Consider the following 254,580-nt stretch of genomic DNA (forward strand, 5'->3'; position numbering starts at 1 on the left):
ATTTCTCACTTTACACACTTTTCTGGGATCCTCAGCACTTCTCAGCACCAGCCAAGTACTTCAGAAGGAACAATAAAAACTGTCTTGCACCAAATTGTTCAAGGTCTGTACCAAGCTACGAGCTTGCTCAGCTGCCTGCTCGTGGCACTGTAAACGTGTCCTCGGAGCTTCGAATAAACTGGAATTACAGATTTCACTAAGCTCATCTATATATTGCAGTTCACAACCCACTCCCAGCCCCATCCAGAGAGCTGGCATGTCAAAACGCAACATTTTTTACACAACGCACATAGCACATCGTTCACAACACTCCCTGCGGACAAGCCATACGCTCCTCAGCGCTTCATCCAGAGCCGCACGCAACTGACTCTCCCCTCTTGCACAGCCCAGCGGCCACAGCTCGGATAGCTGTGGAAACCACCCTATCGAGAGCTGAAGGGGCTATTTCAGGGTCCCATCTGATCGTGTCCCACATCTCCAACACCCAGCGATAACCTGGAGCATCTGGAGTCACTCCCAGCAAACGAGATCTTACCTCCCCGCCGCGCGAAGCAAACCTGCGCCCAGACCCTCTAGAAAAGTTCTCCTCAAACGGCAGGTTTGCCATCCAAAGATAAAAATTTATTCTCCTTTTGCATCCAAAGTTAGTTCACATGGATAGTAGGAACTCCCACAGGCTTTGGAGAGCTCTTATAACACGTTACACACGTGGAGAGGCTCTGAAGAACAATTTGAGCTACACCTGAACAAGACAGCTCAATTTGGCTCTAAATAGCTCCTTATTATCCAAGGCATGGAATTGCAGATTTCTGTTCAACTGCATGTTTTACCACACACTCCCCAGAAGTTAGGGAGTTGCTGCACAGCTTTCCACTGGAGAGAAAAATGATTTATTTTTATTAATAAAGACTCGCTCAGATAATGGCATTTCTAGCATTTGCAAATTTGAAAACACCATAAATCCCCAAATCTTCCCCTGCTCCAAGTCTTTTAAATCTCAGGCAGATTTGAAGTCACTTTAAATCTCATGGAAAGCGATTCGCCATAAATCCCAGCGCAGCCAGGGTGTGTTAAACACATTTTGGCTGATAAGAATACCTCGTGAACACACAACTATCGTAACGGGTCCAGCACACCGATTCTGCTCACGTCTGCCATAGACTTCGTCAGAGGGGCTGGCTCCAGCAAAACAGTGAAGCGTTCCTAAAGTGTTACGGAAAGAAAAACCATCATTTTCTGAAAGTATAATTTTTTCTGCCCCACTGAACTTTTTAATGTTTTCAGCAGTGCTGATTTATTAGGATTGCTTTAGGAGACAGCACTCAGAAGCACCTTTTGCTGTAAAATCACAATGATAGAGAATAACTTTTACATCTTTCAAACTGTCCACTGTGAAAGATTTTTTCATTAGGATGAAGGTGTTTAGGGATTTTCAGTGTAATATGGAATGATAGGCCCTCCGAGAGCACGCCTGGGCTTGGTTAGGAGCCCACGAATGATGAAGTACTCCTGGATGGACAAGTTACTCTTTCAGTGGCGGATATTTCTCTGTTTGAATTAAATAAGAGCTAGTGAAGAAACCCTGTCACCAGCGACTCATTGTGTAAAGCTCACCAGGATTTATTTTTTTTTTCCCCTTGAACTGGGATCTGTAAGATCCAGCAATAAAGGAACAATAAACTAATTAGCGGATCTCACACGCAAACAGCATTTGCCATATCATGCCTTGGACCTAAGGCAGAAGTACTAGCAGGCAGCAGCAACAACTTGCACCGGAGCGCAGAAATACAGCACGGGGACTGTACGGCAACCCCCCAGCCCTGTGCCCTGGCACCTGAAGGTCATTCTGCGATCGTTGGCTTGGAAAGCACGTACACACCAGGAAAGCCCAGGTGGGCGCATGGTACCAGCACAGAGAGCATCACCCCTTCCCACCCTGTCCAACAGCCCCCCGCCCCGCACACACAGGGCTGGTATAGCAGATTATTCGGTATATTCAGCGATGAAGGAATATCTATAGCTTTTACACCAACTTTCTGCCTTGTGCATATTTGGCTTTTTTATAAAGAGAAGCAAAAAAAAAAAAAATCACTATTTTTCCATTAAAGCTATGCACAGAACAGGCCAGGACATTTTCTTATCCAATATGGCTCAAAAGTATTTCTGTATCCATTACATATTTTGTTAATGCATAAAACAACACAATGGAAAATATTTTCTATCTTCATCAAATCCCTTCCAGTGGCATTAAGCAGCTCCTTTGACAAATAAAGGCTCCACCAGGACCTCATCCACGAGGGAGCGCACATCTGGAACGCCGCAGGTTTGCAGCTGGCACGTATGCTGCTGACTCCAGCTTACCTGCATCAGCCTGCACACCTCTCACTCCAGAGTGCTTGAGAAACTCTAAAGTACCCAGGAAATTAATAAGCACGTTTTTATCTGGGGAATGAAGTGTTGCCTCTTGAATACCTTCATTTGTAAGCAAAGGGGGGGGGGGGGGGGGGGGGCGTATGGAGTTGACATCTGAGTGCTGTTTTCTGCACTCAGATTCAAAGAATTTCAGATACTGGTGTCTGTGGGTTCACTTTAGATACTGGATTTGCTGAGATTCCTGTAATTTCAATTATAACTTGTTTACTCAGAATAAAATTAAAAAAAAAAGAGATGCAGACATAACTAACCTGATATCTGGTTTGACCAAGCTGACAGTTTGTTACTAAAAATTGGTTTTATTGTAAGTTACTTCTTTGCTCAAGTGCTTTATTTTAGTTTTAAAGTAACTTTCCTAATGCCCAAAATCTTTTTAGTTTTACTTCTTGATTACTCTTTTTGGCTGCCAAGAAATGCTATAACTCTAATCTTGTTGCAGATGAATTTAGTCTCCATTGGGAACAGCAGCTCGTATATGGGATTTATTTTTTTTTAGTTTTAGGGAAGGTTTTATGAACCTCTGAAAGAATATATTTAGACATGGGGGTTTTTTAAGTTATCTTCCTTAAAGTGACTGAGTCAATTACAACCAATTGAGTGGAAACATTTATATTAAACACAGATAACAACAGTGAATAAGAAATGGAAAGATATGTGGAAGTAGCCAGAGAGACTGTGGCATGGCTGTTTATAACCACGATTACTGCTTTAATAGCTTGGAGTTCCTTTCCGCTGTTGTTATTCAACTGGAAGTGAAGTTGTGCTCAGTTTCAACCGATAAAGTCTAATTCAGGAGGAAGAGTCACGATTCGGCACAGCTGAGCCCGAGCCTCGGTGCGTCATGGAAGCATCCTCCTGCCTGCAGCTGTTGGGCTGGACTTCGCGCTGCTGGATCCAGAGCAAAATTTCTGCTCCTTTGAAAAGGCATTGGAGTAAATCTCAAGGGAGAGGTCTGAAGATTCAATAGCACTCAGCAGCCTTGCCTACGTGGAGTTAAGGCAGAATACAAAAGCTACGTTCAAAAGCCACACATAGAAGTTAATGGCATCAAGAGCAGAGCACCTGCTAGCTGGTGGTCTCCTTTTTGCGTGAAGATTGAACAAAAGCAATCCATTTCAATTATTCTTTTTGTTGTCTCAAGTGCAGGAAGGTAGGACAAACTTCTCATTTAGGTGCTGGGGTCACACATTCAATAGCAGGACTATAAAGCACTGCTACATCAGAAGTTATTGGTCTGAATTATCTTTGATCATTAATACGCCAGATTAACAGTAAAAACACTACCTAGGACATACCTGCTGAGAGATAAATACAGAAGGAATTGGCCTGACACCCCCCACCCCCATCACGCATCAACTCAGCCATACCACCTCCAGCTTGCGAGTAGCTCGGTGACAGCCAGCATTGATGTCCCCAAGTTGGTTTCACACAATATCTCTGTGAGCATGCCTTGAGCCTGCAAAAATAAGCGTTCAAGCCAGTGAAGGACCTTCTGGAGTCCTGAGATAAAGCCCACAAGTAACAGTGCAGAAGGTGAACATACGTAGAAGCAAACACAGGATCAGCATCTAATGTTGACACCATCATCATCTTTAGTCAAACCCACAAATCAAAGAGCCCGCTCCCTTCCAAAAACCTATTTAGTCGTCCTGCCAAGGAGCAGCTACGCTTAATCTCAATATCAAAAAACAGCACTAAAAATGCCTGGGGAAGAAAACCACACTCGTACACAAAGATCAGTGTGCTATATTATCAACATGCACAGCAGATTCTCCCAAGAGTACGTACGTCACACTTCACCATTCGTTGCAAGCAGTGCAATTCAGTGCAACTGCCCAGTTTTCCAAAGCTTTAGCAATGTATTTTGGAAGCATAAATTCCAAGTCTGATATTTATCACCAGCTTAGAAGACAAGTTGGGGTGGGAAGGGGGGGGGACTCCTTGTTAATACACTCCTCAGTGACCTCCTACCAGTGCACAAGAGGAATGTTTTTTAAAAAGTTTAAGATACCCGAGTATTGCATCATTCTGCACAGTTGTTATATCATAGAACATGCACCACTCATGGGCCACAGCTAGATCTGGAGCATCCAACCTATTCATAAATACCAGAGCTACAGTGTTAGGTCCAAAGGTCCACTGCAATGGCTGTAAGCAGCAAGGTGATCCTGCAAACACATTTACCCCAATTCACCTCACACAGTTAAAAAGCATTTCCAAACTAGAGACACTGGAGGAGTGTTTTTAAATAAATTCTTCTTAAAAACAAAGTTGCAAATTCTACCAAGCCAGTCTCTTTATCCTCAGCACTTTCGTCCTGATTCCTCTTACCTGGAGTCACCAGTAGGTAAACCTCGTGGAAAAGCCTTCAATGCTGAATATACAATGCACTAAAGATGGCAAATACCATTTTATCCTCATCAAACTCCGGTATTCCAGAGCTCTGAGCTTTCAAACACCATTTGCTGCACCTTGGTATCTTTATACAACAGCAGTGCAAGTAAAGCTACAGCCAATAGAGCCTGCGACTACTTCTCGCGCGCTAAATCCACATGAATAAATCTTATTAAGCTTAAAGGCAAGCAGTTACTGCACCTATTTGATAGATTTATTATCCCCAAAACCTAGTGCACTGATGTGAAATGCAGGTATGAATTGAATAGTTACACCGTACAAACGGCCAGCTATTAGTTATATTATGGAAACAAGAAGAACATTGATAAGGTGCTCCATTGGGATATTTAACAAGTGTCAAAGTCTAGATTGAAAGAAGCATTTGTCTCAAAGTCAATGAAGATATACATCCTCATACCACAGCTAAGTTTCACTCCTATAGCATACAGGAAAGCAAAGAAGGAAAAAGAGGGTTTCCCTCTCCTCTCCACTTCTATTATATTGATCGACTTTCTGTAGATAGCACTACAGGACCCCGATGAAGCTACTATGGCTTTGAAGTTGACCCTGCCTTGGTTGGGTGGTAGATCAAAGATCTCCAGAGGTGTCCTCCAACCTAAATCATTCAACAGCCATGCTTCCAGCCAAGCCACGCGTCAGCCCCACCAGCCTGCTGTGAACAGCCACAAGTCCTTGTCAAAGCGTCTCATGAACTGAGGGTGGAGGTCTGGGAGGACGTGCCAGGCACCTCTCACCTGTACAGAAAGTCCTCGCTTAAAAGCGTAGATAGAATTTTCTAGGAACACTAGAGAGTGGTTACAGATCATCATAAAGTTTCAGTTTTCAAGAATTTAAGTGACACGGACTACCTCTCCCCCCCCCCAAACTGTCTGGCCTTTGAGAGCCAGTGATTAAATACTGTAAAACCACCACCTTGGGGATGAGGAAATCTCAGCTACCTTATAGAGGTGGTCTTTAGCTAAAGGTCACACCATGTTATGCTACACATACTTTAAAGCCTTGCTCAGTGTAAGCGATCTTTGCATCTGGCTTCAGTCTATTCTACATGACTTAATCTCTTTCCTCAGTGATGTTAATAACACTTTTGTCTTCTTTTCTATGCCCACACTATTTATGTTCTGTCTCATAATGAGAGATTTTGCTGTGTTACTCATTTGGGTGTCCTGACAAGACAGGATTTGTTCTTTCATATATATATAACTGTGTGAAAATCAGCTTTAAACCATTTGACTTTAAAGGGTACTTCCATTAAGCTATACTGAATCAAAAACAAGATGTTCATCTCCTCTTATTCCCATCTGCTTCAGTACATTTCAGAGAACATTACCGTATTAGACATTTCTAGTGAAAAAAATAATTATCGCTATTCTAAAATAGCTTAGGCTGGTGTGAGCGTTACTGACAGTGTTTAAGAAATCGTTGCATTGCAGCCTAATGAGAAAAGAAGTCTGTAGTGTAAGAGGTACTTTAGAAATAAATATCATTTTATGCTTGTGTGAAGCTTGGCAGTGTAGTAGGAATTAAAACCCCAGTATAGAGCTCTTCAGAGACCAGCCCAGATCCAAATTCTGCATTTCTACAGGGTTTGTAACGGGCTGTTATTCCTGCGGTCAGCACGCACTTGCCAGTTGTGAAACAAGATACGGAATGAACAGATTTAGGAAATGATTATTAATATACAAATTCATCACATTTTGTCCAAAAGAATTTCCAAAGTCCAACTTACAGCTAAAGGGAGAAAATAACGTAGATACCCAATCTTGATCTTGTTTCACTATAACTTTTTTTTAAAAAAAAAAAGTCTGTGGCTATTCCAGTGGAAAGACAAGTCCACGGCACAGGAGCAGGAGGGGACACAGGCAGGGCTGGCACCCAGCTCTGGGCTTTGGGAAGCACCCACCAGTGCTGGGTATCAGACTTCATCACTGGGGACGGGTGTCTTCAAATAGAAGGTGTCTTCAGGTGCTCAGGAGCAGATGCTACATGAGCAACGAGCTGACAGAAAAGCCAAAAAAAAAAAAAAAAAAAAGACTGTTTTCCAAGCACACATGGGGATTGGGGAAGAAAAGGCAGGAACAAGTGCTATTTTCTCCCCCACCTTAGAGTCTCAAAGCATAAAAGCAGGTTATTGATTAACCTCACACCATCCAAAAGCTGTCTGCCTCTGCCCAGCCACACCAGGGGAAATACTGGGGAAAAAAAATTAAAAAAACCCCAACCAAAAAACCCACACCACAACGCATCTCATTTTCACACGGTAAATGGGGATCTCCAAGGCAGAGCTTTTCAGGGACGCCTATGTCATCCTTCACAGTGGAGGCAGTAGTTAAGGACACAAGACTACAGCAAATTCAAATCCTGGCTCATTCAAAAATTAGAACAAATCTTCCAAAATAAGATAAGAGCATGAAATTAAAGAGAGCTAATATAGCCATCAAGTTAACCACTTACAGTGCTTGCAAGCTATTCCTGAAGAACGGAAAGCACAATTATTTCATTGTGAAGGCTTTTTGGGAAGACGCACTGTGTTGCGAACAAGACATTTACTGGTTTACCCATATTTTCCTCAGCTGTCAGTCACCAGATGGGTCACAACTGCCACTCAGTTATTGTTTTGCACTCTTCATTCAGTAACTTCTGCTAATATATCTGAGCCCCGGCAGGTTGCTCAGAGAGGACCCATTTCCAATCCGAGTGCTTGGCCACTGTATTCATGTCCCCTCGCTACTCGTCGCATCTATTTCTTCAGCTGGGTGAGAAAGCCAAGGCTTCAAACCTTCTTGCACCAACACTAGGAAATACTACTGGGGTCTTCCAGGCCACAAAGCACCGAGAAGTTAAATTCTGACATTCCCTCAGTTCATTAGGCCAAGAACTAAGCAAGAGGAAAATATACTTTTTTTTTTTTTAATATATAACTTTCCACAATCTCCAGTGCTTTGAGCACACATTAGTTATGAAAGAGACACCCAGTAACAGCTCCTTGGTGCCATACAAGTATATTGGAGGGCATGCAGAACACGAGCCCTGCCATGGGTTCATTTGCTTGGTAACCAGAACACTGTGCTTCAGAATAACTCCCACATTGCCCCCCTTCTCCCTGCCTTCCCATCCAAAATGAGCTCCAGTGCAAATGAGGCACCTGGGAAGTATCAGTACCTGCAAAGAAACCGAGAACATCTTTTCCTCATTCTCCAGGCAGTAAGAGGAGAAACAGAAACATATCTTACATTGAAATCTCACTGGATTTGTTTATGCTTTGGGCTCCAGAAAGGCTAATAAACTTTTTTTTTTTTAAAAGACCACCTTTAATTATGTAATTTGCCATCTAAAACCTAATCCCAGGTGCAGATAACAGCATTTGGATGGCTAATTAGTTCACAAGTTTCACAGATCAAATTGATGTTTAAGTGCTGTACATTCCACTTACAGCTTTTCTGCCTCCTAACTTTGTGCATTTGGACCCAAAATGTGTAAGTTTACCGTTTGTTCTATTTTTACGTGCAAAACACAAAACCAGAGGCCCTCGTGTCGTCACACACTTCTTGAGAATCTGGACTGCAACAGTTGGGAATAATACGGTTATTACGAGCTGAGGTTTGCAATCTCGCTCTCTGCATCCAGAGCTCTCGCCATGGACACGTATCCTCTGTGATAAAACTATGTTTAATTCAAACTAAAAAACAAAGTTAACTTCAGGGATCTGATCAACTCTTATGAATTCTCAGTGCAATCCGTCCTGAAGTTGCCTGCATGCCTTTGCAGACCATATACAGGTCTTCAGTGTGACATGCCACGATGACATGTGCCACGTAGTTTGTTATACAGCTCCCAACTGGTAAGGCTGAGAGTGAGGGAACGGCTGGGTGGGAGAAACAGGCAGACATAGCAGTAGCTAGCAGCAGAGGTACCAGGAAATCCCTTTCTTCATGTGCATAATAGCCCTAAAATATACACGGGAGCCACTGATAAGCATGAAGCACCCCACTCGTGGACCCAAACTTGGCCTTTCATGTGCCAGAACCTGCACAAAGTCATAAATTGACCTTCACTGTAACTCACTAAGTGGAAGGGACACCTTGGTCATGCCCTCCCATCATGACAGCCCCAAGCCCAGCAGTGTCCCACCTAGCCAAAATCATCAGCTGGTAGCTAAGAGGACATGGTGAGTCTGAGGACACGGTGAGTCTGAGGATGACGGACAAAGCAGCACGCTGTGCTGAGCCTTGCCATTAGGGGAAGCCTGGAGACAGGCTGATGAGCCGAGCGGTTGACACACCGCATCTAATTACATCAGAGACCAGAACCGATCGTGCAGCCCCAACTCCAGCACGAAGCCCCTCTCTGCACCCATCGCACCAAGGTCAGAACAGAAGGCAGGCCCTACACAGGAGCAGTTGTTTTGATTTTTCAGGGGATTTTGTAGGCCAGACCAGAATTTCCTGGCATTTGCTGGTCCGTTTGTAGCACCACATTGCCATCTGCTGTCCCTCACCTTCCCTGGCAGCCTCACCAATAACCAGGTGAAATACAGCAGCACAGCTAACACAGTCTAAACAAAGCTGTTCAAAATGCAAATAGGTCCGTGATCCATCACTTATTTAAATGGGTTTTAACATTTTAATTAACTATTTAAGAAATACAAGACACGAGCTTGCAAGGACGCAGTTGGATGAAGTGTCACAAACAAAAGCAGTGTACAATGGCAACGCAAGTATTAAATCTTGGCACATTAGGATGATAATATGCATGGGTGTATCACTTCAAAAACAGCTTTTTATACTCCAGCAATTCAGTCATTCAAGAATAAATCATGCCTCTTCAGCTAATAATGTCTTGTTTCTATCATCCAAATGTACAATAGTATTTTTTAACTGGTTCCTGAAACGATACACCAAGCTATTTGCAGATTTATCCTTCTGTTGAAATTCTGCATGCAGCCAGGTAAGCACACCTCAACTGCCTTCTTTTGGAAACACCTTCATGGCTTGCCCACTGTCCTGCCCATTTTATTTTTTTCCTAAGGAACTTGCAAGAAAGGACTCTATTAAATACAGGCTTAAGTGGTGGCTTTGGGATGAAGTTACCCAGACTTGGGTTGGAAGCTGGGTCTTAAGTACAGTGGGAAATTAGAAGAATATTCTTTTTAAGAAAGTTACCTGGGCGTGAAGGGTGAGAAAATAAATCTAGCAAAGGGGAGTCCTTCCTCAGCAGCCAGTATCCAGCCTAGTACACACAGCTGGTCACAGTCCTCTATTTTGCATATAATTACTCCATTTGCCTCGTGATAACAGGTTTATGGACAGGCCATAGGCAAATAGTCACTAAAATATTTTGGGCAAGACGTACTGTTTCTTTTCTCATTTTGTCCTCCTTGCTTTACAAAACATTTGAGAAAACACAGCCTCTTCAACACATTTTCCTTAAATTTGTGTGTTACATTCCTCCTTCCACCAGCTGGGTGAGAAAGGCCAAACAAACAGGACCTCCTGGAGGCTGCTGCTCCTCCTGGCATCACCCCATCCCAGCTCTTCTCTCTCAAGCAAACTCCTGAAGGTTGATCTCCCGTTAGCCCCACTTTGGGAGTAGGGAGGAAAAGGATGCATTTAATTTCACTATGTCTTTTCTTCAATTGTCTGTAGAATGGAAATAAAAGCCTCCTTACGAGTGAGGGATGTTGAGATCTATCAGTCACACGTATTCAGTACTTCAAAAGAAATCTAAACCAGTAACTGGGAAATGGCATCAACCATCTCCACCACCACAGAGAGAGAGCAGAGTGCACGGGTGAGTTAGCATCACTCATTCACTTCTGCAGGCAAGCACAGGACCAGAGGACCAGGCTACAGAAAGGCACAGAAGCCTACAGGAGGGAGAGGGAAAGAAAGAAAACCCCACACACACAAAAAAGAAACACCAACAGGAACACGAAAAACCCCAAAGCACAAGGCTGTTCCTTGCTAATTCTGACTAACCTAACTTGCATGCCTACTATATATACATTAATCCTGTTTGCAGCTCACAGTGCAAGCTCAGGAGGAAGCAAACAGATGGACAATGACTTATCATTGGAGAGACTTGGATCAGCAACTTAGAAATTCAGATTCATACAGGAAAAGCAAGTTAGTCATCCAAACAAATAGATATGCCCTGGAGAGAAGAAAAATCTGGATGGCAGTAGAACTAAAATAAAACCTTAAGAAAAATAAAGACTATGAGTATGCAGAAGACAGAAACAGCTATAAAGTGAATATAAAGAGAAGAGAGCCAAGGCAACACAAAGTAGGCATATATAACTCTGCTAAATGCTCATTTCTTGCGTGACTACATTTATAACACAATGAAAGAAAGACTGAGATCTTAAAGCACTGATTATACCAGCCTGTGTAACATACACATCCATATATTTGTGTTTCCTGAGACACTTTTATATTTCTTGTGCCCAAGTTTTACAGAGGAAGACCGAGGCTGCAGAGCTCCCAGATGTGCCCAGCTGTGCACACACAAATCCCTCTCCGCACACCTGTGCGACCAGCCAGCTGAGCCCCCCAGCACTGCCAGAGCCATATACCCACCACGTCCAGCCAGCGCCACGCATCGTCTGACATCGCAGAGCGGTTCTGGCACATCCTACAAGCCTTGGGCAGCCTGGGCACGGGGTCTCATGATGCACACACCGTTCGCCAGTGGCATCAGACTCCCTGCACGGGCACTGTGCAGTGCATGTTCACCTTCTGCACATCGGCAGCTAAATGCGATGGGGTATTCAGGATATATTTAGGTCCAGAATTTAAGATTGAAATTATTTGGGGGGGGGGGGGGGGGGGGGGAGGTCACAGAGCAGCATCGCTTAGGCAGTAAATAGCCTTTCTGAAGTCATTTCTCTGAGAAATATCCTAGAGGAAGCAACCTTGCCAAGGCAGAAGATGGTCTGGATGATCTAATCATCTCTCATGTCAGAGCAACATCGTTACCTTCAGTTTGCATTACAGATTACGTGTAATACCCGGTGTCTAGAAATAGCATATGCACAGCAGGTTATTCTCCTGGACCCTGTTGCTTTGCACCTGTCTAGAAATTGTTTGCCAGATCCACAGATGCAAATTCCGGTAAGTCAGAGGCTATCATCTTGTTCAGCAAGATAACACACGGATAAAGAGCTGAGATATTGCTGGTATTTACCCTTCACAGAAGGGGAAAAAAAAAAAACCACCACAAAAAAACTAGAGCCACAGGAGTATTAAGTATTCTCTCCAGGAGCACATCAGACATCTGGATTACAGTTGGCAGTGAAAGACAGTTACACCAGTCCCCACCCTGTTTCCATCTACTCAATGAATTAACAGGGATGAGCTACTTATTACTCTGGCTGCTATTTCCCACTTCCCCGTACAGCGATAGCAGCAGAACAGCAAGCAGGCTGCGCCAAGGAGAGACCCGAACCAAAATCCACACTGGCATCGTTCAATTAGAGCAGGAGAGGTCTGAAGGCTTTACCTTCAGGTATTTCCAGATGGAAGTTGAGAGTTTTATTAAAATCAATTTATTGTTTTGACAAGTGTCATCAATATTCAGTGCCTCAAAGAATATATTAGTCAAAAGGTGTATTTTTTTAAAAAATACAACCCACAGTCTATTTTGACCAGACTGGACCCTTTCTCCATCAATAAGATTTCTTGCATGTTTCTCTTAAATCCTGTAGAGGTGGCTGCCTAAGGATTTTAGGCACTTGAACAACAGGAGCCAGAGGAGAGGCAGGTTGCCCAGGTAAGGGAACCCCACGCTTTTGTCCCGAGCACGGGCAGAAAGATCCTGACCTTTCAGCCTGCTCCATTAGTCCTTTATTTCCCCCTGAGGCCACGGAGCTGCGCTGGAGCGGAGATCACAGGAGCAGAGGTATTGCAGAACAGCAAAAATAAAATAAGAGCACCAAAACATTAAAGATATTTCAGTTCTGAAATTGCTTCCAGCCCAAAGCATTTGGAAACCGAGTGTTTTTTGGCTTCAAGAACACACATCATTACAGTTATTTAAATTTAATCTCAAAGAAATCAACTTTAAATACATATAGTTTTGAATAGTTTGAAGTTTTCTCATCAGCAAGAGTCTAAAGCAAACCTCACCTATTTCATATACTTGGAGAGAGGCTCTAGCACCCCGTGACATTCCTTAGCTCACCAAAAGCTGTCAGTTAAAGAACAGAGCGGTCTAAAGGTACAGCCTGCTTATCCTTGCTGTGAGACATGCCTGTCCACCTTTCGGTCCTGTCGAGCACAGCACAGAGAGGTAGGAACCTCCAGCCGCAGCCGTGTCAGCCGTGGCAAAGCTGTCGGGGAATTAATAGTTGCTCACTTTTTCCCCCCCTCAAGTCATCGTTACAGGCAGAAGTTAAGTAACATACGCATCAACTCCCTTCTCCCCATTTATTATCCGGGAGAAGCAGAACTAATTAAATATCAGCCTCGAACAGCCAATTCTTTCAGCATGAGGGAGATTGTGAGAAATCACATTCTCCCATTAACTTCCCATGCAGTACCAGAAGAGCTAAGTTAGAAACCCACCAGCCTGAAGACATTTTCTCCTCCAATTTACATTTTAATGGGAGAGCAGAGGACTTATTGCTCAGTGCCAGGAGCTGATAGAGCTGTGCATATTCTGAGGGTCTAATAAATGCACTGACCCATATTTTTCACATTTTATGGGACAGTGGGGAAAACTGCTGAAAGAGCCCGTTTGCTGCTATGTTAATTACACTTTCTATGGAAAAGTGCAGGAATGTGCCACAAAGAGATACTTGCAGCTGCATTTGTGGGACAGTTTAATCTACTGTTTAGGGCAGGTAATTGCATGCTGGAAGGATCCCAGGTTCTCGTGACCGCTGGACGATTGGACTCTGCGGTGGTCAGGGTCAGACTTTGACCTTTCTAGGTCATTCAGACCACTTACAAAAGCTATAAAGGCAGTAGAGCTTTACTAGGCAAAAAAAAAAAGCATTTAAATTGAGCTTTCTCATGCAATTAGGTCCCCCCAAGTAACTGTAACAAACTACAGAGGAGTTCATAAAAAGTTCTCATCTGCAGCATTTGTTCTGTCTGATGTAGCCCTGACACTGACTGCAGCTATTGGGTAGGTGTTTCTCCTCCTCTCATCACAGCAGGCAGAGCTGAAGGGAGCCCCGTGCTGCCGTCCTGCTCCTCAGCTTTCAAAAGCAGAGCAGCTACGCCATTTGAGAAACGTCAGCTTTCATCACGTACATCAGAGCCCTTCAGCCCACGTCTTGTGGCAGAGGAGAGAGGCTGAAGATGACATTGCTACGTGTGAAACAGGTAGGAAAATGAGCTGTGGAACAGAGTTGCTTAAATTAAAGCTAATGCTTCAGCAGAGCTAAAAGAGTTGAAGAGTTGGGTCTGTCCTCTCTTTCATGCGTGTGGCTCTACCAGAGCTCACCAGCTAACCAGGCCCTGCAGACACCTTCCAAAGCCCTAGGAACAGGTCTCCAGGAGATGCTCTGTGCATACTCTCACATCTCACAATTAATCAAGGTACCTCTGGAGTGAGGTGGTGATGGACACGAGGTTTCTCACCACCACTTCAGTTCAGTCCGGGTCCCTACTCAAGCCAGCAGTCACCCTGAACATCCCTGTACTCTAAGCATTGAGCAATGTCGCACTGAAAGCGGATGAATCCCCAGTTATTTTATTATTTCATTGTAGGGATCTTGAGAGGGGAAAACCACCGCCACCTTGGCTTTGTAACCGATCCCAGAAGAAACACCTGGACTAGTCACTGCTAGGTAAGTTTTAGTAACGTTGATTTTCAGGAGCTGTGATCTACACACCACAGAGATACTAAAAGCTTTAAGATGACTTCTCAGGTTTACCAAGAATTTTTATTTGGTTTTGATACCAAAGGCTTACTAAGGACTTGGAAACTTGTTAAATTTATTTCTTTGTTTCCTCCCATTCTCAAGATCTCTTGCAGGTTCAGCTGTACTTTCCATGGCTCCAAGCTGCTTCACTCACTGAAGAGAAAATATTCTGAATAGGCTGATAACAATTTTATCCAGCAAGAGATGTTCTTCAGGGTCATAACTGCTTTCAATCTAAATTATTAGTTTGTGTTTATAAAGCTATCCTCCATAACCCCAATCTTGCACCTTTAAAGCCAATTTACTGGCCTGTGTTATGCAGCTGAATACCAAAACAAAAAGGGCGAGAGTTAAAGTGAAAAAATAACAATTTAGCTCACATAAAGTGATTGTATTATCCTGACATTTTATCGACTCTTTAAAATGAAAGAAACACCAAGACAGATATCTTTATTGACTAGGTTGGTGCCCTTTCAATACCAAACTGATGAACAATCGTATTAAGCTAGCCACATATTTATGAATACCCTACAGCTTAATAAATTGTTATGGAGCAATGAAAGTTTACATAGATAACTAGAAGTGTCAGAATAATATTACACAGGCACCATAAAATAGAGTATTACTCATTTGAATCACAATCCAACTAAAATAAAACCCAGTGCTTGTTTTATGACTTTGCCCTCACAGCAAACTTCAGTTTTCCAGCTCTTTCTCACCACTTGGTGACTCAGCACTGCAAGACACTCCACAGACAGAACTTTTACTTACCGATAATTGATTTTTCATTAGAGAACAATAGGCTTAAGTTTAAGGTATAGAAAGAAAAAGCGCAGAGATACAATTGGGCAAGAGGCAACGATTGAGACAGTTTAACAATGAAGCGAGAATAGATGTTTCCTTTGCCAGGGAGAAACGGTGCACCAGCGATTTCCCCACCGCCTCATGGCTCCTTCCAAGGGAGAAGTAATTAAGTGCTACGCTGTCTAGAAGAGACACATTTACATTGATCTCTTACCAGAAGAGCATAAGGGAAAGAAAAAGCAGCTGTCTCGGGTTATCTACTCTCCCAGGCACCTACCTGGTTTCCTCAAAGAAATGGAGCTGAGCTAAAACAGACCACACACAGCAGCCCCTTTGCAAAAAAAAAAAAAAAAAAAAACACAACCAAAAAAACCCAAAACACCAAAAAAACCCACACACAAAACAAACAAACAAAAAAAAACCACACCACACACCACACCCTCATTTCAGATGCTCCCTCTCCCATCAAATGCTTAAACTGAAAGCACCTTGGAGCAGGAATGGGAGTCTTCAACATTTATATTATCTTGGAGGGGCTGCCAAAAAAAATTAATCATCTGTTTCACACAGCATCCACCAGAAACACAGTAAGGGAAACTGAAAATAAGTTTTCAAGTTACTCCTTCTGTGCCCAGCTACTCTACTGCAATCTCAAGTAGGCAGCACTGACCTTCAGGGAAAAAACCTCCAATTTTCATCCAAACCAACCCAGGCTTTCCAGCAGCATGTGTGGGGGGAAGAAAGAGTTGGTCATCGTCCATCCTGTCCCCCCCACCCCCAAGAAGCGGCAGCTAAGGGCTTGCTGGGCTGCTCTCACACGCAGCATGTGAAAAAGCAGGCAGAGCAAGAATTAGAACTCTCCTCTGAAACCGTGCCTTGGCATGCAAAATATTTCACTGAGTAACACATCTCTGGAAGCTGGTCTGTTACCAGAACAAGGCACTTTTGGACAAAAACCTTTGCCAAAAAACCTACCTGGAAAAAGAGACAGGGAGAGGTATGGAAACAGAATTACAACAGACTACCAAAGTGTTTTGGTCAGGCTGTAGCATTGCATTAGATGTACAACTCACTTGTTACAACTCCAGCTGGGGGGGACACAGGAAATGTCCAGGGACCAGCAGGCACCCAGGAGTAAACACATTTTGTACTCCCCGCTATAAACAAATGCGCGTACACCACAGTTACCCAAAACCTAATCTGTAACCTCTTCCAAGGATACTACACCCTTCCCTGTAAATACTCCTAAATGAACTTCATTCCTATAGATTATTTCTAGCAACACCAAGGACATTAAAACAACTAGGCTATCCCTTGCCACAATTCCCCCGGAGGTACAACGGAGATTTGGTGCTCGGCTCTGAATTTCCATCTGCTGAGCAGAGCTCACCAGAGCACTGCTTACTGCCGCTGGCCCCTCCAACCCGCTTTTCCTGACAGGCTTTCCTGCATGGCTTTACTGGGACACAACTGGAATCTAAAGGTATTTAGAAAAACCAAACAGCTCAGCCACGCTCCCTTAAACACGACATGCTGTGGCTCGTAACCAAATTCATTAGCACCGGCCCATTGACTTCAAGCAGAACCAAACCACAGGTTCCCCTGAAAGCTCCCATCATCTGCTCTCTTCCAAAACTGGTAGGTCCAGACCCTTCTGGGGGTATAAATCTCAGTAACTTCATTTAATCCAATCAAACATGTAAGCGGGGAACCCAGACCACCACCTTGTTTACATCCAGAAAATGCAAAGGAATTAAGACAGAGCTAGTATATTTAAAAAAAAAAAAAATACTACATATATTTTTAACATAAGACATTCCAACCTCTTTTCCTGTTTCCCTCCTCTCCCACTACCTTTGTGCCATTTGATCAGACTCGCTATTTTCCCCTCTTTACATGAGGGCCATATTTAACATTCATGACTGCAGTGGTCTCAGTGAGGAACCGAATAGGCGATGCCAATAAGCCAGTACACACGACCCAGCACACTTATCCTGGCACACAGCACAAATTTGGGTGCTGGGGTAGCCACAGCATCATCAACATGCAAGGAGGTGGGGACCAGGGACACAACAACCGTCCCAAAGCAGGAGTTGCACAGCCATCTCTGCCAGCCCGCAGCCACCGACGCTCGTGGCAACACAGCGATGGGGTTTCAGGGTTTCTGAACGCTGAGCTCAGGGTACGATTCTTAGACATAGTCCATAATTAATTTCAAATCCATTGACCACAAAAAGAATTTATAGCAAAACAAGATTTAAGTGCTGTGGAACCAGCTGCATGGGGTTTTTTGACAAAAATCAAAAGAATTTAATAGTTTAATCTCTCAAACAACATGCAACTCCCCCACCAGCATCTCAAGTGCTAATATCTGTTTCATGTAAAAAAATTCAAATATCTCAGTTTTGGAATGACTTTTTTTTTTTTAAACTTTCAGTCAAAATCTGGAGCCTCTCAAACTTATAACTTATTGCTTGGGAAGGTGCAAAACAGAGCCTAAACTGAGAAAGATTAGCTAAAACAAAGTCAGTGCATTTTCTCTCCATCCTCAATTTTATATTACTGAAGTAAGAGTTTTATGGTTTTGCCCCAAATGTGATGACCTATAAAAGGAACAAAGTATGAAGGCTCTGGCTGCAGCAAGGGGAACTTCACCCAGAAAGCTTTCTTTACCAAGACAGAAAAATCCCTACTTGAAAAAGAATTAATTTACCAAATAAAGTGATTCAAAGTAATCATTAAAATGCACAAAGCGATTAAAAATTACCCCAAAATTTGACTTTACAACATTTAACATACACATCCAAGTTCAGGCACCTCTTTAGAAGACCACAGCTGTTGTTAAATGAGACCTTGTAAGAGTAAACTCCTTTCAGTTTGAAATTAAATCATTGCATGGTGCAGTACTCTGCCATTCTGAAACAATTTCAAGTAATATTTCTGAAACTCCAGCCTCAGAGGTACAGCTTTGCAGACAGGGCACATAAAACTGTGACAGAGCTCTTACTGTGAATAAATAATGGTGGCTATATCTAGAAAACAATACCAGCCTACACACCGCTTGATAAATATCCCCTATTAAGGGGCTCCAGCATTTTACAAGCATACCAGATAACTAGCAGTGATCACACTGTAATCCATTTTAATTCAAATTGAAAAGCTTTTTTTTTTTTTTCCTCTTTTCAAGGGAAAAAGCCTGTCTACAGCCAAGTAGTTGTAAAAAAAGTTATAGATCTCTGAAAAAACAAGACATATTTCAGCTGAAATACCTGAATAAGGATTATTATATTATATTTTCAAACCTATTATGAATTCTTATCTTGAAGTCAGCATGCCTTCACTGAAACACATCCATTTTCATCCAAAACAGTCTAAACCAGTAAATGCTCAGCTTACCTAGGTGCTGCCTGGGATATATCATGTTGAGGGAGGGAGGGAGGATGGATGGATGGATGGATGGATGGATAGGTGAATCCAGGAGTCTCTGCTCCCAAAGAGAAACAGAACCTGGTGGGCTATTACCCCCTTTAATACCCAACAAGCAGCCCTCAGGCTTTGCAGGTGACCTGCGTTTTGGAGCAAACTCAGCTCAGCTGGTGAGCAAGAGGAGATGCCTGAAAGCAAGTGGTGGCTCTCAGGAGCACAGGGCATCTGGAAAGCCACGAAGCGAGCAGTGTGGGGAGAGCCAAGCTACTCGGGTGTCTCTGATGTTCCTCCGGGCAATAAACCACAGCCTTGTAACAAAAGGATGAAAATAAGTGCTAATGCTGTGGCATCTGTGTAACAGCTGAGACAGGGATGAAAAGGCATGAAAAATACCAAAAGAGAGGTGGGTTTCTCTGGAAATCAGAACAGCTTTGTAATCTCATTAGAACTGATTGCAGCACAATTTGTGCTAGGCAAGAGTGAGTTCAGCGCTGCCCCGACACCACTCCAGGTACTTTGTTTACATTGAGATGAAAGCGATGGCATAAAGCAAAGCTGTATCAGATAGGGGCTTTATCAAAGTATTGAGAATGATTTTCCTGCCCGCCAGCATACTCTGTTTTCTGAGGTTAGGAAAAGTGCTTGCAGCAAGCAGTTGTGACTGCTCAGGATCCATCCATCCAACATCCCTCGCTCCCCCCTGCTTTTATACAGAGGATTTAGTTGCCTAACTCAGGGCTCCAGTATGTTTTTGCTAGCAAGGCACCCAAATCCTTCTGTAGATTTACCCCTCAACATCCTAATTAAAAAAAGCAGCTGCTTTTTATGGCCTTATGTCAGCTTGGAATAATTTTTCTTAGTTATTGAAAACAGCTGCTCTTCTGATTAGTACACTGCGCATTTATTTTCTCTTATACCAGTGTCAAACTGCTTCATTGCAACGCAGACAGGAGACGCTCATTTTTACAAAATAAATCTGTGCTAAATAGAAACAGAAGCGAAATGGAACAAATATTTTGGCATTTTTTAGCAGTGGTACACAATGAGACAAAGTGCATCCTCATGCAATTGATTCACTGTTGTTCTGACACAGCATGAAAAATGAGGAAAGCCATATAAAAATGAGGCCTTTTTTAATACTTCAAAACTTCCCACAGAACAGTTTCCTTTAGCTAAAAGCTGTTGTGGCAGAACGTTTCACCAAAGAACCCCCCGCAGCAGTGAGATCGCAAATGCTACTTTAAAAAAAAAAAAAAAAAAAAAAGACAGACAATGGAAAATGGCTTGGATTAAAGTTTTCCAGCCAAACTATCCTGGGGATGCTACCTGGGAGCAGGCAGGGAAGGGTAGAGCCTGGCGCTGCTGCAGGTGGAGGCAGAAAAATCCTACCGAGGCACCAGCCCTGTGAGTCTCCGCTCGTCAAAGGAGGAGGTGTGTACATTTGTTTCTGTTGAAAATTTTAACTAATTTGGGGTAATTTTTGAGCCCAGCTGCGGTCTGATCTGATTAAAGGTACTCAGTTCATAAACAACACGTAGTTTGGTCAAGATACCGAAGTAGAAAAAATAATAATGTAGAGAAACATAATTTTCCAGGCATTATTGTTAATTCAGTTTGGTATTAGATAAAGATAACTCTGTCTCTGCAAAGATCCATATTTAGCCAAACCACTCCTCACTGTGCTTAACACACTTGGCTTTACACAATACTTGTTTAATGTATTTTAATTAAATTTAAAAAAAAAACCAACAAAATCCCACCTGCTTCCTAAATAAACATCAACACTTTAAATTAAACTAAAAGTACCACTGCCACAGCTACAGACCCTAAGAAACTTCTGCATATGAAGGAGCTGTGTGTTATTTCAGTAACTTGTATGCATGCTTCTCACCTTCCCAGTCAGGGTTTTGGGCAGAAATCCCTTCCACTGCTATTTGGTTAATGATAAAATATGTCCTGAGCACAGGAGCCTGCACAAACCCCGCCGCAGTCCTCCCACATCCACGGCGGGGGGGTAGAAGTCAGTGTGATCATGTCATGCCCTTCCCCAGGATCTGTGAGTCTGGACCTTGGCACAGCCTGAATTGTCTCCAGCTGCTCATGTTAACGTGCTCTCAGAGCACCTTTGCAGGATTTAGGCAGCTCAAAGTCCCCTCCATAAGTTGATTTTTTTTGCAGGGACTTTGGGAAGGAAGCAGTCACTCTTCTAGTTTGTACGGTGTTGCCAGCTCCTCTTTTCCCCAGAGGACCGGGCAATTAATTTATGGAGAGGATTAGATCTGAGCGGATTCTTGAGAGGCCCTGAATTTTTGCATTGCTTTCTCAAGAGCATTTGTAGAGGTTATTTATAAAAAAAGTGTAAGAAACTTCAGCAGGAGAAGAGAAAATTGCCAGTCAGATGTCCCTACGCTGCCATCTGCTACAGGGGCTGTATGGGAAGCAGCGTGAAGGCACAACAAAAAAACTGAGGGTGTTGTGACAGCAGGAATCCAAAATTATTATTACAACTTCTTGGTTTTCCTCAATATTTAACAGCTGCCAGAAAATTCATGAACTGAAATCTCCATCTTTTATATACTTAGTACTCTGGATTTGAACCACATAGGAACTAACTCGGATTTAAGCACCAAATTAAGTACCAACTTTTTGACAAAGCCAGTACATCTCACATTTGAATTGCTGATTCTGGAAGAGGGCTGCAAAGCTGAGGAGTTTGAAGGACCCTTTACATTTACTGGATAGATAGGATCAGCCTTTTAAAATTGCCTTGTTTTTATCTTAAAATTTAACAGCAGTTCCCTGGTGTTAATTTTCTCACCATATAAAAAAAAGTCTCAGGAACTCTTCATCTCGGTGCCATGTAAAAAGAAGATATTAGGGACAGAGACATGATTTATGATGGTATTTAAATACCGTATGGAAAGCACGATGGCAATTTAAGCAAGGAAACCGAGAGCAATGGGAATAGTAGCCTACTCTGCCCCGTCCGTGTTGGGGTCAGACCCAGCATTCATCAAATCACTGGAAAAATGTCCCAGGCTTGTGACTGCCTGAGAAGACAAGTAAATCCCAGCACCACTGAAGGTTAATTACGGGACTTGAGTTTTATTTCTTAAAAAAAAGCATGATTGGAACAATTTGGTGTGCCATGGTTTATATGCCAAAGGTGGCCTAAAGTTACCACGATGAGACAAGGTGTATTAATAAGGAAATATATCCAACCTGACATCCAGAGATTATTTAATGTCATACTTTTATTTCACAAGATTCAGTTCCATTTTGGTAAACTAGCTTTTTAAAAACGTGCCCACAGGTCCACTGGGCCATCACGACCCCTTAGGACTTGTGGGAGTGTCAAAGCCAGCTCCTGGCTGCCTCCTCCTCCTCCTCTTCCTCCTCCTCTTCCTCCCTGCAGCCGAGGGCTGAGCCCGCAGCATCACCTCAATCAGCAGCGGCTCAGAAACGGAGGGTTCTCAGTAGCCTAATAACGTGGATTATGCATCTCTCAGTTACTTTTGAAAGTTTCAGATATATTTTTGCCTAAGGACAGTAGATAGGGGGTTTTTTATGGTGAACAAATATCTCTAATACTCTTTGAAACAAACCTTTATATAATTCATGACCAAGTCTAAAGTACTAGGTAATACTGATTCAATGATAAAATAACTTTAAATCTTTTCATGTGATTTCAAGAAACCTACTGCTCATGTTCACATCCAATTAAGCTCTATGAATCAAACTCTGCAATCTTTACCAAAACCGATGATTGTCAGTACTGATTTCCAGAGAAGTTTTGACCATGCAAGGATTGCAGGAGCTGGCCTGATTAAAATTGCAGTTGGACAATGAGTTTCATTACATGATTTGAATAGGCTAATTACAAACCTGAAGTCTGTGATGTGAAATCCCCTCCCCATGCTGGTCCTGCTGGCGTTTGGATGATGGTTTCTTTTAGCCATCACCCACCTGCACAAAGAACGTTCTACTTCTTGGGGCTGCTAGTTAAAACTAATCCATATTTTGCAAATATAAATATTTTTGTTAAAAGATCGCAAAACCTAGCAACTAAACTGATGCTCATGTCTCCTCTTGCAGGCGTGTTTCTCAGTAACATCTTTGCCCTTTAAATCTATAGCAGGATCTCAAAAACATCTGGATACAGAAGAAACCCCGTAAAGATGCTGTCGTCCTCAGCGCTGACATAGACCCCGTTCCAGTCCCGCGCAACCTCCAGCCACACCTGGTCGCCTGCACTCAGCTTCAGGACGGTCAGGAAGGATGCCTGGTCGATCTCCTGGCCGTAGAGCGTCTCACGGGCTTTGGCCACCTTCCTGCTGCGGGCGACGAGGCTGACGCGGGCTGGACGCCCTCTCACTGTCAGGTGGTAGGCAAAGACGTACGCCCCGGGCACGCTGCAGTTGAATTTCCCGGTGGAAGGGTTGTAATCTTCTTGGTCATTGTACAAGATCTTGTCAAATCTAATGGGGACGTTGGGCGGAGGGAAGGGCTTGGACAAGCCGGCGCTGAACGCCGATCGCAGGAGCTTTGCGGTGTCCCCTCGGGCGCCCTTTGCCCCACGGGAGCCTTTCTTTCCCGGGGCCCCTCGGCCCCCCTTGCTGCCAGCGACCCCCTTGGGCCCAGAAGGTCCCATCACGCCAGCGGGTCCCAGGTCCCCTTTTTCACCCTTACTTCCTTGCTCGCCCTTTTCTCCTTGTTTTCCATCCGCCCCCTGAACACCCTCAGCCCCCATCTCCCCTTTGCTGCCTTTCTCCCCCTTTGTGCCCCCTTCCCCTCTCTCCCCCTTTGCTCCTCTCCCCCCTGGCTCCCCACAGTACCCCTTCTCCCCCGTGTCTCCCTTTTCCCCTTTGTCACCCTGTTCTCCATCCACTCCCGGCTCTCCAGCATCCCCTCTATCTCCCTTGTCTCCTTTGGTCCCGTTCTCACAAGTGTCCCCTTTGGACCCCTTTTGTCCCTTCAGTCCAGGGAAGCCGTAGTTGCCCTTATTGCCTTTTACTCCAGCTTCACCTATGAAAAGGGCAAAGCAGGGGGGGAAAAAAAAAGAGATTAAAAACATTAGTATTGGATTGCTTTGGAGATGGAGGGGCATGACCAACAGCAAAGGGAAAGGTCAGCACAACATTCCTGGTTTTCCCAGCCCGTTACGTACCTTGCAGCCCAGGTTTGCCTGGATAACCGGGGTTTCCACTTACTCCTCGCTCGCCTTGCTCCCCTTTGCCTCCTAGGACATTTCACCATTAATACACTGCTGGTGATGTTGTCTGCAGCACAGCAATCATGGCACAAAAGGTGACTGGTACCATTTTGCCTGTCTCCCTCACTTCATTAATAAAACAGATATGAGCAATGTGTGTTTCCAAGAAGTGCCTTCAGAAACCTCAGCTGAATCTCACAGCACCGAGCACCATCGCTCAGACAACTGCATCTCACCCGAACGTTGGATTTCTGACTCTAATCGGCACCTTGCTGGGAGGTGGTTGCTGCTGTTTAATGGCAAGATGGAGATGACAGATGTGCACTTCTCACTCCAGGATTGCCAAAAGTCTTGTTCAAGAAGTGAACCAAAGCCTAGGAGACTGCACTGACTGAAATGTGCAGCACGATGCTGCTGGTACCCCGTAATCAGCTTTGCTGAGTGTTTCTCCACGGCCGAAGGCAGCCACAGGGTCCTACCAGCAGTGTGGCAGCAGGACAGAGCTGCTCTGAGCCTGAAATGAAGGGCAGGGTTTCCTTTCGGTTACTACTGATGGATAATAATTGCTCTCTATATCTTAGCTGAAATAATTTTGCCTGAGATACTTAAATTGAAAAGCAGCTTCTACACCTGTACATAGCTTCCATGGTGGGTTTTTCCTACTTATGTCCCTAATTGAAAGCAAATTGAGCTCAGATTTTGAACTCTGACTCAGAACAAGGAGTTTCAAGTGAGACCTTTATGAGCAGCTGTTCCTATACCGCCTGCTCATACACTACCACCATCCAAGTTATTATCCCTGCACTAATGCCAGCTAAATCTCACAAGGTGCCAATCCATATCAGCATACTCCGTTTCCTTTGAAAAATATATTTTCCTATAATTTTGTGGTATTCGATGAGGACAGCAGCATCTGTTTTCAAAATGAACAGTTAGTCTCCTTTACCTCTTTCTCCTTTAGAACCTTTTGGACCTTGAGGACCTGGGGTTCCCGGCAGACCTTGCAGACCAGCATCTCCCTTCTCCCCCTTGGCACCTGTAATGTAATCACACCAGCAAAATTATCTTAGTAACTCAAAAGTTTAACTTCTTTATAAAGAAAATTCGCAATAATAGCTAAGCAACATGGCATCGAGGGATACCAGGTGAGGGAAACTCTGTTTCCATCATGCTGGGAAGAGCTGGCTAATTTTATTTGGCATCATACAACCAATGCAAAGCCGTGAGACGGGCGGGTTTGGCTTGAGCCCTGCTCCCCTGTGCGTTGCAGACACTGCAGCTGAAACCCTACATCAGGGCAAACGGCAGGGATGGTAGGGGCAACGCTGCACTGCTCGTGCTGAGATTAGTGGGGCGCGTGCACCCCAACCTTTGCCTTTCAGCTACTGCAAGCCCCAAATCTTGGGGCCAGCTTGGCATTTCACTCTTGGCTGTAGTTAAAGACTTTTTAAAACCAACTCTCAGCTGCCTCTAGAGCCACAGGAGCTCAGACATTCGTAAAATATCAGAAGGAATCTGTCTTGGATATTTGAGTGCATCTAAGGAGCTCCCATTGCTTCGTAATTGCCCCTCTCCTTAAAAAGAATTAAGTCTACAAATATAAAGTGGACCCTGGCAGACGGCTCCATGCTGGATGGGTGGAAAGGCAGGCAAGCATGTCCCAGTGCATGTCTGGGAGTAGACTAGAGCAGTTTCAGTCGTCACAACACAACCCATTTGACACAAGGACTTTTCCATCAACACTCCAGAGACGTATGAGTGCAAACTCCCTCTGCAGCCACTATAATTTCCATTAGCCAATCCCTGCCGAGCTATGGGAAGTGAAAATCTCTTGAGTACATTGTATTAAAAGCAAATTATTTCATGATTTTACCACCTTTCCTCAGATGAATAGTTTCTATCTCCAATATTACTGCTATTAAAGTGATCATTTGCAAACTACTGCACTATTCATTATAGCAGTATTAGAATTAGGTGCTCTGTAGATATCTATTTTAGCAGCAGAAAAAAGAGACAAAGTATGTCTTATCAAATATTTAGGTGTTCTATACAGAGCTGCCTCTTGTGAGAGCAAATAATTATTTTAAAATTTGAACCCGAAATTATTTTTGTATTCAAATTCCTTTTTTCCGAGGGAAAAAAAAAAATCCAAGAAAAAGAGGCTTTTATAATAAACCTTCAGCAAAGATATAAAACTGCTTGCAGGTAGTTTTGAGGGTCATAAAACCGTGGCTGAAGTGAATGTGAAAGTAAATCTGTGACTCCCAAGGGATCAGGGACAGGGACAGAGAATCGAAGAGTGTGGCCACGTGGGGCACCCGCCAGCAGCGCCGTGGTATGGGGCCAGCTCTGCACGCGTCCCCACGCCAGTGTGGTCCTCAGCGTGAGTGCCATGGGGCAGAAGCTCCTTTTTGGGGCTTTCCCACTCATATTGGCGTTTTATAACTTCTGGGATGTGGCTAGCACGCGCTTTTTTGCTCTGGCTTTATACAAGGTATAACCACATTGGGCATTTGCTGCACAAGTCCTGCCGACCCATTTCTTGAAGGAGAAGCGGAAGATTCCTTGATACGGTTTATGCGCCTTAGCTAAGAGCGGCAAGAGACATCGCTGTACCTGGGGGTCCCTGCTCCCCTGGCTGCCCCCAGGGCCCCGTGGCAGGCGGGCAGCAGTCACAGCAGTTGAAGAAGAAATCGGCTGTGTCAAGCGTGTAGTTCTCAAAGGGGAAGAGCGTGGTGGCCCCTCGGGCCGCGGGGCTCAGGGTGGGTAACTCGGCTCTGCTCGGTGCTGCTGGGAGCGGGCTTTTCCCGGCGAGGGGGGTGTGAGAGGCACCATCGCCCGCCAGCTGTAAGGGCTTCGTCTTCGTGTACTTCACAGCTGGGGTCACCTTCACTCCCGCGTGCACGGTGGTAACAACCAGCATCACAAACGCCGAGACGGGCCCCGGTGAGCTCCACATGTTGGCAGCTGTGGGAAAAGACGAATGCAAGAATAAATTGCTGCACACCACCTATTCGCGTGTTCCCCACAAAGCCAGAAGACCTGCAGGAGCAGTGTGGGCATCTGCCTGGAGGACCACGTTACAAAGCCTCACTTTTTATGGGGAAAGTAAAGCAAAATTAGCAAAACTTCCTGCCTGCTCACCCCTATTGACCGTCACCCCAGAGAGCACTTGCTGTCCAGCTGCTCCCGTTAGCTGCGGCTGGAAGAGCTCCCACGGGTATCAATAGAAGCTCAAGGGACTGACTGAGTCACACGATCACTGGGACACATGATGTCTCTTCCGAGTGTATGATTAGGAATAACTCAATAGGATTTCTGAGTTCAACACAACTGCACATTATAAAAAGCTTTGCTCTAAAAGAATAAATGGAAACAAAAGGAAACATCAAGTATTCCAGAATTTTTATGTCGATTTTTTCTTCATTACTGACTGATTTTCTGGACTTGCATATTCTTTTAGTATAAACTTTCAGGTCCATTCTTTTTATTTTTTAAAGTGTTGCTTTAGCTGAACCAGGAAGAAAAAACAAAGTAAGCGGGACACATTTTTTTCCTATAGGACAGATGATGCCTCTCAGATGACTTGTCATATAAAGCATCTTTGTTTCTTTTTTAAACCAGTGTACCGGCCTGTAAATACAAATGGAACAGACTCCCTTTCTTGCAGAACCTGTAATCTAACCTTCCTTAGCAGCTAAGGCACTTCATTACCTGAAAAAGCCACCGGGAGAAACACTGACTGTCCTTGCCATCCAGAGGGCAAAAGGAGGTCCAAGCCACAGTCAGGTATTTGAGGGCTGGATTATAATCGTTCCATCTTTAAGAATTCAGTTTTAGAGGAAGGGGTCATGATTTTTTCCATTTTCACACAAAACCAAATCATTTCATGGAAAATTGATTATCCACACAAAATCCCCAGCCATCACCGCTGCCCATTGCTGCCGTTCAACCCATCCTTTACCCCGTCAGCTCCAGTAAGGGATAAATTAACCCTTCTCCATACATTCGTCGCATTAGAACAGGATACCAGGCACTGATTTTTGTCACAGGCTCATATTTGCTGATATTTGCTCCCTGCCGACCTTACCATGAAGAGCCGAACCCGGGGGCGGTTGGCGCGGGAGGGCAGCGCTCAGCGCAGGCAGGCAGAGAGGAACCAGACCGTACAGCCAGCAGCCGGGAGGCAGCCGCAGTCGCAGAGCAGGAGGGTCATCTGCTGTCTAGGAAGAGGAAAAAAAAAAAAGCACCAAATTCTCCTTTTGATGAATATACTCACGCAGGAGTGTTTTTTTCCACTGCCGGAGATGACTGAATAAACCCATAACTTCCACGCGCTGAAAGCCAGCAGCAGAACGAAACTGCAGCTTTAGAGACCTAGTGACTTTATGGGGAAATGGTAAATCTGTTTTCAAATCAAAACCATTTCTACGTTTTACTGTCACAAACCACTTCTGCAACAAGCTCTGAAACCAGACACTCTCTAGTTCCATTGCCAGATTGATGGATTGCTGTCAAATACTGGAAAAACATAATTAATAAAAAAATTATACCTTACCAGTCTGTTTAGAAAATAAATTGCTCAGAACAAGGAACAGATTTTCAGCATAATGGGCAAGACTGTTCCTAAAATAACTATTCTTAAATATATAAACACATTTTAATAAACATGAAATTTTGGACTTTTTCATTACATCAGCTCCCCACCACTGATTCAAAAATCATGCATTTGAATCCCCCCCACTAGGAAAGATTATGATTCACAGTGGACACAAAATATGAAGAATTAAACTTTGCCGCATCTCATTCACTACATCTATATTTAATTGGACCTAAATATCCACTAATCGTTAGCATGTGTCCCATAATAACGTTGTACTAATACAGTTGTTCTTTGATTTGGTCCCTAAAATTAGAGTATTTAAATATTCCGGTTCAAAACAGGTATTTAGCCCCAGTCTCCCAGCTTTAAATATCAGGGAGATGATCGCACTTCCTGTTGTTTCATTATTTCAAGTTCTTATATAGGGGAGGAAAAACACTAGTCCTCATGCAGTTATACATTCATTACAGACAGTAACATTTCTTCAGACAAAATAAATTGCCACTGTGTCTTAAACTCTACGACTTCATTGCAAACATCCCGCCAGAATACTAAACGAGCGGTGTGTGCTATCTCCTACCTTATAACTGGTCCTGCTCCCAGGACGACCCCCCCCTCAATGGCACTTTGAAAAAGACAATCTTATTTTCGGAGAGAATCAGTTTTATTTGCGTAATGGCTGCTCCCGTGGCCAATGAGAGCCTGCGCGGTGTGGGGAGAAGGGGGGATTGGCAAAGTCCCCTGAAAGGAGCAAGGTGACATTGAAATCTGAGGAAATTCAAACGCTTTCCCTGGGCTGGGACGCTGCTCTTCACATGGGACTTTTTTTGGCTTTTCCCCCCAACACCAGTTTTTGGGGCTTTAGGGACGCTCCTCTTTCAATTCACAGCATCGTGTTTTGGTACCTGCAGACTCAGCCTGATTTTGTCCATTTGCTTCAGCAGGGTCCAGGTTTCTCTCTCGGTATTTAACGTGCAGAGTTTGGCATCACACTGCCCTCCTTGCGGTGGGAGTTTAGGAAGGGGAAAAGAGAAATTACAGAAATAGCTGTATGGGATCATGAGCGCACGTGTGCACATGGAAACGCACCACTGGGGGAATTCAGCCTCAAATCCAGGCCGTCCCAGGTAAATGCAGAGCTGGAGCAAACGCTTCCTTCTGCTTCCACCTCCGGTGCAGAGCGGGGTACCTGCGGGCAGCCGTGCTGCATGGCGGGGTGGCAGAACAAAACCGATGGGAAAAGGAACAAATCCACCCCAGGAGGGTTGCTGCAATGTTGTTCTTATTGGAACCGATAACCCCTCTGGATTTCACAGGCTAATTGATTTTCGTCGCTCTTTCCCAGCAATCACAGCACTCCTTTCCTTCCCTGGTGACCTTAAAATGGGCCAGCGTTTATTCTTAGATTTCCCAACCTGGTTCAGAGTGCAGTACGAAACGCAGGAATGTGAGGCTGCCTTTCATTGCCTGGTCTTGGTGAAACATGAGCAAGGAAACCATCTCATTCAATCAGTCTGAATTTACTCCATACCGGTTCACTCAAAGCTCAGCTGCCGGACAAGAAAGGTTGCTTGTTTCAGGCAAGCTGGAGAAAACAATCAATTCTCCTTTAATGTAAGTGGAGAGAATTGTAATCCTCCATGATTTATTTGCAACCACCTTTTCCTGCACAATACTCTACAGCTTTCAGCAATAACAAGTTGATTAAGGAAAGTCTATTACTAAGCGTAGCAGGCTAGATTGATTCACCAGCTTTTCATGCTATTCCAAAGAAATCAATTAGGAGTTTTGCAGCGAGATGCTCCAGCCCCGTGTAGGACATGGGCTTGTCACAGCTCCTCCAGTGTAGCCTGGACCAGCACTCACTGATGCTCATTCCTACTGCTGAAACCAGAGCTGGATCCTGAATTCAAATGGTTCTTTTTTAAAAATGAATAATCCTTTTCACTACTGTAATTGGACTTAATCTTTTAAACGGAAGTTAAAAATACTTGTGTCTTCAGCAGTTATATTTCTGACAAGATCATGGACACAAAAATTGAAGATAAAAGGCAATAAAATCAATTATAATACAATCCTTATTTTGATCTTAACTCAGGACTTTTCATTAGCAACAGAAGTTATTCAACAGGGAAAAATTAACCCTTTTTAACCAAGATCACTACATATTCACCAAAGCTACTCTTTCACAGACTTCAATTTAATGCCTTATTTGCTGCATTCTAAAGCTAAAGCAGGAAACACAGCTTTAATCCTGGGTTAGTGTATTTTCCTGGAATAGTATTATTAGAGTATGTGACAAGTGCAGGTTTTTAAATTATACAATGCTTATTGAGTTTGGAAAACCCATGGGTTGAGAGTGTAAATTAAGATTTAGCATTTGATTAATCACTACGTTTATTCAGGGGATCTGGATCTACATTTTACTCATATAAATGATGCATGTGCGCCATTAAAATTCCTCCAAAGTTTATTTATTTCAAACACACTCCTAGCCTTGCATATTTGCAGATAACTGGTTTTGACTGAGATTTGCAAAGTAAAGTAAAAAAAAAGCTGCATCCATGCTACTGATTTCTACCAGCACATCCGTCAGCCATGGGCAGGAAGGGTTGTGATCTTCTCATAACTGCCGGGTCACTCAAAGACCCTCCTGGGGCTTGGCAAAAGCAAACACATGAAAGCCAGTGCATCCTGGAGGAAGCTTTAACCAGGATAAAGCAATTCCCCAAGGAAGCAGCATCCTTGCAACCACTAATCCTTGCAACCCTTATGCCGGCTCCCCATCCTTATCAGAGGTGGGGAGGAAAAGAAGGAATTCTCTAGAGACCCTCCCTTCTCCCCTCCTCTGCAGCCTGATGCTTTCCTGGGAGACAGCGGGGTCCTGAACCTGGATGCGGCTACGGCAACCTTGTGCTTGCAGGATCCTCTCCTTGGCTGCCATTCTGAAACACAGAGGGACACGGCAAACCGCGTAAATGCGTTTTGTATTAAATTAATGGAGTATTTCTCAAATGAGATCAGCAAGGGGATTAAAAAAGCACCTCCCAGCTTCTAACTGTTTGCAAGTGAAAATAGAAAATTTAGACCTGCAGACACAAGGTAGTCTGATAAACTAAAAAAAAAAAAAAAATCTGTTTTGGAAATAAAATAAAGGAGGAAACAGTGAAAACCCAAGCAGCATTGAAAATAAGTCCGGTTTGTAATAATAGGTAATTTAAAATCTTAGTGCTCAAATATCAAGGCGGCAAACTGGAAAAGAGAATATTCACATAGAATAGAAAGTAGGTAAAAATGGAATTAAATTACATTTGAGCTGGGTAAAAAGTGTTAAAAGGAAATTAACATTTCTGTGTGAAAAAACAATTAACACTTCTCACAAGATTTCCCACAACAATTCAGCAGACCTCCTGGAAGAGGGCCTCCTCTCCCCCCAGAAAATTTTATTTTCTGAAACATTGAAATGTGTTCTGGTTTCCTTTATTCATTATCACAAAACAACTGAGCTAAACAGAAAACAGACTGAAATGAACATTTTCTGCTGTGGTGTTAATTAGAGGAGGGAATATTTCCATATGAGACAGTACAATAGATAAATTCATCTAAGTCAAGATACAACTTCTTTTCTCCTCTCGTACGTACTCGGTATGTCGTAGCCTCTTAAATGTCACTTAGAGGCAGCACCAAATGGACAGCAGGAATTCATCTTTGCTGGGGGACAAAAAAGCAGAAAGCTTTTTTTTTGAAGACCCACAGGAAAATCTACAATTTCATTTTCTCCCCCATTTTCCCTCCATCCCTTCTCTTTTTTTTTCAACCTGGATATCCAGACAGCCCATATTTTCGAGGCTGACCCCTTTTTCCAGGGACTTCAGGGTCTCCTTTGGGTCCCAAGAATCCTCAGACACCAGGAGACCCCATGTGCCCCTTCCAGCCCTTCCCACCCATTTCTCTTCTGCCCCCCTTGGACCCCTTTTCTCCACGGTTACCTCTCAGTCCTGTGTCACCTCGGGGACTCAGCTGCCCCTTGTAGCATGCAGATCCTGGAAGTCTTCTAGGACCAGTTTGTCCCCTCCAAGGAAGTCCTGCTTCACCACTGAGCACCTGATTACTCTTCTCCTGTTGGTCCTCACTGTCCAGGTCCTCCTGGGGGTCCCTGTATTCCTCTCTTCCCCAGATATCCTGGTTTACCCACAGAAGGGAAAAAAAATGGTTACAGTCCCTTTACTAAGAACACCATGTCAGAACAGACAGAATACAGCCCTGTAGCAGAGCCTTCACTGGCCATCAAATTACACGTTCACCAAAACAATGTCATTTTTTTCTGCATGACATAAGACTACTGAGAACTAAGCCGTAAGTGGTGTAAAAACACCACAACAAAGCAAGCAAAATCTTGCAAGATCAAAATCTTTTTCCATCTGGAGATGCTGCTGTTCAGATGCCATGGAGAATGGCCACTCTGAGGACATCCTGGAAGCCAGGAGGTCAAGTGTGGTGTGATCATGTGTTCAGCATTTGGGATGCTAGTTTGCAGTTTTTTCCAAAAGAAAGAATTAAGAATTAAATGTTTGAGGCAAATAAAACCTAAAAATGCCAAAAAAAAACCCCCCAAACAAACAAACTGTAATTTGTCTCTGCAGTTGTTCTGATTTCAGCTTAAAACTTTGGGGGCTTTCATTTGTGATGAGAACTTTAACTACTGTGTGGTGTAAATATTAAACAAGGCATTTATGTAGAAAAAGGAACTACTGTTCATGTAGGATTTAAAAATGCTTGACTTAAAAAAAAATACTGCCATAGGGATTTTCATTGGATGCAAAGGAATAAAATAATCTCCCTGTAAAATCAGTATAATTACATTAAGATTCGGATATCAAGGGGAAAATAAGATCAGAAAAAAACCTGCCTCGGTCTATACCAGTATATCCCACAAACCCTACGCCATATGTTGTTTTGAATTTCCTACGGCTGCAGCATGGCAGTGCAGTTACACCTAAATCGAGATTTATTGCACTTTAAAGTATAATGGCTAAAAGGATCCAAAAGCTACTGTTTCACATAAATAAGCATTTAGGGAGTTATTTAAGGACTATAAGAACTTCATGATACCTATTACATTCTATCGAGTCAATCACTCTAAGAGTCCCTAAATGCATATTTAAAATACCAGTACCGTGTACTTATTTATGTGAGAGACCGGAATTACAGCATGTGGGTTGTTGCAGCTCATCGGGTTGAACTCCTACACCGGTGCTGATTTTTGGAGTGTAAAATGGCCCTGCAAACACATGCGCTCCCCCGTGCATCGTACCGCTTCAGCGGGGAGCAGAGTGCGGCCCCGCTCCAAGCCCTACTCCGGGGCACGGATCTCCTTTGTCAGGAGACAGATGCCTCTGCTCTTGACTAAGAAACACGTCCATTGTGCTCGTCTGGAAACTCTAGACAGCCAAAGGTAAAAAGTGATAAAATTACCTGGCTCCCCTTTTTCACCCTGCTCTCCCTTTGTGTGTGGGGCTCGGGGATGTCACAGAAACCCTGCTTCTCTGGTGTACTGCTGTTTTCCTTCAGAAACAAAATAGTCCTCAATAGCCTTGCCTTTGCTAATAGCCAGTGGTGGGATTGTTTCCCTCCTCGTCTCCAGTACCGTCCTTCAGGGAAGACGATATTTGCTGAGGGGAGGGGTCTGAAACGCCAGGCTGGTTGGTGAGAGTGGCTTGTCCCTTTGGGGCGAGGGTTGTCACCCTCTCCGCCAGCCCCGTGCTGCGGCTGAGGATGTCAGAGCGGCCCGGGAGCCCCCCGAGTGCCACCCTCTGGGACCACTGTGGTGGCTTGAGTCATCAGCGGGGACAGCGGGTGCCCGTGGCAGGTCCCTTGCTCCTGGTCCCCGTCCCCCACTGCTCCTGGTATTGCTGGGAACTGGCTGAAAGCAAGAGCTTTCCCAGCAAAAGGATTACTTCTAAAAGTAGAGAAGCCACACGCAGTCATAACGCAGTGCCAGTACCTCACCTGGAGAGTATCTACCAATGCAGAAAATTCTTTCCCATCCACAAATATGGAGATTGTTGCATTCACAGGAGTAGATGCTAAAAAAAAGAAGAAAAAATGCATACATCATACAGTCCTTAAAGAAGCAGAGGAAGATCTCCACTGTCACAATTTGCAGGGCACGTAGAACGACAGCAGCTTTATTGCAGCATCCTGTAAATTGTATTTGCTGGTTGAAATCTCCTTTTTCATGTTTAATAGATGAAACCCATGAGGCAGACCCAGTACCTACTACCTATGAGGTAAGGTGCTGCCTTTGTGTTCCTTCATGAGCAAATGTTGCAGCTTAAAGTGGCCACTCAACATTTCATGATGTATATCCCATTATTTAATTATTCTGAGCTCAAAATAATCCCAAAGGAAGTACATCATGCCTATAGCATATTGCAAACCAGCAGTTTTATGTATCCAAATTTATAATTGATTATGTTTAAATAGATACCTAACTGATTCAAAATATTTATTTATCTCAGGCTAAATATTTGACTGTGAATAATCTGGTAGAAATCACAGTGACCCCTATAAACAGTCATTAGCTGTAATTTACCTTTTAAAACTCCTCACACTGTGGACTATAAAATTCTATTTTGGATAATATCCTGGCAAGGAGATGAATCAGAGTGATTTTATATGAACATCCAACTTTAACTGGATTTGCTGAAAAATTGAAGGAGGTGAGGGCCCTTTGTGGCTTCTGGTGGGTGCAATTCAGAAACCAAAGTGCATTTATGGAGCCAAAGTAAGGAGGAGAGAGGATCGGTGAGTTGGCAGCAGGGCACCTGGAGAAAGATGTGCTGGAGTAGTCAACAGACCGCTTGGACCACCCTGAGCACAGGAGTTTCTACACCTAAGCACTGGGGGGTTATATATATATATATTTATGTTTATGCATGCACTTATGTATAAATAGGAGTATTTCTAGGAAATTTTTCTATTGCATATAGTTGAACTCAAAGAATAAAAAGTGCACCATGAAGTTTTATGTTGTCTCTAATTTTTTGTACCCTTGGTTGTTCTGCCGCATTTGCCTGGTGTCTCACTCATCCCACATATCCGCCTTCCCCAAAGTTTTCAGGGGTACATCTCATCATGCCAATGCCTTCTCCTTCCAGCACGCACCCCTATATCACTCGCTCCAACACCAGACTTGGCAGCTCTACTGATGCGGTGCAGGCGTTAGGTTTTGGGGCTCTTTCAGGCCCCCCGTTTCTTTGCAAAGACCCAACAGGCCCACAGAGGCCAAATACCTTAAGTTCAAAAGTTGGTCAAAAATTGTGAACAACCATTGTTTAAAAATTCATACTCTAATATTCACATTTTTTAAAATATTTTTCTTTTTTACAAATCAGGAAAGATTTGGCCATACAGCTGCTCTTGTACTTGGACCAGGTGCAATTATTCTCATATATGTAAAGTTTCCATAAAGTTCCACAGACAAATAAAATTGACTTGGCCTGCTGCCATCTTTTAGGAAGTTTTTTTACTATTAGAACTGGCAACATTTACCATAGGTGTATGCCAGGATCACTAACGCAGCAGCCGCCTATTAATCAGCAAAGGGCAGGTGGTGTTTTCTAAGAACCTTTATGCCAGCACTGTGGATTAAACCAAATATTATCAGTTTTCATCTAATTATTTCACAGAGGGTCTCTCTAGCTCCATACACCTGCCACTTTTCCTTCTGAAAGACAAAATTTAATTAAAATCAGGAGCTTATGCCTACGCACCTTCTTTTTAAAAAGGGAGATGTAGTATCAAGAAGCAAGTCAGGCACCAATACTGCCAACTCTCATAGTTTTGCCATGAGACTTAGGATATTTAGTACTCTAAAAGCTTAATCACTTAAACCCTTGTGATTGCAGAAAATTGCAGATTTCATTTTAAAAAGTCAGTTCTGAGGCTTGTGTTAAAAAGGCTCCGACTCTAGGAGGTAAATGACGATAATCCCGAGTGTAATTATATTTAAACTTTTCCAGTCTCATAATTTGAGAGGAAATGACACACAGCTTGTAATATTTAAGAGACACCAACCTGGTAACTACAAGCAGGTTTACACAAAGGGATAGTAAGTCGTGTTTCTGATTTCTGAGTTGGATTGTGCCCTTGCCAGTATTAAGACACATGCATATGAATAGCATCAACTAAAATACCGGGATACTGGTGACAGACTCAGCCCTTTCCAAGTCCTCAGCTACACTACCGGGCTTTTAATTATTGTAGGTTTTAAACAAAGCCTACGTTCTAGCTGCACCTGCCCAAGAGATGGCAATGTCTCACTGTCGGACCCAGCTTGTCCAAGGCAAAGTGCTTTGCATTAGCAAAAGCTTTTGTCCTAAGCTTATTATTCCATAATAAACACTGCAATCATTATCTATTTTAATACTGTGAAATCCAGTCAGCCTGAAACTTCCCCAGTTAATAGCCATCTTATGAGACAAAGGGCTTACAGATCTCCACAACAGCAAATTCTATTCAGCAGAGAATTTTGTCCTGCTCCTCTGTGGCACAATGTTGACACACAGTGACGCAGACTCCTTTGCAGGTAATTTTACATCAGGAGGTGTTGCAACACCCCTTGGAAATAAGGAAATGGGGATATCTACTTTCCTTTAACCCAAATACTTCTTTGCTTTGGCAAATATATGTTTTGTAATAAAGCAAGGTTACAGCACTTAAAGTCACGACTTAAAGAGTCGCGTGCTGCCACCTTAAAATCATATAGGAAGCAAAAAAGCCTGGGAACAAAATTGTCTGTCTGTGTGCTGAACTCAAAACTTGTTGGGAGCTTATAGTATTTACAAAATTAAAAAGCAATGAGGAGGGAGAGAATTGTTTCCTCTGACATGTAAACTCGACGCAAGGGACTTTGGATCAACACTAAAGTAAGAGGAAAGATTCCTACTGAATTCGTTGGAACAGACACCTAATGCCCATGCAAGTGAAAATTAACCATCCTAGAAACACAAGTCCCCAATTATCAGCAGGCGAGAGGCGGTGTGAGAACAGCATCGTGGTTTGGGCTCATTTCACACCTCAGCACGCTCAGAGACAAGCTGCAGAGGCAGTGAGATGCACATCAAGTTTGCATCTCCCAAAAAGTGTAACGCCCTGGAGTCTCCTGTCCGGTGGCCGCAGCTGCGATCACGGAGCTAGAAAAGCATCTTCTGGCTCTGCCACAGCTCTGTTACTAATACTAATAATACTAAATTATAATTATAAATAAAATATATTCTGTTTTTTAGATCTTCTGATTAGGGCAGGAGCAGAATAACCTCCTTTCCACCTCTCATAACAGGCCTTGACAATGGAGAAAGAGCAACACGTGCCTCAGTGGGAAGGATTTCTATGGCAGTTTGCAAGGAGGTGACAGAGTCTGGTTTGGACTCCAAATGCAGCGACAAGCTTTGCCATACGCCAGACGTCGTGGTGAAATGCAGCATATTTTTACAAGCAGAGCTGAGAGACAAAGAAAGGAGTTCCCACGTTGGCAGGTGCAGAGGTGATGAAACAGGGATGATGGGGCGGGAGGTGGGATGGAGGAGGATAATGCAAGAGGTTTCAGAAAAAGTGGAGAACTGCTGCTTCAGCCAGAGGCTCATCACAAGAGGGCACTCCAAGTGCTCCCAACAGCCCTGCCAAGGATGGTTTTACAACCCGCACCGTCCAAAGATGAAGCACAAACATCCTGGCCCTAAGCCTTAAATCACCCCCACAGACCCCGGACATCATGCTCTGCACCCTGAGCATCCCGCTCCATCCAGGACAAGCACAACAGGAGACAACACAGATTTTCCCGGAATAATTTACCAACAGCCTCTGAATGAAAATGGGATTTCTGAACACTGTGTATATGTGATTAATAAATAAACCACAAAAAATCAGGTATCCGTGAGACCTACACTTTTCAAACTTGTTTCCACTGAGAGTAGTAATAAAAGCTGAATCTGTATGGTCATTGTATATAGGGGAAAACAAAAAAAAACCCAACTATTAATAGGAACTGCTCATTTCAAGAAAATTTCCCATAGCAAACTGGTATCAGAACGAGTAGGCTTAATCACAAGGCTGGCTGTACTCATGCAGCATTGTGAAAGAGCATGAGGAGATGAATCAGATGATAGTGGATGGAATTGCATGGTTTTTAAATGAAGGTGAAAGCCTTCTCCGGCAACTGGGCACAGCCCAGAGCAGCTGCCAAACTGACTGGCAGTGCTGTTCAACAGGCAAATCCTTCCAGACCACCACAAAACACAGCTGCCTTCTCCAGAGGGAAACTTTAAACTCCCAAAGCAACTTCATTTTTCTCTAAAACACTTAGGAAGCGGTTCTAGGAGCAAACCACACATTCGCTACCATAGCCGCAGGGAGCTGCCTGCCTGCTGGCTGAAGTTAGGAAACAGTGCAAATCATTCCGATGCGGGAAGAGGAACAGCTTGCCTCTTGGAGGTATGAACATCCCTGGCTGATACTTACAGCAGCTTTGCCTATCGGAAATCAAGATCTCGTAGATGAGCCACTCTGGTAAGAAGAAGGAAAGAATTCTGCAATAACTAGATCTACTTGTGAGTATTCATCCAAGACCAATACTGATTTGATTCGCATTCACTCCTCCTCCTGTTTTGTCTTTATGATTAATCAAATGAACAAGCTTTGTAGCAAGTAGGGATGACAATGAAACAATAAATTTTCCAGTAACACTTAGAGAAAGAGGTATTTTTAATCCATAAGCACAAATATTCACATCTGATATCTGAGTGAGGATGAGTATGGACATGTTCAGATCTTCTGTAGGTCAATAACAAGATTACAATTATAACAAGATCACTCACTTGCTTATACAGAACATTAAACTGGCTGTAGCAATTTAATATTGTCAAAGGGACACATCAAGAGCAGAGACTGACGGGAAGATCTGACTCACGCAGGATTATAGATCCTGCCCAGCCCTTGTACTCAGAGTTGATTAATCCTTTACCGTCTAATTACTTGTTGTACCTGATCTCAGAATGCCATCCAGCGCCTCCTCCAGCTGGGTACCAGCAGAGTTATCCCAGCTGGAATTTACCCAGAACACCAGTTCATATTGATATTTATGAGGACAAGTGATAGGCTGCTTATAAATAATCACAAATTCACTGTATGCTACGTATAAGCCGTTTCCTGTGTGACATAATTTCTCACACCAGACCACGGATCCTACCTGGCACAAAATTCCAAAAGAAATTGCACCACGAGGCAGGATCAGACCCAACCACTGCTGCCAGCACTGCCCGGCCAGCCAGGTCTACACAGCCTGTCCTGCCCTACACGCACCTTTGCACTAACACCTATTCCCAAAACACACGCTACAGCCCGATGTGGTGTTCAGCTAAAGCAAGTGGAGAGGTAATCACCCACAAACGGTCACACACATCCCACAGAGGTGATTGCTTTACCCAGTCTGCCCTATAATTAGATAAAAGGCTGTTCTCTAATTTGTCAGATTGACTTTACGTGCAGTTTTGTCAAGAGATCAGTCTGTGACTTTCAGCAGGACCACAGGAGAAGAATAACACCAAATCAAAGGTTTAGCCAGAACATCACCTCTGCCCAGCATCCCAGCCTAGGGATGTTTTACAGGAATATTCGGCAAACTCAGACAAACCAAGCCTTATGCTTACTCGGGAAGTTTCCTTTCCGTTAATCAAGACAGCCCGACTAGCTAGACAAGATCTGAAAAAATATATCCAGATATCTCACTATAGCAAAAAGAAAAGGGTTCGGGCCTGTTGTTTCATTAGTTTTGCAGGAACATCCTTAGGTCTGCTCAGGTAACCAGGCCTGCAGGGGACCCTGCAGTTATTTTGCTCCTGCACTTGAAGATAAAATATACTTATCCAAAATAAGACTACACAACAGAAAGTGAAATTTCAGACCTTGCCTGCGAGACAGAAGAAGATCTACCATCTGCAGAAGACAGATGCAGACTACACAGTGGAGTTAATAAAAGCATCACCGTGGCACTTTGACATGACTTAGTAAATATTTGGCATTCGAAGCTTGCAAATACCCAATGCGCACATTGACTATGACACAAACGCAGACAGCTAACAAATGAAGGTCTTCATTTTTAGAACATTCATCCCTTTCTGCCCTCAAAGAGTCACCTTAATCCCTAAGGAGCAGCCTCACAGCCCGGTGGTTTACCTCTGAGGATGGATGAAGCCTGCAGGCCTGTGTGAAAGGGGCAGGGGCACTGCGGAAACCTCTGTGCCCGCAGGCAGCAGCAATGCCGCAGGAACGTGCAGCGATGGGGTCAGGTTGCAGAACGGTGCTCCATGACAAGAAAGCAACTGCTACAGAAGTCACCTAAGCTCCTGCTCAAATTCAACATCCACGTGTCGAATCCAAGTCACGCGGGCAAAGGCAACCTGCAGGAGTTAGCAAAAGGAAATGGGATGGAATGCACCCGGAGAGCGACGCCTGCCCGGGTGTGCAATCCAGCCACCCGCTGCCCCAAGCTGGAAAGAAAAACTTGCCTGTTGGCAAGTATTTCCGCAGCAGGGTGTGACAGAGCCTAAAGACTCATGAAATATTCAAAGACTGTAGTTCTGACTTTATAAATGTTATGTTAGCCTTTATGGCAGGTAAGTGATTTTATTCCTGTCTCAAGGGGGTAATCTGGTGTTTCCTGCAGGAGCAAAAGCCAATGCTCAAATCCCCAGTAATAATTAACACAAATGCCCGGCGGTAAAACAAGAAAGGGAGCAAATCTTCCAGAGAACTAATCCCTGGGGAGACAAGGAAACAAACTGATTTATTTTTATATGCTTTATACAAATAACAACTTTGGTATAACTTTTACCATGACAAGCACAAGATTCTTAGAGAAGCTTGAGGTTCAAGCAGGGATGGCAACCCCAAGGAAGGTGACGGACAGGTCTGGCTTATCGGTGCTACTCATCTTTCATTGCATAGACCTGATTTTAAGGCGTTGGGAGAGTTTTGGGCTCCTTTACTCAGGAGCCATCCTGCAGCAGGGCTGTGCTGGTCAACGGAAGGGATGAGGGCCGGGAGGATGCACGTCTCAGCCCAACACGGCCCTGCAGCCGTCGCGCTGCCAGGGCTCCCGCAGAGAGGGGCAAACATATGGGAGAGCCAGCGCCTGAACCCAGCTCACCGCGCGCTGCCGGCAAGGGGTTTAGGTGCTTTTTTAAAGGTATTTGTTTGACCACATAAAGTCTTTCCCTTTCAAACCCTGGCTGCTCCAGCTCGTCTAGTAGAAAAGTTAACTTTTCATTTCCTGGTTTTTTTGCTTTCTTTTTGTTCCTGTTTCATTGCTTTGCTTTTCATTTCTTCCAAGGTGCAAGCCAGCAGGTTTCTCCTGGGTCAGTGAGTGGAGGAGATGGACAGGAGCAGGCAGCTCAGGGAGAAACAGCAGATGAAGGGAAAGAGCCTTTCCTCTCTCAAAAGCAACGCACGATAAATCAAACCACAGCCTCCTTTAGTTTAAATCCTGCCCTACTTCTCAGGCCAGAGTTATTAATCCTGAATTCAATCAGGAGGCAGTTCTGACCATCCTCCTTGGTGAGGTTCTTCCCTCTGGAAACACCAGCAAGGGCTTGGTGGGGCTCCTGCAGCCCTGCCTTGTGTTAAGGCAAAAAACACTTGATTATCAGCAGCTCTGTACTTCATTGTAAGGCAAATCCTTCTCCATTTGATAAGACAGTGTGTGTCAAAAGACAAGCCTGCAGCACTCATACACACATATACTGAACCTTCATCTCATATAAATCAGCAAGTACACCTAATGCGGGACCAAGTGAAGCAAGACAGTAACAGATCATCGGGGTGATAATGAGACCGTGGGAAAGTTATTTGTAAACTCCTCTATAAAAAATACCCTAACAACACAGCTTAAGCTGTGGAGCAAGTGTTCTGATAACTGAGAATGCTTTTGCAAGTATTTTTACGGAACTGTAAATGATACCACTCGCTGCTGTATCACTGGCAAAAACACTCGTACCATTTCAAGCGCCGTCCACTTGGGCACCAGGTATTTTACCAAGCTAAGCTGCACGCAGAGCCACAATGCGTGTTCCCCTAGTACTCCTGTCCGATGGGAGCTCTGCTTTGAGTTAGAAAGGGGCACAGCTACTTGCAAGTTTAAAACAAAGCCTCTGCGTAAGTATTTTTTTAAGATCAAAGACTAAGCAAGCCTCAGTTCTGCAGTCAACATCCATAAAAAGAGCAGCAGAAGAAAGAGGCACTGTTCTTGCTGTATGAGCTGGGAATGAAAGCGTCATATTCCTGATTGCCCCTTTGCCAGCTGCGCAGCTTTGTTTGTGTTAAGTGCCTTTTAAAGATATTACTTGAGGAAAGAGCATTTTTAAAGCATCATTAAAATGTGCTCAAATATTAAAAGAGCGACTTTAATAACAGCAGTTACATCTGGCCTTGAAACCCTTTGCATTTCTTTATGGTTCAGAAGACACCAGCCGGTACCAGAACAGCAATACAGCGGCCCCACCATCCCGGAGGTGACCCCAGCTCCCACGGCTGCATGCTCGGGACGAGCCACCCCTCTCTGCAGGGAGGTCCTTGCCGACCCCGAGGCTTCAGGCAGAGACAAATAGACAGACTGGGGGGGGTGCAGCCATGGGCAGCTCTGCAGGCAGAGCTGTGGCGACAGTCACTTCTGGCAGGGTGAAGCGATGAGCTGGAAAAAGCACCACAGAGCTGCAGAGAACGGGCAAATTTCAGCTCACCTGCAAAGGCACATCTTTGAGAGGCAGCTTGTTGCACGGAAAAGTAGGCAATTTACCAACACCAGCTCTTTGTCTCACGCTTCTCACCTAGTTGTAAAAAGCAGCTCTACTTGTAAATGTGAGAACAACCACCTCATGGTCGGCTCTGGCCTCTGGGCTCACTGAGGTTCCTGCTGCCTTTGGGATCTCTGTGCGTGTGGCTTCTTCTGCAGTGTGAGCACAGCCACAAGCCAAACGGACCTCGGTGCCTACAGCCAAAGAGGCTGTGGTCAAACCCTTCACCACCACATCCCTGCGCTGCCCCTGGCCATTTGCTCTCGCCTCTGTGGCACAGAGAGTCGCTGGCAAAATAAACTTATTTTTCAGCTGATGTGTCCCCCAGCCCAGGTCCTCCCTCTACCATGGAAGGGGCAGGCAGGGAGAGGGGCATGGCCCCGGGTGGCTCAGTGCCATGGCTGAGGACAGGCACACCACGCTACACCCATGGGCTCCCATGGGGTTTGGAGACAGTCTCTCCTAATGGCATTCAAGCAACTTTAGCCAACCTAAACCTCCTGTGGGAGCTGCCTGCTGCCAAACAGGGCAAGGACGTGGCACCCTGGTCCCACCTGCACATGGACAACATTTGCAACATTCTCATTTTCAAACCCAGGAGGCTGAAGTTAAGGATTTTTGCCCTGAAAGGCAATGGGAGTTTCTCTGTGGCTCCTGCTGCACACGTAAGTCACGGCACGTCCCAATGCCCAGGTGTGCCTGGCTTAGGCAGTTTTTACCGTAAGGCTTTGTACAGCAGCTGCTTCGATGCTCCTTCGACAGCTCAGGGCACAGCAGGACAACCAGCTGTTCCCAGCACTGCAGAAATTCGGATCTGGGCTGCCAGCACGTCCAAACAGCATGCACAAGCCCACACGGCAGTGCTTGGAGCCCCCCCGCTCCCGTGAATAGCGCAGATGTTTCACTGAGCCTGTCACGCTGTGCTCAGAGCCAGCACACTCCGTAAGATTCATTTCATGTGTCCATGCAAACGGGATGCTGGCTTGTGCCCACGTACCCAGCAAGGAATTCGCTCATCCCCTATGAGCTGTTCATTTTGGTACAGTACCAGTGTGAGGGTTTGGGTGCAGACACTACACTGACAAAACTCATTTTTGGAGAGGTCACCAGGAGTGATCCAGGGGTGCCTCTTGTCAAGCAGTGCTACCCTGCTGGCCCCAAAGCTAAAGCTACTATGTCTTAGCCATAGCCCAGCAGCAAACCCCACGATCTTTAATGAAAGAACACAAGACAAAACCCACCCTTTCTTAATGTCACTAGTTTATCGCTTAATTAGCATCACACAGTAACAGTTTTGAAGGGTGATAAATAGGATCAGCCTGTCAAGACCAGGTCTCTGCAATTGCTTTGCTTAGTGAATGAGATTGTACCTGGTATCCTGCTGCCCGAGGGGAAAACAGCGAACAAAGGCTTTCTGTTACTTTTATTTCTCACTCATACTGCAAAGTTAAGTTCTTAAACAGCTCTTTGGTAGCGAGCAGGACACTAAATCATGCTTTTTTATATCGGGGGCAGAATAAGCTAAGGAAACCTAAACGAGGCTAGCAGCACCATGTAGTATTTTGCGGGATTTCAGACAAAGTCCTGTAAGTACTTGTCCATCCATCTCTCTCTTTTTCTGGAAACATCTCATCTGATCCATTATCACTGTTCTCCTCTTCACACGCCCGTAACAGTGGTTTCTCACAGCCATGCTGTAGCACATCCCAATGCTCAGGTCTTTCCCACTCAGCCCCTTCGAGCTGGGGAGCTCCCAGGTACCTGCAGCACCCCCGGGCACCCCTTGGGGCACCCAGCCTCCCCCAGCCATGCTATAACCCATATTATAAGCTTATCTATTACAAGGTACGCGTACAATATAAAGCATCGACAGTAACTAGAAGCCAGTTGGGCGCCAGATGTCCAGGGCAAGGTTGGTACAGCCGGCGTCTGGTTCACCGGAGCGCCCCTGCTCCCGGGGAGACGAAGCGCATTACGCAAGTGCATTAAGCAGATGCCGCCTATAGACACAGGATCGCAGGAAAACATTAAACACCGCGGCTCCGCGTTCCGGAGGTGACAGCCCGCTAAATCCCACGGGTTTCCCCGAGCCTGGCTCTGCTCCCCCCCCCCCCCCCCCCCCCCCGCGCTGCGAACCCCAACGCAGCAGCCAGACGCTCGCAGCTGCTGCGGCAGCGGGGCGGGGCGGAGCGGCGCGGCGCGGAGAGGAGCGGAGCAGAGCGGAGCGGCGGGGACCGGCCCCCGGCGCGGCCGCGGCCGGCGGGGCGCGGAGCCGTGCGGTAGGTATTTAAGCGCGGCGGCAGTGCCGGGTTGGGGAGTGGTGGTGCGCGGAGCGGTGCGCGGCAGCCCGCGGAGCGGAGGTGAGGGCGGCGCGGTGCCCGGGAGCGCGGGGTCCCGGCTTTGGCGTGCCGGGGGGGGGGGGGTGGCGGTGCCGGCGGTCGGGCCCTGCTCCGCTCGCCCAAGGGCATCACGGCGGAGGCGCCGTCCCGGGGCTTCCCCAAATCAAGGGGCCGGTGACCTTGGCCGAGCGGAGCCGCGTACCCTGCGCTGCCATCACCAGCAGCAGCTCGGGAAGGAGCGCTGGAGCCAAGGCCTTAGCGCAGGAGCAGCAGCTGTAACGCCTCTGGGGTTTGCTCTGTGTGCCTTCCCCAAGGTAGCTGTTGGCTGGTGGCATTGCAGAAGGACCTACAGCCTTGAGCAAGGTCTCCCTGGACTTGTTGCTGTAGACCTGTGGTCAGAGATTTCCAGGTGTCATTGGTGATGCAGCTGTCGGGAAGATGGTTTGCCTTAGCAGGGATTCACTGAAAAGAAGTCAAACACCCAGAAGTAAAAAGGTTGAAGTAAGTGGGGAGTGGTGGAGGAGGGAAGGTGAGGGTGCCACTCGTACCAGTGTGGTGGCAATGCTTGCTATTTGCAGATTTCTGCTCTGGTTTTCTTAGAGTTGCTGGTTGCTTAGAGTAATCCCTCAGTGTGAAGTAGGTGCAAGAGTACCTCCCTGTTGTATGAGCGGAGTTGGGATAGTATAGAGGAGGATCCCTGTAATAAATGCTGTTACTTCATCAGTACTCATGGTACTTTTTGGACTGTGTATTTTAAAATGCTTTAGGAATGGGGATATTTGTTCATCTTTTGCTCATGAATATCATGAGTATGGCAAAAATAATTATGTCTTGAGAGCAATTCTGCGAGTCCTTGGAATGATTTCTAGGTGGTGTGGGTTTGGCAGGGAAGCTCCGTACAGAGCGTGTACCTTGTTCATCTAGCAGCAATGGGAGGTGTGGTGAAAGGCTGCCTGGAGAGCAGCTCAGGGCCACAGGAATCCTTGCTCCGTCACCCCTGTGCCCAAAAAAGCATCCAGGACTTCTGATGTAGTGAATGGTGCCAAGACTCAGGTGTTCCAGCTGACGGATAGGAAAAAGCATCATTGCTCTGCAGTATGTTCTGCTGATCCCATTTTTACTGAGCTTTTAATTTGTGTAGTAGTTGCATACCTCAAACCTGGCCACAGTCCTGGTGTAGAGCTGAGTGAGTATCCTCCAAAGCAGCACCCCAGGAGGAGAGGAGCCCGTGTGGTGGGGCTGTGATGTGATGCTTGGCTGTGTCCCTGCAGAGGGAAACCCGCCTTGCCTTGCTTGCTTCTCTGCTCCCACTGCCTCACATGTGTGTATATAGGCATGTGCAAACCACCTGAAGTAAGATGTCAGCAGGTCACTCTGGAAACCTCCTCCTTTCTCTTCACCTGCGCTGTCTGCTCTAGTTAAATTCAACATAATCCAGCCCCTACCACTCTTCAGGAGAAATCAGCACGGTGGCATGTTGCAGTGTTGAAGAGCCTTGTCTTGCCCTGCTGTCCAGCTGAACAGGAGTATTCCCTGTGTTCTCCCCTCCAAAAATTAAGGATGGCTTTGCCCTCCTCACACTTGAGGAGTATTCTGCTATATCAATAGTTTTTTCTGTTCAAAACTGTTTGCACATAGGGATGAAGGGGCCTGCAAGGAAGTTGTTCCTTATTGCATATATGGAGTTAAACCAGTTTCTGTGAAAAACGTGAAATCTCCCTTTTTACTTATCTGCTGCAAGTATCTCACTTCATTTTTCTTTTCCCCTTGTAGACCAATAACCGGCATGGTGCAACACTGCTTCCTTTCATTAGATCTCAAAGGAGATGCACTTGCACAAGAGTTTGGTACCTGTTTTCTACTAATGCCTGTCATAACTATGACAGTATTCACCTTCTCATGTTACATCTAACCCAAGACCAGCTATTATTTCCAGCTGCTTCAGAAATGACTCAGAGCACAACAAAGAAGTCTGAATAAAATAAGTACATTTGAAAGTAAATCTTTTTTGTAGAGCCCAAACATCTTAGCTATTTTGTTTATACAGTGATGTGTTTACACAACCTTCTGAACTTTAAGTCCCCTTGAAGGATCTAGCCGATGTCCCAAATAGGAAAAGTCCTGCAGGAACGGAGGCTTGTCACCAAGAGCCAAGCCAAAACTCCTCTAAGATCCCTCCTGGAACAGTTCTTCAAGAACTCTCAATTTTTAAGTATTTGCAATTTAAACCTGGTGCTAGTCTCTAGTCACAAATTTGAGGTCTTGCTTGGGAATCGGCTCATTGAAAACCATGCTAATAAACTATGCTTATGCTGAAAATACAGGGAAAGCTTGCCCTGAAACTTCAACTTGCCAATTTACCTGTCTTCTCTGGCAGTTCTGCTCCAACGTGCAAGCCCTGTCATGGGAGGGGGGACTCGGAGGCCAGAGAAAGCTGGAAAGGAAGGGGTTTGTACCTAAATTTTAAGCAGCAGCTAGTTATGTAAGAAAATGGCAGAGAAAACTTCAGAGGGAAGAACAGAAAATTCTTTAAAAAATTAATTTGGCCTTGGAAGAAAATGGGACAGAGCTGCTCCAAGATTGTTTTTGTTATAAAGGAGCTGCATCTTCTATTTCCTCTGCACCTGAGTGCAGAGACAGGAGAGTGCACCAATAAATAAGCCAGACTTCAAAGTTAAGGGAGTTTTTAATTTTTTTCTTTTTTGCTAGAAGCAGCCTACAGTTTTCAGAGAGTAGTTAACTCTCTGAAACATTAACTCTTTTCAACTGCTGTGCTGTTAGTTGAATGGCTGGGAGCCTCTCTCTAAGCGAGATAGGTGCTGCAGATCATCCTCTCTTTTCTTGAGGGTCAACAGTTCATATATCACATTTAAAATTACTTCCTGCATTGTTGTAGGCCATCATACACTTGATCTGTGTACACGATAACTTGACTGAAGGAACAAATGCTATTTCAGAAATCATCTGGGTGTACCGCAGTCCAAGTGGAAGGACAGTCTGACCAGAATCCATTTGCTCCGGTTACAGATGTGTCCATGCAGTAAATCACAGCACCAAGCTAATGCTTGGGAGTACAGTATTACCGAAGAGCTGTTGAAGGAGCGTGCACATGAGGACTAGTCTGCATTCAGAGCTGGAGACGAGGAAGTCTGGCTCAGATTTTGTGCAGGTGTGGCATTGCCATTCCTGTACTGCCACTCAGTAAGTGTTTTGCTGTTTTGTTTGAATCTACCAAAGGTAAAAGGAAGACTTTGTCAACAGCGCAAGGTGTTTGTTAGATTCCTAGGTCTTGTATGCATTATGTAACTTTTTCCATTTAAAAGACACAAAATGGCACCTACGCGCTACCACTAATGTTAGCAGGAGGGAAGGTTAGTGTTGACAGGTTCAGAAGATGTTGGAGTTCCTTCTCCTGAGCAAGGTAAAGCAGAAACATGGCTGAAAATGCCATTGCCTTTTCTGCCTGTTTCCACTCCTGAAGTATTTTTCCACTCCTGGAAGATTTTTTTCCAAAAAAACCCCATAGGCACAGTTGAACCATGTTCACCCACATGCAAAATGTCTGAGTCATGTACAGCAATAAAATTCTACCAGCTCTGAACTTCATTCTGGTGTTGCATAGATGGTGGCAAGAACAAGTACGTAAGAAGAGCTTACAATTCCTGTAGCACAGTAGCTGGCAGTAATGTATGGCCAAGCATGTGATGAGGTGCTGATTCAGGGAGATGAATGCTGAGGAAGAGAAACCAGAGATGGCCTTGCTGCTGCTGTGCATTTTTACTTCAGAATTAGAGGAAGGGGGTTAGTTATTAAGATCTATATGTAAAGACATTTTTAATGGTGCACAGTTGTCCACAGTGGGAGCTGTGCTGTGATTATTGTTCTCATTCACTTTGTCTGGCATTACCTCCCTGTGAAAACAAGCTTTAGGGTACATTTAAACATCCATGTGTAAGTACTACAGTAACCTGAGGGTTCTGCTTGTCAGCAGGTAATAGGCAGCTTTCTAGGCTGAGCTGATGCTATATGGCCACGGGCCACGCTGCGTATGGGGAATCTGAGCAGCACAGATGCAACAGAGGAACAGACTGAGACGGTGTCCCCGGGAAATGCTGGCATTCAGATTCTCTGCACCATTTTAACTGCTGCCTCATCTAGATTTCTTGATTACTGGTCCACAGGACCTGTGTTTAATTCCTTATGTGCTATGCTTGGTGCTCGCTAAATAAAGCATATTAAAGCAAATGCATGATGAACTGGGAACGTGAATCCCTTTGTTCTATTTGCACTTACAGAAATGTCGGTCTACATAAAATCAGTGGGTTCATCCCAGAGTTATGTTAGCATTAAGAAGGACAAGACTGGTGCCTTGGATAAGTCAGGATATTCTGTCTGAGTAACAGCAGAACAAACCCATCTAACACAATAAAACAACAAATAAGTAAGAATGGTTATAGATAAATAACTTGCAGAAAGGATATTTATTTCAAATACCCAAAGGGCATAACTATACATTCCTCTAATAGCTGAAATTATTCACATATTAGACAACTTTAAAATAGTTATTGCACTTTGCCTCGTCACATCTGCCATTTGGAGCCTGCATATTGTGGGTGTCCTGCACAGGAGACCAAATAGAAGCCTCAGGGGCCTGGAGCAGGGTTTTATTTAAGCTTCACCATGACTGCAATCCCTTAGGATTCTGCGAGACCAACCAACTCTTGCTTCTGTGCTATCACAGCAATTATTTAGCAAATGGCCAATTTTTAGCCAATTAAATATTTGTATTTTGGGGATGGATTGGCTGTTTGCTTGTTTTTCCTTCCTACCTTGTTCATGACACTTGACCCTACTTCACATTGAAAGCACCAGAGACCACCTGTTTAATGATTATGGGGCTATCCCCACTCTAGATAAAGTTATCTAGACCTGAATATATGTTGGAAACCCTTTTTCTCTATATGTCTAAGCCAACCGAACTCTTCTGCTGAGGGTATAAGGTGTTTTTCAAGCATTCTTTGGAAACCAGTCTATCCCAGTTCCCCTGCAAGAATGTGGGTTTTTTTCCAGAGGAATTTCCCAGCAGGTGCATTTTGCCAGGTGCTGTCAGCCACCAGTCAGACTTGCAGACTGCTAGTGGGAACAAAGTCCCCAAAACCCTGTAGCTCAAAACAGAAATTATATAGTAAAGTACCTAACACTTACATCACATTACAACTCTAAACGCTAGTGCTAACACTGGGAACTACGGTTATTTAATTTTTTAAATTTTTTTTTGAGATTTAGGCATGCTCCTAAATGAAACCCAGGACTTTTTTTGATGATGATTTATCTTTTCAGCTGCCCTAATCAGAGACATGTGTCAACAAGCAAGAAAATCAGGTTGCCACTTAATAAAAGCTGCTTTACAGGTTTCTCTTCTTGCTTTTTTGCTTGGAGGTGAAATTGCTGAAAATAATTTGAATATTGCTTAATGGCTTTAGAAGCTGAATTCTATTCATTTTATTCATAGCTGGTTGTAACAGTCCCATGGCCTCTAAACAGGAAGGCATTTCCACAATGCTGCTGAACACTTAAATTCAAATTTGTAGACAAATGAGCACTAAGTTAAAATTGCATAACAGCAAACTATCTCCTGTTCTGGAATATTGGGAACTGATGAGCTAATAATGCAGGACCCTTTCAACTCAGAGCGCCACCTGATTGCAGCATTAATGTAATAAAAATCAGTAATGCTTAAAAATGTAAGTGGAAGTGTCTGCAGGGCAAGTCCTGTTGTAACATAGAATTTTTAGCCTCAAGAGTTTCTGTTCATGTAGTGATCTGCCATTCGCTTTGATCATTGCTACAAGGTAATTGGCGTGGGTGGGAAGGCTGCCTGAGACCTCCGGAGGTGTGGAGCTTTGGGCTACTGCTTATGCTTAAAATTGGCCTTGAAATAATGCAAATACCTTCAGAAAAGGTATCTATGTCACAGTAACGCAGTGGATTCTTGCATACCACTGACTGAGTAGTTGGTATAAGGTGGCCTTTCTCCTTCCCTCCTATGTTTTCCTTTTATAAATTATGCATCTCGAATTACATTATCCCAGGACACCCCTCATGTTTGCTGCATTTCCAAGACAGTCCTACTAATGGAGAAAGTCTCTGGGTAGATTAAATGCAGGGGAAGCGCCTTAGCGGTAAGGCCAGAGACTGTAATTTGACTGTTTGTCTTTTATTTATCTCAACCTCTATCATTCATTTGGAGACCGAGTGGTCCCTCCATTAAGATGGCTTGCATTCTTGCTGGTAGTCCAGGGAGTCCCGTTACAGGTCTGTCTGAGTGCCTGGGGATGGGGATGGCGTTATCCCCCTGTGCCGTGAACAGAAAGAACTGAAGAAACACATGCTGGCTGCTAGGACTTGGTGACCCAGCTGAATGGAAACACAGTCCCCAGGCTGGAGAAAGCGTAACAAGGACTTTGGTATAAATCAAAAGGTTTGCTCCTTATTTTAATTACTTCATACTTTATTCATATATCCCTCCAAGACAGCAATGTCTAGGAAGTGATAGTGGTGAGTCTGCAGCCTGGTAGACTGGTCTAATACCAGTAAAATCAGCTTGGGGAATTCTTTTCCCATCTTTGGAAATGCCAATATACCAGCTCTGCATTGAGATATACCGGTGTGTGTGCTGCTGCGGGCAGAAAGCTCCGTTCGCCTGGGATCTCTCCCCCTCAAAATGACTGCAGCACCCCTCTGATAACCTCGTAGCCTTAAACACCCACTGCAAGCGCTCCAGCCTTGCAGTTCCTCTGTGTGCAGGTCAGGCTTAACAGATATTTACCCAAGAAAGGTATGAGTTTAACTAGCACAGGTATAACCCCAGTGTAAATACCATAATCCTAGATAGCATGAGAGGGCCTTTATCGTTTTCCTTTCAATTCTATAGGAAAGGGCTTAACCTCTTCATTGAAAAATGCTGCTCTTTTTGCAGAAGGTATAAATAGAGACACTTTTGGCTCCCAGTGAGTCACAGTTTGCCAGCTGTGCCATTTCTGTTACAGGCTTTGCAATATTTACAAGGCTTTAAGGCCTCTCTTGAGTTCTGCCTTAATTTATCTGAAAGGAATCATCTTCCATTCATACCAGGCCAGAAACCAATGGTGGCCTTTCTCCTCAGCCTGTGCCCTTGCAAGTAAAGCTGTTCACAGCAAAGACAGTCACTGCTAGATTTAAAATGTAAGTGATCTGTCCCCCAAAAAGCATTGTAGGTGGCCTCTTGGCCTAGGACATGTAGTCTAGGAGGTACAGAGAACGTGGAAGGGAAAGGAATGGACTGCTTTGGGAGAAGGAAGGGAAAAAAAAGATATATTGGGGTAGGTACTGATGGTTGGAGGGCACAGAAAAAGAGGAGCTGGTGGACAGTAAATGCTAGCTGGGTGATGGGGCAAGTACAGAAAGTTTTCTGCATAAAAATCAGCTAACACAAACAAGCCTCCCTCCCTTTTTTAATGCACGCTGTTTACAGTTTCACCGCGCTTGTTGCCAGCAAAGAGGTTGGGTTCATAGGGGTGTTGAGAGTTGAGGAGCAACTAGGGAACAGACATGAGAAGGTCTGGACAGGGAGCCGAGGGATGGGAGGAGAAACACCGGGAAAGGAGCCAGCACATGGATGAAGGAGGGGGAAGAAAGACAGTCAGCTCCCTTATCAACAGCGTTGGACAGGCACTTGAAGTGCCAATTCAGTCAGGCAGTCTGCCACACTTAGGGTGAGCCTGCAGTTGTTGCTTTCCCAAAGAGAAAGAAGCAAATATCTACCTTGCAGTGTCTCCAGACAGCGAGGTGTAAGTTAGCCTGGCAGGATGCTCCACTTGTAATTTAATGCAGGAATGGTGAACTGGCAGTACCAGTGACCTAAAGGAAGAAAGGTGGAGAAATACGATCTGTCAAGGTCTGTGCACTTAACAGTGCATCTGTCAGACAAACATTTTACACATCAGTAACCAAAGTAAAGCTGTTACAAAACAAACCAGGATCCTTTTTATTGGTAATTTGTCTTCCCTTCGGTAAATACCCACATACCACCAGAATATATTGTACAGTCTCCAGAGGCAGTCAACCATGAATATTGTAATATATTTGTCCTATACCAGTGGCCCATCATTATTATTAACCACAGGCCGCAAATTTTCCAGTGCTACCTTAGAATTTGTTGCCTTAAAGGGCAGAAAATTTCTGTTGCTCAAAACTCACTACAAACACAAGACTGGAGGGACATGACATGTCCGAGCATCTCTGTTCCGGGCATTTTAGGCAACAGAAGTGTAGAACAAAATGATACATTGGAAAGTTTACCAGCAGGACTAAAATTTGCTGTGTTCCCTTTTACTGTAAGCTGACCTGGTCAGCATGCGTGTCCTAAAACTCAACCCCCAAAATAAAGGAGTCCCTCTGTGAAGCCTCGTAGAGTTGCTTATCGTTCTGTCTCTGTATTTTCTCTAAGTAGATGTTTTTAGCCTGAATTTAAAGATTATTTAAAATACCAAAAAGCAATTTTAACAAAAAACAGTAAAAGGCAAAACCCATTTCCTAGTTAATACTTGCTCAGCCATTCTCTTTTCTGTGTGGAGATGGGCAGGATGAATGCATAAATGTATTACCTGAAAGGAAAATCTTTCCTAGACTTCTAACTGACATTATATAGTATTTTAATCTGTAATGTATCTTATTTCTTTGGAATGAGCTGAAAAAACTTCTTTAGATTACTTTTTTCCCTCCCTTTCATAGCTCATCTTTTCTTTATTCCCAACAATTGCAGAATAATAAAAATTATCATCAAAAGTAAGCAGAGGAGTTTTTACAGAGCAGTACTTTGAATTTCATCTTTATTACAGAGCATGAGTCTGCCGTCCACATTTATGGAAGCTGGCCCAAAGCCTTCCCTTTTAAATGCCTATCTCCCTGACTTCCACGTGAACCTTGTGCCTTTGTAAGCTAATGTGGTTTTAATTCCTACTTCAGAATGAACAGCAAAACTCACTTATAATCAGAACATAAGAATTGAGAGTGCCCAACTGATACCGCTTCAATAACTGCAAGTAGCAGTTGCTAGACCTAAAGGTTGTTTTCCTCTGCTCCAGGGCAGCAGAGGCTGGTGATGGCACTGATGTGTTATTTCTGTTTGAACTGTATTTTATGTAACAATTGCATGTGGTATCAAACTTGCATTTGGTAACTTGCATTGGTATCAGCATTTTTTAGTTCCAGGTCTTTCTTTCCACTGCAGCTGTAATGCAGACTTCTCTATTGTTACAGGTCATCTTCTTAAAAGCACTGAAAGCTGAAGATGGATATTAAGCGTGTGAAGGACTCTATCTATTGGCTGTACTACCAGTACCTACTGATCACCTGCAGCTACGTGCTGGAGCCCTGGGAGCGGTCCATGTTCCACACCATCACCGTGACTGTTTTCGCTATGGTGGTGTACACGGCTTACGTCTTCGTCCCCATCCACGTCCGCCTGGCTTTTGAGTTCTTCTCCCAGATATTTGGAGGCCAGCCTGAAAGCACAGTTTCCATCGTGAACTGAACTTGCCTGAGTAGTGATTAGCACCTCTTGCAACTTGTGAAATGCAATGTCTTCTTCAATTTTGTGTATTTATTCTGACGCAGTTTTGCAGTTATGAAAATACCATTTTCTCTTACAAAACATGGCTTGCTTAACAACCGTAGCTGAAAACCAGAATAATGCACTGACTACTGGCTGCACAGTCCCTGTTAAATGAAACACAGGCCAGCTTTTGCGGCATGATAATGCACACATCACCTGGAATGCCACGTTTATCTAACATTCAACTCGCTCCCACTTTCAGCACCCTAATTGAATCACACTGGGATGTATGAAACAGCAAAGACTGTTTATGATGGCTGCGAGGAGGGGTACTACACTCGTTATACGCAAAGTAGTTCTGCCAGCAGAGTGCAGTGGCAAACCATACCATGCCTTCTTTGACCCAGGTTAGAGAATATAAGATGAGTAAACAGTATGATTGAAGTACTAACATCTGGCTGGTTATTGACTTCTGTTTTTTAATGGATGAGAGAGGAAATTAGAAGAGAAAGTAATAGCAGTATGAACTTGAATCCAACTTCTTGCATTTAAGTTGCTGCATCTGAGTTTAGATGGTCTAAGATAGTAGAAAACCCATACTACAGGTAATCTTGCAGTTTACTGCAAATGACAGAAGGAAACAGAACTGGCTCTGTTTCAGTGCACTCCTGCCGCCTCTGATAAAAGCCAACACATCTTTTCTCTCTGCTCCCGTTCACCAAGGCAAGCAAAGTGCAGGTGTGCACCAGAGGAAGGTGATCCAGCAAATAGAGTGGAAGTAATATTTTAATAACTGCAGGGACGTCTGCGTGCATAAAGAGATCTCCTTTATAAAGAAGAAATTAGATTTATTGTAATTGCCTGTGGGGAGTTTCTTGAACATAGGAAGGTTTCCTTGGTTTTCACTCTACACCTAAATCAAATGTCAATGCCAAATCAGAAGTTATAGCTATACAGTGCATGTATCTAACAGCTGATGCTACTGTTAGTAGAAGTGAGAGATGCAAAATGTAAATAGCTTCCAAATGATGTTTGCACAGTTACAGGATTAAAAAAAAACCCTCTTAACTTCTTTATCAAGCTGCAGAGGGGTCCTGCATGCTTAAAAGAACCTGTTTGGAAATGAAGACATGTTTTGAAGGTTGAACAGATCTGAACATGTGTATGCAGTTTTTTCAGAAAAAAATAAAATTTTATTCTTCAGAAACAACATTTCAGTGCATGACTCAGCTTTTCCTGTATTTTCTATTTGTTCATAAATATCCTGGATGTGTGTGGGCCAGGCTGACACCATGGCAAACAGATTAGTTGTTGCGAATGTTTTGGGGCAAAGTTTCAGAGCCCCTGAAATGGATCCATGTGTGGAATGCCATGTTCATCCTCATTAGTGCTCCAGCCCAAGGCCTCTCCTCTATCTGGTGGGGGGGGAGGAAAAAAAAGGAAAAAAAAAACACTACCAAAAAACCAGAAACTTCATTGAAGATCCTGCTTCGCAGACCTATTCACAAGGTCCTGAAGGCAACTCTCGGAGATGCGCAGGTCTCATGCTCATAAGGAGCCACGTTCGTCGTATCATAGTTGCTAGTTGTGTTCAGGCTCTGGCTCACACCGGAGCCACTTGTTCATATTGCCAATACCAGCAGATCATGGATGTGCCTGAATTCTCCTGCGGACAACCACTGATGTGCTTCAAATTAAGGCAACAAATATCTTTGTGTGCTGGTGGCACAACAATTGAGTGGTTCAGGCTCAAATGGGAGCCGAAGACTTAGCCGTCCTATCAGTTTAATCACAGTTGTTAACCTGGAAATATGAGGTACCAAGCTGTAATCATTGGAGGAGATGAAAAATGTCAAGTATCTGTGAAAATTTCTATGAAAGCAGTCTAGAAAATTGAATAAAAGTAACAACACAAATGTTGGAGGTGAAAAAATGAAAATATTTACCTAGCAAATTGGTGCTTGAACCAAAAATGCTTCCCAATATCTTATTTTCAAAAGATTCTACTTTTTAAGTAGATAATGTGATGACGTAAATATTATGGCATCTTCTCATCAATCCTGTTTCCAATAACATCATATTTTTTAATTTCTCAAAAAGGTTATTTGTTCCCAATGGGATCAAACACAATTGCCATGCTTTTAGGAGTACAAGGAAAAACACTTTCATACAGGTATGCAAAGGCTGGGTCTTATATCTCAAGGAGCACACACCCTGATGTAATGTTGCTATTTAAACTTTTAACTTAAAGCAATCAGAACAAGCAAACCGCTTTGTTCAGGAAGAGGGAATTTCCACCAACATCTCATGGTGGAATTCCTGTAAAGCACTTCTCTTCCTTATTATTCCTGTTATCTTTGTTTAGCTTTGCAGGAGGTGCTCGGAAGATGGAGGAAAACAGCAGCAGTTTCTCTTTGGGAGGGTCCCCGCGGCCTTACTTAAGTGAAAACACTTTTTTTTGTGTGCATTCTTCAGCTTCTTTACTAAAATGTAAAATTTTGGGGCAAGAGGTAGTCACCAGGAAGGAAAGAGACAGCTAAAAATAATGTCTCTCTGCTAAAAGACCTTTTGAGATTTTTCCAACTCTTTTCACTTCTCCTATTAGAAAAGCTGAAATAACTCTAGCTACTTAATATTCAAAATTAGTGGGTTCCAGCAGGAGATTTCAAAGCATTTTTGGCACACAGCAGTGAACATTTTTTCCCTGGCTGAAAGAGAGAGGAGGTAGGACACCACTTTTGACAGCCTGAGACCACACCACAGCTTAGGAAACTCTGCTCCAGTTTTGAAATCCTTTTCCCTGTCGATGAAGCCGTTCATACAGGCTGGAAAGAGGTTTTGCATCAGATTACATCCGCACACTAACATGGAAGCGCCGTTTGCTGTAATAGCAACAAGCCACAAGAAGAGGGTCATGTTTCGGAGAGCCACCAGTAACACCAGCAGACGGTTTGGTATGTACAGTGTATAGGCAACGCCATTGTGAAAAGTATAGTGTCAGGCTCTTTATAAAACACCTGGGCAGGGCACTCTTTTCTCCTGCTTCATTGTTACCCCATGTTAAATGTAGTTAATCGCTCTATTATTACCCTCTGCTAATTGTAGTTCAGGCTGATCACAGCAGCTGGAAGTTTTTAGACCAAAAAAAGCAAATGAAAGGACTATGTTAAGAGTAAATAGAACCAATAATCCAACAGTGATAAATGAAACAAAAGCAGAAAGGGAGATGAATCAGTTCCAGTTGCATTCACCATGAAAGTACAACTGCATCATTAAATGAAGCACTGAGAAATTTTTGGGCTCAGCTGGCCAGCACCCTACTTCACTTGTTTAAAATTCATTTTCTTAATTTCATTTAATCAAAGATAGCATTTATCCTGCCGTAAAGGCTTCCTGGCCCATTTCATGGATCGTCTCCCAAATCCATTACCGAAGGCAACTACACGTGCATGCATCCAGACCATGAAGCTCCAGAAGCTTCTTCCTGAAGCCCCTCCAGGCAGCCTTTACCCAAGACTATTAAAAAAGACTTCCCAAGGACCTTTTCCTTAGCGGTGGTCTTGCATAGGAAACGTAGGGATCAGCATCGCCACCAGTGACCCTGCACATCTAGCAGGCTTATTTCTAAGCTATTTGGGTGCACTCCTTTTATCACGTGAACTAAAATGCAGAGCTTGAAATAGGGTAGCAGCAGTTTATAGCTCAGAGGGTCGTCAGCGAGATACAGACATCTCTGATGATCGGCTGCCAGCTAAACTCAGTTTACGCAAGCAGTGACTAAATGTAGTGCTAACTTATTTGAAGTGTGACATTCCCAGTCCTTTTCATACCTCCAGAGAGCCTCACAGTGGCTCCTGCCTGACTGCTTACTCAACAGAAGAAAGAGAAAGCTCTATTTCCTCCTTATTTTTTTGATCTTTCTAGAAAAGACTGGCAAAACAGTCCAAGGCAGCTGGAGGGGAAGCGCTGCCATTGCCTATCCTACACATCTTCAGGGCATCTGGTTCAAACCAGTCACTCAGACACAGGCCATCTTCATCTGACTTCATCTACATGGAATTCCCTGAAAAATGAGACCCCCTGTTTATGATGTTTTGAAATCTTAAGGATGTTCAAGTACAAGTTTTTTTCTGTATTATTGCTATTATTTGGCCATAATTTAAGATTCTTGCTTTGAGTGCAAATTCAGTGGGAAAAGTTGGGTTTTTTCACTTGCAATGATTCATACAGTTATAGTTAAAGGTAAAAAGGTCCTAAAGTTTTCATCAAGTGAAAGACGTCATTAACATATTTTAAATAATCATTTTCATAAAGGCCCTGTTTTAGATAAACCTTCCAAAACAGCAAACAGATATCATCAAACAATAGCATGCAAGAACTACAGTGTGTGAGAAACGTGCCTCCGCAGAGATCAGAGAATCATGGAATCCCAGTCTGGTTTGGGTTGGAAGGGACCTCAAAGTCCATCCAGTTCCACCCCCCTGGAGGGACACCCTCCAGGTTGCCCAAAGCCCCATCCAACCTGGTCTTCAACACTTCCAGGGATTGGGCCTCCACAACCTCTCTGGGCAACCTGTGCCAGGGCCTCAGCACCCTCACAGGGAAGAATTTCTTCCTAATATCTGATTTAAATCTCCCCTCCTTCAGCTTAAGGCCATTCCCCCTTGTCCTGTCACTACATGCCCTTGTAAACAGTCCCTCTCCAGCTTTCAAACCTCTTGGAAACTTGCCTACAAATAAAAATGGTATGTAAAGGGAAACCACTCTAATCTCTGTGGTAGGAAGTTTCTGCTGCACTACTGCAAAGGTCAGATGTTGTCCTGGTCATCTCGTACAGGCAGAATTAGCCCTGCCCAGCACACACACAGCACATACCATCGAGGACTGTGAATACAGTATGTTGCATCTGTCTCCCTTCATCCCTTCACCTCTTACCAAAGCAATGCTCCATTTCTAGAGTTTCATTTACCTAATTACTTGGAAGCTAGGCAAAAAACAATCAAATATCTATTTAAGCCATCGCAAAAGCAGTACAGCAGGGTATAGTAACAATCAGCAGAACCATACGAACTGCAAATCACACTTGCGCAGCACCAGAATGCATTTGCTGAAATTTGGTCTATTCTTGCAGATGAATTACTGCACCCTGGGGCAGAGACAATGACAACTGGCAGCGTGTCAAGCTGAGCATTTGAAAATTAAAACAGAAAAGGCTAATTTTCAAATTAAATATTACTGAACTTGTAATAACTTTCTCATAATCACACAAAACTATCAATATTCAATGTTGCATCAAAAGCAGTGCTGCCCTCTCGCAGTGCGCGAGTTGGCCCCTACCCAAGTCATTTTAATTATTTACTCCTAAAATACCAAACCGCAGCTATATCACCGAGTTACTGATATCCTGCCACAAACTGCTTTTCACATGGAGCCCATTTCTCTCTGGTAACTCCAGATATCTTCCTAGCCAAGATAAGATAAGAATTCATTTATCTGGACTCCCTGTGTGCATCTAGGTATTGACAATAGCAGAATTTAGTGATAAACCATGACAAAGATAGCCACTCCTCTCCTTTCTGGAGTATTGGTTACCTTCTTCAGGGACAAGAGAGCATGTGGCGATGGGCTCGTAGAACAGCAGGAGACATCAGCTTCTTGTTTCTCCCTGCCCCACAGCCCTGCCGGCAGCAGCAATTGCCAGTTCCCCACGGAGCTGCGGCTGCACCTTGGAAAGTGACTTTCACTGCTTTTGCCCCAGATGGGATGAAGGGTTGGCTGAGCTGTGAGCAACTGTTGTTTCACAGCCCTCCTGCTTTGAAGAAGTTTCTACTGCAGACATTGATCCCCAGAGGAGGAGGAAAACAGAGCCCCAAGACCAGCATCTAGGACACTGCACAATAAAGGATGCACCACTTTGTCCTACCATCCCGGTGAGGTTCCCACATCCTCTCCTACTAAACTTCCAAACCAGGTGGGTTCCTCATTACTTCCAGAAAGATACTGCAATAGTCTGTCAGATGAAGGGGATACAAAATCATGATTAAAAAAGCAAATCTGTCTCTTCTGCCAGCTAAATTACATGGTGTTTCTTATCTTACACTAAGCTCTCCATCTGCCTGGAGAATTTTCCTGCACAAGCCCTGAAGTGCCTTGTTTGGATCATATCAGGACTTCCCTCCAAGCCAAGCCTGATCAGAAACTGGAAAACTGGGGAGTCAGTAGAAAAGCTAGACTCCTTCTAAAGTACAAATCATCAGCTCCTACAGCCACAGCAAACTTCACCCAACGTGCAGCCCTGCTGTAAACTTGTTGTAGTCAAGGCAATCAAGGGAGTTGAAATTACCAAAATGTTCTGGTAAAATAAACTACCTAAAATCTCAGAAAACAGAAAAGTTCAGTGTAATATCACTGTTTGTCAGCTGACAAAGGAGGTCAGATGCCTGTAACGTTCCCGAGGTTCTCCGAAGGCTGGATCCAAGCATGCTGTGACAGCACAGAGCTCATTCCAGGACCCCAGCAGCAAGAGTGGAAATGAAACGGGCTCCTCTTTACTGTGTCCTTACACACAGGAAGGAAAACTCAGCCTGAACGAAATGAAGGCACCTTGGTTCAAAGTATGATCAATTTTGTCCTTAATATATTTATTCCTTAGAATAAGCAATATTTTGCCTGAATTTGAGAAGCCCAAGTTATGAAAATCTCTACAGGCAACTTCTATGGAAACTCCCTAGCTGAAAGGCTATGATTCACAGGTGGAGGTAAGAATTACTCTGAGAATTCACACTTGTCATCCTTGGTGTCTGCTCCACCCTTATTTCAGAGGCTGCTTTACAGTAGTTGCTCCATCAGGACAGCTAAGAGCTGATAAACTCTGCTGATTCTGGTGTTTCAGTAGAGTGAGCCCTGAAGTGGGGCTGTCCTGGAGTTGTTACCAGGATAACTGAGGCCTCCTCTACGTTGCAATAAGAAGCTCCGAGCTAAAAAATAGGCTGTAGAAATTGCTTCATGTGGCCTAAGATAAGCTATAGCCCCCTAAATTACCAAAACCAGGTTTAGTCCAGGTTTAAAAGTGAAATTAAAAAGATGCATGCATACCCTTTGCATCAAAATATGTATCCTAGTGCTGAGATGTGCTCAGGCAAGAGAAAAAAGCCAAGATCCAGGGCAAAGAGGAGAGCAGAAATGTCTACACGATGGAGAATAGGGTAAATCTGGCAAATCTGTATGAAAAAAAAATAGATTCTGCTTTGCTTACAATGACTGAGCAAAAAGGGAGGAAGGGAGGAAACGAAGGTAAATTGTGGCAGCATCAGGAATAGACTTATTGTCAGCAAGGGTGCTGTTTCAGTTATTTTTTCTGACAGCTCCTATCTTTGCTTCATAATCATGGAGTAGATCAGAAATATCTCATTATTTCAAGGTCATATTCAAGGATGAGTTACATGCCATGAATCTTTATGGGCTTTTGCTATTTAAAAAAAAAAAAAAAAAAAAAAAAAAGATCAGGAAGAGGAAACGCAGGGAAAATGTACATCAGGGTGCATTTGACACAAAACAACTGAGGCCAGGCTGAGAATAAGGCACCCTAACATCAGAGAGGGCCGTAATAGGATTGTTGCAATGTAATTAAAAGACGGGGTGACAAGGCCTCACCCAGCAGGCTGGCAGAGGAAAGAGCTTCTATCAGTTCTTTGCATTTTCCACAGCCACAAATTGCACAACCAGCAAAGCCTGGTAGCTCATATACACTAATTATCTGCCAAATGCACAGCAATTGAGTGATTTATGAAGTAACAACTGGAAAAAAAGATGGTGCAAACCGAGCAGGTGCATCCAACTCCACACATGCTGGTGCCTTGCCCAGAGGAAATACAGGACGTACCAGGTATTTCACTCAAGGTAAGTAATACTCAGATCCCAAGAAGCCCTCTCCACAACACAGATGAATACTTTTTACTTCCCCATCCAGTATTTCCCCTCATATGAGAATAAAAGGTGCAACTCGATGAAATCAAGTAGAATTAAACCACTGTTGAGGTGTGCATACTTACATCTAGTGCTGCGTTCAGCCGTCAATGCTGCCTCGCACATGGTGTGGAGAAACATCAAGAAACGCTAAGTGGTTCCTGTATTAAAGCCTTTCACATCTGGCTAGATGTGACTCGTCTGCTACCCAATAATCTGAGTAGTTTGGTATCTAAAAGCTCTTCCTTATCACAGATACATTTTGGTGGCACCAAAACATCTCAGAGCCTAATAGTTCAATATCAGCTTTCTACTCAGAATTACTGTGCCCTCTCAAAGCCACTCCGTCCAAACCTTGTTACCAGAACACAGGACTTGGGCACTGAAATAAGCATCTCATTGCAGCAGCCCTGGGTACGTGACCTGTTTTTCCCTCGAAATCTTCAATAACAAAACTAGCATCACTGAGGTTGTCTTTTATATAAATGCATATACTCCTAAATAAATCATGAGCTGCAAGCATTTATATCCACTTTGGAAGTTTCCACTCACAAAGAGCAGTCTACAGCCAGTGCCTTTATATTAAAAGTCTATCATACATACAATAAGTTCCGGTTTTGCAATTTTATAGCTGAGCAATACCTGCACAGACATCTTTTAATAGCGATGTGTCAGATCTCCATCTCGTGCATGTGCCAGCAAGATGGGAGCGGTGGAAAGAAAAATTCAACCCACTAAAATTGCAACACCTCTTCCTGAGAATTTATCTTCATGAATAATTATAAAATGCATATAACATCATAGAGGACTGTCGCAAGCAAAAAAAAAAAAAAAAAAAAAAGAAGAGCTAAAAGAGCTAACTGCCATTACATTTATCAAACTTGCTACTTCAGCAGTGCCCTAGGTTACCCTTGGTAAGATACTTAATGTTAAAATGCTCAAGTGGTCCAACAGACCCCTGGTTGGTCAGAGCATCCCTGTCATCCTCCTCCCATGTTTTCCTTTCCTGTTCATGTAATTTTCATTTATCAGTCCACACTCTCTGGCACAAATTACCCACAATCACGCACATTAGTTCTCAGGTTCTTCCTGTACCGGGTCCGTTTGAATTGGATTATTTTGCAGTTCAACCCTGCCTCAGAGGATTATTCCAGTGATACAAGGTTGGCATAGTGACTGCTGGAACACTACCACTGCTCTCTGAAGGAGGCGTCAAGTCTGGACAAAAGCAAAGCCACTCCACACCTCTCCTCTGCTGTGCTCCGGGGAAGGCATGCCCTACAGCAGAGCTCGGGCTGCTCCAGGCTGGTGCAAGGAAACTCATCCAGTGCTGTACTTCTGTATCACCTTCCTTTCTGCCCTTCCCAGTTGGCTTCACATGCCCCCCTTGCAAATTTGGATCGTTTCCATTTGTTTTACCTCCCATTTCCACCAACAAAGTCTCTTTTCCTTAATCCTCCTTCTCCCCTATAAACTATCGATCTTTGGCTCTTCCATCCACATTGAAACATCTAACTTCTGCCTCCACCATACTCCTGTCCTCTGTTTCCACTCTGAAAAGCAGTGATGGAGGGAAGAGAAGCAGTGCACATCCCAGCCAACGGACAAAGGATACAAGTTTGTTTCTAGAGCAAGTTCACTGAACTGTTCTTTGGCTTTTTCTCTGCTTGGTTTTCTCTGCCAGCTAGAGTGAGGCAAGTCTAGGAAATGTCAACGCCAGCCGTAATTTTTATGTACAGGTTTTTAACAGACATAATGTGCAAAATATTTTTAGCTGCATATTGCTATTCTCATATTCTGTCATACGAGAAATTGAAGTGCCAATATCTGAAAATAAAAATTGTACAGAAATTTATTCATTTTACTGAGGCCAATGTGCAGGCTCCACACTGGCATGGAAACACTCTGGTCCTCTCAGCGCAACCCACCCTCTCACCAGGTTTCCTTTAGTTGGCTAATGGCATGAGATGTTTTTAGCTGAGACACGGAAGATTACAAAAGGCAACTGGAAAGCAAACAGCTACCGTACAACAGTATCTAAGATTCCTATCATGTTCTGATGAGCAAATATTTACTTTTTTAAAACAATTATTTCTCAGTCTGAAGTTCAGGTCTAGTGCATCCTGGCACAGGTAACAAACACGCCAGTACTAAAACAACAGCTCCTGGCTCCTGTCCATGCTTTTGCTTAAAATTAAGTTTTTGCCATGGCTGCTCCCCAACCCTGGTAAAGAAGGCTGAACTGAGTAACAAGACCTGTCATGATCTTTTACATGAAAAAAGAAAAACCGTAATACAAGCAATTGTTGAACATATCTGTGTGAACTGGCTGGACTTTCTGCACAGGTTCTCATGGATGGACAGGCAGGTACCAGTGCCACACGAAAACTGCCACCCCTCTTTAAAAAAGGAATGCTTTGCAATCTCAGGAGAACAGCTAAGTATTATAAAGCAATGGAGAAGTAATTACCAAAGAGAGTTTCTCTGACAATATAGCATATTGATAAGACAGTGCAAAGTCTGAGCTGCCGAAGATGTCTTGACTATAAATTAAAAGCTTTGGGGTTTGTGGTTATCAAGAAACAATAAGCCGTGGTGTTTGATAAACACAAAATGGGTGACAGGAGCTGTTGAAGAACAGAAGTCAGCACAAGGAGGATTTTCCCTTGTAATACCCAGAAGATCCTATTTCATCAATCTAGGATGTCTCCTTGTTCAAGTAGCTCAATTCAAGTAACTTCATGGTTTGGGTTAGTTTGGTTTTTAAATGCTACTGGGAAAAATTCACCTGTTGCTAACCCCATGACAGGCACAGCAGTGATTCTTAAAAGGCTCCATGGATTTAGAAAGCAGAGGATGCCTTTCAGTGCAAAATCACTGCATGCATCCACTGTGCCTCTGACTGCAGCAGCAGGCCAGGGTTTGCACAAAACCAGCACCTGCGCATCTGGCACACTGAGCATCCTGCTACTCCCAGCTACTGCAACGCACAGCGAGACTGAGAATTATCCCCCTCTGCTGACAAACGGCAGCATTTACCCATCACTCTGTGGTACCCCTTGCACAGCCCGCACATCAGCTGCTGCTCTTTCAATCATTACTCAAGAAGTATGCTCTGTACTGCATCAAATATGTCCTATATGCAAGTTTCATGCAACACGTTAGTTAAAAGGAAACTAAACCACAGATATATGTGCTGCGACGCTCATTAAAGCTTGATGATGCAACACACAGGTTTTATCTACTCATCAGCTGAAAATGGAATGTCACAATATGCTGATCTCTGTTGCAAAGCTATTTCAAAGTATCTTTTCAGCTCTCTTTGTTCCTGCCTCTGAAGTTCAGCAGTAATAATGTTTGTGGCTCCTACTATAAATTGGATTGCTAATTGGATTCCTCACAAGGAATTGAAGAAACAGGCAAGAACCGGAAAATAATTGGAGCATTATCCCAGTAAATTTAGTGCAGATTATCTCACAGAAAGCAGCCCCTGGAAGTGTCGTGTCCCAGTGGAATTAGCTAATGTTCATATCCCTCCGTGACACCACAGAGGATAGGCTGGAACAGCAGTACCCCTGCTGAAGCACAGCTCTGCATGTGCTGCCTTGTTGAAATTACTAGTTTGCAACTTCACTGTGGCAATCAGTAACAGGTAAGGAGAGCCCTTCTTTCCTAAAGGAACAGGTCTGATTAACCTGAACTGGGGGGGTTAGATGAATCTGTGACTGCAACTGCAAAGCTGCAGGAGAAACAGCAGAGACGAGCAATAATCCACGGAGGGGACACGAGGACACCCCTCCTGGAGCCATAACCCAGGAGTAACGGTGCCTGCAGAGGCAGGCAGGAGGCCCTGCTGGGTACGGAGAGGAAGATACCTCCTGGTCAGTGAAGCAGCTGCCTGGTCCCTGCTGGGAGCTAGATCCTGGCTCATACTAAATTTGGAGGCTGGGAGTTACTGCCCCACATGCAGACAAGGCACAATCTGTTCCTGCACAGGAATACCTCCTCCGGCTTCAAGAACCACTGGCACGGTGAACCGCTGCCTCCACCTCGCATCCTTAAACAGCTCCCTTGGCCATAGCCACACTTTTCCCCACTGCAAGTACTGACAACCCTTTTGTTATTTGCTGCTTTCTGAATGGAAACTACTTCACTTCTCCAAATTACTACTTGGTGCAACAGGAAGAACTGAATTGCTAGGAATGGATGCATGCTCAGGGCCTCGATAAATAAAAATGCAGACTAGGTGTCATCACGATTCTCTTAAAAACTAAATTTGACATTGGTAGAGACTATGGGGGTGTTTCACTGTTTTTTGCGCAACCCTTCCCATGTATCTATCTTAATGTTGTTAGAATACTTCTACAGTTAAATGAGGGTATTTTGTATTAATTTGTGACTCGGTGGTGCTGAATGTCCTAGCAGCTGCGCACACTGCTCTGAATCCCAAATTTATTTTTACAGTGAACTTATTTTTTAAAAAAGCATAAACCACTATGTTTGCTTTTGTTCTTAAATTCTTGAGAGATTTACATTTAAATTAACACAGCTATTGAAAACAGTAGCCCAGACCAGAACAAAACCTCTTTGTTGGATGGGTAGTGCAGCTCTAACTGGACAAGAGGTCCCAGGAGCTTCTCTGGTAGCTTTGCCATCTCCTTTCCTGGATCCAATTTATGTGAGGGAATAGTGACCTCAGGTGTCTGTTAAATTAATCACAGGAATATCTTTCCCATGAATTTATCATTCTATGCTGCTTCTATTTATTGACATTTCTACCGAAAATAAAGCTGCTGTGAGCCAGCTGTTCTGGCTGGCACACCTCCACAAACACTGTCATGGTTTTTCTTGCCTTGGCACTTGAGTTTCATGCAAACTACGTACAGCTATTTACTCAAGGGCCCACTCATCCGAACATAAGAATGAGAGCAAACCTATATTAAAACTATTTTTAAGTGGTGCGCTTGCTTTCCTTATGTATCGCATCGATCCTTCTGATGTTGCAACTTCAGTATTGTTTGGTAGCTCGAACACTAAGCTGTATGTCTAAAGGTCGGATACAAAATCTACAGTAAATCTTAGGATAAACTCGACTTGCATGAGTTCACTGTCATTCATGTAATTCAAATGTCAGTGTGCACACTGGTTAACTATTTGGATAGCCTAATGAATAGAAATGAAACACCATACAGCGTAAGGTGTACTGTGCTTACGGTGATGGATTACATAGACCCTAAAGAATATATTAACAGTAAGAGCAGAAAACTAGGGTATAGCTTAAATATAGTATTTAATACTCATTGAAAAACAACAAGGGGAAAGATAAGAAATCAGTGCAAACCGATATGCTTTTCACCAGGAATAAGACTCATCCAGATGTCTAAATTTACCACACAGCTAATTGCTAGCAAAAACTACTGGCTCTTTTCTGCTTAGATTTCTACCAGCTTAGTGATGTGAACTCAGTGGCAAGGACCATTCCTGGTGAAAAGGACAGGGTCAGAAGTTTCCCCAAGAGTCAGCAATATGTAAAAAATAGATTTTTCACTAATAGCCATTCACACCTTCAGCAACTGTACCCATCCAGAAAAGATCTTCCTCTATAATGTCTCCCTTTCCACAAATCATTCTGATGACTGGTTTCTGGATTAATGGAATTAAAAATAGTGTGGATTGAAATATATGTGCTTCTTGGAAAAGATGAATCAGGGTAAAATGACACTTAAAAAACTTGCTACAGCTGTTGATAGTGATAAAATTAATGGAAGAGTGAAAAGGTTCATTCTAGGATGTAATAAAGTATATAAAATGGTAAGTGAATTAATTATACAACTGTTGTAATTATTAGACATTTCTGTAAAGGAGATGTGTATACTGTACACACTGTCAATTAACAAATTCCCTATTTCTATATAATGCTTTTTATATATAATTTAATTCATATCTTCTGATTCTATAACTGGAATTTGAAGAAACTGAGTTATTTAAAACCTCACTGTCCAACCTTTATCTGTGGCCTCAACCTTTGGCAGAACTATATGGACCCCAACACATTTCAAACCAGACCTACACAAAGACAAGACGCTCGGTAGAGAGAAACTTGTAGGAGCCGGGCCACTGGGGAGCAGGGCCTTTTGCTTACCCTTTCATGACTACTGCAGCACTCACACTGATGCCACGATACTGCAGGGTCTTCCCCGTTTGAACAAGTGAGCTCTGCACAGACACAGATGCAAAGGATTATCAAGTACACACTTTTCATACTATTTATTTCCCAGACGCTCTCATCCCATCCCGTAAATCCAAATTGACAAAAGTGACAAAACATTTAAATCACTCTACATCCCCAAATTCTGAAAAGAAAAAATGTAAAATAAAAACTTATACACACTGATTGCCAAGTTTCTGACCTCAGGGAACCCTAAGGAGTAATTAACAACTCCATGCAACCAGTCATGCACTGAAATGCCAACACAGTTTTAGACAGCGGCAGTCACAGAAGCGGGAATAACATTTTTCACCCTCACCCCTTCCACTCTCCATCATTAGTACTCAAGTAGCTGGTGGTGGAGACCTGACAGCTTTATCACCCAAGCTGCCAGAATTTACAAAGCCGCTTTTAAATTCACAACAGTGCCTTACAGTCTTATAACTCCTGCAGCTCCTGGGTGAAAAAGGAAATTAAATGGAGCTGTGAAAACCAAAATGTCCTGATGAGTTACCATCTTGCACTTTAGATAACAGCTCCAAAGACATTTGCAAGGAAAGAAAAAAACACTCAAAGCCTTGGCCCACATTTGAAGTATAATTCCTGTAGTTCTTTTTCCAGGAAAGTAAGCAGTTATTGCCCCTTCCTTACTTCTGTCTTATATATGCCATTAAGCAGTGCATGGCTGTTTCACTGAGAATGAATGAGAACGAAGCCAAGAGCAGACATGTAGCAGCAGCACAGCCAGCCTGGGAAATCCAGCCACTCCGTCTTTCTCTGGCCTGTTTAAAACAGAAACTGGGCACATTCATAGTTATTTTTCTGCCTTGTGTTTCCTCCGGTCATTTATACAAGGCCACAGCTAAACACTCCTGAACCCACTTTTTCTGTTTCTGTGCTACAGTTTTATATTGACTGCTACAAGCCTGGCTGCCCAACATATGTACAGAACAGTGAAGAATAACACAAATATACCTCCCTTGTACAGTCCCTTTGCTGCTGGTAGGGCAGCGAGGAGATGGTGTATCTAGTTTGGAAGGCACACCAGGCCTGTCGGATATCCTGCATGGCTCCTGTGAGTCTGGGTGCAGTACCAGTAGGACAGTAACCAGCATACACTGGCAAAAATACACAGCGACCTTCCCCAATGTAGTATATTAATTTAAAAGACTGATCTGGACCACCACAAATCAAGCTGATGTGGCTCGACAGGGCTGGAAAATAAACCCATGTCCATCATTTTTTCTACAGGCATTACCATAGACACGTGGTGATCACATGCCCAAAAATCAATAGCCTACGGGATCAATACTCACACATATGCAAATCTCACCCTCTCTTAAATGACCTGCAGTATAAGTCATTTCCTAAGCTGTTAGATCTCTGGCTCCTGCCAACCTATAGCAAGTAAGGTCTTACCCATAAACACATTCCTAAAAATGCTACCGATGTAGAGGAAACATCATCCATCTCGACAACTACAGTAATACTGGCTTGTCTTTGGATACTAGATCCTCACTAGGAAGAGATGGTAAAATCTTTCAGTCCACATCACATGGCCAAAGTCCATGGAATAAGTTCTGAAATCCAGACCTACCATTGCTAAAATTCTCAGGGAATTCTATGGTCTGCTTTTTATCTTGTTTATTGTGTACAACGATGTAAAATCTTTCAGCAGGTCAAGAGAGGTTCTCCTCCCCCTCTACTCTGCCCTGGTGAGGCCACATCTGGAATATTGTGTCCAGTTCTGGGCTCCCCAGTTCAAGACAGACAGGGAACTACTGGAGAGAGTCCAGCGGAGGGCTACAAAGATGATTAAGGGACTTGAGCATCTCTCTTGTGAGGAAAGGCTGAGAGAGCTGGGTCTGTTTAGCCTGGAGAAGACTGAGAGAGGATCTTATTAATGCTTATAAATATCTAAAGGGTGGGCGCCTAGAGGAAGGGGCCAGACTCTTCTCTTTTGTGCCCAGTGACAGTACAAGGGGCAACAGGCACAAACTGGAACACAGGAAGTTCCATCTGCATATGAGGAAAACTTCACTTTGAGGGTGACCAAGCACTAGGACAGGCTGCCCAGAGAGGCTGTGGAGTCTCCTTCTCTGGAGATTCAAAACCCTCCTGAACGCAATCCTGTGCAACCTGCTCTGGGTGATCCTGCTCTAGCAGAGGGGTTGGACTAGATGATCTCTAGAGGTCCCTTCCAACCCCTACCAATCTGTGAACCTGCGAAAGTGGTGCTAAGAATATAACAATACTTTTTAAATACAGTTTAAAACACACAGATTTTACTTGGATGGGTGGAAGCCATAGGGCAACAAGAGCTCGCAGACACAATACAAAATACCTTGGTGACTACAAAGAACATAGTTCTGCTTTTAACTGGCAGTAGATGGTGGTTGTGCCTTGAGCTGAGGTAGGGGTTAGTATATTAGCACCAAAATAAGGTGGAAAAAACCACAGTTGAAAATAAATCTGCAGTGGAAACTTTTAAAGTACTATTAGGATCAAATTCTCCTCCCGGTGACTTCACAGAAGATCTGGCTCCCATAAATGACAGGCTTTGTCCTACCCCTCTTGCAACGTGAGACTCACCAAGTGACAGCCTGGAATTTACACGAAGTGTATTATTTCATAAATGAAAGAAATCAAAGATCGAGTGATTCATCAGGGCTTGAAAGTAAAAACTATATAATACCCACTGTGCGGCAGAGGTTCTGAAGAGTGTAGAAATGAAACTTGAGTGTGGGGAAACACTTGGGCTCTATCTTTTTTATCTTTTTTGCTTTTTTTCCTTTTTTTTTTAAGTCTCCAGAGAGGTCTGCAAAGAAACTTAATTTCAAAGGAGCAGAAGTGAGTAACAGCCTGTGAACACAAGCAGCCCATCAAAGAAAAATGTGCCAAAGAAGAAAAAACAAGTCAGACAGCTCGACAGCCTGTGATTTTCAGTTCCCAAAGCAACTCTGAAGCAAAAAAAACAACTCTTCCTTTCCATCAGGATATTACCATATTAAATGAACCACACACAACATGTGGATGCAATTCGGCTCTACTTTTCTCCATCCTAACTGTAAACCTGCAGAAAACAAACGCTGACCCACAGACATACCTTAATATCATGACAGTTCCTCTTTTCCAAAGGGAATGGTTGGTTATTGTACACCACGAATGGAATCTAACCCAAACGTGTTGTACCACCTCCTTCTTCTAAACCAAAGTATTACATAACTCTTAATTAATAAATTATGACAGCGTAGTTGACAATAATCTCACTGTAAAGTTCTTTTCAGCTTTGTGGGTAAGCTGTATTAGCAATGGACCCAGGAAGAAAGGTATTTGTTGTTCTGCTGTTCTCCTCAGGGGAAGCTCAAAGCCTCTTTCAGAAGGGGAAGGAACAATTCTTCAGAGAAGGTGATGGGTGGAGCAGGGAGGAGAAACTTGGTGCTGTTAACTTGGTGCCAGGCTTGGGTATTTGGGATTTAAGCTTTAAGTTACACTTTGAATAGACAGACATTAATTGTTTTGAATCATGCAGGCTGGAAGGGACCTCAGGAGGTCTCTAGCCCAACCTCCCGCTCAAAGCAGGGTCAAACATGAAGCCAGAGCAGGTTGCTAAGCATTTTAACCATCTAAGGCTTGCCACCCTCCAAGGACAGAGACAGCACAAGTCCATAGACAACCTGCTCCAGTTCCTGACTGTCTTCATGGTGAGAAAGTTTTTCCTTAAACCACTCTGAATCTTTATTGTTTCAACTTATGCCTGTTGCCTCTCATCCACCCACCACGCACCACTGGGAAGAGCCTGGCTCCTTCTCTTCCGTGACCTCCTCATCGGTCTGGGTGGCTGCTCCTAGGTTCCCTCAAAGCTGTTTCTTCTCCAGGCTGAGCCAGCACTGGTACCACCACTCCTCCATGGGGAAAGGTCTCCAGCCCCAACCATCTTGGTGGCTGCTGCTGAACTCACTCCACTTTATCAACTCTTTCTTGTACTGGAAGACAAGCACCAGTCTGGAAGGTGAACTCTTCAAAAATTTCAAATATTTTATTGATGTAAAGTGTAACTTTAAATAAATTTTCTCAAAATCCAACAAGGCTTTGCTGAGAACTGGCCATCATGAAAAAGAAATCAGTAGACTACTGACATCAGTTAGGATAATGTCCTGTTATTCTACTACTGAAACTGCATCCTCCCTTCAGAAATTCGCAACTGCCAGTAGGTTCTGGGGGTAGTCTCAATTAAGTCCTAACAGTAAATTAAAGGCATCTTATAATTATCATAGTTTAATCCTTTATAAATCAGTGACAAGAACCCTTGCTTATTCATGTTTGGTAATGATTTCAAATCAAAACTAAATCCTCAGCCAGAATAGCTGTTTCTTCATTTACTAGCATCTGCATCATCACATAATCTGTTGTGTATAACCTATAATCTATGTTCTCAGAAAAAAAAAAAAAGTGATCTCACTGCTCAGATACAGGAAAACTAAACAAAGGGAGAAGTTCAGTTTTGTTTTTACCCGTTTCTACAAAGCCATGGGACATTGCCAGCAGACATGAAAGGTAGCTAGTTAACTCTGAAACTTGAAGGTGTTTTCAAAATCAATACTGAAAGTAATATAAATTTAATGCCAAACATTGCTATTCTTACTCTTTCCACCAAAGCTGACAATTCCTTTTAAAACACACTTACAAGGGTATTTGGAGATGTTCGGCCACAGTTGACAAACAGGTGAAAGCACTAATAAAATTACTTCAAAGCAGTATTTCTCAAGGATAAATTAGCAGCCACCTTTAAGAATTACTGTTGAAAAGGGCCACCTCCTCCTGTATTGCTGACAGCACCAGTTCATACCGATTTCAGGATTTGCAGATCTGCAATACCTGTCAGATCTGTCCCTATGCTAATAAATGAATGCAGTACATTTCCATGAAAAACCTCTCTATATTAAGAAATAAATCTAACAGCTACAGGAGGAATACAGAAAGCCGGGCAGTTGTACTCTACTGCCATTTGTTGCAACAACAGCACGGGCTCGCCCCGCGGGGAAGGAAGATGCATGGATCAAATCCCATGATTTTCAAAGGAAAATGAATTAATGTTTCAAAGAATCATTAATTACAACATTATTCGCAAGCGACGGCCACGCGCCGGCAGGAACCACAAGATGGCGGCTCCCGCCGCCCTCCCTCCCTCACTCTCGGCCGGCCTCTCGCGGGAGCGCGGCCCTCCTCCCCTTCCTCTCACGCCCGGAAAGCGGGGCAGCGTGGGTCGCCGCAGCCATGGAGTACATGACGGGACCGGCGGCCCCCACCCAGGGCAATATGTAAGCGGTGGCGGCGGTGGCCGGGCTCCGGGGGATGCCGGTGGTGGCGGGGCTCCGCCGGCCGGGCCTCGCCTCAGGGCGCGCTGTTGCCGCGGTGGGGGAGGTACCCGGGTGGCCATAAAGCGGGGCAGGGGGTGGCTCTCTTGGGCCACAACTTTTCTTACAATAAATAAGTAAATAAACCCTACGCGTCCCTTCGGTCCCCGTAGTTGTCACCTCTGAGGGCAGGGCTGCTGTTTGTGACTTTTTCTCCCTGTGTTCCAGCCTCTGCTGCCAGTGTGGCGTGCCCATCCCGCCCAACCCGGCCAACATGTGCGTGGGGTGTCTGCGGGCGCAGGTGGACATCACCGAGGGCATCCCCAAGCAGGGCACCCTCCACTTCTGCAAGCAGTGCGAAAGGTGGGCAGCCGGGCCCCACTCCCTCTCCTCCGGGCAAAACCCGCTCCTCAGGGGGGGAATGGGCCTGCTAAGCATGGTCGCTAAAGCATAGGCCAGCTCTGCGTGTTTTCATCAGGTCTGTTAGGATTTTCCAGCGCATTCCTGCGTTTTTTTACTTGTGGAAGGAGAAAGGTGTCGGTATGTAGGGTCTGGAAAATTAAATGACTGAGTTTATGGTCCTTGAAAGAAAAAAAAGCGGGCAAATTGGTAAGGATGACAGTAAAAGTGTGAATGCACTTGGAATGCATGAATCTTAATACTTTGGGGGGCAAAAGTTGTAGCTGCATAGTTGATATTAAAACTAAAAGCTTGGGGAATAACTGCTCATCTCCTGAGTGATTTAATTTGCTGAAGCAGCTCCAACATGCTGTGAAATGCATCCTGTATCATAGGTATTTGCAGCCTCCAGGAACCTGGATTCAGTGTGCCTTAGAGTCAAGAGAGCTTCTCGCTTTGTGTCTGAAAAAAATCAAAGCTTCGCTGAGCAAGGTGAGTAGCTAACTCTGTTGGTATTTCTTAGCATGTCTGTTGGTATTGCATAAAATGAAGTCTAGCTGACTTATGTAGGGTTTGATCCTCCCAGAGCAGCTGTTTGTACTTGTATAGAGCTTATCAGCTGATTTATATTAACTATAGAGAATGGCAATCTTATCTCCAATAACTCTCTACTAGAATTTTGGAGGATTAGGTAAAGACAGGCTCTAACAAAACATTTCCAAGCATACTGAGGAAGCTACCGCAGTGCAATTTTGTGACTTCAAAGCATATGGTTGTACTGCACGGTTGTTATTGTATAGATGGGAGTTGAGCGTAATTAACTGAGGGAAGCTAGCATGTTTTTAATGCACCTTAATTTTATAGTTTTCTTTTTATACATTTTTAAAACTGTTTACACAGTACTTGTTCTGACTGGTTTATGACAATATGAAAGAGGTCTCTCTACAGATTGAATTGAAAGTCACATGTTTAAGGTAAATAAAATATTGCTTAGGTTCAGAATCTTGCCAGAGGAAAAAGCCTGAGATAGTGTTTTAGGCAAAAAAGTTGTTTTGTTACCGCAGTCATGAAGGTTTGAATTAGATTGCCTTATTGAGCTTCTTGCTCAATAGTTAGTGCTTAATATACAAAAGATCTTTTGCTGCAGTAAATTTGCATGTTCTTCATTTTAGAGATTAAATTGGCTTTTAAGTCCTGAGGAAACCATTATACTGTCCAGATTCTTCATTACATGGCATCCAGAGATAGTGTTGAATAATATATTCAATTATTCTGGTGTATACTGATACATATGTTTTTAATTAAGGTTGTTCACTTCCTCAGTTGGTTGAGGAACAATGAACTATACCATAAGCTTGTATTTTCTGGTAGTTAGAGGTGCATGTTTTTAACCCACATACTAGTACAACTGCTGGCAGTAGCTCAGTTCTTGTCTTTCCCACTGGCAGGTCCGGCTGATTGATGCAGGCTTTATTTGGACCGAACCACATTCTAAGAGGCTGAAGCTGAAACTGACTGTTCAGAAAGAGGTAGCTGGGGGATAGTACTCTGCGAGTAGCTTTTTTAAAGCTTTAAAGGCATATAGTATGATTTTATTTTTTTATTATTATTATTACGTTTTAGAGAAGTGGTTCTCTTCGGTAAAATCCAGCATCTGTTTACTGGCTTACCTTGAAAGAATGTTGATTTCATCCTGCCTAAATTTTGTCATTAAAGTGCCATTCATCACAGTTTGAAGCAGGTTGTTGTCGGTTCCAGTAAAGTTGGGAAAATACTACTAATGTTTGTGACCCAAATGTAGCCATCTGTCACATAGTATAGTATGGAAGTTATTTCAGAATGCTGTGGTAAACTTGCTTTTTGTCTTGACAGGACTAATGAGGAAACCTTTTAAACTTTTGTTTTGCAGGTGATAAATGGAGCAGTTCTTGAGCAAGTGTTTGTGGTGGAATATATAGTTCAGTCTCAAATGTGTGAAGACTGTCATAGGATTGAAGCTAAGGATTTCTGGAAGGCTGTAGTGCAAGTCAGACAAAAGGTAGAAGCAAACTGAACTTTCATTTGTTCGTGGCAGAACAATCGGGCAGAAAACCTTTGGATGATTTTTTTTATTTTCTCAGAAGAAGATGTACTCACACTTGCACACTGCCACACTAATACAGTTTGTGTTCACTTTTTTTTTTTATTACTGATTTTGGTTTAGAAAAACTTTCTCTCTGCTGTCCGGTATTATTAGTATATTCTTTTGAAATGATGGCTGGCAGGAGGATCTTGTGTGAATTACTGAATATTCTTCTATATTATAAGGCAGTGTTAGAAACAGTGGGACAGATTGTTTATAAATATTTAAATCTTCTTTAAAGAAAATGGTATCTTTAGCAACCAGTTACACAAAAATGAGAAACAGAAACTTTAAATAATTTGATGTAGATGGAGCACATCTGTGAAATCTCTTTGGTTACTTGCAACAGACTTTGGACTGTTCCTTCTCTAGATGATCTCTTCATATAAATGTTTATTCTTTAGAGATACTGCATTTGCACTAGACAGTTAAATAACCTTGATAATTTTATGTTTGGGTTTAGACTCTACACAAGAAGACTTTCTACTATTTGGAGCAGCTGATTTTAAAACACAGGCTTCATCAAAATACACTTCGCATCAAAGAAATCCATGGTAACTGAGGTGGCTTGTTAGTTTTGAGGTAGAATAGACTAACCTGTTTTATAATAGAAGAGTGCTTGTGCCAATAGCTATGTGCAAATAAGCAGCAGATTACTTAGCCTATATATTGTATTTGAAAAAAAACCATACTGCTTGAAATAGATATGTTCATCAAGCTTTCTTTTCTTTAAGATGGCCTGGATTTTTATTATTCTTCAAAGCAACAGGCCCAGAAGATGGTTGACTTTCTTCAGTGTACGGTTCCATCTAGGTATATCATTTACGTTCATTACCTTGAATACCCAAAAGCTTTTGGGAAATGTCTTTTATCCTTTGCTTTTAAAGAGTTTTGTAAGTGAAAGTGTAAGGAGCCTGTATTCTAGTTAAAACAGACAAAATCCTTTCTGCAGAAGTCCCATGTTTTCCACTTAGCTGTTGTAAAGCTAACCCTCGTGCATTTTTCTATTTCCTTAATTATTGCATTTGTAGCACATAGCTATATACTTTCATTGCTGATTATCTCCTGTTTCAAGTAATGTCCTTTTGCTGCCTGAAGGCTCTATCTTTCATGTTTTATAGATCAAAATCATCCCAGCGTTTGATCTCACATGATATTCATAGTAATGTCTACAACTACAAAAGCACTTTCTCTGTGGAAATTGTTCCAATATGCAAGGTAGCTTCTCTCTATTTCATCTGCAGTGTATTGTATGAAGTGGGTGGAGTTTGGTTTTGGTGATGGAGGCCAGATTTATGGTGTATTTGGGGAATGGAGGGTTCTGCTCCCCAGAAAGCATGGAAAGTGCAGATGGCAGCTATCTGGAGGAAGTTACTGGGTGGAGAACTGAAAATATAAAGTTTAAGAATCTATTTCAGATATCTATAAAGCCTTGGTTAAAAATTAAGGAAATATGAGTGTAAATTATTTTCTGTTTGTATGCAGGACAATGTTGTATGTCTGTCACCAAAACTGGCGCAGAGTCTTGGTAACATGAGCCAGATCTGCGTGTGCATTAGAGTGACAAGTACCATCCACCTCATCGATCCTAGCACTCTGCAGAGTAAGTTAGGGGCTCTTTTCTGCACTATGGCAGCATCTGATTTTTTTGTTGGCACAATTATTTTGTTTGTTCATTTGTTTTCATGAAATCCTGTCTTTTTAGACCTTAATGTTCTAAATGTATCTGTACAATCACTGATGTAGAAATTTAATACCGAACTAAGACATAGTTCTCTAAGCTTGATTTCCGTAGTATCCTATGTTCTTGTAGCATGAGTTTGCAATATGGGTCATGTCCTAAATACTTGTGTTACAATAACAAACTTGAACAAAATATGTTTAGCAGTTGCCTTAATTTTGGCTAATGGTTTGTTTTCCTTTTAATTTCTTCGCAAGAAATTCTCTCCCTTATGATTGCTCATGCTGGTGGTTTTTTTTTCCAGTTGCTGAAATCGATGCCAATACCTACTGGCGCCACCCTTTCAATAGCTTGTTCCACCCCAAACAACTAGAGGAATTTATCATTATGGATATCAGCAGGGTTCAGGAAAGGAAAAAAGGTGCAGGTGCAGGGGCAAGATCAAACAAGGTAAGAGTTCCTCTCTATTTGATTCAGTGTTTTCGGCCTTCCTATCCCCTCCCTCCCCTGCTCAGCTGCACTTCTGTCTTGAATCATTCTGCCTTGCAAAGTCAGAAGTATTTTCTGTGTCTTGCCACTGGCAAAAGCTCTTCTCAGGAGGATGTGGACAGTGTTTTGGTTTGGAAATTGCACAGGCGTTATGTGAATTCCACTTTCAAATTCTTTTCTGTTGAAGAGTTTAAACTCTACTTGTCACTATCATTATTGAAATTATTTTATATTAGCTTTGCAACTCTTCAATTACTAAATTGTTTTTGTTGAAGTATAGAAGTATTTCTTTTTAATCAGAATTAGTGAATTGGGACCAAACATTTTCTTCCTAGTCAAAAGCTATATGTGGTTGAAAATTATGAAGTTAAAAAAAAAAAATCAACAAACAGCAAAAAACCTGTCTAGTTATAGAAACTGCCTTGGTGGAATTCTTGTGAAAAGTGTCCATTTCCTCACTTTCCCAAAGATGAGAAATGAGGAGTAGCAAGCAATACATTGCATGCTTGATGTAGAAATACAAATTTAATTACAAATGTAACTTAAACCAGTAATATAGCAGTGCAAATGTTCTAATAGCACAGCAAGTTAAGCCGCATTTGATTGCAAGTGTTTTATTTTTCATTCCTCAAGCACACGCTAGCTGAAGCCTGGGTACGGAAAACCTCGGAGTTGAATACAGATCATCAGTATTTCTGCTGCACTCACTTGGGGCACATTCTGAATCCCGGCGACCTTGTCTTGGGGTCTGTTCTGGTTCTTGGATTTTATTAAATGATTACTTAATGACTGAATTCCCTGGATTCTCTACAGGCTTGTGTATTAGGAAGAAAGTTTTGAACTGTTCTGATTTCTAAATGAAATCAGCAAAAGGGACAGAATCTTTCATTTTGGCCATGAAGAGATGGTCCTAATGCAGGAAATCTTTTTTTCTAGCAGAAGTCATCTTGTGAAACGGACTGTTAGTAATAAGATAGCTGAAGTATTGATTTAGAGTGCAGATTGGTGTAACAATTTAGACAAAAATAGGTGGGAGGGATTTTTAAAATACTAGGCAAGATCTGTTTGTTTGACAGTGAGTATCGTATGCAGCAATGACAAATGGGAAATTTTTGTAAGATTAGGCAAATGAGGTGATTCTCAAACAGGCTTAAACATGACTGTTGTTGGAGCTGTTGTAAGCCCAGCAGAACCTCAGTGGATATTGCTCTTTGGGTTCAGGAGGCTGGGGGGTGCTACTGAAAAGAATTTGGGAACAGCAGCTTCTAAGTGTTCCTCATAGTATGACGGCTGTGTATCGATGGGGATTTTTTGACTTGCTCTGTAGTTCATGTGGAAACATTTATCTTTCTTAGGAGCTGTAACTTAGACTATGCTGCCCTTTAATACAAACATGACACATTGAGTTCGATTTTTGTAGACGTACACAGAAGGGTAGGATAAAATACCTGTTTTCATTTTAGATTTGACTTGGCGAACTGCAACTTAAATGACGAGTTTGCGAACAAGATGAACCCACACAATATTCCTGATGTGGTAAGACTGTTTTCTTCTCTGTACAAAGTTCTCTGCATTACCCAGGGGTATTAGGGAATATGATTTGATAATGAATACTCACTAGTTCTGTAGTGCCAAAGGAAGAGGAGATATTAATACTGAAATTTGAATAGCATCTAATTTTGAGAATTAATTTGTGACTACTTAAATTTGTGAGCGGTGGTTAAATAATACATTTACTTTAACTTACCTTACTCTTTTTGGTTTTATTCAAATTACCATGCACTGTGTGGTGAAAACTGTATTACAACTCCAGTGTGCATATGCCTCTTCAGGACATAATCCAAAGTGTTTGGAAACTTTTGAATTGACAAATGCTATATAAATTCTGTATAAAACTTCTGAGCGTGGGACAGACTCTACCATTTGTTCAGCTGATTTTACGGTTGCCCAAGTCTAGACTTGGGTATTGTTTTGGATTTTGAAAGAGCATTATCAGTAATATTGAAGGTGTGTATGTGTAAATGCTTGCTGGTTTTCACTGCAGGTATTAATTAAGAAGAGCTATGACCGTACCAAACGCCAGCGTCGCAGAAACTGGAAGCTGAAAGAGCTAGAAAGGGACAGAGAAGGCATGGATACAGATGATGAAAGGTTCAGTATCTGCCATGAAGCTTTTTAGTCCCTCCTACCTAGGATATTGTGCCAACTCTAGAAATAACATTTCTCAGTTTCTGCTGAGGATAAACCCAGTGTGATGCCTAAGCTGATGTGCTGATTGTTAAAGGCCACAAGCAAACGTTGCTGGTTCTGTTTGAGCATAATGCAGGCTCATAGGACAGGTTGGTATCGGTGTTCTCTGAAGAGCAGTATCTCTTGTGTTTTTCACCCTTCCCTGGTGCACGAAGTGCTTTAAGCATGTGCACCTTACTTAGGCTTATCCCACCTTCACTGCTAAATTTTCAGGGAACACGGATACTGAGGACAAAGGGCTGCGGGAGTTGTTGAAACAGACTAAATCCTGAAATCTTAAAGATAACACTGCAGGTTTTTCAGATTTGCTGTTGCAAAATATACAAACTATCTTCTTTCTTCCCCCCCCCCCCAAGAAATGCTTAAATCACCAGACAAGTGAGTAATACCGGAAACATTGTGTCCGCAGCTTACAGTTGGTGTCTGTCTAGCTGAAGGAACACTTGTGAACATGCTTGTCACTGGTTTGTTTAGTGACAAAGTTGATACAACAACAGCAGATTCTAAATAATGAACGAAATAATGAAATAACTGAGTAGAAAAAATGAGGCAATTAAACAGGGAAAAATTAAATTCTTTGGAAACTAACTAATAGGTGCTAATTAAAAAAAGCAGAAAGAATGAGTAGGAAATGTAGAGTGCTATCAGAAGGCGCATCTGAAGGACCGTGGACTGCAGTCCTTCCTTGGGGCTTTGTTTCTTTGATTTTATTTTGTTTTATCAATTTGCATAAATCCAAAGGAGGAGTGAGTAAATACATTAAGCATCTTTTATAGACAATACCAGGACTTCCTTGAAGATCTGGAAGAAGATGAAGCCATAAGGAAGAATGTCAACATTTACAGAAGTAAGGCTTTTTTAACCATTTAATTGCATGTAACTAGATCATGAGTATTGGGGTTGAAAATATTTTTACTGAAGTTCTGTATTTGGATTCTTTGAACTACTCCTGCCTAGAGAAGTGCTGTAATGTAATAGCTTCAACATATTTCACATGCACTGAATGGATGTTGATGGGGTTTGTTTGCTTGCATTTAACGTGAGAGAGTGTATTTTCTTTGCACTCAAAACCTCTGCTGATTGAAGGATTTGATAGATAATTCAGTGTCTTCCATGAGGGCAATTGCCATGGGATTGTTGGGTTTTAGGAAGGATGTGTTTATCTGTTGGTTTTGTGGTTTGTTGGTTGTTTTGGGGGTTTTTCATTTGGTTTTTTTTCCCCTTCCTTCCTGGGGTTGGTCAGGGGGTTTGGGGTTGGTTTTCTTTGCTTAGCTGTTTGTTGGTTTTTTTCTATGCATTTTTAGATGCGGATATTCCAGTGGAGAGCGACACAGATGATGATGGTCCTCCACGAATCAGTCTGGCTGAAATGCTAGAGGATCTCCATATTTCCCAGGATGCCACTGGTGGAGAGGGAGCAAATATGATGACAGAATAAGAATAGTGCATTAGTCAATGCAATAAATATTCCCTTGGTGATGAAGAAGTGCCCAAAACATAAGTAAACATTACAAACTGATCACATGAACATGAAAAGTAATGTGATAACTACCACTATACCCCTAAATAATGGTCCCAAATTAATACTTTATGTATAATCTTCTAGAGAATCAGCAATTAACCTTAAATTTCTGGTGCAAGCATTACAATATCAGTTCCATGAGTTCCTCCCATCCCTGAGTGCTCTCTCCTTGCAGCTTCTGCAGCGTGAAGACCAGCTGACTTGATTTAACTTCAGGGTTATCCATTGGGAGTAATCATTGTCTTGTGCTGAAGACAACTGAGAAGGAAGGACGCCAAGAGGGAGAGATTTTATTCTAGTTTGCTAGAGTCGTAGTCATAGGTAGAGTACCTACCTACTGGTTATTGCTTTCACTTCTTCACATGGGAAGGTTTTTTACTGACTTAATCTTTTCGGTACAATGGTTTGAAGCCATTGATGAAATTGTTAGATTATTCCATACAACAGTATTTTTGGGAAGCTTGAGAATATATCTTCTGTTCCTTTGGTAAGGGAACTCCAAATATACATGTTTACACAAAAAAAAATCCACCTTTCCTGTAAATCAGTTGAAGACGCAGCCCTTGATCAGAAAGATTGGAAACATCTGTTAAGTATAATGAATATTGTACATGCCTCTATCAGTGGATTAAAAGCAATATGCATAATGTCTAATTAATACACCAGGTATGAACTATTAAAAAACTATACAGGTATTTTTGGTCCATCATTTTTTATTTAACTTCAAAATCAATTTCACTCTGCTGCAACCCCAAAGAGGACATAAGTGGTGTAGGAGGACTTAATTATATTCATCTGGGTTTAATTCCCTTTACTGCACAAAGGTGGTTCAACAAAAAATTTACTAAAAGTTTATGTGAATATACATTTGATTTAACTCAGTATAAATACGGAAGTGTAGCATAGCAAGAGAGGTTTTGCAACTGCATTTTTTAACTTCACGAAATAAATGTTGCCAGATAACTGGCATATGAGAAGGAGGGAAATACTATAAAGGTGAAAAAAAAAAACCCAGAGATGTGTAGGACTCATTGAGTAGGGTATTGATGATTCCTCTGTCAAGGATCTGTACAGCTCAAATGAGAGCACCTGGTGTAGTTTGTTACTGCTTGTAAGAGAAATACACAGGGCTGAAAATTCACTGTTTCTCTGTAGTATCAGCTGAGGAGGTGTCTGGAGCACTTTTCTCTGTGTCACTGTACTTGACAGCTTTCCAAGGCCTCAAGGAAAAGTTAAGAACTGATCAAGGAGTTTTCAGTGTTCAACCCCCTGCCAGGTGAACAAAACTTTTGCTTTATTCTTTAAGTGTTGGCTTTTGAGTAAGTGTTTGTGAACACGTGTGAATCTGCTGGATTTCAGGCTTACTGTCTGGGCCCAGGCAAGATGCCAAAGGCAGCAAAAGTATTTCTGATTGTAAAAGGCAGAGCTAGGTTTAGTTACCTATTGCTCATACATTTTTTTGTTACTCTGTTTCAGGGTCCTGTAATCATCCATTTGTCAAGGGGGGAAAATGGAAGTTTGGAAAGGCAGTTTGGATGTAGGGAAGCTAAGCCGTCTGTCGGCATTGTTAGCAGCTCAGCTGTCCCTTAGTGCCACCTTTTACTGTGTATTTGTGTCACACTAACCTCTCCGCTTCCACTCTCGGGAGCTTTGTCATATTTTTTTACTATGTAGAAGAGCAGTTAAGAGAAATCTATAAAGCTGCTGAGAACTAAAGGTGCAATTTATCTCATGACCATAATTTAGTTCAGTATAGGGAAGGCAGAAAACTGGGCTTAAATATTCTTGAGAATGCAGCTGCATAGCTAACCTGAATTACCACTACAATAAAAACTTTTTATTACACGTTTTACCGTAGCTACACCTGCCAGTAGCGTTGAGGAGATGTAGATACACTCAGTTCTAGCAACCATGAGGTCAAAGCTGTGGAAATTGAAGAACTTTAATGTGTAAACTGTGTAGCCATGAATGCGTTTTGTGTGTGGATGAGACGTGGCTTGAGTTGTGATTTTTCTGACAGAAATGATCAAGCCTTTATCCTGAATACTTTAGTCATAAGCTCTGTGTTGCTGGCAGATGATGGGGGGTTCTAATAAAAGGCCTGTTTAAAACTGTGCTGTTTTGATCAACCCTTTTCCTTCCTCTCTCATGTTTTCCTTCATAGTGTCTCTCAGCAACGTCAGACGTATTGCTGTCTCGTCCGTCGTCCTGTTTGTTACTGGAGATGTCCCTCTTCCTTTCCCTTCCACGGTCTGTTGCCAGTCTGTATTAGGTTGCAAGCATCTTTCAGCAAGAGCCTTGTCTGGAAAGATCTCATGCTACGGATGTTAGGCAAACAAGTCATAAATCTAAGTATATTGCTTGGCTTTTTGTGCATTTGTTTGCTAGCTGGTAACACATAGTAACAGCTCTCCAATGAGTGCCTGAGCTGTGTGTACTTGAAACCAAAGTTAGGTCTCATTTTAGGTTCTGGAGTTTACAGTGTCCCTTTAACATTTAAACAGTTGGGAGCCAAAAGAGGTGTAGGTGGCATATCAGCAAATGAAATGTTTGCCGAGGTCTTCTCGCTGGCGCTGGAGAAATGACGCTAATTTGACAAAAGAGACTTAATCCACAACAGATGAAAGGCTGACGCTTACTGCGTCTCTTTCTGAAAATACTTGTGGATTGAGCCACAGCTTAAAGCTCCTCTTCTGCCATACATACAGAAGTTGCTTCAGGATTTTAAGTCATAACTGCTTAACGATTAATTTGCGCCCAGATTTTGACAAATTGTGAATCAGAAGAGTTGAAGCGTAATGTCCCACTAGTTTGCTTAGGGAGGAGAGGGTGGCTTTTGAGATGTGAATATACGCACGTGCGTGCGTATCAGATTGGCACAGAGCATGTGTGATTGCCAAGTACCAAGCAGTAGTAGTATGTGTAGTAATTTATGAACAGGAACGCAGGTGGAAAAGGGTTGTCTGAAGTAGTTATGTGATGGCTAAGTTTGACATGTACTTGCCACACATAGTAAGGTGGTAGTAAGACTAAACAGAAAGAATACTTTTTAAAGTACTAAAAAAAAAAAAAGATAGTGCAGCCAGCTGATGAGATTCTGTTTCAGCAGAGAAGTTTGTCCTTCAAAGCAGCCAACATTTTGTGCTTTCAGAAGCAAGGCTTTTACAGTGAGAAACCGAGTATGGCTTCGTACAGCCTCCCAGCCCTGTCACTCTAGCTTCCCTGGCTGGGAACGGTGGGAAGCAATAGTTACTTAAGCGAAGGGAGTTTCACTTATTTTACTCCCCAGTGAATTGCTGGGGGAAGAAAGGAGACAGAAAATGCAACTAGATCTAAACTTTGGGGGGGTTTAATGGTGAATTTCTGTTTTGGTTAATAGTGAATCACTTCTTCACAACAGTAGTAGCAGTGCAGTAGCGCCTGTGAGCACTTGATGTATTCCTGCGATTCTAGATCATTTTATTGAAATGTGAAGTTCTTCTATCAAAAAAAAAAAAAAAAAAAATCATTTGTCATGGGAGAAGCTGTCCAGAACTTTGTATTAACTGTATGAAAGTTTTGCTCAGAAAATGGTAAAGGAGAATGTCATGTTGTATAAGTCAAACCTTACAGCACAAAAGCTGGATGATTGAGTGAAACAAATACACGGAAGGGGGTGGTTTGGATTTGCCAGCACTACTTTTTGAACTTTTTTCTATAGAAAAACACAGAGTCTTGTTCTATATTGATGAAAAGCTTATGGATGAAGATTTCACCTTTAACTGCTTCAAAAATCTGTTAGTAGAATTTCTTTACGTAACTACACGAGTTCCCAAATATGGTTCAGGTGGAAATTGTTCAGGTGAAATATTTACTGGAAAATACTGTTAAAGTTATGTGGGAGAACTGACACTAGTTGTATTAAAAGGACCATTTCTGTGCTGATTGGGGGAAATTACAAGCTGAGGAATAGAGTACGTGCCAGTTGTCATTGAGATACTGATCTGGTGGAGAGTTTTAATAGAATCAACATTCTTTTAGTCTCTTTTAGAAGTAGCTTAAACATAGGGAATTACAGGGGAACGTCATGTCATAATTTTTTCCTTAAAGAAGTTAGACTAGTGGTTGCTTCTGGTGTTTGGGTGGTTGGGTTTTGGCTAGGGGGAACGTCCTAAGAGCCTGGCTCCATCTCGTTTGCTGTCTCCCATCAGGACAGATGGATACAATCCCACGGAGGCATCTCTTCCCCGAGCTGAAGAATCCTGGCCCGCTCAGCCTCTCCTCCTGTCCGGGTGCCGCAGTTATGGCAGAGTGGAGGAAGGAAACAGTGAGCCGATCACACCATTTCCAAACAGGGCACATGGTTTGGGAAAGCCTATGCATATAAGTAGCGTTCATCCTCTCAGACCGCTTTGAAAAAAGATTAATTTTTTTTATCCATTTGCTGAGAATCTGATGTGGGTAAGTACTGTTGGACAAACTCATTTTTCTTTTTGTAACTGAACCGTGCTGAAGATGGAACACAAAGTGCTGGGTGTGTCATAAGGATCTTTCTAGGAATGGCCAAATACACGTTGTTTGGAACGCAGCAGCGTCTCGGTGGAGGCACAGGTCTCGCTTTGGTCAGGAGGCATCCGCAGCGGCGGGCACTTGCCCGTTCTTCTGTAGAAGTTACCATAGAAAAATGGAGGTGTGCCTGTGATTAATGTGGTCGTCCACCTGATGTCACTATTCCTTCATGGTGAGGGCCCCAACAGCAGTCTGTTCAGCTGATGAAAGAAAAGATGGCTGTAAATCCGGAAAAACTTGTTTATGCCAATGTAGTTCTTAATATTTTCATTTAAGTATAAAATAACATAACACCAACCTAAGGAAAAGTAAGACAAAAACTGCTTTGATCTTTATGTTAAAGGACTTATTCTAGGCAATCTGCTCCTCCTGCCGGCAGATTCACCTCCGCTTACACTTTGCTAAGGCCACTTATTTTAGCTGCATTCTCCCAGAACAGTTAAATATAGGGGTGAGACTCGTGTGTTGGGTTTCAGAGGGGTTTTGGCAATGTTTGCTACAGCTTGTTCCAGAACATCATCGTCCAGTGAAGAATATTATTCAGAATTTACTGACGTTTTCTGTACGTCACCTTCATCGTAAGCTTAGGATGGGAATCTGGTTAAGACGCCTATGAAACAGGAGATGAAGCTTAAAACTTGTCAGGATCTCAGTTCCATGTTGGAAAAATGATTGAGAAAGAAAAGTGCCTTTGTGTAATTTGAATATTCAGCTTTATAAAATGAAACTATTATGTATGACACAAATCCACAACTAATATACCTTTTCACATCAACTAAGAAAACATTCAGACGCACCAAGGACTGAAAGGACTTGATAGACTATTTTAAAGTAATCCATGCTCAGTGACAAGCTTTCTAAGATAGAAGGAAACTATTTAAGCTGTAAATTATTTGGCAGGTTGTTTGTATACTACTTAGCATGATGAGACTTCATGCTGTATGGGCTGTAACGATTAGATTAACACCTTTGTTGTTAAGGTAAGTCTTTGTTACTTCATACCTTTTTGTAGGGCAGATCTGAGATAGAAAGGGCTGGAGTTTTTCACCCATACCTCTGCGGAAATGAATTCATGCTAACGTATGAAAGCTTGACGTATTTAAGCTAGTATGAATGCCACAGAAAAGTCTCAAAGTTGTTGTTTGAGGCTCTAGGTTTGTTTTAGACTTTTCCTTAAAAGGTGAATGATCATCTTGAGACTAAGCCAGAATCGGGTCCTGTAGGAGCCCTCAATCCCCCGAAGAGCAGAGGTGTTGAAGCACTTTGCGTTGCGCTGCCTAGATCCGAGATTCCCTGACGGAAGCCTTGCTCAGAGGTGGGCGCGCAGGTTCCCAACCCAGCAGACACAGAGTTAGTCCCACAACAGTGGATTTGCAGGAGCTGGCACGCTGAGAAAGGAGATGCTGGAGCCAGCCTGGTGGAAGTGCTCGTACGAGCTCCGATGAGAGCAGTCGCACTCAGGCTGCTCTTCCAGCTGGCTCTCGGAGGCAGCTGCTCCTCAGCCCCCCCAGAATCCCTGGGCTTCCGTGTTTCCATACCCGTGTGCTAAACTCCCCAGTCTAGCAGGTGGCTGGTATTGCCCAGGACTCAAATCCAGCAAAAGGATGTGTACGCTCCAAGTAGGATTGAAAAGGAATTCTCTTCGATCCAAATTGTGACAATGCTGAGACAGCTGCTGTTTAACCTTGGCAGCCTCTGAGCTCCATATATAGCTCAGTCGTTCAGCGCGGTTTCCTCCTTGCCTGAATTTGCTCTTTCCCAAAGCCTGTGATCTTCAGCCCGACACAGTCTCTTGGAAGGGTTCCTACTGCTGCGGCTTTCTTGCTCTGTAACGAGGTCAGCCTGAGTTAAAACACTTGTTAAAGTTTGGCTATTCATAGCTACTCCAGGTTTTCTCTAAGTTTGATTTGACTTTTTAATATCACTTCCAGTAATATAGACATAAATCTTCTATAGGTGTCACTGACAGCGGACAGTAAGAAACTTCCAGCCCTGTATTACACCACCAAACAATAGGTTGGTAATATCTGATGCAGTTGAGATCATACACAACTCCCTGCAGTCTGACAGCATATGAGATACATACAAGATTATTTAATCTTAATAGCATTCTTTTAACCTAGGTTTCTAGTCTAATTAAAAAAAAAAAAAATTGAAAGTCAAGTTCAAGTGTTAATGGCCTTTAATGCATCACTTCATTATGCAGAGACATTAGCCGTGCATCGATGTGAAAGTGAAAGCAGCCCCGGGTATCTTCAGAGAAGTCTTCCAAATGGAAAAGGTTGTTACAGGATATGAATACTCTGGGGGTTTTATTTGAAGTTAACTAGGTGAGGACCGGGTGTTTTAATCGGGCCCCTCAGGGGAGCTGTGCCAGATCTGTAGATAGGAAGCTACGCACCAGTTATAGGGCTGGGGGGTAAGAGGCTGGTGCAGTCCTTTTGCCTGAAATGCCTTGGAAGGTGAGAGCTTTGGATACAAATTCTTCCTGTCCCTGGGAACGCCATCACATCTCCTGTGAAATGGGTGCCAGGTGCCCTGAACCCCAAGCTGCTCCGTGAGGTGGGTCACAAACTCACTTACCGAATGCGCGATGGAAACCAGTCTATGCGCATCAACAGGCAGCGGTGTTTGAGTCCCGTCTGTCCTACAGGAATGCCGTGGCCATTAGCCTGCTGGGTCTCTCTCCTCTTTTTAAGGTCTGTGCAGACCCAGCTGGCAAAGAGAACTCCTGAACTCCTGCGGGACGAGTGGGAGACGAACACTGAGCTGCTCCGCTGCCGCCCTCTGTTCAGTGACGTACCTACAATAAATCTCTGGTAAACTTTAGGAGCCCCCGTGCCTCTGGTTTTAAACAGCAAATAAATAGTGGAAAACCTGCATTATGATATTATGGACCACGTATTAAGTATCTAAGCTGGAACAGGGACAATATTCTTACGTGCATTTCCCATAGCCTTCAAACTACACCAGGAATGATCCTGTTACACATAGTGTTAACTCTTGCCTTTGCAGATACATCCGTTTGAAGAAGTGATGCAGAGAGGAAAAGAGGCAAAGCCCTGGGCTGCTCACAAACATTCGCCATTTCAAATTCTTACCTTTGTTCGTCTGAAAAAAATCTAGAAAACTGTCTGTGTAAATGCTATTCTATATGGTATTTACACTGTATACTGGAAATGTCACCAAATAGGTAGAAGTCATTTTCTGTAACAAAGACAACTAAGCTAAGCTCTTGCGTGAAGTAGTTTCAGCTGAGCAGGAAAGTTAAGCAGGCAGTTTCAGCTGAGCAGGACTGAGTAATTTAAGGTCAGCTTTGGAAAGGGAAACAGATCTGCTGTAAACTGAACGTTGTTCTAAACAAATACATGCAAGATGAAATGAATACCTTCTGCGGGATGCAGAGGTTATTAAGTGCTGACAAGTTCACCTTAGAAACAGGATTTTCAAGTCAGATAATGAGTAGCTAAGATAAGAACTCAAATTATGTTCAGATGTAAGTAGTAGCATAGACAAAATGCATACGTCGTATAGCAAAAACAATAAAGTAACAACAAGGAGAATGAACTTATCTTAGGCCTCCAAAAACTGTTAGAAGTAATCAGTAGCAGAGGAGGTAAAGTTCTGCGCAAAATCATCATCTTTGTTGCCTTTAGGAAGTTTAAACTATTTGGATGGATAAAATACAGATTATAGTTTAATGAGAGATGAGCTATAAAACTACTACAGTAATAAACCTTCATAATGAGGATGCTGTGAAGCTGCCATTACGTGTTATAGCTGTAAAGATCAAACAGTTCACAGCGAACAGCATGAGTAGTTTTATTTTAGCAGACATTTATTATTTTGTTCTTTAGCTTCAACTCTTGCTGAACCAGCGTTGGTGAGTTGTGCAATTTAAATATGAGATTCCTTTTAATGAGTCAGTGAAACAGTGATCTGCATGGTGCTCCGTGTCATCCGCACTTTCCTTTTTAATGTATAGCACCAGAGTGACGTAAACTTCCCCTGTGTAAATGCATGGACCGGGAAGTTGGATCTATTCACAACAGCGGGGAGTGGAAATGCCGTTAGAGTACCAGGTCGGTTCTATGTCAGAAACTTACTTGGTCAAATTAAGACTGCATGTTTAACTCCACATTTGCAAATACTAAAGTTAATTCCTTTATTGACAGAAAGTGACTAAGCAGCACGTATCGCATATGCAAGCGTACGCTGTGGTCAACAGGGCTAGGAGAGAGCTAGGAGAGAGCAACAAGCACTTCTTGTTTATGCGTCTGATCGGTAATAAACCCCTGCAAACAGCAGCTGCAACCAACCATCTCCTCTCCTGGGCACACACGCCCAAACGCTCAACCCACACGGACAGGGGAAAACAGGCATGTGGAATTAGTAGCTATCATCTAGTGCAGCAGGCATTGGCGTTGAGGATTTGATTCTCGAATCCTCGAGATCCTCTGACAACATTTAGGAGATGAAGCAGCCACCCCGGTCTCTAACAACCAACTTCCTACTCACATAGGCTCTGTGTGTATGAGTGACTCTGTGCCAGAATTGTCTGCAGACGGCTGGCCTGTCTCTGCAGGAACGTTTGGCCAAAACACCCCTTTGTTTGCATTGGGTTGTGCAAGGAACTTCAGCGAAGTGGGATGGAAACGCTGCTACTGCTAGCAAGATGTCACCGGGAACTGAGCTCGGAGCAGGTGTCCTCAGAGAAGGGTGTGCAGGCAGGAGTTGCTGGGAATAGTCCATTTCCTATTCCTCTGGAAATACCTTCCGCTTCAGCCATGCGATAGCAAATCAGGATTTGCAACACTCATCACTAGGTTTAAGAAACAAATGTTGTGGCACTCAGTGCAGGCTGTACACACTGGCCCAAACTCTGCTGGCTAAAAAAAAAATCTTGAAAAGCATCGAAGCAGGCTGTTACAGCAGCCTTTGTTCCACGTTGGGTAGCGTGTGTTCTCCCACAGCTGAGATAAACGCTGTTATCAAGTTCATGGCTAGTTTGAGAGACACCAAGTTATACCACCTTGATCAAATTTACCCTGCCAGGTGAGCACAGGCCTGACATTAGCAAATCTGGAGCTACGACCTTATTCTATCCATTCACCACCTGGGGCTGCTGGTCAGAGCGCGGCTTCCAGCAGGGAACCTGCCCAAGCAGGTTTGTGTTTTGAAACTGAAATTGCAAGGTGGAGTTTGCATGTAATATTTGAAATTCTGTTCTGTAGATGAGAGCCTTGGCGACATGCAGGGAAAAGAAATTAATCAAGAAGTTGGGAGCGGGGTTCAACTGCTACTTGGCCCTTTGTTTCCTTCTTTGCTTTTTCGTGCTTTCCTAGCTCTGGTTCACAGAGCTGAGCTGGGATCTTTGCTGCTGCGGACTGGCACGAAGAGCTGCAGTGGCGTCGCTGTCACTAGCAGACACGCAGGAGCCTGTCCCTGCCGAAGGACCGCAGCGTGCAAGCAGCGCAGCTCAGCAGACACCATCCCACGCCGGCAGTTGCAAAAGAGGCACCGAGGCACTTCAGGCAACCACAACAAACGCCAAGTGGGTCAGCGCTGGAGAGACGGGGAAAGGCGGCAATAAACAAAAACACGCCCAGGGTAAGAGTTCCTCCTTCTGCAGCCTCCTGTCCCATTCCTTAACATCCACAGATACTTTGGATGAGTGTGTAGAGCCTTCTGCTGTAACGTAGACACGGCTATGGTGGGCTGCTCAACCACTAAGCTGTCTTCTCAGGAATGTGGCGCAGCATGTGCACGTCTCTCCTGCACGTATAATGCAAAATACTGCATTTACTTAGCTAAGCTATATCGACTAACAGTTTTGAAACAAAATTACTGTCGTCATAAATTGTCTAGTAATTGAGATGATAACTAAAATACTGCATTTCCCTCTTCTTCAGCAATATACATACCGAGCGTGAAAGCTGCTAGGAGCAAATGTAAGCTATTCACTGCTTTAGCCATTGTATTACTTCAGTAAAACACACAACTGGATTCTAATCTGAAAGCATTACATAGAAGGTTGGGTTTTTTTTACAGACTTAGAGATTACTTGGGTACTGTCAAAAGAGTTGTAAGTTTAAGCTCAGCTGCCCTCATTTTCCTGAATGAACTATTCTTATATCCTGTTTTCCTCTAATTATAAATTGGGTAAGTAACTGGATCTCATGTTAAGATGACAAATAACATAATTAGTGTCTTCACTTTTTTGGTCTATGCCCAAATCTCATTTCGTAAGTCATTTGATTGCCACTTACTAATAACATCCTATTCTTTTGAAGGAGAGGACATTCTAGGAGCATCTCTGCACTCAAAAGATGTAAAAAACCCTCAGTTTGTGGTGGGTGAGGGCAAAGTTGCATTTATGTTGCCCTGTATGTGCCCTGTTTCTACTCTGTTTTTCCCCTGGGCTGACAGCGACCACCGATTCTAGTTGCCAAGTGAATTTATCGGCACTTCAGCCCTGGCCAGCTCCAGCCCACGCCCGCCGTAGCAAGCCGGCAGCACAGGCATCTTGTGTTTCTAAGGCTGAAGCTTAAAAAACAGGGACTTTGAAAAAAAAGCCCATCGCAGGGTGCCCAGCACATTAGTTACAAAGTCTGCAGTCTCAAGAGTTCACGTTTCTGACACTACTCAACAGGTAAGAGTAAAAAAGGAGGGAAAAGAGAGGGAGTAAGGAGTTTAGACCAAAAGGAGAGACAACGTATTTTCAGTAGGGTTTTTATTGTTTTTCAACTGAGATGTCCCTACCACAACTGAATATGTATGTTATGTATATGATGTGCATGCTTTACCAGTCTTCTAGAAGTAAAACAAAAATGATCTTTTTTGTAAAGTCCAAGAAAATGAGAATTTTATTATCAATTTTCATGGAAGTAAATCCCCACATTTTTAATAAATCAACTGCATTATTTGCATAATGATGATGAACCAGTCAAGTAATTCATTGTATTAAATAATTGAGGCAAACTAAATAAATAATAAAATAATTCTATAAATACATACATACTAAGCTTAGAGAAGCAGCTTATAGTTGTATAGTATTGTGCAAAACCTTTTGTGTACACATCTCTCCTGTCAGCAAAGCTACGGCAGACAAGAACAAATGTATGCCATAGAATTTCTCAAGATGAAACCTCTCCATATCCCAGGAGCTCTCCCTGGAATAACAAAATATGCAGCACGGTTGTTTCTGTCCCAAATCCAGCCAGTCTTTAACATTAAAAGCTCTTCAAGAAGCAGTCAATCAGACAATAAAAGCAAGGACTGATTGAAATTGTTTTGGTAAAATGAATTGCTGTCACAGAGTCCCAGAATACAGAAGAACACTAAGAGATACGGCAGAATAAACCAGTATTTGCATACACCCTGAACCTGTTTCTAAACAAAACTGGAGTGTTAAGAAAAACACTTCTTTGATCCAAGAGTCAGTGTCAGGTTGCCAATGTTACTTCACAATAGAAACAGTATTTTCATGTTGGCTTCCAAATAAGTGCAAGAAGAACTGAAAAGCCGTGCTGATGCGGACAGGGACAAAGATGTAAGCGGTGTACAATACCATAACTAACATAGCGATGTTGAAAGTGTAGAAGAGCAGTTTTTCCCACGGCTCCATGAGATAGCTGCAGGTGATCAGTTCAAACTGGCAGTACAGCCAATAGATATAGTTCTTCATGCTCTTAAAATCCATCTTCGACTTTGTGCCACTTCTGAAAGCCTTTCCTATTACAATAAAGGATAGTTAGTAGAAATAGAAACCTTACAACAACAACAAAGAATACATAAAAACATCATATGGGCAGCAACTCCACGCTACTCGGCTTGCTCATACTGACCATTTTTAGTAAATGATGTTTTGAAAACACAAAAGATCTAAAATTCCAAGATCACAAATGCATTTTAAAGCATAAATCGTGACCAGATAGTAACAGATTAGCACAAGTCACTCCTTTACCCCATCCCATAAAACTTTATTTGTATTCCTTTTTCTTTCCTGCATTCAGTTCTGAACACGACAGTCCAATTTAGACCATTGTGTACCGGGTGCTATTTTTTACCAAGGAGGCTCCACAGTATCTCTTTTTTCCAGAAATCGGTTGCCCAATAATTGTTGCAATTCTGTTCTCCAACCCAAACTCTACTTTCATAACTTTGCCTTGCTCTGGATTATTTAAGACTGTTGAAGCAGCTTAATTCAAAAAGCACTTCAAACCCTCTCTCCTTCACCACTCCTGGATTTTGACATAGAGCTTGGCTAGAAGTCTGATTTCTGCTACTGCAGACTGAATTTTATGTCTTATGCTCCAGTTGCTGCTGGAATGCAAACTAGGAGCACGCAGAATACCACACATACACAAGGAAATTATACGCAGATTATCCAGCTTGATTGAATTGATCTGTTGCCAGAATGAAAACATATACATTTATTTTAAAGCTTTGTGTTTGAATTAATGCTAATGATTATTGTTACATTATATAGTTACCAGAATACAGAACTGGAGAGGTAAAGGGAAAACAGGACTATTTCAGTTACTGGTGCTTCCTGTCATTTGGTAAATAAAAGGAGAAAAAACAAAAACTGTGATTCCCCACTTTTTAATTGGAAAGTTAAGAACTTCTGGTAGTGTCAAGATCTGTGGAAAAAAACCCCTTATTCCACAGAAATTAAATACAACTTCATGGATCTCTCTAGAGCGGGATTTTATCCTAACAAAAGCCACTTCCTAAAGTTTTTAGAAAAATTTTGCCTCACCTTTTCCATTTTACTTCCGTAGCTTGTCCGCCTCTTTTCTGCCTGACAGGTGAGATAAACTACATAATGCTTCTGTAGTTAAGAATTAACTACTTTTAGCAATATCCTTACTATATCCTGCACATTTCTGTGCATTACATGCAGTCTTTACTAAATCTAGGTTATCCTTAAGCCTCTTACCATCAAATGTATTGCCAAGCTACTTTGAGGAAAGACTTTTCTTACAAAAAAATGATTCTGTAAAAAGTAGAACTTACCTCTTCACTTCTCCCCGATGATAAAACGTCTAAGTGAGAGATGCTTCCTAACACTTCTGCCTTTTGCAGCTGAACAGCTCCTATACAGATTGAGAAGCAAAACCAATTAGCTTTGATCCTCAATTACAGTGTCTCCTCCGTACCCCGCCCTTCTTCACTATTGCTAAAAACTCCTCTGGCCAAAGCCCTCTGCATTATGCAACAATGACAACCATCATCTGGCTCGGTACCGCGCTCTCATGACAGCATTAATTTGATAATTTGTACAAAGCCAGAGTTGAAGAACGGCAGGTAGGGAGGAACAGACAAGGCTGAAAGACTATTTAGAGCAAGCAGCAAAAAATGTTTACAATTAGTGCCTTCCCAAATTTTGAATCTCAAAAAATATCTGTGCTCTGTGGGACTTTACAACGCAGGCTGCCAAAGTTCCTACAAAGTGCAATTTAATGTCCATGCAAAAATATGGTGTCAGAGTTAAGTGGCCACAAAAATGTAACTCAATTAATATGTCACAGGAAAGTCTCCTGTGAAGCCACCACCTCCTGCAACCTCTGATTAATGCCACTTTCAGACAGTTCCCAGTCTTCTCTGCATCGGTATCTCCCAGCCCCATATTCACACCTCAGTTGTCATCACCCAGAAACACCAGAGTGGAGAGAATACACAGACACGATTTCTGCAGGGAAAAGATGGTGAGTTTTTCTTAAACATACTACAAAATAAAACCAAGCCACAAATACTTGAGGCATTTTAATGATCTAATTGAAGAAGTAAATTAGGTAGAAATCTGCATAATACATTATGTTCTAAACTGCCCGCCTGCAGTCAAATCATTTCCAAATATGAATCAGCTTCATTTTGGGAGAATATGCCACAAGCAATGTCTAAGGCATCTGAGCCTCACCTTCCTTCCCTTCCTTCCCAAACACCACCTGAGCTGACCTATTAGTAAATGCTGACCTACTCCCTCAATCTTTTTTTTCCCCCATAGTTTTCAACAAATTAAAATTTTCTGTTTAAAAACTATCCACTTTCCATAGAAAATTCAGAAATGGTAAACCACTGCCCCTGGCAGCAGCAGTCAGTATGGCCCATGCCCTCCCATTCTCCTGCAGAGCCAGGGGTCTGCCACAGGAGTGCATCTCCCGAGCTGCACCAACTACGACGTCATGGAAGATAGAATCTAGGTTGGGGTCTAGAGAATGGAGTCATCAAATATGAAATGTAATTGCCCTGGAATTCTGCTGCAGGATTATTATCTCAAGAGTTTCTACTCTGAACCAGATTTTCAAAGCTACATATTTCAAAGGTGTACGGAAGGGTGGGGTGGGAAAAGGAGGTTTTTAGGGGGTTTCCCCCCCCCCATGAAATGCTGGTGAAAAACACTGTTGATTTGATACACAAGAGAAACAATATTTGACTTCCATACTACCCATGTTCTCAGCAAGACCAGCATCCCTGCTTCATGTTACTCACCTCCTCTGCGAGGTGGATCAGCCTCTTCTGAATCCTTTAGCGAGATGCAGTGACAGAGCACTGGTTTCCAGGGCAGCTGAAGGCAGGGCTGTCACCTCAGTGCTCTCTGAATCCTCCCCAAAAAACATCTGCATAAAAGGCAGGAACACTCAGGTAGGTACTTCTGCCATGGAAAACTATACAGATGTTTTCATTCTTTTCAATTATTCTCCACTAGTTCTTTCAATAGCAAATTCCCCGAGTTGAAACAATACACAAAGTGAGACTTGCCTGGGTTTGCTTTAGTTCTAACAGCTTCAAAAAGTTTTTACCTGACAGCTGAGAGCCATTGTGAAAGAGATAGGCGGTAGTGCAGAAGACAGAGGTGATTTCAGAGACAAAACGTTGGGGTAAGCAGAATCCATTCCTGACGTGATGCTGTAAGCAGATCTTGGATGGTGGTATGTAAAGCCCCTGGGCATTCTCTCCTCCTCGCTCTCTGAGCAGCCACTCCTGCTGCTTTTCCCAGCTTCTACCCCAAGGGGAAAAAAGAACTCATGAATACCTTTCACAATTTGTAATCAGATGTGTATAGCTTCACTCAGAATACCAAATTTGCCTGAAACATCTACCTTTTAAGGCACTTTTAGCCTATGTGCTTTAAGATAACTTTTCCAGACACAGAGAAGAAACAGTCTTCAAGATTAAAAAAAACCACCAAAACTAACCAAACAATAAGAAAAGCAGACGAAACCATACTGCTACATTTGGTAAAACACTGTGATGGGTGACTGCAGCTGCATGGAGAAAGCATTTTTTTGCAAAGATCTTACTCTGAAGAGCAGGAAAGACACTCTCCTGGGTAGCACTCTGTCCCAAAGGGGCTGGTCCCTTGTTTTCAGGTCTCTCGACCGTGTTGCCCACACAATTAAATTTCAAAACCTCTTTTTACTGCTTCTCACTGTGGTTTCCAGCCAAACAAATTCAAACACAGCCATATAAAAGTCATATAGCCACACAGCAATAATTCTTCCAAGCAAGGGAAGCATGAATTAAAAAAGCAAACCAGAGGCATTCAAATTACCGCTGCACTAAAGGAAATTACCAGCCCTCTTTTTTTAAGTTCAGTGACGTTCCCCATATGGAAAAGTGGCAACTTCAGGTTTATACAGAATTTAGCAGATTATGTCCATAAGCAGAAGTAAGGGTTTTTTCCCCTATTATTTCATGCCTTATAATGGGATCCTCTGCTGTCTAAAAAGGTATGACCCCACACTGAAGCCTTTGGCTTCAGAACGGCTGTCTTCCATGTAGCTTCTCTGCTGTCTAGTAAGGACTATGTAATAATGCTGCTTTTCTCTTCTTGATCATGTCTTTTGTCAAAATTTGTGTCTTTGAAATCAGTACTTCCTTTCCTGTTTTAACTGAAATTGGACATGGGTTAAAAAGTATGGTATGTGGGAGTACAGAGAGATAGAGGTAATGAAAGAAAATAAGGTTCATTTCCATAGAAGACCAAGCTAAAAATGATTGAAATATCTCTGCCTCACAGCTATACACTGTGGTAAGTCATTTATCTGCCTACTTAAAATTAAGACACTGGGAAATAATCAAAGCATACAGTCAAGGTGATCAGGAGAGCTTTCTCTCTAACCTACCCCACCTGTCTATCCACACAAAGCAAGGCACAGGCAAGTTTCTTTCGTTGTAATAGTATACTCGAGTTTGTTTGATCCCTTTTGGCTCCAGCACTGCTTGGAAAGAATGGAAAGAAGCAATGTTGACAGTTAATTATTAACACACCGGGGAGACAGCCTTCTGCAGGTCTGACAGCCAGCATCTGCATGGGCATTAGTGCAAGCTCTTCTGGCTGTAGCTTCAAGCCCGTAACATGGTTCTGCTTGGCAACCTCTTCCTGCCCTCTCCCTCGTGCTGGCAAGGAGGGCGCATCAGGGAACTAGTCAGGCCTTGCAAGACAAAGATGTGCCAGCGTCTTCAGTCTGCGTACAACCTGACCACACAACTGCAGGCGCCCGAGGAAGGGATGGGATGGAAACACATGACAAGGGCAGGGAGATGGTGGGAGGTTGGGCAGGCCAAGGCAGCCCAGGCAAAGATGAGCTTAACCTGCTACAGACCCACACCACAGGGTAAGTAATGTGATCGCAAACAGTGATGCCAACCTCCTCCTAGGAACATCTGCAGCCTCTGATAGTCATCCTGTGTCCTCAAGACACCTCAGCACCAGCTTCACGGCATAGGGAAGGAAACCCAGCAAGAAAGGACGGCTCATATAGTGAGTTGTTAGCTTGACTTGCCAATACAATTAAGCTGCATCAAAGAACCTACAGAATATACACTACTGTTCTTGGAAAGGAGAAGAATTGCCCTATAGTGGAGAACAGGCCATTTCTTAGAAAGGCTGTGTTCTGCACGGTGTAAACTACGTGGCATGCGGCTCCACAAATCCCAGCACCAGAAAACAGGTTTATCTGGAGCGGTATCACAACTGGAATCAGGCTGTATGACACCACGTAACAATTAGATGAGGAATGTATCTTGGCTCCAGCTTATAGGGGCTTGACTTACTGCCCTTTGTAATGCAAGTAACATATTTTAATTATTACATTGTTGTCTGGAGGAGTCATACAACTTCCCAGCATGCTTCCCCACACCTGGCTAGGCCAGTTCAGGAACTTTTTTAATTCTCCATCAAGACAGATAATTAAGTAAGTAAAAACTATGGAGGCTAGTGATCTCAAAAAACACAAGGACTATGCATAGCTGGCCCAGAAGGATTAGGCACAGACTATTTCAACTCGAAGTAAGATGATATCACACCATTTAATATGTTGTGAACTGAGCGTTTCATAAAAGTTGAACAGTTAAGCCTGTCAGTTGTGAAGAGCAGTGAACCTAGACCTTCCCAGTTGCAATTGCTTCGTATCCTCCTATACAGCTCACTCACATAATTTTTTATTTAGCTACCACTGATGTCCAGGAAACTCCAGCGAAGCAAGTTTCTTCTGCCCACCAGTGTCCTAGCAGTATATAAAGCACGCTCTTGCATGGCAGTCTGCTGCTGCAGTTCTTGCATGCCTGGTCTTTCACCGAGGTCAGGGGCTCTTCTCTAAGTGTGGTTCAAATTGAACACATTTTCCAGCTCCAGGCTGTGCTCTGTTCCTTCACCTGGCAGGTTTTCACATCCCTTTCTGAATTGAGAATGGCTCATTTAGGAATAGAAAAGACAAGGGAAGCTATGTGTTCCTGCACTCAGCAGCTAAGCTCTGCTTTCTCCCTAAGCTGTTTCAGGTGTAACATAGAAAAGGAAAAGCTGCCTAAAAGGACTTTAAAATCTAGAACTGTACAGATACAAAGCCATGGCTGTGAGTTGCAGAGCTGAATGCCCAGCCTGGGACTAGGAGCTGATTAAAATGGGAGTTTAAGATTCTCCTGTTCTCTAATTTCTAGGATCATTCTGCAGTTTTCCTTTAAAAGAGGGGTGCTACAACCCTAGCTATCTTGCAGACCTTCAACACACTTTATACGAAGAACTGACTGAAGCAGTAAGGAGAAGAAATTTAATTTGGCTTTTAGTAGAGAAATAGCTGCAGTTCTTCTCTATTTATTTCAGATATTTTTACAAGCATACAGCAAATCACATGAAAATCACAGTGACAGTCATAACAAGCGTAGTTCTCTCAAATACCTTGGAAGAATTTATTAACATAGGATTTAAAAAAAAAGTGTATTTTCTCAACCAGATTGTTTATTCGGTGTATTATTCTAAACCCATACTTCCTGTCATTAGCCTATTTGTTGGCTATACAGAAAATTACATTAGAATGCCCTGCTAAAAGTGACACCACAGTAGAGTGGCACAGGATGGGAATCGCGGACTTTCTATTAGCATTGGTCAGGGATATAACATCCTCCTGCACTCCTGTCTCCTCTTGTCTCTTCTTCCCTCATTTAGATAAGAGGTATATTCACCTCTGGTGAACTGTCTGAGTAAACATTTCAAATACATACTTCAATGAAATTCCACCTTTAATTAAGAAGTTGACTGAAGCTGACTCCCGAGTACTCCTGCAGCAACCAAGTCTCGAGAGATGACAAAAAACTACTACAAACTTCAGTTGTGCTGCCAACAAATACGGTGGTGCCCACATGTGTGTGGAGTCGAGGGTTTCTATATATATAAGCTCTGGATGGCAACAGCTGCAGTCCCGATGTGCTCCATTAATGCTCCATCTCTTTTTCAGGAAGACTCTCAGCTGCCTGAGTCTGTCACAGGCACTGAGGGAATCCCAAAGCCTTCATGACTCAGACCAGTCGCAAAAAAGACAAAAAGGGCTTTTCAGCAGCCAACAATTAATTTTAAATCATTGCAGCATGAACCCCTCCCCCATCTAATGCTGAAACCACAGGACACACTGGGTTTGGAATATGCAAAAGAACATTCCACTTACGGAGCATCAAAAGGATAATAGCTGTGTGCTTGGTTCTCTCTCCCAGGTGTCAACACATACTTAGCAATGGCTAAGAATCCACCAGAACTGGTGCACTGTACAGAAGATTTCTCTTTAAGACAAATTAGCATAGGGTGAGGTCCCAGGAGCTGGTTTTCAGAAGGAAAGACAAGGAATTAAAATTTTGTGTTTTTACGAACAACACACAAGATGAAAGGATGAGATCAGTGATTTTCTTGTTATAACTAAGGCAGATAATTACCAAAATGGGTGTCCCTTTCTGAGCAGGAGTAATAAATTCTCATTCACATCCTCTTTAATTTCAGTTTTGACATCTAAAGCCTACTTGAAGCTTTTACCACCCCAAAAAAAGTTCTCAAAGCTGAATTCAGTGTTTCAGCAGAGTATAGCTGCTCATCCAGCCGTCATCGCTTCCTTGCTCTGAGAAAAAAGCCCTGCCAGTCGGCCGGTGAGGGGCGCAGGGTCTCTGTGAGGCAGGAGCGCTTGGTCCTTTCCTTGTGAGGGGCAAGGAGGAGTCACTAAGCGCTCGCTGCCATAAAACAAACCCAAAGGAAAAAAAAAAAAAAAAAAAAACCAAAAACCAAAAAAACCCCAAACACAACTCGCTCAGATCTCACCATTTCATTACAAACGAGGGGAGAAGGGCGGCTGTGTAAAATCTCCTCAGCTCCCGTCCCGCCGCTCGCCACCGCCGAGCCCCCGCAGCGCACAGCGGTCCCCCGGGCTGCCGGCCCTTGTGCCGCCTCAGCCTTCCTGCCGGCCCCTCTCATCCCCTCAGCCTCCTTGCTGGTCGCTCTCAGCCCCCTCAGCCTCCCCGCCGGCCTGCCCGCGGCTACCGGCCCACGTCGTTCTCTCCGCCCCGGGCAGCCAACAGCACCCGCCCTACGAGGTAACCCAGCCGGTGTACCCCCGGCTCCCTCGGGCCGCCGGGCGGCCGAGAAGCGCCGAGGCGACGCGGCCACCGCGCCAGGCCTCACGGCGGCAGCAGCTGCCTACAGGGCCCAGCAGCCCCCACGCCAGGGAGCCGCCAAATGCGGCGGAGGGTACCGCGAGGGCTGCCGGGGCCGGTAGTCCCGGGGAAACGCCGGGCGGGAAGACTGTGTGGGTTGTGGGAATACCGTGAGGGGAAAAACTCAGCGTGGGCATTGCGTGAGAGCACAAATTATGTCTGCGACAGTGACAGAGTAAGAACAATCACACAGATCTAAGAAATTCCTCTTACCCAGTGTTTATGGTTGTTCCTGCATCCACCTTCCTCACGGCCCTTCCAGCCCAGACCCTCTCTGCTTCTCTAGCAGCAATGGCGCAATGCGAACAGCTTGGTGTGGGGGGTTAAAGCTTCTATTGCATGCCACATTTTCCAAACTAGAAATGGTTTTTACTTAGATGAGCCTCTTCCCTGAAGGACTGCCTGTGTCTTTTACCTCAGGTGGAGCGAGCAGCCGTGTGTGAGGACCACAGGGCCCGCGGCCGCCCTCAGAGCAGAGTGCTTCGGGAAACCCGTGCCCAACAGTTTGCTGCGTTTCTTTTCAGCATAGCCATATACTTGGTGAGTAAAATCCAAATTAGCTATAAGATGATAAAATCCCCAGTAAAATCTAATAATACATTTTCTACAGACATCAAATAATTAATGAAGAGTGTTATGAGGAAAAAGTAGTTCCTGCCTTGTGTAAGTGATCCTTTGAAAAGCCAAATTTGAGAACATTCAGTGTATCCTTTGGCTGTGACAGAGGGGTCTCCAGGGGAATTACAATACTGGGAAGTATTACAGTCTTTTCTGTAATTGCTTTAAAAAGTACATGGCATTCAAACATATCTATTAAGAAACACTCTCTTTTCTTTCTGTCTAGGCACAGGTATTTTTACTGGAATAAAATTTGCCAGTGTCTTTCTCCTTTTCTCAGCTTTTTTTTTTTCCCTTTAATTTTGTAGACTATTGCCATTTTAGCATGGTTTCTTCCTTGCCTCATCAAACCCAAGGTGGAGGTGTTTGTTCCTCAGTGTGCAGAAGTGTGCTCGAGTGAATGGGCCTTCAGAGGAACATAGCACATGACCGCAATTGTGGACATCAACAATTTGGCAGGATGAGAAACTGAAATTAGAGTTACCAAGTTATTTAATGCATTACTCCCAATTGTCTTGAAGAGGTTTTAGATATCTAAATAGCATTGACCTATAGATACTGGAGTAGAGAGGGCATGGTCATTTCGGTACTTAATGTCTTTCAGTGCAGTCCTACTTGGAAAAATCTGCTTGGATTTGAACATGGCGTAAACAGTGAAAACAATGCAAGGGGAAGGCACTGGAAAGCTGAATAATTCATTCAAATAACACTTTTTATTTTCTCCAAAAGACCGTATCAGTCTGCCTATATGTACTTTATCTAAAACTTATTTCAAAAAAGTCTTTGTCAGTGTCATCGAATTGAAACTATTTCTAATTTTATTTAAACTGAATTTTCTCTTATCCCTATGCTTTTAAAATTCTGCTTCAATCTCTGGTGCTTTATAACTATGAGGAAGAAGAATATTCCATGTACCTCTGAAAGGAAAAAGGTGGTATAGATTACGTATAATAATGGAAAGATTGCTTGAAGTTTATCTTCTGCTAAGAGACTATCCCAGACTGCCTCATGAGTGCCTTTCACAGGGTGGAAGATGACTTTCAGTGAAATTTAATCTGCTGTAAGAGGAGCAGAGAAGCAGAGAAGACAATTGAAGACTCAGGAAATAATTTGTTTTCTTAATTGCTGACTCCTAGGAACTAGAGACTTGAACATCCTCACACTACTGTGAAAGTAGGGGTGAGTCAAGGAAAGACTGGAAGAAAACAGCAAACCCTGCAACTTGAATGTCCTGGAATGTAATCTACCTGACAGAGAGAAAAGTGACCCATCAGCCATGCTCCACAAATAAGGAACAGGGATTTGCACTTTTCCAGGCTGACATAATTAGTCATTGCTTCCTACAAAAATACAGAAAGCAATAACCAGGCTATTTCAGCCTGCTGGAGCCTGCCTCTTCTGACTGTCAAACCCACTCACGCTAACATGTTTGAGCTCAGCTTACCGAACTGAGGCGTTTGCAGCCAGAGAGGATCGTGCCCTTTCTTTGATCACCATCTCTGCTCTCCCCGGTAGCTTCCAACAGCCAGGCCTAACGAGGTTCTGCAGTACGGAAAATGCCGGCACGCTGGAGTCATGGGTGCCCCAAAGAGACAGCTAATTCACCTCACGCTGCCGTCAAGCCCCGTGCTGTGGGACTGAAGATGCGTGTTTTACAATTGGCTCATCACGGTCAGCAGTGCCTGTCATTGCTTCCAAACCGGGATGCTTCAGGAGTCAAAGTGTGTCCTGTCACCTTTTCCTCTCGCGATGCTAATTAGACTCTGCTCCCTGCAAGAGCACAACAGAGACACAAAAGATGCTGATGAATCTTGTTTGTTCCTGCCCTGTAACTGTCATAAATGCACCTCAGGACAGGCAGATGGGTTGAGCAGAAATGTTAGAATTAATGCTGTGTTTTAGAAGTGAAACCAGTACATAAAAGAGTTTCTGCTTTAAGATATTCATGTTTGCTCATTAAAACTATATATGGACCCCAAGCAGAGACCCTTCACCTTTGCCCAGATCTCTTTATCTAACTTAGTTTCTACTGTGGCACATGAAGGGGAAAAGGCTTGCTTTCAGGGCTAATTAGGATGGAGAGAAATTGTTTTTTCTTGGATTGAAGCATAATGTCCTATGTGAAAGAGATTTGCAGGTATGAGAGAGTCAGACAATGGAAATTGCACAGAATGCAGCAATTTATGTTCAAAATTAATTTCCTTAGCCAGAGGACTAGAAGTTTATTATTTTAAAAGAAAATCTTAGCATCTATAAACAGTGTTTAAATTGTCTACAAAGAACCCAAATACATAAAACTTGTGTCTCCTCTGTGTGCATTAATTTCTCTGACTCATTTACTTTTCATCCAGTCTTTCTGTATAAGAAGCGCTATAAAATCAGAAAGCTATAATACACAGAAGTACATATTTTGCTTAACTATGTTATAGTTCATTGTTCTTCAGGATACATGAATTTGAAACCTCCAGATAGCTTTTTTAAGTTAGCTCTGGCCAGCTATACTTTGCAGTAGCACCTATCAGAAAAGTGGATCCACCTTCTATTTTATTCCTGTAACTTCTGAGTAATGATTAATTATGAGTGAGAGTTTGGGGCAGATTTTTCTTAATCTTTATGTATTTTCTATCAGAAAACAAGTCTTCTGCACTTCTGCACTGCCAAGATAATCAGTGATGCTGCTTCTTTATTCATATTATTTTGACAGAGGTTCAGACCTTTTCCTCTATATGAATTCTCTGTATTTAGATACTTCTTTTACATGTGTCCTAGTTTCTTTAGGACTATGGCATAAGAAACAGGAATTTATTTTCAGTGTAATTCCCAAATCTCCACTGACAAAAATAAAATCTGAAGAATAATTAGAACTATTCTAGAAATACTTGAGAAAAAAGGAAAAGAAATATATTCGTCGCTTATAATTTAAAGCAATGCAAAACCAGTTTCTGTAGCTGTTGTTACACACTGTGTTGACATGCATGCACATGAGTGGCAGAACACCATGTATTGTACTAGTGGTATGATAATCTCAATTGGGTATTCTGTTACGGAATTTTTACTTGTCAGCTTTAACGGTATTCCTATAAAATACTGTTTTGTGTGAAATTTCTTTGGTTTTATTGCCATCTTCTGAAAACTATTTCATACTGTTGCAAGAACTCATATATGGATCAGCAAAGACATTTCTGTTCTGTACCTTTATTTTCAATGTAAACAAGCACTACCAGAGGGATGCTATCTTGTCTACACATACCTAAAAGGCAGATGCTTCATTAAATATGATGCAGTTATTTGCTAAACAATAAATTAATAAAAACTGGGATTCTTGAGATTTAATCTTTGATCTGCCTTAGCTCCCTCGGTGCCTTTTCATAGTGGCAAACTGCAAAAGCAGTAGGTCTTTGAGCCAGAAGGTCTCATTTTAACATTTCTCTTTGCTTTTCTCTTTATATCCTTCTCTTATTAATAGCCATTTGTCAATGTAGAATTTTAAGAATTTTAGTATAGATGTAAAAATACCTTCTTTTATACACATCCGTCTTTATGATTAATAACAGAAATGTAGTGACTGGCCTAAAAAAGACTGATTCCTTTCAAAATTATAAAAGCCTTTCATCCCATCTTCTGATCTGATCTTAAACGAGGACATTTTCAGTCCTGGAATAATGAGGCATTGCTACTCCATATAAATCAAAATCTGAGCTCACAGTCTAATTTAATCAAAAAAGGGGAAGAACAGTTTTTACTGGAAAATGCAGACATAATCATCAAATGATGGACAACATAAGGTCAATGGTAAGTCATATTTTAGAAGAAAAATAAACCAGAGATTTGCAGGTGCCAGATTGTATTTACTATTAACCTTTACTTTGTAACTACATAGAAACATTTCCCAGCAGGAATTAGTACCCAGAGTGTAGCTTCTGAACCTTCATGGATTTATGAACCATGTTCAATTACATTTTTAATTCTTTCCTCATACACAACACTTTTATGACCTTCCCACCTATCAAAGCACCATAAAAATAGGACTCTGCCACTCCAGAGAGACCTATTGTTTCAAGACTTCACAGACTTACTATTAAAGCCCATTTCATGTTTCATAAATTTTTACATCAAACATTCATCCCTGGCTTGCTTTCCTGTCTGAATGACATACTAGATTTTATTTTAAAGATAAATTAAATCCTTTTAGCCATATTTTCCTTATTCCAGATGTAATCCTAGAGAACCTCTGTAAAATATCATTTGAGGGTGAGAGAAAGCAAAGCCCATTTTGAAAACAAAGGGCAAAATTGCCCATAGTTTGTCTCATTGCTACTTATATGTTGAAATCCTCCTCTGTGTTGCTAATGTAAATGTAGTAGTTGTTGATCTCCTGCCTCTCTTCATATACACAGTTCAAGCACTAAATATACTTCCAATGAAGGGTATTTATCAGTATACTCTTAGTTTCAAATGGCTCGAGGAAGGGAGAGCTCTGAGTACACAAAATAGTCATTTTTAGCTAGAATTCTGTCACTGATTCTAACAGAAAGCAATGATTTAGGCAAAGATTTTGATGTGGTTAAATTATACCTGTGTGTCTCTATCAGTCATTAAGAAATTTGCATCTCATGGCAGAGATTGGATTCAGTTGTCATATCCATATGTGACATGTCACCTATATAATTTTAATGCAAGACTATTTGGTGGTGTTTCAATTTTTTTTTTGTTTAAAAGATGGCCAGGGAAACAGTTTTCCACAAAAGAAGTGTTGAAATTTTCAAATGTTTCAATGAAAAGTTGTTGGGTTTTTTAATGAAAACTGTAAAACAAATGTCAGTGATTCCTTAAACAGGAATTTATAGCAATAAATATAGCATAGTTGCTATATTTATAGCAACTTTGATATTTTCAATACCCTTTTAAAATATTTCTAAAGATCTCATATAAAGACGAACAATCTCAGGCAGTTTTTAAAACTGGATCCCTAGGCTGTTGGAAGACAGAGTGGTGTTAAGGAATTGTGCAGGAATGGTGGGAAAGCAGAGAATTGCAGTGCGACAGTGGCAGCCTCTTAAACTGCTTTTGACACTGAGGAAAAGTCCAATATAGCTATACCCTTACACTTAATTGTTTCTACAGCCTTTCATATGTGTAAGGAGTTAAATGCAGCAAAATACAGTTCAACAGCACAACAGTGAAATTACACTGTTTATACTTTTAAACACACAGCTATTAATGTTATTAAATAGGTAAGCAAATTAGCATGAAACTAAATTCTGTGAAAAGAACTCGTATTTAACAGCAATACAGGAGGTGTGGAAAGAACTATTCTAAACCCTTCTTTATGTCTTTCACTAGTTTATTGATATTTGTCTTAACAGTATGGCATGTTGTATTTATTCTTCCTATGCTATTTTTCCATTTTCTTATTTATGCGCTGTGCTAGAATGGCAGATAACTGTGAGGTCCTTAGCTTTGAAACAAATACCACAGTTATATCATTACCCTTATAACCAGTCTCATTGATTTCAGTAGTACACGTTCCGAAGATAAATTCAGGAGAGCTGTATATAGCAGAGCATAGGCTGAAGGTCAGTGAGACTGTGCTGAACTGCCTTTCCAGAGCAGGGTCACAGTTAAAAAGCCTTTAATTTTAGATTTTTCAGCAGAATTCAGCTATTTGGAGAAACTGATTTTTAAGACACAAAACTTCATTAAATGTCTCTTCGTATCACAGAGGAATAAAAACTAAGTGAACTTATTAACCTTAAGGAAATAATAGAGCGGGTTTAGAAAATGGCAACTGCAGTTTCAAATACATGTTACTTCAACATAAATTAGCCAAAATTTAAAGTATATTTCTTCATTTAAAATAAGGGTTTCTGACTTCTTCAGAGAGATTCTGCCTGACTTGCTTTCTTGTATTGCCACTCCTGTCTTCACATTTGTCAGCGTGAGACTTCTCAAACCTTTAAAAACCCATCTTACTGGGGTTAAAGGCCTTTATTATGTTCCATTGAATCTGCCAGACAAGTACTTGAACTTTCATACATCTTCTTAACTTCTGAATTAAAACTTACTGTAAGGGAACTTTGTGTGGTGTCTCAAAACTACATTTTACACAAACCAGTATTTACTGCCGCTGCATCAGCTTCACATCTTACATTTCTGAGGCTGCTCCTTACACCTTAGCAGTGCAGATTTTCTTGAGAGTGCTCATTACTGGTAGTTTTGGGTAGAAAACTTATAAAAATGTCTCAAAGACTTACAAGAAGTATGTCTCATATCACAGTCATTACAGGAATAAATATATATGGGCATTGAGTTTTTTCACTGTGATTCTTCTGTTTCACGCATACTGATTGAACCAACCCTTGCTGAAGGAAACTTTTTAAAAGGTACCAGGCTCAAAGGCACTGGAAGAGTGGGGCTCTTCCATCTTTTATGCAGCAGCTAGGTTGTAAATACAGATTACTGCATTTCCAAAGAGTTTTTCATTCAATACTTTTATGAATTTTCAGATCTAGAAACACCAGATAAAAAAAAAAGCAGTATAAGAAAAATAGATGAAAATGCATGTAGCCTACAGATTCTGCAAATTGTGCTATATTTTGCTTTTCTATCCTCACATACATCAATTCAGGAATTAATTCTTGTAGTTCCTGATTGTGAACATAACTAGTAAAACTCACATTTTGGCTGGTAGCCCAGTTCCTCTCATAGAAGTGCATCAGCCATCTCCTGTTCCGTTACCAAATCCATGGCATCAGGTATTTGTTACACAGAAAGTGCTGTTAATGCTTAGCCAAGCTGTGAAATTATTTCTTCAATACTTTACTTTTTCCATTACAGCAAGAAGCAGAAAGGAGAAACTGTTCTATCTGCATGCAGTCATCAGGTTTTACTTCTAAAGCACAGGATTAATTCTAACATTACGAAGTTTCTGCTCAGTTGATCTTCCTATCCTGAGAGACATTTCTTACGCTTAAAAGTTAAATCAGCGATGTTGTGAGAGTCCATAGAGGAAGGTGCTTTTTCTTTGCACCGTCACTTCTGGTGACAGAGCAGAGTGTGGTCAGTGCCCTTCTTCTGTAGTAGGTGAAGGCAATTCGCAGAGGCCCAGGCCTCCCTGAGCTAGCCCAGCGCCTCTCCCGGGGGTTGGTGGAGCCAGGAGCGCAGGGGCACAAGGGGAAGCCAGAGATACAGAGCTGCAGGAACTGCAGCAGGAATATGGACCGTGCATCAAGGAAGGGAGGAAACCCTTCCCCTCCCTCCTCTAGCAAGAACTTGGGACATAGCGAGCATGCGAAGTATTCTATCATCCCTCCAGCAAACAGCATTGCTTTCCATTTACTGCAAAGGTCTCCTTCATAACTTCTATGGGCAACAACAAACAAGATTCATCAGCATCTTTTGTGTCTCTGTTGTGCTCTTGCAGAGAGCAGAGTCTAATTAGCATCGCGAGAGGAAAAGGTGACAGGACACACTTTGACTCCTGAAGCATCCCGGTTTGGAAGCAATGACAGGCACTGCTGACCGTGATGAGCCAATTGTAAAACACGCATCTTCAGTCCCACAGCACGGGGCTTGACGGCAGCGTGAGGTGAATTAGCTGTCTCTTTGGGGCACCCATGACTCCAGCGTGCCGGCATTTTCCGTACTGCAGAACCTCGTTAGGCCTGGCTGTTGGAAGCTACCGGGGAGAGCAGAGATGGTGATCAAAGAAAGGGCACGATCCTCTCTGGCTGCAAACGCCTCAGTTCGGTAAGCTGAGCTCAAACATGTTAGCGTGAGTGGGTTTGACAGTCAGAAGAGGCAGGCTCCAGCAGGCTGAAATAGCCTGGTTATTGCTTTCTGTATTTTTGTAGGAAGCGATGACTAATTATGTCAGCCTGGAAAAGTGCAAATCCCTGTTCCTTATTTGTGGAGCATTACTAATGGATTGGGCATTGCACAGACCACTGAGAGACAGAACCCCTGTATAAGGAGATGACAGTATAACCAACTGATCGGATTACTGGCTAAGTGTCCTAAACTCCCATATTAAATCAAGTTGTCTTTTTTTCTTTTCATGTACCAGGTTTACTGGTTATTCTGGAGATACTAGCTATCCATAGTGACCAGCAACGATAATAAGGTAAAAAAGCAGGAGATACAGTAGTTTAGTTAACAATGGATTCACAATACATCAAGAGGCTTTCCCCCCCTGTATTTTAGTTTAAAATTATTTCATTTACTTGGCAGAGTAGGTCTCCTGACTTTCAATTTAAGTGTAAAGGTCAGCAGAGAACAATGTTTTTGGAGAAGTCATTAGCTATAAATAAATCAGTTCATAACATCTGATAAACAGCCTCCTGCAGAGGGATCTGTGTAAATACATTCCATTCCTTCTACATGCTCTCTCATCCTTTGTTCACTTCTTTTTCATCAGCTGAAGGCAGCTGCCAGTCATTCTGCCCTCTCTAAACAGATACTGTGATTGTGGGAAATTTTGTGAGCTGTGAGAATGCTGAAAGCAGTGGAGCTTGCAGGGAGGAAAACTGAATTTAGTACTGCCTTGCTATCACCAGCTTTTTCCGTATGCACGTGCAGAAATGAATCCTTGATAGCTGGAAGCAGCAGTAGGGAAGCCCGCAGCTGTTTGAAACTCATTCCCCCATCTGGTGTCAGCTTCACAGTCTGGTGCCTCAAGAGACCTAGGACTGATGTGAGAATTGGAGGGGGGGGGGGAAGTAGATAGAAAAGAAAATTAAAACAAAGTCATAAAATTCTCTTGTAGTCAGATGATTTTTCCCATTAAAATACAGCTCCTCTGCAGCAAATCTGCATCCTGGTGAAGCAGATGGTGCTGTGGTATGTATATTTCACAAAGTGGGAAGGAAGGAGAGACAGTTCTGACAGCTGAAGGTACCAACCCATGCAGCTATTTTAGTACAAACCATGCCGTTTGGATCTCACTAGACATATTGCCCATGAGAAGACAGAAAACAAAAAGAAAGAAGTGTGTGTGTCACTGCAGACACACAAGAAGAATAGATGTCACTTAAAACATCCTTGAGTAGGTGTTGTGTATAGGAATTATCAATTTCCTACTGCATCCAGTTCTTAGGAACCCAAACTTCCTTGTATGATTCAGTGGAGTGTAGACATCTAAATATCTCTAAGCAGCTTATCCCTATTACCTTACACAGAATGTTTTTAAATTTGTCATCTTCTGCGAGTGTCCCTGACCATTAACTTCTGATTTTTTTTTTTAATTACTTTGTATTTCTTTCTGTGCTTTTGTATTTCTCTTAGAGGAAGGTTATGGCTGTATCCAGTGGACATCAGCAATGCTCCTTCAGTTTTCTGTGCTGGCTCTTTAGAGAAAGTCTGAGTCTCTTCCTTTTCCTGCCCCTTATAAAATATATTTCCCATTTCAGCCCTAGAGGTATGAATGCTTCATCTTTATTTATCGACAGACCCATTTCAAGCAAATTTCAAGCACTGGGCATGAATACACTTTAATTTAAAAAATGAGGAAAGTCTTAATAAATCCTCCATAGCCCAATAAAAGAATTATTCCACCATCCTTGTTTGAATATCTCTCTATCTATCTCCATCACCAAAATCTGGGAAAATAAGTGAGCCTTTTGAACTGAGTAAAAGGAGCCTGTCCCTGAGGCTGCATATGAAAATGAAGTAGTGTGTGAGAATCAATCACATATTCCCAGAGACAAAAGGAACACAGGCTGCCTGCTTCGTGCCATTCAGGGACCATAAAGCAGTCAGAAAAGCAATTTACTTGGCTTGCTTAAGGAAATCTTAAGTAGCCCAGAGCTGAGTTATCTCTATCATGCCTTTTAGAAGGCTTTACTTTCTAGGGTATATTAAGAGTATGGTCAAGGGAAGGTGTCAAGGTTGGATCGCTGCTGTATGTTTGAAATTCATCGTGGCTGTAACTAACCTCCTGAAGAGTCATGGAACTGAGTGCAGCTTGGGATTGGTTTTAAATTGTGCAGTTAGCTGAGTCCACAGTTAATTTTAGTTTTAGAGTAAGTCACCAAAAAAGGCACATGTAACCTCAATTCCCCTCTCATCTCTGTTTTGATACAAGCCAAGCTTGGCTGACCTAAGGATCTGGTCCAGAATGCAGCCCATACTGTTTTGCATACAAATGTATCTGAAAGAAGTAAAAATGCAAGGAGTTAAAATGTATAAATCAAATTTGTAGTCTCTTGCTTAATGCAAATTAAATAGTCTACAACAAAGACATGAAACATCTGCTAAACCAAGTAAAAATTAATGAAGAGGAAAATTAAGATTGTTGTTGATTTTTATCAATTTGTGTTCAAATCTGAGAAAGATTTAATAAGAATGCTGCCAATTTGTAGCTAATTCAAAGTGATTCTAAAATGCTTAGCTTCTATTTATATTTTCCTTGCATATTTTTGAGTTCTTCATAAAAGTGCTAAGTTTGTGATGCATTAATTCACCAGCAAATACTTTACAAACATTTCCAAGTATATCTTCACTCAGTAGTGATGAAAAGTTATGCTGCTATTTAAATGAAAGAATATTTAGATAGCAGCTTTGGCAGTCAGGATCATCTTTGGCTTTATCTACAAGGCTTTTTTGACGATATTTCAGTCATGCTCCAATTCTCAGTGAGTTCATCTCTGGAAACTGACAGGGAAAAATGTGTTTTGAATAACTATGATACAGAGGGCCTAACCAGGGAAACCTCAAAATAAATCAGTGAGAATTTCCAAGAGTATGTCATGCCCTTGAGAGGTGGACTCAGAATGAAGATTTTGGGATTGTGCTCCCACCAAGGTTCAAGGCAAAGACTCCCACTGGTTACAGTGGGAACAGAGCTTCAGCTTTTTGTTGGCATTTCATTGTCACTGTCAGTATTATAGTTTCTTCGTGAGTCTTTATATACTTGGACCACCTGGTAACTGTATAACTACGGAGACCAGAACCACATTGTACTCCTATCAGCTTCTTTCCATCCTTCCTTATGCCGGTTGCAGATGGTCTTTACATCCACATGTGAGCTCACTGTTAGAAAAATGTTTTACTTTTCACCTGTAATACCCCAATTTTTCTTGTAATTCTAGAACTTTATTAATTCAAGGTTCTGTAAATTGATAGACTCCAAAATTTCCTTCTGAAATACACCCTGGTTAAATTTTTCCATAAAACGAGTATTGGCATCTTTTCTTGATTGTGTGTATCACAGGATAGTTTGTCTTTGATATTAAAAGTAAATAAGAACACGTAAACACTAATAAACAGCACCCCTTAGTTTATTTGGGAAATTACATTGATTTTTGTTTTCTTGAAATAATGTTAGCTTTAGGTATATCTTACACCAAATTATATACTTATAATCAGAAATTACATACCCTGGGATTTCCATTCTCATGTTTGTCTGCATGCAGGTACCTGCATACATTGAACCTTCCCAATACATCTAGGATGTGCTTCAGCTGCACAGTGGTACACTGCTACACGGTTGTGGTTTAGTGCATACTATTCCATAGCAGAATCTTATGTTTAAATAAAAGGTGTTGCTAAAACATGACTCTCCATTTTCCAGAAATCTCTCTGCATCCTGTGACTCTCATTCTCACTGACACTAAGGTCACTTTATGTTGCCGGGAAATAAAAGAAAATCAGACTTTACACACAAAGATGTACTATAATGAGGAATGGGAATTGAGAATCATGGAAAATAGAAACGAACAACTTGTGTGGAAAATTGCTATTTTCATTCCACATCTGCAAGTGTTCCTCTTCAATGGAAGTGCAAAATGAGCAAAATTCCTATAATAAGATTTCTCATGGGTTTACCAGGGAGAAGGCAGAATTTACCTGCGATGCTTGGTATTTGCTGCTACATAAAACTCTGGAAACAATATTAGAAAGTGTTGTTTATATCAACAGAGATCAAAAGAAAGAAAGAATAAAAATTACTGGCAGAAAATCTGAAACTTTCTTTACCTGTTATCAAAACTATTGTAGAAAGCAGTTTATAATATTGCTATTCTGTTATTTCTCTGGAGATCTGTGTCTGTCATGGCCAAAGAACACCCTGAATATTCTAGAATTTGTTTCTTTAAAACCTCTGAAAAGCATGAGAGATTTTACTGCATTGCAATTTTATTCCTGACATGCAAAAAGACAGTTTTATAGTCATCATTGGTACTACTTTTTCTAGTATGATTTTATATATTAACAGAAGAAAAGAGAAATGGCTTTGTAGGCTTCTGGGGATATTTTGCTATAAACTTCAGTGTTCTGACGTGCAATGAAAGGACTAACCTGCAGTAAGCTACATTAGTGGGCACTTCTGATTTGTGCTAATAACACTCTTTGAATCTGAAAATCCTGAGAAGACTTTTCAAATAGGCAGCAGAATACAGTAAATAATAACAGAAGCATAATCCACATTTTAGCATCCCAGAGAATATTATAAAATAGAAGTTTTACAGATTTTGGTACTATTTTTACAAGGAAATTTCCATCAAACTAAATGCTTCATATTAGTAAAATTTTCCATTAAAACTGATGACCCATTCAGTATTGTATCTTCACTGTTCATCACCAGGCTATAATAATAGTAAATTCAGTTTGCATATGGATTAAATGAAATAAATTTTAATTGTTGTTATTATTATTTGTCATTAGAACTATCTTTACAAAATGAAGCATCTCACAATCAAAAAACATTGTTCTTCTATTATAAGCAAGAAATGACAATGCTAACAGTGTTGGCATTGTGCAGACTAGCAAAGTCTTTCCCATATCTTACTCTATTTTAATTCTGGGTACCATGAAAATTGCCTATGAATGAAAGTTGTATGCTGCTTTTTTTTCTCTTGGGCTCAAAATAATTTCCAATTTTATTCCATATCAGGCAACATATACCAAATTCCTGTGTATTATAACACTAAACAGACGATCAATACATGTTTATATAAGCAGATTATTTGTTTTTGTAGCCAATGGATGAAAACAAATTATGCCTTGATAGCTTCGTGCTACGTGTAAGCAGTAGGAGGAGCTGTTGAGCAAGAAATGTTTCTTCCACATGCTCAGCTCATTACATAGTGTATAATTACTAAGTTTATTTGTGAAGCTGACTCAGTGATCGCTTTTCGCTCCTTTCACAGATGAACAAAAGTCAACGTTCCCCTCAAAAACAAAACCCAAATTAAATCTTTCAATAACAACAGATATCCCAAATATTGATGAATTTTTTATTACTGATTTCCAGTGTTTAAAAGAATGCGTTTGGATCTTGAAGTTCTGTTTCTCCACTGAAGAGATTTGCTAGAGTAAGCAGGACAGACTTCAGCCATGGAGTGCAGAATGAAAGCCCTAAGTGGGTTTTTTGGCTCACTCTGGATCAGACCACTGGGCTGTCTCATTGTTGCTTTGAATTTTGCACTTAATGGTACAGTTGTGTAAAACTTTTACTCAATACCTGGATTATTAGCATTTAATTAGTGGACAGTTCCATTTCAAGGGCTGAGTATTTACATGGGTTACTTTGAGACGGCCCTGTCACGATGGCAATTGCTGCCCCATTGCATCTGTTTAGCAGAACAAGACTTTCCTGTACTCTATTGTTTCATCTGCCTCCCATTCAGAAAGGAAAGCTTCAGACACTGCAGCTGCAGAGCATTTCAGATCATATTTTCACAGCCAAGATGCTTTTGGAACCAACTCAAACTCTCTTGCAGTATAAAATATGCATCATGCAATGGAAAATAGGCAATAATAATCATTTTGCTAATGGACTGCTCCAGGGTAGTATGGAGCATCTTCTGCTCCTGGGGGCATTTACCACAGAGAGGATCCCGTACTTCTTTGGAGAAAGTCGATGGAGAGTGTACGGATATCAGTCCTTGGCAACTGAAATAACAGTGATGGATGCTGGTGGCTGGAAGAGTGATTTGCGCACTCTCTGACTTGTAACCACTTTATTTCACTTCGCAACCCCATAGTCAGAATTCAAATTGCCATCAGCGAAACACAAGTTTCATACAAGTCACTGCTCCCTGACAAAACATACACATTTACATCTCATTAAAATGATGATTAAATAAATAATGAATTGGTTGGCGCTAGTGAGCAGTATTCTCCACATTTTAACATTTATTTTATCTTTCATTAAACATAAATAGAATTAAACAAAGCCATAATGCGGTTGTTATTAAAAACAAACACAATCATTACAGAGCCAGTTTTGCTTAGTGGTCACGAGCGGCTTCCAGCCAGTACAATGAACGACTCAAAGGGGAGTTGCTGCAGCAGATACAGCAAAAAGCCAGGGAGTAGAAATTTGCTCTCTAAGGTCACGCACACAAAGACAAGTTGACTGTGCTGAGGGATCTGTGCTGTAATGCAAGTGTCCCAGCCATGATAAGACACAGGTTAGATACAACAAAACTGAGGCTTTCTTTAAACTGAGAAGTTTTGCTAGAAAAGCTCCAGTCACAAAACAGGGACTTAGTCTGACTGGAAAGCTTCAGGCTAGAGGTAGCTACAAAGTTTGTAGTAGCAAAAAACATTATTTCATTGGTGCAACTTATTTCAGCTGCTGTTTGTCATGTTTAGTCTTATGTTTCCTGGAAGCACTAGTGAAGTTAGCTGTTCAGTCAGCATCGTGAGCCGCAGCTGCTCTCAAGTCTGCGTTGTTACCATATCAGTGAACTCATGGGCACGTATTTTGGCCTTTCAGGTAAAGAGCCCACGGCACAACTCAAGTGGACAGTGACGGATGGGAAGATAAAGGTAAGAGTTTCTTCGGGCCTGAAATGTACAACTTTGGATAGTACTTTGAAATACTAATAAAGTGTTACGGCCTGCTAAGATTTAAAGCAGTATCATCCTTAGATACCGCATCTGTCATTAACTTTCCTGCCCCTCAGAGTTGGATGTAAGAATTGGACACAAAAAGGCTTAAATCATTAACTTTGGGTTAACCAGATTTGGGGTTATGTAATTTACTTCAGCTGATCTTTGAAAAAAACTAGCAAAACAATAGTTTATGTATGTTTATGTGTGACTTCTGTGTTAACAATAGCCCTAAGGAAGTGGGAGCTGCTGGAAGGCAGGTACGTGAACACTCAGCATTGGCTGAAAGGCAGCTTACTATGGTTTTCACTCAAAATTTCAGACTGGTTTTGTGGTTTGCCAATTCATTTTCAACACCCCTCTTACGTGTTTGACTAGTATATCAGCTGTCATACTCTCTGAGGTTGGTTGACGAATTTTGTCAGTTTTCAGACCCCCAGTCTGCCAGCTGGCTGAAAATCACTCCAGCTCATTTGCAGCTCAGGCACTACGCTGAATTGTTTATATTTCAGCAAACTTCTGCTCGCACAGGCACAGCTTGTAATTTTCATTGCTTATCAGTTAGCAGAAAAACGACAACTTGCAGAAATGGCTCAGAGAAAGAGAATACGTTTTGAGCAGTGGTTGGTTTTTTGGTTTTGGGTTTGGTTGGTTGGTTGGTTGGTTGGTTTTTTCCCCATTGAATTGCTGTCTAGGCAAACTCTATGATCAGTCTAATAGAGAAATTCCGCCTTTGGTTCCCCTTCACCTGCAAGCCCATGAGTGTAAGTGGAGACTGCTTGATAGTCCTGTAATATCCTCTAGAAAACCCACAGCACTATTTTGTTTCTTGGTTTCCCAGGGTTTTTAGGAGGAGCAGGGGTGGCTAAGAGGGTCACCCTGGCTGCTGAAGTACGGTGAGCTGCAGTCGAGCGTTTGCTGTCCCGGTACCCCTGCGGGAGTCCGGACTGGCTGTAACAGATAGCGCTGCGCTGCTATTGCCGCACCGGCTACACCGATCTTCCCGCCGCAGCCCCCGCCAGCGCGGCCCCGCACCGCCGCCCGCCTCTCCCCGGGCCCAGCTCCGCCGCCCCCGCCGGACTACGAGTCCCAGAAGCCTTCGCGCCGCCCCCGCCAACCCGTGCCCGCGCCCCCCCCCGCGAAGGCCGCCGGGGCTTGTAGTCGGGCGGCGGGGGCCGGGCGAGGAGGCGGTGGCGGCGGCGCTCCGCCCCGGGGGAGGGACGGCGCAAGGCGTGGGGGACACGGGAGACAGGTACCCGCGGGCGGCCCTGCCAGGCACCTCCTCGCTGCGGCCGGCCGCTGGCTCCGCGACGCGGCGGGGCGAGCTGTGAGAGCGGCGGAGCGCGGCGGCCTCCCGCGGGGCCCTGAGGCGGAGCAGCGGCCTAGGGGCGCCCGCGGCGAGCTCTGGCTCTGAGGGGGGCCGCGGCCGCGGGAGGTGCGGCACCGGCGGAGCTTTCCTCGGCGGGCCGGGCCCGCTCCTCGCTGCTCCTGGCGACGCGGCTCCCCCGCGGGAGGGACGGGGCGCCGCGGGGCCGGGACGCGCCGGTGGCCGCCGCCCGGCAGCGGCGGTGCGTTGAGCGGCCCCCCCGAGGCCGCCGCCGGGAGGAGGGAGCGGCGGGGCGCGGGACTCGGCGCTACCCGCCCGCCGGCTGCGCCCCAGCGGAGCATGCACTGACTCGCTGCCTCGGCTCAGAGCCATCCCAGCCGCCGGGGTGCGCGTTGCATGGTGTGGGGATACACGGTCTCGATAATAAATGATAGAGGATACAATGACTTTGCTGTCTCTGCTGGGTCGGATCATGCGTTACTTCTTGCTTAGACCGGAGACCCTGTTCTTGCTGTGCATCAGCCTGGCCCTGTGGAGTTATTTCTTCCACACGGATGAGGTGAAAACCATTGTTAAGTCCAGCAGGGATGCGGTGAAGATGGTGAAGGGCAAGGTGGCCGAGATCATGCAGAATGACAGGCTCGGGGGGCTAGACGTGCTGGACGCAGAGTTCTCCAAGACGTGGGAGTTCAAGAGCCACAACGTGGCTGTCTACTCTATCCAAGGCCGGAGGGATCACATGGAGGACAGGTTCGAAGTAATCACTGACCTGGTGAACAAGACTCACCCCTCCATCTTCGGGATATTTGATGGGCACGGAGGAGAGGCAAGTGCTCAGCTGGAAACAAAAAACAAACAAACAAAAAAGGGGTGGTGGGGGAGGATGGTTGCAGGGCAAGGAATGGATGTGTTCTCGCCCACCAGGTTTGTGCAGTTATCTTAAGATTGTTGGGGGGGTGTCCTTGTTTCTTGGAGCAGGGGGGAGGGATTCTGTGAATAGGGATTAATTCCCTTTATCTCTCATTACCCCTTCCACGATCAGCACGGTATAAATGTGTTTATACCCCGTCTGCCCTTTACGGTAGTAAAGGTTTAATTGAAGTAAAAGCCGTTGGAGGTGTCTCTTACGTGCTTGGAATAACGATGATGACCACAAACTCCCTGGAGTCATCTTTTGTTACAGCGAAGTGTGGTGTGATCTGATTTTGGTACCGGGCTGGTCTCCCCCTCCTGTCAGGAGCTGTGCTCATCAGTGGTTAGAGAGGAGCCCTCTTAAAGGCAGGCGTGTGTGCAGCCTTAAAGCTGGTGTGTGTAAAATGTGACTTCACAGTAATTCATTCCCTGGTGAAGACCTGGGTGACTGAGAATAAGTATCGTGTTTGTGAATTGCATGTAGTTTTTAAGTCATTACAACTGTGCTGTTGTACTTGTCCCCTCCCTAGTGGGAAGCCAGGAAAACTGTCATTTTGAAACTTTCTGGTGTGTAACCTCTTAACTTTTTTTAGGCAGGGTGATTTCCTTTAGGTTGTGTTATGTAATTAGTATTACAGCTTGATGGAATAGTTCATTTATTTCATATGACAAATGTTGAAACTATAGCTTCCTCTTCATTTAGGATTGCAGTGCTGCCATGTAGCTTTTTGTATAGCACAAAGCACATGTTTCATAACTGTGGAAAAGGACAAAGAATTTGTCCTTGTGTGACAAATTAGCTCTAGCAACCATTATACTGGGTATAAGATTACCTTATGGGTTTTGATGGGTTGATGGAAGCTGGAGAGAAATGTTCAAGTTTTTCACGTAAGTGCTCCTGCCCAGGAGGGGTAAGGCAGCGAGAGGGCTTGGGTGTTCTTCCAGCTGCTTTCACAGATCAAGTAGTCAAAGTCCTTCCTAGAAAAGCATTGGCAGTGACAATTGGACACTAATGGGGCACAAGGATGGCAGCTGCTGCCCCTCTAAACCTGTAAGTGCTGCCTGAAAAATCCAGGCCTTAGGCACACAATCGAAAAGCTGCTCTGCTGCTGCCTGCACAGTTGTAAAGGGAGTCAGTCATCTGTCCTACTGCTGTCTCACAATGTCTAGCGTTGTGCCCCCTTTAAAATAATGCAGACACTTTGGATATTGAAAATTGTCAACTTCATAAAAAATTCTGGTCACGATTGAACCCTGTTTTCCTCTTTATGTCTGATTTCAATTGGGGCATAGCTGTGCCAACTCTTACTGGCATACTTGTGCCACTTCGCTATTCATCGGCCTTTGAGGAATACAGGTAGAAATGTATATGTATTGCAAACTGGTACATACCTTCTCCTGAAGGAATATTAGCTCCGATCAGAGTGTTTGGTACATCTGACACTTGTTTTCTGAAGCTTTGGATGGAAAGTGCTTGTGCTCTGTCTTCTGCTGTTCTTCCCCTTTGTTTGAACTGACAGTTTTCCTTGTCTGAACTGATCAGCCAAACAAGTTTGCAGGATATATCTGTGTCATGTTTTTAAACAGTATTCTGAGATTGTTACAGATAGAAGTATGATATAAGCGCTTAGACTTTGGCATTGTGAAAACAGGATCTTCTTTCTTTGATTTTGTATCGTATATGTATCTTGCCTTACGCTTGATTGCAAACTCAGTATAATCCAAAACTTAACACAGAGAATAGCTAACTGACAAGAAAGTGTCCTATATTTTTTTTTTTTTACTTGCTTGTTTGTTTTATTGTGGATCTTGGAATTACATTCATAAGATATGTTAATGATAATACTGGATCTGTAGAAAGCTCATTTGTCTTTTGTGTTCCAGTTCCTCAGAACTTGCTCTGATGGATTCAGTGGCAAAGTATGAGGCTTTTATATGAGGCCTGTCATTTTGAAAGGTTTAGCAGATCTCTCTCCAAACCTTACTAAAGTTAATATTTTAAAAAAGTATGTATCTAGTATCTCTTATTTATCTTTCTAATGAAATCGCCAGGTGTTCTTAGTGGCCTTTACTCCTACAAAAATAAGTGGATAATCATTGGGGACATAAGTAGTTTCTAGCTTTAGATTTTATGTAAAACTGATGAGAAGAACACAAACTGTGTGCTGTGCATACAGCAAAAAATAAATTATGAAAAACAGGTTTTAATCTAAGCAGGTTCTGTAGTTTTGAGTAGAAATGGGGCGGGAGAAGAAATAGCAAAAATTAATGCTCTTATTTAATCCGTAGTATATAATACTGAATTTCAGGTCTCTGTTTGAATTGGTTTGCTGGGTGTCTTATTTTATTCTTATTTTTTTTAAAAGATAAATGACTGTGGAACACTTTACCTACATATGTAGCAAAGCCTTTGTGAAGATTAAATTTTCCGTATTGGCTCCCATTAAATGTCTTTCTGTGTATTTAAGGAACAAAGAATTGCTAATCTCTGGAGTTTCATGTGAAACACTGTTCTATATGGGGAAAAAATGTTTTTCCAAACAGACAATACCGCAAATGAGATGCTAGATTAATTCTTTCCAGCTATATGCAAGGGAGTGTGTCTCCATTAATTACTTCCTGCCATATCACGTTGAAGTGGAAGGATAGAGAAGCATGATTCAAGTAATATGAATTACTGTGTAGTGCTAATTTATGAAGATTTCTGGGTTTTGCTTAAATCTTGCCAACATTTTGTATAAATTCTACTTTTCTGTTATGTCATTTCCTCTTCCATCTTAGAATTTTAGCCTGAATAGGTTGGCAGCCATTTACTTAAATTTTGTGGCTGGCTTGATGAGAAAGCAATAAGCAAAAATAATTATTAATGCTCTGTGCTGCTGCAATTACTTGTTAAAGGCAACGATATTTCAGAGATAAAACTCGATACGTGGTGTGTTGTGCAGTCTTCCTTTTAATAAAAGTTAGTTTGTTTCTTGACGATATAATAATAATAATCCAGAACAGAGGCAGAGGGCAAAGAAGTAGACTTAGAAAGAATGAAGAAAAGTTTTTGCCTGTTGTCTCACTGAATGATTTTGGCCAAAGGAGTCTTCAAGGTAATCTAACTTAGAATCATAAAATAAGAGAAGAAAGTATTTGTTTGTTCTCTCAGCAGCTTCTTTATAAGGCTTAAAGATGGCTTGAGTGCCTCCCCACCCCTTCCCTTTTTCCTTTCTTTAGAAGTTTTGGGGCTGTCTAGACTGGAAGATTGGGAAGTGGCAAACTACATAAATGACAAAATAACAAACAATGAGCTTGAAAGCTGAGCAACCAAAAGGATGGATGCTTAATCAGAATGAGTTAACTGTTTTAACTAGCATTTACTAGAGGGTTCTTTTCTCAAATATTTAAGGTTTAAGCACTTAGTTTAGTGAGATCTGAGTATTAGACAAGAACAAGGTAGTTCAGCTACCATCTGCAGTTTTATGGTTATGGCTATGTCGCATATCATTGGTTTTTCCTAACCCTATGAGTGAAGACTTTAAAAATAATTCTAGTAATAGATAGTACCTTAAATGCTGCCTGTGCTTGTTTGCAGTCATAAACTGATGTGGATAACAACGGTGAGAAATTAAAGCTCAGTAACTGTCTCATAAAAAACGTCTTGCTCTTTTTATTTCTTTTAGCCTCCTTCAATAGAAACATGGCAAGGCATGTTCTTTATGATCTGTAGGTGTGGATAAGAGCATTTTGCATGATATAATTGGTTTTTAGAGTTGTTGATAGAGTGTTGCAGTATGTGAAATACACCTTTTTATTTTTATTCATAGTGTAGGGAAAGATTGGGGAGCTTAAATGTGAATGGAGGGAATTTGCTGTATAAGTGGCTAATGTTTATAACCACATACAGAATCACATAATGCTTTGTGTGCCACAGGACCTTGAAATCAGTAGCAGGAGCTGTTGGCAGAAGTCTCTGGTTACTGATTAACTTACAAAGACAAAAAAAAAAAAAAAAAAAAAAAGGAAAGGTCAGAAGATAATGGTGAGAGTCCTTACTGGTATTGTCTGAGACTATGGAAACGTGAATGCCGAGGTAAGGCCTGGAGAAGAGGGCACTGTGCCAGCTGTGTTTAAATGAGCCTGCTGTGCATTTAAAATACAGGTACTTGAAAGCATGATTGATTCCTCCCTGATTTATTGGGGTGAACTTGCTGTCGTCTTCAGGCCCGCTGCAACAAACAAGTTGCTGTGAGGTTAGGTTGGGAAGGGAACTTCTGAAATGCTGCGTACCGTGGTAATAGCTCGTGTGCATATTCCCCTCCTTAAATGAATATGAGGTGACTTAGTCCTCAGTGAAGGTGAACAGGTAAACTACTGTAAATTTACCAAACACACAAGGATATTGGCAGAGCAGCTGTAAATCATAGTCAGAATAGGACATAGTGTCTGGATGCTTGTGTTCGTACCAGTTAACTGGATTTTTAACCGCTTCACAAACTGATGACCTGGAATCACCTGGGTGTAGGCTGTGCTATGATGATGAGCATCTTTTCAGACATTGATAGGGGGAAATTTATTCCATTTAATTGGAGATGATGGTTGACAGTTGGAAGATAATGTTTGCCTTCTACCAAATATGAACTAATGAGCTAATATGTTTATTTTGGTGATCTTTGGATTTTTTTCTTTTTTCTTAGTTTCTGATGCTAATAGCAGAAGGTCTTTATGCTGTGTTGAAAGAAGAGAAAGCTAACCATTCTGAGTTTTTTCTAAATTTATCCAGATCTGCTAATTCTAATTCAAAACCTGTTCCTCTGATACTGAACTACTTAAGCAAACTTAGTGATGAAAATTTATCTATCATACTTTTGAGTAAAGGCCATTAAGGATGAACTTGGATGATTTTAGAGGTCTTTTCCAACCTTAAAGATTCTATGATTAATGACTTAAGATTTTATATAATTTAAGAATAAATCAAACAACAGCTTTGAGTTTTTATGGATGTTATAGCCTAGTTGTGAGGTGAAGTCTTTAAGGATTTGCAGTTTTTAAAAAGAAACTGCTGGGATGGTTTTCCTTTTATAGTAATTTCCTTCAGTTTCTAATATAGGATCCTCTGCAAAGTGCCTAAATGTTTGAATAAATATTTACATAGGTGAGGTCATGTTGATATGCAAGTCTCAAATCTGCTTATAAATTCCATATGAGTGGCCTAAAATATAAACCAAAATGATATATAGGATCATTTCTGTAATTTTGTTTAGTTTATCCAAGTTTTGATTCTTGGATATCATGTTACAGGGTTATGATTTTCACCCTACAAATCCACGCTTATTTGATTTTAGGTCTACGCTATATGCTCGTTTGTTGTACAAAACTGTGACTTAAAATTGATTAAAATGGCATAAAAATATGTAATTGGAAGTAGGAACTCTTATCACTGCCATTCACAGCTGTATCATTGGGTGTAGAATTGAGTCTTTTTCAATTTTTATAAAAATCAAAAAGTCAATTAATTTTAAATGTAGTCTGCCAGCTTAGCTTGGATCGGTGCTTCCATGTTTGGGCACACAGGCAGCCAACTGACTGCCCCTGGTTTAATTAAATCAATTTTGATTCTTAGATGCTTTCAAATTATGAAAGTCATTTAAGTTTCTCCATGAACTTGACTAACTCCATCGGAAGTGTTTGTGTGCGTGCTCATGCTGCACGGTCGATGCTCAGCAGGTTATCCATTGCCGTAGAAGGGGAGGATATTTCACAGCTACGGAACAGGAATGTTCAGACCGCAGTTGTTAGAGTGCCTGAAGCTTTTTAACTTGATACCCTGCGGTAGCGCTCCTGGGGCCACATCCTTAGATACATAAACAATCTCTAAAGATGGATCAAGGCTCAGAAATGAGCAGCATCTTAAATTGCCTGAAAATGTGCTGATTTGTTCTGCTGATACTGCTTACCACACAACATAGACAGTGGTGAAGACTTGTTACCTAGCCCTGTTTAACCTGGTCTCCAGCTGGGATGTATAATAAACAAATTTAAATACAGTTCGGGGGCAGTAGGATTTTGATTGATTCCATTCTGCAGGTCAGGAACTTGGACATTTTGTGTTTAATAGTGTGAAAGAAAGAAAATTCGGATTCTTCAATCCTGTGGGGTTAGTTAAAACAGCAGATTGCTCTAGCTCTGCCTTGAGTGTCATGCTTTCAGAAGCTGTTTTGGACCAGAGTAGTATTTCTCCTTCCTCCTTGTTGTTAGAGATCCAAATATTTATGGTGTAAATTGTTCCTTAAAACTGAGTTTTGGCTTCTGGCAGTTTCACTTTTTAAACAATCTCCTGGCATACGGATGCTTTGTTTTGCTGCTGCCTAATTTTTGCCCTTAGCTGCAATTCTCTACAGCATCTTGGCCCTATGGAAGGCCCTGTACTAGTTGCTGGGTTCCCATGTACTGGATCTGGCAACTCTAAAGTTTCTCTTGTTCTTGGGACCCTTCAGCCCTGTCCCCCTTCACCTGGCCCATCACCGTGCTTCCTCAGCCCACAGGTATTGCCTTCACAGAAGTGAAACTATGGGCGGTGCTGCGCCTTTCCCCCATCCCCAGGAGCCCTTGAACATGCTGAACTCCTTGGAAATGGTCATGTGCAAGATCAGTCAAGTTTTGTGACCCAGAAAGGCAATCCAAGGGTAACTGGCTCTAATGTTTCTTGGGTCTCCAGGTTCAGGACTTGCTCTTCGCTTTAAGCACAGCATAGATACTGATAGATCTAGAAAAAGGAATAAAATGCTTATATGCTCCTTCTCCAGTACCTTTTGGTTTGAATCTATACCCTTGAAAGGAGAGTTCCCAAAACTAATTAAAGGGCAGCAGCTGCTATAATTATGCACAGAAAGTCATACGCCTCTAGCTCCACTTCTTCACTGTAGTATTTGTTGAAACCTTAAAGTTCAAGTGAACTCGCCCACCCTTTAGACCCTACTGCCATCCTCCCTACTCTGTGCCCCCACAAAGCAAACCTCCTCACCCACACCCCCACGACCCCTGCCGTCCATGCAATTTGGTGACCCTGCTTTTGTACCTGAGCATCCCATGAACCTTACACCTTCATCCATTTACGGCATGCTCTACCTCAATAAGCTGTGCTCTCTTTGCCCATGCCAGCCCTTGGGTCCTTGTACCGGGTAGGTCCTCGCCTGTGCTGGGACACAAGCAGACCCAGGACAATCTGTACAGCGGCGCGTGTCAGCAGTAGCTGCCTTTGCTGGGGTGCTCAGCCTGCATCTCAGGCAGGATGCCAAAGACGAGCAGTAATATGAGCTGTTGCTTCTCATACCATGTGGCACATCTGAGCTGATTAAAATGATCTGCGTGTTCCTAGCCGTGTGCGTGTGCACCCCAGTTTGAAAACCGCTGTAACAAGTTTGGGAATGTATGGCCTGTGCCACTGCCTTCTGAAATGGGGAGTAGGTATGAGTGAGAATCTTATTCTTTAAAACAGTTTCTTTAACTATTGGTTCCCTTCAGCTGCTGACTTCCTAGTCAGGTTCATGTTATCATCAGTGTTCAGTGACTCTGTTACTAGATACCAGTCTAGCTGGATAGACCAGTTTCTCTGGCTCATGGCCAGCCCAAGAAATCTTCCATGTAAAATAAGATCATGAAGATTTAATGACCATTTGTCTTTATTAGCCCTGTGGAGCTTCAGTTCACCCTGAAGGTAATAAGACAACAAAGACAACAGATAAGCTAAGTCCAAAAGGAAGTTTCCATCCTGACAAAGATGTACCTGCAGAGTGCTCGTGATCTCCAGGCCATTGTAAGTTGTATGCAGAATGAGTAGTTGCAACAAGTTGGAGAATTTCTTTCTCTTGGGCTGCTAGTGTGCTTCTAGTCTTCTTGTTTAGCTAGTGTTTTTATTAAAGCAGTTTAAAACTTACTGCCAAATGTAGAAATTTCATTTGAAAGCAGCATAGCTTTAAAAAAAAAGTAAATTTCATTGCAGTTTACAAGAAAAAAAGGTTTGCAGATGCCAGAATACTAATAAATATTCAAGTCAGGGTAAGTAGGGGAGACTGGTCAGAGTGTATAAATTGTAGTTTAAATAACTGCCCATTTATGCTGTAAGGCCTGATGTTTAGATGATGAATCTGTTCCTTATCTGGTATAAGTGAACTATCTTGATTGCATTGAAGAGATAAAAAGAACAGAAAGTACTTCTTAAGACTAGGCTTTCGGGTCTAGAGTAATTTGCAGGCCGTAAAATAATCTGAATGGAAAAATGTACCTTTGTACTCTTGTAGAAAAGTTATTCCAGGAAAGTAGCTGTTGGGTGGTTGCGTAGGGCACTCAGCTGGGACAGGGGCTCGGGCTCTGGGGCGAGCAGGGTCTGAGTTGTTTCGTGATAAAGCAACACGGACGAGGGGAGAGGAAGAAGCATCGTTCTTTCGGTTGGGTGCCATAACGAACTTCTGAGAGTTGCATGGCAGCACAGAGTACCAATCTTACTGCTGCTGATACAAATTGATTATGATGCTGAAACATTGCTGGCTCTCATCATCTCTGACCTTGTCTGATTCACAGCTGTGTGAGCAGCTGACATCTCCAGCCAGACAATCAAAGTACGTGTTTTAACTGCTAAACCGCAACGCAATTATCCATAGCACGTCATGTCGGCAAACCTCAAAGCTCCCCTGGAGAAACGAACATTTATTTGCATTTACTTTCAGCACTAAAATGTTATCCCTTGCAAATTTTCTCATTGTCATAAATGTTGAAAAAGCCTATTTTTTTTATTTTTTTTAAAAAATCCCCTTCAGGGGTAAACATTTGATTTTATTAAGTTCTGTTATAATAGCTGAAACTGTCATAGAATAGTGCTTTCAATCAATACGTTTTTCTAATGTACTAAATCTCTTTACTTTTTCATTCTCTACTAGATAGAAAACTGCTGGAGGGCATTAAACATTTATTCTGATAAGTGAAAGTGCATGGCCCATAATATAGTTCTCTGGTGTGCCACGGCTCACTTGCATTTCTTTAAACTTGCATTTTAAATGGGAACATGATTTATTTGCAGGTAGTCTACACACGAACTGCACCTCAGAATTGCCTAAACTTTCCCTGAAACATATTCTTCCTCTAAACATGTGCTGAAGCTGAGATATCAAAATAGCTGATTGTGATCAGCATTAAATGTCTATCTAAGGTTGTGTGGTTCAGGAACAGAAACTTAGTGTGGGAGTAGGAGGAAGGGGAGGACAAAACATGCTTGTCATTTTAGTTTTCTTAGTGTTCATAGCCCTGAGCTTTCATCTACTTTCCTGCATTTGAGTGTGAATGATTTTTTCTGTTTTTTCTAGTTTGTTGTTTGTTTTGTTGTTGTTTTTTTATTTACCTAGGTCTTTTAAAAGATGTATAGGACACAATGTAGGATGGTGAAGGTGCTTTTAATTTTTTTTTTTTAAATCTGAGATATGCAGTGTGTTTACAGCGAGTTTATTTCTGCTGAGAAGCAGGGAAGTTGGACAACAGTCTGGACGATCCCACCGAACAAAAATAATACGTTCATTAGTAATGTACTACTCATCATCCTAAGTTAGGCCCTTTATTGGTATGGAAGAAAAGGGAAATCATGCAAGGAGAAGTAGGAACATAAGCACAAACTAGGTAAAAGCAGTCTCTAGTTGACAAGCAGCAACGCTGGGGAGGAGACTGAATCTCATTTCCCCGAAGTGGCATTAGCTGGGCGACACCAAACTGATGGAAGTCAGTAGAATTGTAGTACATGTAGATGGTTGTGTTATAACTCATATGCTCCCGTAATTGAGATTAAACAAGATTTTGTTGTGAAAGGCTTATGATAATGATCACCTGATACTGGGATCGTTATCCTCAGCACACCTGATCATAGCTGCTGACGTGAGGACTAAGCCCCCTTGGGTGTTTCCATGGGCAGGATGCTGCTGGGATTCCCATCGGAGAGAGGTGAAGGCAAGTGGCCTCATGCTGCATACTTACTGGTCAGGTCTTGGGGATGCAGTTAACTCTGAACCGTGACAAGGAAAGTAATTTTTTTAGTAACTGCTTGAAAAAAAGTTGTTGCTACCCTTTCTGTCCATGCAATTGCAAGCATCTAGTGTTCTTACTGGAATAACATGACACAGGGATGCTGATATAGGAAAGGGGTGAGGGAGACGAGAAGTGGAGCTTGGGACTTGAAGACAAGAATGTGAGTAGAGGGAAAAGGGAGAGTAGCGTGTGTTTTTTGCATCGTAGCTTGCTTTAATTTTAGATTGCTGTATGACTTGGCCGTATTTACTAAGACACTGTCCTAGCGAGATCACCAGGCAGCCATAGGAAAACTACTACCAGTTTCAATGTACCATTGTTTATATACTGCCTGAGATCAAAACCCAAGAGATGTATGTGTAAGGGGGTTTTTGTGGTTTAGGTGAATACTGTTTTATCTCCGCATGTTTGGGAGAAACAGAGAGCGTGAGTGTGCATTTTGGCAGGGTTTCTTTATGGCCCTTGAAAGAGGACTGACAGTTTTGTAACTCTGGATGCTCTGAGAACTAAACTTTGCCTTCTTTGTTTCTACTGATGGTCACTGGTTTGCTGGCATGTATTGACAGTCCTTATTGCTCAGGACTTAGCGAACAAAATGTAGGACCAGCTGCCTGTTTCATAGTGCCAATTGGCATCGACATGTCAGAAAAGAGCTCCAAGCAGCCCCTCTTCTTGCTTACGTTTCATGCATAAGTACTAATGTGAGGTGCTACATTAATGTACAAAGAGATTGGTATGACGAAGTTTTTCATTTTGCAAAATGTTTTATGCTTTCATATAAAATACATCATGTAAGTTTGACTTTTTAAAAGGGATTTGCCTTACAACTACTATTACAGTAGTGGTTTTGGAAGGCAAAGTAGAGTGATTGAATTCTCTCTGGATGTATGTTGCATAAAAGATTTGTAATCTTTGGCAATTAGAAAATTGTTGCTGAGGTTAATGGTGATATTATTTTTAACTTTGAGGGCAGGAGCAATCTCCTGCCTCTGGGATGGAATTATTTCAATCAGTGCTTTAAATAAGCACTTTCTGTGATGGTTTAAATTGACAAACATCTAAATCATCAACCCGAATTCTTTTTTTTTCTTTAGTATTTATTTTAGCAATTATGTATCCTGATGTACAGATTCACTTTTTTTGGTATTGTTTCTGAAAAGGAGAGTGGTATTTACTATCAATTATTTATTTGGTGAGATTTTTTTTGCCCTATTTTTGTGTGGATATCATAACTGTAAATAAAAGCAGAACAAAAGAGCCAAATAATGTATGTACATTTGTTAGAGGTTATTGAATGATTTGCATCTAGAACTAATTGTATGCAACATTTTAAGCCCCTGGAGGGTGAATTGATTTGAGGCACACTTCTGGGACTTGTAACGTCGGTTTTGTGATGGAGGCCTTCTTATCAAGCATCTTTTCCTGATTGTCTGTGATAAGGACAGGTACCATCTCCTCAGATGTCAGTTAGTTGTAACTTGAATTAGCGCGGGACAGACGAGAATTGGAGGTAATTCTACCTGATCAAGCTAAGCTCTTCAAAAAAGAATGATGATAAAATAGTCAATACTTTCAAAATCCTACATTTTTTCCTACTTAGGAGAACCTGCTATCCTGTAAGGTATTCTTTGCTACAGTATTGGTGTCCTCATCTAACTGTGCTCAAAGGCTCTGTCCTAGTGGCTGTGGTAGGAGGTATACATAGATATTACCAGTTCAGTAACTGTAGTTTTCTTTAACCTTCAGAGACAAGTATGTGCCAATTCTAATATATATAATATATATATAAAGTATATTATAAATATTCTAATATGTAATTATTTTAATTACTTAAGGTGATATATTCTCAGGCTTTGAGATACAAATTTCATAATAGTTTTATTTTTAAATAATGTGTGGGTTTTTTTAAAAAGCAACTTTAACTGGAGGCAGATAAGTTAGATAAAAGAACAGTACCAGTCTGCCTGGTAGTGACATAGAGCAGCTCAAGCCAGTAGCTCCGTACTGGTTTGTGCTGCAAGTCTGCATGCGATGACTAGAAAAATACTCTGAGTAAATTAGAGTATCTCTTGGGAGATGTGTTGGGTTTTGCACCCCACACTTGCAGTTGCATAAGTTGGAGTTTGTATATTGTTCATGTATACTTTCAAGACTGGCAGTTGAGATAGCTGCTTCTAATAAACTATAAACAACATTATGATGCTATGGCAGAAGAGCCAAAAGAAAGTGTATCCAGCTGCATATTGGAATTAGTTGTTTAAAATGTAGGTTTTAAAAGCTTTTTTGGCATGCGGGTTGCGCTTCTCTTATTAAGGAAAAACCTGACTGTGAAGGAAGATGAAAATCATGTTGATGAATAATATGAAAGGCCATAACCTCAAACCTATTATAGGCAAGAGAGATATTTTTACTGGAATGTTTTGTTACTGAGTTTCCCAGCACTCCCAATTGATAGGAGAGCTAAATACAATTTCAGTGACAAACACCCTTTAATTGGGATTTTTTTTTTATGAGCAAATTGAAAACTTAGCATTTTGTTTGTCACAGCGGCTTTAAGTTGACCTCGCTGTGCTTCTGATTCAAAGTATTTCAAAAGTGTGTCACAAAAACATATTATACCTCTGTGAACAGGTGTTTTCAGATCATTTTACAGGCTTAAATTTCTGCTTATGTCCCTTGGCTGATCTGATACAAGTCAGTAACACAACTGAAAATAGAACTTTATAGTCCCCCTCTCCTCCTTCAGGTGCAACTGCTCCTTCTTTCTCTGTCCGACACAGACATCATGAACTGTGTGCCCTCCGTTATTTAATGTAACGCCATCGCGTACCTGCTACGTTTTGCAGTCTTCAGTTTCATTTCGTAATGTGGTTATCGAGAAAATGGCACCCGAAGACCCAGCAGCATCAACACTTTTTTTGCATTAGTACCATGGATTTTAGCGGTCCTCTTTCATGCCGAAACAATGTTACTGACACGTCCCTGTCACTGTGAGAAACCGTGATTTGAACCTGGGGCAAGCGCTGTGCTACTGTTGGTCATATTTTCAATGAATTCTTTTAGGATCTTGTTGTAAAACAGAGTTTTTTGTTTAAAAAGTGATCTAAATAGCAAGGCGTGAGTGAGAAGACGGCCAGCTGCTAGACATAGCTGGTCACGGATGTCTCTGCTGGACACAAGAAGGGTGAACAGCACAACCGGTTTCTTGTTAAGTGAACTCCCAGTCCGGGTGGCTGATTTGATAGCTGAAACTTGCTGTGCACCTCATGAACTCATCATGCACATGACCTGTGACTCTGGCACTTCATCGGTCAGTCATTTCTGGAGCTGGAGGGGGTTTCCCTGGCAGTTTCAGGAGACCCAAGCACGTAACCATTTAACTGAATTAACCCCCAGAGCTTCCAGCCCTTATCTACCATGTTGGAGGAGAAGCTGAACTTAAGCTTTGTGCTCACCTGCTTCTCTGGAAGGGGACTTGGTGTTCTCTTTCTTTGCCAACAAGAGTTTTTCAGTGTAGGGAGGTAATGGCAAGACTTGAAAACTTGGCATAATTTGTCCTCTCTTGAGCAACATAAAGGAGAGTCACTGCAAGCAATCTATTGCTTGCAATTTAACTGCTGCAGGTGTTACAGCGTGGGTTCCTGAGGCAGTACTCTTTCTTCTCTCTAATTTTCTGGTGTTGAGAGTTAAATAAATGCCCTGGAAGACTAAAATCCTCTGGAAGCTTATGATCCAGGAGACCGACTTGTAAGAGGCTGGGGATGTGAACACAGCAGTAATGTGGAGGCTGGAAGTGAATATGGGTAATGTTTTCTGATTTAAATAAGGAAAGAAAAGTTAAATTAGGGAACATAGGGGGGTTTTATTCTTTTCATGAAAATGCCCCAGAAGATCTAGTTTAAGTGGTTTTGGCTTTGACTTTCACGGTTATGTTAATAAAACATTTAAGATTGCCTGATCTTTCTTGAGTTGAAGTGCTGTATGGCAAGCAAATTGCTCTTAGCAGTGAGGGGCATTTCAAGGAGAAGAGGGATGAGTTGGGAACAATGAAAGGAAATTAAATGAATTAAAATGGGAGTGGGGTGTCTGTGTTTTACTATGCCTCTGTATAGCCACGTGAGGAGAGGAAATCAAATAAACTAAATGAAGAAAGTGTGTGTATACCCCAGCTGAACAGGGATCTTACTGTTGCCTGAAGCTTGTAGCGTAGACAACTCCACACCACTGGAAAGAACCTACAGGCATTGTTTTTGTGCAGCAAGAATTAGCGAGAGAGTAAAAAAAAAAAACACCAAACCAAAAACGAAAAACTAAGAGAGCGCAAGATCATGAGTGCTCAAAAGGATCAAATATGTAAATATTTTGTAGGGAGAAGTAATTAGTGGTAAGAATAAGCTAATGCCCAGGCCCTGAGCTGCTAGAGAATCTAGATTGCCCAATAAATGTTTCAAAATGCATCACCATTGCTGTCTCTACTTCAGTCATTAAGCTGTAATACTCAAGAACTTACTTGAATGTCAGAGTTCAAGAGCCTGTCATGAAGCTGTCTTTATAGCAAGAAAATGAGTCAAAACACTCCAGGAAAGCTTTTTTTATTAATATATCTCTGCAGATGCCTGTGTCCTGGGGAGCAGAGTTCCCACCAATATGCTTCAGGAGCTTGTGCGAGTGCCTCTTTGCATCTGGATTTTGGAAGTACTGGCCCCTGGTTCACAGGGGTGTGCACAGGTGCAAAGTGCCTGCAGGGAAGTCTGACAGTGGTGTAGCGCTGGCAGCACTCCATAAGCACTCTGCAGTTTTTCCTCTAATTCTCTAGGTATGGTGCTCTAGGTTTATAAATTAGAGAAGGATCCGGCTCTTTAGGAGTTAGCAGTGTTCCCTGCACTTCAGTAGGAGATACAAGGCCAATGTTGCCTTGACCTGTCCCTGTTGTGCAACCTTACTATTTCAAATGGGATAATATTCAATATTTGAGACCATTTGAACCACTTGGAATTAGTAAACATGTTAATGATCTCTTATTTGCATGAAGATGAAAAGAGCAGAGCTATTTTAAATTACAGCTGAATTCCAAAGGGGCCAAAGTAAGGATGGGCTTAACTGCCTGGTGCATACCTCACATACCTGTCAGGTACTGTGGTGGGTTGACCAAAACCTTGCCACGCAAAACCAACACAGTACCTGCTGATGGAGGGGCATGGTCCTGAAAGGGGAGGCGTAAGTGCAGGCTTTCTTACTGCTGTCTTCCTCTTTCATTAGCAGAATTTATAGCATTATGGGACACTATCCACTGCATAGAAGAGCTCGACTTCTTAATTTATCGAAGAATAGAAACTGAACATCTCATCAGTCCAAAGTGAGATTTAAGGGAAAATTTAAAAAATAAGTGACACAAGCCAAGTCTTTTCCCTTCCCTTATACAGAAAACCAATTCGTTTCTTGATTCATTCTGGTAAAGGTAAGAATTTCTGTTTCAGCTTGAAAACAAAGGTTGAAACAAGGATCAAGAGGGACACATATACTGGACTGACTTACAGAAGTTGGCTTTGTTGTGCACTTGCGTATGTGTGTAATAATCATGGACGCCACTGCTCCTGCAGCTGGATAGCTCTTTCTTCAGGACCTTCTAACAAAAGCCCACACCAGCCCAGATGGGAGCAGTGACAACACAAAAATACCTGTGTGGGTGCAAGCAACCATAAAGAGAAGTTTCTGAGTGTTCTTAGGTATTTATTGATCTCTTTTGTTTCCAGTTGCATTGTTTCTAAAGCTCTTGATATGTTAGCTATTTGTTGTTTGGGCCAAAAGTGAAAAAGGAAAGATAGCTACTCTGTGAGCAAGATACACAGGCTCTCAATATATTTCTCTGCGTTTCGTAATATCGGGTATTCCCATGTTGGACTGAGAGAGGTGATACAAGAATAGAATTGCAGTCTTGGGTATCAGTATCTCTCTTCTAATTGCAGTGCGCCTTAATGTACTTCAAGATTTGCAGAGAGCCAACTCCTGCTTTACCATGTGAGTTCTTAATCAGGAAAAAGAGCATCTAGTACAGAAGCCTGAGGCTATAATGGATTTAACACTCTATTTAAAATATTTCTTAAGAAGAGGAGAAATACTGCAATAGCATGCACAGTTGTATCAGGTTATGATAACTGGAGACTAAGGCATGCCTGTACCACCATCACCGCTGTGACTGTGGCATATGCAAGTTTGTTTGAACTAACTTGAGTACCATGACTTGTGTAGCTGTTGCAGCACTCTTTGAGACTGAATAAAGATGTGTAAAGTTAGCCTGTGTGGGTCTCCATCTTACAACAGCCACATGCTAGCAATATGCAAAGAAGCTATTTAAAATTAGCACTTCAGCACAGTAGTTTAGATTATCTTCAGTATAAATATATCTTCTGCTGTCTCCACCAGACCTACTTAATTCCTCTTCATTTTTCCCAGCAACAACATTGAAATGTTTAACTGCTGAAATGAAATATTCGTTAGCTCTTGCGGGAGTTAATACTTGGTATTTGTACATGAAACCAGATCGTTGTTCATTAGGATGGAACTGGGATTTCTAGCTGGTGAGAGAAGATACAAGTGCTGGTTCAGATTCTACGGTATGAGGAAATTTAGTACTAATTACTTATTCTATGGATATTAGCTTTTGTTATTTTATATGCAGCTTTTTAAGTACAGGCTTTAAATCCTCATATCCTGTCTTGAAAACTGCATTCGAATCTGACTTTGACAATCTGGATTTAGATGGTTTTGGAACATGAATAGGGAAGCTTGCAAAGCACTAGCCAGCACTATATCTGGATTTCATCAAAGTTAGTAATTCCTCTTTTTCTGGACAAGAAATTAGCATGCATACTCATTTAATGAATCAAGCGTGGGGAGAAATATTCTGCATGTTTGGTCATAGTGCGTATGTAAACAGTAGGAGGTCAGACTCCAAAATGTTGTTCTTTTTAAGTTGAAAGCAGATAATAACCATAAAGGTTTCATAGCCTGAAAGTATATTTAATAGAAGTTTATTAACAGCTAAGAGAGGTCTTATTTAAAATGAAATCTGTTATTACATGGGTATATGTTTAAGATCCGTGACATTTTGCTTTCATTGCTTATAGGTATACAACTTGCTTGTGATTTGACCGTAGGAAGGAGATGGTTAGCCTATAATCCCGTCCATGTCAATGCATACTGGGTTTAACAAAGGAGGTGATTAGAGAGTTTGTTGGAGTAACTTTTTGCTCCTACTTTATAAAGGTTGCTTAAAACTGCCCTAAAAGTAAAGTTCATAATTTTCTTAACTTGTCCATAAAGTAAAAATTGTAGCTTTATATTGGCTGAATAATTCATCACTCCCTGGTTGTAATCCTGATGCAACTGCTGCCTTTCCCACTGCAGATTAAAGTTCTCAAGACTTCTTTAGTTGCAAGGCATTAATCTAGATGAAATGGAAACAGAACTTTGAGACCAAAAAAGAAAAGATTTAGTGTATGCAAGTATGTAACGAAAGAGGTGAGCAAGAGCAAAGAGAAGATAAGAACTGCGGGATTGTGCAGCTTTATCAAATTAATTTCTGCTTTTTGTTAGGATGTCCAGGACTAGTAGTCCATCCTCTCATGATTCTCCCAGATGGTGTTTTCAGCCCTTGTTTGGCTGACAGAAGATGACTGGAATGACAACTATTTATTATGTCAGGGGAACGCCTTGGGTGGATGGCAGTCTCGCTCTGTGGGAACTCGTTCAAAGACTATTGGACTAATGTGTGCTAATACAGGAAAACAGAGGCCATGAAACACATACAAAGTATGAGAGAGAACCCAATTAACAAAGTTTTATTCCATTGTAAAGAAAAGGTAGAAATTTATTTAGCAAAAAGATAAGAATACTTGAGGTAAACATTGTGATATTTCACCAACTGAAAAAAAAAGCAAGAGGTCTCACTGAAAATTTGCTATTTGAAGGCTACAGCTGCTCATCGACAAAGTTTATCAGAGCCAAATGTTGGAATGGAGAAGTCAAGATAGACCATCTAGAAGATGAAGAAGAGCCTGTGAGCGTTATTGGTGTTTCGATCTCTATTAGTCAAGAGGGTCTTGAAGACATGTTATTTTAAATTGTTCCAAGTGAAAAAATAGGAAACGTTTTTTAGTACCTCTGTAAAGCTGTGTTAGCATATTGGAGGTTGAGCATTTGCTGTGTATATTTTATCTGCCATTGAAATGGAGTGGTGATATACAGAAACTTGCCTCTAATGCTTTCATTGTGGAAACCACATTTTGCTTTCAAAATATTTTGAGTCTCTATTGTAAGCATGATCCTTTAAAGTAATTTTCGTACTTACTATTGGATTTATTAGTCCCATCTTAAATTAATCCCATCTTAATATATGACTTCTCTTTGGAGAAATAATGCATTTTTAAAATCTGGATATAATCATACTCATGCTCTGTGTTTATTTGATCTTCCTCAATCCCAATAAATAATTGTTTTTCCCTGTAATGCTTCAGTCTGGTTTTGAGGTAATGACCATCTCATGGTAAATATTGATTGCAACGGTGTCCTTCAGAGTTCAGTGCATATTTTCTTTTTGAAAAGTGAAGTTTGAAAAACTTTCAATTTTACATATGGAGGGAAGGTAGAAAAGAAGAGAAAATTTTGCCATATTATAAGGGCTGTTAATCTCTAATAACTACAGCTTTTCAGTCTGAATTTGATTCTTATTTACTGCACCAAAAACATGATTATTATTTTTTTAAAATTTCTGAACCGCTTTGCAGAAATCATGCAGCAGTGTACTTCTAGTTGGAAGGCTCTTCTGTGCTGAAGGTGACACTATTTCTTTAATTGATCAACTGAGCAGCTGTGTTGCAAGAAAACATCTTATTCTAAGATTGAGTGACATGGAAGTATACTTTTTGGGAATGACCATTACAGCTGTGATGCAGACTGAAGGATACTTGCTAGCAGAGCAAGTCTGAGAAAAGAAATTCAAATAGTTTGAATTAATCTTATTTTTGTCATAGAAATGAAAACAGAAGTTGACACAGAACTCATCTGTAATTTGGCAGTGTTTTGACTGGACACATGCAGTTTTCTTCAGTGCTCAGCAGTTCAATGAAGGAGAAAAAATAATAGTCTTACTATTCCGATAGACTTCAAAGTACTATCCTTAGCTACATCAGAGAAAAAGGAACTGACAAGTGTGGTATAATTACGTTAAATGATCTAATGTGTCTTGTGACACGAACACCTATTTGTTTGCAAAATCTTTAAATCTGTTTGGTATCAGAGTAGCAAAAAGCCATTTCAACATAGAGGTCAAACAGTGAAGTTCAAGATGTTATAAAAATACTTTTGCACATGGAAAATCTCCAGTCAGTGGGCAGAGTTGGCAGAGAGTTGATAAATCTTTGCAGGAGTGGTCATGCTATGAATTCCCCAGCTGTGAACTTACTCTGGTCTCCCAGTACAACACCTATAAATGGGCTCGTTTTTTCATGCGTACTTTTTCATTTGAATATTTTCCAGTTGGAGATTTTCTCTAGCTCTGTAAGATGTCTGTAGCAGGATGTCTCTGGGATGTGGTCTGTTGCTAGCCACTCTTGCCTGTCTGAGTTAATGTGATGTTACTCCCCATCTGCTTTTTGCTTTCTCCTACATAAAAAAACTTTGCACTGAAGTGCACAGCCCTCATCTTCTGTTTGTAATTTGGAGAAAACATATTACCATATTCTAGGAAAACCTAACTCCATACGGTGCCTTGAATATGTGGTGGCCTGTTCTAGCGATGGTCACAAGTAACCACTCCCTTGGACCGCTTTGCAAGGAAGAAAAATGTTCTTTGTGAGGAATTAAGATCTAGTTGTTACTCTTAATTAAATACACATGAAATTAAATCTGTATTTCTTCCAAGGCAGGATTTTATATATATAAATAAATGTTTTCCAAGAAATGGTCCATGCTCTGTCTTATCAGAAAGGCCACAATTATTTTACTACAAATGGCATAAGTAAATGCAGCCTAATTCTTTTTCCGTGACAAAGCCTGTGTGCCTACAATAATCCTTCTCCTGCTGTTCAGTGAGAGATACAGTGTCTGGAGAGAGGGAACATCCTAACTAGAGATGCTAAGTATCTAAGCATTAGAAGAAATTTATTTGTGAGTCAGCTTTCTTAAAGGTCGTATGTCTTTTGATTTAGTCTGCTAGTCAGTAAGACAAAGAATATATGTCAGATGCATGTATTTGTACACAAACACGCATGCACACATACTTGCTCACAAGTGAAGTCCTAGTCTTTAAATGCAGAAATAAAAATCCTCAGGGGGATATTGGACATAAAATGTTCGCATAAGACTTGACATAGCAAAAATTGGCAATAGTTCATTCAGATTTCATGCTAAATTCAGATGCCGTTATGGTAAGAATGAAATATAGGAAAGTCCGAAATGCAAACTGCTATTCAACTGAAACCTGGAGGGCAGCAAAAATTTTCAAGAGGCACAATGAGAAATTTGCTTTGATTCAGCAGTTCTTGGCCCCATCAACAAGTTACTAGCAAACAGAATCGAACTCTGTGGATTAAAGTTTTGTGAAAATGTCATTTTACCAGGTGCTCTTAAAACGATTAACAGATTCTGGATAGTCCTATGAATTGGGGGCTTTTTTTAAGAAAACCTAAGGAAACAAGTCGAGAGTTACGTATTTCCAGCTGATCAAAAAATCCGCACTAAGTGTTAGCCTTTTAGAGATGCAGATGTGGTAGCAAAGAGCATGAGAGAGCAGTGCCAGCATGGTGAAGAAAGATCCGAGTCCTTTGCCTTTCAGGTGGTCCTGGTGTTCTCTGCCTCAAACAAGAAACACCTGCCACAGGAATGCTTTTATACTAGTAGAAAGAAAAATGTCCTAATAATTCTGAATTTTAGTGTTAAAACACTTGTCTGAAATCTTTAGAAAACCTTTACAATGGTAAATACATGTATTTTGGTGGCTTTTTTAGTGGAGTATGTTGTACCTTCTTTAAAAGGAAGAAGAAAAAACAATTACGGTAGAACATTTTAGTTACTGGATGTAGTGTAAAAAGCACTAATCTGCAGTGAGTAATACCGTCTAAAGTTAGAGCAGGTATCATCAGGAAATTTGCAGTATGTATAGCTTCCTGCTTTGGATTTAGAGTCACAGATTAGATTTCTTTCCAAGCTCATCAAAAATAGCTCTAACCAGTCTTCCACAGACTGTAGCCTGTATTTTGTTAAGGCTCATCTATATGCAGAGGCTCTGGTAGATTGACATTTAATTTGTTTGCACTAAATTACTTAGCATCAATATACAGGTCTTGAAAATCCTCTGGCATAGGGTCTCCTGTTTCACCCTCTATCTACCCTTTTAATTGGCATAGCTGCTTTCTGCCTACCCTACTTGTTTTCTTCTTTTTCTGGACACTCGAAACATTGCAGTTAGAAGTTTTCTGTCTCATTGTTAGATTAACTCTCCGTGGACTTTGTTTCCTCCACAGCTTTGCTGTGCTAAAAGAAAAAAAAGAAAAGGGGGACACTCCTAATTTCGCAGCCCCCCTGGGTACTGTCCTAATAAAAACCCAGCACCTTGTCAGTGGACCAAATTGAAATGAGGTTGATTTGTGCAGCTAGGTTGGCAATACCTCTCTAAGCCAAAAAATGTGTGTTTTTGTGGGGTTTGCTTTTGTTGTTTATAGCCTGCTATATCATAGGAAAAAAACAAACAAGCAAACTAAAACCCTGTGGAGCTTCTCCACCAAGATGAGAGTACTTTTTCTAACAAGCTGTGTGTTCTATCCAGTGAAATTAAGTAAAGCCAACCAATTAGTTCAAAGCTACTAGCCAGTGCTCATCGAGATCTGAGTGCTGGTGGTGCAAGGGAGCATGTTACTGGGGCTTCACCAGTTGCAGCAGGTTCTCTCCTCAGCCACAGCACCCAGCTGTGCTTGTGCTCGCAGCTGCTTTGCTCTAAAGTGAAAAATACATTAATTTATTCCAGTGGGATGACTGAGACGACAGAGGTGGTTTTTACTTCTCACTGAGGTGCACCTATTGCAGCTCATCTGCTAAACAGTAAGTTGCGTAGCAGAAATAACCAGGATGTGGGTTTGGGGTGTCAAGCTGACTTAAAAAAAGGCCATTTCCCCTCGCTGCTGCCCCCACCTTGCCTTCCTCCTGCCCTGATGCTTAACTGACTGTCAAGAGCTGCTTCAGAGCTAAATTGGCAGAAGCTGGTTTTTTCCAGCTGGTATCTACAGACCAAGCTAACCCTGGAGGAGAAGGGACATGGGGTAGGGACCAGCACTTAGCTGGGTTTCAGTGCCCAGGCATTGTAGTTTCAGGCACTTGTTTTTCTGTGTAAACATGACATAAAGAACCTGTTTTTTCTTGCAAGGGCAGTCCTTCAGGTTAGGTTTCTTGTGGCAATATTTTAAGTATTTCTGTGACTCACTCTCTGCTGTTTCTCCCCCCACCCCCCCAATCTTTCCACGTGGTTTTTACACTTGTGTCTTGTTAGCAATATTTTTCCTATTCCTTTTCAAACCCTTCACTGCCTCTAAAGATCAGCTTAGCTCCTCTGGCCTTGGTGTCACAAGTATTCACTGCTGACCCCTTACTGTGGGATTTTTTGGGGTTTTTTTATATGTCTGGTTTTGGATATTATACCACTTGTGGTTTTGAGTCAGTCTGGGAAGCTATGGGAGAAGTAATTGAGTCTTTAGAAATGTTACAGAGGTGTGGGAGACCAGCAGTGCTGCTTTTCTGTGTGTTTTTTTTTTTTTTTTTAAACTACAGTAGCAGAAGCCAGCCATAGTTCATGTCTTGTGAAAGAATATATTTCGTGGGAAGAAGGCAGGAGAGGTAATTAAGGTGGTGTTTGAGTGCCTGGGTTTGTGTGTGCATCCATTGTGCTGGGGTACAATGAATTACTTGTCTCTGATATGATAAACTGTTATTGCAGATTTAAAAGTGCTTCATAACATGCGGGGCATAGTAGAGACAGAACAAATCTCCCCAAAGGCTATATTAATATTCATTACAGAGTTAACAGCATTACAGCGCTCGAAAACAGACATAATATATAGGGAAGAAACTTTGTGGGGGTTGAATCTGAGGACTCTCTGATCTAAAAGTAGCTGCTGCACTTTTGGAGCTGAAGAATCTTGGCAGCAGGAGTAACAGCACTTCCCTCCTTCCAGCCATTAAAAGGCAAGAAAAATATAGCATTGCAAAGCCTTTATATTTTGAGCTCCGTAAATTCAATTGGAAAAGATACACAGGTCTCCTGGCACTGACTCTAGGCAACCTGTCATGATGCCCATAGAAACTGATGTGCCATAACCTGACAGTTCTGGGGTCTCTTAAAACCGGCTTGCAGAACGTCTTCTCTATGAAATACCTCCCTCGATGTGTGTGTGTCTCCTGTATTAAACTAAATCTTGTATGCTGAAACCACTGCTCTGGTTAAAAGAAAGCTCTTCTCTGTTTATGCATCTTTGAATTTGTGCAGCATTCTTAATGTTAACAAATGTTTTATTCTTAGTGATGGTCTTGTGAAGTAAGCAGTAGCCTTTTACAGATGGAAGGCGGCTAAAATGGAGCAACGTGTTCCTAGAAAAACTGTGTCACTAGAAGAGAAAAGGGACTGTCTGCACACCAGTGGTTGGAATAGGAGTTACTGGGAATAAATAAGCTCTGTGCAGCAGAGGATGAGAGAGCATGGATGGTGTTTCTTCTGTGCCAGGGCACTGCCTCTCTGGTTCAGTTCTAAAGCAAAGGGATAGTGATAAAACTCCAAATAATCAATAAATAAAATCTGTGCCACATTATTCCATCATTTTTACATGATCTAGTTGCAAAATACATAGTATCCCGTACTGTATATTCTTCTTTTTTTGTTTGCCTGAATGTGATATTGCTATAAATGTAGTTAGGATTTGAAGCTAGAGCTCAGCTGCTGCTGTCATTTGAGCCAATACTTCACATATCAGTAAATTTCAATCTTACTGAAATGGCATATTATTACATTTGTTTAGTAAGCTTTTGTTGTCTTGGCCTCATTGATTGCATTTCACAGATTCTCAGTGTTATGGTTTATTTTCATTTTGTAATTGAAAATGTGTGCGATTCCAAATGGGCTTTCGTGCATCTTGACTTGTTTGGCATCATCTCAGCCATATTTACTAATTTTTAATTCCTTTAATGTAAAGGCAGGCATTCCGTTTGATGTTTTCTTTGTGTTGACTCTTCAGTATAGCAAAAATTAGAAAGAAAAGTCAGAGATTATCTAATAATAGCTGTAAGTTTTATAAATAAAGCCTTAACCACTGCGTTTTCTTGCAGCACTAAAGGTGGGTTAATTAGTTTTACTCCTTTATGGCAAAGGGAACTGAATGGTAGGTGGCAATCAGGTCTGTTCTGATGTGTTTCAGACTCAAGAAACTAAGGCTACTCAATGATTGGTTTGGGGTCTGTTTATTTCTAAAGTGAGTAATTGTCTAGGCAGGGTCTTTGTAAGGTGTATTTTCGTCTATTTAAGTGTGGTTAATGCAATCTTCAGTGGAATCAGTCTGAGTTACATGGATGAGCAACCGTAGTTTAGTAACTGATATTAAAGATTCCTGATTGCTTCAGAGCTATGACTAAAATCCGGTAGAGCAAAATAAAAGGGAAATTACTAAAATTTTTAAAATAAATAAAAAAAAAAAAGGTCAGACAGTGCAGTTAAGATTGTTCTATTTGTAAATGATGTGGTACTTCCATGGAGAAAATCCAGGCTTTTCTTAATGTATGCTTTAATGATGTTTTTAAATGGAAGATATAAAAACATTAAGTTCAGAAACATGCTGAAGAGGAACAATGTTTGCAAATTACTTTAAAAACACTATTTGCTGTAGTGTAAGATGAGTGTTCATCTTCCTGTCTGCCAGTGATGATGAGGGTTCAAATCGCAGAGGTCATCATGATAGCAGAAATTTCCCTCCTTTGCTGACGGCCTCAGACTGTTGTTAGCGACAGTTGCAGCATCCCAGAGCAACGGTGTTTGGTTCAAGATTAAGATTTGTGTCTCCATAAAAGTGCTTGCCTGTTTGGCTGTGTCAGTTCAGAAATTCAGCCAGGAAAAGAAATGCTTCACATCTAAACAGTTTGCTTGAAAATCATCATGAGTTACATAAATAATGCTGTTTTAAATTTTTCCTCCACACATCTTGAGAAGTGTGGTTGCTAATCCTGCCAGACATGGCGAAAGTGTATGGTGAAAAGCTTATGAACAGTTGAGCAGATGGATTTCTTAACATGCTACGTTATTCCCACTTCAGAGCACAGTCTTAGCTGGGTTTGTTTATCTGCCTCATCTGCACTCCACAAAGTCTCTTTAGGCCAATGCTGACACTTAATTTTAAACCAGCAATGACATTGATGCATGAAGTTTTGGAGGCTGAAGTTTTTTTCCCCAAAATAGATTGTGCTGTCTATCTACATTATAAATATTTAGCTCAGGGAGCATGCTAGGTCCAGCCCAGATCACTGCCAGTCCACAAATAAGAAACTGTTAATGTAACTTTGAAAGGGGAAAAAGTTGCTTATTATGTTTATAAAAATAAAGGTGAATGTCTTTTCTTACTTTGTTTTAAACAAACTTGCAGACAGACCTGCCAGTGACAAAGCAGACCTAAGACTATCACTTTATCACCATTTAGTTTGTAGAAAAGCTCGTGGAAATAGTAATGAACACAATAAAAATGACTTTATACTTCCATCTGTTGAGTACCAGCCACAAAAGAGGTGTCTTTGTGTTAAATCTGTGTTGTATGACATAAGGCATTCAAGCTGTTGGTCAGGGAGAAATAGATAAACAACTTGGTAAGAATCCGTGTACATGCTGAAAGCAGCTTCAGGTGACAAATTTGAGGGGTGAAAATTATAAGTACTTTACAATTGTAAAGACTCAAAGAGAGATTTTAAATTAGAGTTGCCATTTTCTGAGAATTCATTCAACCTCATATGAAACCAATGTTTTGGAGGGGCTAAAATAACAATAATGAACCTCTAATTTTACAATTGATTCCTTGGAAAATCAATTACACGTCAAAGTACACTATTCTATAAATAATAGCATGGGTTTATTATTGTAGTTTAAAAGTTTTCTTTCCAGAGCTTCTTTTTGTTTATACATGTGCCTTCTGGGAATATAATCTTGCTTTTAATGGGTTGCTTGTCAATAAGGATTATAATATGTTGTAAGCATATCGTATATAAAGAATTTGGAGAGTGAGGGATTAAACCACGTTGCTAGAGAACCAGTAATGAAATAGAGACTGTAGGCATAGGAACTGAATTACAGTTATGAAAACTGTTTTGATAGTTTAGGAAAAAATCCTGAATGCTATAAACATATCTGAAAATTTCAGTAGAGAAGGAAGTGTTTCTAGTGCTGTATTTAGATGTATGTATTTGTCATCCATTTGCTGCTCTCGGTTAGTATGGGTGGAGCATGCTGTCCTCTGGTAAGAGGTAAAAGTCCTAATGCTTAGAATTTAAATACTCATTTGATATGACAGCCTGTTGGCTTTTCCAGGTTTCCTTGGACCTATAGCATTGCCATGCTGGGGAACAGCTTAAAACAAAGCCCTGACCTGCTAGAGATGAGTTCATTCTTCTGGCAGAGCTAACACAGTCAAACTCGAGTGTTGCCCCTTGTAAGCTTATTTTGTCCCATCGCAACACTGTCTAAAATAGTTTTGTGACACGTCTGCCTTGCTAGAGCAGGACCACGTGTGCCGGGTAGGTAAATGCCTATACTAATGGAGCACCTGAAGAGTTGTCCGAAGGCACGAGCAGTTGGGCTCCTTTCACCACTTTTATTTTGACACTGTTCTGTCACACCTGAGTCAACAATACTGCATATTCTTTAACCTCTATGTCTCAACAAAGCTTGCTGTTGAGACATAGAGGTTAAAGAATGTGAAGAGAATGGAATAACCTTCAGATGCTGTCCCTGAGGTTTCATAGCCCACTTCCAGGGATTTCATTTCCTGCCTAGCAGTCCCTCCGAAGTCGGTATCTGCGATGGAACTGTCTCCTGGTGCGTAGGGCTGTCCCCACAAACACTCTGTACCTTAAACAGAGGGACACTGAAAATAGTTGCTGTCTTCAACATGAGAGGAAAACCGAATCAGATTAATTTTCATTTAGCTTTTCTTCACTGTTGTGGTCCATTCTGTAGCCTGGTTTTTGTACAGTCATTTTTATAGCAAAAAACTTATATTCAATTTCAGTATTCTCATTCATGTTTTTATGCAAGTTTTGCAAAATACCACATCCTTGCCAGCATCTTTCTTCTTAACACTTCAGGCTCTCTCATCTTCTTTGTAGCTGTCTCTGATCTCATGACCCCAATTGACTTAGTTTAGACCTCCTGGTACTTTTATGTCTCATCTTTTCCTGTCCCTAGGTTACCTCCCTCCTCTCTTTCATACTTCTTTTTCAGCACTTTTTTTTCCTTAATTTTTCTCTTCTCATGTTCTGGGAGAGTCCCTGGAAGCTGTCCTCTCGGTCCCTCTTTTTCTTCTTCTGCAGCTAAAGGTAAAATGTGCAAATTTCGCCCTCTGTTCTCTCTGAGCTGTCAGTGCTCCTGGTGGAGTCCAGATCATCTATCACTCTTACGATTATAATTTCCTTGACTGGATATCTGAGGGCTAAATTTTGCAATGCTTGACACATGGTCATCAATTTCCTCGGACCAGGTGTGTCTTGTCTTTTTTTGTGGTGGTGTTTCCCAACTGGTTAATAAGCACGACTGCTTCAAACTAAATAGTGAGGTACTTTCTCCAGTCCATTCTCAGTCATTAATATGGTCTTGGCTCCACTGTTTTTCCAGCCGTGTTAATACTGAGTTCTCCTGCTCTCTGGTTGAGCTCCTAAGACTGTCGGTCTTGGATCTATGCTCAGATTCAGCTCATGTCTTGTATGCAGTACTGTCCTGCTTTTCTTTTCCTGCTGGGAAGGAGTCCTGGGTTCCCATTGCCTTGTTCTTATCTCTCTGTGGTATTTCTACACAAATTGTTTGGGTTCAGGAAGAGATTTTCTGGATTTATTCAAGTGAGTTGTGGTCTGTGATTTTTATAGGATGAGTGTGCAGCCTTACAGAGGAGCTCAGCGCAGTTTAAAGAATGAGGCCTGATAGAAATAGGTACTAACAGTAGTATAATAAAACATTTTTTTAAAGCCACTGCAAAACATATTCAAATATTTTTGCCTTTTTTGTCAGCTTTGCACATTTACTGCTCACTGTTGTAGCAACATTTGACTGTGCTTACTGAGTCCTGATTTATTCTTTTGCTGGGAAAGTCATTATTCATTGCCTGGCTAGATTTACTATACTAGTTTATCACTTAGTAATACAAATGTGAAACACAAGTGGAGGAGGGGGGTAAAAAAGTGTAGTTAAATTTGTTATATGGAATGCCAAATGAATAAATTCCTTGTTTTGTAGATATTTGTAAAGTTTTCTGCCTATAGGCAATCTACTTGTACTGTGCATCCAGCTGTTTCCCGTTCAACAGTTCTCACATGGGAAGAGAGTGAGGAATTGTCTTATGGTGCTTTGACACTTTGTGGATTTCTAATTAGATCACCCAGATAGAGTCATCAGCTGTAAGTAGTGCTCTGCTAATTTGATGAAGTTCTGGGCCCACAGTTAGTTGAACAAATATATCTCTTTGCAGAAACCACAGGCACTTCCCCAGTAGACAGCAGTTGTGCTTGGGTGCAGTGAGTAAAAGGAAAGAAAGCAAAGAACAACAATGTATTATGTGTGCGAAACAAAAAATAGCAAAAAAGAAAATCCGCCTGCCTTGCCTGGTGTCTTCATAGAAGGCAATTGTTCTTGCAAAGCTATTGCTCTCTTCGCCTCCTTATTCTGTTGCTGGAATGTCAGCCCACTCAGAAGCAGGCTTGGCTGTTTTTACAAAAGAGCTTTTTATTTAATTATTAGTATTCAGAAATGTGCTTTGGTAGTTAGATGCCTGGCTTAAAAACTGGTTTTTACCTAGGTATTTAGAGAAGACGGGATTAAATTCATTTTAGCGTTGCTTCTTGTTTGGAGTGTGACTTGGTCCAGTGGTATGTTTTAGTTACATCCCCATATAGTCTAATACCATCTGGTGAGCTTTGAGAAGAAGTAAGCATATAGTGACATATTTGCAGTGTTTCAGAACTGGGAGAAAAATAAATATTTAAATATTCAGCCAGTGCCAGATAACTAGTGAATTTCCCACACCAGAGCCAACCCTGCTGCTGCTGCTCTCATCAGATCTGCATGTCCCCCTCTTGCAGATCCCCGTTATGGGGACCAGCATCTCTCACAATAATATCTAGCATCTTCCAACACTTTTGCTGATGTTTGATCATTATAATTCAGAAAGAGTCTAATACAAGCCCAATGAATTCACTAGATTAGGCCCTAATCATTTCAAGACAGATGGGCACAAATGAGATATCACAGGGTTGAGGACCATGTAAGTATCTAGCTAAATGTTTAATGATACAAAATACTAAAACTACCTCTCCCATAGGCAGTGAAATTTGAGAAGTAGAAAACTACTGAGTGACGTTTAGTTGTAATGTGAGTGGCTTCAGGATGTGAAGAGCAAACGCTTTTGGGCTTATGTGGTAAAATAAAGCTCTGTGATATGTACAAGATTTTATTCCCAGTCTGGGAATGAATCCTTTCATGGCTTTCCGCTTGGATCTGGGTACTTTTTATTTAGAGAATATAAAATCCTCTGCCTGTGATGTAGGCAGTTCCCTAGGAACCACTAGAAATTTGAAATAAATGATCACAGGACCATGTCGTTCTCCACAATATCAATTTCGGCTTTCCTTTCTTAACAAGGTCTACAGTGCGAGCACAAAGCACTTCGTGCTTGACTCTTGTCTTGAAGCTAAAAACCATGTAGTCATAGCTGGATAGCTTCTGAAGGGCATCAGCATGGATTAGCAAGGTAGTCTCTGTCTTTGCTGTTTCCTGCTGATTAATGAAAATCTACATTTCCTCCTGACATGCTTGTTCCTGCTGAAATGTTATGTTATTTTTATATTTACATATCAAGTAGTTTGCTTTTATGCTATCAAACTGAAGGATTTACTGTCTGGGAATAAATACTCCCAGATAACATTAATAGTAACTACATATAATTATTTAATGAATTAAATATTATCTATTGTCAAAAGTTCTTCTTTTTGTAATCTTACAAATGAATAACATAAACACTACTGCCTCCTTCATTTCTTTGCTTTTCTGTTAAACAGTCTCTCTGGCTGTTGAGAATATGGCAATACTTTGCAAAAAAAAGGGCAATAGGAAAAGTCCTTCTCTTAAAAGGCAGGCCCTCAGCTCCACAGATGCAGGAGTGTAACTTCTGGTTGGTAACAAGCTCAAAAATAAATCATGTCATATAAACATATAAAACATAGTATTAGGATAAAAGTTTGCGTATGTGTAGTAATACAAGACTGCACGTGACCTTTCCTAAATAGGTGCCTCTTGTAATTACGTTTCTTTCCACTTACTTTAAAAGGTTTAGTATTTCAACCTCTTCAGCATGTTTAAAGTTTCAAAATGTTACTATGAGTGCGGGCTCCTCTTAGGAGGAATCTGAAACCATCTCAAGTGTTTTCAAACCTGCTGTGCGAAGGCAAGAAAGCTTTTAACACATTCCTTCGGAGCTGACACGTGGTGCTGGAGTGTAGTGGAAGGTCGACTTCACGCAGGTGAGCAAACTGCATCTGATAGCCTGGGGTGCACGACTGCAGCGTCGCTTGGCTTTTGCTGTTGGTGGCTTTTACAGTTACATCACTATACCTACTTTTGTTTGCCTTGATCTTAAAACATATACTGTGATAACTGAACGGCAAAGTTTGTGTTTGTTCAGGACTGTGTTATGTTCAAGAGAAGTACACAAAATCATTTTTCCAAATGAAGATTTGGACCATCTTAAAAAAATACCCCATGTAACATGATCTCAGTATTTTCCACAAAATAAACTCATGTTAACTTTACAAGCCTATTACTAGCGTCTTTACGGGATACACCAGAGAGGCAGACTGGCTCAGTAATTACATCACCAGCCGGCCTTTTCTCCCTTGCAGAGTTCCTGTGTGACCTTGGGTAATTATTTAACTTTTGTGTGCTTCATTTCCCCATCTGTGAAGCAGGGAGAAAAACTCTTCCTAGCATTACAAATGTCTGAATACAACTACACTAAACATCATGAGGCCTGTAGATACTATAATCTAGGTTAAAACAAGGGCAGTATTGATCACAAAAATATGTACCTTTTAAACAAGCAATTTTCTCAATGAATAATCCAAAATAAGGATTGTTTTTCTGTAGTTAACTGTACATTTGGTCTCATTAGACCTAATGAAGTTCATTTCGATACCAACTTGGATGTTTTGTTTTCCTGTCAGGACACTCGGTTTTAGGCTGCTGAACTGAAACTGTATTAATTTTTTCTATGAGAGCAGTTGGAGATATTATTCTTAATGCATGTCAAGTGTTCAGTGGCTGGAGAGAGCCGTAACTTTGAATTTGGCTTCCTGGCTTAGTACATTTTCAGAGGTTAATACCTGTGTTGCCAGGTAGGTTGTACTGTGTGTTGCACGTGAGTCCATAAGTAACTGCAGAGTGGTTTAAAAAGATAAATTGATGTTGTTAACTGCAGCTAAATCAAGTGATAAATGAGTGCGCAATAAATTTTCTGTTGCCTTTTTTTATTGGAAGCTATGTTTATTAATTAATGCAAAGCAAATATGTTCCACAGCAGGTACGGTGAACATAAAGCTAGACTGTGGAACAGATACATTATTGACAAAATATTTTAGGTGTTTATACAACCGGCTGCTAGTTATTTTCTGAGATTTTCACAAAGTGACTGTATGTCTAATTTACTTTAAGTTAAACAGGACTGAGGCACTTGGGCACTATAAGTTTCTGGCAGTCACAAATCTGTATCTTTTAGAACCTGAAAACTAAAAAATATCCAGCACGGCCTGATTTCCTTATTTATAATGCTCTGCATGAGGCACTGGGATCTAAAATTCCTAATTCCTTTCCCCATAACATTAAATAACATTTTTTTCCCACGTAGAAATGAAGATTTTGAGACTAAACCACCGATTAATCAATGGCCTAGAAATTTTCTTTTTCAATGTACAGCTGATATGCACAAAGCAGCCCAGATAGTTTGTTCCTCTCCATTGGGAGGAAGGCTGAATAGCAACGCTTTGGGGCTAATTGCAGATACAGCCCAACGATGACAATATTTGGTACAAAATGCAGTTGTAAGAGGCCTTCTTGAGTTTTAATTGCAGTTGTGAAATCCTCTGGCCTTTGTGCCTTCCTGTTCATTGCAGTGAAGTCTGATTGAACCAAACTGCCATGGTGATCTTGGAGGACCTCAGAGAGGTATCTTTTGCATCCCTTTAGTAATCCAAAGGTGGATAAAAGTATTACACAAAGTCTTAAATGGTCAATCAAGAATCAAGTTTTTTATCACTATGAGCCATTAGAGCCATCTTTAATCACATGTAATAACATGTGATTAAAGAAGTTTTGAGTCACAAAATTAAAGTTCAAGTGGAAGCCTTCATGTAGGATTGCACTCCATCTTCATTGTTGTCCTAACAAAAAATTAAGTGATATTGACACAGAAGTGTCATGTGAGCAAATTCTTAACCCAAATTAAATATTGACTTCCCCTACCTGACTCTAATACTTTAAAAAAAAAAAAAAAAATACTTTTGAAACTTGGAGAAGTGTAGAGTAGAGGTGAGGTGGGGAGCAGAGATGATGAACCCTCTCCCAAGGGAGGGCCAGCAGGCTTGGATGGGGTTTACCACCACGGGGTGGAGAAGTGACTGTCCCTTACCAACACCATTGCAGCTGTATTCTCTCCCAAGTAGCTTCAGCGTAATCCTAATGAATTTATAAAAAAAATTACCATGAAACCCAGTACTTCTCATTACTTAACATTTGGGTGGGTTTAATTTTTCTTGTGAGGGAATACGTATAAATAAAAATTTGCATTGATTTGCATTGCATGTCATTTTTGGCTTGTATCAGGGAACAGGCTGATCCATGTTGGAAAATGGCAGGTTTTACAATGACCATACACACAATTTATTTGCAAGTGAAGGCTTAATTTCAGGCACTTGCTAGCACTCTCCCTGTGTGTCCTGCATTCATGTTGTACATCTCTCCCGACTGCTGGCACCCTGCTCTGCAACCCCTTTCGCATCTATTCTGGGAAGAGCCATCTATGTCACCGTGCACTTGGGGGGTGGCCCAGCCGAGTTTTCTGTCATTTAAAAAGAGTAAAGTAGGTTGTGCTGCACATCTCCGGGGTGTGGATATCGGGAAGGTGTCAGCATAACCTCTGCAGGCTCAGAATTGGGATCCTGCAGGATCAGGAACTTGTCTTGCACCGTTTTGGGTTACAGGCACCAGGGCCAGGAGGCTGGCCAGGATTTGATCACACAGCACACTTAGGGACATATTATGTTTATGGATACTTTAATGTATGCTCCTAAGTGGTCTTCGTGTACAATAGTAAGAAGAAAAATTAATGAAACATTCTCATGTCCCAGAAATTTTACCTCTCTTCTACTGCTTTGAGATTTATGGGGCAGATTTGCATACAAGAGACAAATAGCCTTCTCATCTTTCAAATTCAGAAGAACAGAATAGGCCTTTCCAAGTTTTGTAGGAGTTGGTAGTTGATAATTGCTACTTTTCTTCCAGAGAATTTGACCAAACTGAAAAATAATACAGTTTCAGATTTCAAAGGGGTACTTTACTTTTAAACCTACTGTATCATCTAAAGGATTTAAAATATGCCCATTTTAACTTCTTATGTAGATTTGCATAGGAGGGGACAAGCCCTATTATTGCTTTAAATTTTGATTACAGTTTACTTGAGTTCTGAATAGATCTAGGTCAGCAGAAGTGTTAGCAGCTCAACCAACAGATTTTTTGGGTATTACAAAGCCATTTTTTGAATGCTAAGACAAAACAGGATGGGTGAGGGAAAGATTGTAATTTTATTAGAAAACGTACCGTCTCCTCTATGGAGCAGGGGCAGCCAACTGAGGAGAATGAATTAGTCATGGTAGCTGGGTAACATCTCTAACTGTGGCATGCTATAATCTGTGGACACGTATATATGCAAATATGAAAGCCATTAACTAGACAGTTTACAAGAGTCCCACGTGTCCCATGGGCAGCCATCTGTTTCAGAGCTACGACGCTGTTCCTTCAGCTGCAGGATGGCCATCCTGGTCGTGTCTTGGTAGTTACCTGCCAGGGTAGAAAATCAGTGCAGGAGCGAGGCTGGCTGTGTCAACTGGAAATGGTATAAGGCATCCCACTACACGTGTCCAAATCTCAGCATGAAAACCTGTTGCAGTTCTTCATCATTCAGCTCTTTGAATAATCATTTCTTTTTTGTACTAATTTAATAAGCTTTTTGTACATTATACCATGAGTTATCACATGGATATCATCTTTGATTTTGCACCTTGATGTACTTTCCAATTGAAAGATTTTTACATTTATTAAGTGTGCACTCAAAACCCTTTCAGCAGCACCTTTCTGCTCAGCTCGTGCTAAGCAATTTTAAACACCACGTTCAGACGCGTCCCAGGCTGCACATTGTAATCCATGCCGTACCACGAGTCTCACTTTGCTCCCTGTTCCCCAGGCATCCCCCTCGCTACTCCACAGCCAAACTGCTCGTGGCACTCCCAAGTTCCTTGGTGCTATTGTTCGGCTACAGTAATTACTCATGTTGTGTTAGGTTTTCAGTCCGTTTACGTTAGCCAGTAAATGGCTAATTATTTACTATAGAAGTCTCTGCCATGAGTAACTGAATACCTTGTAAGTCCTACTATTTCAGAACAAACTTAAACCTTTCTCTTTATATAGTTTTCTCTTGTAAGAAAACCACAGATGTGTGCAAGATAAATTCTTCTGATCCTGGACATGCAGCGAGAAAAGAGATTATGGATTAATATTGTTTGATCTGTCTGTAATCTGCCTCTTTGAATTTATGTGTGTTTTTTGTTAGATACTCAAAAGTGATATTGAAGGATATGATTATAGGGCAAGAGAAAAAAATCAACAGCAGAATGGAATAAAGTTATTTCTCCTCTACCATCACCACCAGGAATTAATTATCAGAGTTATGTATTCAAAGAGATACAGGTCCCATTTTAGAGCTGGTTCCCTGAAGAGCCCCAAATCCCAGGTGTTCTCCTCGGCATCATGTGCTTTCTCTCACTTCTTTGATTTGTCTGTGCTGTATCCCAATTAGTTGTATGTGGTTTATTATTCTGTGGCCTGAAGTGGAGAGTGATTTAATTATTTATTTTGGGTCACACTTACCTTACAGAAAGCTTAGTAATTTAAGTTTAACATCCTGTAGGAAAAATGGCAATTTTAAGTTTATGGGCTTTTTTTCTATTGAGTTTACAATTTTTAAACAGGGATAAAAGCTTTAAAAAGTTGTTTGACAGGAACTGCTATGAATAACTTTGAGGCAGCTGAAGTTACAGCTTTGGGCCTGGTTTAGTTATGTTCAGTGAGGTAAACATGCAGTTTTCCTTCACTTTGTACAAACAGCGTGATAAATATAGTCTGTTTTAATTTGCCTGTCTTGATGAACAGCATTTCAGTTTTTCATTTACAAATTGCTAGGGCATAGCATGTTGAGTTGTTGGAATAATTGTGGCTTTCAGAAGAAAAGAATAAATGAAAAGAGAATGGCTTTTTAAGACTGTTATTATGCAAAGACTGTGGGAAGCAACATTACTGTTATAGTCCTTTTTGGTACATCTATTATATAAATGCTCACTATTCTTTAATTTGTTGGGAGTTGAATAATCTGACTTGTTAATGCTCACCGACAGCTTGAATGCTCAGTAGTACATCAGCCCGAAGAGATGTCACCGCTTGTGACTTGAATATTCCTTTCTTAAATAAAAATGCGCACTGAGTTTGGGACATCATTCCCAGGGAACTCCGATGGTTTATTTTTCACCTCCTTGAGTGTGGCATCGTGTGTCCGTTGCTCACACTTAAGTCGGGTGCGTTTGCCTTGAGCTTTGTGGCGTGACAAAGCACTGCACAACAATTGTTCGGACTATTTATAGACCGATATTCTTTGAGCCACAAAGTTCTAAATGACATAGTCTAATGATTTTTTTTTTTTTCTCCTGTCCGACTTCATATGTAAGGAAGCAATTAAGCCTTTGGGCAATTAGCTGTCAATTAAATCATGACTCTTCTTAAACTGCTTCTAAGTAACTGTGAGTTAAGTTCATCAAGATGTGAAAATCAGCAAGTAACAGCAGAGTTTCATCTTAAAAAGGCTTTTGTTTCCATAGCGGCCAGCCTCTGTAAGACAAGATCAGTGTTATTGGTGCTCTCTGACACATGTTTAAACCGTCTCTCCAACTTCATCAGCAGTAATTGCTATGATCAATATGCAATTATTGCAAGTAAAACAAGTTCCTAATTAACTTGGTGAATCAAATAGGTGTCCAGGTTTATTTCTATCCCTACATCAGTTTTTCAAGGATTGTTTTTCTGTCTTGTACTAAAACAATTATTTTTTGTTTATACATCTACAAAATTATAATGTCTAAATCTGGAATAAGTATTTACCTGGCTCTTTGTTCTTGACAGCTCTTAAGCTGTACTGTCTCAAGTTGATGATCTGCAAAACACAGATATCAAGACGTCATCAAAGTCCACTTCCAAAAACTCAGGCTCAGGTCACAGGCCAGAGATATCACAGGGGGTTGATGAAGTCTGGAAGTGAAACGAGGGTCATGCCTCCTGGCTGCTGCTGTCAGGAAAGCGGTTTGGGTGTATCTGCTGGCTTTGAGGGGCTTGGGGATGCAGGTTGGGAGGCAGAGGGAGTCCCAGCTGTGCAGAGGTAGCTGGGGAGCTGCAGGATGGTTGCAATGGCTGTGGGGCCGGGGCCAGCCGGGGCTTTGGTGGCCAACACTGGACTTTGGGGCTGCGCAGGGGTCTCTTCTGAGCACCGCAGGGGTCTGTGTGACCCCCGAGGGGGGAATGGTGGCTGGGGCTGGACCTGCTGGGGGGTAATGGGGATGCAGGGACAATGCAGAGTGACCCAAGCTGATGGAAGCAGCTGCTACTGTTTTCTCCTTCTCTTGCAGCTCCTCCTCCTCCATCATACTGGTCTCAGCTGGCCTTGGCAGCTCGTTCCCCCCATCGCTTATGGACAGACCAACGACACGAGATTGTCCTGTTCTCTGTTGACTTAGAGTGTAGTAATTGCAGGTATAAAGATATCTGCAAGTTATGAATGGAAAACACCCCCTTGGTATTCTCCATGAATATGGATGTGTAAAGTATTGTATCAACGAAAGCAAATTATCCTGAAAAATGGAGCACTGGCAACAATGCTATTAAGAGAAAATTATACAGGCTTACCCTTTCTGAATAGAAGTGCCCCTAGCAATATCGTTTGTCCAAATTGCAGACTATGTGGTCTAAATTTTAAAAGTCACTTCAGTATTCCTAAACTGAGGAATTATTCATAGCATAATGTACATGTGAACTATTTTTAGAATGTGCAGACTAGAGACTATTCATTTTACATTTACTTGGGGATTTAGACTCTATTTTATACTGTGTAGCACGGAGTGCTCTGTTAAAATGTCTTGTCTGCTCAGAGGAGAAAAGCAGGAAACACTGTGCCTTGCTGCTGTTTTCAAACCATACAGGTATTTTGTACGGAAGGACGGAGATACTACCTTAGTCTACTTAATTAATTTTCTACTTATTGTAGGAAAGACTGACATAGCCTTAAAAGCCTCAGTGAAAGAGTACAAGCTCTGCAGTGGTTTGTGGGGATGAGTGTGCGATATGGCTGCAGTTCCAGTAACTGCTAATAGATGTTCGAGTCAGATATGCAAGCATCCATATTGCCTTCATCCCATATTAAAAGCATAAACATAATGCTTGCAAATAGATACTTAACAGAACTGTGCCTTGAACATACTACCTATATTTCCCCTATACAAGCACACAGGGCACATAACCACTGTAAATGCTAGCTGGGGGCATGAGGAGTATCCTTTACTCATAGCATAAGATCGCTGGTGGTGAACAGGCCGTGTTGGCAGTTGACAGTGCCTGGAGGTTGAACACTCAGAGATGCGATCCACCTTGTAAAACCACCCCTCAGAGGGCATTTTTTTTCCAAGGGAGAGGTTTCAGACAAATTGCAGTTTACTTCCCCCGAATGAACTTGCCATGGAGGCCGCGGGGCTGCTGTCCCCGCGTCTGGCAGCTTTGCACAAACATCAAACCCATTTTTATACAAGCCTATAAATGTCAGTGAGGAGAAACCCAAGCAAAGCCCAGAAAATATCCAGAGGAGAAGACTCAGTGGAAAAAATACTTTAAAGTGCTTATTCAGTTTGAAGTAGCTGCAGAGGAATCACTTGAGTGTTTACTCCATACTTTGCCATTAATATTTATCTTGGAGGAGCTGAGAAGGCAGAAAGGGAAAGTGCTTTGGTATCGGTCCATTAGTCTGGAGGTGAGACAGAAGAATACATGAAAGCATTTGCTGACCATGCAAGATGTATCTCTTTCAATAATAGAAATATATTTCTATTTTTGTGCTCTTGAGGGAAACGTTTGTGTTAATGGCTTTCACTGCAGTAAAAGCTGTGACATGGCTTCTGCTCAGCCTAATGACCATTCATATCCAGGTCTTGGGAGGGCAGAGGCTGGGGAAGAAAGTACCTGGCAACTTTCTTTCCAGCACCAAATGCACAGCCAGATTTATGTCTGAGATCTAACCCTGCTGCGGTTACAAATTCTACCCTGCACTGAGTTTATAGAAGAATTTGGCTCTTGAAGTAGCTTATCGGTGACGGCTAGACTTGATGAACGTCACAGTTAATTTGCAGCTAAAGCTGTTTCTTTGAAGACCATTTGTGTGGATATATATAGAGTAAACTTTTCTCATATGCACTGACCAGAACTTGCTGCTAGATTAAAGCAGAAATTCTTCTCTTCGTTAGCTCCAACATCCTGGCAACAATATTGAGTAGGGTCCAGTGATTATTTTGAAATGAAGTGGGTGCCTTGCTTTATGTTTTTTTGGGGGAGAACTATTTCCAGTTCCTATTTTCAGAGGGCGTCTGTCACAAAGTTTCTTGCAGGTCATAAATATAAAATATGCCTTGCATTCACAACTGAGTTGTAAGCCTTTGGTGAAGACCAAAATATAGTACATTATTAAAGGTACTTTCAGGAGGTGTACCCATAAAACAGGGTTATGAATAACTGTCCCTTTCATGCATGTTTTGCAGGAAAATGTATCTTGTCAAGTTGACTGTGATGGATGAGATTTATTGTACTATACTGAATATACTAATACATAAGAATCTTTACAGTCGTGTTCCTAAGGGGGAGCAGCTGGAAAACCACAGGCAGCAGAGTATTACCAAAACTTAAAATTCACAAGAGTGTCTTAAAAATCTCCAGACTTCACTGAAATGATAATATTCTTTTATTTTGGGCTTTTAATTCTTATTTTAATTTCCCCATTCATTCTTTATAGGTGGTTGCTGAGAGACTGCTATGGTATACATGTATGTGTGTGTATATATATATAAAAAAAAAGTTGCGTTTTGACCTTCTGCGGTAGAAATACCATTTGTGTCATGGGCTGCCCGGATATGTGGAACTTGGATGTAACGTGTGAATTTTATCTTAGCATAAGATCACCTTTGCCTTGAATCATCCTGTCCCAGGCTTCTTTCCTTCTTGCAGCCCTTCTCGGCCGTGCTGTCACAGTGAGAGAGGGCAACGCTCATTTCCCCTGTTTTCCAGCAAGAGAAGACGCACATCTGCTCCAAGCTGTTATGTCTCCTGGTGCTCTCCTTTCCTCTTCTCTTTCATGCAAACGCTTCCCCGCATCCCCTGCCTGCCTCAGCATTTCTCCTGGCACCTGAAAATGAAAGGGGAGCATCCCTTTATTGATACAGTTTATGGCAGTTTGCAGTCTAAAATTCAGTGGAGCAGCTATGACAGTTTATATTCAGCAAAAATCTGCCCTTGAGTAGTATTAATAGTGTAATTTTATATTCATATTAATCAGTCTGACAGCTTCCTCCTGGAAGGACAGCTTCCCACTGGAATGGGAGCTGCTGATCAACACGCTTCAGATAGGAAGGTAGGAGTAATTTATTGAAGTTTTAAAGTTTATAAAAAGTGGCTTAAAGAAGTGACACTTTTTTTTTTTTCCCCGCTTGGCAAATCATCAGCTCTCTGCTGTCAGCAATTACGGTGGTAGTTGTTACTAGAAATGCATCTTGCTTGTCTACACCGTAGTGACTAAGTGATACCAGTTTGAAACGGATCTCTGCTGCTGAAGTGCTTTTTCATAACGCAAAAGCAGCTGTAAGCCTACTGATCGTAAGATGAAGGAACAAGCGGGGAGCCTGGCTGAATCCTGGAGTTCTGCAGGAACATGCGTCTCCTGTTCTGGAGCAAGTGGCATTTCAGCAGTATTTCTCTGAAACTTACAGTCTTTTTGGCACTGATTGTTGGTATTCAGACTATTCAAAGAGTGGGTTTTTTAAGTTGTTCAGCCTGCATGCACACATATTTCATGCCTTACAAGTTCCTGTACTGCTTGTCCTAGTTGAAGTATAGCTGGATTGTTTTAAGGTACATAACGTCGCTCATTCTTCTTTGTATCGTTTTTCCAGGTGGGAAGTTGTTTGTGCAGCGAAATGTTTGCTTTGGTAGGCTTTCCTTGTTAAATGGACACTTCAAAAGTGTTGCTTTGTCTCCTGTAAGAGGATGTAGATGAAAGCAGCACGCTGTGGGGGGTGAGTTTTGCAACACCTTTCAATTTGGGGGGGGAATTTTGCTTGCAAAAGCTGACCAGGGACAATAGAAAGCATGTCTCTGTGCAGTTTACTTTTGTCCATCTGGATAGTGTTGCAATTTGCCTGAGTAATTGGTAATGTTTTCCATCCTGAGGCTTGAGATGGTGGACCCGTATCAATAATTAGTGTAAAGCTAAAGACCAAGATTATAAAGCTGATCTAATTTGTATGTATATCTGGAAGAGTGAGATAATAAAGCCAATGCCAGGCTTGCCCTGATTAAGATTTTTTTAAAACATATCTTATTAATGTGGACTTATTGTGGATGTGATTTTGTATACACAAGGTTTGTCATCTTTATATTCAGTGTACAGACTTCAGCAACTGTAGTTAAGCCTGTTACTTTGTTTTTGCAGTAATAATGTTGCGCGGTGCCTGTCAATGTGCTTGTGTAGATTAAAGCCTATCAGTGCCTAATGTTTCTTTTGGTCCCATCAAAGACCTGCACAGTGCAGACGTAAACACTGATAGTACATACATCATCACAAAAAAAATGGACAAATACAGCAAAGAAAATTGTCCTTCTCCAAGTGATACTGGCAACATTTAAGAATGAATGTTGTTCTTGGGATAACAAATCATGTCTTCTCTGTGCCATTTCCAGGCTTCAGATTTGCATCAGTCTGCAATGGCCGCAGAACATTGAGTCTCTGAAAAACGCAACAGCCCCCAGCCCGAACTTACCGAAACAAATCATCTCCTTTTTACTACTACTGTTGTGTCAAAAACAACAAAGAAAACTGTTTGGGTTTCTCATAATAAAAAAGAAAGAAGAGCATCTTCCAGTATCTCTTTCCCTAGCTTTGCTGGCTGTACATCATTTATTTTTCAACGGTTTTTCTTTTCTTCAATTTGACTTCTTAGTTTAAAGAGACGACAGCTTTTGAAAGATAAATTTTGTGGCAATGTGTAGTATTTGCGCAGTATATACGCTGAATATATTATTTATATATATGTTTTTTATATATATTGAATGTGTGTGTGTATATATATTATAGCATATGTTGTCTAAAATATTCAAAGAGTTACCTTAGACTGCTAGTCCTGAATGAAGTGTAAATGCTACGAGCCACTTTTATGACATTTTGGAGAGAATTAGTGTATGTCAGAGATCCTGAGAGCATCCTCACTTTGTGAGCACTAAGGGACGAAGCGTTATGATCAGAAGCATCTTTAATGGGTCACTTCTGAGCCTGTTACGCAGCAGCCTGCCTGCAGCCTGTGTCGCCAAATGCCATCATTGGTGCTCATGTGTGGATAGATGGAGAAATCCCACATTTGGGGCAGAAAGCAACGGCTTCACTTGTGCTTTAGACTCTTCTTTGGTGTTTCTGAAGCAGCAGCCAGTGCTTTCTGCCATGAGCTGAGTGGGCTACGAGAGGGCTTGCTGAATCCAGGGTTGTTCATGCTTGGAACTACAGCCCAGACTTTTTCTTCCACTTTTCACTTTCTCCATCTTTGGAGTGATTTTATAGAGGGAAAAATTTCATCTCTGCTTTTTGAACATTGCATTGAAAAAGTAGCACTAGAGAAGCGCTGAAAGCAGGAGAGGGACTGTTTACAAGGGCTTGTAGTGATGGGACAAGGAATAATGGTTTTAAACTGAAAGAGGGTAGATTTAGATTTGATGCGAGGGAGAAATTTTTTATGATGAGGGTGGTGAGGCCCTGGCACAGGGTGCCCAGAGAGGTTGTGGCTGCCCCTGGCTCCCTGGCAGCGTTCAAGGGCAGGTTGGATGGGGCTTTGGGCAACCTGGGCTAGTGGAGGGTGTCCCTGCCCATGGCAGGGGGGGTTGGAACTAGATGAGCTTTAAGATCCCTTCCAACCCAAACCAGTCTGGGATTCTATGATTCTATAAGTAGCAGACTGCTATAGTAGTTGTAAGACTGGCAAAAGGTGCAAGTTGGTCTTGTCTTACTGAAATGCCTTAATGTTAGGGCTTCCTTAATCGAGGAAATCCATGACTGATGTTAATGCAGCAGCCTTACTGCAGGAAACACTAAATGAAAAGAAAAAAAGCCAACAAAAAAAATCTTCTTTTCACTGTTCTGTAATTATGTTGTATTAAATGGAGATAACATATTAAGTTAGAATCTACGAAAAAATTAGAGGTTAGATGAGTAATAACCCAGCAAACCCGTGGTACAGTAGGACTGTTTGAGTAGACTGATTTCACAGTCTGCATCAATCCTGCTGCAATGCCATTTTCAGGTTTCATTTTAGAATTTCCCAGGTAACAGCAGTGTAGAACTATTGTTTGATTTCAGTACATTGTGCTTGAGGTCCTTGTTTTACTGTCCTTTGGCAGAACTTGTGCAGCTCTTCTCACTTGGGATCTACCCAGTCGCTGGCAGGGCAGCTGTCTTCTCGCCAACCAGCTGCTGCTTCTTCCTGGGCAGAAATGAACGTGGAAGAAGGTCTCTACTACCACCTTGCCTTGATGTCGCCTTTGGGGACCAGTCCACGCTCTCCCCTCCCAGACATTTCTTTTTAACTTTCAAAACAGAACTGTTATCACAGTTTTGGGGGGGAAAAAAAAAAAAAATCCAAAACGGGCTTCAAAAGGCCAGTACACACTTTTACCCGTTACTCTGACGTGTAAATTGATTTCACTGTAGCTAACAAAGGGTGACAGTGTGACTAGGAGGCAACTGGAATTTCTTTAGCATGAAGGATTTCTGAGGTGGAAACTAATCTTGAAGATTTTTTTAAATAATTCTGTATGTTAGCAGCAGCTGAAATAATAGGTATGCGGTCGATTCTTTGCTCTGCATGGGCAGCACTTTACAGGAGTATTCACACCGTAGCTTTTGGTCTCCATTTATAGTTTATTCACATTTAGAAATATTGCTTATACATTCAAAATACTCAATTCTGTATTCATACGTGGTTTTGCATTCACATCTGAAGCAAAAATTACATCTGAAATTCAAATCTTAACTCTATTACAGCATCCTTCAGTTCTGCACTAAGGTTTTCATTATGTTCCTGAAATTTATTTATTAAATGTTTATGCCGTTATAAATTTAGGGAGAAAAACCTGACGTGAGCCACATGTCAGCAGCAATTTGGCCATTTTAGCTTTTGTCAAGAGTAAAACTCCCCATGATTAACAATTTTAATGCATTGTACAGTATATGCTCAATAAATTGTGCAACTGCAAAGTGGTATATGCACTCACAAATACAGTGAGTGTATGAAAATGCCATTTAATCTACTATTTTGCTTTAAATGTTTTAAGAATGTTTACAAAAGCACACACTCAAACAGCATTAAAAGAACATTCTTAAGGCTATAATCCCCAAAGTTCGAAAATCCTGGAGTTAAGTTTCCGATCCTTGTAGTGTGTACCCCATACACTCAGTTTCTGCGCTATTCACACTGTTAGCCGTAGCTTTAGATTTAATGGGTATCTTTTTTTTCTCTTTCTTTCCCAGTGGCAGTTGAAGGTACGATGTGATGCTAATTTTGCATTAACAGTAGAAAAAAAAAATCATTTCATCTGATTAAATTAAAATGCATGGTTGTGATTTCATCTTCAGCTCTGTACTCCTGAAGGAGACTTTTAAAGTTGCTGATCTGTTGAAGGCAGGAGGGAGGATGTCCGAGGACAGTGATGGGACAGTGCTGCGCCCTTGCCCTTCTCCACCCGAGAGGAAAGTGGAGATGCTCTCCCTTCACAAGTCACAGTTTAATTCCCTGTTTTGCCTGGGTTCAGCCTTTAGGTATGCCAGTAAAGCAAACAGTAACACTAACCTCTGCCTATAGTAAGTAATACCTTGTGCCAAGCAGTTTGTGTTTAATTTCCATAATTCTAGTGATTTAACTTCTATTCCCTCTGGTACAGAAAACTAGTTCTGGGTTAGATGTAAACAATAGTTACACCACTGTTGTTTCCCTTCTCTAATAACCTATATTTAATGAAGTGGAGAATAAGTAATAAAGACCAACTGTTCATAGACCTGTGTGCTGGAAGCAGAGAAGGTATAATTGCTTTTTAGTACATTAGTGCCATCTTTCCTGTGATTAGCCAGGAGCTGGTCTGAGGTGTTTATAACGTGACCAGAATCGATACCTGTATCATCATCACCAAACATGCACCTCTGCTGCTCTCAGGAGCCTCCTTAGGTATAAACTCGACTTCGTCTCTTTCTCAAGATCATAATCTTCTAACTCGGAACCCAGTATCCAAGAACTCAGAATTAAACAGCTATTTCATTTAAGCAAGCCTGGATTTCTAATAAATTGAAAATCCTTTTTCTGCAGTCAGTTCATTAAATTTTAACTTGTGCAGTCTTTTTCTAGAAGGGCTTTGAGCAGGATTTTCCCTTTGCCTGGACAAATTACATTTCTCTGTAGATGCTGTGTGTTGTGGTATATTTAAGAATGATGTTACATGGGTTCTAAAACTGGTGAATACCATTATATTTATTGGATTAACCTCTGAACTTTCTAGTCTCAAAAATACCTCAAAACATCAGACATAAAGCAGACAACGCTTTTTGTTTTATGGCCATAGTTTGGGTATAATTTACTTCATTTGTCATCTTCTGTAATTATTTTTCCAACGCTACATCTACCGCAGAGACAATATGTGAATTTCAATAAGCTGTGGAAAGCTGTTCATGAGGGGAATAACAATTCAGACGTGTGGAGGTAGTTACTTGCATTCATTTATTTTTAAATAGAAGTTTCTTTATCCTTCTTAGTTTCATCCTTTATTATTAATAATGTTGTGGCTTTTCCCACAACACTGCCATAGTGTATGTGAGTTCTGCAGCCGGCTGTACTTGGAGGGCAATTTCTTTCAATTAGCCTGAATTAGCTAAAATGGGTTAAAATAACAAGGACGTAATTTACGCTGCTAACCTGAGCTGAAAGCGGGATTGCCCCCCATCACATGCATTGGAACTGAAATGAAGAACAAACCCTTTTTCCAGTGCAGGGAACCACAAGTAAATTAAGACCCTGCTTGATAATAAAATGCCAGTAGTACTTTAGTCTTAAGTATTGACCCATACTGGTAGTTTTCTGATGTGTTATTTGATAATTTCCTACTCTGCTTGCCATTACTACACAGGTGACAGTTTTATACTTTTGAATTTCCTGAAGCTTTTTACTGTAAAACTTGAGACACAGCCTATATATGAGACCTTCTCTTAACTGCTTTTAATTTCTTTTTTCTGTCCTTTTGGTTGCAGACTTGATGGCTTTTACACAGCAATGCAGTTAGTAAATACTGTGTCTACATCAGGTATCTTGCTCCAGTGTCAGCCTTCTAAAGATCTATGAGGGGTCACACGTCCCCTTGTTTGAAGGAGGCTAACAGCTCCACATCTACCTTCGGAGCTGCAGCTGATGCCCCGTTGTTCTCCACCAGACCTCCAGACTAGCAGCAGCTGGACTAGCCCAAGGTTTTGTGCAAGGCAGTGAGATCTTTCCTCTCTGGTTTCAACTTCCTTTTGTCCTGCTTTTGAAGGCCCTGCCATGCAGAGTTGTGTCTCGAGGACTGCAGTCCAGCTCAGTGCTGCTCTTCTTGCTGTACGTAATCTAGCTGGTCCTTAAGATCTCCCAGCCCTGCTGCTGAGCCACGTTGTTCTTACATCTCCTCCTTTCATTTTTCTTTGTTGGTTGTTCAAGTGCAGCAAGTTATCTGGCTGTGCCTTTATCTGTTCTTCTATGTAGTGACCTTCCTAACTGTACCAGATGACTTTTTCTTCACTCACTCATAAATCATTTCCTATTCTTTTATCAGATTTTTTTATCTTCTGCTTTTTTTTCCTAGCGCAGTGCTTTATTTTACAGCTGTCAGCAGTTATTTGAAGTATACCAATGTCACTACCCCTGAAATCCTTCCAGTTAGTGAGATAACTGTTTCTTAACACCTGCTGCTCTCTTCATATATAGAGATACATCTCCCCCATTTAAGATCTCCAGTCTCTGTTTTTTTATTTAGGAGAAGCACAACAATTCTTGTATCAGCACTGGCGTACTGAGCGTTTGCTTTATACTTGGACTTTGCTGTTCTGGTCCATGAAGGAGAGGTGGTGGTTAGTAGAGACCAGCTTTGTGAATGCACTGTGCTAGTAAAAAAGCATGTATACATATGTATATTCTGTGCAGGTATGTATACTCTGTGCAGATGATAGCTGAGGTGCTATCTCTTCACTCTCCTAGTTCTTTTCCACTGAGATTTGTGAAATAAATCTGTGATTTCTTCTTATGCTGCTCGCTCTGTAAAGAATATTTTTCCAATCTCACATGACTAAGCTGCACCCTTGCTCACCTTCAGGCTCTTTGGGCAAACTCACTTTTCTGTGTGCGTTTCTTCACATTTCTTTCCAAATCCTTGAGGTTGCACTGAAAGGAAAATAAAGATAACTTGTATAAACTGTTCACTTAACGTGATTTTCCTTTATAGTCTTTTCATCTCATGCTATATATTGGACATTGTAAGTGTGTAACATGCAATACAAGTAAGAAAAAATACAGTTTATTAAAACACACAACAAAGCTTTGTATTCTGGGTGTACTCTGTAAATTAGCATCTTGAAAAAGTACCAAAGAGCAATGTAGTGTTTCAGTCCAGCTAGTACTCATCCGGAGGCTTTCTTGGACAAAACTAACACTAGCAATGATGATGGAAAGGTTTAAGTGTTATAAATGTACTGGTGGCTAGATACAGAAATATGAGGATACTTCCTAAAAGCTGGCAAGTCCCTTCCTAGTAAATATTATTATTAGAGAGAACTGTTCATTATGGGATATTTGGATTCAGTGACAAAGGAAACAAAGCTGGAAAGAATATTTCTTAGTGCTCACAGAGATGTTGTAATATGAGGAGCAATAGAGATAACGTGGGATTTATTAACACAGACCTTTCAGTGGTTCCATCCTAAGAAGAGGTAATGAAGAACTTATTAATGCAGAAAGAAAATGGGAAACACTTTCTAAATTCTTCCAGAGAGAAATAAATGAGATGGGAGATTTAAAACAACCAACCAACCAAACTTGCTTATTACCCTGATTGGCAGGCTGAGATGCTTTTCCTCAGAAAGCATCTTAAATCGTCAGGAAAGGCCGAGCTGAGTAGCAGAAGGGCAGGAGGGAGGGAGGGAAAGGGAAGTTTGTGAAATTAATGTGTAGCATGTGAAGTTATTTTCCTTTAGTTGTGCAGATTTAGAATTCACTATTTGCACTTTTTTTTTCCTGCATTTTTTGGCAATTTTATAACAATATCGCGATATTTAAGATGAGAGTCATAAGCCCACACTGTCGCTCCAGGATGGCGGTGTGACTGACAGTACCGATGGCCCCGGGTGGAGTAACAGCCCGAGACGCAGTGGTGGGTACACCAGTCCTCTGGTGGTGTGTTGCCTCAGGATTAGCCATTACCAGGTCACTCGTGTGACTGAGGATCTCGTTCCAGTCCTTCATTTTTCCATGGTTAGCTTTCAGTCAGATCAGTCAACCGATCCCAACGATCAAACGCCATCCCTGGCCGCTTTTTTGCTGGGTGTAGTATAAGTGACAGGGGACCACATGCCTGGTGGTGGGAGAGAGCAGGACCATTCCTTTTGATGATAACTCACTGTTAAATCAAGCATGTCTTGCATCTGTGTGGAAAAAAAGCATGGCAAAGAAGCATTTTTGCTGCTGCAACAAAAGCGCAACCGTGGGGCTTTTCTTGGAGCTGGTGTCTTACCAGTTGCAAATGCAGTGGTGGTCACACTCCTGTCTTCCCACATCCCTTCTTCTCCCAAACCACTTGCATTTTCAGAGGTTCTTGAGTTTGCAATCATTTGTAGTTTGTTCTTTTCCCATCTTATACCAATGTTACTTTTTTTAGTGTATGCAGCACATGCTTCTGAAGGTCCCAGCCATGTCTCTGCATGCTTGTAGACCGTTGATGTCAGTGGGACTCTGAAAACCTACCAGAAGGTGGATTTTTGGACCAGGAATGTTTTTTCCCCCGGTCGTGGGTTGAATGCTATTCCAACTTTTATTCTGGCAGCTACCATGAAAAGCATGTGTTTTGAACATCAGGCACTGCTATTTGTTCCAGGATACAATAATTCCATTTTCAAAGACAAAATGTGCAAACATCCTGTCCGCTTCTGTGATCAACACTACTTCCAAAAAATGTCTTTTAAGATAATACTAAAAAGATATACATCAAAGAGGAACCTTTCAGAAAATTTTTCCCCCATCCAAAATAAACCTGCAAACAAAGCCCTGGATAGGATGTTGGTGTTAATAATGTTTTGTGTTGCTTCCTTGTTGACAGAGGATCTGTAAACTTAGGGGTTTTTTATCTATTTATAAAGCGTTTTCTGTTCCAGCAATTTAAATACAGTGGGGTGTATTTTGATTTATGAATGATAGTTAAGGTAGACTGACTAGCTCTGTTCTCTTCCTTCAGTTCTACATCTACCTGCTGCAGCCTGCATGCAGGCAGTTGTGAAAAAATTAATTAAATTATGCTGCCCATAATTATTACGCTATCCCCTGGAAACTGATACCTCCAGGAACAAGATGCTCCAAACACTTTGTTTAGAACCTATGTGTAAATTACCCCCAAAATTGTAATTTTATTTGTTTATCATGTTCTATGCAGGACAATGAATGTCTTCCATTTATTGAGGTTTAGAAATATGTCAGATATTTTGTTCTGCTCAGGCCATTGCTCTGTAGCTGGCCGTAATCAGTGTTCCTTCAATTACAAGAGTTTTTTAACTGTGGCCACTACATTTTTTACCAGGAAACTTTTGTGCAAACGGTGACTATGATTTAAGTACACATCCTTGGCTTTGTCTTTCCGTGACCTGATTGAGCTCTTTAATTCCTCAGAATGAGGCAAACCAGCAGTAAAGCCCAAAGCAGGGTTTTACACAGCAACATATAATGATGCCACATAGCCTTCAGGCGGGCCAAAATACTCTATTTTTAAATCCAAGATAATTCTTTGAAGTATTTATTCCAGTCAGAAAAGGCAGTGGGATCAGCAGAAAATATGTTTTATTTATGCCAGAGATACAAAGTTGAGGCTTTCTTTCAGAGATACACAGCTACTGTGACTTTTGCAGAGATTTAGGCCTGAAAGTGGGAATTCTTTGATTTTTTTCCAGTTACTTACCCATTCCTTAGAAAAGTCACTTTTTAGTTTCTTCGTTGGCTTGTTTGCTGCAAATAGGTCAATGCCGCAAAGCAGCCACTGACTAAGGATATGGAATTATTTCTGCGTATTAACACAGAATGAAATTTTACAGATTTCTAGCTGTCGTCGCATTAATTTTCCACTGGTGGGCTCTGTGGGGAAACTGGTGGTCTCGTTACGCCAGGCGAAGCCTCTCTTGTTCCCTCTCTCAGCTTCCCACGATGCAGAAGCTTTAGATGCAGAGCCAGAGCAGGGTTTGCCTGCACTGGGTTTCCCCTATGTCACCTCTGATTGCTAGAGTTGATCAAGAGGTACCCAAAAAATACGAGAAGGTTCAAGAAAGTTATGGAAATAATTAAGGAAAAGCTTTTACCTCTGTTCTTTATGGTTATAACATTTGGTATTTTATTAAAAATTCAAAATGCCAAATCTGACATATGTTTTTATGCTAGACACCTTTAATGAAAAGGAAAACAGTCACAGGACTGCTGGAGAGCCAAACATTAAAGATGTGATTTACTCTGAATTCCCTGTCATATTTATAGCTCAAGCCATTTTCTAGATGAATACTCAGATAAAGTTGCATGGAAATTATTTTATTGGGTCCTTTTCAAAGTTGAAGTAGGTGTTAGTCCTTTCAGAAAGAAACAATCTGCATGTTATTTTGGCAATATTTGGTAAGAGAATAACAGAACACAGATTTTTCTTGTAATTGATTTAATTACGAAAAGTACATGATGTTAAACCACTAAGAGACATTATTTGAATGAATGAGTTTCTAAATTGGGTTTTAAGTGAAAGTCACATTATTTCTTGGACATATAACTATGAAAATGTGTTTTATTTTACATAATGTCTGGGATCCATAGTGCTGAGAAAGGCTAATAGCTGCTACCAATAAAAAAGCACAGGAATTAGCAATGGAAAGCCAGAAAATACCTAGCAGGTCCATGGCCCTCCTCATGGACGTGTCATGCTGGAGTTTCCGAGGCTGAATTGACTCTCAGGTCCCATTAGCATCATAGTTTCTGTTGGACTCTTCTTGGCAGGGTGAAGGAAAGCGAAGGCTGACATGTGCAATTTCGGCATGGGTCACAGCACCCAGGAGAAGGCAGGGAATATATCCGTACTGCTCCACTCTCTCCTTAGTATCGTACCAGCCGTTAACTAGGCTGAGTTGGACAAGCAACTCTATTAAGAGTGTTACTGAAGTTTCCATCTATGTCCAGAGCTGTCACTCATGCCCTCTAATCCATAGAGCTCTTCTAGGTGGCTGGACTTGGCGTCAGGATGTGTCAGACTTGATTTCAGCTGATTGTAGCTTATGTGTGCAAACACTTTCCTCAATTTGTAGGTGACAATCATCAATTCACGGGGCAGCTCTGGCAGGAAGGTGCCACCGGAGACTGCAGAGGGAAGCCTCCCTAAACCACCTTACTGCGCTGGCTGGCCTCTACATCTGCTCTGCTCTTGGGGTGGGAGACCCCACTGGGAGAGCCTGGAAGCTCAGGGTCACTGGCCTCAGGGGGAGACACGATATCACATCCGCATGTTAGAGCTCAAGCCAGCATACGTATATACCTTCGTTAGCACAGGTGGCAGCGGCTTGTTGACAGTAACGGAGCATCTGCTGGCACTGTAGGTGAGAGGATGCAAGGTCTCCTCTTGTTGAAGGCATCTGTCAAGCATGTACCAGCCTTTCTTTTCTAGTCATCCTCTACTGCCTCCCTCAGCTGGAGTAGCCTGCGTTCGGCTTAACCATAGTCCATATAACAGAAAGATGGTTTTTCTCTTGCCTCCTGAGGAACTTCAGGTGAAGTGTTCTGCTTATAAACCTGTGTTTTCAGTTGAGTCAGGACCTGGAGTTCAGTCATGGGACTGTTTCTGAGTCCCACCACTCTATCCCTTGTCTTGCATCTACCAGTAACAGCCTTTTCTATCAAGCGCATCTTGCTGATGCCTTAAAGTACCATCTGAAATGAGTTAAAGAAGTTTTTATACCACTCCAGTCAGATTACTCCAGTTAGATTGTGGTGCTTGAAGAGTGCACATAGTTTGGTTTTCAGATACAGCTGTGTTTTACTGTTCTATTTATTCTGTCCATGTTTAGTATAATGTCTAGCATATCACATAGCTCTTGCCACAGAAAATCTACGAAATTGATTTTAGTATTCAAAATACACAGTGGGAACACAAGGTTGAGAAACACAGCATCTAAGCTATGTTGAAAAGTTGAGCTCATAAATTCTATGTTGTCAAAGAATTTAAGGAGTTTAAGGAAACTAAAACTAGATGCTTTAAGAAAGGATGCCAAATAGCTGAGAGTTGGGGGAGGGATAGAAGTGGGAAAGCTGTGGAAAGAGGCCAAGGGCAAAAGCATGGCAATGAGAAGTAAAAATAGCAGGATAAAGATCAACTGCTACCAAAAAATAGCCTGTAGTTCCTCATGTGTATGTGAAACTTGAATAGGGACCAAAATAACCTTCATGGAAGAGAAATCCACGATATTTACTTACAAGCTGTCCAGAACACCTATGTATGGATGTATATGATGAAGTATTTTCTCATGAAGTATCTTTTTACCCAGTGGAATAAAATCAAGCCAAATTCAGTTTTGTTTCTTTAGTTGCTGGGATTAAAGATTTCACTTTCAGGTATTTTAATCTGCAGTTCTTTAAAAGTATAATCTCTCATAATTGTATCTAATGAAAACATTTGTTACGTAATTTTGTATTTGAATTCGTTCATCGCCTTTGATTTCTACCTTATTTCCAAGCAGTAGAGTTTATTGCAAAACTTTGGAAAAGCAGATTTTGTTAAAACAGAATATCTTTTTAAGTGTCAGGAAATGTTAAGCATTTTAGCATGATTTCCTACAGTTGTCGCTCTTGCAAATTTGATTTACCAGTTCACTAAAATGCCTTTTTTGAAAATACTGCATCTACATGTAAGGGAAAGGGAGTTTATGGACTCAGAAATTGAGATAAGAAGTTCAGAAGTAGCCCTGATTAAATTTTCTTAGGCTTTTTGCTTATATGTTTTGTTCTGACATTTTGTGGAGCCTCCTAGGTGGGAAACAAAACAAAGTATTTCCTTAAAGCAGCACTTTTGCCTAGAAAAGCAACACGCGCCTTCAGTTTAGCTCATCAGGTTAATTTGCTCTCGCATTCATGCATTTTCATTCTAGGATATTTTGGGGTTTGTATATAAGTATCTGTAGCTCTTTAAGGTGAGACTCATTCTCAGTATTTATTTTGCAGGGAATTTTCTCCTTTCTATAATGGGATGGATTAAAAATAGCCAGGATTCAATCAAAAGGCCAAGCAAGGCAAACTAATCTGGTTTTGAACTACTGAGCTGGCATATACACCGAGAGAGGGATTGGCACGGGGTTTTTTGTGTTGCTTTGCAGCTGGCAGAGCTACCTTTAACTGCAACTTTCTTTTTGAGTGAAGTCCAGCTTAGTGCTCTTATCAGGAGTCATCCCAACTAAATAAGCTTTTCTCAGAAAACAGGGAATTGATAGACTCTAAGTTTATGTAGTGACTTAACACCTGTCAGGGCACTGAATAATGCCAGAACCTGGGGATTTGCCTGCAGTAAGCCTCCCAGAAGTTGATGATGCTCTTAGCAGGAGCATTAACTTCTAATCTATGATTGTCTTTCTCTTTGGGGAAACGGGGTGACATTTTGTATCGATCTTTGGACACCCGTCTCACTGAGAGGCATTGTAATGAGTGAGTGTTGAGAAGTCAGGTGTGTCTATGTTTAGGCAATAGATGTTCTCTGATTTACCAAGTACCTCGAGCACCTCAAACTTCTTTTAACTTCTTTATCAAAGCTGTCTAAAATTTATCTTTAACGCACTTTTTGGTGGTTGGGCTTCTCTTTTGTCTACCCTTTTGCTCTCTGCATATACTTTCTCCCAAAGTAATCTCGTTATTCTTTGGCTGTGGCAATATACCAATACGTTGGCTCCAAAATTGGTTTCTCAGTCTTCCACACACGGTGTGTCTGCCAGGTTTTTGTCCCCCAACATTTCCTGTTGGTATTTTATTTTTCTCTATTTAGATTAGTTTCTGTCACACCCACAACATTCCCAAATCCTGTTTTATCCTTTTTTTGCACAGTGTTGGCACCATTTCTTTCAACCGTACTCACGGCACTGGGATTTTTTCAGATGTTGTTTTCTCATTCTCTGTTTGTGTCCCAACTTCAGTTGCCAAGAAACAGCCCACTTTTGGGGGCAGAAAGCCTTGACCCTATCAGTTTCCCGCTCTAAATTATTTTCTCACATTTTTGTCCTGATCTGTTGAGATGCTTCAAGTAGCGTATTTTTCCACTTTGCTCTTCTCTTTTTGGTTTCACCACAGTTCATCCCTTTAGTATGTACTTCTGCTCAAAATAGAGAGTTTACAGTGGTGTTGGCAGAGAAGCAGTATTGCAGCGGTATTTTGAATGGCTGGAAATAAAGCTAGATGGCAGAATGAAGGGTATTCCAGTAGCTGAGATCTCACAATGCCTGGAAGGAATGTGTTACCTAGGTGGATTTAAAAGCAGCTGTATCTTTAGATGATGTGCTGGAAGAATGGGGAAGGTTTAGACATGGTTTAGTTATCAAGTATAGTAAACAGAGCCAAGTCGGAGATAACACCTTGGATACATCCTTCAAAGAATAATACTGGTTCTCCTGGTCTCTAGGATAAGAGGATGAGAGGAGGGAAAAGATTAAGAGCTATGCTTCCACTGCTTTATCTTGCACCACTGTGTGAATATCCCCAAGTAAATGTTAAAGCTTTCTGATTTGGATTTTAGTTCAGAAAGCTCTGGAGAGTCAAGGTATATTGGCAAGTCATCAGCATAAAGATTACAGCTGATTTGGTTTCTGTGAGTGGGACTCAGCCATGATCCTTGCCTTGGACAGCCATTATGAAACTCTCATGGAAAATAACAGGTGGGATGGGAATAATTCTGTGAAAAGGATCCAGATGGAATAATTAGCAGGAGGGAGAAAAAAAAAAAGAGTGGCATTAAAGCAGGCAATATTTCAAGAAAGCAGTACTGTTGGTGGTGGTAAAGTTACTGACAGCAATGTGGATGGAGGTGTCTAGAAACATGTCGGTAGAGACCTCAGCCCATGCGACCTCATCTGAGGGTCATCCCCAGTTACACTGCTGATCTGCCTCCTCTTTTGCTCTGGGCTCTGTTCTCTTTGATGGCACCTGCATGTTTTGAAATTTTACCTTGAAATATATCCACTTGTTCGTGCCTCGCAGCAAATCTGTTTCTGCTGTGCAATCTGTACAGAGTTTCTTCTGCCTCAAACTGCACCAGACACGGTACAAGCTCAGATGTAGGCTCTAAGTACAAGGAATGTGTTGGTTTAATACAAGCATTTTGCAGGGGGGGAAAAGCTGTTTGTTTTACAAGGACTTAGAGGTATACAGCAGCAAGGAAATATACTGCAGGAGAGGTGGGATTTGTAAAGCCTGGGGACAGCAGACGATACTCATTGCACGTTCAGTGCAGAATGCTATGTGTGCCTCTGGTACCAGTCCAGACCTATTTGTGGTACATAGGTCCAGCTCAGTGTGCTGTAAGCTGTTGTATCTTCCATCAGTTGTGTGCCATGGAGAAAACAACAGGGGAGAGAGTAGTGTTTGTGCAAGTGGAGTACAGGTAATGAAGAGTGGGGAGAGGGAAACCCCAAGTTCATCCATCCTCAGGGGGAAATACTGAGGGTAGGGCACAGCACCAGGCTGAAAGGCAGAGCAGCATTTTACCAAAGAGACCAGGTGCCTAAGAGTTTGGGAAAAGAAAATGAATGAATGCAGAAAATAATAAATCAAAAACTGAGTGACAGCAAAAGAAAGATTTGCTACCAGCCCTTTTTGCTGAGAAAATAATCTTGATCTCACCAACTTCCAACTATATACCTCAGAGGCTGTTAGCTAACTGAATCAGAAAAACATGAGTAATTTATTCACAAGAGGCAGGTATTTCAATGAGTTTTTGAAAGCAAAGGCTGTAAGATAAGCTGCTTGTTAGCCGTGTTAATCTGGTTCATAGGGAACAGCCATATTATACTTTGCTGTTGCTTTTGATGAAAATCTGAGCAATATTATTCTTCTCACAAGATGCATTGTGTGCTGGAGTGCTGAAAAGTGATCATCCAAAAGATGATGCATGTTCCCTGGAGTAAAGGATGCACAACTATTCCTGAGCTGATGACTGCAGGGTATATGTAACACACTTTGTAAGAATAACTCCATTGCAAATGAACCTGGAAGGAACTTTTCCATCAGTTGTGGCTCCGCACTCGCAGGAGCTGTGGGGTGATGGTTATGAGTTGGGGGTCTGACTTCGCTCCTCTACCATGCGCTGTGCAACCTTGGTCAAAACACTTAATTTCTCTGTGTCTGAGCTGTCCTTTCTGGGGACAGGACACACAAGCGTGGCAATGGCTCATTTGTCTTCAGCCAAAGTATATGTATGTCGGATTTCAACAAACTTGATATGCCAGGCAGGTAGAAAGCAGTCCTCCAGATGTACCCAAGTGGAAGGGTTTGGGTTCATGTGCCGGAGGTCGATGGGTTAAAGCAGCAGTCCATGTCCTGGGGCACGGCCAGCACTTGCCATTCTGCAAAGCAGCAATCTCCTCACAAAGTGAAAGCATAACCAGCCTTTATGATATATTGGGTTTCTCTGAATTTCAAATCTGTTTTTCTTTAGGAATGTTGGCTCAGGTTTGCTTAAATTTCTTTTAAACTCCTGGAAGTTAAAGGTTGAATATTTTTGGGAACTTTCCAAAATTCTAAGCTCTGTTGCATAAGTTGCTTCACTACATACTCCTGATAAAAAGGTATGTGCTTTTTGTCGTCTCAAGGCTCACCGTGAAATCTGAAAACTTCAGGCTGTGTCACTTTAATATACAAACACGCTAAGCAATACAAAAGTCTTAAAATCAAAGCTGTGCTGTTATCTCTTCAGACCAGGAGCTTTTTCAAGGAGGTTCTAATGCAGAAACAGAATAACTTGCAGTTGCGTCTTTGAAGTTTTTTTAGTGTGATATCATGGACACTTAATCCATGCTGTGGCTGCTCTTAAAAATAGTGAGAAATTGCAAAGTGAAGCAGTAAGGAAAAGAAGCTGTTTGAACATTTAATCAGTCTCACTTGATAGAGTCTGCTGGTTCGGTCCCAGTATGGAAGTAAACCTGGTCACGGCTGTACCTTTAAGTCTGATGCTGCTGAAATATCCCAGTTTAGGTATAGTACAGTGTGATGATGTATAGAGATATAAAAACTACTAAAGTGATGACTACAACATATTCTTTAATATTATCCTAAGACTCAGAGCATGCATTTGTGGTTCAAGTCAATGGAGAGGCAGCATGTCGCTGGCAGAGCTCTCAGCTTGTAGCAGAGCGCTGCTTATTCATGCCTGTAAATCAGCGTCATGAAGTTACTTTTCTCCCCTTAGGTAAATGCATCCAAAGTTGCATTGAAATTATTTTGCTTTTTTTTTTTTTTTTTTTTTTTTTTGCCTGTGCGTGTTTGATTTTCTAGTTTTGTGTTTGATGGTTTTGCTTTGCAATGGCATTAAACTCTGGCAGCTAATGCAGGGAAAGAAGTGTTTGCTGAAACACTGGATCCTAATCCCAGCCGCAAGGTTTCAGCAACAAGTCATTTGGCTCAATACTTTCCTTGCTCAGCCCTCCCTTTCTCCATCTATTCGGTGATGAAAATATCTCAAATCTCCTTGACCTTCTGCCTTGTTAATAAGTGCGATTAACGACCCCTTGTCCTAATGAACTAGAGAAACAAAATTACTGTGTACTATCATATTTAATTAAACTGTGTTTCAGGAAACTGTCCTTTAAAAGATAACATATTTCCCTGGCATTAGTTTCATCTTTCCTTTTTCTAACTTCATTCCCCTTTACTTACTCTTCTCCTTTAATTAGTCTCCCTTTGTTCTTTTTTCCTACATCTGTCTCTTTCCTCCTTATTTTCCTTTCTTTTTGAATTCAGTGTAATTTGGCTGGTCAGACACTTAAGTGGTGTGAGTGATACAGAAATACCTCCAAAGGCAGATGCAATTCTGCTTTCGTTGCTGCCTCCATGAATGTGTGCAGGCAAAGTATCGGAGCACGGTGGAGATCTGGGGTGGATAGTAGGAACTGAGGGATGTGCAGGAAGGGCAAACACTCCTCAAAGAGAACAAGCAAACAAGTTGGCTCTCCAGGTAAGGTTAAGATTGAAAAAGGAGGTGAAAAGCCCCAAAGGCTTCTCCTGAACTCTGCATCTCTTAGCCTGGCGGTCCACACCTTTACAAACGCCAGGTGAGAAGGCACCAAGGGCGAGCCTGCTGCAAACAGCCTCGTCACCCTGCTCTGCCGCTGTTGCAGCCCTGTGGCATGGTGCACCTTCCACCGTACTGCCCTGGACAAACCATCACACCTCGCTCTGCACACTTTGCTTTCCAACTTGATGCAAACTTCTCTCCGTGTGCAGATGCTGCCCACTTCGCAGGTGGGCTCTGTGTGTGCATCTACTGAGAGCATTGGCCAGTCCCCATGCAATTACAGGCATTTGGGCTCAATGAGTGAAGATGCGTTAATCTCACAGGCAAGAGAAATTCTTTTTTTATTCTTTAACTGTGTACATTTTTAGAGGGAAGAAATAACAACATCCAGGCATTGGTGTTTATCCTAACCAGAGGCCTGATTTATGCCTCTCCTTCTCTCAAGGGTACTGCTGTCAGTGTTTATGTAGTGAAATGGCACTAGAAAATGAACATGCTTTGGGAACTATTTATGGATTCGAATTGGCTGCTTTTCTATTTAATGAAGTCCCTGTCTTTGAGTCTGTGCCATTTAATTAAGTGGTTTATATAATTACTCTCTGTCATCAATTCTGTCCACTCTGGAAGGTTTGTGTTTTCTTACCAAGGAAGGTGTTTTGTTTAATGCTGGTTTGTAAGTCCTTCAACTTGGGAGACAAAACAGCACACAATACTGCAGAATCCTCAGGTAAAGACACTTTCTGTAGCAGGGTGCACCGAGTTGAGTGGGGTGAGATGCTGCTAAGGCCATTCTTCTTCTCCTCAGTTACTGATGTACAGAAACGTCTTCTTATTCCTCCTCTTTTTAGGAAGAGGAGCCGTGATCCAATCTCTGTGTCAATACAGATAACATCTGTGCCCTCTTGGCAGAATATCTAGCCTGGTTCTTTCTTTGCTATAATCCTAGAGATATTTCAGGCTTACGAAAGGTCTGGTGTTCTTTGCATGCAGGTAGTAACTCTTCGTGCCCTCAACAGCTGCTTTGTGTAGCGTTGGTTGTAGCAGTGGAGTCACTAAAGCATCTCTTGCTTCAGAGGTGCTTCTCTGCATCCTGAACAGTTTGACCTGTTAATGTGCATTGCGCATCGGAGGCAAGGTTTCCTTCTCAGCAGCAGTTACTCTGGTAGTGATTTCAGAATAACCTGGTTCTCCACGAGAGTTTATGGGTGACATCTTCCTTCTGACTAAACGGAGACCCCTGTGTGGAACTGGAAATCTCCAGTTTTTCCAGTTGACCGTAGCTGTGGTAAATTGAGACAGATCCTTGCTTCTCCTGCTGTAACCTTTGGGGTTTTCCTTCTTTGTTGCTGTTTTCTTAAACCCTCAGATATTCACTTGATTCTCAAATTCCAGGTATAAGAACTAGACACAGTTTTCCATTAACAAATATTCCAGAATAACTTTACTACAATCAATCATTATTATTCCTCTATTTATACCTCTTAGGATTCCAGTAGCCTTTTTAAACACTATGTTTTATGTCTACCATAATCTTATGTTTCAGCTGCTTATCACCCACATGATCACAAAGTCTGATGGGCAAGAAAAATCTTTTTTCCTGGCAGACTGTTGTTACAGTAGCACACACAGAGAGGAGACAAAAGTTCGCTTTATTCTTGAACGGCATTGGATTAGTTTTACATAAACTGTGAATGCAGTGCTTTCCTTGCTGGCTCCCAGCTCATTATTTGCAACGTGGGTCAATACAGTGGCCTTTTCAAATCTGAAGCGAGGAGGGGACCTAAGCAAAAGAACCATAATTGCATTTAAACAGACCCCATTGAATCTCAAAGTCATTATCTTCACAAATTTTAATTTCCATATACATGTCTAAAGGAAAATGTCATCGGGCCCCCACGGTAAATTGTTTAAAGGACTACCCGGCCACATTTTCCTCATTAACTGTTTGTGTGCAGCGCTTGTTCCAGCTTTTGAAGAGACAGCAGGGGACTCCGGTAAATATGGCTGGAACAAATCGCAGTTGTGTCATCTATTCATTAATCCCTCCAGCTCCTCGGAGCGAATGGCACAGCAGAACTGCTTGGATTAACCCCGAGGCTCTGCAGCTTCACATACTGTCTTTCTCGCACTGAAGTGGTTTATCTTGATTCTTATCTCCTTCTCATCACAGCATTGGATGTAGCATGGGGCTAATTATTAATGTGATTTCTTAATACAGAATTTTTATAAGGTCACTCATAAGAGAAATAGGGACATAAATGAAAGCTTAAGAATTGCTTCCAGTGTTAGACATACCCTGTTTAGTAAAAGCCTTATCAGGATAGGACTTGGCTGTGAGGCTCCAGGAGACGACACCTGGTTGAAGCTCCTGCTCCAGGACAGAAGTAGGTGACATGCTGCCTGCTGCTGCAGTGTTTTGGGTGTGCTGGGTCTCTAAGGTGGTGATGTACAGGTGATTTATGACTGAGGAAGGCAAAATAATAGTACTTTATATGTTGACGCTCCACAGTTATTTGAAGATTCCCGTCCATTTTCTACTTGCTAAGCTTTGGAGTTCTGAAATTACAGAAATATTTCATTCAGGAGCACTGGACTCAGCGTTGGGAAAAGGAACGATGGGAGCGTTGCAGGTACCCTAGCTCTTGGGGGAAAATGCACCCAGAGCAGCAGGGTGGGAACCAGTGTGTGTCTGACACTGTGCTTCCCCTAGTCTTTTAAGTCCATTAAAAAAACCCTTATACATTTGCTTTTTAGAATGATCCGTACCTGTCTTCCACACACAGTTATAAAAGCATAATGCAGAACCTGCCGTACTTTTTTTATTTACCTTGTGCCGTGACCTGAACCCTGAGGAGTGACTTACAGATCGGTGTCTGTGCTCCTGCCTTTCTGCATGAGAGCCTGTAAATACAGCACAGCTCTGTATGAGCCATCTGTACAAATTACTTCAGCTAAAACTAATGGTCAGGACTGCGGCGAGCCTCGGTCTACCGGTCCTGACCGGCGTTCCTCTGAGCACGCTTCACACCGCGCAGTCAGACAGATGGTGGGTAAAAAAGGACACAAGCAATACCGGTACGTTTCTGCACTGGGAATCGTAGGAAATGCAAATTCCCAGCCGTATATAAAGTGTCTTGTGTGCTGGTCTCTTCATCCATCATCTCATAGCAACGCCTTGCTCCATCATGGGGACATCCGTACGTACGACTGTGTGCAGTCCCCTGCACTGCGTGACAGAGGTGGTGTCGAGCTGAAGCTAATTAAGGAAGTGTTTGCCAAAATTGTGACTTTTACAATGGGAAAAGCAATGTTTTGTTCATTAACTTTGTTCTCTAGAATAATAAAATTATTTGCACTACTTTTTTTTTTTTTATTCCAGAATAAGAACCTAAAATAGAATACACATTTCTGACCAGATGGTTGAATTTTGGTAAAATTCTAAGCAGGTGAAAATAGTCTTTTTTTGGTCTCCTGTGTAACAAACTGATTCTTAGAGTGTTTCAGCCCAGACCAAATCTTTCTAGTTCTTGTGATGATTTCTGCTTGGCAGAAAGTGATGTCTCTGAATCAGGAGAGACCATTTAGACTAAAATATTCCAGTATACTCTTTCTTTGCTTGGAGGAAGAAAACAATGCAAAGAAAGAAGAATGCTTCTTGCTATTTAATTGAGTCTAATAGGCTATAAATACATTTTTCCCTCAAATAAAGTAGCAGAATGAAAGGCCTGTGGTAAAACAGAGTCTTCATAAACCATCTTGTATCCCACTGCGATTTGGAAAAGCATCTGCACAGAAACACCTGTAGAAATCCCCTGAAGTAGTTTTAAGGCACTTTAATTGCTGATGAAAGCTTTCATTTCAGGATCTGCATTGATGCAAGGTTACAGTCGCAAAGTTTTAAACATCGTTTTCTCGGGGATTGCACAGAGTTGGAATCATTTTGCAAAACTCATTTTTTTTCACCTTCTATTTTGAACTTGATGAGCTCAGTAAAATACAAAATACAGTGGTTTTCTGTATCAAAAATGCTTGATGTCTAGCTTGCAAAATGAGCAGTTCAATACTCTTGTAAAGTTAGTTGTTTTTATGACATTTTGACCATTATTTTCAGTGTTATTTCTCTTTCGCTTCTGTTTTTTTAATACCAATATATTTAAAAAAAAAAATTCCCTATTGCTTAGATTTGATTATAGTAATATAAGAAAATGTTTCAGTTCTTCCTGGTTGGGTGAAATTATTCTGGCAAGTCTTCAGCAAATGCAGTCCCTGCTGGTATAGCTGTATAGGCATTTATATTTAGTAATCACTTGCGATCATAATTTGTAATTTGGGACCCAGATTTTTCTGCACTGTTAACTGGTAATGGGAAAGTATTTTCATGCATTTTTAAACCTTTTCTAACATTTCCTAATTTAATATTCAGCTCATCTATGTTAATAGTTACAACCAATTAGCATAAAAATTGGGTTAAATCTTGACACACCTTTCTTTTTTTTAGTAATTCATTCAAACATATTTTGCTTTGTTCCGTTAGCTAAATCATGCCTTTTGGCAAATAGAGATATTAGTCTCATATGCCAAATATTAATGTCCTTTAGATATGGCCATTTAGATATGGTAGTCGTAATTATTGCTTGTCTTTTGTGTCTGTGCTCGTGTCTTCCAGGATTTATGAAATATATCACCTTTACAATAAGCTTCAGCTTCCTATTTGTTAAAACTAACAGGAGCGTTATAAAATAAGTGCTTTGTCTGTGGCTAATTTTCAGTTTAATTTACGCACTAATCTTAATTCTTCTCCTAAAAAGGGCATGAATAATAATTGGCTTCCTAGCACAATTAAGATTCAGAGTTTGTATCTGTGCATATGCAATTTAAGTGCTAATGCATTTCCTTTTATCAGGGTAATAACTCCTCTTATTCTCATTATTCTTAATATATTTATTAAACATTTTTTAGGTGCATATATGCACTTGTCTAAACAACCAGAATAAATACTGTGGGTGGAGCAGACATCCCAATGAATTCTCTGGAAATATTTGTATGGAGTCACAGAAGGGCTGAGGTTGGAGGCGCCTCCAGAGACCATCCAGTCCAACCTCTGGTGGAGATGGGGCAACTGGAGCAGGTTGCTCAAGAACATGTCCAGTTGGGCTTTGGCTGTCTCCAAGGATGGAGACTCCACAGCCTCTCTGAGCAACCTGCCTCAGTGTTTGACCACCCTCACCATAAAAAAAGTTTTTTCTTGGGTTTAAATGGAATTTTCTGTGCCCATTTCCTCTCGGCCATTCGCTGGGCACTGCTGAAAGGAGCCTGGCTCCATCATTTCCGTTTGTACACCTGGATAAGGTCCCCCTGAGCCTTCTCTTTGTTGGGCTGAACAGTCCCAGCTCTCTTAGCCTCTTCTTCTGCAACAGATGCTTCAGTCCCTTAATCATCTTCGTGTCTCTGCACCGGACTCACTCCAGAATGTCCCTGTCTCTGTTGTACTGGGGAGCCCAGCACTGGACCCAGCACTGCAAATGCATTTCACCAGTGGTGAGCAGAGGAGAATGATCACCTCCCTCGACCTGCTGGCAACACTCTGCTTAAGGCAGCCTGGTGTGCTGTTGGCCCTCTTTCCTGCTAGGGCACATTGCTGGCTCATGTTCAGCTTGTGGTCCACCAGGACCCCCAGGTCCTTCTTCAACCAGCTTTCCAGCTGGTTAGCTCCCAGTGTGTACTGGTGCATGGGATCGTTCCTCCCCAGGGGCAGGACTTTGCAGTTCCCTTTGTTGAACTTGATGAGGTTCCTGTTGGCCCATTTCTCCAGCATGTCTAGGGCCCTCAAGGTGGCAGCACACCCATCTGGTATATCAAGTGCTCCTCCCAGGTTTGTATCATCCGGAAAGTTGCTGAGGGTGCACTCTGTCCCATCGTCCAGGTTCACTGATAAGAATATGCTTGATTCCCTTGCAAGTAGGATTTCACTTCATGGCTGTATGAATCAAAGCATTTGATTGTTTTCATCGATAATAATAGTTTTAATAGCGATTGGCCAAAACTTACAAGAAGCATATGTGTTTTGACTTGACATACATGCTATTTTGAATACTTTCAAATCAATAGAGTGTCTATTAAAGGGAATAAACTCAAGTTACTCAATAGGCTTCAGGATAATTATAAATAGAAATTGTTGAGTGGGTGTGTTTGTACGGAGAGCCATGCATTTCAGTATAATCAACTGTAATTCTATACATCTAATATTGCCCAGTGTAGGTCATAAAAGAAGATTTAGGGGCTACACAAACTGTACCTGAGATCTCAAGGCAATGGTGAGCCAATAGCATAATGCAAATGGTTTGAAATAGGAGTGAGGAAGTGGTTTTGGTATTTGGTAAGTCTGCCTCCGTAGTGTGTTGCCTTGCTGTGATGATTACCCCTAAAGAACAAAGTTGGAAAATAGGAGTGTTCGAAGGAGAACCATATGAATGCTTGAAAAGATTAGAAAGCATGCACAATAATGTGACATGTAATAATGTGCCATTCAGTGAGCTCCATCTATTGAGTTTATCAATGAGAAGATAATGGGGTGATTTGATCAATTTGCATGGATTTACATGAGAAAGAAGAATGTAGGTGAGCAGACATTTTACTTGATTCAGTGGCTGAAAGTCATAGATAATAGCAGATTCAGATTGGAAGTAATGTGAACATTTTCTGTGGTATGTGAATTTATCCTCTAACAGTAAGGATAATTAACTTCCAAGGGCTATGGAAGATTCTGTGTCTCTGAAACAGAGTGGAATATTTTTCAAAATGACTTATTCATTCAAACAATGAGAAAGAGAAGTCCTGTGGTCCTGATTCAAGATGCCAGACAAGATAATCATAATGCCCCCCCTTGCCTTGGTAAAATTAATCTTTTAATTAGATGTCCAGATTCCAGAGCACTCCTTGTAGCTCTGCCAATCGCAGTGAAATCTCTGACAAATCAGTCTCCGTGCTTTGTTTCTGTCCTCATCTGTAGAACGAGTGACTGCTTGGCTGCATCACATGGAACATGCTTTTGTTAATTTAATTAATTAATTAAAATTAGTTATTAAAAAGAAGATACTTGTACAAGTATTTTGCTATCCACTCCCTGATTGGAAGATGGAAAACAATTGTTGTGCATTTATTCTCACCTCTTCCAATCCATGTCCTAGATTAACGAGTACCATGCCAACATTCGCATGTATGCTCACTGCAATGTCGCACATTTCTATGTGACTAATGTTGGGGGGAGTGGGAGGGAGAGCAGAACATGTAATTTTTACATTACAAATTTTGTTGACTTACTTGCTTCTCATTCTAGGACATTTAAATAAGTCTATTTAAAAAGTGAGTGACAAGTGCTGTCTTAGGGAAGAAACTAAAATGCATAATTTAAAGCCATAAATCGTCATCATTTTTTATTTGTATCCTTTCCGTTTGGTGATACGGTTATTTGGATTGCTTATAGCCATAAATCCATGTACAGACTGTGTCAAAGAAGATCAAGCTCTCCGTGCTCAAAGCATAAAGTCAGAGCAAAGCTCCACAACAGATGGCCTTTTCTTTCCATTTCATGGACACCAGTTCTCACTGGGCAATTCATTATTTTCTACAGTTGAAGCAGCTGTGGATTACTGTAATTATGGATTTAATATATCTCTGACAATCCAGTGTGAATACTAATTTGAACTTTATACATCTCCTTGGAATCGGGTTAATTTTCTCATGATTATATAGCTTCTGATTAACTAAAGATGTTTGTGAGGCTAATATTTTTCCTGCTACAGGAATAAATTGTGCATGGATTGCAAAATAACAGTGGTGTTTTCGGTGTGGAGTCGTGTTCAGAGTCCTAGGAGGGGATTTCCGAGTTCCCCAAACGTTTTCAGATATCATGATTTTGCTAATAACCTTGTTTTAAATTGTGAGTTTGGCTTTCCCAGGATATGTATTGATCAATAGTAAATTATTTACTCGAATGTTTATTTTGCAGGAAAAAAGACACTTTTTAATAGAAATAAGAGGCTAAGTGTATCAAAAGTTTGTATTACAGGCAAACTCTACTAACAAGTTCCTTTTGGCGTGCTTGTTCTTTAAATAGTATATTGCTTTAGAGGGCAAAATGTTTGTCTTGGTGCCATTTGTAGATCTTGCATTATCCTCGTGAGAGTAGATTATGTTTTGCTATCATATGTTTTCCTTTTGAATAACTATTCATAGCTTCATGTCCTTATTCCAAGAGGTTTGCCTCAGCAAAATCCCACTGACTTCAGTGGAGTTATTCATGGTTCATGCTGATGAAGGAGAGGCATCCGATCCTAAATGCTGGGCGGAAACGTGAGAGGCAGGGCTGATGTACGTGTTTTTCCTCTGAAATCAGTTGAAGTGGCACATGTGGGCCTGGAGGCAGAATTTTTGTATCTCCTTCAATCAACACCAGCCTTTCCTGGTGTGAGTAGGTTGATAAGATGGTTTGTCTACACTAAGTTTAGCTCTCTGAGAGGCAGAAACTAAAAAAAAATTCTTTAACCATTTCCTTCCTATAGTAAGCACCCAACAGAGTATCAGGATGCCAAGAAACTACTCTTAAAGTTTTACAAGTGTGAATACAGTAAAATGGAAACAAATACTCCCTACGCTGCGCTGTGTTTGCAAACGGCATGGCTGGCCAGGGGGAAGGTGCCCTGGTTCACAGCAGGGACATCTCTCCACCAGAATGAAATGCATCACAGGGAGATTGACTTCCAGGTCTTTTATTTAATCTGAGATGTGATTTCTTCAACTTAGCAATCTGAATTTTTTTTTTTTTTTTTGTACTGTACTTTTATTAAATAAACAGGAAAGCTTTATAGCATTACTACAAAAAATTGCTAACGGACTCTCTGGAATACATTTCTTGTCCACAGCCTTATTATGCCATGGTTTTTACCATCCTATTGGGAGATATCTAATAAGTTAAGTGCACTGTTCTTAGAATAATGAATCGTGTGGTTTGGGAGGTTTTTTTAAAGATGTGAGTCCAGAAACCTGTAAACAGAAGCATTTTTGTTAAGGAGCACTAGTCTAAAATGTGGAATGTGAAATTCTGAGTGGGATCATTATATTTTTCCAATAGCACCTCTACTTGAAATCTTTTCCATGAGCTGGGGTGGCAGTGGATGAAGGTCAGATGGTGGCAATGACAAGCTTTCGCACCCTGGCTCTGCTTCTCGGGAGCACCAAACACACGTGGCGGGCCTGAGGGGACTCTGGAGATGCATCTTAATCCTGGAAGATTCTCTGAAATGCTGAATCTGCATGGGATTCAGCATCCTAATTTACATGGAAGGCTATTTCTCTGGGATCCCCTAAGGCTTAAGAGAATAGCATGAAAGATTTGTCTGTGCCGGTGATGTGATCAGTGGTACTAAGACTTTTAAGCACAGGCATGTTTGCTGGAATGAGCAAGGAACATTTGCTCCCCAGACCCAGCTGATAGGAACTGGATTAGCAGGTCGCAGGTCTCCTTACACCCCGAGAACCACTTTGCTGTCTGCGCCTTACGAGTCGCCGTGCTTCCGTGTGCATAGAAGTAATTCCATTTTTTTATCCCATTTTTTTAGGCATCAAAGTTAAACTGACTAGTCTGTAATTTTGTTTCTCTCTTCATACTACTTTAAAAGTAGCCCCAACATTTGCCCTTTCCAAATAATGTCTCACCATCCTCTGTGAATTTTTGAAGACAGAGGTCGTTAAAGAGATTGTTTCAGCCCGTTACCTATGTATACCTGAATGAATTTCATCTGGCCCAGCCAGCTGGAAAACATCTAATCTTTATAAGCACTTTCCAATATGTTCTTTCCCTATTCTTTCTGAAGATTTTGGTTATTTGCCTCTGATATTAGCTGCCAGTTGAATGCAGCAAGGTAAAGATAGTGAGTACTGTAGCAAAAAAAGACATTAAATGCTTCAGCTTTTATGGCATTATCTGTCAATAGCTTTTCTACTCTGCTGAGCAATAGAGCAACATTGCGCCTGGGTTTTTTTCTTATTACAAATGGACTTGTAGACCCTTTTCTTGCTACCTTTGCTAGCTCCAAGTCATTTTTTTACTTTAGTCTCCATTTGTTTCTCAATGCTTGTTATTCTTTTTACTGACATGGTATTCTGACTGTGTGTACGTGTCCCTGAGTTTGAGATCACTGAGCAGGTTATGACTTAGCCAGGTTAATTCCTATTTTTTTTCTGCATTGGGCTATTTTTTATTTGCATCATTTCTCTAAGGAAATGTTTGCTCCCCATACCTTCTTTTCTCCTTTCACTTGCAGCTTTTGGTCCTTTTATACTGTCAGGCCTTACAAATCTTGAAGTGGCCTTCCTTTAAAGTCCTTTGTCTTTATTATGTTGTTTTCCTGTTTTCCTCCTGAAGAACCACGAACTGTTGTTTAATCGTCACCTTCATGCAAGTTCTCTTTTGCCTTCCTTATCCTATGGGTCTTCTCAGTGCTGGACCATCCCGCACCCAAACCATGGTCTTTGCTGCTATCATCACCAACACGCTCCAAGGATGCCGGACAAATATATTTCCTATAACGTATCTTGAGTAGTTGCAGTACTTCATTACATCTTGTGCTTTGGTTGATTACTCCAGTTCCTGGTTAAAAAAACCCAACGTGTCTACCTTCTTTGTTGTTCGGCATCTGGTGGACCTGCTCTGTGGTAGTGCCCTGTACATCTCTTTGTTATGGGATAACTTTCAGCAGATCTGTCTCCATTTTACAGATTGAACCTAGAAGAGCAACTACTCTCTTGATTTGCAGGGCATTTCTTTATTTCCATAGCCTCCTTTCTCAATAAGCTGTATCATCTGTATTAACAATCTTGTCTTGTGAATGACTTACCGAGCTTCTCTTACCGCCCAAATATATTATAGTTTTGATACTGTACTAATTTCCTTCCAGCTCCTTTTGTGTATTCTCCACAATTCTTAGGGAGATGTCTAATAGGATCCATGGATAAATCCCACTTTGCTCTTCATTATGTTTCCTTCCCATGAGATTATCATGGCCAACACTGTCTTCCACAAGGTTTACACCCTTGTTCGTTTATTTGTACCCACTTCAGGCTTTCACTTGCCAAAACTCACTTGATGCTACTTAAAAAATTCTTTCCCTGAGGTAAACCAGGAGGTGAATAAAGTTGAAATTTCTCTTTTTCATAAGGTGAACTCTATTCTTGCCCAGCAGTTCATCTCTGAAGAAGGAAACTTATTGTAGTGACCCACATGTCTTTGAAGGGGAGGGAAACGTATGAAAAGGAGAGGCAGCAAGATGCCATAGAGGAATCTTGGTGGGTTTTTAAATCCTCCGTTGTTGTACATGCTACACCAGCAATACCATGCTCTAAAATGGATCCTGTATTTTCCTGTGGTCTCTGGATGTTTGCAGTAGCTGGGCAGGCAGAATGAATTGTCTCAAGAATATTAAGATCATAAATTTGTGGTTCCCTCTTCTCTCTGTAAATCACAGGAGTGTGGGTCTGAGGCAATAAAGTCTCCATTTTTAAAATTGGAAATCTGTGTTTATAAATAATGGCTATTCCAGCTAATTAGATCCTCCAGTTGCTTTATGTGCCAGTGTGCTGATCTTGCCATAGCTCTTGTTTGCAGTCCTTGTTTTTCACGAGGTTGTGGAGCCACCCAGAGCTGGACGCAGCACTGCAGGGGGGTCTCACCAGAGCAGAGCAGAGGGACAGAATCCCCTCCCTCGACCTGCTGGTCACGCTGCTGGACACGCAGCCCAGGACACGGTTGGCTTTCTGGGCTGCGAGCGCACACTGCTGGGTCATGTTGAGCTTCTCACCCACCAACACTCCCAAGTCCTTCTCCTCGGGGCTGCTCTCAGTCCATTCTTCGCCCAGCCTGTATTTGGGCTTGGGATTGCCCCAACCCACTTCTTGCATGTTTACATGTGTGCCCATGGAGGTGTATCTTCTCTGTGTGCAAGCATTTGCACGGACACCCACGTAATTCGGGAGCCAGCCCTGGTGCTCTACCGTCCTGCTCCTCCTACCCAACCGCACCGTGGGGCAAAGAGCAAGCAGATTCCCAGGGCATTGCCACTTGGAGAGGGTTTTCCATTGACAGGTGTTTATCAGCCAATAACACAATTTAATGAGACCTGCTTGAGTGTTTCAAGTGCCAGAAATACACAAGGTCCCTGCGTTTGCTTTGGTGAAAACCTGAATTTTAAAGGTCGAGCGGGTTGGTAAAGCCAGGCTATGGGATGCGTTGAGCTGACATGATTGCAATGAGCAGGGATGCAACTGTCCTTTATGGGTGTGGTGGTCTTCTACACACCAAATACTCTACTGTGTGTTGAAAACCTTTCCAAAATCACCCCATATAACTCTGTAAGGAGACTGCTTTGCCAGGTCACCACTTGACTTTTGAAGTAGCTTCATAAAAAAGCCTTTAATTAACCATTTTGGACCTTTACTTCCCCACATACAAAGGAGCTCCCAGAAGGATACACTTCAGAAAAGCAGAGCAAATTTTAGCAGGCGGTTAGCATAATTTAGAAAAAGAAAATTACTTCGGATGTGTATCTCTCATCAATTAAAAAATGTGGGCAAATTCGGTAGTTACAGAAGGATGCTGGCTGCATTTGAGGTTCAGGTTACCACACAGTGAGGGATTTCAGCATTTCCTAATGTGTTTTTTGTGCAGGATTTTTTAGTGAGTAGAGAAAAATGTGATATTTTTGTGAATAAGCTCTGCAAGTATATTTCATTGTATGTAGATACTTTAAAATTTATTCTCTATATATGAAATATTAGTTTCCACGGTAGGATGAAATATCCTGAAGTCAATTAAGGTATTAAAGTCAATCTTTTATTTAATTTTGAGAAGGGCACTTCAGACTGAAAACAGATTCATAGGGTATGCCTAAGTTTCAATTTTGTAAAAGAAATGGATAAATTCCTGCCAGGAAATAGGAGGTTATTGGGACCAAGAGAGGTCACAGCGTGCATTCCTGTGATGTTTTTGCTCTGAAGCAGTGATCTGTGGGAGGGTGCCTGCATGAGCAAGACCACCGGTCTTTCCTGTCTCACTGCCACAGTGCCTATGGCTCCAAGTTGCTTTCTCTTAGGAGTCATGATGAAGACTGACCAGCAAATGTACAATTAGTTGTACCTATTACTAATGTTGTTTAATTTTTATTCACCCAGTACAGTTAGCCTCTTGGTTTCCTTAATACCAAGCATACGCATAAACACATGCACTCACACCCTCACGCTTTTTCTTTTTTAATATTCCGGGTACTGGAAAGGACTTTTTAAAATCGAGATAAAATTACTTTTGTACTGAATAGAATATAGTACTATCTGTCTCATCGCAGCAGTGCAGCTAGGGATGTAATTACTCAGATGTGGTGATCACCTTTCTTGCTAGGACAGGAGAGGAGTTTGTATCAGTTCCATCATTGCTTTATGGCTTAAATCTTTAATGACATCTAGGCGTAATGTGAAAGGCAGTGGACTAAGCAAGAGTGTTGGGTTTTGCTGTCACGAAGGGAAGAACCCACCTGTGAGATCAGACTGGAATCCTTGGTGTAATCCTCGGCCTCGATGCCTATGGAAAAACTTGGCGATTGGGCTGCACATGGACAAGACCGATGGTCTCCATGGTCTTCCATCTGCTCGCACACATCTGTTTCTTGACTTTTACTTGGGCTGCAAGATCTTTGGGACAGGATGGGTATTTTTCCTTACACGTTTACAGCCAGTAGGATACAAATATTGTCTCGGCTGGCAAAGGACGTATTTCAGAAAATGAATATGTATAAATTTGTCTTTTGTTTTCTGCTCTTTAGAATCACAGTGTTAGGGAGAGCACAAAAATACACACACACCCCCCCCCAGCAGAGTAAAACCTCTTCTCAAAGGAAGCTTTACACACAAAGGCCTGAACTTGGACCAAAATAATTAGTATACAGTGTATCTTTTGGCCTTCTCTTGGATGAAAACCACTATTAAAATGTAGCATTAAATATGCTGTACTCATGTGGAGAGTTCATTTACTTTTCCTAGAATAATTTCATTCGTCTCACATGGCTTAGCTTGCAGAAAAATTGAACACAACTTCAGTGATATTTTAAGGCTGCAATTTAATAGGCAATTGACTTTGGAAAACTAAATATAAACCCAGGAAGAGCCTGTTGCTGAGTAGAAGTAACTCCTGGTCAGTTCCAGGCCTGAAATAATATAACCTTGTTATCATTTATTTTTCTCTTTTGCCTTGAGGTTGGCAGGAAAGCTGGAGCACCGGGCAGCAGCCTTTGCTACATCCTCCTTTTCCAGTTATGTTTATATCAGAGATGGAAAGCAAAAAAACCAAAACAATCCAAAACCCACGCCAGAAGGAGGGACCTTCTATTCCCTTTGACAGTGGGGGTGTAATACTCGCAGGAGAGGGATGCTAATGCTTAAAAACCAGAAAGTTTGTGTTTGGATTCTACCGAGGTGCCTGAGCCCAAGCCCTGAGGGAGGAAGCTGTTCCAGTGGCGGCAGGGTCCTGGGGGACAGACACCTCTCCAGAGCCAGATGCTCTTATTAGTTACTACCGTTGATGTTTTTGCACAAAGCTCCGTAACATCGGTACAACCATGCCACCTTGTGTTAATTTCTGTTTCCTTATGGCCTTGAGCAGTCAGAGAAAAAAAAAATGTAAAAGAATTTTCTGTGTGTGGATGCATGTAGATATATCATTTTGTAATGCTGTTAAAGATTCATTTCTATCTCCCTGTCCGAGCCTGGCTGTGTATCAATAGCAAAGGATTCCACTCTGTCACTTTGTACTTTAAAATTTAGAATAAAGGCATTATATTTCATAGTTATAGTTTCAAGATATGTTAACAATGAAGCAGTTGAGCTGTTGTGGTATGCCTCTAGTCCAGCATGGGTAACTCTTTCTGGACTGCCATAAACTCCCTGCTGAAAAGTAGGTTATGCCTCAGCTCAGGGAATTTGGTCCACTATATCCCCGACTCCCTGGAAGTTTTCAATAGGCAGAGAAGCGACCTGTGGATTTTGTACCATGGAGTTAGCAGCATTAAGAGTGTTTTAGTATGAGGAGTTAGATTTGAGAATGCTTTAAACTAAAAAAAAAATAAAAATAAATTTGCTATGAGTATGCGTAAAGCTTCTGAAAATAAAATGTATTAATTAAACCTTTGCTTCTTTTTTGCATAGTCGGCAGCAGAATATGTGAAGTCCCGCCTGCCTGAAGTCCTAAAACAACATCTTCAAGACTATGAGAAGGACAAGGAGAACAGTGTGCTGTCTTACCAAACCATCCTGGAACAGCAGATTTTATCAATTGATCGCGAAATGCTGGAAAAATTGACTGTATCCTATGATGAAGCAGGTATATTTGTGTTTCTTTCTACGTTACATTTTAGTGAACAAAAATTGCTCACTTTCAGTCTTTCTCCTGAATACTGGTGCTTGTACTGCTGGCAAATTGAACTTTGTCCTCAAAGGTATGAGGTGATTCAGTGAAACATTTCTTTCTCCTGAAATCAAGTTGCAAGAGAAATTTTTCCACCTCAGTGATTGAATAATAACTAGCTGGAAGGACAGTTATTTTTCTAACAGTGCTGTGTCCTTTGTAATGCACTGATGTTGATTGATCTAGCTGTGCCTCATTACTGTCTCTGCAAGTGGTGTGACCTGGTTTCTGCTGGTTTCTCCTTCACTGCTAACTTATTTTGGGGGCTCACTTAGCTAGGAGTGTACTGGATAGTCACAGAATCTTATTTTCAAATCTCACATGGTGCATGTGGATAGCCATACCCAGGTAACATGTAGAGTGTGGGATCCTTCACAGAGTTGTCCTGAAGCATGGTCGTCTTTACAGTTAGAGAGAAAAAAGGGATGCTGTTGATGTTTTTCACAGATCTTCCAAAATAGCCACCAATATCTGCTATATGCCCACTCCCCTGAATCCAAGTTTCTCCGTGTTTAGATACCTTGCAAAGAAAGAATCAAAAAGAACATTTCATTATTTTCCTGCCGAATTAGTGTTCCTGGCAGCGAGTGGACTGGCAGCGCGTACGGAGGTCTGTACAGACGAGCCATGTGTTTCCACCCCCAGTGTGTGCATGCCTGGCTCTCTGCGCTAGTAGAGTCCCCAGTAGCACATCTCTCAGCATCCTTCATTTCTTAGCTTTAGCTGAAGGACACTGCTCTCTGTTTCTCCACTTTAACTACTCATGGCTGAGAGCTGCAACACACCACCTCCTTTCATCTGCAATCCTACCAACCAGCCTCAGGCAGCCTTGTAGTACAAAAAGAGAGTTTATACTTAGTATGTCTCCATTTTGCAGTTTCTTCTTAATCCCTGGTGGCACTTCCCTGTTCTGTTATTCCCCTGACCGTACCTGGCGCAGCGGTGCCCTTGGGGAACTGTGCTGAGCTCAGCTCCAGGTTTTCCTTCCAGCTCTTTTAGGCGGAAGCCTCAAACTCATAATTGGGTTTTTCATCCTGTTTAGATGGTGTTTGCCTGGCACCATCGCAAGTGGATCACTATTTTGGTTGAACCTGGTTAGATGGCACTCTGCTAAAATCACCATCTTCTGAGTTTCTCATCACTAGCCCAGCTTTGGAAAACCAGGCGCTGACAAGCTGGTGTTATTTCGTCCTATTACTTTGTGCTCACGCAGCAGTGCCCTGAAGTACTTAAAATCCTCAAACTACTTATCAACTTTGTTCAGACTCCTACTCAGACTCCCACTCACTAGCAATACTATTCTCTCTACTTTGATCTCAAAGGTGCTCCAGCAACTTAAAATACCATTTGGGTACTTACAAGGCTGTGAGCTTTAGTAACTTCAAGTAATTGCAATACTTTATTACTTTATCAATTATATTCACATGCTCACCCAATAAATAAGTCTGATTCTCTTAAACTGCTTTGATCTCGAATGCTTTTGAGCCCTGCACGGTCCCATTTGCAGACTACACGTCATGTACTTAAGGAGTCATATAAGTTCTCGAAGGATGGCAGAGTTAAAATGAGGGTGCAGGATATTTGTTTAATCACATATGGCCTGTTTTTAATGATGCATTAAAAATAAGCTTCGAAAGTTGTTGCTTTTTATTGCTGCTGTTTATTTTTTTAACACAGAATTTAGCAGTCCAATGAATCTTGTAAATCTTTTTCCCTGGCTTGGTCACTTCATCTCTCCAGTCATTTTGATTGATAGAAGTTTGTTAGAAAGGAAAAAATGCAGTGGAGGAAATTCCTGACTCCTGTCAGAAGAAAAAGCAACCATTTTCCTCTGTTGAGGAAAACTGCGTGTTTATACAGAGAAAATAAAGATTAAAACTGCTTGAAACACACATTTGGGGACTTACTTACATCATGCAATAAAACAATCATGTGGAAATGAGAAGCTACATAAATAACTAGTTTAGAAAAGTCCCAGCATATACACACATTCAGAAAGGAGAGAGAGCACAGCTCGCTGTAAATAAAAAGACAGAATTTCAGCTTCCCAATCAGGTAGAGACACCTCTAGAGATTAAAACACAGAGATGGAGCCCGCTCGTCATTCTAATCATGTCACTTGTTTACTACAAAAGCAGAAATGGTGCTACCTGCTCTTGAAGAAAGATCTGATTGTGAGCAAAGCACAGAAAATGGGCAGTTAAATATAATTGCAGCAGCTGTTTGTGATCCCGAGCGCTCCAGCTATTCAGCGCTCGAGCAGTTGCGTTGGTGACATTTTTCTTTTATTAGTGTTTTTCCACACTGAAGTCAATTTAATGAGAAGATCAAGCTGCTGGTGGTACATACAAAATGAAGAAAGCAATCTTTAAAAATCAAAATGGTGAAAATAAAAGCATTTGTGATGTAAGGGGAAAATACAACATTGTCTGGCAGGAGACTACGTGAGACATCAACAAACCCATCCCGGAGACCACCAATTAAAACCAAGGGTTTAATTTCTCTAATCATGAGCAGTTGAAGTTCTGCTACGTGTCAGCCAGCGAAACTAGAAAATTAGATGTTTAAGGTACGTGATCCAAGGGGTCAGTAGCAGGGTGCTGCATGTAGAGGAGCACTTCCCCAGCAAGGGAGTTTTTCCATCTGGGAAACCTTTCCCATCCCTCTTGGAAGGGCCATTTTCCGTAGGTTCACAGAGTGCCTACCCCCAACTAATTCCCACACCCCAGGGATGTCTCCCGAAGTAGGTAGAATTCAGCTGTATCCCTCTTCCAGAATAAAACAGAACTGCACTAAAATGGCTTGGGCTTCTGGTACAATTTTGCATTTTAATTTGGCCTTTCTCGCAGCATGCAATATTAATAACGTGCAGCTTCAATGGACTTGATATCGTAATGGCTCTTTTTGTAAATCTTACCCCTTAGGAAATCAGTATATCAGCTACCAAATAAAATGAGTTTGTCTAAAAACAATCAAATGTTGATAAGATTTTTAGTATACTTTATAAAATGAAAGCAGGCCAAAAGTGATGGATGGGTACAAATCCTCTCATAATCTTTAAGTCCCTTAGTTTAAAAAGTGGCATTCTTGACTAGCTAAGGCTGGGTTAATTTTATGCAAGAATATTTTTTCCTGCTGAAGCTTTATTGGACGTTAAGCCTATTCCTTTGATCTATAGCATCTGTAAACATCTGGGGTGGTCAGCGACTACTGTGTACAAGTACAGGTTTAGGATATTTAAAGGCATGTGTGTGTCAGGTAGCTAAAGCCTGCTAGGAGATTCTGGTGGTGGTTTTGTACTGTAGTCGATAGGTTTTTCTTTAATGGATGGCGCCTCTTCCCCAGGGTCCTGTAGAAATTGAGTTTCATTATTGTGCGACAAAAAAGATGAATTTCATTTTTCCCTGCTGTGAAGCAGTCATGAAAGATACTGATATTTAGGCACTGTATCCAGAGCCAGATGTCAGCCCGAAACATGTTTTCTTAGCTAATATTTGCCAGGGTGCCCTGGGTTTCCTGGAGCCCCCTGCAAGGAAAGCGAGTGGCTTTCTCCACACATCCTCCTAGGGAAGATCAAAAGCTCATGCCTGGCCGGACCCTGCGCGCCTCTCCCTACGGGTGCAGTTTGTGTTAGATTTCATTTGAGATACAGTTGATGTGCACCGTCGCTTCAGACACTCATTGTCGGTACCATAGTGGTTCTTAAAGCGTGTTTTTGTGCTAGCAGTCCATGTCCCGAATTGCCTGAATACCCCGATTTTAGCAACGAAATTTATTTTTTGCTGAGATAAAATGTGGCCATTATCACCACAACGTATTGCACTTTGTCTCTGGATGAGGCGGGGGTTTGTACTCTGCCTTCCCCAACTGTGCCCAGGTGCTGTGCTCTCCCTGGGCACCACACGGTCCTTGAGAGCGGCTGATGCATCGTCCTCCACTCCTCACTCCCAGCTCAATTTAGTATATAAGGAATGGATAAGGAGTTAAGTCAGATCCTCATATTCAGCCTGTATTTCTGTGCTTCGCAGAAGACTAGATCTGGTTTCTGTGGTAGCTGCAGCTCTGAAAATCGGCTCCAAGCATAAATCAAAGGCTCAGACCTTCATTCCAACATCAGGACCACAACCCAGAGTAGATCCAGTCCCGTGAGCATTTGCTGTGTCTGGCAAAAGTACAGAGAAGCAAAAATATCCAAGATTAAACTTCAGCCCAAGAGGTTGGCAAATCCATCTGCTTCATTCAAATGTCCATGCTAGAGTGGTGGCGCTGGGAAAAGGTTAACTTTAATCGTCGAAGGGTCGATGCTGCCCCTTTTTCAATTACACTGTTCCCTTTCGGACAACGCAGGCAGGTGTCTTGCCCTAGAGAAAGTGACTACAAGGAGAAAATGAGAAAATTAAAGCAGTAAAATTGCACCGGAAATATATCCTATAATTTGAAATAATAAATACCTTGCTGGGGAAAATCCTTTTTTCCCACAGCAAAGAGCTTTACGAAGTAAAGTCATCATTATGTTACATCGCAGCAAAGATAAAGTTATCTTTGCTGTGATGTTTATCTCAAGCTGGCTCATGCACAGCAGTAATCCATTAAAAATGCAGAAAGAGATTTGTTGGGTTTGTTATGTCCACCTCCTTTAAAATAAAATATTGCCTTATAATGCACACTGTATCCTTGGACCATGCTTTTGGTCTGTGTTTGGTCCTTTTCACAGAGGGCTCGGTCTTTGGGGAAATACAGGAACATACTTTCAATAGCGGTGACTTGTCAGGTGTTTAAATCTTGTCCTCACAAGGAGCCTCAGGAATATTTCTCTTCCAGTCTCAGCTACAGCCGTTACCAGTAAGGCAGGGTATGGGCGTGCTCTGCTGACAGCACTGGGAAGAGCAGACGTCTGTAATGTCACAGTTATACGGTGATGATGGCCCTGCAAGAACATGTGACACTGCCAAATATGAAATGACTTGAGCTTAAAAAACAGTTGGAAAACTTTATCTGAGTTTTTAGGAGGGATTTAAAGAGCAGGAAGGAAAGTCATGCACTAAACATGATAAAAACAGCAGTTGCAAAGGCAATGGGTTGCACAGAATATGCAAGGAAAAATGAGGAGATCTGTAAAGAAGCTGCAAGGAAAAGAAGAGCCAGAAATTATGTCTCTTCCTGAAGAAAAAGCATGTAAAGGCGAAGGATGGTCATGGTAAACGATGTGTTTCTAGCGTCTCGAAGGATGTTGCTGGGTCGGCTTTCTGTGTGCCGTGGTGAGCAGCCCTTGACAGGGGTGTAGCAATCCAGTCAATTTATTTTCTGATGTGTTGCAAACACGTGGACACAGCGGATGCGTAACTAACAGTGCTCGGATGTGTCGGGGCAACATTTATTGCTGTGCCGGAGGCTTCCTTCTGACAAGGAGAAAACCTGAGTGGCCTGCAGGCCACCGTGAGTGGTGGCTTTCTCTCCAGCTCAGGTTCGGTTTTTAAATGATTTGTAGGTATTTCAGCTCAAGAACATGATCTAAAACTACTCCCCTCCCTGGGTCTTCGGTTGCTGCACTGACAACTCAGTGTTGAGCTTCTTCTAGATAATACAGTAGGAAGTTTTACTCTTTATAGCCAGATGATTACTGCTGAATTTATTTAATCTCTGCCTTAATGGCCAACGCTTTATTTGACTTACTTAATTTCTTTTACACATTAAAGATACATGTTAAACGTGGTCACCACGAACCAGTGCTGGTTTTCTGCAGAGGACCAGTACCTAGAGCAGAAATCCCAGGGCAGTCACCAAGGGTAGAATTTGTCTCTTTTCCCTTTCAGTTACCTGCATTATAGACATCCAATTCCAGGCAACTTTTCTAGAGCTCTTCAGTGGTCATTGGAAAGCAACTGGCATTTTTAGTGTGATTCATGGGGTTATTTTAAGCACCTACTTTAGTATGTGAAGAGTCATATCCTAAACGTGCCTGCTTTTTTCCGTTGGCTGTGAATTAGCTTTTGCTCACAGGGAAAATGCAGGTAGACAGCTCTAGCTGGGAGCTGAACGCCAGCCTAAGGGTCTCTGTAGGTGTACACATAAAACCATTTAAATTACATTTTGGGGTGTAGCTTCAATGCAAACCGTGCAACTCTCATTTCCTACATGGTGGTCTTCCAGTTTGCTAGAATATTGGCAATGTTTGTAAACAACAGACGTGTATTTAAGCCAGCCCAAGTGTGCTGTATTCTTTTGCTCCATTAAAATAAATTTTTATTATTCATGTAATTACAACCTTTCAGCAGAAGCTCGGAGCAGAAATAGCACTTTGACAGGTGCCTACCTGCCTGTGAAATATTGTTCACTTCCTCATCAACTTTTGAAGTAGGTATTTAGCTATTTAAATTTGTCAGCTAGCAGTCGATTTCTCAGAACTGACATACACGCTAACAATACTTGGTTTGGGGCGTATGGTAAATATACCTATATATTTGGTAAAACAAAACAAAAAAATTTATATCTTAGGTGAAACCTCTGTGCAGTGCAGGTGCAATGGTGACTCTTCAGGGCTGTGTCAGCAAGATAGGGATTTTTTTAATTAATCACGTGAAGTGTTTGTTCTTACTCAAGCATATGTAACTATTTTCAGTCTTACTGTGTAAATGCCATGTGCTCTTCACCTTGGTATTTACACATTTGTAGTAATTTAAAAAAATAATTTAAAAAATCTACTATTACTAAAGTCCCACAGAAGGAGAAGAAACCAACATGGCTCTGCAGAGTGCTGAGATTCAGAAGTGTAATAGAAAATGATTTTAAACCATTTAATGGTTTTAATACTAATTATTACTAACTGACCATTTCTTTTCTGTGTACTTACTGATTAAGTCTGGAAAGCATCTTAAATGCACAAATTTATTTTTAGGTAGTTACCTAATTCAGTCATAACTTGTGGTGGAGTCAGTTCAGGTTTGTGCCCAGGGGAGGAGTGGTTTGATGTCTCCTGCATTTTGGAAAAAGGTGCTCCTCCACGTTGCAAGAGTGCTTTTAAAGGGTTTTTTTCAGCGATGCTGCATTGTCACCGCCTGATTGCCATCTTCCCTGTTTGTGTCTTTGCCCTAATGAAAGACTTAAAAAGTGTGTAAGCTCTGGAGAATTAAAATGACTGTTTGAGGTTTATTTTGCCTAAGTTTTTGTTAGATTTCATTTGAAAACCTTTAGATTCAATTGACACGCACCATCGCTTGAGGTGGTTGTTGTCAGTGCTGTAGTGTTCTTCCTCAGTTTCAGACGCATGTGTTGCATGAATAGAAGGACGTGAGCATGGCTTTATCTTATTTTTTTTAATTATTTATTAAAAAGATATCAGACATCAAAAAAGATACCAGACAAGAGATAGCATTTGAAGACACAGCCTGCTGGAAATTCAATGTAGGCAGAGAGCACCTCTGTTCCAGGCCTCTGGAAGAAAGCCATCCATCTCGGCAGCGGTTTGTCACCTGCTGACGGATGCAGAGATAAATGCCTAAAGGGGCTTGTGAGTAGCACTGAAGGCAGCAAAGTTTGTTCTGCCTACAAACCTGACAGACCATTTGGAGATCCTTATTAAATTTTCCTGCATCATTACCCGGACAAGCATAAACAGCATTGCTGTAGCAGTGTGGAGCGGCACAAAATCATCACCGGCTACACCTTTGCAAAACCCTTCATTACCCACAATTGCTAGAGTTTGGTATTGAAATGAGTATGTTCAGTCTTGCTGCTCCTAGCTTTGCCATATCATGTATGAAAAGCTAATATTTGGGTTCTTCTGAAAACATTTTAAGAGGAGAATCATTGAGAAGAAAATATATCGTAATAATGCCAAGAACATGCACGTGCAGGGGGATTTATGATCTCAGGGTGCTGCTGCGTTTCTGGAGATCGCTTGCGCTCTTGCACACATCTTTGTGTCGTCTGTCCTTGCGCTCTCCCCATTTGCAGCAGCATTCAGCTCATGCTAAGCCCTGCTTTGCATGCACAACCGCATTGCACGCCACGATCAATCACCGTTAGCCTTTTCCATTATTTCCCAGTGTTTGAATTATACATGGGGAGATGTAGGAGGAAAAAGGAGCAGGAACAAAAGGAGGCTTTCTGTTCTCAAGTGAAGCTTTCTTAAAAACCCTATCCATAATCTGTAACAACCCATTAAGGTAAAGAAGTTGGTCATAAACAAGCAACAACTGGCTCTTCCTCGTGCTGTAATACCTTTCTAACAGTGGCAGTTGCCAAGTTTGGGCAATATCGGTCCTTTTTGCTCCCTCAATGTGCATCTTTTCCAAGCATCTCTAGGATTGTGGGCTGCAGCCGCTGTCTTCAGGCGGCTTGGGCGTACCTCTGGAAAGGTGCCAGTTGGATTTGCTGGTCTCATACCAAAGGTCCCTCCCAACCGTGCTGTTTTCACTCGGGGTGATTTCTGAGGCGACAGCTCTGCCCCGAAAAAATGGACATTCAGCAGATGTGGAGATTTTGCATTTGCAAAGTACGGTTTGATACAGAGAACTGGAAGATACAACCAGAAAATACAGAAGGTAAAAAGTACAGTCCAAGGTGACTTTTGGCTGGGTGTTGGAAGATGATTAGTCCCTGAGTTTGATTAACCTGAAAAGGGGAAAAGTCACCAGCTTGATTTAAGCTGCCACCCTTGCTCAGGCCAGCCAGCCTCAATTTACAGCTCAGTAAAATCTGCATCAGCAAGTTTTGTGTGTTGGACAGTGGAGGGGATGGGGACAGAACGAGGATCTTGAATTAAATCACAAAATTCCTTAATTGTGTGTAATTCTGATGCGTTATCACTCCTTATCCCTTTTTTCTTCCTCCTCTTGCTCCCGCCCTTCTGCCACCTTGGGCACTGAATAAATAAGTCTTAAATACCACCATGCCGTGCAGCTCTGCCTGTATACTAATAAGTTCTTATTTGTTTAGGAGTTAAGGTGAGCGATCCGTCATGCGAGTGCCTCAGGGCCAGCTGGAGAGCGCGGCAGATATTTACAGTGGTCCTCCGTGAAATTAGCTGCAACCTGATAGACGGTCCTGCCGCCGACGGGTGTTAGTCCTTAGTAAAACCCGACCCCAGGAGCCAAGGGATAATGCAGCCGTAGTAAAAACCGTTTGTCGGATACAATTGCCAGCCGCAATGGGGATTTTTGAACAGCCCTGTTCAGGCTGAGTGGTGCGGAGATGCGTGCAGCATTTGTAAGTTAGCCGTTAGTTATGCTGTTTGTGAAGGATTTGCTAATTATATGTCTTGAGTTCAGTTTAGTGCCTACCCACTGACACCTTATTTATAGCTGCTGCTTTAAGTCTGGTATTTATGGCTCAGGCACCACAAAAAAGTGCAGGTCAGCTCCTGGGGTTCAAATGAAATTTTGCAGCCTTGATCCCTTAGGCAGGACTGGGATGAAGCCAGAGATGTCACAGGACTAGGCACAAATTGGATGCTTTTAATTATTTTGGTTGGGTTATTTTTTTCCAAGTGGGATTTTCATTTTGCTCCGACTTTTTCCATGTGATTACCAGCCTCATTACAGTTGAATGTCGCTAATAAAAGCCTGTTGAGCATCTAGCATAACATTTGCTAACTAGATAAGGTCAGCCATGCTCTTACACGGCCTCATGGGGCAGCATGTGGAGCAGCAGCCTTGCTGACCTTATTGCTGACACTTGAAATCACCGAGCGTCGGCTGTTCCTGCACCGCCACCGGCAAACTTCTGCTTGACTTAAAACGTAGGGTGGTTCCTGCAGCCTCAAAGCCAGTTAGTGTCATAAACGTAACATTTTTATTATCTTTGGCACTGGGATTGTGGAGGGGCTTGTTTTTCTGAAATTGCTAAGAGGGTGGAATCCCTTTTTTTGTGTGATCAGTTCTGCAGACTGCGTTTTACATTGAAATATGATATATTTCCATGATGGGAAATGCAGTACTGTAGAAAATTTCTCGTGGATCCATAGAAGTTCTGCCTTACACATCACAGAACTTGGGACAAATCTTAACGAAGCAGACCGTGCATATCCTACTGTAAAACTTTTAGTAGCTTTTATTTGGTTTTAAAGTTTTATCCACCTCTTTCTTAGGAAAGTTAAGGTATTGTTATTTTGAGGGAATATGCTTAATTTTCCCAATGCAAAATGTACAGCTTCTTCCTGAAAGCCCTAGGTTCACGTGAGCAGCTTCTGTTAACAGAGGCGGGTGTTTTGCTGGGCTTGGAAGGGTCGTGATATCCTTCAGCTCCTCTTCTGCCAGCTCTTTGACCCAGCAGAAATCCCACCGCTTTGTCCTGAGGTTGCTCAGCGCAGTTGCCAAGCTAAACAAACCGAAGGTAGTTACTGCCTCCGGTCAGAGTTACTCGGGTCTCCTAGGGATGCCTCCAGTTCAAAGGAGGTAAATTGAAATGAAATTGCCCCCAAATTTTAGTTCTGCTGTAGAGGCCTAGGAATTGGGGAAAACCTGTTCCAACAACAGATTGGAGAGAAAAAAGAATTAGGTGTAAATCCTATTTGAAAGCAATAACTTTTGTTTTTCAGTTTAAACAACCTGTGCTTTTCAGCAAGGGAATGCTGTGTGCTGGCTTTCATTTGAGCTGGGGCTGTGCTTCGTCTGCTCTGCCTGAGGTCTGTAAACCTCACGCTAAGCTAGACCCTTCCTTCTTGTTGCTTGGCTTATGTAGCAGCCGGTTAGAGCTATTGTAGGAATCTGGTTTGAAATACCGGTAGCAGGATCCCTGTCTGTATACACACTACATTGCATGATCATCCACAGTCATTTTAGTTTCCAGTGCTTCAAGAACTCTTGCAATCAGAAGAATTCACACTTTGCAGCTTGTAGGCAAATGCTTGTGTTACACTGAGCACACAGACCACGTTTCAGACCATGAGTAACAACGGCTTACAAGGAAATGTCAGCAAGAGATTTCTTTTCCTCTTGTGTGCAGACCTTAGCGTAGACATTTTTCCTTGTCGCATCCCTGCAAGGCTGCACGGGAAGTTTAACTGCTGCAGAACGCCTGAGCCCCTCCATAAAGGATATTGCACATGTGCAATATATTTCTACTTCTAGCATATTAAACGGTTGAGTGTGGTGTTCAAGTGTAACTAAATACAGGAGCAATGCCAAGAAATCAACTTCTGAACTGAAACAGAGATTCCTTTTGTATTAAGATTATTTTTCATAAGGACAAGAAATTAATCATGTGGTGCTATGATGGCGCGAAGGTGGGAGCATTCCCCGTTTCCGTGGGGGTATTGATGAGGCAATGTCAGAGCAGCCTGGAAGATGGAGAGGCTGCCCAAAAGGGTTTCCGTTTTTCAGTAATTAACTTTTGTTACCTGATGCACAAAACTTCCTTCCAGCTCTTGTTTTCCTACTTGTGTGGTTTTTACATAGCTGAGTCGGAACATCTACGTGAATCTGTTAGTCTGTAAGTATATCCCAAATATGATGAATACAATATGATTAATGGTAAACAGGATTGAGTTATATATACATACTCATTGATTAGACAGGAAAATAGGATCTATCTAAATAGAAATACAGTATGATTCTCTGTTTCAAATATAAAATCTTAACAGAGTACTGCATACAGCCAGGTAGGAATTGTTTCGTGGTGGAAATTAAGCTACAATCTTATAAAGATTTGAAGTAATTTCTATGGATTCCTAAGAATCTGATGTTTCTTTTAATCTTCTTTAAAAGAAGGAGTTCTTTTAATTTTAGAGGGGAAAAAAAATTATGTTGAGATGATTAAGGAATTATGAGACCTTGAATTTTCAGAATGGTTATTTTTAGTTTTGTGCTGTACAGAACTGACTTTGCAGGAGTTTAACTGAAAGTCTAAAGGAAGTTTAACTGAGGGTCGATTTAGATTAGATGTTAGAAAGAAATTCTTTACTGTGAGGGTGCTGAGGCCCTGGCACAGGGTGCCCAGAGAGGTTGTGGCTGCCCCTGGCTCCCTGGCAGTGTTCAAGGGCAGGTTGGATGGGGCTTTGGGCAACCTGGGCTAGTGGAGGGTGTCCCTGCCCATGGCAGGGGGTTGGAACTAGATGGGCTTTAAGGTCCCTTCCAACCCAAACCGTTCTGTGATTCTATGATTCTATGAAAGAAAGGGCAGGTGCAGCTCCTTTGTAGGAAACACCGGCACTGAGGGGATGCAGGGACAAATGCTTGTATCATATATAGGCTGTTCAGTCCCATACACCTTGCAAGACATTTGAGGAAAAGGAGGTGGGTACTTTAAAAATGCATGTGGATTTTTGAAAGGTCTTGTGAGTGATCAGAAGTTTATTTCATTCACAGGCAGTTAGCCCGGTAATTTGCCAAAACTGTGTATTTTGGAGATTATAATAGCATTTTCTCTAATCTGCATAGCTTCTGCTAAAAGAAATTGTGTAGCTATTTAAACATTTCGGTAACCTATAAAGGAGTAAAGGATGAAGAAGTGCTAATTTCACAAAATCTTTGAGGAAGGTTGGATGTCGTTAGAGAAGCCAAAAATGCACATGAGAAATGGCACCTTGGATTAGAAACCAGCCGAGGAGGAGGCGCGCAGGTCATTGGGATCCAGCAAAAGGTCCATCCCAGCAAAAGGTTTTACAGCGATGCCGCCCCAATTACAGGTTCTTGGGATCCTGTTTGTTTGGAGAACTGTTGTTTTCGGTACTTGCTTTGTCCCTCCTTTTCCGTGCAGACACGGTGGTTTGGGGAGCATCAGAGCAAGGAAAGGGCTCCAGCCCCTGCAGTTCCCACAGTTCCTCTCACTGCCATAGCATGAACGAAACATGAATGTCTGCTGCTTGGTTTTACTGTTGCTTATCTTATAGATAAGCGGTGGATAATTAGATTTATTTTTATGACTTTGGATTGGAATTGGTGGGTCACTTGGAGGGCATGCGGAGGCGGTGTTTCATGATCTTGATGGTCTCACACCACTTTTTATCCATATTCCTGGCAACTGTGAGGCAGGAATTTTCTTACCCACCCTCATATCCTTACTTACAGTGTTTTTCTCAGTCTTGTCTATTCCACAGGCTATAATCAAAGTTTTATTTGCATTGCCTGAGGGTATGTGCAGAGCATGTAAAATAGAAATTCAGGAGACACATGGCTGGTCTCGACAGGAGGAGCTGAGGCAGATGGGCACAGAGGACAGCTATATTAATGATAAAATCGTCACAGATCTGCCCTGAAAACTGCTGCAGTCTTATTGTTTAGGATTTAAAGTCCCTGTAAGGCAAGTGGAAATGCATGGTCTGTAAATGAGAGAGAAGCTGCATGCAGTGTGAGTCACTAGTGCAGAGTAAATAATTTTTTTTATCCCATTTTTTGCACTGTTCTGAGTAATTCTGTTGCTTTCTGAAGGTTATTGAAGCGCAAAAATACTAATTCTTGCTTAATTATCGTGCGAATTCAAGCTTGAGCCCTGTTGAAAAAAGATGGGGTTTTTTGAGTTGATTTGTTTGGTTTTTTAATCACTCCAGCCAAAGAAGTACCGAATTTCTTGACCTGGAGTCACTCTGAATGCATTTCTGCTTAAAGGGTATGGTAGACCTCTACTCTGCAGCTGTCAGGCATCACAGGAGCGCTGATGTACACCATCAGTTTGCGAAAGGGGGGTCTGGACTTAGCAAAAAGCAGTTGTGAGGGTTGATTTAACACACCTCCCGTCTGACTTGGAGTCACCGCTAAGGCAGGACTGGTCAGAGCTGTTACTCCATTGTCGGTTCTTTCTAATTAAGGTTACTGGGGATCTTTTTTCCTGCAGCTTCACAGTGGTCCCAGCTGGCGTAGCCCACCTCCTCTTTCTGCAGAGCATCTCAAAGGCTGCGCATCCTTTGCCTGCGAAGCTTTGTGCACTTCCAGCCACTGCCGTGTTGTTTTCTGATCTCTCTGCATGTCTCTCAGTCTCTCTTTAAAAATTAATATTGATTACATTTGGATTTTTTTCTTTCTTGTCGCTTTGCTTTGTGCCATGATTTGTCATGAAAGAAGGATGGGCAAAAGTTCAGGGTTGAAGAGAGTTATGAGGGGGAAGAGGAAGGGAAGAGGTTACATGTGCTGATGGCCCGAAGACTATGGGGCACGAGACACTTGGAAAGTAAAAGGAAAACTCAGGAAAGAGGGAGAAAAGAAGGGATGTGGTGAGCACCTGGTGCGACTAACTGCACTGTTGCTCATGGAGTAGGGTGAAATGAGGGCAGTGGGGGAATTTCCACCAACGTGGGCCATCCGGGGCCCCAGAGCTCTGGTCCTCATCCCGAGCTGCCCCGCCAACGGGGACTTGGAGCCAGGCGTCCGCAGGATTTTTTTGATGCCACACGCGAAGCACGAGATCTCCAGGGGCCGCAAGGTGAGCTGGATCGTGCCTGGGCTCTCTGATGCCTTTTAATGTATTATTCAGGTCTTGTTTGCACTCTGGTGACTTTTCCTCCTTTCGATAAAGCTGTTATCTAAAAACTGGTAGAGCCGGTGGAGCCTTGACTTTTACAAGGTGCCTTGTCTGATACTAAAATACAACACCAATAATCTTACCTGACTGGAAAAAAAAAAGGCAAACAAAAAATACCCCTATCTCTGCAGCCAGTATAGTACAGGTTTTAAATTTTCTGGTGATTTTCTTTGTAAACTGCTCAGCAGGGTATTATTCAGGCAGCTGCATCGAGGGACTAATATAACATGTGTTCTCAATTTTGGACCCTTTATGTTGGGAATTTTCCATTGTGCAATTGCATTAAATCTGAGGCGGCTGACAAGAGCACGATGTTTTCTAACTCTACACAAGGTTAAATGACTGAAATAAAAATAGATGGAAAAGAAAACAAAGTAAAATAAGTTTGCTTTCTCATGTAATGGCAGGCAGTAGCATGAGGTCAGGGGCTTAATGATAGCCCAGCCATTAGTCAGGGACCGTGAAACAACTGATCCTTCCTAAATCACTTTGGAAATTATCTTCTGGTTCAGATATTCATCCTTTTTCATTCACACAGATCACATAACCAAGAAGACTGTGTTCAAAGTTATCATTTTTATATAAATTGTGGTAATAATGACTGTATTTGTGAAGCATTTTACTTTCTAAATGCCGGGACTGTAGGATGTTATTTGCAGTATTTTCCTTACTAGGAAATGTATGAGGTTTACTACTGCCTGTAGGAAAAATACACGCTGTGCTGCTGTCACAGGAAAGGGGAAGGCAATCTGCGGAGCAGTAGGGTGGTCTTGCACGCAGGAGAGGTGATGAATTTACAAATGCAAATGTCAGGCCCAGACGGCAGCTCGAGGTAAAGCTGGAGCTTTGATCTTCAGAGAGAGGCATCAGCTGGGTGGTGGATCACGGAGCCTCGTGTGCGGCACGTGGGTCTCTCCTGCAGCACATCAGGATCCTTCTGGAGTTGGTTTTGGCTCTATCGAACGGGGCTTTCACTTTTGCCCCAGTTTTACATCTCATAGGTTTTGTTTTCAGCCCAAATTTCAAAGGTGGCTGTTCTTTTTCTCTCTGAAATTTAGATAAAATGTCAGACCAGCGTCAGCAGGTACCAGCCCTCTAGTCTCTTGATTGTCAGCACGATGCTGCCTGAACATTTGTTAAGGAAAGTTTCCTACATAAAAGCAAGCGAGGATGCCATTTATCGCTATCATTTTCTTATTGAAGCAGAGCTTTATGCATTTGTAGAGTTACTAGCTTTTGTTCAGGTAGAGAATGAGGTGACCTCAAATGCTAAATCCCATTTTGTTCTGCTCAAATGACCAGCTGCACCCCACTACAGTAGTCTGTACCCTCATTATTATTATTTTGTTGTCTTTGTGTTTTGGATACTGGTATTTTCCTTACCGAATCCTCTGGGGCTAGAGCGGGTCTTTTCACCAGGGTGTAAGGCCAGACACCTACATCCGAACAGGGTGGGCATCCGCCCGGCAAGCGCCCCTTCCAGCACGGCCTTCATCACACCCTCCGGTGCAACCCCGTTTAGCCTTCAGAGGAGGGATTTCTTGAGCAGGCTCAAGAAATTTTGCATTTTGCTCGGGATCCTGGAGGACGGGTTCCTCTCATGTCCCGTTGTTAGGTGAGCCATTGAGTTGTGCAGTTAGCACGGTTTTTTGCAACAAATGGGAAACTAGATCCATTTAGGTCTGCAATGTGTCAGTCAATTGCAAAAAGTTATATATATATATATATATATATATGTCTGCCTGTCTTGTGAAAAAATAGCTCTAGTTTAGAGCTGTGCAAGACAGACCATTAAGTTAAAAATAAATCTTCAGAACACGGTGCATCTAAACACAACTTGTTTATTACTGGCTATTTTATTTATACCAGTCATGGGATATTCAACTACTGACATGGGAACGGCAAAACATACTTTTAACTCTGGATTTGGACAGCGACACAACAAGCGACAGCTATGTGAATTTAGCTTTAAGACCATAGAACACAGACTTAAACCCTAATATAGCTCCCCAGGAACAAACCCGGGGTCAGGATGCCGCTGATGGTGGGCAGTGCTGGAACGCCCCATTGCCACCATTTTCATTAAAACTGTGTCTTTGTCTGAGTAAAACGCGCAAGCAGAGATGCATCACTTTGTAACACTGCTGTTGGTTGAATTTCATTGCTTCTTCAGAGCACCCCAGCTGTGGCTGCACTTTTTTTTTTTTTAATGAATAATCAGATGTAAATTAACAACAGAGGTGAAAACCCAACCATGTGCTTCTCTGGTCTACCTAAAAGGAAAAGAAAACAGCCATTAAGTTAATTTTCTTTACTGTTGAGGGATACTGGAGTACCTTTTGTAAAAATTTTAGCAGCGCTATGTAATCTAAACTGAGTGCCAGGCACGTTCTCCTTTCATGTTTATTAGTGTTTAGCTAAAGGCTTAATTGCCATCTTTCTATTTGAAAATACAAATGAAATTGTGGCATCTGGTCCAAAGCCCGTACAACGAATATTTGTAATAGATGGAGTTTTCATGAATACAGCTCACAGTAGCTGGAAGGGGAAAATATAGAAAATGCATGGTCTTAATGGGGTCTGCTCTGCTCAACATTCATTCCACTCTGCATCAATAAAGGAAAGGAAATGAGGAAAACAAAAACTGTAGTGTTCGCACTTGAAAAACAGCCAATTATTCCAATATTTTCCTGCCACTTTAGCCAACAAATACTATGCCTGTTGGATATGGTGCTCAATGACTAATTACCTTTTCTGTGTATTTAAAGGTTAAAGTAATTAAAAATGTATCATCTTTTCCTCTTTTCAATTAAAAACAAACAAACAAACAAACTGACCTCGGTTCTTGAGGAGATGAGGGGAGCGAGCTCTGTTTTACTCGTGCACGGTCCAGTGCAGCAGTTTCAGTTCACAGAAGCAGCGAGTGGGCGCTGGGGCTAATTTGTACTGTTATTACTTTTCTTGGCCTTTAAGAAAAGCCGGCTCTCCCTGCCATTAGTAATAGGAAGAACATTTTCCTGCTAATCATTTTTTTCCTACCTGAACAGAAGATCGACAAGTTGCTTCAGCTTTGCCATCACTCATCTTGCTGCCATCCCATGCAGGAGCAAAGTAGAGTGATGCCGAGAGAAGTCCCCACGCCAGGCAGGCGCTCGTATGAATGCAACCTAAAAATTTGCCCAGATAGCTGCAATGTGAGATAGCGTGAGTGGGGAACAACTCTGTAATCCCAGCTGACGAGAGAGGAAATCTAATAGACTTAAATAGCTTTAGGAGAAAGCTGCCAGATACGATGACCGCCTAGTTCACGGCAGTGATGGAGTACAAGCTGCTGCAGTTAGGTACAAGTACAGCCGCTGGTCCTTATGGCCACCGGCAGCAACTGGAGAAAACTTGCAGTATAACTGCAGAGAGATGTATGTATGTGTGTGTGTATATATATCTCCCTGATGTATTTGTTTTGCTTCCCATTCCCGTCTATTTTTTCCAGGGACAACTTGTTTGATCGCACTGTTGTCAGATAAAGAACTCACAGTGGCCAACGTTGGTGATTCGCGAGGAGTCCTGTGTGACAAGGATGGGAATGCTATCCCCTTGTCACACGATCACAAGCCCTACCAGCTGAAAGAGAGGAAGAGGATTAAAAGAGCTGGTGAGTTGTAACATTTTTGCTTTGGATTGAAGGTTCATCTTTTTCTTCTCTACTCTGTCAATAATATAGACTTTTCCCCTGAGAGAGACTGAAAAGTACTAGACTGAGGCATCAGCAGATAAAATCTTCCATTATTAATACAGCACTTTTCAGTGGGATGTCATGGTGCAGACAGAGAAATGGAAGCAGATTGACCTACGCCTTAACGAGCCAGTGTCAGAGTGAGAAGCGCAGCCTTCATCTTCAACAGCCACTTGACCATCCCAGCCAGTTCCCTTGTGATCTCTGCAGGGAGTAAATTAATAAACAGGAGCAGCAGCATTACAGGCTTCTTCACACCGAACCGTATCAGCAGCCTTTATGTGAGAGGCCGGCCCTGAAGCTGAGTGAGGTTTAGTTCCTAAAATAAGCAGAGCATGACTCTAATTCATCAAAGCTATTTTTTGTTCCCATATAGTGACAGCTAATGAGCACAAACATGTAAATTGTAGCAGGAGTGTAAGGAAAGAATATAAGAAACAGAAACCTTTCTGCAATAAATCTTTTTAGCTTTCATCACTTGTCAGTTTAGCGACCTCCTGGGCTAGAAGTTACATTTGGATTATCGAGTTTAATAGCCAGTTCTCCATGAATTTGTCAAAGTCTCTTTTGAACCCATTTCTGGTTTGGCTCTCGCAGCACCCTGCAGCAGCGAATTATTTGATGAAGAAAAAAGTTCCTGTTGTTTGTGTTAACTCTACCGATGAGTGTTGCCTCCAGAGATGCATTGCCTCTCTGCCTCCACGTCTTCGTCTGTAAAGTGGAAATAACAAGTTTTTCCCTGAGCGTAAAACATTTTTAAAACTTAGGGGTTATCAGTAGGCTCACACAGACACAAATGCCCGTACGTGCACAGTGTGCGCTTTCCTCTCATTTTCCTTTTATCGTCGAGGAGGCATAGGAGCAGCGGGGATCCTTCTGCTGCTGGGCAGAGAGCTGAGGCCACATACATTCCCCAAAGGGGAAGAAAACTTATGCAGAACCTAATAAGAAGGAATAGGAAAATCTTGGGCTTAACTTTGCTTCAACTCTGTACTCAGGGGATGTATAAATAAAATCTGGACATTTTTCTGTAAAATTGCTTCCCTCTTAGTCCAGGGCCTGTATGCAATTGTTCACTTAGAGAAGGCCTTCACTTAGGAGAAAAAAATAATTTATTTCATTTGTCTAGAAGTGAGGCTTTGTAACACAGCAACATGTAAAATTAACCTGGATTTTTGCAGGAATTTCGAACTTGGGAAGAAATTATTGTAATAGACAGGTAAATGTTATAACTATCTGCAGCTAAACAAGAAATATTCTACCTAGCCTAGTGACTTAATGAGTTCACTTCTCTGTTACCTGTTGCCCCATTGTATTATCATGATCGATATGGCCTCGTGGTGCTGTTAAAAACATATGATCCAGTTTATACAACTGCAGGATACTTCTATATTTTGGAACATTCCTTCTTTACAGTCAGGACAAAAGTACCTGACTGTTTTTCCTCCAGCTAGATACTTTCTTCTCATGTAGAACTGAAGAAAGCGACAATAACCACATCATTACAGTACATTTTGGGTTTCCAACTTTACATTGCACCATCAAGCTGCATTGTCCACTGCCCTGTAGGTAGTTATAAAATGACTGCATGTTTGTGCTAGTAGGATGAGATTTCATTTAAAAGTGAAATCCAATAGCCACGGTTGAGAAAATATCCTTCAGACCTCATTCTGATATAAATCAATTTGAGGCAGCCTGAAACAGCAGCCTAAAGAAAAGCGTGACTTGCCCTGTGCGTTTCAGCGGGGCATCAACATTGGGATGACAAGTCTAAACTCAGCCGTCATTTTTTGCTGCCGTGGTGGACGTTAAGGACGCTCACTGCTTGCTGCTGTCAGCGGTCTGTGGATGGGGAATGAATCCAGTCCCCCTCCTTCGCCCCCTCCCAGCAACTGCGCACAAAGTCTTAGTCAGCCCACAACCTTAAAAAAATTCCCATTTATCGGTCTGACATGACTCGAGCTGCTCTCACGCTGGAGCCGATGCTCAGGTTTCTGCTGGGAGGTCCTGCAGTGGAGCGAGAGGTGACTGGTACCCAACCTCGCAGCCAAATGCCAAACGGAGAGGCAGCAGCTAAGAGAACAGAGCAGGGCCCTCCATTTTGAGCTGAGGTGGAATCACCTGCTCCGTGGCATGGCTAGGCAGTTAAGAGCCACGGTCCGCGGGCTCTGGGTCAAGAGAGGCTGTTACTTTCACCAGAGGCCGGCTGATGCACGCCCACAAGTGCTGCGACACCGCTTGTCTCGCAGCTGAATGACAGCGGGGTCCCACCGCTCTGACCCGTTCCTGCGGGACAGAGGAATGTATGTCCTGCGACACAGAGATGCTGGTTTCCTCAGAAAACAAAAGGAATCTCCTTCTTACATACATTCGCTTGAGCAATGTATAGAGTATCAGCATAAGACAGTGGCCTTGAAACAACCGTGGGTTTGGCTTGTGAAGAAACACTCAGTCACAGAGCCACAAGGTGACTGTCACTGATAGAAATTTAAGTCATTCACCTTGAACATAATCCTCTGAGCTCAGCTCTCACTAACATGCAAAATGTTTGTGCGGTTGCCAAAAAAGCTTCTATTTCTTTAATGCCTTTTCTTCTCCAGTGGCAGCCGGCGCTGCAGAATGTTTGCTTTTCTGTGAGCATTTCCATGTATTCTGTATGGATGGCTTTGTAAAGAAAATATTAGAAGTGCCAACAGACACTTCAGCAAACCGCAGGAATCCAGCTCGTGCCATAGGCAGTTCCAAGCGCCACGTGAGAATGGCACCAAAACCTCACTTTGTACGCGTAAGCACGACCTGCAAAGCATGGAATAAGCCGCTGCAACGAGTCAGCAGCAGCAGCTACCTCCTCTGCCGGTGCAGTAACGGGCGCGGGCTTTGCTGCCCTCTAATTGTGCGTAAAACATCTACTTAAAACTGCCTCTTCTGATTGCATTTTGCTTCCCCTGTCATTCCAATACATACACATGATTACAGTCCAGTTTTACTACAGTGCTAATGGCTTATGAAAAAGCCCTGGGCTGGTGAGTAGGTGGCTGCGTAACATTCAACCCCCAAAACCTGCAGCAGCAGCCGGATGAGGTTTGTTTGAGTGCACAGCTCGAGAAGAGCTGCAGGAGGCTCACGAGTCCTTTTTTTTTGTCCATGGAAGGAAACATCTTCATAGTGGAGACTCCATAGAAGTATTCATGAATCACTCAGCTAAAAAGTTTTGTTTCTGCTGGTTTTAACACAAATCAAGTCTCAAGCTTTAAACAACAATGAATCATTAAATGAAATGTAGTTTCACCTGAAAGCAGAAGGAATTTAGAGATCAGATCAGCCAGCCAGGAATGGAAATGCTATCTCCAGCTTTGGGTGACCAGGGGACTGACAAACAGCGCGTAGGCTGAAGTGCAGAGCTGAAGACATTCCGATAACTACAAAGGACGACGACATTTATAAGAACACCAGAGCAGAGAGCTTGCAGACATAAAAGACGACAGTTCACCTAATTTTCTTGTACGTTTTAATGTTCCATGTTTGCAAATAACGTGTCCTCAGGTGACTTTTCATTCATGTTAAGACGGCAGGAATATTGCTATGAAACAGTGCCGACAGCGGCCCACGGGTGCGTGCACAGGAATTGAAGGTGCCTCAGTTTTACTCTCTGACCCTGACCGCTGTGCAGTTCCCTCCCAGACTGTGTAGCAGCCAGGTGCTGGCTCTATCAGAGTCATCGGTTTCAGTGCAAAACATATCTCACTATAAGCAACCGCTAAAGAAAGTATTTTCCACTAGAAGTAGCCTTAATCCTGGTGATGGTAAAATCAGTCAGTCAGGTCTCACATTGCATTTTTCTGACTTGAAACATAATTTTATGATCGGTTTGTTCAAAACAGGTTTTGGGGATTTATTCAGAACAATGTTTTGGTTCTTTTTGACACAGCTCGTTCAAGGCAGTTTGGTACAAGCGCCTATAAATGTTTTTGCACTTGATTCTTTGCTTATGCCTTAAAAGTGAGATGCGAGTCCTACCGCAGGGTGTTCTCGGTATTGTTTCCTTCCTAGATCTCCTGAAATGGGGCAGATGTGAACTACACAGATAAAGGAGGTGTTTACTAACACAGGAATATAAAGATTTGCTTGCCATATTTTGCCTTAACATTGCCATGAGGCTTTCTGAACAGAAAGTTGTGTAGTGCAGGAATAGCTGTGTTCAGTAAGTCATCGGTCTCTGGGGGAGCAGAGAGCGTGAAGCTGTTTTGTTTGAAAGCAGAGCCAGTCCCGACTTCTCTGCTTCGGCTGTTTCTACGGCACCAGCAGCCACAATCCAGCTCTTCCCTGCGGCACTCCGAGATTTACTTAAGGCATTCCCTGCTTTTTGAGATATGTAACGTGTGTATACCTCAGGGTGCCGCAGGATGAATTTTTGGGTGGGTCTGGCAGGAAGCCAGAGAAATGCTTTAACTTTAAAAAGAATTGCTTTAAGTGTTGGTGTTTCTCTCCAGGTGGTTTTATCAGCTTTAACGGCTCCTGGCGTGTGCAGGGGATCCTGGCCATGTCCCGCTCGTTAGGAGATTACCCTCTGAAGAACCTGAATGTTGTCATTCCCGACCCCGATATTCTTACCTTTGACCTGGACAAACTGCAGCCAGAGTTCATGATCTTGGCGTCGGATGGTCTGTGGGATGCCTTCAGCAACGAGGAAGCTGTCCGATTCATCAAGGAACGCTTGGATGAACCGCACTTCGGTGCAAAGAGTATAGTTCTACAGTCCTTCTACAGAGGATGCCCTGATAATATAACAGTGATGGTGGTGAAGTTCAGGAATAGCAGCAAAACAGAAGAACAGTAATTACCAGTGGTTCTCTGCCTCACTCTGAACTTACTACAAACTCTTACATTTTAAACATAGTAGAAAGCTCTAGTAAATACCGTTAAGATTCTACACAAAAGGAACAGATCCCTCTGGTCTTTGTTCTTTGCTTAACAAAAGGAGCAATACAACAAATACATTCTGAGCGATTGTAAGAATTAAGTTTTTTCCCATGTACCTGTCTTCTGTGACCTTGCTGCTCCTTAGAAACTAACTGTAATCTTCCATTTCAGAATTTCCTTTACAAATCCTGCGTAGATTTTTCATTTGATTCCGTACCTCTCACTGCTAACAGTCAAAGGTTCGATCAGAGGCACAGCAGGGTCAGGGCAGTGCTGCTGCTTAATAGCAAGCGATAGGAACCGTGCTGCTTTTCACTCGTAGGTGTGACTTCAGAACGATGCTCTCATGTTTCTCATCTCTTTTCATTTTTAATCTGCAGGGATAAGGTTGTATGAGAAAAGGTTTGCAATTATTAGCCTGCTATTGATAGGAAGGAGGAAGAGGAGCCAACTATTAGCCTGCTACCACACAACTGACTCTCATTTTGTTCAACCTCCCCCCTTAAACAAATCCCTGCTAAGCATGTGATTAGGTATGGTTACCGAATTACCTGCAGCCACATCTTTGTTCAGTCTGTGCATTACTCTAATACCATTTCTTCTATGCCATATTGTATTTAACCAACTAATGTTAAACTCCAGCAAAATACTCTGAGGTCTGACACCTAAATCAAAAAATAGCTCTGTGGTGGTAGAAGAAAGTCTGTCATTCACCAAGATTCACCCTTACATTAGTTTTTTGGCATGGACTTTTCATAGGCATGTGAAGAAAGCAATGCAAGATAACATTAATGTCATTAGTGACTGTTTGGAAAACTAATCAAACCAGGGCATTCCTTAGAGCTACCTAGCTGCGAGTCGAGCCTGTTAAAGACTTCCTTGTACCACTGCAGATTACCTTGTGGTGTTAATCCAGGGGAAGACCACTTGAGAACCGGTTTTTGGTATAATATATAAATGCCAGGCAGTGTCATTGCACTGTAGAGATGACGGCTTGTGTTAAATCTAGATAAAAATATGTTTAGATCTAACTTTCAGTATTTAATGTATTTTGGAATCTGTGTGACAGGGCAATGCATGTTAGAGGAACAGCGCCAGGGCCGGAGTTGGAGGTTGGTGTTTTGGACGGCTTGCTTACTCGTATCGTGTCTTATAACAACCCTGGGGATTCCCTCCGCACAAAACGTGGTCCTGGGTGATCTGCTGAAGTCTCTTGTCTTCAGGGTGATGGAGGTTGTCAGTATTTGGGTCCTGAGGTGAATCAGAGATGTAATACATTAATGTTGTCTGGTTCTTGGGTAAAGATACATTACTTAGGTAAAAAAGCTGCCTGTTTCTCATCACCCATCTATAGTCCTTTCTGGGCCAGTGGCTTGCTGGTCCCTAAAATATTGGGATGTGCTGTGGTTGTGCTGAGCGGGTACGTGTCTCTGAAGACAAAAATGAAAGAGCAAAAATTCCTCTTTCTGCTCAAGAAGGAATTCCCATCTTAGTCTTGTCATTTTTGTTCCTAGGTCATCGCTTCCCCAGCAAACGTCCCTCTTTTAGTTTGTTTGGATATAATTACAACTCTTAATTGGATCTGTTGCTATTATCAGCGCTATTCAAATTGTGTATGTACCAGGAGCAGAAGTATGGAAGTGTCCAGCATCCTCTGAAACCAGCAGGCACCCGGCCTGCACTGGTCTTTCACGGAGGATGGAAGGCTTTGGACTTTTTAAATCTTTTGAACAGTGCATTCAGTGAATTTTAAATGCAACTTTGCAGTTAAATTGAGCAGCTAACAGGAAACATTAGCAATTGCAGAGCGCTTCAGTTATTTTATTTTGAAAAGGTATTTGAGGTCAGAACGCTGTGAAATGAAAACCTCGTGTGATATTTTCATGGGAGTGCTTAATCATGTACTTATAGCAGTATTGAAACTGTGCTCCAGGCAGAGCTCGTGGTGCACGTAGCGTTTGCCTTTCCTTTCCCCTTCACAGATGATGTTTCCGTCGTACTGGCTTCTCTTTGTAGGACACTGCCGGGATGTCTGTCAAACAGCTGCCCAGGGAAAAGAAGAATTAGACCCAGCAGCCCACAAACTCTAAAGCAGAGGGACGCTTGATAGAGAGACATCACTGCTAATCCTCCACAGGCATTTGAGAAGTTGGAACTGGAACAACGGTCAGCTCCAAAAAAACATTATAGACTAACGCCACTTGAGCTAAAAGCTCACGGCTGCCACAAAGCCTCCCGCAGTTCAGGTTCTTGAGGTTAGTGAGTGTCACTGAGGGATGCCCGACCTTCTCCTGAGCACAGCTAGCTTCCCGGTTGCTCTGGCACTCAAGACAGACAGGAGAACGAGGTGGCAGGAATCGTACGCATTCACAGGCTCCCGAAGCAGCCACGAGGAAGCAGTGGGAGGGTGGCTTGCTCTGGAAGTAAGCCACGCTCACAGAACTGAGGAAAACACATAGCGCAGTGTGATACAGAACTGTTTTGCAGACTTGTCTGGATATTTATTCCAAGATTTGTTTACTCTGTCGCCCACGGGCCCATCCAGCCAGTTACCGCATCAGCCCTATGTCAACCTTCCAGTGTCTGCAGTTGCCACAGTAGTTGCTTTAGCATCTTCAATGTTCTCCGCAATCCTCCCGCCTTTGCTGTAGCCCCTTTCCTGGCAAAAGACGTTCATGGCAACGATCGCCGGTAAGGTTGTTGTTGACTTCTGGTTTTATTACTTTAAAAAACTAGTTACAGCTATTTGAGTTTTAAAGGTGAAGGACTAATGGAGATGACAGGCTTTGTGCAGTCTTCCACATACCTGTGCTCCCTGCTAGAAGTCTTAGAAGTTTTTAATCCAGTTCTAGACATCTGTAACTTTCCAGTCATGATGATTTGTGCCAAATTCCATTGTGATACATACAGCTGTTGGATGACAAGATTAAATAATGTACATATTGCTTATGCAATCTTGGGTCTGATCCTCCACTGCCTTAATAATACATCCTACATCTGGAAAGGGTTATCAGACACTGTAGCCAGAAATATCCCCAGGAACGCTCGAGCAGCGTGGCAGAATGTGTTACAGCATCGGCGAGGCAGTCCTCCCAGCACGCCGTCCTGCTTTCCTGCCTGGGCACCCCTCCAGGGAAGGGAGATGCGTGTTGGTTCCCGTGGCTTGTACACGTCCGAGAGCTCCCTCTTGCCTTACGCGTTCATGGCCCGAGTAGCTCCATTGCTGACATCCGGTCATCAAGTAAGCGCGTCACATGGCAGAAAACTGATAAAGTTGCTGCCAAAGAGCATCTTTTGTGTGGCCCAATATGAAAAACCATCCCTTGTCATTAGTCGTCTGTAGGCTCTTCCCAGTGGCATTATAAACTGACAGTTTGACTTGCGTAGTAGGTTTTAAAGGTACTGCCATTTAGTTTATTGGTCTGGTACGCTAGCAGGGTTTAGGAAGGGCTGTTCATTCATAAAGGAAGGGGCTATAACCGTCACCCTTGGTAGTTCCAGTACCAAGGTGAGCTGTGGCTGCAGCTCCGTCCAGCACCTGGCCTGGCCTGGGCCCAGTACCACGCAGGATGGGTTAAAGTTCATAGTGGCTCTCTCAGGCCATGAGAAGAACGTGTGATGTGAAGTCCCCATCGTCCCTTGCACAGGAGTTTGCTGTGAGGTTAATGCAGACCCCTTCTCTCAGGCTGACTTCAGCAGTGCTGCGGCAGCGCAGGCTGAACGCGCACACCTCTGGATGCAGCTAAGAAACGCAGCTACTCGCTGCTAAAACCGTGTGTGAAGGTCTGGCACACCGCAGCCCGCCCCGCATCCCCTGCAACTCACCCCCCCCCGCACGCGTGTCTCCACAACACCGACAAGCGTATTCGAAACGCTTGTTTGTGGGATCCGAAGGTTTGGCAGCGGTGCGGCTTACGGAGCCATCCAGCTCAGGGCAGTCCAGAATTTGTTGCTGGTCTCAGGGGTGGCAGGAGACGCTATTTTATGGCGTACAAAACATGGCACTTCTTTTGTTGCTACATCCAGCGCTAGTCGAGCCTGTCTCATGGGGGAGGGATGGTCACAGACGACAGTGTGAGGACAGCATCAGCGCTATGGTCCTAAAATTTCTAAAAATACAAAATTTGAAATGAATGAGCCTGTTTTACTGAATAGAATGTTCAGATAACTATAAATAAATGTCACCTAACATCGAAGTATTGGCTACTGACTTGTGAACGCAAGGTCTGTCAGTACCAAAACTACTGCTAATGGTATTACGGTATTATACCATTTACAGAAGGTAAAGTTAAAAAAAAAAAGGTTGTGAAGTTTTTAGAATACAGAAGTTAGTACCAAAGCGCTGCATCAGCTTGAAGTAACAGCATTTGCTACATGAACACTACGGCTCCATCTTGAAAATAAGGGAGTTTTGTTCTTCAGCTGCCTCTCAGAATATATGACATCCTTGCTTTAAATACTCCTAATATATTTCTAATGTATCCAATACTTATCTTACACAGAGAAGCATTTAGTAAGTGAATTATACTGAAGAAAAAAAACCTCACTAGGCTTTCATTTCCTAAAGTAGGTTTTTAGGCCTCCATCCCAAAATCTGGCTGTACAAAATTGCAAGGTTAAAATTTAGAATGTTCTGCTGAAGTTTGGCAACTGCAGAGACCAGAGCTGCTGCCCCTCCGTGTTGTCAATGTCTTTATAAATTATTGTTCTAAACCTGAGGACTCGTATCTAAAAAGATATATACAATTAAGTTAATATTGATTTGAATTTTAAATCACTTTTATTTATATAGTGCTGACTATATAAGGCTTAGGTAAGTGGCTGGTTTACATATAGTTTTCCCTTCGGTAGCTTGAAGTTCTAGGTGTCAGCTGTCTCCAGTTCTGTGTGATAGTCTAGATGCTCTGTTAAGCAAAATGCATGCAGTGTAAGCGGTGGAAAACTGAAACCCATAAAAAAAAGAAAAGAGGCTCACATCAAGAGCAATTCTTGAGGAAAGTTCTGAAATCCGCTTTCACAAGTAGGTCAGCTCCTGTGTCTGGTCTGCTCAGTCTTAAGGAAGAACTCCAAATTCATTGAGCAATAGGGAAATAAAGCCCTTTTTCTACATTTAAATGGCCAACCCTATATTCCTTTAAGCTTGTGGAGATGCATCAGTACTTCTCGGGACACAGATGCTCAGCAATCTACTTCGGTCTGTGTTCCACCAAGTTAATGAAATGAATAATCGGTTGTAACGTTTTAGGAATTGAAGTGTAGGACTGTCAGACGTTGCTCTCTGGGAGTCCCTACCTGTATCCAGGGGGTGAGAGCAACGCAGGTGAAACCGTACTTCATCCACACTTGCTTTAGTCTTGGCAATAACAAGAGTCTGAAGCAAAGCTGTGCGGGCCGGCGGTCAGAGACCCGCTCAGCATCCCTGGGTGAGCGTGCCGTGCAGCCGCTGCCCCGGGAGAGCGGCCGGCTCCAGCAGAGCCCGTGGCCCTGCGACGCTCTCTCTGCTTCAGCTCCCCTTGCCGACAGGAGACTCTTACGCCAGAACTGCCAAAGTCCAGCTGGGAATTTTACATCTTCTCCTTCTGGTAGGGAAATCTTAGTTATGTTAAAAATATGAATCACTTAGAAAACGTCCATGCAGGAGTGACTCTCTATGCTGCTCTTTGGTACAACGTTCCTGCGTGCACAGGCTAGGTATAAAGCGTAAGCCCTGGCCGGCAATGCTGGATTTACAAAAAAGTCAATTTTCACACAGTTCGAACCTATCTACCTGTAACATGGCAAACTGTAACAATCGCCTAACTGTGAACTCCAAAGTGAACAGGAGCAGGGTGTGAAGCAACAACTTTAAAACCCGGACTGTGTGAATGTTACACTGAGCGACTGCAAAACCACTGCACCCAGTGTATTTGGAAGTGCTAAGAAACGATGGAGACAGACTCATTATGAAAACGAACCGCACATTTAGAACTCGGCAAGGGCAGGTCAGAGCTTTCTAACAAAAATCCTGCACGACACACAAGATAACAGAGCCGCACTGTTTACGCAATCCATCTTGGTTAAGGACGGCAGCCGCGTTGTGCTAAATGGAAGCTGTCCTTAGAGCCTCTTCAGGCTTGTTTCTAACATTTTTTCACTGGGAGCCAGAAGTGGTTTTAAGATTTTTATCTTTATTGCAAGCTCGGGGCAGGCTGCACTTTACTCCCAAGGTGGAGAACCACCACAGGCAAAGCGTTACTTAGAGGAGCAGCTAGGACATCGGGCTGAGCCCCGTCCCAGTCGGGGTGGACGTGACACCCACGCACCATCGTCTCTCACGCTAAAAAAACAAACCCGTGCTGCGCAGCACCTGTCAGCGGCTAGGGAAAACAGAGCTCAGACAGATAAACCATCTCAAGAGAGGTCGCTCAGGGTAAACTTTGTCTTTTAAGTCTTTATTTTCTAGGAGGAAAACCAAGTCCCAAAGTCCCGTAGCGGCAGGTGAGACAAACTATATCATCACACGTGTTTCCCCGTACGAGTTGCAGCAGATACTGTCTGTAGGTAGGAATCACGTAGCAGCGGCATTTCAGAGAGACTGTACTTTAGTCCCGTGAAAGAAAGTGGCTTCAGGGTTTTTAGAAACCCAACAGACAAATAGAGGGGTGTTTTGTTTGACAATTTTAGGGGGGTGGGTTACAATTTTAAGTTTCTTTAAATTGTGGACTCAACCACACATGACAAAAAAACCCACCACCAAACCAAACCATCTGCTTCGCTCCTGTCTTCTTTCCTTCCTACATGGAGTATTTGCATTGGGATACGGTTTACAGCTTAATGTGTAATACGCAGGAACTGCATTAAAACCTCACTTAATTTAACAGAGACCGCAGAAAGCTTTACATCTCTTTCCCTACCACCTCTGTCTTAGGCAAACTGTAAAGTACTTAACAAATGACAGTGGCACACGCTAGACACACAGAAATGGAGACGAATGAAAATTTGAAAAATAGGCGGCAATGCTCTGCCTCCCAAACTCCTTCAACACACCTAACACTGACACCCATTCGGTTAACCTCCCATCAGTTTTTGGTTTAAATTGGGAAGAAATATGATAAAATTACATTAATTGTGCATCCAGGCATGCAAGTTACTTGAAATGCTTTGGTAGTAACTAGAAAATTAAGACAAAACTTAGGAAAATGTTCCAAACTCTCTCTGTCCTGTCAAAGCTGAACTGGCAGCAGAGAATACTGCCCCTAAATTTGCAGCACGTGCTATTTCATGGTTTATTTTGAACTTGTTTTAAACACACACAAAACACTTAAGCATTTTGGCTTTTTAACTTTTCTGAAATAACATACACGCAACACAGCCTTGAAATTTTACATTGTAAACCCCTTTTGCTGTCCACCCAGCAGGAGTTTCCTAACATCTTTGGCCAATGGATTATTAGAATTATTATTAGTCTTTTCAATTTGGAAAGCCCCATTATTTTTATATCAAAATCACAAGTGCTCAGAATTCTGATTTAATACCACTTGCCTGCAAGAGAAAAAGAATCGTAGGATTTGGGAAAATTCAGCCTGATGTTTAGGCTTCGTTTTTAATACAGTATCGTAGGCAGATGCAATAAAATTTGGGCCCACCACTGACTTAAATGCTTGTATTAGTTCACAGTCTGACCGGGTTTTTTTACCTCTCGCATGGCTGCTCACACTAGAAACTTACCTGATATTTGCTTTAAGCAGAAACATTAGCTTAGTTATGAATTTCTATGATCTTTTAAGCAATAATAAGGTCAGACTCAAATACAAACCAGATTTGGAAATGAAGGGTTTTTAAAAAAAACCAAACAGGAGCAGGAATATTTTACAATGTAAATTGCTTGCAGAACTGATGACACTTTAGGTTACAATTTCAGGTGGCATAAACAGATCACTGTGTATAAACCTACATTTGTGAAAGCAAAAGCTTTGTAATCTATGATCAGCGTTACCATTCCAGGGCACAAATATATAAAAAAAATAAATTTACCTTGCTTGGTGACAGTTGCATTTTTATTGCAGTCCTGCACAGCCATTTCTCCGTGATGCTCGGCTCTTACTCTGCTTTATCTATCCAGATTCTGAAGATTGCATCGTCTTTCATATTTACTTTTTTTTTTTTGAAAAAGCAATACAAACTGTGCGGTAGTATCAGTGTTCTTGTGACAAATAATTTATTTCTAAACATTTAACATGGCAGGCTTATTAAAAAAAAAAAAGGAGGGTTTTTTTAAGATGTATAAACAATCGAAGAACAAGTTAAACATTTCTCACAGAGCTCTCGGGATCTGCCCACAGTACAACAATCAAACAACAGATCCTAAACCCACAGGAACAGCTGTAGTTTTACCTCTGTTTCTAGAAATACAATAGCATTCTTCCCTCAGTTATGCAATACTGTATCTTTAGCTATTAACAAAAAAAAAAAAAAATCTATTTTTGAAAAACTTTGACCTTCTTAACATACATTCTTAGAACACTGACATCTGAAATAATACTTGCCTAGAGAGTATTCTCCCCAAGACCTCATTTTTATATCTAAAAAACCCACATCCTGTAATTCCATCAAAACCCCACCTGCAGTTGTTGAAAAGAGCAAAATTCAATACTGACCATAATCACAGTGTAACAAAAAACCTGGTGAAACCTCAAACTTGCTACTAGAGGTTTCTGCACCTCTTCTAATTTGTCTCTAAGAGACTATCTGAAAGACAGCCAAATGTAAATACACCGTAACATCTTAGCTGTAGTACAAATAAGGTGGCAGTGCTCTGTCATTCTAGGTGTACAGGATGTAACTATAGTGTCTTTGCTGTGTAGTGGATGTGGTGAGAATAATTATGTTCATGCAATTCCAAATTCTGTATTGTTGTCTATTAGAAGTGTAAACTACTGAAAACTTGGCCTTGCTGATATGAATAAAGTGATTAAAATATCCATCTTTACAGATACAGTAGAGTTTGTCTTCTTTAAGAAAGATGAATCTTAGATTTTCTTATTTCTTTCATTGTAAGATTTGAAGAAAACTGTTTTAGAAACAGATCTAAAGTCACAATAAAAATCCATCTGGTTTAATCTTCCCTGCGTGGTTCCAACACTCTTGGGATGCATCAGTACGCACACGTACGTGCATGCACGTCTGGGTTTTCATCATCCCGACGCATTAGAGATGTCTTGTAACTAAACCGCACACAAACTCTACTGCACTTCGCCCTCCAGTCATCTGGGAACATGACCAAGGACACCAAGGCAATTCCATTTTATACGTATCTGAATATTCCTAGATGTACACACACAAAGTCCATCCCATTTTCAGAATTTCCCATCAGTTGCTGCAGACCTCACAAGATCCAGAAGCCTGTAACACGTGTGGGACGATTACGGAGGTGACGCGTTTAAGTAAGAAGGGGTAACACTCTTGGAACGACTACAGAGCTGATATATTCAAAGGTGGTGGTCGTTCCAAGCTTCATGCTGGGCAAAGAACAAATCCCAGAGGGTGGCGAAGGGCAATGCAGTTGCAAAAACAATTAAAAAAAAATCTAGGTAAGAATTTGGGAAGCATCTTCAAAACCAGTTTCTTGGCATAAACATTATTCCTCAGTGATATTTCATGCGTTCCAGAAGATTCAGGCAGAAATCCCGCGGTTACAGCAGACCGTGTGGGGAAGTGCCAGAGGAAGGCAGGACAGCGTATTCCGAAGTATCCTGCCTGCGCAGGATACGCACATGGACAAGTGCTTTGTACACCCCTAGAATTTTTATTTAAGGGGGTTAGAATGTCCCAGAGAAATGCTGCCATCATACCTTTGCCCTGGCAGCACAGCCCTCCTTCAGTCCAATCATCTGTAACTGTGGTTTTGTTTTGTCTTGCCCTGTACTTTAAACGTTTTCATACCAAATAGGTTTCAATTTATATATTAACACAGAATCAAAGGCAAGTAACTGAAGTGTTTGATGACAAATCCTGCCAAAACCTGATGATTTCACTTGATGTAATGCCATGTACTGCAATCAAATGTCTGTATTTACAGATATCAAAATTAATTTTATGAAGAAAGAATTGTTGTTTATCTTCTGGAATACTGATGTTCACTTTGAGTATATTTAAGCAAATTCCAACATAAACATCCTCAAATTTAATAGGTTTGATATGACTCATCAGTTCATAAATCCTCAGAGCCAGTTTTCCATCCAATATATAACCCATCCCACTGCAATACGGAGGATACAACTTGAATGGATACTCATCGTAAGAGATGTATGTTTTTCTGTAAAAGCCTCTGTAGGCAAAGTTATCTATAAGAGGATAACCAGTAAAAATATTTTCTGAGGAATTTAGCTTCAGAAGAAATTTGACCAGGTTAGCGGTGTTGATGAAGACATCAGCATCAGTCTTCATGAGGAATTGCGTGTTTGAACAGAACTCTGTCACCCACCTAAACGCCATGATCGTTTTCAAGGTAAGGTTGTCGTAAGTGTCCATAAAATCCTGGCGAACGATGTCACCGTAGAGGATACTTTCATCTTCCACCGACAGTGCAGCAGCATTGTCTTCTCTTTGAGCGTCCTGACCCAGTAAGAAGAGGGTTAGAATCCGGTGTCCCCACCAGAAGTCCCGAGACCCCCAGGTTGCCCTGATGGCCTGCCTCGACCTCACATCCTTGGGACCTGAAGAGACCAAGATGACTAGAAACGGATTTATGTCTTTGCATTTCAAGCGCTCCCGCAGCGTGAAGAGGTAGCGTTGCTTGTAAATTGGTTCGTACTCGTAGAAATACATAAGGTTTGTGCGCTCAATCACATTGTTGGAAGAAAAAGTTACGTACAGCATTATTATGACAGAAAATACAAGGAGAATTAAAAAACAACATTTTAATAGTCTCATGTACATGGCACTAACTGGAACTGGGCAGTAACTAATTTGCAGAAGTGCGTCAGTAACCTTCAAAATCCGCGCCACAAGTTCTGAAGCATGTTTCTTGCTGAAAAAGAAATGAAAAAGTAGTATTCAGAATGCTATTATTCAAATATTGTCTTGCTCTTAAGTGTCGTCGTTACATTACAGCATGCTTTGAACTGACAAATCCGAGACTCATTAGTCCAGCTCTTAGATACAGCACCCTGTGCGCCATGAATCACGGCTGTATCCCAGAAACGAGTACAAGCAGAACACTGAGCTGCTGCTGAGCATGGTATAGATTGAAACCTCACAGCTTTCACCTTGGAAATTTCCCCCACATAAAGCTGATCTCTGCAAAAGATGACACGTCAAGCATCTCGGCACAACAGCTTCAACTCAAATCTCAAGGAAGGAATACCGTGCACAAAATCTAACAGCTACAAACTGCTCGGTAAATTGATGTTCAGAGGCTTCAGAACTTTGTGATTTATTTCAAAGAAAGGAAGTCCTTCTAGTTTTTATAAGCTGGAGCAAACCAGCCAAGAAAGCGGGTAAAGACAGAAGCACAAGCAAATATTTCATCCCTCGTTTAAGGGCTGAGCAGCTGCTGGTTTTGAATTGACTGAATAGGCGATGGGGGGAGAAGGAGAAAATCAACCTCCTTACGAGCTGCAGATATGCAAACACAAACCTATCTTGACAGACAGACCGAGCTCTTACATGCCCAAAGAAATGGCTACTCCCACAACAGGCAGCGTTATACAGGAGTCATTTATTTTCTAATATGTGCTAATTAAATCAAGTGATTTAATAAAGGGGCGTTGCAACCAGTTTTGTCATGGCAGCTTGGAGCAGCAGAGAATCCACTGCCGCGGACAAGCTTCAAATCTTAAAGAAGTTTTGCAAATTCTCCTAATATTTTCCATTTAAACAAACAAGAGACCACAAAATCCTCCTGCTACTTCCATCTATGTAAGTTTTAAAGAAGAAAGGATCCCATCTGCATTATTTTAATGCAAAATCTATAAAAATGCAACCGATTCACTCGGCTCCGTCAGGCATGCCACACAAACCGAAACCAGGACAAGCGATGGAGACCACCCAAAGCCATTTTTTCAGCTGAAGACGCACAGCTTGTTCTGGAGTCCAGTCTACATGGACGAGTACTTACAAATCCTGGGGAGTCCATGCTGAAGATACTACTACACTGTCAGAACGAGATATTCAAATCAATACACCTTTCCAAAAGTAGATTTTAAACCAGAATCTCAGTCCTCCATTTAGCAGTGCTTACCTTTGCTATAGTTCTTTAAAACTACACGCACTGTGAACATATATTAGGTATCTTCAAGCCAAAATAATTACAATATCTTACTGGGGGAGTTCTAAACGATTTCTATCGTTTGCAGTACTAATATTTACACTGCACTGTAAAGCATCCACAAAGACACACTAAGGACAATGGAAGGTTCGATTTCACAGTGCAATTAATTACTATTTAACTTACCTTGGAAACGATCACCGCAGGACTTGTAAATGCTTTATATTAAAAAAAAAAAAAAATCCAAAACCCAACATAGCACACTAGAATTTAGGGGAATTTGATTTGCCAGAGCCCACCCGCCTTGTATTTCTGTGTATGATTTGACTTTAAATTAATGACCCTTTAATGGCAGCATCTGGAGCACATTTCCCCAATGATGCATATAACTATAACCACAAAAAACTCACATTTGCTGATCTGGTATTTACTTCCTGGCTTTATGGGAAGAAAAAAATAATTTAAAAAGCTCAATTCTTCTCTCTTTATATATACCAACCTGACTTTCAGTGAACAATATGAAAAATACACACTGGAAGAAAATAACCTACGTTATATATCAGTGTTTATGTATTTGATTTTATATAAATAACATTTCTCAGGGTTTGATGATCAATTTAAAGTAAAACTGTACCAAAGTTTGATCAGTTTTTGACTACCTAATGGAAAAATTATCTGATTATAAGGATTTTGATTCTTTATGGACAGCAAAGCCTGATTCCGCAACATTTTGAACAACAGAATTGGAAACCAATGCCTGATCTGCTACATAATGAAAAATCTGGGAAAAGAAATCATCACTTCAGGTCCTTTGCCCACACTCTGCAAGACACAACCGTTCCCTTATGAAAAGCCCCAGGACAAGCACTGTACAATGCTGCTTTGCTGAGTGACTCCTGAGGAGCTAGGAAGTGCAGTCCCCACAAATCCCGCCATTCTCTTCCCTAAGATCACGTTCCTCCGGCACTGTGCTGAACTGTTTGCAGGCCAGCACAGCCTCACCCAAAGAAGGCTTTTGTGGTGGTCGTAGGGTAGAAACTACACTCCCCAAAACACTGGACAGCTCTTCCTGCAGTGCTGAGAATTCAAGATACAGGCTGTCATCCTCCGACAGCAGAACTCCAAACACACGCAGAAAAGAATAAAAGGGCTTAAATTAGAGGAAACCCTAACCACAGCCCTCGACAGGAAAACCCCCTTCTCCTCGTATTCCAAATGCTTAAACCAAAGAAATGAGGTTGAAGAAGTGAGGTCTGACAGTTGAGCTAGCGCTTTTTGGCAGTGGTGCAGCTGGAGCCCTCTCACCTATGCCCAGGATGGGTTCCCCACCATTTCCAGACTTTATTTGCCCACGGTTTTTACCTTCCAGCACGGGATGCACAGCAGGAGCAATACCAGGTCAAGAACTGCTCCTTTCTGGGAACCACTTTTGTCTGCTTCCAAGCACACAGCTCGCTGGCACCACAGGACAGTCTGAGATTGTGCTGACAGATAAAACTGGGCAGCTTTAAAACAAAAGTAAGAAAAGACACACTGAGAATGCTTTATAGTCATTTTAGATACATATCTCACACTCTGCTTTAGCCAGGTAATTATTGAGTGCAGATAACCTTTGCAGGAAAAAGGTGGCAAATTCTCATTAAGTCTAATCATTACAATAACCAATGGATAGTCCAATTTAAAGATTTAAAAATACAATATTTATAATGTTAGATGTATAGAAAAACAAATCCTTTTTTATTTTAAATCTACCAGCAAAATTGTTTGGAAATACATTACTGTTCCAGGCTTCTCGTTTCTACTGCCCGTAGAAACTAGAGCAATTTTTTTGCAAGATCCTGGGCTATGATGATCTACTATAACAATACTTTAAATATTATTTTAAATAACTTTTAACAATGACTTGCTCTCACCTTAAATTGCCCAAGCAATCTTAATTCTCCCTTCTAGGCAACTTTTCACAAGGCACGGATTAATTAAGAGGTAACAGCCCCAAAGGTAGAATTTATTAAGAGGAAACCTACTGCCCCCTGTTGAAGCCACACACAAATTTTCCAGCCATTTAACTGTTTTCTATTAAAAAAAAATAAATAAAAGGTAAATACGGAGACAGAAGGATATTCCGCATTCGCACAGGTTTCCCCGCACTCCGCCGGAGCGGGTGTCCCCGTTCCCTCAGCGCCTCAGCACACCCGGGGGGCCGCGGGCGGCCACCGCCCCCCGACCCGCCGTCACGGCGTTAAATGGCGGCGGCGGCAGCGCGGGGCCCGGTCGCGCCCCGCCCTTGGGGAGGGAGCCGCAATGTTCCCCCACTCGCCGGTACCGTTGCCATCACCGTGCCCGTTACCGTGCCGCCGCCTCCCGCCAGCCGGGCGTGGTGCCTCACAGCCGGGTTTCCTCACAGCAACGCCCGCGCTCGGGGGACGGCTGGCACCGGTGAATTCCTCCGCTTCCCGTCAGGGCCGGTAGCGCCGGGCGGTTCGGGCCCCGCGGCAGGCCTCGCAGCGCCGGGAGGGCGTAGAAATGGCGCTCCGGGCCATCGCCGAAGGGCGGTCGGGCGCTGGGTTGGTTGCTGGCCGGCAGGCGGGCCTCGGGGCTGCCGCTGGTCCCGCGGCGCGGTCAGGTGCGAGGTTGGAGTTCGTGGGTTCCCGGGAGGAAGAGGAGACAGGCGATTCCAGGCTGCGCTTGCTCTCCTGCTTCCCCTACTAGAACGGATCATGGCGAACACTGACCCCCGAGCCTCCCTGAATTATTACATTAATTACATTTTGTAACGTTACAAAAGCATGCAGCCCTTGTGGAATATCCCGCTTGGACAACTCGGGAACTTACATTGCTTTATGTAAAGCTATGTAGTTTACAAAAGTTTTATTGTGCAAAGTTTGAGTTCAGATTAATTGATGATAAATCAGCTATCCCAGTTTTTGTTTAATTACTCTGGGGTTTTTAAACCGAACATATGGGCAAACCCTACACGAGATAGCCTCACCCCGGCAAAGCAAATACACCTTTGGACAAATCGAAGGTGGCTTCCTCAGGCTCTCAAATGCTCGTGTCTCGGCACAAATGCGGATTTAGAGCCTGCGTGGGAAGGCAGCGTCGCGCTGCGTCTCATGCAGCTGACCACGGCTCTGTTTTGAACTCCTGCTGGGAAATACGCTGCATAGTAACGTGGGAAATTACTGCTGGAAGTGGCTCTGCATCCCAAATCCTGCGCTGAACCAAACTCAGGTACAGTTAGAAACTGCAAAACCACGGAGTCTTCAGAAGCTAGCTGTTCTGTCCTGCGAATGTATTTAATTAGCTTGTAAAACGTCAGACATTGCTTAATCACTAGTTTGAAGTGATAGTCTGATGTAATAAAATAACAGTTGAGACGATAAATACCAAATACAGTTGGAACAAATACACAGAGCAGAGAACTGTGAGTAACCTTGCGATGACAGCACTGCCCAGGGACATGGACCATCCATCCACCCTGTCACAGCTCACACAGAAGGGAGGTTTTTCCCTCAGTCAAGATAACCATATTTCAAGGAAATGGCGTGCTATTTTGCAGGGAATTATGGTTCATTTGACTGTGTTAACAATGTGTTTTGCATAGTTCCCTGTCTCCCCATCTTTCGATTCATTCATGTATGTTATTTAGAAAGAAATGCAAATGCGCTCTTCCCTGGTTCAATACATCATGACCTGCTCCTGACCAAAATCCTACACATAATCTATACATGTTATTAAATACAAAAAATGTACAACAGTGAGTATGTCACTGTCATCTGCTGTTGCTCCCAATTAGTTCTGGTATAACCCTTTCAGCATCAAGAGGAACCAGATTATTACTTGTCTGTCAAGACTGAGGTTTCTTTTATGCAACGTCTGTAATACCTGAGTAACCAATGTCGTAATTATCAAAATGATTACCCTATCAGTCAGCAGCTCATTTGGCCAGAAGACCTTTACATCTTTTTGCTGATTGTGTACTTTCTGAAGCAAAGACAAATGGTAATAACTAATACTGATGCATCTGGGTATAAGGGCAACTCAGTACGCAGTGGACCAGCCCAGTGTAGGTTTGCTGTCAAAAAAACGGAGCTATGAATTAAATAATAATAGACTAAGTCTTCTATCTCTTTTTTTTTATTCTACTGTTTAGAATGTTGGCCAAAAATGATCTTTTGATCAAGATTCAGTTAGTTCCCCCCTTCTTGTTCCTTTCCTGAAGGAAATCTTCATCCTGGATCAGTGGGCAACAACAGCATAGAGCACAATGAAGCTGAGAGAAATTTTTAATTTCAGGTAGCTGAATCTCAGTAATGACCAGGTCAAAACACCTATATTTAGTCTCCACCATGCCGAGTAGAGTTAAACTTGTTCATTCAAACGTAACTCACCGAATTTACAACCCAAACAGTGCAACTGAAGCAGACAAGCTCATGTATGAGCGAGGAGGAAGAGTAACCGAGTCCGAGGCAGCGGGTTAGAGCAGAGCATGTTTTTCAGTGGAGTTCTCGTAGGATTTGACTGAGTCCATGTGCCCAAGCAGACTCATGTTAGAAACCTCTTAACTTGTTGCTGGGAGATGACAGGCAGCAGTAAATCAGGTACCTTGTCATTTTGTGGATTGATACATACAGACAAACGTTAAGCCTTCCCCTCCTCGCTGGCTGTGTTTATATTTCATTTCTTTTCCAAAACAGATGCGGATGCAGTGAGGAAAGGCTTTATCTCTGGGCCTGCACTGAAGCAGGGCAGACAGTTAGCGGTTCCCTGGGCCATGGGATTAGGGAGTATAACCAGGCTGCTGCTGCATCGGTACACACAATTTCACAATGTAGAGTTCTTAAATGGTCATGTAAGTGTGGTTTGCTGTTCAAACACGTTCAAAGACTGTAACCTTTGTGCTTGTGACCAATTGGTACGTTACTCATAGTTGTTCCACCCACAGGCTGGGCACCGAACATTACACTTCCATAAATACTGTTTGCGCATTATCAAGCTGATAAAAGCCAGCATGTATTTGTACAGAGCTTCTACTTACTTTTCATAGCGCAAAGCTGGTTCTTCCCCTTCCTCTTCCTTACTCTTTGTGCTTCATCTCACAGAGGAGGACAGACATCTTGCTGACAAATACCAGCTTCATGGAAGACGGTGAATTCCAGCTTTAAAGGCTTACTGGAGAACACCACGGCACCAATGGGCCTCCAGCACACCAAACACTCCAAAGTCAAGCAAGCTAATATACTGATGTTAGGACTTGATTCTGCAGGAAAATCTACACTGTTGTACAAGTTCAAGTATAATGATGTTTTTCTAACAATTCCAACAATTGGCTTTAATGTTGATATGATTGAAATCGGGAAGGATTTTACATTGACCTTTTGGGATGTTGGAGGACAACAGAAAATGAGACAGGTTTGGTGCAATTTTCTGGAAAACGCAGATGGACTGCTGTATGTTGTGGACAGCTCTGATAAGCGGCGTCTGGAAGAATCAAAGAAAGAATTTGAACTCATTTTAAAGAATGAATTTATAAAAAGCGTACCAGTCGTCGTGCTGGCGAATAAGCAGGATTTGCCCGGAGCTTTGAACGTTGAGGAAATAACCAGGAGGTTCAAGATGAAGAAGTACTGCAGTGACAGAAATTGGTACGTACAGCCCTGTTGTGCTATCACAGGAGAAGGTTTGTCAGAAGCTCTCCAAAGACTAACCACATTTGCAAAACAATACAGCAGATCAAGGGAGACTTCTACAATCTTTAAGGAAATCGAAACACTTTGAGAATCTGTATCATCAAATTCTGGTGAACTTTAATCAACATATTTTGTTGGACAGACTAAATCTGAAAATATCAGATTCTGAAGAAGTCTTACAAGTAAATATTTATAAAGAACTTCGACACTATTAAATGATATTGTTACACCCACAGACGCTTCTGAGATACTACTCTGCAGTATTTTATTAGTGATCATATACTTGGGGTTATTAGCTCAGAAGTGTGGCTGTTGAAAGATGAAAAAGGTGGAGTTGAGCTCCTGAATTTTAGCAAGTGGAAACAAAATAGGTGAGCAGTGCTTAAAATGCTTAAATCAAGTATGTTGTCAAGATGTAAAATAGCCAAGTTGTTTGCTCAGCAAGAAAAGCGCAAGAGAAAATATTTCATAATAAATGTTCCGCGGATGTATTTCTCATATAAAAATATAGTTGGTTTAGAGCTTAAACTGTTAGTTATGTACAAGAGAATCTATGAATCTGAAACGGTTGTTGGATATGAGTGCATTCTAGAGCTGATTGCTCCAAAAAGATTTTAACAGACAGGATCTGCTCCTCATCGTGCCACAGACAAAACTGGGATCCAGTGCTGTGTGTAGGGTGTAGGTCTGCCATCCCTCTGTTATGGATTTCCACGTACCGATGTCTTTGTTTCTGCGCTGTTGGATTGCTATCCTTAGCCCAGAGCAGAGCGATGGAAGCCAGTGTGGGGTCAGTCCAGCAAAGTGCTGATCCCCAGTGGTTTTGGGGTGGGGGGATAAAGGGGGGAGAAATGGTGGGATTGGCTCCTCAGTCATTTTTTAATAGAACTTGATGGATCCTGTCCTGCTTGTACTGAAGCCACCTGAAATTTTGTTACTGATAAATTTCATTAAATTTCATGTAAGTGGCACAAAATTGCTAACCCTATTGCTACAGTTTGTAGAAAAAAATTCCAAATGAAATTTCTGTTTAGATTTCCTGACTGATGGAGTGAATTAGTATTCTCAATGCCATTAAAGCAAGGAAGGTTTAATAACTAGGAGTCTAATTGTACTGCATCAACCATGAAAACAGTTTAAATACTAAGGCTGAAAAGTTAATAGGGCTTGCTCTTTTAAAAAGCAAGAGAAAAAAGACCACCTAATTCTTGGCTATATAGTCCCAGAAAATCCAGCCCAACTATTTCTGCCTTCTTGAGCAATGTCTGCAGAGGTAGGATGCTCCAGTGGTTAGGATGCTTGCTTAGACAGCTGGGTTTTTTTCCTACATCTACCACAATCTTTGACCATGGGCAAGTCATTTAATCACCCTGTGCCTCAACAGTCCCTTGGCAAAATGAACTTCCCAGTTACGCGCTCTGAAAAAACTGTGGCAAGGGTCGGCTTGTGAGCCTTTCTCTTGTGACAAAATGATTATGCCAGGTAATTCACGTAAGAAATTTACATTTAGTCCTTACTAATAAACAGGCAGGAATTTCAAGTTATAGAAGGGTGAAGCAGCAAGAAAACCACCCAGACGTACCCTGTTGTCTCATGCATATATTATTCAAAGACAAAAATCATCAGGTGAATTTGCTGAAATAGTAAACAACGGAAGGTTTCTCAACAGAAGCTGTTATTAATACTGACAGTAATTACCATAGGCTAAATCCTGAGTCACGTTGAGACTACATTTCTAAAAGGAGAGCAAGTGTTTAGACTTGTCATTGCCTGGCCTGATGATCTAGGCTCAATATAAAATATCTTCTGTCCCAAGAAAGATTTTTTAAAGCCTACAACAATGGGACCATTATTATTTTTCTAAACCAAACAATTCAATGTTAAAAAATGTAATATTTAAGATCAATATATTTATAAACATTTGCATGTCTAGGTTACATATTGAATTCTCCCACTAGTTTAATCTAATCATGTGCCTATTATAAATCTGAATCTAGTTCGCTGGCCTCAGGACTTCCTCAGGGAGAAATACTCCTTGAGAGATTTAATGAGAGTGCACCAGGGTCTCTAATTAGACAAGAAGCAAGTTTTGAAGGGAGAAATAAAGTAGTATAATAGACCAGCTCATATAGCTGAAAAAGAGAATAAGCTTTCAGGCACACAGTCCCTTCTCCAGGTTATCAAATTAGGTTAAATGAAACTCACATTGACTTGAAGAAAAGCTTTTACATTATGCTTCAAAGGAAATAAACTCTATTCCATTCACTTTGTAGAACATCAAGTATTTAAAAATTGATTTTTCTAAGAGCTTGGTTTCCTAAAGATGTGAAGCTGTGCCTGTTTTATCTGCCCATGGAGACCCCTACCTTTTTGAATAATTTTTAAGCTTTAAAACAAATATCAGTCAAGTTAGATAGAGGTGCAGGTTCTCAAAGGAATTATAGGCCTGAAAGTTTAATTAAAAAAAATCAGCGAGGTAGAGAAAAGTGACCATACCCATGCCCCCAGTGAAGGCAAGGCTGATAAGGTACAAAAGACTAATCCCCTAGGAGATAAATGTTCCATTTTAGCCGCAAGAGAGCCTACAGGAGGACATAAATCCACAGAGCCCAGGCTTAATTAGTTCCTCTGCTCCTGGAGCTAGTTGGTCTTTTTCTGTACAGTATGGGTAAATAGTCTGCTTGGGGGGCTTTTTTAGGATGAGGAGGCACAGGATACAGAATCCACTGCTTAAAATTTCCTTTCTACACCTGGAGTAAAGAATCTCCCTGACTACTTGGCATGTTTTGGGAAGGATCCCTGAAAAAGCGTACTATGTGGGCAGGAAGGTGCATGTTACAGCTTCATCTTGCCATGGAGAGTTTTAGATCTTTTGTCTGCTTGGCTGAACTATATAATGAGCAGAATTGTCTTTATGTTTCAGAGCACAACAAAGTGGAATTCTGCTTGTGCTAAAAATACAATCCATAGTATCATAAGCATAATTTATTCCTGGACAAATTTTGGTTTATTATTTAGAATTTATATAGGTTACTTACTAAAAACAATTTTAGGCGTTTTGCAGGGTTCAGGGTACTTTGAGAAGGCGAGAAATCAGAATCTGAAGAGTGTTGCCCCTCTTGGCAGCAGAATCAAAGTCTATGAGTTGAAAAGTTTGCAGGGGATGAAAGGCCTTAAAGAGTTGGGTCCCCCTCAGCTGTTGATACTGCTTCAGCTTTTGGAACTTTTTTCATCATCTATCCTAATAAATCACACCCTGATCACCCTGGTGTTTCTGGCATTTTTTATTTATGCATACTGGCAATTTTGTGCAACTGCAATGAAGTAGCAGAAGCATTACAACTATATTGTACCTAAAGTGTACAAGCCCTCCAGCGTCTGCTACTATTTCTTACACAAAGTTTGCTGTACCTGTTCATTTCTGCTGCAAGAAATAAACAGTACCTATGTGATGTTGTGAAACACAAAGGGTAGGATCCGTGAAACCCGAGGCATGCTGCATCCTGTGCCTTTTCAAGGAGATTACCCACTGGGATATGTTTGGATGTGACAATTTAAAAGCTGACAAATCCAGAGTATGGGGAACTGTCCTTTCGACCATTCATTGATAAGATTACCGCGGTATAAAATCGTGATGAGCTTTCTGAGTTTTGAAATAGCTGTCATAGCGCTCTCTGAACATAGTTCTAGTGGGATGAAATGCTATAACGGGAAGGTGTGAAGTTGCATAAAAAAACCATTGTAAATTTGGACAGTAGCACTCCCTCCTCCTTTGCTGGGGAGACAACTCTCCCAATAATTGAATCCTCTGCAGAATCAAAGGGAAGTGTAGTGTATAGGGAATGCAGGACAAGGCTTTTTCAATATCACATAATTTAGAGCCGGAGTTCCATCTCCTCCTCATTTCTGACAAGCTCACTGAAACCACCAAAGGAAAGACTTTCATATATCAAACATGTTCTAAGCCTACTGCATAGGAAGACAACACTTTGAAGCACTGTATGCATATTTCACTGCATAAAGCTGGCTCTCTTCCCTAAGTAAATCACCCATGCTGAGTTTTGCGCTGCTACAATTAGACTTCTTCCACTTATAATTAGCTCAAGTATTCCTATTCAGCACAGGCATAAGGATTCTGGACGTCGCTCATCAGATCACACAGGCTAGATGATACAAGGCTCTGTAATATTGGATGTAAACTCTTGAGGGTGGAGGCCCTACTTACAAAGCACACACCATTGTACACTCCAGGTACAATTTGCAAATGTAAATTCATAAAACAGTAACGAGTCCAAACACATCTTATTTTGAACACATATAATTTTAAAAAATTGTGCATTAGCTTCTTTCTACAATATTCTGTTCTTTAGCTGTGCTAAATGTTCTTTTACCACTCCCACTCATCCACACTGTGTTTGCAGTGTAACTGTACTACATCTAGCACTAAGTTGGGCTGCCATTAAGAGACACCTCCCCTCACCCTCTGTCACCTCTGCGTCCCCCTCCCCAGCTGCATATTGACACTTGCAGGTCTCTGCACAAGCAGAGCTTTCTCACTTGCCTTGTCCTTCACCAGTTACCACAATGGCGATGCCAGTTTGCGTGCTCTTTTTATTAGATTTTCACTGGGTTTTTCTGTGCTTCCTCTCATGCTGCTCCTTATACTTGGAATTACCCAAACACATTTGCAAAACAATTTCATTGTTTTCTTTCAGATCCTTCCTTAAAGCACTCCTTTCCCATCATGTATGCAAAAATCCTGACAGTAGCTGTTAGGGTTTTATGAGGAGGCGCCGGCCCATATCTTTTGATGAGTATTCTTTTATTATTTCCTTGTTCTCCCCATATTTCTTCATCTGTTCCCTTTTCACCTTAGAATGTGCTTTCTTTGGTACAAAGATCATCTTTTTGTTCTGAGTTTCATATACTGCCTGACCGATGAGAAGAGTTTCTAGACCTTATACTACTGCTATAAGTAGCCCAAATCTCGTGGAGTATCTGCTAAAGTAAGTAATTTTGTGAGTTTAAATAAACCATGGAGCTCTGAAACCTGACCATGTGTATTCTTTCTTTTTAGCAAATGTAGCTGGGAACTGCAACAACAACTTCATTGATCCAAACAAAGGCTAATCTCCCTTACAATTGTGCTTGGCTGTTAAAGGATAACTGTGCCTTAATCAACAGTTTTCAGTTACTTTATCTAAAGCACACAGATTAATCACTGAAGAATGCTAGTCTCTCAACCTTTTCTTAACTGATTCACAATTCTGAAAAGTTCTGTTTTAGTTTAGGAGCATCCCAGATTCATGTGAAAATCCCTCCTATCATTTGGATGCAAAACAAAAGGTAAAGGCATTCTGTAAACAGCTAAACTACCATATGACAAATGAACATCAGCTCGTCGTGGGTTGGGTCTTATGTATTCACAACACGGTGCAATGGCTTTTGATTAAATTCACGTGTTTTTTCCTTTGTTGAGGATTTACAATATAAGATTCAATATACCTAAAATGTATATAAAATATATTTTCACAATAGGAATGCTTATGTACTCATCAGTTACTTATACGTTGCAGACCAAGACGAGTGCATACAAATCCAGCTTGAATTACCCTGTTCTATCTGAAACAGTAAAACAAAATAATAAATAGTATGCTACAGAAAGAGTATATAAGGAGCTAAGCAGGAGGGGAAGTGAGAGAAGATAAGCTAAAGAAATACAATGGAAAAGAACAGAGAAAAGAAAAATAGATGAGAAAAGTTCTCAGGGAAAACAGTACTGAGTGTATGCAGATACACAAAGCAATAGAAAGTAAAAAAAATCGTGGTTTTTGCATTCCCTTCTTGTGAGACTAGTGTGTTAAGAAGCCTTCTCTTACTTTAAAACAAACATCTAATGTAGGCAAGCGTTCCTACTTGTGCTGACATATGTAACTTCATGTGTATTCTCTCTGAACATGTATTACATATTAAAGGCAATTATTTCATAGATTTTACTAACGTTAGGCCCCAAAGACAATGTAACCTTAGAGAAAATATTATGCAAATACCTGGCTCCTTATAGTAACTCTAAATAATTTTAATCCTGAATATGAATAATTAAAAATATTTAACATCTTATTAAAATCAAATGGTGTGGAAATTAAATAGAGTATTTTCAAGTAACTCTTCCATTTAATCTACATAGGAAGGCATATTCTTAGCTATTTATATTTCTTAGCTATCACCTGCTTACTAAGGGCTATACATTGAGCCTTTCCTTTTTGAAGATTAAGATTTTCCAATGAGTTATTTGGTTCATTGACCATTTAAAATAATAATGTATTGCCTACGCTAATAGGTAAATTTATATACACTTTTCTTTCTCCTGTGCTACTAAAAAGCCCTTGTCAAGTATTAAGGAAAACCCAAGCCAAATACTAGACAATCTTTACCTCAATTGAGTAATATTATAAAAACACTTGTATAAAGTTCAGTATTTCTGCACTGAGACATCTTGTGGCATGTAAGACATACTGCAGTTAATAAAAACGAAACTGTCTGGTTGAAAATTCAAATGGTGACAACCTCAGCTTGAGAACTCTCTGTTCCAAGAGGTTTAAACCACACAGCTGACAATCTTGTATATCACTTTTTCAAACAAAAACTGGCTAATTACAACATTGATGGGGCTTCTTTTCAGGTATTAAGTATTTATGAACTTGATAGTAACAATTTGTTAAATTAAAATTTCTGTACTTTAGGTAAAATCCACATTTGCTTTCATTCCACAGTAAGATGAATGTTTCAAAAGTACAGCATTTTGTGGAACAGAAATTTCATAACAATGCATGATGGCCAAACTGCTGTTTCTTCAAAGCAGTGTGCAAAAAAAAAGAAATGCATTTACTTTAATATTATATTAATCTGATCAAAAAAATGCTGGGTTTGAGTCATTTAAAAAGTAAATATTCCAATTCAACTTGAACCTCTATGGAATTAAAAAATATTCAAAAAAACATCAGGGGGTTTCTCTAAATTATTTTGAAAAAAATATTTGACAGATTTCTCTTATGAAAATTTAATTCCTATTCTGTACATTTGTACTATTCTGTTCATTTGATACTTACTTTTTGATTAAAAAAAAAAAAGACAAAAATGTTCCAGATGACCCATAGTTAAATGAGTACTTGTAACTCCTCTGCTAAAATTGTTTAGCTAATATATGCAAACAGTATCACACACTGAGGGAGTACCTCACTGTGAAGAAAATACTACAGCAGTACTTGTTCTTTTTTGGATCATCTCGTCCTTTTGCAGCATTTCCAACCAGTTGGGGTGACCGTGTCACCAGAGAGGAGAAGGGGATGACACCAGCAGCCAGCAGCCAGAACTGCCTCTGAAACAGGGAGACCATCCATATGCGATTATTTACATCAGTACCACAGGACCCCCTGTATATGCTTTTTCTTCTGCTTTGGAGGTCTTGGTATTACCAGCCTCACTAACTGTCATTAAAAACCCATTAAATATGTTAGCAATGTAATTCAAATATACAACAAATTGTATTACATTTTTCATACTTCCTTCACAGGGTTCTGATTTATTTACAGTAGGTAAATGCTGAGAGGATTAAAAACTGTGTTCGTATCTCATAGTAATCCCTCCTGCAATCTGCTTTATAGAAGGAATAGTGATTTTCATATCATGGGTAGCTTAAGATCAATAATGAGCCACGGTTAACAAAACAACAAGCCTGACATTTACTTGAAACATCTTTGAAGTTAATGAGAATTAAACAGAACTCTGGAAAAAAACTTGGTATAATATTCAACTGTTAAATCGGTGCTCTGTGGTACTATCCCATGTTAGTAACTTCAAGATTAACTCTGCAATGGCACTCATCCTGACCTGCTGCCCCCTCTGACAGTAGCCAAACTTACCTCCCCAGCAAGAGAATCCTCAGCCGCGCGCCAACAAGCCCCAGATGGCTGTTACAGTGGGTTCTCAAGGGAAGAAATTGCCACCGGCATGGGAGTCACCCGTTCTTTCCCTCCTTTTCCTACCTCTTGGTTGTAGCCTTTGGTTTATGCTAGGAGAAAAAAACAAGCAGACAACAGTCATTTCAATGTTCAATAAGCATAAGCCAGTATATATAGATGTCCAAAGTTTAACAACCCGTTAGCGTGCAACACATGCTCCTGATTAAAGTCAGCTCCCGTCAGTGCCAATGGCATCACAAGCAGGAACAATCACTTGTGTGTTGAGTGGATCCAAACAAAAACTAGCTTATTACTGTGGGAAAGGTACCATGGAGAACATGTGCTGCACTGGAGAGGACCCAGGGGAGGCAGTTTGTCAGGGACCCACTTGCTTCTCTTTCTGGCTGCCCACTGGGAGTTTTCCCTTTCCCTTCTCCCTCTTTCTCTCTGTCTTTTTGCTTTTTATTTTTACTGAAAAGCAATTTTTACCATCAGAGTGAAATGTACACTGTCAGCTCTGGCTCAAGAGCAAAACTTTAGGCAGGTAAGTCTAACAGATGGCAGTCCAACAGATGGGAGTGCAAGCCAGCTTTATATCCGTTTTCTATTTCCTAGGTTGTGGGCGAGTGTTACTCATAGTCTACTAAAATGTGTTATACTGCAAAAAGTACTCTGTCGGTGATTACAGCATGCAGGATAGCCAGACTCCTCAACAGTTTCACCCCTGCTCCGCTCCCTTCTCCATGCTGGCAGCATTCTTCTCCTGCAGGAACACTACAAAATCCCATCACATCTGTCTCACAGGCTCATGCTATCACGATGGACAAATGACAAAGGTTACTCCCTAGTTTATTAATTATGTGTCCTAAACTGAAATTGCCATTATCCTTACTTTTTTTTTTTTTCCAGATTAAATTGGTAGTAATTTATAAGAGCCCTGACTACCAGTTCATACTTAAAAGGAGATTTTAATATTTTAATATTTTAATATAAAAAGAAGTAACAATCATTTAAAAGAAAGGGTTGATCTAGGTGATCTGACAGAGGTGTAGAGTTCCTGAAGCTACTAAAATGCTGTATATTTCAGGAAAATTATGTGGCCATTATTCCCCCTCCCAAAAGAAAAGCTGAAACAGAAATATTGCCCGTTATCAGCCATCAGAAAAGCAAGGAGAGCTCAGTCAGAAATCTGTACGAGAACGGGCCTCGTTAGTGCTGCTGCTCAGAAGTACTCATTTTCTTCATTACAGTGTAACAAAGAGATATGCATACTTAGGGTTTTTTCAAATCTCTACTCTTCAGCCTTTTAAAATTCCTTATTCAGTTATGTATTCTAGTTTCCTTGCAAAATTAGCCTGAAACACAGCATTGACAATAGCAATCTGCATCTGGATATTTACATTTTTGTCGCATAAAAGATGCATCTTGGAGTCGATGCCATTTTATATGCTAAATTCTGCTCACTGGCAGTGTTAACAGCCAGAAATAAGATAGCCTAAATTTTAGATGCTCCCTTAAATGTCTCTGGCTTTGTGATCCTATTAGTGTTGCTATGTACAATGGGAAACACATATTACCTAATACTTCATACTAGCATTTAATTATCTAAGCATATTGTATATATTAATTTTAAAAAATACAGCTCTGAGGATCATCCTTCCATTTGAAAACCTGAGGAACTAAGGATATGAGGGCAAGTGGCTTTCCCTTCTGCAGACAGTCAGGTGGAACAGAATCCGGAATATTGGAGTTCCAGAAGTTTTCCTTTCCTTCTAGAAACATTAAGGAACTCACCCAAAACAAGCAGCTGTGACAGAGTTTTCTGTCACTGTCTTGCCATCAGCGGTGCTACCAAAGGCTGATTTTCTTCTAGGGGCTTCTTAAGGGATTTTTTTTTTAGCATGGAAACAACATATCCCTGAGTCGTTCAGGGAACACTGAAACGACTCATTTCACTAACCATTTCCTCACTTTTTATCTCAAATGAAATTTTCTTCCCTTGCCTTTATTAGGAAATTGTTCTGTAGAGCAGGTAGGACAAAGGCAGGAAACTGCAGCTCCACAGTCTGCTGATTCATGAGTAATTCCTGTTGTTCTTGGGCTCTTTGCAGCTGGTGGATTTTGTGATCAGCTCCAGCTCCGGTACCAAGAAACGTTTTTGGTCATTTCCTGATCTATAAATTTGTCTGCAAAAGGTCTGATCTATGCGTTAAACCCTGAATGTATATAGGCTGAACTGTAGAAAATGTCATCAAGGTAGATTAAAAGCAATCCCAAAATCAAAGGTTATATTAAATAAAAAGTACTATTTCAGAGATGGCTTTGAAACTCTCATCATAAATGTTAACAGGACTGCTTCCTGCTTAGTGTTTGCAGCCATGTGGGAGCCCTAAGTTTATTTTCCAATCGCAGGAGCAGATGTTCAGCCGATGTGAATCAGCAAACGGCCACTGAAGCCAGAGGAACTACCTTTAATTTGCAACATCTGGGGATCTGTTGTGCAGTCTCTCCTTTGGAAACAAACAGAATATTGTGCATTATCTTATAACTAATCACACGGTAGCTTCCAAAAAAATGAAAAATATCTAGAGCTCTTTAACTAGAAAAAAGCGCTTATTACGTGGTGTTTCAAATTCAAACAGGCCTTGTGGGAGGAGATCCTCAAGGCATCTATGATACTCTGGCCATAAGTAAGGACCAGAGAGCAAGCCTGGTGAGGGACAGTGCTAAATGAGTGAGTGCACTAAAACTAAATCGGCCAAGTGACATCAACAGGCCTCTGGCTTCGTGAACATCTGATACGGGCCGGCACTGAAACCAAAAGCAAGAACATCTCTCAGTAACTTTAGTGTCTCGTACAACATGATTGAAGTGTTATAAATGGAAAGGCATTGAATCCTACTACGTTTTGGATATTTTAGGATATTTTAAGCTGATTTTCTCTTTTAATTCTGTGCAGTTTGTGACTCTGGGAAACTGTGTTGCTATAAAGTGAGTTTTTTAAGTACCACTCCAACTCAATAAAGGAAAAAAGCTAGAATATAGTGTAACCAATGGTTCTAAATGGACACAGAAATATAAAGGGGACGCATGCTCAGGAATTCTACAGCTTTTGAATACAACAGAAGTGTCCCACTGCACAAGAGAATGGGCCCTGTGTGAGAGAGAATGCAGCCAAAAGATAGGAAAGCTGTTTAATTAAGAGTTTGTGGTCCAAATCTTCTTTTCATATGGCCATCCAAAGGACTTCAGCCAACTTCCGTCAAAAAGCAACTTCAAATCAGTAGGTTAGGGTAACAACTTGAAAAACAAATTGAAAAATTAGCTGAAATGATTGCACATCAGGTTTTTTGCAAGTGAGGAGGGAAGCAGGGCAGAAGGCTGGATATAATTTAAGAGTTAATAATTTATCCAAGATAGCTGTATTAATACGTCTTTCTAGCTCAAAAGGGATGACGTGCATCCACGCCAGATGTATCGTCAATGCACGGTCCATCATACTGCGGTTTTCACATGCCTCTAGACAACAGAAAGAGTAAAAGAAATGCCTGCAGTGATAGCAGGGTTTGTTGTAGATGCTGCAGATACTCAGCGTACAGCCTTTTATTCCAAAATGGCATACAACTGGGGCAAAGCACCTTTGAGCAACTAATTAAGAATCAGCTAACAAAGCCGTTGCTCAGGAAGGAATTTCAACTTTGTGTGAACATTTTCTGAAAGAAAATATTACAGTCTGGCTCAAGCAGTTCAAATGGGTAAAATCAGAAAACAATAGGAAGAGAATATAGAGGCTCAGGCAAAATCAGGCACTGTACTAAAAGGCATCATCCTAGAGGTAGTACCTGCTTAATGGCACATCTGAAAAAATTATTCTAAGATGCTGACATAAGACTAAATGCAAAAATAGCATTCAGAGAGTAGAAATCAAATTTTCTCCTAGATGTAACCTTAAAAAATGTGCTGTCTTTTGCAAATTTATGTCTTTAACCCCTGAAAGCAGCCAGTGGTTGTTGTTACTTCAGCGGGGGAAGAATGAAACACAAGCATGGCATTTGCTGCTCGTGACCTGTTGCCACGCAGTGTGGGGTTTGCTTCGCTGATGCTAAGGGTTCTGTGCTGACTTGCCTCTGGGATCATTATGCCTCCAGCTGCCTGCTCGTGTCGGCACCTCTAGCTCTTTCTAGAAAAGGCTTTTCAAGGTACGGAGCTACAGCAGAGCACTTCAGAGAAACGTGAAAATGAGTGCAAAAACACTTGAGTTGCTTAGTGGAGCCCTAGAAAGCCATGGGGCTTTACTTGGTCCTGTTCAATCTTACGTAGGTTACGTTTTGTAATAATGCCCCTTTTAAGATAAAGTCCCTGTTCTGTGAGGCTCAATTTTGTATATTTACTATTTGTGCATGACAGGTTTTTTATGACTTTCTCAACTGCTGCAATATTCAGAGCTGACCTCAGCTTAAGTGTAGGTATTATTTGATACGGCTGTTTCAATGTCCAGCCAGTGCAGTTGGATTCCAGACTTGGAGACACTCTGTGTAAAATGAAAACAAATAGCTGTGTTTGCATACCAGATGAAAGATTATCAGAAAATATCCTACCAGCAGTCCACTGGTCTACTTATTTGTTAATACTAGCTATTCCATTTTGATAAACCCCAAGATTAATGAGAATTTGTTTATGTGCAACACAAATCTTCTCAGCTTTACATAATATTTTGTTTCTTATACTACAGAGATAGGTTTACTGGCTATGAAAAGCCATTTGCAGTAACTCATTTTACCTAAATGTATGTTTAGGGAAAAATATACTAGTAAAATATTTCAGATCAATCTACATTATTCCTTGAAAGAGATTTTCAAGATAACTTGATAATTATACATTTTCTAATTGCATAATCAAGTGCAAAGTTCACAAATTATAAATATGCTACCTATTTGTAAATGGAAACTATTTGTAACACAAATGGAAGGGACAACAGTGGCTAAAAGCCATTTCAAACATACATATTCTGCCTTTTTAATTTTTTTTTTTTTTTCAGAGATCCAAATGATGTCTGAAATACAAGTGGCCTCTCTATGATGTAGCTGCATGGCAAGCCAGAATTTTCATATGCCTGAGCACAACGCCCATGCAGCATATCCTCTGTGTCAGAAACTTTGAAGTGTGACAAAATGGGCTCTTACATCAACTGGGAACTTGTATTGTGGAGAAAAATTCCTCCTTGCCAAATGGTATCTCCTCTCTAGCACCTATAAATTGCCAGACAGCTCAAATCCTACACAAATTATAACCACCTCAAGCTACTCTAACTTTACATTCAGGTGCCAGGAGCAAATAATTTAGAAGCATTCCGTAATGAGAGGTTAAGGCAACTCTCAGTATCTTTCCTGTTACTGCTTGAAGGATCGGGAGGTGAGCAGAACCTAATTCACATCTTTATATTTGCATCACTATTATTTTCCAATCTGAGAAATATGCAAGAATATAAAAAGATACAGAGCTTTCTATTGTAATATCATGTGAGGTTTGAACATTATCATACCAAAAGAATTTGCATTATATGCATTATTTATTATGTTGTAGGCACCTACATTTAGACAAAACATATCCTTCCAGAAGAAACGCATTTAGAATCAAAATATCCGTTTGGTTGGTTGGTTGTTTTAAAGACAGCTCAGTGCCACAAGATCAAGAATTCAGAAGGGAACTGGTCTATTCTTCAAAATTGGTCTTCTGAGTGTCAGGAGATTTGCACTGCAGATCTGAGGTAAAATCAAACCAATACAAAAATAACATGGTAATTGTTCCTCGGAGAGCTAAACAGATTAATTAGACTACAGTTAAACAAAATGCATTTGATTAATCTCTGATTATGTCTTCACTGAAGTCACACTACAAATTATTCTTCAGATGATACCAGATCAAAAATACACATCAAAGACCACTGAAGGATAGTCTTCCTCCGAACATCCATAATTTAATACAACCGAAGCATGTTCTTATATTTCATATGAAGGTACACAGTAAGAAATCTACGCACGTCAGATCTGACAGTGCAGCAATGGGATTTTAAGACAGGTCTGGATTTGAAGGAAGATTCTCTAAGGAACACTACTGTGGTGATTCTCAGTTATTTTCAAATGGTTACTCATAAAATGACATGATTATTGCTCAGTCCCTTATCTCTGTCAGTCTTTTTCCAAGAACACAGAGGGATGGTCAACAGAGGGATGACTTCACTAAAAGGTCATTGTTACTAGTTGGGGCATTGAGTCAGTTCTGGTCGCTAGAGAATGTGCTGGCTTTCTGATTCCATCTTCCCCAAACCCCACGCTACATAATCAGTCAGTGCTAAGTGTGGCAACAGTGGGAGGTGGTAGGGGTGGAATGAGGACGTATACGTTTGGGTCAGCAAAGACATGGAAAAGGTAGCTATGAAAAGAGCAGAGATAGAGCAAAATGGTTTTTCTTTCCTTTCATAAACTTCTGGGTTGAGTCTCAGACACCAGATATTTTTTACCTTCGTAGCCCGACTACTTATAATCTCAAGACATGGTCAGGAATGTAACATGCTAGTACCAATGTACTAGAGTCCAATTTCATTATTAATAACCATGTTCTGCTGAGACAGAGCCTCAACTGTGCTTTAAGAGACTGATTCACAAAGAAACCTTTCTGGGGCCACAAAATTTTAAAACTAATTCTGAAAAAATGTTTCTCAGGGACACTAAAATTATTCCTCAAAGGATGTGACGCTACAACTAACCAGCAAATTATTGATAGATCTGTAAAATACTGTTTAATTCTGAGACCAATGACTTATGCCATTACATAATAGTAACTTTTCAATACATTTGTTTATATTTTTAGATAAAATTGCAAAGCAATTTTACATGTTAAAAATTCTCATATTTCCTTCAATTGGTGCATAATTTCCTCAGAAGGAGCTGAACTTTAAATGCCCGACTAGATGAGCCAGTCAGAACTACAGATTCATAGTGCTGCTTCCTGAATTTTCACATCTCTTGTAACAGTTATTAGTTAAACCCTTGTTGTTTTTAGGTATCTCTTTCTGGATTTCATACCCTTGTTATATAAAAAGCTGTGGTTCAGCAAAAAGTATTAGTGCATGGTTGCCAGTGTAATACTATTTCCATCATATTAACTATGTGATTACAATAGGGCAATTCAGCTAGGGCAATTTCAAAGATGACAGAGAATAAGAAATATGAAGGATTTTGCATGTCCCTGTGAAACATACAACACAGTCGTTAATCACAAAAGGAAGCAGCTTTAAAATATGCCTGAAAATTAAATCAAAAGTAGGGAGTTTCACTTCAGTTAATTCAAGCCATTCAGCTGTAAATACAGGGTTATAAAATAAACTCAAGATAACAAAAGCCTTAGCAAATATAAGAGATTTCCAATTTGGTAACACGAAACATTTTACCTGCTGATCATTTCCTTAAAACAGTAAGTGCAGAAGCTAAAAGCAATGAGAAACTACCTGTCAATTCTATTCAACCGACTTCTTAAAATTGAACACACTGATAGAATTTCTTGTTTCCGAGACTTCACACATTTCAACTTTTTACATATGTTAATATTTTTCTTTACTAAAGACTTCCTTCTGAAATGACAGCAGCAATTTGAAATACATTAATTTGGAAACAGTGAGGTATGATATTGGCATGGTTGTGCTTTTACAATATCCTGTTTTCTTAATGCAGCTCTGCTGTGATACCAACCAAAATGAATATGAGCACTAGCTAAAGAGATGCTCTTTTTTCTTTTTCTCTATGTAGTCTTTTAAAACATTGTCAAATGGACAAACTGCATTACTTTAAAAAATGTAAATAGCCGTGTCAAGCAAATGTCTTTTTTGTATATGCAGACTGCAATGTGAAGGGGTTGCTGTACCTACACAGCTTTGAACAAACCGGTTCACATGTTGGCAGACAAGTAGCTATGCCTATATGGAATACCATCAGAACTAATTAACCCTGACTAATTTACCCTGCCCATATTGCTGTGACATCACTACTACAGTGATGCAACAGTTGCGGCTGTGGGGACTTGGACTTCTGTTACTGTTCAACTACTGTTGATGAGAACAACTGTCTAGAATGGAGCCTCACCCTCTGGGAAACCTCACACGGTAACCCATGGTCTGAAAGATCTTCATGTTTTCACAAAGAACTAAATCAAGTTCTCTTTTCTGATACTCATAAATCTCTGAGTGATTTAGTTTACACATTTCAGAGACTGCATCTCCTATCATGACTTCTGACTTTTCCTCAACTAGTATCATGGAAAATCATACGGCTGTTGATGAAATGAGAGTTAGATCAACACACAGGACTTAACAGAGAGGAATCCCCACAAGCCCTGACTTAACTTTCCCATCATTAGGAGTGAGTACAAACTACACGCGGGATCAGGGCAGTATACATTCCAGTGAGTGATTCTAGTTATGCGCAGGGGTACTATTTTCTGACTCAAGTTATAGAAGTAGGAAAAAATTTACCATCCCTTCTGCTCTGCAAGCATACGTATTTGTTTCAATACTCCGTACCTCCTTTCAATAAAAATGAACCAGGTTAACTTAAACAGTTTGGATACCAGCTTTCTTTTCTAATATTCTAGAAGACCAGAAGGAACAAGTACTACTCTGAGCATATATTCCTCACGAGTTAAAGCTGAGTCTCAAATGTCACAGGCATTACCAAGTGAGCTTTGAGAAGAAAAAACACTGGATATTTTGTAAATAAACCACTTTTTTCTTCCTGACAATTGTTGATCTACCTTTCCAGAAATTTTCTGTAGTCTAATCACCTGCATCACAGAAAAGCTATAGAAGTGGGAGATTTCTTTTGTACTTCTAGAGTCACTGTCAAGAGGCAATAGCTAATTAATAGTTAATCAATCATCAGCTGTTCCCAATAAATGTTTATAGATAGGATTTACCTGAATAAAGACAGGGACATATTCTGATAGCCACAGTATTCGGTGGGAACAAAATGTCTTGGGCTATGTTCAAATTAAACACATCTATGAGATTTCCATGACATCATTCCCTTTGCTGGTATGTTCAATGCAAATTCAGGAATGACTTTTTGCAGCTCACCAGTTTAACTCCTAGGTAATGTTGCTTGTTGTAACGCACGCTGGAAGGAAGTGTTAAATCCCAGAAGGAAGTTTACAAACGCATGTAACACTGATGACTATACTCACATGTGAGAAGTCTATCTGGTGAAAGTTGGTAATTAGTTTGGAAACAGTGTCCACCTACATCAGCTGACAATGAGTTACAGCAGTTACTATTGGCCAAAAGCCACCGCCACTAAACCTGACTGTCATCATCAAACTGGTAAGACGTCGGTCTGTAAAAAATTCCGAGAGCAGAGTCCAAAAGATGACAGCAACCTATTTTGGACCCAAATAAGTCAATTTGGCCTCTTTTCATCATACTAAGAAACTAGAAAGATTCACGAAATCTGATTTTACTGAAGAATACTTTTGTTCCCACTGCTGATCATCCGTACCAGAAATATTCCCACTAAACCTTGCTTGTGAACTTGGTGCACAGTTGCTGAGCAGCATAAATGAGAATATTGCCCAATATAGCAGAATCCTGCAGACCCATCTGCATGGAGATGATGTTAATTCTTGAGGAGAGCTTACCCATGTCCCCAAAGAGGCTGCCAAAACACCTGCTGCCGCATTCTGTGCCCTACCTCCTTCTCTTTCCAAATTCACTTGCGCT

The 254,580-nt window shown here is 41.7% G+C and overlaps 7 protein-coding genes across 10 annotated transcripts; 4 read left to right on the forward strand and 3 right to left on the reverse strand.

Moving 5' to 3' along the window:
* Positions 1–23,075: 23,075 nt before the first annotated feature.
* Positions 23,076–27,117, reverse strand: OTOL1 (otolin 1). Its single transcript, XM_010306287.2, has 4 exons — positions 26,775–27,117; positions 25,105–25,194; positions 24,114–24,185; positions 23,076–23,971 (listed from the first exon to the last, which is right to left on the reverse strand). The coding sequence occupies exons 1-4, from the start codon at positions 27,115–27,117 to the stop codon at positions 23,076–23,078; spliced, it is 1,401 nt and encodes a 466-aa protein (XP_010304589.2).
* Positions 27,118–45,903: 18,786 nt separating this feature from the next.
* On the forward strand, positions 45,904–56,754 carry SPTSSB (serine palmitoyltransferase small subunit B). Its single transcript, XM_075761627.1, has 2 exons — positions 45,904–45,970; positions 55,250–56,754. Exon 2 carries the CDS (start codon positions 55,281–55,283, stop codon positions 55,521–55,523), a length of 243 nt encoding a protein of 80 aa, XP_075617742.1. The 5' UTR covers positions 45,904–45,970; positions 55,250–55,280; the 3' UTR covers positions 55,524–56,754.
* Positions 56,755–74,926: 18,172 nt separating this feature from the next.
* NMD3 (NMD3 ribosome export adaptor) lies at positions 74,927–84,232 on the forward strand. The gene is made up of 15 exons (XM_075761628.1): positions 74,927–75,038; positions 75,303–75,437; positions 75,869–75,965; positions 76,922–77,002; positions 77,383–77,511; positions 78,059–78,149; positions 78,330–78,408; positions 78,717–78,813; positions 79,081–79,198; positions 79,581–79,726; positions 80,399–80,511; positions 81,229–81,301; positions 81,810–81,916; positions 82,792–82,862; positions 83,320–84,232. Exons 1-15 carry the CDS (start codon positions 74,995–74,997, stop codon positions 83,451–83,453), a joined length of 1,515 nt encoding a protein of 504 aa, XP_075617743.1. The 5' UTR covers positions 74,927–74,994; the 3' UTR covers positions 83,454–84,232.
* Positions 84,233–94,803: 10,571 nt separating this feature from the next.
* On the reverse strand, positions 94,804–104,025 carry LOC104639910 (serine palmitoyltransferase small subunit B). Of its 2 annotated transcripts, XR_012836821.1 has the most exons (7): positions 103,672–104,025; positions 103,034–103,182; positions 98,894–99,093; positions 98,583–98,710; positions 97,728–97,782; positions 97,107–97,186; positions 94,804–95,819 (listed from the first exon to the last, which is right to left on the reverse strand). XR_012836821.1 is itself a non-coding variant. In XM_075761662.1 (5 exons), the coding sequence occupies exon 5, from the start codon at positions 95,785–95,787 to the stop codon at positions 95,545–95,547; it is 243 nt and encodes an 80-aa protein (XP_075617777.1). In that variant the 5' UTR covers positions 95,788–95,819; positions 97,107–97,782; positions 98,583–98,710; positions 98,894–99,093; positions 103,034–104,025; the 3' UTR covers positions 94,853–95,544. The 2 variants fall into 2 exon arrangements, 1 of the variants encoding a protein (XP_075617777.1); XM_075761662.1 differs by having other exon boundaries at positions 94,853–95,819; positions 97,107–97,782; positions 103,034–104,025.
* A 16,701-nt stretch (positions 104,026–120,726) lies between these two features.
* On the forward strand, positions 120,727–220,209 carry PPM1L (protein phosphatase, Mg2+/Mn2+ dependent 1L). Of its 2 annotated transcripts, none has more exons than XM_075761658.1 (4): positions 120,727–121,669; positions 195,551–195,725; positions 213,754–213,915; positions 218,487–220,209. In XM_075761658.1, the coding sequence occupies exons 1-4, from the start codon at positions 121,271–121,273 to the stop codon at positions 218,831–218,833; spliced, it is 1,083 nt and encodes a 360-aa protein (XP_075617773.1). In that variant the 5' UTR covers positions 120,727–121,270; the 3' UTR covers positions 218,834–220,209. The 2 variants fall into 2 exon arrangements, with proteins under 2 accessions (XP_075617773.1, XP_075617774.1); XM_075761659.1 differs by having other exon boundaries at positions 120,734–120,768.
* Positions 220,210–227,090: 6,881 nt separating this feature from the next.
* Positions 227,091–233,522, reverse strand: B3GALNT1 (beta-1,3-N-acetylgalactosaminyltransferase 1 (Globoside blood group)). 2 transcript variants are annotated; one of them, XM_075761660.1, is made up of 3 exons: positions 233,077–233,522; positions 232,526–232,668; positions 227,091–229,924 (listed from the first exon to the last, which is right to left on the reverse strand). In XM_075761660.1, the coding sequence occupies exon 3, from the start codon at positions 229,831–229,833 to the stop codon at positions 228,871–228,873; it is 963 nt and encodes a 320-aa protein (XP_075617775.1). In that variant the 5' UTR covers positions 229,834–229,924; positions 232,526–232,668; positions 233,077–233,522; the 3' UTR covers positions 227,091–228,870. The 2 variants fall into 2 exon arrangements, with proteins under 2 accessions (XP_075617775.1, XP_075617776.1); XM_075761661.1 differs by having other exon boundaries at positions 227,091–232,668.
* Positions 233,523–236,088: 2,566 nt separating this feature from the next.
* On the forward strand, positions 236,089–237,104 carry ARL14 (ARF like GTPase 14). Its single transcript, XM_010306524.2, has one exon. It carries the CDS (start codon positions 236,357–236,359, stop codon positions 236,939–236,941), a length of 585 nt encoding a protein of 194 aa, XP_010304826.2. The 5' UTR covers positions 236,089–236,356; the 3' UTR covers positions 236,942–237,104.
* Positions 237,105–254,580: the final 17,476 nt, after the last annotated feature.

The sequence above is a fragment of the Balearica regulorum genome, chromosome 9 (assembly GCF_011004875.1).
Source record: "Balearica regulorum gibbericeps isolate bBalReg1 chromosome 9, bBalReg1.pri, whole genome shotgun sequence".
NCBI lineage: Eukaryota > Metazoa > Chordata > Aves > Gruiformes > Gruidae > Balearica > Balearica regulorum.

Excerpts from the sequence above, each read along its gene's own strand:
- OTOL1 (XM_010306287.2), bottom strand. The coding sequence starts at position 27,117 with ATGTGGAGCTCACCGGGGCCCGTCTCGGCGTTTGTGATGCTGGTTGTT. Across the intron at positions 25,195-26,774 it reads AGGGGAGCAGGGACCCCCAG|GTGCCAAGGGGGAGAAGGGA; the intron begins GTACAGCGATGT and ends ATTACATTACAG. Across the intron at positions 24,186-25,104 it reads AGGTTCTAAAGGAGAAAGAG|GAGGCAAAGGGGAGCAAGGC; the intron begins GTAAAGGAGACT and ends GAAATGTCCTAG.
- B3GALNT1 (XM_075761660.1), bottom strand. The coding sequence starts at position 229,833 with ATGTACATGAGACTATTAAAATGTTGTTTTTTAATTCTCCTTGTATTT.
- NMD3 (XM_075761628.1), top strand. The coding sequence starts at position 74,995 with ATGGAGTACATGACGGGACCGGCGGCCCCCACCCAGGGCAATAT. Across the intron at positions 77,003-77,382 it reads AACTGACTGTTCAGAAAGAG|GTGATAAATGGAGCAGTTCT; the intron begins GTAGCTGGGGGA and ends TTTGTTTTGCAG. Across the intron at positions 81,917-82,791 it reads ATGGATACAGATGATGAAAG|ACAATACCAGGACTTCCTTG; the intron begins GTTCAGTATCTG and ends CATCTTTTATAG.
- LOC104639910 (XM_075761662.1), bottom strand. The coding sequence starts at position 95,787 with ATGGATTTTAAGAGCATGAAGAACTATATCTATTGGCTGTACTGCCAG.
- SPTSSB (XM_075761627.1), top strand. The coding sequence starts at position 55,281 with ATGGATATTAAGCGTGTGAAGGACTCTATCTATTGGCTGTACTACCAG.
- PPM1L (XM_075761658.1), top strand. The coding sequence starts at position 121,271 with ATGATAGAGGATACAATGACTTTGCTGTCTCTGCTGGGTCGGATCATG. Across the intron at positions 121,670-195,550 it reads TTGATGGGCACGGAGGAGAG|TCGGCAGCAGAATATGTGAA; the intron begins GCAAGTGCTCAG and ends TTTTTTGCATAG. Across the intron at positions 195,726-213,753 it reads TGTATCCTATGATGAAGCAG|GGACAACTTGTTTGATCGCA; the intron begins GTATATTTGTGT and ends TATTTTTTCCAG.
- ARL14 (XM_010306524.2), top strand. The coding sequence starts at position 236,357 with ATGGGCCTCCAGCACACCAAACACTCCAAAGTCAAGCAAGCTAATATA.